Source organism: Camarhynchus parvulus, chromosome Z (assembly GCF_901933205.1).
Source record: "Camarhynchus parvulus chromosome Z, STF_HiC, whole genome shotgun sequence".
NCBI lineage: Eukaryota > Metazoa > Chordata > Aves > Passeriformes > Thraupidae > Camarhynchus > Camarhynchus parvulus.
This window is the reverse complement of record NC_044601.1, coordinates 21,940,969-22,229,326: the sequence shown is the minus strand read 5'-3', so window position 1 is coordinate 22,229,326 and position 288,358 is coordinate 21,940,969. Positions and strand designations below refer to the sequence as shown.

The 288,358-nt window shown below is 38.8% G+C and overlaps 6 protein-coding genes across 7 annotated transcripts; 4 read left to right on the top strand and 2 right to left on the bottom strand.

Moving 5' to 3' along the window:
* Nucleotides 1-22,414: 22,414 nt before the first annotated feature.
* CDO1 (cysteine dioxygenase type 1) lies at nt 22,415-32,846 on the bottom strand. The gene is made up of 5 exons (XM_030968578.1): nt 32,301-32,846; nt 30,102-30,179; nt 27,966-28,123; nt 25,368-25,537; nt 22,415-23,223 (listed from the first exon to the last, which is right to left on the bottom strand). The coding sequence occupies exons 1-5, from the start codon at nt 32,480-32,482 to the stop codon at nt 23,194-23,196; spliced, it is 618 nt and encodes a 205-aa protein (XP_030824438.1). The 5' UTR covers nt 32,483-32,846; the 3' UTR covers nt 22,415-23,193.
* Nucleotides 32,847-40,972: 8,126 nt separating this feature from the next.
* Nucleotides 40,973-43,802, bottom strand: ATG12 (autophagy related 12). The gene is made up of 4 exons (XM_030969336.1): nt 43,615-43,802; nt 43,334-43,472; nt 41,762-41,824; nt 40,973-41,406 (listed from the first exon to the last, which is right to left on the bottom strand). The coding sequence occupies exons 1-4, from the start codon at nt 43,782-43,784 to the stop codon at nt 41,347-41,349; spliced, it is 432 nt and encodes a 143-aa protein (XP_030825196.1). The 5' UTR covers nt 43,785-43,802; the 3' UTR covers nt 40,973-41,346.
* A 140-nt stretch (nt 43,803-43,942) lies between these two features.
* AP3S1 (adaptor related protein complex 3 subunit sigma 1) lies at nt 43,943-71,192 on the top strand. 2 transcript variants are annotated; one of them, XM_030968746.1, is made up of 6 exons: nt 43,943-44,167; nt 46,207-46,298; nt 48,867-48,978; nt 57,179-57,250; nt 61,377-61,484; nt 70,597-71,192. In XM_030968746.1, the coding sequence occupies exons 1-6, from the start codon at nt 44,099-44,101 to the stop codon at nt 70,723-70,725; spliced, it is 582 nt and encodes a 193-aa protein (XP_030824606.1). In that variant the 5' UTR covers nt 43,943-44,098; the 3' UTR covers nt 70,726-71,192. The 2 variants fall into 2 exon arrangements, with proteins under 2 accessions (XP_030824606.1, XP_030824607.1); XM_030968747.1 differs by lacking the exon at nt 70,597-71,192 and adding an exon at nt 64,389-68,507.
* Nucleotides 71,193-103,258: 32,066 nt separating this feature from the next.
* Nucleotides 103,259-137,005, top strand: LVRN (laeverin). The gene is given in 21 exon segments (XM_030968585.1): nt 103,259-103,402; nt 103,404-103,849; nt 109,246-109,388; nt 110,629-110,768; nt 112,865-112,991; nt 115,134-115,288; nt 116,670-116,783; nt 118,885-119,025; nt 119,332-119,397; nt 119,530-119,595; nt 120,650-120,819; nt 122,223-122,299; nt 124,119-124,258; nt 126,347-126,402; nt 127,698-127,851; nt 128,735-128,829; nt 129,495-129,602; nt 133,106-133,276; nt 134,781-134,921; nt 135,836-135,911; nt 136,588-137,005. Coding segments are annotated over 21 exon segments (2,877 nt in total). The 3' UTR covers nt 136,735-137,005.
* A 5,891-nt stretch (nt 137,006-142,896) lies between these two features.
* On the top strand, nt 142,897-151,715 carry ARL14EPL (ADP ribosylation factor like GTPase 14 effector protein like). Its single transcript, XM_030969174.1, has 6 exons — nt 142,897-143,088; nt 146,046-146,131; nt 148,356-148,432; nt 149,453-149,572; nt 150,961-151,100; nt 151,446-151,715. The coding sequence occupies exons 4-6, from the start codon at nt 149,462-149,464 to the stop codon at nt 151,666-151,668; spliced, it is 474 nt and encodes a 157-aa protein (XP_030825034.1). The 5' UTR covers nt 142,897-143,088; nt 146,046-146,131; nt 148,356-148,432; nt 149,453-149,461; the 3' UTR covers nt 151,669-151,715.
* An 11,275-nt stretch (nt 151,716-162,990) lies between these two features.
* On the top strand, nt 162,991-274,088 carry COMMD10 (COMM domain containing 10). The gene is made up of 7 exons (XM_030968007.1): nt 162,991-163,049; nt 163,213-163,303; nt 166,077-166,187; nt 167,920-168,075; nt 185,896-186,006; nt 269,534-269,593; nt 270,219-274,088. The coding sequence occupies exons 1-7, from the start codon at nt 163,018-163,020 to the stop codon at nt 270,255-270,257; spliced, it is 600 nt and encodes a 199-aa protein (XP_030823867.1). The 5' UTR covers nt 162,991-163,017; the 3' UTR covers nt 270,258-274,088.
* The last annotated feature ends 14,270 nt before the right edge of the window (nt 274,089-288,358 follow it).

Below are 288,358 nucleotides of genomic sequence, written 5' to 3'. Positions count from 1 at the left end.
TGTGCTCAGAAAAGGAGCCCTGCTCTTGTTCAAGAACATAAAATTTAGTTTCAGACTTTGTTCATTTTAGTGTGTGGATAAAACCAAAAGAGGTAGTGATTAAAAAGAGTATGTATATTTTGCATATTCTTTTGGATGTGCCTGCCCATACTTAGGGTTGGAAATAGTCAAAATACTATGTTCTGTCCGATGAACTGCTGCAAAGATAACAGGTTTTTTAATGACCATTTACTTGGAACCAGATCAATGATATACTTATAATCCTCAAAATTACTGATCAACCCTTTTCACCTAGTCAGCTGTTTGCTGTAACATGAAATGAGGAAACAGTTTCTTGGGTCAGATAAACAAATAATTTGTTATCATTGCAAAATTGAAGTGTGCAACACAAGCAAAATAGTTTTTTACATTTTGTTTTTAGCAGTTACTGCTTGCCTTATTGTTTAATTCCATCTGACTGTTCCTGTATTCCTGTTTTGTTTTACCTTAAAGAATTAAACCAGTTATCCTTCCAGCCCAACTTTTTTTAAACATTTGCCTTATTCACAGCTGTTACAAGAAATTTAAGTGTAGGGATTGGTTTACTTAGGTGTTTTGGCTAACAAAGGTCAAGAGTTATAAATGTGTGAATCATTAATTGTAGTGTGTGTTCATTTTGCTGTGTTGCTGAGAATTGCACAGAAGAACAGACATTAAGTACTTCCCCACAGGCTGCTGTGTTTTTTCCCCACATTGCCAGAGTTAACTGCGCTGGTATGAGGAGACATCTGCTCATTTGTATAGGTTGCTTCTGGTGGCCACTTGGACATGGACATCCACCAAGAAATGATGTTACATCGAGTTTTCTGTGACTGTGCCCTTGCTTTTCCCAGAGAACGGAGCCTCATATTAAAGTGTCACAATATCACATATTGACAGGGTGTCAATCTGCCATTTTGTCAGGTGCTTTGATACATGTACACGTTTTTAAAAGGAAAGGACTTTAGGCAGATATGGGAGCTCATAGCATTACTCAGGTGTCTGATCCCAAAGCATTTAACACTGTTCAGTGGGAACATTTCTGATCTTAAAGTGAAATTTGTGAATTACTAGTTGCTAACTGGTGTCCCAAGATTATGCTTGCAAGTTATAGGTCAAACATCTTGCTGTCCCAGTATGGTATCTTCTGAGGGCAGACATTACTTGTGACCAGGGGTCAGGGACAGATCCTAGCTGGTGTGGCCTGTGGCATTTTGGCTGCAGTGGTCAGTCACTGAGTGTATTCATACAGGGTTACTGAGGGCCAGTGCTGTGCACTGACAGAGCAGTATTGCACTTAACATGCTCCATTTCTGAGTGGAAGTCTGGATGTGTTTGGGGGCTGTAAGAAAGAGCAGTCTGTCTCCATCACACACATCTGTGGAGCCTAGACTGAGGCAGCCTCTCAGTAGGGCTTTGGGGGTTGGCTCAGTATGGTGAATGGTGATTGTGGACCAGAGAGCAGGCTTGAATAGCACTGAGCTGATACTGCCGAGATGTACAGAGCGTGCAACACTTGAATCATGTGCCTCCCATCACATATGGGGACATAGGACGTAGATCGACAACTACTGCTGAAGAGGAATATTTTAGTATGCAAGATGCTTTCTTACCAGCAGCAAGATTAGCACTCAAGGAAAACTTGGAAAAGCAAGCAGTGAAAGAAGAGGCAAAGATTGCAAAGTATCTAGCTTTGTAAAAGGACATGTAAAAGCCAGTAGTTAGAGCAGTGCTCTGTTTTGGCATCCAAATGCGACTAGCAACCTTTGACTCTATGCCAGTTCAGCACTGGGTGTGAAACTCTTGGCAATTTGCCTTGACTTCACAGCATTTTGAGGTCTGGAGGCAGAGGGTGCAGAGAGAGAGGGAGTGCAGAGACCTGAGTACTGAGATGATTTCATAAGTCTTGTTTGTTTCTCTTTTCTATTTACAAGAAATTATTGATGCCTTCAGGGACTATGGAGGATCTAGCTCGCAAAGCTTAGGTTGACGAAACAAACTATATCCCCCATTTCTTTAGAAATGGTACTTAGAAGTGTTAAACTGTATTTTGTCCTCCCTTTAAACAAACAAACAAAAATATTTCTGGCCAAGGAAAGCTTTTATCTGATGTCATTTTCAGGATGTGAAAATCACATCAGCTTAAAATGCCAAATTTCCTTGTCAAGAGCTAATGTGTTTTTTAACATCTCTGCTTTTCCCAGAATTATCAGAACTGCATAGAGTATCTGGAAACAAATAGCCACGGCTTCTGAAAAATCAGAAGAATTTAAATTATAAGAATGTTTCTGGTATAGTTTGTGCTTGCTCAACAAATACACTACATTTAACCTAAGCCTTTAAATAAACTAATTGTAGATAAAAGGGGTGCTTTTCCAATACTGTGGAATGATTTTCTTTTTGCTTTTTGGTGTGAATTTCCCCAAATCAGAGTAAATATTATGTTTGTATTTGTGTAATGAATGAAGTCCTCTCACTAATCTTTCTAAGAGTTTCAGTTAGCGGGTGCATAAGGATCTTTGAGACTCTGATATCTGTGGACTTTTCTCAGAGTTCTTTTCCCATCTGCTGTTTAAGGCAGCACTCCTCCTCTGCGTGGGAGGGGAGGGAGGGTGGGCTGTACTTCCCAGCATCACTGCCACAGACTTTGGCAGCAGAAAGCCCTGTCAGGCAAAGGGAGTGATCTAGAAGCAGCAGGGTTAGCAGATGCAAAGCCTGCCAACCTCGAGTCACCAGCACAGGAAAGGGTTCCACCAGCCCTTTACTTCTTTGCTCGTATTACCGTACATTTGTGTACATTGTGACTTCTGTGCCTATAGTACCAGCTTTTATTGCCATCACCTTCCCCTGGGGACAGCACAACTCACAGATTTGTTATTTTGGTTATTCCAGTATCCCTTTGGGAACTTTGATGCCAAGCATACCATGATACTTCAAAGCAGAGATCCTAGAGGAAGATATTGTGTAAGGTTACAGTTACAGGTATTGCTGGGAGCAGCAGCATGTCCCACATGCCTGTTTATTCCCACACTGGCTTGCAGAAGAAGGCAGAGCAGCAGATTTCTCTGCATTGGCAAATCCAATATAGCCTCTTTTGTACTACTTAGACTTCTTTGTTCTCCTGCATGTCTTGAATAGGATTAACAAATTGAGTTTTTCCTTTAAGCCCTGGTGAACTTTACTAAGATACTCAGAAATTACATCAGAAGTTTTAAACAGTCTTTTTCACTAGTGGTTCACTTGGCACCATAGTTTCTCATCTTAACAGAGGCACTGACGCTTTGTGGGTGACAGCTCTTGCTCTGCATCACCATCAGTGTGTGACATATTAACTTTAAAGCAACGAAGAGCTTTTATTTGCTGAAAACAGGTCTCTTTAAATATTGACCTCTTTAAACATTAAACATTATGGACAAACATCCCAGAATTGATGATGCAGGGATTGCAAAATAAATTACTGTTTAAACCATGGAATGTGCAGCATGACAGTTCAGTGCAGCTGTCAGGGCCACTTCCAGCTATCCTCTGGAAAGTACTCTCACCAACTGTGATATCAGGGCTAACAGTGGTTTCAGACTTATTCCAGGAAGCATTATTGTCAAATAAACATACCGATTAATTGCATTAATGTGTTCAAATCAATCCCTTATTGTCTGCCTTCTGATTTGACGGGTTATTGCTTTTGTGAAAAAGCAATAGAGAGAGAAGAAGCTTTTGAGAAGTTACTACTTTCCTGAAAAATAAAGCGATATTGCTCATTTGGGAACATCAAAAATGAAAGTATGTAACACAAGACATATAAAACTTCATAGCTTAGTAATTTTCTCTCCAGATAAAAGGTATTGGTCAGTTCTTTGGAAATTGCAGTCACTGACATTTGTATTGCTTCAGTGAGCTTGCCCAGCTCCAGTTTCAAGTTCTTTGAGTCAAACATCTTGCCTGAAGAAGGGAGCACAAATTCTAAGCCATTACCACCCCCTCTGAGTTTTTCTGCCAGATTTGTCTCCTTTTCATTACACTTCAAAAGTAAGAAACAGCTGTTCTCTGGAAAGCCTCAGAAGAGTGTAAACAATGCTTTACACCAGATATGTTTTAATTCAGCTCAGAAACAATCCTTTTGAAAGCAAGCTTACCTATAATCCAGTAGGAGGTCTTTTAACGAAGGAAGAACTTGCAAGACCATGCACAGACTGCACTTATTGCCGTATGGAAAACTGATGGCTTATCTTCAGGACAGAGTGATAAACCATCCTTCTACGCTGGATTGTAGGTGAGACCAGAAGCACAAGTTCAAAGAAAATCTCAAAATTTTTCCCACCTTCCATGCTGCAGAGAGGTCTCAAAGCATATTATCTGCATTACCTGCAGGTAACTCCAACCCAGAAGATGTGCCACTGGACTGTTTCAGCCACTAATGAGCAACAGACTCAGAGTAGGATCAATCTAAAGTAAAACTACTGAAATTAATATATTGTGGAATATCCACAAATTGCTTTACTTTATAGATCCACTCCTACTGTGTTATCCTACTTGTCAATGCATGCACAGCCCAAATGATCTTTCAATATATAATTGATTACCATTTCAGCTGCAGTAGCATCTTTGGTAGGTGTTGACTAATTCATAAATACACTAATAAATGCGGAAAAAAAACCCAGAAACCAAAGCAAATCAAAGTAAATGGTCTCTGGTTCAAAACTGAAATATCATTTCTCTCTATTGTGTTTTCTTCTACTTTTTCTTCTACTTCTTTGCTACTTCAAAGCTTTGAAAGGAAACACTGGGCTTCCAGCCATAGGCAGGATTAAATCTCATGACTTAGGTCACTGTTACTTCACTGACTTCAGTGGGCAAAATAACTACACATCTTAGATAAAGATCTAGAAAAAAATGTATTTAAGCACTGACTGTAAATTTAAAAAAATTAAGAATAGGTTTTTAATTACCACAATAAGAATATTACACCAGGATAAATAACAAGATTCATTCAGCTGTTTTCTGCTCATCATTCCAAGACATCAGTTCTACTACATTAGAAAGGGCAGGCTGGAAGTATCCCTGGTGCCATGAGAAACAACAGATTCATGCAACACACCTTTACAGAATGTGATCTAAAGCCCTACAATTTAGGCTTCCCTTTGGATGCTGAATGCTTCTGTGTATATATCTCTCCATCTATCTCCATGCATATATTCTCAGGCAGCATTTGGAAGTTACTTCTACCTCAGAGTTTACATCTGTCTCTTCCTGTTTAAGCAAACCTGCATTGATCTGCTTTAAATTAAGACCATGTGTTATACCTCATAATTTTGAGAAAGTTTACGTCAGCCTGCATTCTAACTATCAGTATTCTCCTTAGCAGAATCTGCAGGCTAGTTCTCCCCTTAAATATTCATGTGTGGCTTAGGTTTTCAGAAGATTGTTATTGTTATGCTCCGAGTCTTCTTGGAAGAATCCAGAGGAATCTCTTTTTGGAAAAGAGATCCCTCTGCGGCACCTGCAGCCACTTAGATGCATTCAGCATTCCCCATTTTTCAAAGACCCTACAGTTTCTATCCCTGTTTTCCAGTGCTGCTAGTTTGGCATGTCAGGGAATTTCTTTCTTTTCCTAGTGATCAGTGAATTGAGGACCTTCCTAGCAAGTGCACCTAGAGGTAGGCAACTGGGCTGCTCTAATTAAAACATTTTGTTGAGTAAAAATAAACTGGATTTTTACCAAGATTAATTAATTTAAAAATCTAAGTGGAAGGTTACAGTCAGCTAAGCTGATCTTGACTGACCTACAAATAAAAGACACAGGTTAAATCCCCTGTAAATCTGAGCAATGACTATCCAGAGGAAGCTGTTAATGTAATTATAGGTTACTGCTGAAAACAAAACAGTTCTATAATAGACACGCTCTTGCAAAGGGTATTAGCTCATAGACAAAAGATGTCAGATGATTGAAAAAAACCCTCCAAATTGTTGTATGTGAGCACAAAGTAGTTTATCCTGTTAAAAAAAAAAAAAAAAAAAAAAAAACCAAAACCAAAACCAAAAACTAAAACAACTATCTGACAAAAAACTAGCACGCAAAGTCTTGGGTTTAGTTTTGTTGAGAGAATTTGGACTCCCAGCAGCTTCTGAGCAGACTGAGCAATGGTGATGCTTTTGAGTCTGCTAGATATTACATAATTTTTAATAATTTTCTGACATCACTGGTGAAAGTTAAAATCCAAAACATCTGAGACTAAAAGCAGTAGATAAATTGGCAGCTTTGGCCTATGCACACTTTTATCTGAATATTCAGTTTTGCAAGTGTGATTGTGCAACTCAAAGGTAACTGTTCCACTTCTGTCCCAGTACTCTTTAGTTAGTCACTGCCTGCAATATTTTCTGCAATACCTGTCCTTGACACTATCCAATACAGATTATTTTAAACTTATGTGTATGAAAAATGTATTCTTTGTGTGTGTGAAATCTGGTTTTCCTACTGCGTCTTAAAAAACTGCCTCTCTTTCTTTGTCTTCATCTCTGCTCTCTGCACTTCACACGTAGGAAGGCTTTGCCAGCAGCTCCAGTGCAGCCACTCATGGAGAACAAGCAAAGCATCTCAGAAGCTGGGCAGCATTTCACTTGAATAGTTCAAATCATCCCTATATTTAAAGCCAGAGATACGCTTGTGTAACTTAATTGAATGAGGACGTTACACAAAAAAATACTTTATCTAAGCCTGACTTATTTAATGCTTTCTGCTGGTGCTACCAAAGAATCATCCTGAGTCTGTGACACCAAGAACATTCAGAATTTAAAAAGGAAACAACACAAACTCAAATCCTTATTCTTCTGGGTAAGGAAATCACCCAGCCTGGGGATTTATTTGGCAGAACTTAGAATGTATCAAATCTGACTGAAGATCTGGAAACTCAGTGTCTTGCTAATGCTTTTTAAAGGGAAACTCAGTCAAGATAAATACAATGATGACAGCAAGTGCTTTGTGATTGTAAATAAAAGCGCAACCAACAAACTGACACATCTAAGAAATACTTTTCTAAGACACACAGCTGCACTGCTGAACTACCTGATGGTCAAATCTCAGAATACAAGCTTTCCTCCACCTGACAAAGACCATTCAATTTTTAAGACTTTATGTGGGCAGCTTTCTAGCTGCCAAAGCTTGTAGAAGCTTTTCAGTTTTGTTTTTCACACATTGTCGAAAGATTTTTTGTTTTAGTTTGTGTGCTTTCAAAGGAAGAACAGAAATATCGACAAAGGCACTATTCATGTCAGTATTTAACTGCTGATTGACAACTCTTTTTCTGCGTGCTGGTGGAAGCTGCTGAATTATAGCTTTGGCTGGAAGGAGCCAACAGTGAAACTGAACACCTCTTCCTCAGTCCCAAATAACTGCAAATCTAAAGGGTCTTTTGTTGAAAGATTATTGAGTTTCAGAAAGCCAGGCAAGAAAGAAAAATATTTTTTCCCCAGTCAAACTCTGACCCCTGAACTCAGGGTAGGTATTTCTACCATCCTCATCAGCATGCCATCTAACAAAGAGGTTGTTAGTCTCCATTAGGTGTTTTGTTTCTTCCTACATAATTTCAATGAAATAAGAACAAAGTTAAAATTGCTTGATGTTTAAAAATTTTATTGCATAAAAAAAGTTGAAGAGAGGGACCTTGTTAAGTAATGAGACCTTATTTTCTGTACAAAGAATAAAAACCAGGAAAAAATCCCCAGAGAAAATAGGCAGGTATTTTAGATTTTACGTCTTCTAATAAAAAGCTATTTCACATGTTAAGGAGTATTTACACATAAAATTGTCAACTAAAATAAATGGTGCAAAGTTTCCATGAAACAGCTGCTGATTCTGCCTCTTTTAATATTTTGAGCTTTCATTTTTAAATTTGTCCTTTTGAAAGGGGAGCCTTGAGAGGGCTCAGGGGGGACCTCATGCTTTTTGCAGCTCCCTGTAAGGGGCTGAGGTGAGTCGGGGCCTGTATCTACTACAGGGCCTGCAGTGAGAGGACAAGAGGAAATGGCCTCAGGCTGAGACAAGGGAGAGTCAGATTAGATATAGAAAAAAATTGTCACTGTTAGGGTGGTCAGACTGGAATAGGTTTCCCAGGGAGGTGGTGGAGTCATCATCCCTGGAAGTGTTCAAGAGGCATCTGGTCTAGCATTGGGTGATGTGTTTTAGGGGTTTAGGGCAGTGCTGGGTTGGTGGTTGGACTTGATGAAGGTCTCTCCCAACCTTGATTATTCTATGAAAACACTTACCTGGATATTGCAGGGTAAACATGCTGGACTTTGTCTTTCAAATACGTGGAAACAACTTGGCATTTACATGGGCCAAAATACTCAGAAGTGTTTCCATTTCAGAGGTGGACTTTTTGAATGCATATATAGCAAGTGAGACAGAGTCAGCCCCAATATTCACCATATAATAGTATACCAGGAATAAAGGGTCTATGGCTATATTAGCTTTTGAATTGTCTCTCTAGTATGAGACCATTTATCTAATTTAATGTTTCCAAATATTCTGACATGTCAAATAAATGTGAAATAATTGAATCCATAGAAGTATCATGATAATTATTTTTCAAAAGGAAGAAAGACAGTAAAAAGATGAGGGAAGCAGCAAAAGGACAGTAGTAAGCTGTTCATAAATATCCATGTCCAATCCAGCACTTGACAAAAACTTGTGTAACATTTTGTTTTCTGGGTGGCCAATAGTTTTGCCACATTCCTCAGTGGGTAAATTCTGAAAGAGGCCCACCTTTTACTCAAGAATTTTCACGTATTCAGGTACTCCTCCATTGCTTGACTCAGAACAGATCTTCTTGCCCTTCACATTCTTTTAAACTTTTAAACCATTAGAGAGGATATGACTCTGACAGTCTGGCAGAAAAGTCTTACATCATTCTGTTCCCAGCATCTGTCCCAATTAAGAAGGTATTTCCTCACATTTCTCTAGTAAAGCTCTACTGGTGTCATCAGCCTCTTAACAGAGATGCCAATGGGTCTCTTCACAACCTAACTGTCAGTAGTAAGTGCTATTTTGTTGGGTTCCACAGGCTTTTATCAGGACCTTAAAGCCTACATTTCTCCAATAATTGTTTCATTTCTTAAAAAAAAAAATACCATTTTCAGACTTCTTATGCACAAGATTTTGGGAGCACAATGGGAGAAGAGAAGAACTTTGAGTAGAATACTTAGACAGCAATTTTTTCTTCCCATTTTAAACTTTCTTACAGAAACTTAAACCAACTAATATTATAAAGGAGAACTGTTTTAAATGCTTTCAGAGGAAAATCAGGGAAATGATCCTACCAAACAACAAGGAGAACTTTGCCTGAAGGTGTGCAGCCATCACTTTGGCAGTGCCTGCACAAGTAACTTGCCAAGACCAAAAAAAGAAATCAGTCCCACAAAACTTAAAAATTCAGAAATAAATTTTCCCCTCATATAGAAAAGGAAGTCTCTTTGGGCCCTACCTCCTTAAAGAATGATGCCTTACAGTCCTTGCTTTCTACTTTACATGCGCCTAAGTCATGTACATACATATGTAAACTGTTACATGTAAGCATCAGCATTCTTTCAAATTCAATTTTCTCCATGGTTTTCTGGAATTCAGGTGATTCCAAAACTTGACTTTGAGGTTGCTACAGGAAGGGATTATTCTAACATCAGAAGCACATTGCTAAATTCAGTTAAAGAGCCTTAAAAATTCATAGTAAATTGCACAAAATGTCTCCAGAAATGCGTACCTTTTTATCAGTACTGTGTGAACTGCGGGATGTCCCAAAACTTCATCCAAACCCTCTTTTTGCTAGTAAATGGGATTCCCTTCTTTCTAATGTCTGTCCCAGTTCTGCTTCTATAACTACTTAAAAAGTTGATCTGTGTTACCGTTCTGGACAGCTATTTTCACCTGCATTATGGGAGACATAAACACACAATGAGTGGGCATAAACCACAGTTAATCTGAACTACTTTAATTTGGTTTTATGTGTATTTATACTCTGCCATGCACGCTATTAAATGTTACTTCAAGGAGCAAAACTTGAGTGGAAAAATACTCTGTTGTTTGTCTAGAAGCACTGAGTGCAGGTCCTCAGAAAACTACAACCTCTGGTAACTCTGAGCAAATAATTCTTCTTTCTTTGCCTGGGGTATTTTATCTCAGCAACTGTGTAGTAATTCTTCTTTTCCCCTACAACTTTTTCTGGTTTTATCTTCCGACAATGTAAGCTCTCAGTACAGGAAATTTCTTGCTGTGCCTTTGACTGGAACCAGAATGAGAAAAATCTGTCTCACCTTCAACTTTCTGTGCACTTTGTTGGAATGACAGTAAAATAAATGCTGAAAAAATCTGGCCAGCTCTGTTAAGGCCATTCAAACTAACATTATTTTTAGCTGTTTTCAGTTTTTTGGTTCCATTGTGCTAAGTGGCAGTTTTAAATATGTTGTTATTAAATTAGTTTAACAGTTCCTGTACAAACAGAACTAAGTGCCATCTAAACAGTTAAACCACTGTTTTTCACTAGGTACCTGACTGGGGGGAATTTCCAATAAGAACTGACATAATACTTCTGTTTGTGAAACAGACAGACAGTGTCATCCCCAGGCTGCATTGCAAAGGCATATCTTTGTGTCAATAAGGTGAGGTGACCTGTCCTCATCATTGATGCAAAAGTACTGGCAATCTGGGAGAACTACAGTTGGCAAAGCTAGAAGTTAGCTCTGTGACTTTCAGGTGGGGTCAGATGATGGGAACAAACTCACTTTAGACAAGCAAAAGTAAACAAGTCTCAAATAGGCAAGATTTTTGACATAACCTCTATTCCCAGAGAAAAGCAAAACCTAATACACATTCTATCCAAAGGCCAAATGCTGAGCCTTGGCTGCATATGCCTAATTTTTATTGTAGTCAGCAGGAACTCTGTGTATGTCAAAGGTCAAAACTGAACCCCAACTTCAGCTTGGATCAATAGAATCATTTTGCCAGCTCCACCTAAGTGTAATAAAATAGAATTCGAGCTACCACATCACTGACTAATACATTTCATGTTTAAGCAAAGATACAGAACTTTAAATTAATTGTAGTCCAAGAAAATGAAAGTAAGTGCAAACCAAATAAATACCTTGAAGTACAAAATATAAAACCCCAGATATTTATCAAAGCATAGCTTAAATGTTCTGTGCACAAGAGAGTACATCTGAAGGAATAAGATATGTCCTAAGAAACCAGGCATTAAAGGTGCAGAAGGAGAAGAAACTCATGGATGGACTTAAGTTAAACAAGTCACCTCAACTACAGTGTATAAGGTTAAAGAACAGCAAGCAATCTTATACATGCCACTGAGAACCAGACATTTGTAGTTGAATCCAAGTAAAAAGTACAAAACCAGTTCTCTAGCTCTTTTTTTTTCCACTGAAGGGAGGAGTGTTTTCCCTTTTGAGGTGCCTACTGGCTTGAATTAGTTTGTCACCATCTACTTCCTCTGTGTCCACCATGATGTGAAACTACAATGAGTCTTCTCCTTCCAGAGCATCAGTTTTCATTCCATGCTCTGTCTTGGCTGTCCCTTAGGAATATGACTGTATGAGGTGCAGAGTGCGACATACAGCATGAGTTAAATCCCCAGGCACTCCACTCTTAGCAAGATTATGAGGTCCAGGGTACTTCTAACTCTGTTCCAGCAGAAGCAACACAGGACACCTTCTCAAGCTCTGGTCAGAGTTGTATGCATCCTTTGAAGGGAGACAGGCATGAATTGAATTTATTTTTTTATATAGTAATTCCCATCTCACACATACAATCTGTACACACAGATTTGGATACAGTTCTTGGGAGTTGTATACAAGTTGGTTTGCATACACATAGATATAGTTGGTTGCATATAACCACCTGTCCTTAACTGGCACATCTCTCACTGTAGTTCTTTTTATAGTAAGTCTCTTTTTATAGTAAACCCCTCTTTTAACAAAGATATCTTGATTTTTGGGATGCACTGTATGATTTATATGCTTAGAACAGGAAAACATACCCCTCATACCACTCAAAGCCCTCACAATTTGTTTTTCTGTATATATCCAGTTTAGCTAAGTTTATATATTTAGAAAGTAGAAAATTAATAGAGCCATGGAAAATGTTAAATAAATCTAAAGTATGTGGATGTTATGACACAGTTTTTAAATTTCTGCCTTCCCAAGTGGGAGTGAAGATTATGTACTATAGTGTGACTATGTATATATTGTATATTTTAAACTGTATTATGATTTAAAATATTTTACTACTAAAGTAGAGAAGCACTCAGATCTTAAACAAACCAGTCTTAGAGTAGGAGCCAGTTCTAATTGTAATGTAATGTCTTCCAGATGCTACTGTGCAATATTCCAGCAGAGCTTTTCCTGTTGGCTGCTAGGATTTATGTTACACTCCACCTTGAGGTGTTCTGGCAATGCAGGGCCTGGTTCCACTTCTCTACTCCGTTATGCTCACAGTAGTGTGATGATGCATTATTGACATGGCCCAGAAGGTCTGTCAGGGCTCCCCCAGAAGATGCTGGGCGTTTTGTTTGCACAGACAGCACAGACATCCCTTGGCAACGTAAGACCTTCGAGATTTTAGTAGTAAGGACTAAAAGGACTCCTTGTATATTATGGTGACTTTTCACTCTGAAGTGACAATTTCTTTGTTACCTCAATATCCTCCTCCTTCAGTGCCCTAATGTAACCTCAATATCCTATCTATTTGACTTAAAGGAGGGAATTTGACTTAGTGCTAGCAAGTACGAGGTCACTAAGGAAACAGAATCTTCTACTGTGCCTCTATGTTAGCCTTGCTATGAGCACCACTGATTAGGAGAAAGAGGCAAGACAGGGAGCCCTGTCAATTTGATAGATTTATTTGGCAGGTTTAATCCCTGTAAAAAGATATAATTTGAAGGAAGTACTGAATTACTGAAGAAATACTGTTTGGAAAGTGTAATGTAGAAGAGTGGATGAAAAACCTATACATCTTCCATGCTGAATGTGTTGCTTTGCCAATCCATTTGAACATCCCACTCTTGCTTTGTTATAGCTTCACCACAAAATCAAATTCCCTCTCTTGGCTACAACCTATGATACTTAGAAAATATCATTAAGGTGGGGGGGGACGGGCGTGGGGGTATTGGGGAAGGTGAGGGGGAAAAGAAAATAGCATAGAAACTCAGGGAAAAAAAGGAGTAAAACAAGATGACAAGGGGGAGGGGGGGAAAGGAGGGAATAAAACCAAATTTTAAGCTGACAGCATATTCCCACAGACCCAAGATAATGAAAAATAAGTTTTAAACCACATCAAGAGTACACTTCAAAATTCCTGGCTTATTTTCCCTACTTTTACTCCACTGAGTTATTACTGGTCAGCATCCAGCAAAGAAGACACCCTCTTAACTGGAGAGGACAAACATAACAAAAAATACAGCTGCAGGCCAACTGGTGTTCTTCAGCCAGGAGTAATGGTACTTACGGGAGAAAAGCAACAAGTGGAAAAAATAGTATCTAATCAGAACTGTAGGGGGAAAAAATGTGTCTATGTGGAAAAAGGTAATTTCCAAGTTGAAAACTAAGCAGGAAACAGGCTTGAAATAGTGGAAAACAGTAAACAAATTCCTGTGAGGTGAACTAACATTGTGCCCTGCAATGAAAAGTAATTGGAAAGTAAAGAAAACAAGTGATTTAGAGCCAGAACATAACAAAAATGATCACGGAGTCTCAGATCCTGGATAGCCCACACACTTCTGGTGCTAGGCACCTCTTGGAAGAACAGTCTGTCTCCTGTTCGACTCAGAAAGTTCACAGGAATTTTTAAATCACAGCTGTCTGTCCTGAAGGGGATCTAAGAGATACAAAGAACATAAAAGACACAGCTGAATTGGTGCTCTCCTTTCCAAGTGCACAACCTCAAAAACTCACTATTACATCACTGGGATAGAGAGACATCAGCACCGTTGCAGCCAGGTCTGCTTCTGTGGGTACCAATAGTTAAACTCAAAGTTCAATACAAAAGCACTTCTATGAAATGCTTTTCTGAACTTTGACATTGTCTTTGCAAATTTCCTGTCAATCCCATTTTATTTTCTTTTCTTCAGGCTGATATTGCCTTTCTATTAAAAAATCCCACCTCCATCAAGAACTTTCCTGTAAACCAGTGGATTGCCATTTTAGGCATAAATTTCTCCTGAGATTTAATCCTATGTGCTCATTATCTCCATGCAGGAAGATGTATCATCCTGAAACTTGTCCTTCTTTCTTAATTGTGCTGGCTGATCTAATGACTCTTGTGGTACAAATTAATGTTTTATTTTTATGGGTCTCTGGAGCATTATTCTTATTAATTTATGAATTATAAACATGAGTTACAAGATCCACCCCATCACAAGGACACCACCCCCCCTATTATGGTTGTCTGTAAGTCAGTTACCTTCCTTGTGTCTCATCTGGAAAAGTGATACCAGAGGATGAATCCATGGAAACTACTGACACATCTGGAAGAGCCACTGGTAATACAAGAAGTTACCTGAGAAGTTGCTTGGCTTGTGAGATCCTGTGCCACCATACAGGTAGGTAGTACCAGCTCTGATCTCTAGGAGAAATGCCAGCAAAGCTGCAGCAACCCAAAAGGATTTAAGAGCCCAGTGTGTAGTCCAGAACCACGCTCCAGTGGGTGTGGTGCTGCAGATCTCTATCAATCAGCAAAAGAGAATTAGCTGAGATACACCCATGATTCATTCAAATGAGATGGCAATACTGGCTCCTGTAAACCATTATGCCCCTACCCTAGCAGGCCAGGCCACGTACTTTGACACCTAATAGGAACTTAATGTACTTGTTAAACAAAAATAATTCTCTTCTCAGCACTCCTAATGTTTAGTATAAGGTATTTGCATCACAATAACATGAGTAGCTATAACACGGAGAAATCAGCATGGCTTTTTTAATGACTTTTAAGTCATTGCCCTTTCACCAATCAATAATTCCAGATCTCTTCTAAGGGTTCTGTATCAGCAGAGTTCTCAAGGGAATCTTGCATATGGAGATCTTCTGTGCTCCTAGGAAGCAAAGACTGTGGGTTGATTGAAGACTTCTATAAAATAATCTTTTGAGAGCTGATTTGTGCAGGCAAATCTGGTCTTAGGATGTCATAATTACTCCCAGTAGAACTGCTTCATCCTAGGTCAGCATCTTTCCTTTTCTGCACGGTCCATCATCCAGGGCCATTCAAATTCTCTTTATTGAAGCATGGGATCATTTCCATGAACCCAGTGTCATAGTGTGTAGAAATACCTGTGTGCTAACTCAATGTGCTGTCACTTTTCATTATGGCATGAAGCTGCTTTCAAGCCACTGTATTTATTTAACAACAAGGTCAAGACCTCTGTGTAGGGAGTTAAAGCAACCACTAGTCATTCCAAATTCTTATGTTGATGAGTATACCTGTACAACACCAAAATATTTCTTTCTTCCCATCCTAAATAGGAAGGAGGAGATTTACAGTTTAATGGGTTGCTACTTCACTGCTTTTTTGAGCGTAATCTTACTGGCACATATTGTACCTTGTACCAGGCGCAGCTGAAACTGTGCATAGCTCTCAATGAACCCCAGTGATTTGTTGCTCTACATGGATTAAATCTGGTGTTAATTTCAATGGACCTTAATATGCCAAGTTGCAGACTGTTGTGGCTCAGAAGAATCTTCAACCTACAAATAGGCTCCAGCCTTTGAAACATATATGTTCAGAGGGTTAGATGAAGGTAGCAACTGTTTGACCTGTCCGTTTCAAACCACTGGTGAATCTTGGTCCTTATTGCTCCTCACTGAACTGTACAAATCTCTTCACACAGCTAATCCCAGTGAAACTGCAGTCCGTGGCAAAGCCTGAGCTTTGGAATCTCTCTGGCTTATGGTATAGCTGGCTTTCAACGGAGATTGCAAATACAAGCTAGTGGCAGTGTGAAAATGCAGTTACTTGCAGTTGCTTCATTATTTTCAAGTGACAGTGAGCTATCCCTTACAGATAGAAAGCAACACTTGTTTCAGAGAAATGACTTATAATTAAGGTTAGCATTTAATCTTACAGCGACTCTATGACTCATTTCCTTGGGATCCTCTTAACTAGCTGTTCTGCCATTGAAAATAAGGGAATTCCAAAGGCAAGTCAATATTTGGTCGTGTTTTGTTTAGAACTAGCTGGTTTCCAAAACCCCACCTTTATTTTAGTATGAGTCTATGAAAAGAATTTTCCATTTGGTTTGTATCATTTTCAGCTCTGTGGAAAAGACCTGCACAAGTGTTTGGGAACTTTTGATTATAAAAGTTGCTTTTATTGAATGTTAAGGTTGTGACTTCAGAGTCAAAAACTACTACAAAATACCTAACATTATTTCTTTGTGAAGTGAGCTTTCTCTGCATGGGTGCATTTGATACTTCTAGGTCTTATTTTCAAATGTAGTGCTTCAATAGAAGGGCAGGATAACTGAATGATTCCTCATAGAATCAGAATGGTCCCTTCTGTTGGAAGGGACCTTAAAGATCATTTTGTCCCAGGCCCCTGCCATGGGCGGGAACACCTCCACTAAATCCCTGTCCAACCAGGCCTTGAACACTGACAGAGTTTGGGCATCCACAGCTTCTTTGGGCAACCTGTGCCAGGGCCTCACCACCCTTGCAGTAAAGAATTTCTTCCTAATATCTAATCTAAAGATTTTCTCTTTCAGTTTGGAACCATTGTCCTGTCACAACAGTTCCTGATGAAGAGTACCTCTTCAGCTTCCCTGTAGGCTCCCTTCAGAAGGTTACTTTGAGGTCTGCACACAACATTCCCTTCTCCAGGCTGAAAAGATTACACTTCCCTAGCCTGTCTTCATAGAAGGCATAGTTGCTCTATAAAGAGCAAGTCCTTATATTTTAGCTGTCCATGGAAGTTGATATTTTTTAGGCAGCAACAGGAATAAAGATTAGCTAAATGAATTGAAAACTAGCAGAGGGTTTGCAACATTTTTGCAGAGCTACCTGCCCTGTTTGACAGAAGGCCACCAACTTCTCCATGCTCAATTCCCTTCTAATTAAAGAACTTCATATTACTCACCTGCTACAGACTTCATACTGTAGGAATAAAAACTTTCAGGAGCTCAGATGCTGAAGCAGTTGAGGCTATACAGGTTATTTACACAAAATTTAACTCATTTTGTGTACAACAGTCTAATTCTCTCTAATGCCTGTTACATGCTTCTATGAGCCAGGAATGGAGCAAGGGATATCAAATTGCATATAAAAGGGCAACAATAGTTTACATTTTTGTACTTTATGCAATTCAATGTCATTGAGAACCTTGAGACTGTTTTCCTACCTGGTTTAAGAGATTTTATAATTGGAATGTTGCAGTGCTTTGAAAAATGCCCTAAACACTGTGTTAGCAAAAATTCCAAGTCTGGGAGTCTTAAAATTACTTAAGATGTTTTTTCAAGTGTTTTGTGCCAACAGAGCAGGAGCCAGAATTCAGATTATAAACCTTAACATTCTTTTTTGCAAGATATCAGAACCCCAAAATAGGTAGAAAAAAATCAAAGGACCTTAATCTCTGTCTACATTGCAATGCCTCAACAAAGTGAAGTCCTAAAGCAGAGATGTATGCTATTTGTTTTCACTATGCTATGATGTAGGAAAAAGTTTTTCCTCTCATACTTGCCTGTTGTCTGAAGACTTTAGTTCTAAATACTCCTGGTAGATGTGAAACTGGCTGTTAGGGCTTTTCTCAAGCAGCACCTCTTCACTCATAAGGAACCATGTTCAGGGAGGGATATAGTTTGAAATCTCAGGTAATACAAGTAACCAGAAGAAAATACTCAATCCTAGTAATGGTTTTTTCAATCAGTGTAAAACATTTTAATTTGGTTGACAACAGCACAGCTATTCCAACCTCAAATGGATAAAGATCTTGCCCAAGAAGATGATAAGCTTTCCTCCAGTGTATGAGTTTAAACCGGACTATTTTGCACATTTCCTATGAAGAAAACTTTTTCAAGTGCTTGTTTTCTCCCTATGCATGTGCTTGGTAAATATTCTCATACAAGCAAACTCAGGCTCATTCTGAGCCCTAGCTAATGCCAGAGGAATAAATATGTGCCACAGGTCTGGGTGCCTCCAGTAGGTTTTTTCAATATTCCAGTGAAAGGTTCAAACCATGGGCTCTACAAGCATATGTAACCAGACCTCAAGTGAACTTGGTCTTTGCAGAAGCAACAGACTGTCAGCATTTACAGAGTAGTTCTTTGATGTTCAGGACTATTTCTGCCCCCCAGAAATGCCTTTCTGCCCCTCCTTATGCTTAGGACATGCACCTTCAGGGCCATCCACTGAGAGTGATCAACGGGAGGTCTCTGCATCTGGTTCCAAGCACTCACACAGCAATTCAGTAATTTTCTTAATGGAAAAGCTGCGTATCTGTCTGGAAATTGAAACAAGGGAAGAAGCATTTTTCAGCAACCTTATTTTATCAAAGTGCTTATAGTTAACAGAGCATGTTTTGCTGGGGGATCTTTTTCAGCTAGGGAGAGGAGGTTTCTTTCTCTAACTGTGACTCTCAGAGCTTCCCAAGACAGTGATTTACAATGAAAATCAAATGCCTTGCATTGACAATGTGTTTTATAAAGCAAATAAAACAGAAACAAAAACAAACAAAAAAGAAAACCAAAAGATCCTGAGGATCTCATTTTGAATACTGGGTGGGAGCTGTCCTTTGCAGCAGAAATTTTGCTTTCTGGTCAGGCAATATATTTTTCTCATGGCAGCTTTGTGATTCATGTGATTCATGGATCTCAGGGAAACTGGCTGGATCAGGGTAGCATGTGCCACACAATCCTCTTATGCTGTTCCTCTAATCATTATAAATTAAAGAAGTAGGTTAATGATGTTTCATCTCCTAAGAAATATCATTAATTCACATGTATCCCTCATGTTTTAAAATGTCCATCACCATGTGTCGACCAAACAGCTAAACTAAGCCTGGGAGGAAGCACAGGGGGCTGAAAGCATAGAATAGACATGAAAAATAAACTAAAGCACAGATCAGTGAGCACTATATACACTTTATCTTTGTGGTTCAGGAAAGAAATTTTTCCTACTGGAAAAAGTGAAGTGAAAATAGAGTTGATTTTAACTTTATGTGTTCCTTTCAACCTGCAATGAGAGAGGAAGGAGGTACACCTTAAATGTCAAGAAGTTAAGTTTTAAGAGAAAATAATGTACTTATCTGTCTGTACCAAAGGTTTCTAGTGAACTGGAGAGTAAAAGCAAAGGGAGGATGGATCTGGAAAAGGCATAAGATGTTTTCATTACTTTTTGAAAAAACCCTCAAATGTTTTTTGTGTGGCATGCACAAAAGACCAAATTGGTCAGAAGAGTTTGTCTATGCCTATTTTGGGGGTCATTAATCCCTGAAGAAATATACTGTGGTCTTAAGCACCATAGGGTTCAGAGATTTGAGATTAAATTATTGAGTAAAGTTTCATAAGAGCTACAAGTGTCAGAGCTAGTCTGGAAGACCTGCACAGTTGATCCATGGTTGTTTTGTTTCCTTTACTAGAGACAGTGAATGGAATTACTCTCCATTCACAGAACATATGACTGAGGTTCAAGGACAGTGAAATCTTTCATGAGCAAAACTGGCAAGAGCAGAGTATATGCTATGGTTGAAAAGCCCTGAGCTTCTGCTTGATTTGTTCTGTTTGTCTCTGCAAACAGTTACTGTAGGCAGGTCACCTCTTTTACCCTTGGGAAGGCTATTTTCTTGCAACACAGCTTGCTCTCAGTGATGAGAGGAATGTGAAAAAATCACTACAGGGACTTCCTAGTGAATAGCACGTCTTGTATCTTTGTGGTTTAAGGAAAAAAACTGTAATGAAAGAAGGGTTATATATAGAGTGGATTTTGGTTCTGTGTTCCTCTATACATCAACAATGGACAATGATGAACAGTGTTAAAACATCAAGACTCAAGGCTTAAATAAAAAATTGAACTGATTTGTGTATGCCAAGATTTTGTAGTGAGTTAGACGCAAGGTAACTTCAGGCTCAATTTTCCACAAGAACATTAAGGAACTCTTTAGGCAGCAAGAGACCCTCTTTGAGAAACAATTTCTGCTAGAGGCTTTAGAGGTCCCAGGTCTCAGCACATGAAGCAAAAGAACTGCTCACTTCCTGTTTATAGGTAAGTGAACCCCCCCTCAAACATGTCTCTAGTTTCATTGTATCTAGCCCTTGTCAGCCACCGACAAATTAACTGAGAGGGCCTTTCCTTTCCTGGAGAGCCCCCATTGTCATCTTTTCCCTTGCATATGGCACATGCCTTCCCAGTGACTCTTGGCTATGGAGCCTTCCAATCTCAAACATGTCTTTGATAAACAGTTTCTCTTCTTGCTAAATTTTAAATAATAACAAAAAACACCACACCCTTGGAATTTGCTGAATTTATGTAAATATTGCACTTCACTCCAATCCTGGCATTACTTTGCCTTCCTATGTCTTTCTGTTGCAGCTCCTTCACTGAAGTCTTGGTTAATGCATCAAATCATATTTAGGCTGAGTTCCTCCTGCTGTTACCAGCCTGGATGATTTGAGGCAGTATCTCTCACCACATAAAGATCTTAGCAGTAACTCAGGTAAATGTTAAACTCTCTTCAATTTACAGTGACACTGGTCAATAGCACCTTTCAGATAAAAGCATATGAAATGCTAAACATCTGTTCATTGCCCAATGAAATCTAATTGTTAGCCTACAGCATATTGCTACCTCATCAGATGGCCAGTTAACACTATTCCAAACCTAAGGTACATTCATATGCTAGAAGATTTAATACACTGGCTGTTCAGCTGTAATAGTGTGCAAATACTATTTTGCTATTACTGGTTCCTCTGTTTAAACCAGCACAAGTTATATGAGCATATTTGTGTGAGTGAAAAGGTCATTATGCTTCTCATTATATTACTTGATATTTGTTGACTGAATATTGCTTTTAGTAGGTAGTAGCTTTATGCTTGTGCTGTTCAGAGCCCCTGATGCTTAGTAATGCTTAGGAAGTAGCAAATGTAGTGGCTGTGGTATGTGTTCTAAGGGCTCTGGACTCAATTAAACATTTCTCTTGAGGTTTCCTGTATTTGTACCCTTTATGTTGGGCAGGCTACCTCCTATATGTTGAGGTACAGAGGACACAACTCCCCAGTAGCTACCTTCTTCTGAAACACCTTAATTCCTGTATTATGCTATGCAATGCATGATATCATGCTTACCGTGGCTAAACTGTACTTGGGACAACTCGTGTAGATTGTTGTTATCACTTCTGCCTGTATTTCCTCTGTTCCACTCGCTAGGCATATGAGTGACTAGCTGGAGTACTATCTGGGGTTCCATGTGTGTGCATCCTAGAACAGCTGGCTGCTCTCATCTACTATGCCTTCTTGGCTGCCTCCCTGATCTTCCATTCCCCCTGGCCTGACTGAACATGTGGTCTACAAGCTGTAAAGTTTGTTCTTTAATTCTACCTAGTAAGCAAAAGCCCGCTTAATATGCTGTAATTGAAGTTAGTTAAGTGAAACTGCTTATTTTCTGCAGGAAGGATGAGGGGAACAAAAAGCACTGGGTGCAAACTGAAATACAAGACATTTTGTGTAAACATAAGCCTTTTTTACTGAAAAGCTGATAAAACATGAAAAGCCCAGAGAGGCTGTAGTGCCTTGGTCCTTGTAGATACTCAAAATCCAACTAGGCATAGTCCTGAGTAATCTGCTGTAGATGACCCTGCACGAGCAGGACAGCCAGACTGCCAGCCTCAGCTCATCTCTCATGCTGTCACACTTTCACAACAAGGCACAGGTTCATTCAAAAACACTTACACTGCTCAAATATTTTCTAAAAATTTGACACAGCCTCTCTGGAAATGGGGTCTCATAAAGTAAATATTTCCTGGGCTTGTCAATATAGAGGGAAATATGTGACTCAACCCAATATTGATAAAATTTAAACTGCTGTCTGACTAACCAGCAGTCACCTACAAGACCAGGGGAATTGCTACACATTCCCTACTTGAGAACATGTTATTAAGTGCATTAAATGAACAAGATAGCCTCCATCACTCAGCTTTGCTGATTTTTATGTGTTTAATTACAGTTAACTCTTTTCAAGAAGGTTCTTTCCCTGTGACTAAATCTGGAGGATAAAACTAAACATCAGCACACTCAGTGACAGAACTCCCCCCTAACTTAATTTGAGTCAGGATTCTTTGCATGTTTGACATACTGCCAGCTTTTAAAAGTCTTTTCTAACAGTGTACTACTTGGAAAAAATTTCATGAGGAATGTGAATTTTGGTAAAGTGTGATGAGTATTCTAGTTACAGTGAAAAAAAAGTTGAAAACTCTGAAATCAGTGCAGAAATCCAGTTTTATTTCAGTTTTCTTCTTCATTAGCTACACAGAACACTTTGGAAACTGGACATTAGCTGAATTAAGTATGATTAGTCTTCTTAAAAGTCAAATCTCTGTGGAATCAGTTTTGAAAATCATCATGCATGAAGCATTTCTCTGTTCCTATTTAAAACAGGATCTGACAAATTAAATTGTAAAAAAAAAAAGGTAAAAAAATGCACAAAACTATCAAGATGGCCTAAAGCATTAAAACTTAAAAGAGTTAATTAAAAAAAAAGCACTGCTGTTAGTTGTATCTACTGTACTACCCATAGGTACAAGTGACTGGAAGCTTAGAAGTTTATATAGTTACTAATTACATTGAGAGCATACATCCCCATAGGTTTATTGAGAAGAATCAGATGATGTTTAAAAACCCTATTTCTGATATTCTCAGTGTGATATCCAAGGTGGAGTTTGAAAGGCACTATAATTAGACAACCAGCTACTTAATTCTAACAGGAGCCTAAGAAAAGGCATCTAACCTCTGAAGCAGGTTATGGCACTAGTTAGCTTAGTGTCCCATAATTGGCATTTGCTCGAGGAAACTGTGTGTGGTCTGGAGGCTGCCCTAGAGTACTCCGATGTACAAGTAATGAAATGGATCTGGCTGTCAGCCTTAGCCGTGCAAGTCTTCTGTCCCTGGTTAAACATTCAGCAGGTCTTACGCAAACGTGTGCTGATGCTTCTCAGTTGTTCTCCTGCGGCACTCCTGTAGCCTAAAAGGAAAGAGGAGAAGTTGTTGCTTTAAGGAAAGAAACTGTCACTGCCTATTTCATGGTCTCGTTGTGTACCTTTGTTTTCAGAGTAGCTCCTAAAAATACCTGGAGTGTATGTTTTCAGTGCTCTTTGATAGAGCTTTGTAGAAGGGACTATGTGCCTGAAAATGTCACCCTGTCTATCGGCTCTGGGTGACCATGAGTAAGCTCATGGCAGAAGGGACTGCCGAGGACTGCTTCCTACTTGAGAGATTATCTTGTCTCCCCAATAGCCTGCTCTACTTCATTTTGACAGAAACTGCTTGAATGTCCAGCTTGGAAGACAGGCTGCACACAGATACTGCCTTCCTCTGCAAAATTCCTGGCAGAAGAAACTGGTGTGCTGTGACACCCAACACAAAATCACTTTTCTGTCAGTGGACTTTCCTATCAGTATTCTCATGTTTTGTACTTAAACTATGCAGTTACTCTGATGGGCAAGTCCTTTGACACACATACTATTTTTTTTATTAAGCCTATATAACTTATTGTGTGTTTCCTGGAGAGTTAGTTAATCAAGACTTCCTCATGGCCAGAGGCCAGAAATCACAAGGGCTTTACATGTGTCTTTTATCTATAAAATAATTAAGACAAAGAGGAAGAACTGAATGTGCTTTTGTTTGGCCGATCTTCTCACTCATAAAAGACAAACAAATTACTTTACATTACTCTCTTGGTATTTATAATTTATACATCTCTGCCTCCCTGGGTCCTTCTGTGATCTGGTAAGCAGAAGAAAGTTTGCTTTTCCAGTCTGTTCTCCAGAAACCAAGTCCCTGAGACCAGAAGGTTTTTGTAGCATGAAGTCATTTTAGGCAGCTGAATGGTCCAGACTTGCTACCACCTTCTTGTTTAACGGAATTCCATTTAGAGGAATTCATGAATGAGATCCGACGATTAAGATTTAGGTCTTTCCTGTAAGCCAGATCCACTGCCCCATAAATGGTGAAAACACTGCCAGATGGTTACAGATCAGAGTAGGGAAACACTCCATGCCAAAATACCTAGTCTCACATACTATCTTATGTACTAATATTCAATAAAGACTTAAAAGAAAAAGAAAGAAAACAAACACTGAATCCTTGCATTAATTTTGTTCAGAATTTTTCCATGTTAATTACCCTTTAAAATCTGAACTATAAATTCAAATTTATTTCTCAAGGACTTTTCAAACTTGGGAAGGCTAAAATTTCTGTTTCAGCTGTTTGGTAATGTGGCAGGCTTCAGAGAAATAATTTATATGGTACTTGACAACTATATAAAACTTTAAATTGATCTGACTAAGGACTCACTCTAGGAAACTCCTGAGCATTGAATTTCTGGCTTCAAGGAAAATGAAAGTGTTCAGTATCAAACAAAACTAAACAGTGTTTGAACATCTGTGGCTGAACATCCAGAATCAGTCTTTTCTCCACAGGTAAGTAGTTATTTTTCCCAATGCATGGAATAGTGCTGAAACCCTGTTAACCTCTCCCACATGTTCCAGCTTGGTTGCTTCAAAGATGATCTTAAGATTTCTTTCCTATCCAAATAAAATCACCCATTGCCCAAGAATGCAGACAACAGACAACTGGCCTACTCTTACTCTCAGAGCATGCCTTACTCTGTGAATATTGTGATTATGAAGAATTGAATTGATTAAAGAAGTATTTGCAGTAAACTACAAGGTTTAAAACCTCTTGAAATGTGATCCTTTTTGGCAGGACAGTTTAGGCAGGAAACATCACACCTGACTAAGGCTGGCCAAAACAATGTAGCTACTTCACACTTTCCATGGGCTAGGTTGTATTTACCATAATTTGCCTGAAGGTGCTTAACTAGTAGCAGATGTCTCATTAATCCTCTCTGCTCAGAAGGAGAGGAAGGCAACAAAATAGGGAACTCCACATAAGGGAAGTGCAACTTGACCAATCAAAGAGTACTTGGAAACAGGTTTTATCTGATCCAAGAGGGGATGGCCCAGGAAGGGCAGAGGTGCTGACCGTTCTGCATGTCCCAGGGCAGAATCACTGCAGCCTGTGCAGGCAGCAGGGCAGCCCTTTGTGCTCGTCCCCACAGCGCTCAGAGCCCAGGGCCAGGTGAGGAGCACCTCATCTTGTACTTACGCAGACAGTCCTTTCTCCAAACTGGCTGTAGAAGGTCATCGTGACTTTGTGCTTGTGCCCAGTCCTCTGATCAAAGGTGTTGCAGGTGTCAAAGGGTGGGCTGTACAAATGCAGGCTGACAGCAGGCTCTGTGTGGCTTATGTTCTCCACACGGTGCAGGCCAATGGAGTCTACACCAGCAAAGGCACAAAATGGCAAAAAGAAGCTGTGTTAGTAGGAAGATCCAATGAGATCTCAATTGCCTAGAAAAAGTACTTTTTAAACTGTAACTCATGAGCAAATAGGCATGGCCACACTTCTATGGGCAACAAGTAACAGTACAGGGAATTTGACTGGTGTTCTCTAGTACAGATTCCTAAATACACTGGTAATTCAAAATGTGTTATTGCCTTCCATAGTTCATGTAATTTCTAGATTATCTGCCACAGGATAAAGACCAACAGAAATCCCAAGAAAATTAAGGAAGACATACCACAAATATTTTTCTATCTCTCATTCCCAAAGGACTTCAAGCTCATTTATTTTCCTAGGAGACCTGTTGCGATACATGCTTCAGAAGCAGAGAGGGGGCAAAAGCTTTTGTACTTCTTTACAAGTAACAAGGATATCAGTCACATTGAAAGTCAGCTACATGCATTTGGGGCATGGACTTATGGGCAGACATATGGTGTCTTCTACTGCAGGCATCTGTTTCCTAATGAATCCTTCCAGTTTATTGGTTTGGAGAGCACATTTTTCATTTGTTTTCTCTTTCCTATAAAGCGACTAATCAATAGCGACTGACACACTTCCAATTATGACTGAATAGTAAGCATAATCAAGCTATTACAGAAAAATGTAAGGTATGAAGAATCACATCTGTGAAACAAACCATGTCCATTCTACACTAAAATGGAGGTTTTGAGTTACTTAAGAGAGACCTTGAATTTAATTTATGACCCTGCTGTAAAAACATACATTATTTAATTTATGATCCTGCTGTAAAAACAGCTCAGGCCTTTGTACTTGAATTTGTTATATAATACCTGGACATGTATTGTGCAACATAGCCATGGTACCTTGAGAGTCATGAGTACACTCTTAACTCTGATTGGAAGCCCAAAGTGTTGTTAACATACTTGGTCTAAATAGAGGATGTTGCAGCTGGGGGAAAGTCCTAAATCTTTGCTCATCTAACGGAGAACTCAAATAAACATGGTTTAGTGGTTTCTGACCCTTATGTACAAGAGCAACCAAGAAGCACACAGTAGAATCATGAAGGCACTTGCTATCAATGTAATTATGGCAATCAACACACTGTCAGTGTTTTCCTTCTGCTTGTTTAACATGTTCCTTTCAAACCAAAACATCTGTTATGAAACATGGCAGAGATCCAACCAGCCTCAGAGAACTGGATACCAAACTTGTTTTAAACAACTGAGGAAGCTTCGGGTAAGATGCACACAGTCTGCAGTTGTTTGCACTGGAAAGGACTGCATATGTAGGGAAACCTGATTAAGGTGGAGAACCTGTGTCCCTGGCACAGGAGCATCAGCAGATGTGTCAAGCCATTTCCTGCCCCATCAATTCAGTGTTTTCATTTAGCACGGCAAAGCTTCAACAGAGGGCTGCAGAACACCAGTCTTTCTCCCCAGTGCGCTCACCCTGGCTGAGTTCTTAACCCAACATGAGTCTCCCTCTAGCTGGGAAGTTCCCAAGGTCAGCCCCTCTAGGTGTGCTCTCCAGTGTTTTACCCATGACATATAAAGCAGATGACCTGCTTGTCTGCTGCTTCACCTTTGTTCTGTTGAACTCAAAGTGGTCCAGCACAATGTGCAGGGTCTTTCATAGCACCAGCACACATTACACCGAGATGGCAACTCCAGGATGGTCTCCAGCAAAGCAGGAGGTAGTAATAGTTACAGATACATGTGATGATGGTGTGGATTTAGGTACTTAAAGAGCCTTACTGATGGAATCTTAGTCATTCTCAACATTGTGTATTTTATTTTTTTTTGATTGAGAATTTCAGTTTTGCTCACACTGCACTTCAGCACTACAGCCTTTTGTTGATTTGGACAAGAAGTAGCACTGTCATATGTTTCCATTCCAGGCTGGTCAATTTATTTCATAGACAGTTTTTACATTTTCAACATAAGTTTTCCATGACTGAGTAAAAGGATTACTTCTTTGAGAACAAAAAAAAAAAAAAAAAAAGGCAAGGTGATCAAGCTATCTAAACTTTGCTTCTCTTAATTCTTAAAAGAATGCTATACAAGTTTATATTTACAAGCAATTTCACATAATCATCAGGGGCACAATACTAAAGGCTCTTAGACTAGAGGAGATACCCAGTATATTATTATTATAATTATTATTGCTACAAGCAATTGCTACAATGTTTTAAGAGTGAGTGAAAAGCACATTTTTGATGCGGTTGTTTATTTTACTGAATCTAAATACAGGCTTGTGCAGAGTCTAAAGAGTTCTATTCTTAAACTGTGCATAGAGCCATAGGTATTATACTGTTAAATGTAGGAGACTAAAAAGCAGATGAACTCTTCCATTAGGAATAAGACTCATGGACAGATAATTGTCAAAACAAGCTTAATATCTTACCATTAATGTAGGCACATTGATTTTCCCTCAAAACTCGTTCTGATTTCTTAGTCATTTCACCATTTCCTTTTTTCTCAGGCCATTCAAAGAGAGTTTCCTTTAGATTTCCCTGGAGGATCTTCATAAAGCAGTGTGAGTCAGTGTGATCATGGATACTGCTATATATGTAAAAAGAATAACCAAACTCAGTGTGATACGCATATTTCATTTCAGTGCAAGACAGACAATGTAGCATATTGTATGGGGAAAAAACCTTAGAATGAAATTCCATTCCACAAGGGACATGCATTAAGGGATGTCTACTTACACTGCTGCTATGGAAATATATTGAGCTAAGTTCATATACAGCAGGATTTGGAGAAGAGTCAGATATTGGTCAGCCTATGACTTCAATATGGAGAACCACAAAGAAAGTCTGGAGAAAGGAGTAGGGCTGAAAATTTCTCCAGAATGCAAAAACTCTTCTGGGCCAAGAAACAAAACAACGCTTCTACCATGATCCCAGGAAAAGGCTGATATAAACTTGCAAGTATACCTGATCTCTGCAAATCCACCATGCTCACTCCCAAAATTTGAAGAAATGAGCTAATGCTGCTTAATTTCTATAGCCCCTTTACTGCTGGGATTCACATGCATTGTTGAAAAAAAATGCTGTACTTCTCACTCTGAGAGTGAGAAGTATAACCAGCTATATTAATAAATAGAACAATACAATATATATTTATAAATATAACCAGCTATACTAAGCTGTTAATTTCACTGGCATTTTTATGTTAAAACTCAACAGAATCTGGTAGGATTTGTTTGCTTTCTTGATCTCTCTTCTTGCTCTGAAGCATGTTTTATTTGCCACATTTAGAGATTACGTATGGGTTAGATATTTAGTTTAGTATTGGTTTATTTTTCTTTAAGTGCAGGAGTAACTGTTATAAAAGTAAACAGGATTAGGACAAAAGGAGAGCTCTCCACTCATCGAGGCAAAGGAGAAGAGGGAATTTAACCCTCTGAAATACAGCGCTAATGAGTTTCAATCAAAAACTTGGTACTTGTACATCACTGTTCCTTTTCAGCAAAAATTAGGATTTCTTGCAAACTGAGACGCTGAGAGAGCAGAGCATGCTTCAGGCACATAACACTTCACAAATGCCACTTTGTCACAGTCATTCCAAATAACATGAGAAAATCTGACCTTCTTCTTGCAGGAAGCAAAACCAGGTGGTCTCAGTCTAGCTGTAACAAATGCCCATCCAACTTAACATAAGTTAAGTTAATGCCCATCCAGTTTAACATAAATTACAAGCTGTGTGGGAATAGCCTAGGAGGAGTAGAGGTGATGAGCTCAGTTTCTGTATTGCTCTGAGTTTCATATTATGGCATCCTCTAAAGAATGCCGTACATGATCAATTGCAACAAATAAAAAACCCTGTTCCAACATCTCCTTAGGTTTTCTATTTAGATGTGAGAATATTCAGTCCAAAACCGCATATTTGCTATTGCATTTTTTGCTTCAGCCCACACTTTGTGAAAGACCTTCCAAGAGACAGATCCTGCCCTGACATAGTGTAGGACAACACAACCAAGTGTACAGTCTGTGCACATGACTTGGAAGGCCACATCAGCATTATGATCCATTTTGAGGGAAGATATGGGATGTATGAACCTAGAGAAAGCTAAACAGTTCTGGAAAGGGGCTCCCTCCTCCCTATCGGCAGTCCTAATCCAAATCTAGTTTTCTCATCTTGCCACAAAGACAGATTTAAACACCTTGAAAGAATGAAGACTATTTAAACTGCACCTAGTCCTGCTTCTGAGGTCGGGTGTTATATGGGTCTGTTGTATGGGACAGGTTGAACAGGGTCATATCTCTGGGACTAAAAACAGGAGAGAAGCTTAGCTTTTGCAGAAAAACAAGCATTTTTTGAAAGAGTGTTTTACAAATGGCCATGGACTACAAACTTGCAAAAGTTACAGCAGATATTCAGGACTGCTATACTAATAGGAGCTCTGCACTGCTTACTTTCCAGACACCTTCTGATAGCTCCCATAGGACTTTATTTTTCCTCTATTTTGTACGACAAAGATACAAAAGATATGGGGAATTTATATGTTTGCTAAAATCAGTTTTTAAATACAAACCTGCCATGACCTTCACCCCAGCACAAGATCATCAAGTTGAACTTTCCATTTCCATTGTCCACAAGATTTCTTGTGTACCTGAAATACAAAGTGTTTGCACTTAACTGTACTAATATGTATATAAAAGAGAAAATTATACAAACATGTTTATGAAAGAAAGTTGTGACATACAAAAACTATTTTTCTTCTGTTTTCTTGACAGGTAAGTTTTACTTAGAAAAAACGAAATTGTATTTATAAATTTGGCATTTTTTGGTAAGAGTTATTTTTCTGGGAAGGAAAATGAGTATCTAATATTTTGAATACTATTTCTTTTGAATTACATAGATGATTGGAGTTTGGGAACTGTGAGTCAGACTAGAGCGGTAGACGGGATCAAATCAAAATGGTTATTGAATGAAGTCACTTCAGCAGCTGGCTTATAATTAGAAACAGAGGACTGCAATGAAACAAGAAAAATACATAGTTACATTCTTCTGCAGTTCCTTTTCTGATATTCTTGGCTTTCCTTCTCTTACGCAGAACTCATTTGTACAAAGCCAAAATAACAAAGAATAAAGATGCCAGACTCCCTGCACATGGTCCTCCCACTCTGTTCCTGAAAGTTCCATGTCTTGTATTGTAGCATTTTTGTGTGGATAAAGCACCTGTGAGGGACGTTTTGCCAGCATCTACTTCTAAACGAAGTTTATTAGAGCAAAATTTCTTTTCAAATAATATCTTACGTTTGTTTCCTTTTACTCTCCTTTAAGTTTGCCCTGAACAGCTGATCATCTTGTTCAATTGAAAAGTTCACTAAAGAAGGGATTTGGATTTTGCTCTACTGCTTCCCATAGTGTGACCCTTCTGATCTGGGTCTGATGCTATGGTACAAGTAGCTCAGTGGGAGACTTTCAGATTTAATTTTAGCAGTAGCCATGAGTATTTGCACTTCACCAAGTAAAGAAAATATTTATGCCTACCATGGTATGCCTCAGTCTTACCTGAAAAATGCAAGCAAGGGCACACAGAAAGTGCACTGATGTCAATTGAATACTTTCAAATTAGTATCCCCATAAGTCCACTCTATTTTACTCAAGAAAGGATGCTCATAAAGAACTACTTTCAAAGGAAACATCTATATCTATACACTGCCTCTCACTGCATCCACAACGTGTACATATATTATGTAGACATATTTCTCCTATGATGGCAGAAAACAATTAATCAATGCTGGCATTTGACAAAACTTCTCAAGTGCTGTTATTTCTGTACAGGTATGGCTGGACAAAAATTAATTTATAAATAACAAATAATAAATAAATATATAAATAAAAGGTTGCCACAACCAATGTTAAAACAATTTGTTTTCCTGATTCTTAGTTTCCTGTGTTCCGTTACAAATGTCATGATTTGTTCCAAATGGAAGATAGTCACAGAGAGGTGAAAGGAGGCTAAAAAAGTCAAGGTAGAATGATGCTGTCACAATGCCACAGTGAAAAAGAGGTTTTGGAGTTTGAAGTGTTTGAGTGGGGTTTTGTTTCTGTTTGTTTGTTTTTTAAAGAAAACATTCGAATAAAATGTATTTATCTTGAAATTTAAGACAGCAAAGCCAACAGCGGCAGAGATAAATCAGTCGCTGGCAGAGCAGGAGGAGTTAGAACCCCAACAGGTATTTTCCTTCCAGCCGGTGAGCAGCAGAAAGCCTCGATCTGCACTCCGCCGGAGCCCGGGGCAGCTCCCGGCCCGCCGACACGGCAGGGCACGCAGACAGGCACCGGCTCGGCCACGGACCCCAAGCACGCCCTGAGCGCGGGTCCCTCTGCGCGCCCCCCGCGCGCTTCTCCCGGGCTCCTTCTCCCAACTTTGCGGTTTTTCGCTTATTTCGGGGTCTGCGGCACGCCGCCACGTCTCCCCGGGCCATCGCGGCCCCCTGCCGGAGCGAGAGCGACCGGGGGCCGGGTGCGGGCCCGCCGCTCGCCCGAGCGCCGGGGCCGCCATTGGCCGCAGCCGCTCCGCCCGCTCCCCGCCCCCGGCCCCGGCGCGACCCCCCGCCCCGCGGCCCCTCGGCGCGGCCGGAGGGGCTGTCGGCCGAGTCGAGGCGGGGGCGGGAGGGGCTCGCCCGGCGTCCCTGCAGATCCCAGTCCTCGTCGGCGGCTCTGCCTCGCCGCCGCCGCCGCTTGCGCGGCCGGGGGCTCCCTGCTCCGGGGTGTTCTCTACCTGTACTGGTCGAACTTGGCGTACTGCAGCCACTCCTCGGGGTTGCTCTCGTACGACTCCATCAGCGCCTGGACCTCGTCCACGCTGACTTTATCCTCGGCGAATATCTGATGGAGGATACGGATCAGCTCCTCCAGGCTCCGCGCCTTCCAGGTCTCCGTCTGCACCGGCTGCTCCATCATCGCCGGTCGTTCCCGTGCCGCCGCCAGCCGCTGCCCCGGGCCGGCCCCCGCCGCCTGCCTTTATGCGCCGGGAGGCACGGCGGGAGCTCACCACCGCCCCGGCGGGCGGGCCCGCGGACAGCTGCCCGTCCCCGTCCCCGTGAGCGCGGCCACCGACCCCGGCGGGCGGGGGCAGCCGGAGGCGGCTGCAGAGGCTCCTCGCACCGCCCGCTGCTGCTGCTCCGCCGGAGCCCGGGCGAAGCGGAGAAGGTCGGGCCGGCGGGCGTCTGGCGCTCCGGTATCCCGGCGAGGGAAATAGGAGAAGTGGCTATTGCTGCCGGGCGGAAAGCATCTCTCTCCCTCTGCCGGGGAGCGCGCCCTGCCGCTGCCTCCGTTACGTACACGTTGGTTTGAAAAAATGCATCTAAAAGGTCTACTGAAAAGCAAAACAAGACACACAGCTATTTCAAGCACACAGAAGATTGCTGCTGGAGGTTGCTTACAGATAGACAGCCCGTTCATAGTGCTGTTTCTTGAAAGCCAGTGCACTCTGCAGGAACATTTAGGGCTGCCGTAACCATTAGCACTCAGAATGACACCCCGAACCAGTGAATGGGACAAAACAGACCGTGCTAAAACAACAGACCGTCCTCACGCTCCTCAGTCTATCCAATCTATATACTGGCACCAGAACAAGTAGATACCACACCAGCCGTCTTCCTTGCACTTCAGCTATTAATGAAATCTGTTATTAGTCTGTTATTAGTTGTAATTAATATGTTATTAGTTATAAAAGCTGTTATTATTTATGGATTCTGGCAACAGAATTCACTATACGCCATAGAACAGTGTTTGAAGAAAATCTTTCTTTCTTGAAGAGGAAAAAAGGTTCAGCTCTTCAGGTCTGCCTTATGATTATGGATCTGGAAGTAAGCAGACTGGTGGTGTGGGCTGCTGTAGCTCTGAGGCTCAAAGGTGCTCACAACATTGGCAGCTTGCAGTTTCCCTTACAGACAGTTATATTAAGGGATTTTTAGCACACCTGCTTTCTCTTCCCTCTCCCTGACCTGTACATTAAAGTACAGGTATGACAAAAAGAAGTGCCATTAATAAAGTAAATATAGCTTGAGAGGCTGAATGAATTTCTGACTTCACTGCAGTAGGGAATACTTACCCAATTTTAAATGGGGCTGGAATCTAGCAAACTGGAATGAAACACATATCAATGTACTGAATAGGTACATTTTCAGCCATCACTCCAGAACCTCTCCTGGCATGCAGAAAGCAGACCCTGCTTTAACAGTATTTTGTAAATTATTGTTGGTATGTGTGTGTGAGAAAGAGAGAGAAAAGTGCAATGATTTCAAGATTTTTTAAGGTCTGAGAGAACCTAAGACTATCCCAAATCTCTTAAACACAACCCTTGTGCTGATCTCAGCAGCCATGTCCACTCTTCCTGGGCCAAATGCAGGTAATGAACAAGTACGTCACTTCCCTAGGTAACCTTTTCAAATTCACAATTAAGAATGATTCTTATTTCTTAACAAAATTTGCCCCTGTTCTATGTCAGCTCTTGGTTGGAGCTTTCCAAGGATTAGATGGACAAGTAGCACATTTTTCAGTACACCTCAGAAAACTCATAGAGCACCATTAAAACTTCTGTAGGTTACAGAGAGTTAGAATTACTGTGAAATACCCTGTCATTTATTTCAAAGGCAGAATTCACGTTCTTTTGGCAGCTGTTGGAAGCACTGCCCAAAGGAATAGAATGTCTCTCATGAATAAAATGTAAGAATCACAATTATGGGTTCTGAAATAAAGCATGAGGTAAGTTTTCAAGTATTTTTTGTCTTATTCTAATATTCACAGGATCTGACAGAAACTAATTTCCAGCTGCTATATTTCTCTGTTTATTTGTATACCTGTGCTTGGAGGTATTTTCCCTGGTATTTAAATCCAGGGGGAATGTAGTTATGCCACTGCCGTTAATCCCTGACACCTCAGTACTTTGATTCCTTTGCCACAAAGTTGATGAGGTCATTAGTTAAATACTGCTAGTAAAAGGACATTTTATACCTCCCTCTATTACAAGTAAGGGATCAGGCTGGATCTACCTACTGCAGTTTACAACTGCTGCTGTTTATTACAGTTTATATAGTTATACTTTTTATTTGCTCCTATTCAAAAGTGTTTACAGCTTTTAATTTGAAATTGTTCAACCTACTTTTTGATCCCCAAAACTTCTACAGGAGTTGATTACTTGACTGACTGAACACCATTAGGAACAACATTTATGTCTCTCTATCTTGTGCTTTTGCTTATGCCCTTTTAATAGAAATGGCACAAGGGTCTGAGCACATACAGCAGTTAACTTTCACTGAAAATCCAATATAAAAAAAGAGAATGCTGAAGTCCACACAGCAAAGGAATTGTATTTACATTCTCAGTTGTGATTCTGCACAAGGAGACTGCAGGACTTCATGCACTTTTATTGCTGGAAATCATACACCTGAAGAAATGAACTATTAAATGTATTTCTCAAGTATCCTATTAAAAACTTTTCTTGGAGAATAGGTGTTTGGGCTTTAACCACATAACCTTTGCTTTATGTACAAATGCTGAAGCACTCTGCTATTACCCAAAAGACAGGTATAAGCAAATCAAGCAATCATTTGACATGACATCTAACTCCAGGAGACACTTACCAGCTGAAGTGCTCAATCATTTAGTGGCACACCATCTCCTACTGGGGTGCAGCTCACAAGGTTTCTCTCATGCTTTACTGAGGAAAATCTTCAAGTCAGATCAATGGAATTATCAAATTGCAGCATTAGGCACTTTGCACCATGTACTAGGCCTGCAAATGTAGCTTGTGACTGTACTTTATTTTATATCTTGTAACTCCAAATAAAAATTGTGAGCTAGTTGAAGGTGGGATCCAAGATGTCTAAATGACCAGACTCTTGTGGCAAACAACTATGCTGTGTCTCTTTGGTCTGTTAGCCTGGCCAGGCAATTGCACTTCAACACCCTCATGAGTACTTATACCTCCTCCTCCAGATGAAATTACTTCCACTCCTTTTACTAAGTCACCTCTTTGTTAAGTCACTGTTCACCTAAGTTTCTGATGTTTGTAGAGGGTTCTAAAGAGAAAATCTGGATCTGCAATTCTAGTGCAAGTATTGGGGCTACATGACTCAATGTAGTCATGAATCAATGTATCAGTGCAGCTGTCCTTCAGTCATATAAAGTGAGACTGATCACTCAGTATGCAGATCTTTGATGAAAAACTGCTGCATGCACAGCAGTTCTCAAAAAAAGCTTGAGAACAATTGCATCAAATATCATGCAGTTAAAGACCATCTTCAGACTAAAAACATGAAGTAATACACGAGTGAAATGAGGATGCCACAAACAAAATCATGTAATTCACTGAAAAAACCAACAACTACTAAAGGGCATGAGCTCTGCTGAAGGTAAAAGCAAACTCCAAACAGTGCATTGAAGAGCTGTGTGACATTAAACCACACACCACAAAAGGGACTCTTGGAAGAATCAGTCTGATCTACTTTTGGTGGGAAATGCATATGCTATAAATAAAATACAAAATATTGACATTTTTCTCTGCAAGAAAGACACTTAAATAAATTTGTGGTATTTTAAAATTTATGATATTTACATGAGAAAGCCAAAGTACTGGCTAGCCTCCACATTAGGAACATTGCTGTGCACTTTTATGTGGAGATCTTTTTCCTTGAGGTTTCCCATTAAGAGCTCTTCAGGATTATTAGTTCTGCTACCAAGCAGAATTCAAGGGAAACATCTTTATCTGCTTTAAATCATATACTGATATTTGCAATTGGAACATGTTAAACATTTTTTTAAGGTTAGGCCCTCAATGCAATTATATTTTAATGGTACATTGTGTCAGTCTAATTGATATATACACATTATATAGAAAATTTGCATGTGGAATCATTCCATAAGATACAAAGCAAGGATTCCAAGACTCCTGTACTTTTAAAAAAAAAATTAAGTAATGTTCATCATCTACTTTTAATAAAGAAAGGTATGATGGAGCCAAGACATATACCTAGTACCTCGCCACCATCTACAATCTGCATATTTAACAAAAAATGTTGCTGAATGTGGCTATTGGTAGGCATTTAGAGCCTATAAATTTAGTCATTTAGAGACAATTGCATGGAGGGAATGCAGAGGAATTATTTTTTAAAAATTCCTAGATTGTTCTTGAAGTTTGAAGAGAGACCGCGTTTTTTGTCCCAAAGTTTAATTCTTCTTATTGCACATACAAAGGATGAAATCTCACCTGAAATTTCACCTGTGTACCTAGCAACAAGTATCCCAAGGACTGATCCGTGGCACTGGGGCCAGCTTACACAGAACAGATTTCATCAATGTTATTTACCTCCTGAACTCTGTAACAGGCCAATCACATCCAAAGTGCCCACCAGAAATGGTACCTTGCCAGTTCCTGAATTGAGCACAGGCCAATACCTGAGCCAGCAAGTGTTCTAACAACCAACTGTACAGATGACCGAGCTACAGTGTCCCAGAAAATTTTCTGGCACTACCAAGTCTAGCGACATAGAGGTAGTGTGACAGGCTTAACATTAAGCCTTTAATGTACACATTTTGGTCCCAGTCAAAAATGTGATCCAACCTTTTTTAACCAATTTTAGGATGAAACAATCTCTAAATGAGCTTTTGTCGCTCTAATTCTGACTAAAAGAGGCATCTGATATCTCACAGCGTTATTGCTATTAAAGCAAGAGCAAAGTGTGCGGTTTTGTGACTTTTAGCCTTGGAAGCATATTAAACATGGCAGTAACAAAGCTGAAGCATGGTCTTTGCAAACAAGAAATGCATTTTACAGGTTTTCTAGTCAAGCGTTTTTCTTCTCGTGATGATCCAATACAAAACAAAGCTGAAAACCTTTTATTTTTTTAATGCACATTGAATTTTATACAAGGTTGTAATAGTCACAGTCCTCATGAAAAACTCCAGAGTTAAAGGAATTTTTGTCCCCCACTTTTTTTTTCTCACCCTCAAGATCAAGATGTTGTAGTAAGACAATGTCTTGAATAACCTTGTATAATATCTCTGAAGAATAACTGAGACTTCAGGGTAGTCAAGAGCAATGTAAGCCAAAAAGCTGTGCAAACAGGCAGAATTTGATTTGCAAAATGAGCATGAACAATAACAATCAGTAAATAGAGGTGCTTTGGCATTGGAAGGAGTTGGAAAAATGGATCTGTGGATTTCCAACACACTCACCACAACTTACTGTATATCAGTACATTCAAGTTTGAGTTGTGGGGACACATCTTCTGTTATGATCTAAGCAGTAGTTTTCTGAGACTTTAAAGTCCTGGAAATGATGACATCTGCTCAGTATGCTCGTAAGTGGCACAACTGTGTATTTTATCATTTCACTCTTGACGTAACTTTAGTTTCATTTAGCTTCTTCAGGTTTCCATGTGCATTTAAGACTAGTTCAAACTACAAATTAGAAATCTATCATTAAAGCTAGTCTCTAAACCATTATAATAATTAATAAAAATAGTGCCTCACAGTGTGAAGGGTTTGCATCTGATGAGCATTAACTTGAAACAGGGTAACTGAATTTTGCATAGAATTACCTTTTAATATCAGGATGTTGTGAAGTACTAGGTTTTTAATAAAAACAGTATAGTAACTTCCCTTTCCAATACTCATCTTATTTCTCAGTCTTTAAAAATTATTTATTGAATTTTTTTCAATTTGTCTTTTCTGTTAATTCAGTTACATTAATCAAGTGAATTACATTACAAATATTGGCAGTTCAGTATAGTAGCAGCATTAGTATAGTAGCATATCGGTTGAGCACAAAACTTTGAGTAAATCTAGACTTTCATTTTTTGTTTTGTACAACTCTCACTGATCTGTCCAAGAGTCAGTCTTTACTTTCATGCCCTTTTTCTCCCACTCTAGCAATTGAAGTCACTTAAATGACACCAAATGCAGAGAACACAGCTCATGTTCTGCCTGGGCTTCTTAGGTTTCCAATTTACTGGAAATATTCTTTTCAAAGAGAAAAGCATATCAGGACAATCTATGATTTTAGAAGCTGTAACTGTCCCTTTTTAAAACAGGAGATTGAACATGTCTCTTGCAAGTTCTAAAAGCAATGTACTGGGAAGCACTTATTTGTTTACTTGACACATTATCTACTTGACATGTTTGCAGTATGGTTTGTTACTTAAGAATACGAGCAAGGAAAATTTTCTGCCACCTAAAATCAAACCTCAGCTCCAGACAGAGTCCATGGTCCTTAAAGAGCTACCAGAGGTAAGTACTGACCACCTCCCTGATGCAAGGTACAAACCCAAAGGGAAAGTGTCAAAAAGGAGGACTCTCTCTGTAAAGAAGGTACAGAAGTTACATGGGGGAATTAGCAGAACTGGAGCTGGCAGTCAATAAAAGCAACAAAATAAAGGCAGCCACTTAGGAGCACTGAGGAAACAGAAAGCAAGGGCTGGATCAGTAAGTACTCGCTGTATACTGGTAAACTAGACCCCAAGAAAAAATTACTTGGGGTTGGAAAAAAATTAAGAGCAGAAAAATGCTGAAGCAACCAGTAAAAAGTAAGTATTATTCAGGGAACAAGCTGAATCTTAGATAAATGAATAATTCAAAGCTTCATGATTCATTTTATCCAGGTCCAAAAATGCATGTGGTAAAGGAGGAAATCCAGACCATTACTACGGGTTTTACATTATTGGATTATCACATTTTGAGGAATTGAGGCAAACGATTTTTTATTCAACTTCAGAGGATAAAAATTATTTATAGATTCAGCATAAATGACAACATTCTATAATTAGCTGGCAGACACAATGACCTATAGTTCTTGAAGATCTCAGTGTCTTTTGACTTTTTAAAACCAAAACACAACGCCCCCAGCGCACGCACGCGCACACACACACACACATCAACCTTCTTGCATCACTTCTGAAGAGCACATTTGCAGTTTATCAGTAGTTTCATTTGTTAAGATCAAGTGAGGTGAAAGGCACCAATAGAACATTCTTTAAAGAGAACCAGACTAGTAGCTTATCTTAGGTAAACATACTGTCACACGGGAGAACGAACTACTTATATTTGTAAGACCAGCATGTGGACATACTATGAAAAAGTTTGAAAAAGAGCCCTAGATAAAACTATGCAAATACCTTTGTCCTTGTGTACCCTCTAGTGGCTGTCGAGGTTATGCTGGCCTCACAGTAACCAAGCAGGCAATTTCCTCAAACAGACAGAATCAGAGTGCTTCCCTCTGCAACAGTTCTTTTAAAGAGATGGAGATTCATGAGATCAGGGTTCTGAGCAGGCAAAAGTATGGATTATTTGAAGTTTAAAGTTTACAACAAATTCTGCCTTGTTAGTTTAATGAAGTGAACCCAAGTTTTCCATTTAAAAAGTGCCAAGATACATCAAGCTATGCACATAGCAAGCATTCAGAGCAGGTGCCTGTGTAACAGTGGCGTATGTGCATGCTGCACGCAAAGTGTGGCAACGTCAGTAAATTAAGCTGGGTATTACTCTTCCAGAAGTCCTTTCAGGTGGAAAAAATCCAATACACAGGCTGCAGAAACTACATAAGAGCCACTTATGTATGAAATAGGAGTTCCAGACTATAGTAAAAACATTATTTAAACTAGAAATGGCTGTTTTGTCTGTATGTGCTGAAGAACTGGATTACATCAGGGACAAAAACTGTCATCCAGTATAAGAACATTCTCCAAGCAAACAACTAACATTTAATTTGGTTCAGCTTAAACAAACATAAAAGACTGTACAACAGACACTTCAAATAAACCCACTAAAAATCTCCACCCCTAACACCCAAACTCCCCAATAAATAAAAGCAAAGGTCAGCACCCTAGTCAAGGTACAAAGTCCTCTCCATAATGGAAAAAATCTCAAGTCAATTCTCAGTGCTATGAATTAGGAAAAGAATATAAATTGCATGCTACTGTTTAGTGGACCACACAGCTGGTAAAACATGAAAATTAACAACAGTCAAAAAGAGAATATATAGTGGTTTTAGCAGCTCATATCTACTTTTTCAAGAACTCTAGATTCAACAGCTAGCTACATCATTCAGCTAAAGATGCAAGTCATCAAACAGCATAAGAAGAAACAGCTTGAGAACTGCTGAAGTGTTGAGCCTTCAACAAAACATTACAAAATTTGTGCAGGAGGGAAGTATTGTGAGGCCTCTCATAATGCTGTGCCATCCTAAATGAGGTACTCAACTTACCAACACAATGAAGGCAAAGGGTGGAGTAATTAGAGTAGATACCAACCCCCATATATTACAAGAAAAAAAAAATCAAAATACTGTCTTGAAATAATATGAGATAATGCACATTCAAGATGAAGATTTCACAAAGAACAGGATGCACACCACAGATGTACAACACGTAAGAAGTAAACTGAATCCCAGGCTACAGGTACAACAGACATTACTTTTAATAAAAAGGTTCTCTTATCTTCAGTACAACATATGGACAGAGCTGTCCAGTCAGTCCTGCAGACGAATGAAAGTTTCCCTTCAGATACAGCAATTAAGTAGTCAGCAGCAAGAACGCTGGCTCTACTGTACATGGCAGGTGCAGGTGTTTTTTCTGTACCCCAGATGTACATCAGAAAAAAAGCCATGTGATCGTATAGCCTAACCAGGTCTTTGCTTATTCATCTGCATCATATGTTCATAGGCAGCAATGCAAAAATCCCTCTTTCTGTGTGTTTACAGCTTGAGTTCAAGTTAGTCCTTTCTCCATTTTTGAAGAGAAAACCTGAACAACTGTGTGGCCAGTCATTCATCCCCATGCCTGAGTTTTGCAATAATGCAGTACAAGCTTGCCATCACTTCCAAAACACTGCAAGAAAAACAAAAAAACAATAGTTGTTACAATTATTCATGGGCTACCATATACATGAAGCAAAACAAAAAGTCTTCCCATCAGATAAACATGTCATGGAATATTGTCATGAGAAAGCTCCCCATTACAGTGAGAGGCATGGAAACACACTGCACATGAAGGAATGCATTTCCAGAGACTGCATGAAGTCACATCTCTTTGGACCCCATTCACACAGATCAGTGAACATCAATTACACTACAATTAAATGCAAGCTATTACTGCTAGGGGCAGCGAGAGATTTCAAGTGCCCGAGGTGTGCAGACAGATCCTGCTAAATGCATTTGGAAAGGATATTCAGGATGAAAGTTACCTCATAGAGGGTCCCCACTTCTTGGTCTGGAGATGGAGCAAAAGACTGGTTTACGTATATGAACTGCAAGAAAATGAGGGAGAAGAGAGCGAGATAACACAGGCTCCCACTGGGAACAGAGAAGAATCATTCTGCAGTCAAAAGTTCTGCTATAATCTTTAAGCATATAACAGCATACGACCAGTTACTATCATCTTCACTTCAGCGTGGAGGAGGAACAGGACTATGAGGAGTCCCCTCTGTCTGACCAGCCGACCAAGCCAAAGTAAACATGCTGACTTCCTTTTCCTGCAAGCTGACCCATTACTCTCCCATACAGCTGCACAAAGTGGTTTAGCTCTTGGGCTCTTATTTCAGCCCAAACCACTCACGCTATTCCAATTTGCTCAATTAGAATGGCCAACATAGAAATAAGAAACATCTTGTTCTATTTTCAAGTAATCTTTCTCACTTCCTGCTCCAAAAAATACATTTACATGTATATGTATAGGAGCTAATCCTCAATGACAGAGGGCCTTGTGATCTGCTGGGTGGGGCAACAGCGGACACTGGGGTATCACGTGCTATTTCCAAGTAAAAGATATAAAATTCCTAGGGCTTTTTTCTTGAAGCATAGCCTTAGGCTTCAGCCACACAGGAAGACTATGTTCTCCTGGGGTTTTTTGCACTGAGGTAATGAGATGATAGTCATGATCTCAAACTGTTGAGAACGTCCTTGGTCAACATCATACTTATCACTCTTCTTTGAGATATTAAACCATGGAAAAGCAGATCCCTCATGATTTCCAGGTGAATCAGAAGGCCAGTGCATTTATGCCTATATACTTAAATAAGATCCTCCAAACAAAGAATAGAATGAATTCAGCTACACTTTAGTTGACTATTTTAATGAGGCTAGCTTTAACTGTGTATCTTCAATAAAAACTTTGGACTGTACTGAGAGTTCACTGCAGAAAAACAAAATCAGTGCAACTGTATTTCCAGCTCTTCCAGTATTATCATGAGGCCACTTTGGCTAGTCACTTCTGCAGGAAGGAATCCATAAATAACTCTGGCAATCTGATGCCCAAGGACAAACACCTCCCAACTCCCCATTTTAAAAGCAAAATCAGTCCTATGACAGCAGCTAAACTATTTCAGATGTGAGTTCTGAAGGAAACAGACACTCAGATTCAGAAAGCTGATCCCAAAAGCCTCTGGACTGCTTCTCCAATACTCTGTCTCTATACCTAGTTCCACCAGGTACACAGTGCCTAGCAATGTTTCCCTGGGACACACAGCTGCCCAGCGTGCCTGACAGCTCTGCCTGACAGACACAGAGAAATACAGACACTGCAAGAAGCCCAAAGGTCAGTGCCGAGCACACCCACACTGCGCTGTACACACCCACAGCGTGCTGCACACACCCACAGCTCGCTCAATATTACATCCTGAGTCTACTTCGAACAGTTGTCTCGGTGCTTCTGCTCCAGGTTTCCTGCAGGCAGCTGTAGCCTAGATTTCAACAGTGTCTTTGCAGGTTTGACAACGCGGGCCCTGCGCGCTCAGCCCCCGCCCGGTGCCCGCCCGTACCAGTTGTTCGGAGGCCATCAGCTTGAGGAACTTCTTGATGAAGTCCACGAGGCCCTGGATGGTCCGGGTCCGCTCCACCGCCCACTTCTTGGTCCTCATGATGGGGGTGTCGCCCACGGCCTTCAGCAGCACGTCAACTGCGGGGAGCGCCCGCCGCGTCACAGCGGGCCCGCCCCCCGCCGCTCATTGGCCCGCGCCGCCCTCCCGCGCCGCCCATTGGCCGCCACGCCTGCCCGTCACCGCGCCCGCCCGCCCCCGCGGAGGCCCCCCACCCCATTACTTTTCTTTTCGCGTCGCCCGCGGGCTCTTCGGTGCCTGGCGACCCGGCCGGGGGTGGGCCCGGTTCGGCGGGGCCCGCCGCGGTCCCGCCCTCCGGGGCCTCCTCCCCGCCGTCGCTCCGGCCGCCGCTCTGCGCCGCGGCAGGCAGCGGCTGCTCCTCGGGCTCCGCCATGATGCCGCTACAGCGCGGGCGGCGGGAAGTGACGCCACGCGAGGGGTGGTCTCTGTTCCGCGAGGGATTTTGTCCCTCGTGGGACGCCGTCTTTCCCGTCACGTGACACGCCAGGAGCGTCACGTGCGCCGCGGGCCGTCCCGCCGGCAGCGGCCGCGCCCCGCCGGTCACGTGGTGCGCGCGCCCCGCCGGCACCGGCCCGAGAGCGGGACCGGGCTGGGCAGAGGGAGGGAGGGAGCAGAAGCGGGAACTGAACGGGAACGGAACACAGCACAGCTCGTCCGGCCGCCGCCGGCCCCCGCCGCCACCCCACCATGATCAAAGCCATCCTCATCTTCAACAACCACGGCAAGCCGCGGCTCTCCAAGTTCTACCAGCGCTATGTACGGGCGGGCCGGGGCTCGGCGGGGCGGACGGGGGCCGTGCTGCGGGGGCCGGGGGCCGTGCGGTGGCCGGGCCCCTGGGTTGTACGCGAGGGTCCCCAGCCCGGCCCTGCCGGCTGCGCCGGGCCCAGGCAGCGCCGGGGGAAAGGGACGGTGCTGAGAGCTCGTACGTGAGGAGGCTGCGGAGAAAGGCGGTCCTGTGTTCGCTGGGAGTTGCCTTTGGGAGCTCCGGGGTGAAGGCGGGAGGGAGGGAGTCTCGTCCAGCGGCACCTTGGGTCTCCGGGTTGCCGCGTGTAAGCGCCGCTCTCAGCCCTGCTGCCCGACGCGGTGTCCGGCTGCTGTCTCTGTGCAGGCAGGGCTGGCAGAGCGAGGCCAGTGAGCTCTTGAACAGAACCTATCCTCTCGGGAAGTCTCCGTGCGCTACGAGATTGCAGATGACGTGAACACGTAACGAACTAGAAAGGAGCATTCTTTTACATGGTAGAAGGCAGGCACAATGAAAATGCAGCACAAACGCTCAGTCTGGATGGAAAGAAGGTGCACTGAAAACTCGTGATTTAGTTGAAGGATAAGAGATTTCAAGATAATGTTTTGAGCGTACTATACTGTATTTCCTAGCAAATACGCTGAGGTCTGCTGAGGTCTGCTTAGGCATTAAAGTGCAAGAAAACAGTTGGTATTTCTTAAAAGTTATGTAAACAAATAATTCGTTTTCTAGCAGTGCAGTTAGATGGGTTTGTGACCTCTTTCTTGCAATTCTGATTATTAGAGAACTCGTAGATCATTGGAAGGGATGTGTCTTACTTGCACACTTCAGAGCAGAAATGATGACTGTGACCCTTCAGTTTGCACGGTCAGGTTTTGAATTAAAGGAGTGTAACTATTTCAGGTCCTTCTTTTGTGTGACTGAGGTAGAAGGGAAAGGAGATGAACAAAGGGCCAGAGGATATCAGATTTTTCTTGTAAAACCATTCTGATCTACTAGTTTCGTAACTGGACTCTGAACAATTTCTTAATGCTTGAAGTGGGGTAATATGTTTGTGTAAACAGAATACTTTGAAGTTTTGAAAATGTGAATAGCAAATTAAACTAAGAAACTTTCTGGTGCACAGAAACAGGTGCAATCATATAGATTGTATTTTTATGTGTGATTTCAATAATGTGGATTTGTTTGTGGACCTTTTGAAGCTTATACATTCTTTAGTGTCAATTGCACTGGTACTGGAGGCAAATCTCACCTTTTTTCTGTGAGGGGATGCATCTATGGCTTTCTAGAGAGATTAATCCGGTCCGATCCGTGAAAGAGGTACTTACTTCTTTCATAATACTAACACTTATAACTCTAACTTTTTCATCTGATTTATATGAGAACAGAAACTGCATAAAGTGAAGTAAATAATATTTTGCAGTTAGGTAGAAAAAACTAATTTATGGCAGTTAAAATATATGTCATCATTTCGTCTTTCAGAATGTAGACCTGTGGCCATAATTTTGAAGTTCAAAATTAAGTTTCTAAAGAGCCAGAAGAGTTCAGTCTCAGAAGTGATGTTTCTGATCTTCTAAGATTAAAGGTCATGGCTTAGGAGAACCTGTTGCTTATGGTGCCTTTGTATTTTAGGGTATTTCTGGAAGTGTTACATATTGTGGGATTTGAAGCGTCCCTGCTCTCTTCAAGCTTTGGGGATTTCGTTTTACTCTCAGTTTATGGATAAAAGTAGTTCAGGCTACCTTGGAGATACAAAAAAAAATCAGGGTACTTGAGAACACTTCTGGTTTACTTTAAAAAACCTACTTTTAGATTATTTTTTTACAGAAGCTCCTTAAAAACAATCACATTTTCACATTTCTCAGTAATACCTTTTCCTGCAACTTGTAAATAATGGCTTTTTGTGTTGAAATGACACAAACAATAAGTGTATTGTTAACTGGCAGATTTAAGGCTTCAGAAGTAGATAGTTTGAGAGTGCTGACATACTTTGTGTTTCACAGTCTTGTGTGCACTGTCAATCCTGTTTAGCAAAGTGTATTTTCTTTCACAGAGTGAAGATACACAGCAGCAAATTATCAGAGAAACTTTCCATTTAGTATCAAAACGTGATGAAAATGTCTGTAATTTCCTAGAAGGAGGACTGTAAGTATCAAGTTTGAAATAAATGTCAAATACTCGTTTTCAAGTATTTTTGTTTCTGATTGCAGTACAACATTTCACAGCTGTAGTGTAAATGCCATGCCACTTGAGATTTGTTGATACACAAGGAATTATATCATTCTACAGCAAGTGTACATATTCTTTACTAACTGAAGCATAGCTATATGTGCCAAAATGTCTTAGGCAATAAAAATTTTTTTTTCCTAGTGCTGTAATAGGCACAGTGCTATATCTAGTGCCATGAGTGTTTCAGATGCAAAGATGGGGAAGGAACAGGCAGACGTTGTTTTGCTATAATCAAGCTGAAGATTGCTGGTCATGTTTTAAGAGGCATTGGCGTTTGCCATACCCACTCACTCACAGAATCACAGAATATTCTGAAGGGACCCACAAGGTGTCTGAATTGAACAGCCTGTACAGGAATCCACAGCTCAGCCTTGGTGTTTTTAGCACCATGCTCTGACCAACTGAGCTAAATCTCTAGAAAATTTAATACTTTATAACTGTTCTTTGGCTTGAACTCCTAATATTTGAGTAGACAGCCTTTATAGTAGGATTCCACAGCCTTTTTATCAGGATTTGGGCTTGCTGCATGAACAGGAAGAAAAAAAATAGGTTTTAAATATGTCAACTAGTACAGTTTCAACCAAGATATTTTATTAATAAAGGAAAAGCAAGGTAGGAGGAAAGTGAGGCTTATGTGTTCTGTCTCTGTAAGACATGCAAAAAAGTCTCTTTTGAATCATCTTCATTGCTTTTAGCTGAAGAAATTCTGAAATGGAGACGTGTTTTATTTTGAAGTATTTATTAGCCCTGAAGAGTAAATAGATAAAAAGCCACCCTCTAGAAGAAGGGGTCAGAATTGGTGGAATAAGCTCACGATCTCCAGTCTGTGAGAGAGATTGTCACAGTCTGTTAAATATTATATTTATGGGAATTTCTGGTTACTGAAAGTCAGTCTTCTAACACCTAGATTTTCTGTGTGCAAGAGTCAGTTGAATGCTTAGCTGTACCGTATCAGCTAGGATGTCTTTTTCTTGCTCAAAATGATTCCTGATTTTTATACATACTGTTTTTTAAATTTAAATTATTCTTTTCTGACTACTCAACTGGTGATTCTATCATCAGGTTCTTGGAGATGATCTCAAGTTGGAAGCATTCTGGTTTGAATTCTGTAAGTGAAAGGCAGAAGACATTTGGAGCTTTTTAAAAATGACAGCTGCTTAACAAGAATAAACTGAGATAGAGAACAGAATTCTGGCTTCCCCCTTACTGCTCAGTTACAGGATTAGCATTTCAATATTTTTTTCAGTATTTTTTTCTTTCAGGACAGGGTTCACTTTATAGTTTGCAGTTTACCCAAAGGCCTCAACAGTTTATGTGTAGAACTATGTGTACTGCAAGTATGAAGTATTTGAAAGAATTGGGTAAATAGATGACAAAAGAAGAAACTTCATTTGTTGGGTATTTCCACTGTCCTATTTGTTTGTAAAAGTGTTCTCTGATACACAAACATAATTCCTTCTCTTCAGAAACAAAGGGTTCCCTTCCTTACCCCCATCCCTACTCCCTGCCAAGCATTAATGCAGAGCAATTTGCTTAAACAAGAGTGACCTAAAAGATTTTTTTTTTTAATCTGTGTATTCTCTCTCTGTGATAATGACAGAAATTAAAGGGATGAGTTATGTTGCACGAAATGGGTGATTCAGTTCTGGTACAGAGTTAAGGAAAAGTCACAACAGTCATAGATAGCCATATAGGTTCAGCCTAAAAAATACTTTTGTTTATCTGGGAGTGGACCTCTTACAGCACAAAGCAAATGTCAATGGTCTGATGTAGATCTCCTGTGCTTCATGTGCCTTTTTTTGGAAGGCTGTAACAGAAGAATGGAAGAACATACCTCTTTAGACCTCTTCTCATTCTATGCCATGATGATTAGTGAGTCCATAAAAATATAATTGCTTCTGTGACTGTAACATTTTATCATGAATTACTGCTTGAAGTATTTCTCAAGGTATCAGACATTTTGCAGCACAAGTGTTACATACTCTTCCTTATGAAACGGATCATAAACCTAATTTAAGGCTTTTTTGGTAATCTGAATGCCAGTCTTCATTACAGATTTCTTTTTTTTTTTCCCCTCTTGATGCTCCTCTGAGAAGGTCAGGGAAGAATTCATAGGCATACACTGTTAATCTGTAAAGCAGATTAATCCCTGTTCAGTGCCTGCCTGCTAGTGTGGAATGAAAGTACATTTAATACCTGTTTTTTTGTGATCTGTTTGAATTGATTTTAATGAAAAGGTGTACAGGTTGATGTCATTTTTTATCCATATGAATAACAATAACTGCTTGTGTGGTAAATGTAAATTGAGCTGTCTTGTTATTTAGTCTTCTGTTGGAATTATATCACAAAATAAAAGTTGCAGTGTAGCTGTATTTAGCTCCAGCTGTTAATAATAGGCCTCCTGTTAGTTGAAATTACTGTGAGGATTTGCTCAGCTTAGCCGGAGATGCTAACTAAGCTTTCCTTGTTTTATTTCCTCTTTAGATTAATAGGTGGATCCGATAACAAACTAATTTACCGACACTATGCCACCTTGTATTTTGTCTTCTGTGTGGATTCCTCTGAAAGTGAGCTTGGTATTTTAGACCTCATACAAGTAAGTTCTTTTTGCTGCTTTGTGGGGTTTTTTTTGGTGTGTTTTGGATTTTTTTCTTTTTTTTTCTTTTTTTTTTTTATTCTTAATAACTGTAAGTCAACTCTAAAGTAGCTTAGAACTTAAATATTTTGCTTGCCTTTTTTTGGTAATATGGAAGGTTGCTTTTGTACTGTGAACATACCAAGAAGTGCTGAGTATTATTTTCAGATTGTTCACAGTTTTCTGGACTGTCTTTGGAAAAGTCATTGTGTAAGCTGACGGGTAAGTGAGGAAACTGTTGGGACTCTCCTGAGCACAAACTGGTTTTTGTTTTAGCTTTTCAAGACCTTTTTTGGCTGCAGGTAAAAGTGGCACAGTTCAAACATTTGCTGTGCAAGTGTGGATCATGAGAACTTTGATAGGCAATGCTCTGTACGTATATGTATATATTCATGTCTATTAATATATATCCAGACTCACACACACATACATGCATGCATATATATATATATACTCACTATAAATGTATAATGCGTAAATATGTCCAAAACCTCTTTGGATTTAGCTTTCCTTGTGGCTCATGGGCTTTTTGACAGGTATGCCTTAGAAAAGGAGGGCACATGCTCCCCCAGGTATGTGTTCTGGTCCAGGGGGATTGGGATGGGTAGGGTGGGAGTTGTTCGGGAGGAAGATGGTCCATAAACCTACGTTCTTTTTCTCAGTGAGAAAGGCTCAACAGCACAAATGGTTTAATAAGAAAACTGCTTAATAGAGCAGAGTGAGAAGATGAGTATAGGTGATAAATCTTACAGCCCTTCAGGTGATGGGCATGCCACCTTCATGTGGCACCCAGTGGAGCCCAGTTGGGTTTTTCCACAGTGTGCAGGGCAGAGCAGATCCTGTCTGTGGAGAGAAGCTTTCCCTCTTTTGAATCTTTGAGCTATTATATAATTTCCTCAAAGGAAAACAGCTCTTGCTAAAGGATATTTTCAGGAGAACTTCTTGCTGCAGTTTGGGGTCATGGCGAGGCCATGCGGGTGGCATGCTTGCTGGTACCACGTGGGAGCTGCCTGCAGGCTCCTCTGTTACAGTGAGCTGGCTGAGTTTATCCCTTGGCCAAGGAATTTTTGCAGCACAGCACAGGCGTCTGTGTCTATTCAGGTTGTGTTACATGTGACAGTCTCTTAGTCAGAATCAGTACATTCCTTTCCTACAGTTCATTTTTGCCAAGGACATCACAGGTTATAGATTATATTAAGAAGATCTAGCCTGCTCAGCCCAGTAGAGCAAACATGGCCTGTTCAAGATCACTGACACCTCAAACAGAATGTCTTCTGCAAGGCATCCAGGTACAGTTTCCTTCCAGCTCAGGGATCCATTGGCATCATTGAGTTCAACTCCTGGCACTGCCCAGGACCCCCCAAGAATCACACCGTGTGCCTTAAAGCATTGTTCAAGTGCTTCTTAAACTCAGGGAGGCTTGATGCTGTGGCTGATATTTAAACTGCTAAATATGTCTGTTATCAACCTAGTAACAACTATCATGTCTGGTAATATGAATGCTCCTATGTCAAGAGGCCTCTGACTAAATCAGTGATTTTTCCAACTTAAAACTTGCAAATAAACAATTTCACTGTTAGTGAACTCAGAGGTCGCAAAAAACAGTTTCACACCATTAAGTGATTTATGTCATTGCATAAAATGGATCTCTCTTTTATATACACACATACATATATATCTAGAAAAGAGTAAATATAACTTACTGCTATGCCTTTCAAAAGTTTGCACATCAAGAGAATTGATTTATTACATAAGTAAAATCTGTCCTGACATGTGGGACTGTATCAATTGGTTATTTCACTGTGGAAGCACTGTGTGTCTCTAAGGCCTCCCAGTTCCCTGCAGACCTTTCTTGAAGCTGCATAGCTTCTTGCAGACACATCCTGCTGTTTAGAACAGCTGCTCCAGTGTTGCTGTTCTGGACAGTAGATCCAGTAGAGTGCCTGTGTGGGTAGGAGGGAAGGAAAACTCCCATCTGGATTCTTACATGATCTTTGGTCATCGAACATTCTGCAGTATCTGAACAGTGCAGTAAGGTACGTGATGGTTCTACCTGTTCCTAGCAGTTTGTTGTATGGGGTTGCTTAGTTGCCTATTGTGTCTTCTTACTTGGAAGTGCCAAAATATTTATGAACAGAGAAAAGAAGCATATTTGTACATAGTGCAACCTGAATTGTACGTTCAGATGTTGAAGCAAATTGCTTGCGCCTACTACTACCCATAATTATATAGCCCCCAAACTTTTTGAATTAGAGAATTTAAACTTTTCTCTATAATGTTTTGCTTCTTGTATCAAAAATACTTAAATAGATTTTGATCTCCTAGTCTTTGTATTTCACATTGTTTCCAAAAATGCCCCAGTATTTAATTACATGTCAGCATAATTGCTTAAAGAAAACTGAAATAATGAAAAAGGTATTTCCATTTGTAGAAATATTTTGTTTTTCTGACTTGTATGATTTTGTTTATAAATCATACAGTCTCACCACAGTACCTACAGCTGCTGAGGATTCAAAATTCTCTTACACATTGTCATTCAACCATTTGATTATAGCATAGAGTATTAGAGATATGTTAAATATTAAGAGTATTGAGATTAATTAAATAATTTTAATTTCTAGAGTGACTCAGAAGAAGGATCTGTTTAATCCTCTTAGCAGTAGCAATCAGAATGTGTCTTTTACTGAAAGAGGGCCCTCCGAAAGTTTCTTATTACTTGTCAATCACACATGCAGTGTAGACTAACAGGATATACACACGGATGTTGAATTGAGCAAATAAGCTTTGTTTCTTCCTGAAAGTGGTGAACTATTTTTATACATCTTTGTTTACTGTAGTTCAGAGATAATACGGGTAGGTGTAAGACATCTGGGCTTTGTTATGACATACATATAATGTATGACTAAGTAAGTAGATATGTATAGTAGTTTGTGATGGAAAGTAAACTGATGAAAGAAACCTAGAACTCAGTATAGCACTTTGGAGGTTTCTGTCATGTAAACTGAGTAAATGCATAGGAGATTAGGTTACATATGGTAGTCTGCAGTTCTTTTCAGCAGAAAGTTTTTGTTGTGATACTTAAGATAATTTTGTGAATGCCACTTATCCTCCCATTAGGTCAGAGCTGTTTCACAGGTAAATCTTCTTGACTCAGGCTTAATGAATATGCTTTATGCATTACAAATCATAGACTCTGCCTCAGATTTGATACTGTCTTCAACTTGGATTTCTTCATTTGAAAGGCAAATTCACTTTGTGAATTTTGACCATTTTCTTCCCTTTTTTCCTAAATAAAAACACAAGTTTCTTTTTATTATATGTGCTTTCTTGGACTGGGAGATAGGTCAGCATCTGTGCTATGCTTAGGTTTTGAAGTCTTTTGGATTCTGTAAATTCTGTCATGGTATTTTAGCATCTTTGTGTTAGCCTGTGAAGTGTAAGGTCTTTATTGCATGAAAGAAAAATATGTATGAAAACACAAGTAGCTGTAGACTGCCATAAGGAAAAAATGAAGGGTCTTTACAGTGGTATCTTAACTATGTTATGGACCTAAGAGCCTCTGTCAGCTCCAAGAATTTGTGTGTCTTGGCCCATAGCTGTACTTTGGAGACATAATGAGTCAGCAGCCAGCGGAATCTGTGAGAGATCAGTCTTCCATGGAAATTCAATGGAGCTTTTCAAGGTAAGGGTGTTCAGTGAGAGGCATGTGGGAAGTGCAGTGCAGTTTATGTAACATGTTTTTCTCAGTTCTTAAGGATAAAGGATCCTGACCACAGATGCTTTTAGGGTAATTAAATAAAAAACAGAAAGGCATATGACTGAGATGAGAACTCTCCAAGGGCAGATTGAATTACTTCTGTCCTCAGGTTTACCATTGCTGTTTAGGTAAGGAAGAAGAAGGGGATATTCTTGGTATGAGTTACTCCTGTTGTTTTTAGCTTATCATTTGTACCTGCTTTTGCTAGTATTTGACATTATCTATGCTCCAATACATTTAATAGATTGTGTTTTATGAGTTTTCTGCTGCCCTTGTTATCTTCCTACTAATGTATGATTTATTCCATTTTTTGTCTTATTTGCTTATTTTAAAAATAAGCCCTTCATTGAAAAGGTGATGTTTTGTTTTGACATATGACTGAGTAGAGGGAGCTCCAGACTTGCATATATTCTATAAAAATATTGTGTTTTGTTTTATATAAGGTATGCTAACAGTGTGTATCTGTCTTTAATAAAGCATATTTCTTACAAAAGAAAGGTGTAGGGATTTTGGGGTTTTCATTTTTTTTAATGTTTTCTATTTACTTACATAGAGATGTGTGTGGTTTTTTTCTTTTTACCATAAAAGATTATAATTTCAAAAATGAAGCACAAGGGGGAGCTAGTAATTAATTGTGCATGCATCCTTATTTTCCTGCTATTTCACTCCTTCATTTATGTTACTCTTCCAGTAACATCACATGGTGCATCTGAACTGATATCTGTGTGTGTCAAAGCAATTGATGTGTTTTCTCTTCTGGTTATTGAGCTACAAATCTACAGCATTTGAAGTGATTGCTTATGTACTTAAATTTTAGCGCTGCTTGCCTCAGTGTGCAATTCATTTGACTCAACTAAAATTCAGATGAAAGTGACTCTGATTTTATTTACCTTTTCAATTATTGCAGGCATCTTAAAACAGGCCAAGAAATGTTAGTGTAAAAAATCCAGTTTTCCTTGCTTACTAGTGTTTTAAAAGATAATTTATAATAGATGTAGACCTTGTAATTTCTGTCATTATTCTGAGTGAGCTTGCCATCATGAATGGAAGATGGGGGAAATTTCCAAAGCTTCTGTGAGAAATCCCTGGTCAGTGAAAAATCTCTGTGAAGGAATAGTCAGTGCCAGCTGATTTCCCTTAGATTAAAAAATGTTTGTTGTGCATTGCTGGTCATGCATTGTAAGCAGAGATTTGTGAGTTAGTTTAGTGTGTGATGGGGTTGCTGTGTAATAGGTAAAGGTTTAAAAGTAACTGCTCCAGCAATTAATCAAGTGCTGCTATAGAAGCTTTATTTATTGGAAGAATGTCACAAAAGTTAAACTTTGTGCATGTTGCTACTAAACACATGTGAGGGGGGGTGTTTTTAGGATTCTTGTGTTGCCTGTGTCTTTAATGGGTTCCTCTGTTTTCCAAGGAACTAGACAGATGTCAGAGTGTGTGAATCATGTGCAGAGCTGGTGACTATATGAGGAATAGTGTCAAACTCTTAGGTCTTGTAACTAAAATCACTGGACAGAGGTTGCATTTACACTGTTTCCACTCTTCTTCTTGCAGCTAATGTCAAACAGCACAGTTCTTGTAACTGCATTCTCCTAAGGTGCAAGGAAAGTAAGGGAACATCTTTGGTGATTTGTTTTGCTCCACACGTTGTCAAATGTGTAGTTTTTCTGCTTAACATACAAGTTTTTTTTGTTTGCTTGCATCCCTTCTTTACAGAAGACTGTTATTACTGCAATGAATTAACAACTGCTTGAAGAAAAATTCCTGCTTTGCTTAGCTTCAGTATAATTTAACAGAAGCATATTCATTTTCTTAGTTAACTTGTCACCAAACCTTGTTGTCCTGAGTCTGCCTCTGAATATACTCTGTGTTCATAGTTCAAGTGACAGGTTTGTATTTTTGGTATTAAAGGATAGTCTAAATGCATGGATTATTAGTTAATTTGTAGTTTGATTTCAACGTTTTAAAGACTTTAATAGTAGTAATCATAGCGAGGACAGTGTGTGATCCTTCTCTCTTTTACAGTGTGAGCAGGATCTGAAGATCAGCAATTAAGATGTGAAAGTAATCTTTGTTGGTAAGGCGAGGTAGACCCTTGGGATTGGGTGATGTCAAGCAGATCTGTTTCCCTGGGTTGGTAGATATAAATACATGTCTGTAGAAGCAGGACTTCATCCACAAAGAGTGGAGGTGGATGGAGGTACGTCCAGGTGGTGTCTGGTCAGCAGTGGTGTTCCCCAGAGCTCAGTGTTGTGGCCAGGCCTCTTCAATATCTTTATCAATGATCTGGATAAGGGGTTCAAGTGTTCCCTCAGCCAGTTTGCAGATGACTTTGTGCTGGGTGGGAATGTTGATCTGCTGAAGGGATTCAGACGGGCTGGAGGGATGGGCCAAGGTCAGTTGTAGGGGGTTTGACAGGGCCAAATGCCAGGTACTGCCCTTGGGTCACAGCAGTCCCTGCAGCACTCCAGGCTGAGGCAGAGTGGCTGGAAAGCTGCCCAGTGGAAAAGGACCTGGGGGTGCTGGTTGACAGCAGCTGAACATGAGCCAGCTGTGCCCAGGCAGCTAGGGAGGCCGGTGGCAGCTTGTCTTAGGTCAGCAATAGTGAGGCCAGCAACTCTCCTTCTGTACTGGGCACTGGTGAGGCCATGCCTGAAATCCTGTGTCCAGTTTTGGGCTCCTCAGTACTAGAAAGACACTGAGGAGGTGAAGCAAGACCAGAGAAAGGCAGTGGAGTGGTGAAGGGACTGGAGCACAAGTCTTACAAGGAATGATGGCTGAGAGAGCTGAGGATATTTAATCTGGAGAGAAGAAGGACTGGGGGGACCTTACCTTTCTATACAACTATGTGAAAGGAGTTTATAGAGGTGCTTCAATCTCTTCTCCCAAGGAAGAAAAAATAGGACAAGAGGAAACAATTTGTGCCAAGGGAGGTTTATGCTGGATATTAAAAAAAATTCGCTGAAAGGGTTGTCAAACATTGGAGTGGGCTCCTTGGGGAAGTGGTGGAGTCACCGTGCCTAGTGCTTTAAAAACATCTAGATGTAGCACTCAGGGACTTGGGTTAGAGCTGGATTTGGCAGTGCTAGCTTACATCTTTGACTCATTCATCTTTAGGTTTCCAACCTAAACAATTTTGTGATGTATGTCAGATTTGTGCCTGGACCTAGGCAGTTTGAAACCTGGTGCCTCTCAAATACTAAGGTGGGGTTCATAAATCATGTGGAACAGAGAATCAAAATGAGGTGTTTGTCTTCCATACTGCTTCTTTAGGATGTTTGAGTAAAGAATTGAATAAAAAATTGCATACAGTGACAGCTTAATAAATAATATTAAATACATGTTGTGAGAGAATGGCCTTGAAACATACAAAACTGATTAAAATTTCCAACAGGTTGCCATTTATTTTCATGCCATTAATAAAAGATCAATAAATTTTTTCAGAAATTTGCTTTGAAGACCTTAAGCTCAATCTTATATTTAACTTAGAGAGATCTTGACATAACCTGTGTCCATAGGAGTTTTCCCTTGGACAAAGGGAACTGTGTGTACAACTCTCTAAGGCTGGAGTATCTAACAGTACTCACCACAAGCACATGGTGATTGGCATTTGGGAACTTCAGGACTGCAAGTGCAATCATCATTTCATTATCTGGACTAAGTGGGGATCAGGTGCTCTTGGTGTAGCAAGGTACAAACATAAATGCCAAGGAATCGGTTCCAGAAGCACCCAGAGGAAGGTGATGTACAGACCGTATCTGGCAGGGAGCATCAGTGGCTGGAGTGCAGTAGCTGCTTGGACTTTTCTAAATTTATATGGTAATATGCCTGACAGACTTTTCTAAATTTATATGGTAATATGCCTGACAGAATCAGGAGGTGTGACATTAAGACAGATGCCTTTTTCGTCCTGGATTCAGTGAGTCTGTACTGTCCTGCTGCTGGAAGGAGTGATGTTGACACTTTACAGCAAAGTTAACAGTCTGGTTAACTAGGAAATGCCTGCAATGCAGTAATTACTAAAAACAATGATGGGAAAAGCTGGTTTTCTTTGCTTCATACTTGAGTTCTAGTAAAATGGGAAGGAGTACTTTAAATCACAGCTGAGAAAATTATAATGTAGGTTATGTTACTGGTTTTTCAAGATGTATCTGTTTTTTAAAACAGTGTGACTTTAAGTGGAGTTTTAACCTAAATTGCCTTGTGCATACAGTTTTGCCCTCTACATAGATAACATACTTTTGATGTAATGCTAACCACATAATTTTGGTAGATGCCTTTAATGCCTTAAGATCTGACCAGTGTTTAATTTCTGTATTTGCTTTTCTCAAACCTCACACGTAATGGAACTGCAGAGTTTTTGTTAAAGATTGACCTTTGGTGCTTTTTTCCTCCACTTTGCAGGTATTTGTGGAAACACTAGACAAATGTTTTGAAAATGTCTGTGAGCTGGATTTAATCTTCCATGTAGACAAGGTACTGTGATGACATCCTCTAATATTTTTATCAAGTAATTTGTTTGGTTCAGCTGATACTTGGTATTAAACTCTGCTTTACTTTCCAAAGAGGGGTAACAAAGCTGATGAGGGTTCTAGAGAGTATGTCTTGTGAGGTATGGCTGAGGGAGCAGGAGGTGCTCAGGCTGGAGAGGAGGAAGCTCGAGGGAGCCACGCTGCCCTCTACAACCACCCTAAGGGAGATTGTAACAGGTTGGGGGTTGCCCGAGTAACTATGGGCAGACAAGAGGAGATAGCCTCAAGCTGGATACCTCTTCCATGAAAGAGTTGTCAGGCATTGAGGCAGACAGCCTGGGGAACTGATGAAGACACCATAACCAGAGGTGTTCAAGAAACAATTGGACATGGCACTTACTGCTGTGGCTTAATCAACATGATGGTGTTTGGTCAAATATTTTATTGGAAGGTGCATTTAATATGCTATGACTATGTAATTTAAATGCTGTGTGGCTCTTTCTGTTTAAAATCTCAAAACGGACTGTCTTTTTTCAAACATTTAGAAACAATGTTGTTTGAATATTCCCAGCTATAAGAAACAAGTGTTGTACTTAATAATCTAGTTTAGAGAAATTATTTTACTATAGTTACCTTTTCATTTAAAGGGACTTTGGCATTTCTTGGTGTAATACCTAAAATGCTGAGAATTTAGTATACAGAATTTATTCCTTCAGTTGCATTTTGTGCCTACTGTTGCTTTCTGTGCAGTTGCTGTTACCCTTCTGTGAACATCCTTCTGCATCAACAGCAAAAGATGTCAAAGGAAAAGTAAGATAGAAAAAGCAGACTGAAAATAATACCAAGTTAGGTATCTGAAAACCCAAAATACTAGTTAGGTACTTTAGCAAAAATAATTCATTTTCACAATAAATCCAGTGAAACCTTGAGTTAAAAAGCTCTGAATGTGACATTAACCAGTGCAGTGATTTTTAACTTGAGCATAAATGAACAAAATAATTCAATATAGAGAGATGAACTTCTGTATTAAGGCAAGGCTGCCACCAACTGTACAGTAGCATTAGTTGGGCAGCTGTGACTAATTTGATGTCATCTCGATTTTTCCTTTTTTTTTCCCTCTCCAGTTTAAGTTCATCAGTATTCTTATAGGTCAGAGAACAAAACAGGAAGACATATCTGTGAGAATTAAATTAAAGTGTTAAATTGTCTTTAAACTTCTGATACGGTCAACTTGTCAAGAAGCGTAATGCACCGAGCCTTCAGAGTTAATGCATTAACTTTCTCTTTCTTGTTAATATATTTCAAGTGTGCAAAAGGGAAAAACAACAGCTGCTCCTGTTTGATCTTGACAGTCTTGGTTATAATGAGTGCTTATATGTGGGTGCTGTTAGGGGTGAAATCTTTAAAATACTTGTATTTTGAGTGGTCTGATATTGAGAAAAGTGAGGATTGGCTAAGTTATTTGAATGAGAGTTGTTCTGTGTCTTCAGTTCTTGATGGAGCTGTGGGAGGTTGCTTTCTTGCAATTCTCTTGTGAGAGCTGCCTAAACCAACATTTTTTTCTTGTAAAAAGATGAGGTGGCATGTAGAAGAGTTAAACTATGTAATCTCAACAGCTGTTGCTGTGTGGTATTTTATGTGGTATTTCTGTAAGGAAATATTTATGCTTCTCAGGTGTTTATAATTATACAGGACTCAGCAGTGACTTAGAGTAACCCAGAGCCAAGACAGATGCTTATTCAAGAATATTGATAGAGTATGATGAATTCATTTGGAGAATGGAATATAAGTGGAATGTGTGTTTCTAATATGCTGTAGCAGATGAGGACTTGGGGTGTTGGGGAGTATAGTTCATACAGAAGATAATTTAACTTCTCTTCATCTGTATTACAAGCAGCCAAAAAACTTGCTATAGCTGGAGCAAGACATTTTCACATGTCTTGTGAGGAGGAAAGGCACGTTTATTTCATCCTACACTGAGTCCAAGAGCCTAATGCTTTCTGATGGAAAAGGCATCACTGAAAGCTATTATACAACTAAAATAATAGAATACATTCAGCTAGGGATGCAAGGGAATACTTTGTTTTTTTCGCTAGTTTTTGGCACCTATTGAAATATCTTTGGGAGTATCACGATCGCTTGCAAGAGTTTATTATCTAAACAGATGAGTGAACCATTCAGAATCAAATTTCTTGAAGACAAAAAAATGTGTTTGCCAGATTTTCCTGAGAGAGTTTTTTCTTCATAGATTCCTTCTTCTTTAGAATATGCATTCATGTTTTAGAGAGTACATCGAATGTAAATAGGAAGCACTCTTGATTTTTGTAAAAACACTTGAAAATCGTTATTACAAAACAGCGATTTCAAATTTTAAAAAGTTGATCTTCTCAACGGTCAGATCCCTTTTGGAATATAAGATGTCTATTTGTTGTGCCTTCAGTCTTTCACTTAAATACTGTTTTGAATACACTATTGAAATCTCTTTTGCACTTCATTTCCACTTAATGCATTTTTGTTAATGATTTTTTTGTTGTTGTTTCTTGGCAAAAATAGTGATTTTTTTTTTTTTAATAAGAAAAGATAGAGACAATAAGGTGTATTTGTACATTTAATATGTATATGCAATCGATTTTAATTTGAAAAGAAAAAACAGTTACTGTTTATTTTCATCTTGCTGCTGCTTACATATGAGCAAATGTATTTAAGAGGAGGGAGTCAATGGATTATGATGGTTATGTAACTTTATTAGTTAAAGCTGTGATTTCCTTTCATATGGGGATTACCAAATAAAATTAATTAAATGCTGTTATTTAGAAAGCTGTCCCTTTAGAATAAAAGTGAGGCAAGACAAAATAGTCAAGCTTCTTTAAAGCCATGTATGCTTTGAACATTTTTAAATGCTGTGTGTTAGACTTCACTATTGCACTCTGAAAGTAGGGGAAAATGCAGAGAAAGGTAAGAAGCATGACCCAAGGTATGGAGTGGTTTCCATTGAGGAAGAAGTTAAATATTCTAGAGACTGGAGGCAAAGGCGTAAGAACTATATTAGAAAGAAGGGTTTTGGAAGAGCACAAAAGGGCCTGAAGAAGGGCTGTTTTCACCTTAGCTAGATACATTAACTATAAATTTGTTTAGAAATACACTAAAAAGTATCAGAGAAACAAATTCAGTTTTGTTTTTTAGGTATGACACAAAAGCAAGGACTGTGTTGGTTTTTGATGTACTACCTCCCAATTATTTCATTTAGAGATTTACTTCTATCCTCAATCCATGGGGAAATTGGGAGAATGTGCAAAATAGTAGTTAAAATTATGCTTTTGAGATACGAGATTGTACATGTTTATTTGTGAAAAGTAGAAAAATACTCCTTGTCTTCAGATTTAAATAGTAATATATGATTAAAATATTACACATTACATGGTAACCCTGGATTTTTACTAGTAAGTGTGCAGAAGGATGCCTGTTTAAAAAGAAAAAAACCCAAACCAAGTCTTATTACGGTTTGAATGCAGGCTCTGAAGCAGCAATTATGAACCAGAGCTTTCATCCTCAAGTCAGGGCTGCAGGGAGGAGAGATACTCAAACATACCTATTTCAGCAATGTCCCCGGCTGGTTTCTCTGCTCCTGCAGTTTGAGTCCTAGCTGTCAGTCTTAGCTGTAGATACTGAAGACTCCATATTTATCAGGTGTCTCAGGAATGTCAGTTCTACTTCTGAGCCAAATCTTGGGATCTGTGATGGGTGAGCATCAGAGTCTCTTCCTGATAGGTATAGCCCAGAGGAGTATTTACACATCTACTTGTGAGCAATTTGTTTACTCTTACAGGACCTGCTTCCTAGAGGTGTTGCTGCTGTTGATGCTAACTCAAACACTAATAATTGGATGGAAAATGGGAACAAAAAAAAGGAATGTGAAAGTCTCTTAGCATGTTTGTAAGAGGTGGGAACAAAGAAGATGCTGGAGAAAGGAATATGAAATTATGAGCTTAGTTTCCAACTGGCTTTAGATTAAGTGCTAACATTAATTAAATGACTTACAGAATGTTTCCCTGTATCAAGGTACCTAGACCATTTTTTCAGATTGTATGTAGGATATTTTGCATTTTAAATTCTCTTTTGGTCTCTTTTAGGTCCATAATATATTGGCTGAAATGGTTATGGGTGGAATGGTTTTGGAGACCAATATGAATGAAATTGTCACTCAGATTGATGCTCAAAATAAACTGGAGAAATCTGAGGTAAGAGTGATGCACTGTGTAGTTTCTAAACTAAAAACAGGGTTATAGTAAATGCATGCTGTATAATGCTCTTTGTCCTTCATAGCAAACTAAATAGTGTAAGCTGTCTGCTTATAGTACCAAAAATTTGCAGTGTATCTCAGGGTGCTGTACCTTTCATCAGGTAACTGCTTAGTCGCTGCTGGTTAAATTTTACTTTTTGTATCTAATTGCATTGTGCACCATTGCTATTAAGATACTTCTGTAGTTCTCTAAGTTTCTGTTATAGAAAACCTTTTAGTTCCAGCCTACTTGTTATGCTGGACTAGTGACTTCAGCACTTAAATGAAATTAGATAAAGAAATGAAGTGTGTCTTCAAAGACTACATATTTCTGTCTGATAGTATGCTTCTAAGCACCTGAAATAAATAGCAGCAGAAATACTGCAACACAAGGAAATAAATTGGACTGAAGTGGACTAGACAGACTTTAAAGCCCAGTTTTAGACACTTCAAAGTAAATATGAATTCTGCAATTTTGATAACCTGAGCCTTTGGTCTTCAATAAGTGAGAAAATGATATATTGTATTTGTCCATAATGGGCTAAGTGAGGGATCACGTAAGAGTTTTGGGAATCCTTTTTCAGTTCAACAATTTGTGTTTAGGAAAGACATTTAGATTAAGAAAGGATCTTAGAATTACTTTATCTTTGATACAGTATTTTACTGCCCCTTTAACGTCACCATATGTGCCTTGTAAGCCAAAATGCTGCTAATATATCTTTTCTAAGTCTGTGCTGGATTCTAAGTGATGGGAATAATTCCACAGAGGAATACATCAAAACAGTAATATCCAAGTTTCTAAACAGGCCTTTGCTTGAATTGGAGACTTTCTGAAGTTGAAGTCAGCTGAGCACACTTCCAGGTGGTCTAAATATGAACTAAATGGCATTTTAGGGGAGGACCCAGAGAACTTCTTAGTTCTAACTGAAGTACAGTAAAGAGAAAAATGAATTTTTCAGGATTTTTTGTGGTACAGTATATACTGTTCTAATTCTGCAGTCTCAAGCTGTGCCACCTCAAGTTTTTTTAATGCATTTAATTCTTTGTTTTGCACAACTTCCAAACTATATCCGGTCAACAGCATGTGAAAAACAAGAAAAAGCTAGGTATGATGTGACACAATACATAGCTATATGCGTCTGAAAGGATTCTATAGTAGATTTTGAACATGTCCAAATTGTTCATTTTAATGTTTTTTTCACATTCAGAATGAAACACTGATCACAGAGATGAATATTTGGAGTTATTCTCCTAAACTTTTATTAGATTTGAATAACTTCTGTATACATACACTTTTCCTTATTTGATAAAAAAGGAGTCGTGTTCCCAAAAGCTGAACTTGCTCAGCAGTTGTGCTCTACCATGTATTATGTACATATTGGTTCTATCTGAAAGCATTTAAATATGTAAATTCTGTTACCAAATCAACTGTAGACCAATCTCTGACTAGTCTTCTGAAACACATCAATTCATTGCTGCCTGCTGCAATACTTGCTGTGTTCCATTATTCATCAACAAGTCACTCTTTCTTTTAAGAGCTTTTAGTATAAAAGTAGGTGGTAGATTATATGAAAAAACCCGCACAGAACTTGAAGTATATACAAAGTGAAAGGAACTTGTTCCTTTACATTCAGCAATGAATTATAGAAGGTAAAGAAGTAGCAGTGATAAATTAAAACTCTTGGTGACTGGGATGAAGCAGAATATTTCACAGTCTGCTCGCCACAAATAGTTTCTTTTTCCTTAGTTCAGTGACTATTTCTTTTCAAATTTAACTGTTACTGTAATGCTGAGATACATCACAATACTTGATAAATATTTCCTTAGATCATTAATCATTTGTTTAATGTATATCTGCAGAAAATTCCTGATTGCTAATTTCTTTTCTGTCTTTTTGATCAAGATTGTAAATCTTTGAGTATGTCTTTCCTGAACACATATTTTCAAGACACAAGTGAATCCATGTAAATCAAAATAAGTAATAACTTAATAAATTTTGAGTGCTGGTCACTAAGAAACCAAAACTAGTGAATCTTCTTCGTTTTCTTTAATTAGAAAAAATAAAATACAGAAATTAGTATTAATGTAGTCCGTAGTATATAGGAGTGCCACCTGTGCCCCACAGCACTGTTGCTTTAGTCCGTTCGGCTTTTAGACCACCATCATGCATCTTGCATTTATAAAGCAGCTATTTTAAGGTTAAGTGGCCTTTTCCTTTATAGCTGAAATGATGAAACTAATAAAGCTGTAACTGGGTTACATTTTCAGAAATACTTCAGTTTTTCTTGTGCCCATCTGGCTTTCATTAATATACAAAATTTAGCTATTTAACGTCAGGTATTTCTTTCATTATGCACTAGGTTTCTAAACAGGCTTTCAGTTAGAATTTAGTGAAAAAGTCTGAATGTATTTATTAAATTTACATGTATTTGACCAAAATTATCAGCTTGAGGAATTTGTGAATATTTTCCACAGAGATTAATTAAACTGCTGTAAGGGAGTCCCTAGCTTTGATTTGTGATTGAGCTAATATTATTTGGATGGGCTACAAAAGAAACTATTTGTACCCTGAGAAATGTTGTATTATATGCATTTCCCTGCCTTTCAGTTTAGTGTTAACCTGTGAATGGGTTTCTGGTCAATCCTAAAGCCAAACAATCATTGTGATAAAGGGAGGGAATTCTTTGGGAGAGGGGTCATTGGGATTTTATTCTGAGCTTCTGGAAGTATTGTAGGTAAACCTGGGCTACCTCTTCTCTATTTGGAGTGTTCAACTGCGTGTGATTTAGACTTTTAAGCTGGGCCTCATTTTTTTCTGAACCTCCTGATCTTTTCTGGCTCTTTCCATTCTTCTCTCTTACAGACCTTTATCTTTCAGTCTCCCAGACAGGACAGGTAGACAAAGGTATTGCTGACTTTTAGAAAAAAATGTACTTTTAACAAAAAGGGAAAGCAAAATGATGTCAAAGGCAATAAATTACGTAGGCCAGACTCAAAAATTATGTGTAAAAATACCCATACTAGTCCTTGTAGCCTACTTTTTGTGCTAGTTTCTTGTAGTTCCCTCATCTTTTTATTGGCTATAGTGTATTTTACTAGCTTTTCATTGACATCATATTTTTTATTTTATTTCTCTTCCTGCATTTTAGAATTTAACTTTTCTTTGTATCATTGTTAAGAAACAAAAGAATATGAACTTGTGTGAATATTAGCCAAAAATCCTGCTTAATTAATGTCAATAAAAAAGGAACACGCAGATAACAAAGTAAGATATGATGACATAATACAAATAACTCCTTTGATGGGAGAATTTTGTCCCTGATAATCTAAAATAAATAATACAAACTCTCTTACTTCACCATTTACTATTTCCAGATTAAAAACAAAGAACTTTTACCTGCTTGCAAAGAGAAGTTTCAGAAAAAGCTTCAGGTGAATGAAGCGTTAAAAATCCCACCACCAAAACCAGCAAACTGAAATCGTTCTGTATAGACAGAATAAAATTATCAGTCCCATTTGTAAAGATGATGTAGAATTTCCAAAGTTGATGATCCAGCCTTAAGGATGTTGAACATCAAATGAGAAGGGCTGTCAGCATGTACTCAGCTTGAGATGTACATTTGCTGTCATTATAATCTGAATGTCCAGATTTTGATCTAAGATATCTCAGCAACTGCAGTCCCTGAACATGAATGTTAGCAATGAACAGAAGAAGGAGAAGGAGACTGTATGTTTGAAGTTCAGTTTATGGTCAGTGTCACCTGCCATTTGTTGTTTGAAACGTTTAGTTTTACTCAACAGTTTGAATGTCGGTCAGTGTTAATGGCAGTACTTGAAAATTAATTTCCACTTGTTTTAAGTCTCTGTGTATTCAAACTGCAGGTGTTTTAAACAGGTGGAATCTTAAGCAATTGAAACTTATTTAATTTATTAATAGCTTTGCGCTTTACTTTTTATGTGATCTTCCTAGGATAGTGTATTACAATACCATTAAGATTTAACAAATATAACTCCTCAATTGGATTTAGTAGCACTGAGTTGTAAAAGCATTAGCTAAAAGTAGTTCTTGGTAACGTGCAACATTTTAACCTAAATTTGAAGTATGCTACAGCACATGAAGAAAATCAAGGACATGACCTTCCTCTGCCTAATATGTTAACCAGCACTTGTAACATACAGTCTGTATTTTATTGGTAACACTAGGGAGCTTGATCTCAGATTTTTGGTTTGGTTTCTTTTTTGTTTTTGTTTTTCTTTTTGTGCAAAGCTACTTTTCTTTTTCTGTGTTCTGCTCACACATATTCTGTTTTTATTTTTGGGTCTGGCAATGAAAAACAAAGAAAGAAATAATTAATCATTCCCATCCATTACTCTTTTTGTGATTCAAGTGCTTAAAATTTCTAAGAGTATGTCTTAAGTCTTCTTATCTGTTTGGCCTCATTTTGATATACTTGCAGACTTCATTTTGGTTTTTCTCTAATTACGTTCATTTATTTAACCTCATGAGCAGGGGACATGATCATTCCTTTATATTATGTATCGCATCCTTTCATGATTTCATAACGCTGCTGCTTTGAAGTCATACTTGTTCTGAAAAGAAGCATTGCTATGAAACACCAGCAGCAGAGAGGTCCTAGTACCTCTGAAGTATCTGGAAAAGGGTGGCTTATTTTGCAGTGTTAGCCTTCATTATTTTGTTTTCCAGTAGGCTGTGTTTTTTTATATATTTATTTTAGTGCTAGCTAGCTCTGTGTAGAGTTATTTGGGATGATAGCTGTAACATTTTTATTTGTATATGCATATTAACAATGTTTGTGATGTGCAGTGCTTTACCCAGATTATCTGAATTTCTTTTTAAAGAGTAAAACAGGGTTGCTGGGATCACTTTGATAATGAAGTTACCAGCTGGGCATTCTAAGAAAGGATGATGATGAGAACAAAGAAAATTTATTCCTTTAGTGGTTAATAATGACCTAAGTAAATTAATGACAGCTTGTGTTTCTCACTAGATAGATTAGGACCAGTAGAGTAAAAATCCTGTTATTAAATGCATCTATTTCAATCTATGCAACAGTGTCTTCTTTTGCATATATGGTATTGCTCTCTGAAAGTATATGAACATGTTTACTAGCATTTTTTGCAATAATGGAACCTAAAATTTAATACACACATCCTTCAACAACAAATGAAATGGAGAGTACGAAGGAGCTGCGGCAAAACTGTGTTGTATTGGCTTATTGTTATACCAGCTTTATGCAATTCATATTGTCTTTCTGAAATTGCATTAATTGTCTTAAGAAGCTTCACTTTCATTTGCTTCAGTCATTTGCTTGCTGTGACAGACGATTCATCAGTCTCGCTGCATGTTTAAAGCTTGCTACATGTTTTGCTTTTTTCAAGTGGAACAGTTTTTTCTTTGCACATCACCAATTTACCTGCTGAATTACATGATAAAAAAGGCAGGTGGAACTTGTTCAGTTCAGTCTTACAGTGGAAGCTGTATTAATCAGGTGTCTCTAGAAAATGCCTCAAAAGCACACGGGGCTGAAAGTACTTACTTGTTGTACCTTTGTGTTTGTAAATACAGTCCACTTCCAGTAAAAGAAATGGAAGGACTGCTACTAGTTCACTGCCTGACATGCTAAAAAGGAGTTTTAAGGAGTTAAAATATAATAGCATTTGAATTGTATTTGTTATCCAGTTTGGGAGTTCAAGTACTTTTCAGTCATTTGATCCATTAGACATTTTTATGAGCTGTTTGCTCTCTTTTAGAAATGCTGTGTAAATTTGTTGTGCTTGATAAAGTGGACATTAATTGTGCTAAATAACTTTCTGCCATGCATTTTATATATACACTATCCTTCAAACTCACTTAATACAAAGAATTCCAGAAGAAGAGAATGTAATAGCTTGAAAATCTCTACTCCAGCATCTGATAGTGAAAGATAATCTCGCTGTCAAAAAAAGGGTTAATCTGACAATCAGAGCAGCTTTGCCAGGGATCTTCACTGATCTTGATCCAGAATGGTCCTCATGAAATGTGACTGCTGGAAGTTGTGACTGTGTAGGGGGGTGGAAGGGCAGTGGTTGTGTCAATTGTGGTATTTTTAATAATTCTCAATTGTGTCTCCATTGTATCCTATGCCATTGGGGCGGGAGGCAGGGACTGTAAGTCTGTATAAAGAGGATAGTAGCAGGTAGGTAAAAATAATAACCAGTTATACTAAAAATGTTATTTGTCCATTAAGAATAAATAACTTCCATTGAATTAGGGTAAAGAATCTCCATCCAAGTCACCCAGAAGGCACCTCTCCTTTGAATTGCCAGCCATGTGCTACCATGTCACTACTTACTATATTTTTCTGGTTTCCCATTGTTTCAGTTGTAGATTATATAATTCATTGCTTTTAATTAATATTTTCATCTTCTCAATGGAAAACAGTTTACATTGCCCCATTTTTCTTAATGAATTTTTCTTCCATTACTGCAAATAGAATTTAAAGGATTAAAAGCATTTACTGTTTTATCCAATAAGACTTCACTGAAAGTTACCTCTTGATTTAAAATTAGTATTTCCAAGTTCTCAGTTATAACAGGATGGTGTTGGGCATCTTCATGCCTTCTGCACTGTTTTTTAGTAAATAGAAAGAAATTGCAGTGTTAATAGTGCTCCTTTAACTTATTGCAGATTCAGGGGTATTCAGATTTTAGCTACTTCCATTTCTTAATACTGCTAGTGTTAGGTCCAGGTTTTCCCCTTTAAGAAAATACTGCTATTGAAAGAGCCTCTGGAGTGAATGACCTGATAGATTTGGTGATGTTAAGGAAAATGAAGGAAAAAGAGGGTTTCAAAATACTTTTTTGCACCTTTTGAGTTTTACTTAGTCTGTACTTCTGATAACAGATAATTTGGGTTATGTTAGGGCCAAAGTGAGAGCAAATTTGCTACCATCAGAGATGCAGTTTTCTGAGCTATCTTCTCTGCCCCACATGCTTTTCCCAACTTTGGCGTGTCTCACATAGGAGGGTTTGACAAGGAAGATATGGTTAATAGATGACTTACAGCTTTCTGGTCTCTGTTTCTTCTTCTGGGAATCATCCTATGACTAAAGTCTAGGGATTTATGATGCTTTAGCCTTTCTATGTAAAGGGTTAGTTCAAAATCAGAAACTTCAATCAGTTTTATTTTGACTTGGGTTATGTTTTTAAGGGGAGAAGGAAGAACAGTAGGTAGGATGTTAAGTGAAAATCTTATGTTATCTTGACTTTATTTCTTATAAGTGAGTAGTAGAAAGGAGAAAATATTTTTTTATAGTTTTCAAAAAGTAGAGTTGTTATCTGACAAGTGTGTGGAGTGTCTGTCCCCTTTTGTGAAGTTGACCACTGTGGAAGTCAGGTGCACTCCTCAGTAATTTTACCCTGCACTTCCACAATGAATTTCAGTGAAAACCAAGAATCTGAAAGGGTTATACTTTGAGTGGTAGTCATGTAACAATGCTTTTTAGTAATCAAATATGACACAACCTTTTTTCTGCTTTCATTTTGCTGTATTTCTTGTTCAGAAATAATTTGTATGCAAATGGACTGGTTTCTTCAGTCTTTGACAAACCTAAAATTAAAGATCTTCCATTTCTACAGATTTAGTCTTTTTCTAAACTAATTCCTAGCATCTTGCTTTGTTTCTTGTGGATTGCTCCTTTTTACTGGACCTGTAAGATGCCACACTGTAAAACTAGTAAATCACATTGTGATTTTTATTGTTTTTGAATATTTTTATTCTTACTTTTAAAACATTAAAATAAAAGTTAATTATTTTTACATATTCAGAAAATTTGTAATATTATATGTTTTTCTGCTAATAAGAGCTCTTCTTATAAAAATGTCCCATGCTTTTTTCTTTCCTTGCAAAAAATAAAAATTATTTTTACGCTTCTGTGGCAAGCCTGAAGTAAAACCACACTGCAAATTGTAAATCTGCGTAGAGAATCTGAACTTTCAGGAGAAACATTTCCGTACCTATAATGAATAGTCTGTTTTTTTCACAACATCAAAAATAGTAGTAGCACTTAACAGTCTTGTTTTAATAGTCCTTAAAATAACAAGGCTTTGAATAGGTGTTTTCAGAAGCAATAGGGAAAGATGATTTTGGTATGTCTTCAGGCCTCTGAGCTGTAAATTGCTAGCATTTCATAATATACCCCAGTGTGCAAACTTGGCAGCTGCTTTAACTAAAACATAACTAAATGGAAGTCATCAATTCTCTATTGTAAAACTTGCATGTTTATACAGAAAGGCTCTAGTTTTGTATGCAAAGACACTGCATGCAGTAGAGGACTTTACTAAAAAATAGGTGCTGTGTAATAGTTTAATTTGGCGTAACTATGTTGTTGTGTAATGCTCAAGGGGATGCAGATGTTAGTGTATAATTAGTTACTGTGGGAAACAGATTATTCTAGTTTGGCTGTAGAAATATCTGTCTGCATGCTCTTCATCAACCACAAATGCAGGGTGTTTATCCTTTTCATCTTAGTCTAAGCCAGCTTGAAACACCTCTGTGTGTACATATATATGTATTTTTGTATGTGTGTATATATATATACACACACAGTGTCTGTGTTTTTTCATTGGTTTGACTGACATTCGGCGCCTTGTTACTTTGAGGTTACTTATTCTGAGCCTGTGACCAATGCTAGTCAAGTGTGAACCACGTGAACTTTTAGAATAGGTAAGAGGCAAAGGCAGCGCACTGGACACCCAACATCTTGAGACTGTCTGTTCTGTGATGTGCACATTACACGTGCTTGGATAAGCCTCCTGTTCCTTCCTCTCATACTTTTCCATCCAGTTGACATTACACGTTTTACCATATAAAGAGGAATATGTGAACTGTTTTCTCTTTCTGGTTTAATATTTCCAAGTAACCCATTTCATTCCAAGCACAATTACCATGTGGTTTTTCTAATTGTGTAACTGTGGAAATACTTGGAAAGTTAGTTGTCTGTGTAGATTGCTGGTGAATCTTCTTGTGACTGACTTTGCCTGACTTGCATTTTTCCTCACTTTATATACAGGCTGGTTTAGCAGGAGCTCCAGCCCGGGCTGTTTCAGCTGTAAAGAATATGAATCTGCCAGAGATCCCAAGAAATATTAATATTGGTGACATCAGTATAAAAGTACCAAACCTGCCCACTTTTAAATAACATGGCTACTCCAGGTAATACCAAGGAAGAAATGTAATAGAGATTTACTGCATAATTGTTTACTAAATAAACATGTCTTACTTTTACTGTTTGGATAAAACTCAAGGTACTGCATAGACATAACCTGAAAAATCAGTGTGTGGAGTTGAATGTTGCTTTTGTCTTGTTTGTGAAATTAAAGGAAAGGGGTAGTTCCCGTGTGATTTCTAAATTACATTCCTATGCCCTTGCAAGGCATATCACTGTGTCTCAGCTGCTGCAGTATTTTGGGGAAGTATTTAAGATGTTCTTTACTTTGTATAACCTATAATGCTGAAGTTTTTTGTATATTCACCAAAGTCTATAATTAGTGTGTTCTTTAACTACTTCTGTTTGTCATGATTATTTAAGACCTAAGTGCAAATGTTGCATGAAAACGTTTAACTCATGTTTTGTTAAATAAAATCATAACAAACTGGACTTCGAAATACCTGTTTTTTTGAAGTCTGCTGTTTGCAATAAACCACATTATTTCCTATTCATGGAGCCAATTGACTATATATTGACAAATACTGTTGTAGCAGACATTGATATTGTAGTTTAATCTCTGAAGGGCTTACACAGGGGTATTATGCTGAACATATTGGCTCTTTACATTTCTCACAAAAGCTGTTCATTATTATACTGAAGGAAAAACTGCCTTTACTGAAGATCTGACGATTTTTGTTTACATATACATGTTGATACTTACACAATCTGATAGACTTTCACTGATGGCCTGACTTTGTCTAGGGGAAAAAATGGGCCCTGTGATTGCTCTGTCTTGTGAGAAGCACAGAATGGGCTGAGGACTTCATATTTGGGCAACTCAAACCTGTACATGAGAGTCTATCAAATAATGTGGTAAAGAAAGGCACTCTGGAAAGATAATTGGGGATACTTTAATAGGGCCTCTGTGCCTGGTGACATTGTGATTCTCTACTTTGAGAATTAGATTTATGAAACACATAGTATTGTCAAGATCTCAGAGAAATCTAAGTGCTATCACCTCTGTGTAAGTTGCTCAGCTCTTAAACTCTTCTGTGATTTAAAATCATAAAAGGGGGATAGTGATTGTTTTTTATAATCATGCTTTTAAGCTCTGTGTGATGTACAAGTCTGTTTTAATGAATAATAAAAATATCATTGGGATATTTAAGAATTCCTGCAAAGCCTTTTTTTTTCTCCAAAGAAGTATTTAGTTGATACTGAATATGAAAATGCAATAGTTCTCTATCAAAAACAACAGAGTTCAGTCTGAGATGTCCTGCCTTACTTCAGGAATTTGGCTTTGATGTAAAGTGTTATTTTCCTTTCAGCTGAATATTAAGACGTAGTCTATAGAACGAGCTTTGAAGCACATCATATTTTCTGTTTGATCAACAGTAGCTAACATCTTTGGGAGTACTTGAGAAAGAAAAGAAAAAGAGAAATTATTTCTGAGGTAGAAAATCTGATACGATCCAACGAATTTTAATGTATTTCTTAAGGCAGGAGTGGAGAGAGAGCAACAACTTCATGTGTATTCTTGGTATTACATTTAGTAAACACGGACTAACATACAGCAATTTAAAAATGCTTTCAAAAACAGTTACTCTCTCCCAATCTCTAGAAAAGAATATTTCTTCTTCCAATAAATTTCTTAATTTGAGGCTTCTGAAAATTTCAGATGGGGTTTAAGTAATTAACTGCCTCTTTATCATTTTGACCAAAGAAAGTGAGAGAGTAAAATATGCGGCCATTTTTTATCCCCCATTTACGGTATTCCTCAGTATTTCCAAGCTGGATATCTTAATACAAAACTGAAACTCACCATTTTATCTGCTTTTGCATTTATCTTCTTTTGTTTATCTTCTTCATGTGTGGCACATGTGACATTGAAAGTAACGATGTTGAAAGCTTTCCTCGTTGCTGCCCCTGATATGATATGGTTAGTTTTCCTGCCAAAGGAGGAATAGGACATTCTGTGGGTCAGAGTACCAAATGTTTCAAAATGTTCTGTGGGCTGTTTGTTAAAGCAACTCAGAATTTCAGACATTCTTCTGAGTCCTCTATTTTTGTCTCACTTTCTTCCCTCTTGTTCTTTTTCAGATTTTAAGGTTATGTAGTTAAAAAATTTTTCATTCCTTGCAGAGAAATATTTTCTGTCTTTATTTGGATGAAACACCCAAAAGAAAGTATGTCTGAGATGCATCTTGACATGAAGCATATTTCAGATTAACTTCTTACCTGTCAATAGCCAGCCTGTCTTTTATTTTAGTGAACTAGGTTCACTAGGTTCTTTGCTTTTAACAATTATATGGCTATTCTAAATTCTTTTGGTTTAGTTTTGTGGGTTTTATAACTGTTGTATGTGCTACTTTTTTTCTGATCCGATGTGTCTTCTGCCAAAAGACTTTTTCTCTGGACAGCTCTTCTGTTGACACCAGGCTTTTCAAGAAGCTTCTCTGTGACTAGCCAGCAAATATTTAATGTGAGGCTTAGAGTTGGTGCTTCCTTATTCAGAAGATCTTTAGATGGGAAAAAACACTTTATCAGATTTTTCACAGTAAAATTGCACTCCTTTCTAAGAGAAATTCTCATCCATAGAAGAGCCTCAATGGTAGCGCTTTCCCCTCAAAATCAACACTGATGCTGTGACCTGTTGGCTTCCTCTGGGTAGCTGAACCTGTCTGCTTGCCACTCCTTTGCCAGAGGAATATCTTTACTTTGCCTGGGGAGGTACTGTCCTCTTACCATGTTGTTAGACACTGCTGGGAAGAGGGGATACTTGCTTAATAGAAATTATGGAAATGGTATTCTTTCCCTTTACTTTCTAAGGCTTGCCTTGTGTCATATCCAGATATTCATAGGCTTGCCGCAATACTGATCTGCTTTTGTTCTTCACCTTCATGAGAATGATGTGCCTTGTGAATTCTTTCTCCTATTTTATCAGTTTCCTCTCAACCACTGCTTAGTATTTAAAATGGAAACAGAATGTGGGATCTAAATGTTTAAGCTCTTAATTATGTATTTAAATGTTTTTAATGCTTTTGTAACAGAAAAACCCACCCTTAGCAGATATAGGTGATTGTGTGGATATTTATGTGTTTATATGTGTATGTCTATATGACAGCATTCTTTTGCATGTTGCTAAAAAGGAGAAAAGGTCATTTGAGTCATCCATCACCTGTGGGAGACAGACAACTAATTTGCCATTCTCCAAATCCATAGAGCCTGCCTTTAAGTGGTGCTGTTAAGGGTACCAGCAAATGTAAATTAATCAGTCCAGGCTTCTCTTAGAACTGCAAGATGGATTCTTCTAACCAAATAGAAAGGGCAGAAAGGATAATATTTCAATAGGGTGAGTGGGCATTATCATCTGCCTCCTTAGACTTGGAAGAGAGCAGCTAGTTTTCTACTGGGGCAGGGGCAGTAAGTACTGCAGAAAAACATCTGGCTCTTCTTTTGTTAGAAGGTAAGTATCTCATGCTGGCAGAGAATGCTGTCTGGTATCAGCAGCACAGACAGTGCATGTGCTGTGTCATTGTGTTCCTCTCTCCTCCCTGGATGCCACTGTTTTGAATACATTATGGGGAAAAGGGAAAATTTTATGTTACAAGTGTATACAGAATTCCTCCTCTTTAACAGTTGTTGCTGCTGAGATTCATTCTGCTTAACGTGGGTAGATGGAAGAACAGCATTTGTTGCGAGGAGAAACAGGTTCAAGCCAAAAATTCAAATTGGTGCTGCCTTCCTGTGAGCACATTTGACCTTTTCTTTCTAGCAGCACGTTCCAATAAATGCTAAAATTAGTTTTGAGTTTTACTTAGGCCTATGATAGTGAAATGAGAACTTGCTAAAATTCTAAAGGTTACCTCATAAAACTCCTTGATACAGAATTACAGCATATGCAGGGTATATCAAAGGGATTGTCTGCTTGTAACTGCTAAACAGAGCCTAGGTCTTGCAGAAAATATATTTCTCAACTTCTGCACAGATTATTCATAATTTTTAGGAAGAACAAGGAAAGCAACCAAGTGCTGCCAAAACCTGACTAAAGGTGAACAATTAATTTCACAAAAAGTACTGTTTTGTTATTTGCTGCTAACAATTACCATGACAAATCATACATCTTTTTCCATTGAGGGAAATTATCTGTCCTTGCAAACTTTGGTGTTCAGTGATTACCCCAAAATACTCAGTGCTTTCATTCTATTGGTGAGAACACAAAGGTAGTCACTCTGCATTATTAGCTTGGCAGCCAAATCTCTTGTGTGCTGGTTTTGGTCTTGTGGCACAGTAGAAGTGCAGTGTGACCTGAGAGCAACCACAGATCAAGACACCCTCTTGTTGCACACAGCAAATATGCCTGTGACTGGAATTCTAGGGACATTGGAGTTGATCCAGCGTCCGTCCCATGAGGCACACTTGTGTGACATGTTCCACTGCCTTCCTGCCCATTCGGGCTCTTCTGAGACTTGGCAGCAGACGCCAAGTGACTTTGGGTGTCCCTTTCTGTGTTGGCTCTGCTGTAAAACCAGCCAGAAAGGCTGCTGGAGATGTGGAGCAAATCCCTCTCCAGATTCTTTGTGAACAGGACTATAAGCTTCTTACCAGAGCTGCATGTAAACACAGGCCTGTAATAACAGCAGCCTGTGAGCTGCTTAGATAGACACCTCTCTGTAGTCCCCTCGGTTTTTGTTAGCTTTCACAGATAAATCCATTGACCTTCTTCTCATAAGATTGTTGACTCGGCTAGCGGAGTTGCTGTGGAATGTGAGTCGAGTGTCACCGTTTGGGATGTGTGCTGGGTGACTGCATGACCTGTGTGCATGGTAGGATACCTCTGTGATCAGCACTCTCTGTGCACCTGAGAAACTTCACTGGTGTAGCCACAGTGTGTGGCACCGACATCTTCCCCCCTAAAGGCCCATCTGAACAAGTTTGGGTAAGCAGTCTGCAGGAGAGAGAAGCAAAACTGAAATGGACTGTGCATTTGAAATAGTCATTGCAATAATTTGCTCTGCTGATATGTGCTACAACAGCAAAAATCTTTCACAATTCAAACAGCCATCCCATTCCTGAGTGAGGTGCTGTTTTACTTCATGTGAGAACTGTTTGGGTCATAGGACAGAACTCGTAATTCTTTTCCTTTCCTGAGACACTGAGATGTTATCGTGTCATTGCTTGCCTGCCTCGCATACAAAGTCTGTTTCCACACGCAGGGAGGTCTGTCTGTCTGTCTTTTGTGTGTTTTCAGGACAGGTACTACAGCCAAGTCCAGCAGGGCACATCCTGGCTGCTGTCCCTACTCAAGGTGTTGAGCAGTCATGCAAGATGTGATTGTGCTGCCAACATGTAAAACATATATTCAAACTGAGAGACAGTGAGTTGAGACAGCATGTTAGGAAAGCATTCTTTACTGGCTGGGGAGTGAGGCAGTAAAACAGGTTGTCCACAGAAGTTGTGGATGCCCCACCCTTATAAGTGTGTAATGCCAAGATGGAAAGAGCTCTGAGCAACCTGGTTTAGTGAAATTTGTCCCTGACCATGGTGGGGGGTTGGAGCTATGTGATGTTTATGGTTCAATCCCAGCCGTTCAGTGATTCTGTGAATATGTTTCTGTTTAGAACTATGTTAATACAGACATCTGCATCTTGGCTGAGGTTTCCCTTGCTGCTTTAAAATCAAGGGCAGGTAAAGGTTGGTTAGAGACAAGCCCTTCTGTGGACCTGCCTGCTGGAGCCGTAGTGCAGGCAAAGGAGGGAGAATGAAAGTTAGTGTGAAAGCCTCTTGCCAGAGGGTAACTTTAGTCTGCAGTATAGAAGGTGATGGTCGAGGAAGCCTCGTGAGGTGTTACAGTTGTCCTGGGGGCGGTGAGGCTACACAGAAGGCTAATCCAGGTCTTCAGCAAGAGGCGCTATCACAGAGATGATCTGCAGGAAAAAAATTGGTAGGGGGAAGCAGAGAGAGTATTTTACAGTTTAGAGTCATACAGGAAATCAGAAGGAAGGTAAGAAATAGTGCTCATCCTTTCCCTCATGGCATTAGCGCAACAGATTGCAAAAGCTTGCAAATATTACCCTATTAAATGGGCCTCCTTGACCTTCGAAATTTCAGTCCTTAGGAATCTGTTACAGCCCATTTAAGTAGTGTAATGCCCCTATAGTATCTCTTTAGTTGGGTCGCAGTTTACTAAAATACTTAGTAATGTACTTATCCAAAAATACTTATCCAAATGTTTTGAGTTAGCACAACACAAGTTAACAGCTGTTCCAGCTGTGTCGCTTCCCAGCTTCCTGTGCACTTCTACCCTGCTTGGAGTGGGGTGGTGTCAGAAAAGGCCTTGCTTGACCCTGCAGTACCTGAAATGGGGGTGCTCTCTGTACTGGTTGGTTACAAATACAAAACATAGCACCATGCATGCTGCTATGTAGAAAATTAAATCTATCCCAACCAATTCCAAGGGAATAGTAAGAGAAATATTAGGATGGGGGAAGATGATGTGAGAGGGTAGTAGCTCAATAAGCTGTTGTATCATGCATGAAGTCATCATTTTAAATAAATTCTTTCATAAGTATGTATGGTGACAAGCTTCCTGCTAAATCTCACTTAGGTTTCCCAGGAGGCAGATACCAAGAGAGGGCTTGGGCAAAAATAAATTGGTAGTTTGCAGAGCAGCTTGGAAAGGATGCTGCCCAAAAGCTATTAAAAAAATGAGTGTAATTAAGGTTGTAAAAGAAGAAGGAGCTAAACAGGCCATTTTATACTCATGGAACAAAAGTGTGACGTAATTGAGAAATTGTTTATTGGGTTAAGTGAGACAGAGAGGAAGGGAGGGAGGGAAGGAGGGAGAGAGGGAGGTAGAGAGGGAGAGAAAATAGCCATTGTAAACCCAGGTCTTTTTGGGCTAAGGACAAAAACAGTGAGTTTTAAACTGCTAAAATATGTGTGTATTATCTGACAGTTGCTGCTTGATCTAATTTTGCTTTTCTGATGACCATTTATCTAAAGGGAACATGAATGATGAGGAAGCACTAACAAAGATTAATAGAAAATGAATGGATTTAAATGAGAGAAAATGGAAAACTTGCTGTTACTAAATAAGTTCTACATAGTATTAGCAGCATTTGTGAATGTAAGAAAGTACTTACACCATGTTTGTGCACTTTCTGATGCAAAACAGTGATAGGGCTGCTGGTGGGGTGAATTTTCAAGGTATGTAGTGTTAACATATGAGTTCTCCAATCTCCCTTTTCCCCTAGCCCCCTTCTACCTGTGCTACCTATTAAATAAATGACAGGCTAAAAGGAGAGGAGGGCTGGATTTCTTCAGAGTGTTTGTCAGTGTCAGTGTCAGTGCCAAGACAGGGGTTCCCAAATGATGTTTCCTTTTAGAAAATTTCTCTCCTGCCCACAAGAAGAATGAATAACATTCCAGAGTCATTAAGTTTGCTTGGCATCTATGTTTTTCAAGTTTTTAGATATTTCAATTTGTAAGAGTATAAGGAAGACAGAGCCTCTTGATCAAAATCAAGAGTGAGAATAACAGTTTGTTTCATACTTCAGAGTTGTATTTTAAAATTCTTCTCAGAGTTTGACTGTAATGGTATCTATCACACATTCACTGCCCAGTGTGTGCTGTGACAGTCATTCCTGTTCACAGGAGGACACACTGCTGGAATTTCAAATGTCTCTCCTGTTCTTCCTACTCATCACTCCTACCTCATCATTTTTTAGCCAAATATTTCCAAATAAACGTTTGAATATGTTGGGAGGGCTAGAATTGTTAATGGAGATGATAAGGGTTTTAAGTGAGTTTTCACAATTAAGGCACTTCAGTCACTTCCTCCCAAGCTGATCCTCTAAGTTTTATTTTTGCTACCAAAAATTTGGTGAAATAAAAACTCCTTAACACAAGTGTAATATTAAGAAGTAGGCATTCTTTATTTGGGTGGATGCACAGAGACATAGCTCCTCCAAGATCTGTGCATGCTGAGTACAGGATTGTTTCTGTTTTTATGCCGTATTTTACACACATATTGATTGATTGTCCCAGAATAAACATACATATGATAATAATTTCCCCAAAATCATTAACGTATTTCCCCTCCCCTTTATGCATGCATTGTTCTGGGGGTTTCTCTGGTGGTCCCTGGTGGTTGTAGACCCTGCTGTTCCAGGTGACCTGGCTGAGTTGGCAGGACACTGGGGCTAGGGAACTTCCAGTTCTCCTCCTCACACAATAGGTATTGTGCAGTTTTATAGGCCAGTGGTTTTCGGGAACAAGCATTGTGTTAGCTCACCAGGTGTAGACAATTTATCCTCTGGCAACATCTTCATTAGCTGGTGGAGATATCTGGTGCATTAGCAGGGAGCCTGTATTCTTCCAGAAGGGATGGGGAAACTGCCGCCTCCCAGGAGCCCTTCGATGCACAGCATGTATGAGAGAGCTGAGAATGTGCTACTGTGGCTTCAGGCTACAGACTCACTCCAGGGTGGATGGCAAAAGCAGAGCTGTGTCTAGACAGCAGCGGGGAGGCTGAATGCAGGGTGTTTCAAGTTAGGGAAAACAGTGAAGAAAATAGAGATAGTCCATTGCCAGAAGACATGCTTTTCACTTACTTAGTCTTTTTGTTACATGTAAATACTGTGCCAAGTGTTTGGGAGTTCCAGTGACATTTAATGGCCAAAGACCTGTTTAGCACACAAGGTTTCAACACAAGACCAGTGCAAACATATTATAATTTTTTTCTGTCCGCAAGCAAATTATTACAGCATATGTTTTCTTTGCCTTAGCAAAATCATTCTCTTTTCCCCTCCCTAGCTTCTGAGTTTTCTGTATAGAAGAAGGCTCATTTGGAGTTTTTGTAGAGATAGGATTATCATCATCGTCGTCATTATCATTGTTACTCTTCTTATTGATTTAGCAGATGAGGTGTTTGTGGAGGCAGTTTGAGTGGAGCACTGGTTTATAGGTGATCTGGTGGACAGCTTGGGTTCACAGCTTTATCTGTGGGAAGACCTAATTCTCTTGGTTACAGCGTACACAGGGAGCTGCAGACCCCTCACTTTAGCTAGAGAGGGAACTGCAACTCTGGTGTTTCTGTGTGAGAGGCCACTGAACTTCCTTGCTTGACGTCAGGCAAGAGTGGTTTTGACAAAATCCATTAATCAAATTGATTCAAATGGATGAAAGAAATAGAAAACTTGGGGATGCGAATGGAAGCTGAATAAAAGGGAGTTTCTTGGCAAGAAGAGAAAAGAAATTAAGCACAGTTTGGGAAAAGCGATTTCAGAGAGAGATGATGGAAAAAGTTATGGGAAGGAGGATAGGGACACAGAGGCCCTATGTAGAAATTTCTGGGAAAAAAATCCCAGAAAGATGACTCACAAATGTAGGATGGGAGGGTAGGAATCAAGATACTACTGGAAGACTCTGCAAAAGGTGAAGTTTGTTAGAGGATTGCCAGATGAGAAAATCAGAATGGGCTGTGGCTTTGCTGCAGAGCCATTTGACTGAATGAACAATATGGATCCCATCAAGCCCCTGGGGAGAAATATTGGTGAAGTTCTCTCTTTGGATGACTCTGAAATGTCTTCTCCAGGTGGACAGACTTTTCCATCATAAATGAAATCTTGATACCAAACTCATATTGATTCTATTTTGTGAACACAGTAATACAAAATACACACATACATATATATATATATACAAAGTCAGTTTTATTCATGATAGAGAATTTGCATGACTTATGTTACCATATTTGCCGAAGTATACAGGTCTAAATGAGAGCTGTACAGCTGCTTGGCCTTGGAGTAGACACATAAAAGTTGCATTGTTTTTATTAATGCATTGTCCTAGTATAAACTAAGAGTTAAGTGGTACTGCAATCACTTTCTGGTTATGGAATTGTTTGGGTGGAGGGACTAGAAGAGAGAGGAATGTGAATCAAGGTAGGGCTCTAGGAGTTACTGTTGATGCTTGTGGAGGAAATTGGGATCAAAGTTGTGTAGGAGTTACTTCTAAGTGTGCAGGACAGGGCTTAAGGGGGAGATGAGATAGGTAGGTATATAGAGAGATACACAGATAAAAGTAATTGTAATAAAAAGTAATTTATTATTCTACTACTTTTCAGTACTCCTTTTATAACTGTGAAAGGTACTTTGTCCAAGATGAATAAATCATAGCCTTACTTACATGGCAGTTTTGTCGAGATGACTCTCGACAAAACATAGTGACCAAGGAATAAGCACAACTATCATAATTAAACTTAATATGTCATGGTTTCTCTGCAATTTAAAACAACAAACCTTGTCCCACCAAAAAAAAAAAATATATATACTGACAGAAAATTTCTATTTTAGGTAGCCACTCTTCTCCTTTCTCTGTTTTCTATTGAACAGAATTGTACAAAAGTAAAGGAGTCAAGAAATTGGAGTTGTAGCTGTCTAAGGTGCACTTCCAGTCTGAAAAATCACATGCCCCTACTTAAGAAGTAACAGTATACAAAAAAAAAAAAATCCATGAGAAGTTGTGAAGACCAATATGCTTAAATCCCTGGATTTTGTGTTTTGAAGTTTGGGTTGTGTTGAATATGTTCTTGTCTACCTCTTTGAGTATGAGATTAACTCTGAAAAGTAGATTTTAAAATGCTTTTGAGTTTGAGGTGGTCTGAGCAGGTGTGACTGGGATGTTTTCAGATCTGTTAATGTAGTGTAACACTTGCTGAGCTCTACCACAATCAAGCAGTCACAAGGAGCAACGAGGCTGTTACTTCCTTATGCAGAGCTTTGTAGGGACAGCATAAATGTCCTGACATAAAGGAGATTGAGGATTGTGACCTAAACTCTGTCAGCTGTGATGATTAACTAATGCTGCTAAGAAATCAGCTGTGCTTGGGGAAAGGAAGAAGGACAAGCATACTGTTTTTTGAAACGATTTTAGAACTTCAGGCACAAAACTACCCGATTAACCAGCGCTCTATTGTGACTCAGTGATGTAATTAGAAACACACTGTGTTTATTTGTATCCCTAAAACTAATCAGCTGAACTTACTCCTCCTGTAGGAATACTGAGATCCATCTCATGTTTCAGTGGATCACAGAGGCTAGCATTTTTGTGCTCAACGTCATTGTTTTTTTAGAAATGTCCCTATTCTCTACCACACAGCAATTCCCAAATGCAATCACTTGTAAATCAATACTGGGTGACTTGTTTGTCAGGGAAAGAAGCATCAATCCAGTAGATTATGAATTTTTCAAAATTAGAGTTTTGTAGAAGGTGCTTGGTTGTGACCACACTGTTAAGGAGTGAATCTGAGCTGACAGGAATTTTGAAGGACAGTTTTCACTGCATGCAATTTTTGCTTAAAACCAAAGCAACTACCAGAGCAGCCCTGGTGCAAGGACAGCTAAAACCCTGAAGTCACACAGTAGTTCCAAATTAACAAAATGTTGTTATCTACTCTGAGCTTCTCACTCCCAGTTTCTTTGCAGGAAATCTTGAAAGATCTTGGGTTTCTCCCTAAATGGCACAGCAATAATTTTCAAAGTTGAAACAGTTTCCAGGCACTCCTCCTAACCCCATTTAACCTGTAGTTGTCTTAAGACACCATCTTCTTTACTAGTTAAACTTGAAAATACCTGCCAAGTCCTTGTCACTGAAGATGAATTATGTTATTTATTTTTATCAGACATTTCCCTGGTGAAATGCAAGTGTGGGAATTAAGGTAAAATGCAGCATCATTAAGAGCTAGATTGTGAGGAGGTTAGTGGAGTTTAGCAAGACAGGATGTTTCAAAGGTAGTCACTTTGAATCAGACTTGTGTAAGAAAGTTATGTATGATAAATAGCTTTTCACAATTAGATCCTAATGATGTGAAGGTTTACTTCAGGCCTATAGGGTTTTTTTTTCCTCCTTTGCATGTCAGCATTTAGAAAACAAAGGTATGTTTTTACAAGTTTTACTTTTCAAAATTGTTTCCAGGTTTTGTGATTGAGACTGATTATGTTGGATGTGAGTACATTCCCTATTATATAAATATGTGATTTTGAAATGCAATACATTACAGTGCTTTCTTTAGTAATATGACTACATAAAAAACAGTTTGTTCCCCCAAGATCCAAACAAACAAAATATGTTCTGTATTTACTTCATGTGTTCAACCACAAGAAATTTAACCTTTTTGTTGCATAGTATTTTTCTGTTTAAAAACATGCAATATCCAATGCATTCATCTGCCTTTATCAAAACCACTATAAAAGATTACTTTTTCTCAGTGTGTGACATCTCAAACTAATAGAAGACTGATATTTTTGTTTTCTTATTATGCAATAGCAAAAATCTAATATTTTCAGAGGGTAGAGAAAATTCTTTGTTTCAGGTGGCAGTTGATGTTACATGGGAGAAGTATGCCCATGTTTACAGCTACCATTATTTGTTTCTATGAAACATTATATCTTTATATAATTCTTCATATCCCTCCCATTTAAATTACAAAGGCTGTAGGGAGAGGTTAAAGCCAGGCTTATACCATCTGGAGTTTTTTTTTTTCTTAGTCTCAACACCAGGAAACAGGATCAGGAAATCCAGAGCTCTGGCCATAGAGAATGAGTTTTTCAAAAAAAGTCACTCTAGCTATAACAGAGTTGAGCTTTTCATTTGGACTCCACTCAGAATTAGTGGAAACAATCAGTGTGTATAGCTGCACACTGGGAAAGAAACCAATAAACCTACAATTTACATTTCTGAGACCAAGCAGTACTGATCAAAGCAGCTTCCTTGATGCCCTTGCACCACTGTGCATAGAACTGTGACTGGAACAATGGAAACTGAAGCTAGATCTTGCTTTGAACACAGGGTAGCTTTATTTAACTGAGTATTTTTTAATGGGACTAAGGTGTTAAGCAAGTTTCATAAAGGGTCTTGAAAGTAGGATGAGGGGCTGAACCCTGTGATCAAATTTGCCAGTGTTGCTCCATGCATTTTTGTACTCTTGTTTTCTCTTGGGACCTCTGTATTTCTGGAAGCCCCTTTGATATTACAGTTTGCACAAACTCCTCTAAAGAGTGCAAAAATGGGCAAAGACTGGCAAAGAGTGATCTAAACAAGTCTGTCTCTCCAGGGTCAACCTCAATGACAAACTCAACATCATTTTGAAATCACATACCATATCAAACCACAAAATCCTAGCATTCCCAAATGGTTTACAATATGGATGTGTGTGCAAAGACAAGAAGGTCCCTTAGGCCATATTTAAAAGGCATTTGAACACCTAACTACTACTGTCCTAAGCCAAGGTTCATGAAATAACTTTGGACCTCTGCTTCTGGTGCTCTTTTTTCTAGCTTGCAGTTGGTTTGCAAACAGAAAAGATTGCTTAGAGAAGCAATCTAAATTAAAGTTCTTTCTTTACACAGATAAAAATTCCTGCCTGTAATCTGCCCAGCTGTAGATGAATGAACTAATGATAGGCTGTGCCTTAAGATAAGGAATTGCAGCTCTCCATCTACCTGCTTATTTGGTTTGTCTTCCAGACTTCAGAAAAAATAGTCAAACAAGATTTAAAACAATAAAAGGAGAATGGAGTGTCTTTCTGCCACCTGGATTTCATGGCCCATCTTCTTCTCCAGTGGTTTGGGAGACCTATGTTTCTGAGTCTATCCACCCAAGGAACACAATGCATGGGAAGATAATCACTAGGGATGCTGAGAAAAGAAACAAGGATTAAGTGTTTAAAAAAAGCACAACAATCAGTGTCTGGGTGGATGTGTCTTCCTGAGCATATCATGAAGTCCAGTTAACCTTGTTAACCACTCAGTGGAAAGGTGGTAACATCTATGACACCAAACAGGTGGTTCCTGAAGATTTTGCCTACTCTGAAGCTCCTCCTGGCTTGGGGCTTCTTAGGGTTCACTGAGCATCCTGATTTGGGGTTTGGTCCCTTGCCAAGCTGACTGACAGTTGCAAAGGCAAACAAAACAAATTGGTTGGAGTGTCATATGAGTACCTTATATTTTGAGAAGGGTAAATATTACTAGCCCTAAATTAATATGAGTCAATCTAAAACAAATTATTCCAGTTGGAAAAGGAATGCAAACCAGATGCATGATATTCTCAGTTTTCCTGTTAAATAGAAGTAAGCGAATATCTGCAAAAGGGAAAATAATCTCTCTGGAGTTGCTTAGGAGTGGGAAAGCAGCTACATGTTGCAATATAGGGACTTTTTTTAGCTGAAGCCTTCCTTATTTGGATTTTTAAAATGTATTTTCCTCCTACTTTCCACACAGCAGGGCACGTGTATTGTTTCCTGGAACTGGAATATCATCTGTTCTTATCCAGACGGCTTTAGCCAAGCATTACCTTCAAGCAGCAATATCCCATAACAGTTTACTCTTAAATAAAAGAGAACCTGTATTAGAATGCAATTCCTAAAAGATCAGAAATTGCTGTTAGAATAGCAATGTTCCATGTGCTTGCTGAGACTTGGTAAGTAAACCAGAAGGAAAGACAAGCTATTCCATGAGCAGCAGAACTAGTGAATCCTGATTTCCTCTAAAACCATGCACTCTGTCACCCAACACTGAGCCAGTTTCCCTTCCAGTATCCCGGGAGATGTGCATCTCAGTAACTTGAGATCTTGCTGTGCTCACAGTGTTCCCAGTTCACCACTTGCCTCTATATTCTTGTCTCTCTTCCCACCCCCTGTGTTTCTGAGGTGAGGAGACAAACACTGGCTACAGTTAAGAACAAGATAATGGGCCACAAGTACCACATGCCGTGGGGACAGCCAAAGCCTGTGGGATGGATGGCCTGCCATGAAATACCAAAGAAATGGTGTATAGCAGTTCCCTCTGCAAGAATACTGGATTTCATTTTTTCTCTCTGTAGATACAGAACACCTGGGTAATTAAATGTCTTTGAGATGTCTGGTTTTGTCACACAGGCTGAAATGGATCTAGAGATTCAAAGCTGAGAAGGAGAAAACCAAAGTTTTCTTCCTTAGATACACTGATAATATTAGTGGATCTGCCACTTAGCATGGGTAAGCATAGCTTTAGCTATTTGAGACATCTGGATGGTATGTAATGATTGTAGTATGGAAACTCAGATGTATAAATAAACAATTAGTAATCTACTGCAGTTGGGTAATTCAGTGGGCATGAAGTTTAGCATAAAAACCAACTGGCTGCCCTGTCATGTTGTAGAGCTGGAGGGTTCATCTATAAATTAGTACATTGATGCAGTGTCTGCTCTTATTTCCTTAGTCTTAATTATGTATAAAGAACAAAAGTTGAGCTCTACAGATTCTCAAAGTTTTTGTTCTGTTTATTAGGGCAACCAGATCTGACTTCCCCAAAGACATATTATTTAGAATTGGATAAATGTGCTTAGGGTTTGGAAAGTTTTATTTGTTTTCTTCACCTAGCCATGCCAACTGTGTTCTAACAAATAAACACAGGTATATGAAGTAATTTTAAAAAAATTCTAATACCTTGTGTTTATGGGAGTTACAATGTCATATGCATGTTGCATATGTTATTAACATGAGCCCATCTAGAGAGAAAAGTGCTTTAACCCTTACATTAACACTAATCCAGATTCTTTTATGAATTTATTTCCTTCCATTATAGGTAATTTTTCTTTCACTGTGGGTCCTCACATAAAGCAGTGGTTTATTTTAAGTCTTTTCCTATATTTCTTACTAAGATTTAAAACTTGACTCATTATATTTTATGTAATCCACATCACTGTAAGTGCTGTAACTTGATTACTCTCCAGAGATCTTTTCATGTTCATCACATTGGGATAGCTTTCTTCATGTGGCTGGGGCAATTGTATTAAAGTCTCAAGAACCAAGGCTATATGCTTGAGAAAGTGGCTGTTTTAACTGGATCTGAAAGTATAAGCTATTCCATACAAGTAAATGCCATGTAATGGAAACATAAAAAAGATTCAAAATTATATGTGCTTTTCTTGCAGCTCACAAAATAACATTTACTGATGGCTGGTACAGCTTGTACAAATAAAATATGTTTCTGATTCAGTTGCTTACTTCTTTTGGATGACAAAGTTACTTAATAGACAGCCTTTTGCTTTCAAAGAGATTAAAAAATCTGGAGAATTAAATACCTATATACCTATTTATTGTAAAGAACATTTAGCATCTATCTGTTTCAAATGAGATGCTTGATTCACTCTCTGAATGCTCACAGCAAAGTTTACTACTTTGTCAGGTGAATTTTTTTTTTCTACTCCTTGACTCCCCGGTTTTATTCTCTTTCTTCTTGTACAGAATACAAAAGGTCAATTTGTCTTTAACAAATGAATCCATTGTGTATTGTGTGTGCCCTTTGTGCCTTTTTAGTAGCCTGTAGTAGTTTGTAGTTTTAGTAGCCTCTAGCTGTTTCTTCTACTATCAGAATTTTTCATAGCCTTTAGTTATTGTTCTTACTCGTTATTACCTTGTCTTACCTGCCTGAAAAAGGGCTCTGCCTGTGTCACAAAAAACCCTTCAGAGCTGCACACTTTATCAAACATGACATCACTCCTTTACAAAGCCTCCCGCTAGGTCTTGTCATTCGTGCCTGATGGATTGCAGATTGCTCATCAATCTGAGATTCTGTGCTGACTGCTTGTGCCAAGTTGTCTCCTGCCTCTCTTCTCCTGTCTTGGGAGGACTCAGCCTTAGCAGTCCATTAAACAGTGCAAGGCTAAGACAGATAAGCCTCAAGACAAAGCGGAAGTGAAAGGGGGCTCCTGAGATGAGTTGTGGAGACAGATGCAGTGTAGGAAGTGTGAAAGTGTAATTCAAGACAACAACCTTGTGCTGCTTCTCAGTTTTTTATAGGACCTGGAGCCTGCCAATACATCCTCAAACAGTATCTCTGTTTTTCCCTGACCTCTGAGCATAGAAAAGGGTTGCTGGCCAGTGAAACTGGTTGTGCCCTACAACTGTATAGCTTAGCTATGTTTTGATGGGTTTGGCTTTATTGATTACTGAATAACAATAACAGAACGTAAATCTTGGTCTGTGCTTGCTCCCCAAGGCTCTCTGTTCCCATGATTCCCCTGTCTGCAATGTCAAGATCATGGCCTTACCCTCACTTGTCAAACCCAGATAAATTAACCACAGGATCACTGAACCCAAAGACACCTCATGTCTTTCCTGGTATTACAGCTGAATGAATCTGTTGAGGTTCATCAGGCATTTTACTGGTCCAGTTTTCAGGTGTTTTCTAAATCTTCATCTCCCCCGTGCTGCCCATTTTAAACAACAACAATTTAATATGTAGAGAGCCAAAGGACAGGCCTTTTTGGATGCTCCTAGGCAGTATATACTGTATAATCTTTCTGAGAAGTTTGGGCATGCAGCCAGTTTATTTAAAGGGAGCAAAACAAAGACTAGGGTAAAGGTTTCTCTGTTAAACAGCCTAACATGAAAATGCTAAAGTGATACAATACTAAAATGAATGGTCTGGGAGTAAGTGTCTCCAAACACGTGGTAAAGTCAGTATTGTGCCTCTGCCAACTACTCTGTTTTTCTTACCATGTGCTGGCAAGGAGTCTGTCGCTCTTTCAGTATATCCTCTCTCAATCAAAAGCAAAAGCTTGCTATGGCCTGTACATTGTGCAGAAGCCTTCCCAACCATTCCATAAATCCTTTACATTTTTTTTTCACATGCAGATGGTTTACATTTTTCATTTTCTCTTATATCTGCTTTGGATAAAGTTTTTTTTTATCTTACAGTGACTTCAATTGAAAAATAAGCACCCGTCCATTGTACCATTATACCACAGTTCTTTGTTTGAGAAGGAGTCTGAGGAGAACTCTTCTAAGATAGTACCTTTGCCTTAGAAATCTTAGGACTTTGTAAACCTCTTTGACATGAAGTACTCATTGGAGGCTCTGTAAGAGTTAAGAATCAATAATTTATATGGCATTCCATCGTCACTTTCCAGTCTTAAACCTCAGAGGTGGAGGATAGTATTTTTTCTTGATTTTTCTGGGCTCAGAAGAAATGGTAATATTGATGTGGTTCAGAAAAAGATGATTTAGTACCTTTGCAATTTACTTCTCCAAAAGCACTTTCTTTGTTTTCGTACTATAACGAGTGCTTTCTTTAGGCAGTGCTGCCAAGAAGAGGGTGTAGCCTCCATGCAAGTCATTAGTCCATTAATTCAGCAGTCTAAACACAAAGTTTAGAAGGCAAAGTCATATCACGTGCAGTAATTTGGCTTTATCCCAGTATTCATGATAAGAAACAGTTTTGTTATGCTAACCCAGAGTTTCGTCTCGCTTGCCAGCCGTTGAAGGTTTAGATTTTAACTGGGAAGAGTACCATGCTAGACTGTCATTCAGAAAATGATACTGCACAGGCATTGACAATCTGTACATGGAATTTAGAGAAGCAAATAATTCGATAAATATGAATGGAAAGGGGGCAATTATCACTTCATCATTGCTTCTCTTTTTCCACTCTCTGAATTTCTTCTTCAAGGGGATGGGGGAGGTTTGTGTTCTTTTCCTTTGCTCTCACAGACCGTAACATTGGCTCAGCACGGGGCGGGGGTGAACAGCTGCATGAAGGCAGGAATAAATAAAGGACTGAAGGAGGACAGGAAGTTTTAAAACCAGTGCTGTCACTAGAGACATATAAGATGAAATTGCACCTTCCACAGAGCTGAAGATTTGCTAACACACCAGAACTGTCACAGAGACATTCTGTGTATGTGTATATATCCTGTGCCCAGAAAACACAAAGCTGTCTGCAGCAAAAAATCCTACTGGTGAAAAGTTCCAGCATTTCTACATATTTTTCTTTTCACTTTAGTTGAAGGGTCTTTGCTGAATTCTACATGCTTCACTCTGAATTTAGAGCCTTCTAGATTTTTTTGTGCCTTTTTTTAATAGTATATATATTTTAAGTTCTTTTATTACGTGTTTGTTAATAATGTTTTTTATTAGAAGTACTGTAGATATTTCAGTAATAAATATATTAAACTTTTTTCAGTAAATTAATTACTGAAATTCCTACGGAGGGTAGGAAGTTGTAGTCATTATTGAATTGTTCACTGTTTCATAATTGATATTAAAAATTATAATACAACAGTTTAAAATTAAGACATGAACAATTTAAAAAATATTTCAAAATTAAACCAGCTTTATATGTTTGATACAGTCTGATTTGTTTGAAGTATTTTACTTCACATTAACTCAAAAGTATCACTTTAATATTTCTCACCAAAATTAATGTTTCCTATTTTTTTTGCTCAAGATACACACATATTCTGCCTCTGCCATGCAGCAAGATTTTCCTGGGTGGGTGTGCTGTGCTAGCTAACAGCTATGAACTTTTCTGTCTGCAGTGAGCAAGAGTAAAGCTAAGGATGCAGCCTTGAGCGCACCACCTCAGTTGTGAGAGGCTTTTGAAGAGTAAGTAAAGTAAAGAAACAGTAGAATAAAAAAACAGCCAAAGGACAATAAAAAGTCATGATACCAGAATGCTGGATGCAAACCCCTAGTGTTATTTAACTACTTACAATCTCTGTTGATGGTTATTTGGTTCTTACCCTTTTTTCTGGACCTCAGCAAGCTATGCTTTTCTTTTATTCATTTTACCAGATTGCTCCAGTGAATTGTATGGTCAAGATCTGATTCCCAGGGCTATTAGAGGGCCTGGTTCTTTTTGTATGGTAAGATGCTTTCTTAACTCTACCCATTTTTTGATACTGCAGTCATTTTGTTGTGGTAATCAATTTTACACAGGAGAAGTTAGATACTTTTAGAAACAATCACAAAAACTTTCTATGTTAACTCGAGAGAAGTATGTTTACACTAAGCATTCAGTGTAAAGGTTGTAGCATTCAACCTCTAATAATTTCTGTTTTTGGTTTTGGTTTTGAGGCAACAGTCTTTCTACAAACAGTAAAACACGTAATGCAAATAAGGGATTGATCATTCAGAATTTCCTCTCTCTTTTTTTCCACCCCTCCTGCTGGAACTCTGTTGTTCCAATTCTCTGATTATTTGGACCATTCCTGGAATTCTTGCTTTTAATTTAAAAATTCCAGAAATGTTGTTGTGCAGCTTGTCTGCATCTTTTTTTTGTAATTGCAAATGAAATCACTTTGCTGGCAGAATTTACAATATAGAATAAGAGAATCTCTAACTGCCCTAACCAGCTGTGTATGTTCACGTTCAGTGTTTCTCATTGGGAAAAACCAAGCATATGCATAAGCTGTGGCATTTTGTGAAGGTATCCTGAGATCTGTTTCAGTGTGAGACAGCAGAGCAGTAATAATGTGCATATACTTAGAGCAACATGATGCCAAACTTTAAAAATGGGGTTATCAGAAATTGGTGCTCTTTTAATTGGCAATATATATGACATTCCTCAATTAGAGATACATAGACACCTTCCTTTTACCTGTAACATTCATACTTTTACATGCCTTCATCCCACACTTCTTTCCAGTTCCAAATCTGTCACTCAGATCCCACCACATGACCTCTTTCCCCTTCTGGTAATTTCAGGAAAGCTTCTGTTTTTGGCACAACAGTCATGGCAACAGCAAGTGTTGGTGTGGCAAACCACTACACTGGCCATGACCAGTGCCCAGATTTCTGCATGCAAGGCATTCATGCCTGGCAGGTTAGATGGTAGACGAGGCAATAGGATCATTTTGATGTCTGTGATCCATTTTCTTCAAACTGCTGGTGAATATCATTATTTCACAATTGCCGGATAGATACGTGGATGATAAAAACTGTGGGCTCCTCTACAGTAGTGGATACACAAGCAACACTCTAACAAAGAGTTCAGGCAAGAAAAACTGATGGCTGCAGAAGTGGAAGATGTCTCTCCTAGGAGAACTTCTAGCTTGGCCCTATCTTCCCTGTGAAGTGGTTCATTGTCTCATTGAGCTGTGAGCTGCTGGGGTACTGGGGAACCTTCCTGAATAGACCCTCTCTGATGGTGCCAAGGGATACTGCATGGCAACAGAGATATCAATAAACACAGCTGTTAGGCAAAAGTTAGCTTGTTTGCAATTTAATGAGGACAGTTGTGATGTTAAAATGAAGCTGCCATTCCCCACGGTAAAGTCTTTAGCTCTTGCCTACTATGATCACATCACTTTGTTTTGGAGTTGACACAATGAATTTGGGAAGAGTACTGAGATAATTCTTGGGATACACCCCAAACTCCATTATTTCTGCTACATACCCACAGCAAGGAGTCATTAAGATATTTGAAGCAATCCCTGACTGCCATTTTATGATACGATAAAATATATTTATGAACTGAAGTGTCTATTATGTGAGAGAAGGAAAATAATGATTAAGTAGTGTAACAAAAGTGGCATACTGCCAGGGCTTTGGCTCACTTGCACTTTTTATAAATACAACTCTGTTAACTAAACTTTGAAAACATTTTCAGTTTGAGACATAAAACCTACAAAAAGTGACTGTATGCAGTAGTTCTGGTTTTGAGATGGAGTCCTGAATATCTGCATTTGGTTCAAAAAGTTTTTTTGGGATATTCCCTCTAACATTCTTTTGAAAAACTACTTCTTGTGGTAGAAGATTATCTAGCAATGGGATTAACCTTGTAATAAACAGAATGTGATCAGAGGGAAGTAAAGAAACTGAGAATGGAGTAAGTCATTGCGGTAACTGTAACTTGGTGTGCATTACCATTCAAACAGAATTATTTAAGGGAAAGTTAATCACCAAGGTAAAATAAGGTATTTATCAGGAGAAACAGCTACTGAAGAGGTAATGGAAGGGGTAGTGCTCTTTCTTTGGAAGGTGTATTGTCCACTGTGCTCTACATAGCTTTTTACACTTGACAACATCTTCCTGGCCTAGAGAAGTAATGGTTAAATACTCTACACCCATATAACACTAAATTACTTGCATTGCTGTCTATATCATTTCTGGACAAGTCAGCACCCACTCTCTATTTTATGACAGCATTGGCCAGGGATTATGATCCAGAGACTTGCAGAAAGATTATGAGATGAGATCTGCATTTGCCCTTTGTGCTTCCTAAATCTAAATGCAGGAAGGTGATCGAGTTCCACACTTGAGATTTCTATGTATTTTGAAATTAAATTGGACAGATTGTTGTAAAGGTTTGGGTTCTAATGTACTCCTGTTTGTATCCAGCTTTAAGAAACGGCTTACAAATGTCTCTTTGTTCCATACAGGTGAGGTATCTCAGCTTTCACCTGCACAATACTTGTGGGAAATCTTTGCTGAATATGTTTTAATGTAATCTATGTGAAATAGGAGTATCCCAATTACATGTTGTGTGTCATCTTTGCTTTGAAATATGTTATCTGTGGTCGGACCAAGATGAAGAACAGGCAAAAGGGGACTCGGCAAAATGTGTGTAATGTTACTCTGCACATGGGTTTCCAAAAATTTGCCGCAGTAGAAGGCCAGTACTGGTGTCATTTTTTTGACAGCCCTGGAATTATTCTCTTGCCTTTCACAATTCATTCTGTGTTTTAGTACTTTCACTTTCCTTGTTGCTCTTCTGCATTTTGCAATGTCTTGATTTATGGAAGAACACCTTACCAAGGCTCAGGGTAGTTATAAACTACCTTGAGATAAGTAGTTGTTACTGATGTGTAGTCTCTATGATGAACTTCATCTTTGTCTATCAACCACAGCAGGAAAAACCTTTCCTGTGAAGTATCTGTTTATAACCTCTAAGGTGCTATCAGCTTAAGCAGAGTATGGAACAGTGGGCAACTGAAGGGGAAAGAGAACACTTTGTTCTGTTACAGAAAGGAACACTTCAGAGTTCACATTTTATTGGCGTATACATTTTTTTGTGCACATGGTGAGGGAAAAGTCAGGCAACAAGGGACCAAGGGAATATTAAATGAGTCAACATATTGAGGAGGTGCTTGAGAAGGGTAATCAAAACCAGGAGGGTTTGGTAATTCAGAAAAGGAAACACTACAAAGAATAGACTGTTCATCCTGGACATCACTTGAAATGTGCATGAAATGGGTGTGGGTTTGGTAATAAAGGCTCAGCTTGCTTGACAGTCTTCCAATAGCTTCCCGTGAGTTCCCAGAACAAAAGTTATTTAGAACTTCCCTTTTGTAAATGAGCCCATGATAATCCTGGTATAGTTATGTTGGACATCTGCTTGGGCTTGGAGGTTTATCTCTCCTGAATTGTCAACTTCAGGGGATGGGGCATGGATCTTGTGGAGTTCGGTTTTAAATTCTGGTTAAAATTGCAGCTGGGATCATACAGTCTTCATTCTGGTCAGAAGTGACCCCAGGGAAGAAAATTAAGATCCATTCATAATACAAGGGACAGGAACTGAAAATGTGTACATGTCCTATGATCTGTCATGTGTGTGGTGGTCCCTCCAGAACAGGTGGACTGATGTGAGGACAAGGGTGGTGCACTATGGCCCCGAGTGAGATTCAGTGATAGTTAAGATGATTCGGAGTTAGTATGATATCAGTGCAGTAAAGGAATTACAGTGAGCCAAAGAGTTCCTTCAATATGTGAATGAAACCCATTTGGGACCACAGTGAGGTAAGAGTCTTAAGGACTAAAGTTCACCAAAAACAAGAGTTTTTCTCTCCAAGTTACTGAGTGTATTATAAATTTGCCAGAAGTCACTAGCTAAGACTTCAACAAATAATTCTGGCACGTGAAGTCCAGTCACCATAGCAGATCATTCCAAAGGCTGGCTGGGCAATGGGAAGGGAAGAACCCTGGGGCCCCTCTTCTTTTGAGCGGCTAGCCCTACAAAACTGTGCTCTTTTGCAATGTCAGCATTGAGCTTCTCATAGCCTGAAGCTTTGAATACTTTGCCAGAATGTCCTTGCTTTTTCCATGGTATTTGTTTTGATTTATCTGCCTGCTAGGCTCCCCTCCTCCCTTACCTCACAACTAGATTTGCTAGTTTCTGAAGAATGAAGAATGTGGTTAGCAGCCCATTTCTGTACTTTATCAATGTCATTCTTTCTGTTTCCAGAACAAACTAATAACACGTTGCATGCACCCAAACTTTCTCAGGTTGAACTTGTCTTAGTTTTCAGTAATTTTTCAGTTATGTGTTGGGACTTTTTGGCACAGAGACTGTGTTTTTATCACTCCTGTAACAGACATGAAGAGTGGGATGCTCCTTTTTTTGACACATCCTTCTGTACCTCATAGAGATTTGATAATTTCATGGTTTAGATTGACCATAATGCCACAAGTTCCTCATGACTTTATAAGGAAACTAGCATTCCTGTAGTTTGGCTTCAATGATTGAGAAGTTATCCTCTGAATTAACTAGTGGTGTAGCCACTGGCTGCCTTCTAGGCCCTGTGCCTTCCTCCTGCTTCTCCTCACCTTGCCATCAGCTCAGAGTCTTCTTCTCACTGATCTTCATGTCACTACTGCCATCTTCCTCAGAGTGCATTCTGACTGTGCTCTCCTAAGACTTCCCATACCATTTCAAAAACCAACACAGCACACTTAGTTGGTAGCATGGGTCAGCCTGCCGTCCCACACAACTCTATCAAAGGAAAGATCAGAAATACTTCCCACCTTTATTATTGTTACTGAGCTGTTCTCAAAGGCATCCACTGTATCATTAGTCCTGAAAGAAAATCCTGCTTTTGTAGCTCTAGCTTTCCCAACACAGACAAATGCACAGAATTGTTTTACTGGGTTTCTTCTTTGTTTGGTTTTTGGAGTTTTGTTTGGGGTTGTTTATTTGTTTTAATTTTTTTGTTTGTTTTATTTGGTTTATTTATTTCTTTGTTTGTTTAATATAAAGAGATATCTAAAGGCTCACCCACATCCTTTATTCTATTGTGATCTTTTCTGCACCAAAGACAGGCTCTAGTAGCTAGCAGCAGTATTATTTTATACACATTAATTTTAAGTGAAAAATGTATTCCTATCCTATTGTGAGTAGGAATGTCCTATTTCTGTATCTTATGTCACAGTCTGTAGAAACTGATTTGTACAAGAGCTCAGAGTACATTCCCTCCTCAGGTCCATCTATGCAAAAGATTTATTAATTATATTTTGTAATTTATTTATTTTGAGCCTCTTCCATGATACATGTTTTCTTGAGACACATCACATGTCACCAAGTGTGGAGACTTGCCAAAAATATTGGAAGTCTTTGCCTGCCAATCCCATGGGCTTTCGGAGAGATTTTTTTGTTTTTTAATTGTCTCATTGGATCAGAGCGTTTGGAGATCAGATGACATCAGATTTAGGATTTAACAGAGCAAACCTAGCACGTAGAAATGAAGAACTGCAATGGGACTGCATGCTGCACCAGGACAAGAATTCTAAACAGGTACTGTGCTCTGAGATGCCAGAAGAACATACTAAGGGGTTAAACTGGAGACCTGCTTTATTCCACTTATAAATCAGGCTCAAACCTTAGTACATTTCCACCAAAGGCCTGCCAGAAAGAGGCCCTGGAAAACAGGCTGTCTGGGGAATGTAAGGATATACAGAGCTCTGGCCAATTTGATCACAAGTTGACATGTAGCCACATTCTGCAGCAAAGCACAGGTTTGTTGGATCAATAAAGAATAGAGTGTTTTGTGAACTTCTTAAAGAAGTCTATCTTTCAAAATATGATACCAGGAATCTTGGGATAAAGATGATGCATAAGCTTTATATCTGTTGGAGTCTTGGGTATTTGCGTTTCTGTCAGTATGGGAATTCCCACTGGTAATCTTCAGGTCTGACTGGTTTAGTGAAGATTTTAATGGGAAAAAAAAGTGTGGGGGAATAACTGTACTAATTTCTCAGTAATTTTTGAAAATCTGACAAATCTGACACATCTCAAAATGTGGCAAACAGTTTAAAATCTTAGAGGACAGATTTAAAACAATACTTTGGAATGTGAACAGTATATACTTTTTTGGTTTTTTTTTGATGATGATGAGCCAGTGGAGCTTGCTGCAGATGTGCAGTTATAGACCTCTGTTCAAAGCTAACTCCCAGTACAGAAAAATTGAGCATTTTCTTAGGAAACTGGGCTAAGCAAGATTAAGGTGACATTTACAGGTATGATGACCCTAAAGAAACAAAGCAGTCAGTACAGAGGACCCTGTGCCCAAAGCATATGCATTTCCAGGGAGTTAACTTTGGATCAGCTGTGATGCCCTGGACCTCTCTCTTCTGTGTCTTGGCCCAAATGCCCATCAGTGGCTGGAATGCACAATGTGCCCCAGGAGAGAGGCTTCAAAATTCCTGACAAAGTCTGAGCATGGCCCACTGTTCTGAACAGCTGGCTGGCACCAGCTTAGTGCAGATGAAGAGGTTATTTCCAGCAGGAACAGCCATGGGTTTGTCTTCTGTTATCCTCCTGTCCTAACAGGAAAGCAAGCTGGATGTGCTAAGGTTCTGCTTATTTCCCTTTCAGCTGCCTCTGCAGCTCTAGGGCTGAAGTTAGCTTTGTGAAGCATTTCCTGTACTTGACTGTTGCAATCTTAGGCTTGCATACCATCCAAGAGCCCTCCTCGCAACAAAAGCAGATGAAAAAAAAAGAGACACATGGGTCCTTGATCCAAATCCACTGGTCCAAGTCCATGGATGAGAAAAATTTTACAGTATCTCAATACATCAATTTTTCAAAGTTTTACTTGATATTCCTCCTAGAGAGCTGATAAACCTCAGTATGACAAGCGCTCGGGGGACAAGTACTACATTCCTGGTTAATTTCAGTGAGGCTCCCAGAAAAATAATGGGCATCTAAAAGCTTTAAAACATGTAATAAAAAGGGCCAGCAATTTAAAAAATGACACCATTCATCATATTAAGCAATATCAATCTACTAACCACTTCCTTGCAGTCTGACAGGACGCAAGCCTGAAAATGTTGGCATATTTGGAGAAAAGCTGATACCACTACAAGTTGTTTGTAAGTGCAGCAATAATCAGAAAACATTAAACTTCACAAGAGAAGAGGTTAAATGGTGGCTGGAACAGTTTCATGGATACACTTATCCTTTTTTTATTAAATCTGAAACAATTTTCTTTCAAAACTTCATTCCAGAGTGCATTGTTCCAGTGGGTTTTTTTCTTGTTAAGTGGACTGATGAAAACGTGATGTTTCTTTGCCACACAGCCTCAGTTGCCAGACTTAGTTTATCAGTCTTATCGGACTGCCTGCCAAAACTTCAAAGCCAACTGATAGTATCACCAATTATTAAAACAAAAAAAAAAAAACCAAAAAACCTTACAAAAACGCAGTCTCCTTAATTATCATCTTCTGCTGGTATTCTGGTTAGTGGTTTTCATGTCAGCTGTGCATATTTCTGTGTTGCTTTCCATGCTGTTCTGTGGATCTCTTCATGTTTCCTAGAATTGCTTTCCCAACCCTCCCTGAGGAGGAGGAGGAGGAGGTGTTTTTCCCATGTATCCTACCTTCAAACAGGGCTGCAGGTCTTGCTGGCTTCTTTGGACACCCACAGCTCTTTGGAGGGAGTCTTCAGCATCATGACTCTGCTCATGGATTCATCATTATTCTATTTTAACCACACCATTTAGGGACTACCTGTTGTCCTCCACAAGCAGAAGTACCCAGAGAAATAGTTTTGTTTTGCTCCAGTGGCTGTTCTTTCTCCAGTGGTGAGAACGGTTGCTCCTACCCAGGATTTGCTCTTCAGATCCAAACCATCCCAGCAGTACACACATCTGCAGAGGCAGTCAGCAAGGCCCTGGTAAACAGCTCACAGCTGGTACATCAAACAAGAACAGAATTTACAAATTTTTGCATGGTTTCATGGTCTGCAAGACAGAAGATTATCAGCGGCCTGTTAGTCTGAAACACCCAGGAACATATTCTAATTAAAGCATGGGTTAAAATATCCTCCAGTTATAGATCATTCATCATTACCAATAATGGTAGTATTTCAAGCATGCTTCCCTGCATACAACTTTTTAAACTGTTGTATAACTTGTGGTGAAAGCACTTGATTTGCTCATATAGTGACCACTGCACAATGACACCTCACTCAAAACCATTAACCTGAATTTTCAATTTTATTCTTTTTGAAGAATGAAATTGAATGCTTGGTCAAATGTGGCCCTTTTAAATTTGAAATCTCCACTTTGCCTTTCTGTATTGCACTGTACTGGCCAATAAAGACAGTCTTGTCAACACAAATACAGTTCTATGTTCAGCTGATACTGTGACAACTTTTAAACTTTATATCCGCTCACAGTTCTGTACCAGAAGCGTACAAAGTCTCTTGAGGGCAGAAACGGTGGAACAGAGTCTGGTGGTGGGTTTGGTTTCTGCTTGTTTGTTTGGATTCCTTGTTTGTTTGCTCTGTGGTTTTGTTGACTTGCTTAGGTTTCTTGGTTTTGGTTTTTTTTTTTTTCTTATTAGGAAAAGAAATGTCATTCTTTCAAGTCTGATTCTAGTTCCTTGGTAGCAAGTATCACGTGTGTTGAGTTTGATATTGAAGGTACCTACTCCATAAAGAATGACATAAAGTATTCATCCTGAGTCCAAAGGAAAGCTAGGAACTTCTTAAATGTGTCCAGAGACAGAAGATAAGGTCCTCAGCTGCTCGTGCTTTGTTCATCTGTATAAATCTTATTTGCAGCTAAGCTAACTGTGCATGGTCACCTTTAGCTCACATTTCCTACTTCAGATGGCTGTGAAACATCCTGAAGTATCCACTTAGTTGGACCTCCAGAGCAATGGTAAAAGTTTGCAGCTTCAGCATCTTCCATGGAATAATTCCTGCCACAGATGTTCTCAGGCATTACAACATTTTTGGCTTTGATACATTATTGTTAAAGAAGGACAGTAAATGATGCAGAAAAAATTAGACCTTGTGAAATGAGCAGACCAAGTTTTTAAAAACAGGAGGGAGAGGGATTTTATTGTACGCATGGATTCCTCATGCCTAGAAGTTCTGATCTTGTAAATACAGAGGAATTCAGGCACTTCCTCAAAACCTGAAGAAGAAACATGATCAGATCTATTAAAAACAGTTTCAGGAGTGCTGGTCACCCTTGACTGAATGCTGGAATTACTATATAAGCCATCACTCATCCTCAAATTAGAATGAACAAACCACTAAGAATGTGATTGAGGGGATCATCTTTCAGCATAAAAATTATTTCACATTGCTTAAACACGTGATTGTCCTATTTCTTGGCATTCAATAGATATGCTTTACGATGACATTATTATTTATGAAAACAATACTATTAATCTTAATATCTTGAAAAACTTTAGAGAAGGGTCACTAGCATTTTGCTACTTGAAATATGTCAAATTTCCTGGCCAGCTGCCAGAGGAATTGTTGTTTACCTTACTGCACTTAATAGACAGTAGATCCCATGCTGTCAGATGTGACCTTTCTCTGTTGCTCAAAATTTAGGGGACACCAATAGTACTTTGAACAGCTGGTGAGCATGGCGCAGACCCCATCATCTGAAAAAAGATAGTAAAGTTTGTCAGATGCTTTGGTGCTCTTCAAAGCAACAGAACTGACTTCTATTATAACAGGTGATTTGTTTCGACCTTCAGATATGTATTAAAAGCTTCTTCTGACTTAAAGATAAGCCTCCTCTTTCTGTTCAAGGTCAGGATTTGATCTGTGCTATGGCCTGAATAAAAACTCTGCCTTGCTTGCCATGGTCAGAGTGTCTGGGTCAGAGTGTCCGGGACTGCCTGCATCTTCAGCTCCAGGAGCATGTCATTCAGATGTCTTAACTTTGCAAAGTCCAGCAGAAGGGATAAACTGTAATATTTGCACTAGAAGCTTCTCACATATTTTGTACTGCATGCAAATATTTCCCCACTTCTAACATTCCCTGGTATATATGTTTCCACCAGGAGGGGATTGTCCAGTTGTGGCCTTCACCCATCAGTCACTTTGTGACATTATAAATTATTTGAGAGGAAAAGGTACTTAAACAACAATTTTTAAAACATTTATGCTAAGTCAGAACTATTGTGGGTTTATTATGAGTTAATGGAGGAAAGGAGCAGGTTTGAATTCTCCACTGAAAACGTGAGACAATAAGGTGTATTTTACAGACACAAACTGTAAACTTTGAAACATATCCCACTCTGTTAATAAGGGCAACCTTCCCATGGGTTGAGAACTTCTCAGAACTGAGAAGTTCTGCCTCTTTTCACAGATGTGGAATGAAATGCCTCAGTTTTAACTTTACCTGTGCATTGTTTTGAGGAGTTGAGTGGATGAGAATGGCTCTACTGAACAGTGTTGACGATGAATAAAAATAAATTTGAAAACAGGACATGGAAATCCTCCTTAATTTTCTAAAATATCTGTGCTCTTCTTCCCATCATGTCCTTCTCTGCAGTGCTGTCTCGTCCATTCTGATCTTTCTGGGAGCACATTCTTCTTACCTAGTCTCCCCAGTATGTCCGTGCTTCTTCTATGGGATGGACCAGCTCTTTGGACTGGCACAACAAACTTACAATGTTTCCCAATCTTACAATGTCAACAAGAAGGAAAAGATCCTTCCCTAAACACTTGAATAAATTTTCTGTGAAATATTTAAGTGACATGCAGCAGGTCATACTTGTTGGAGGGCAGTTCAGGGGCTGCAGGTCCAGCAACTTCCAAGGAGTTGGCTGGAGGTTATTGTAAGGTTTTAATAGGAGAGCAATGTGATGGATGTTGCAAAATATGCTAGGAGAAAAGGGAGAGGCCGCTGATGTGCAAGATGAAGAGTAAAGTTACGAGAGGCGTGTGCAAGGATGGTGTGTTAAGTGGAAAGAGTGTAAAGGCCTGAACCAGGGAAATAGAAAAAGTCCCAGGGTGTGGGTGGTGAGGACTGTGGTGAATGAAAACCAAATGAGAAAAGAAGCATGGAAGCAGAAACATACATGTCAAGCTGTGTGAAAAAAGAAAAGGAAGATGGGTGAGCCAGCCCCAGGAGACAACGTGTTGTGAACCTAGTGGGCAACAGCAGCAAAGGCATTGGGACAGGCAGCAGATGAGGTAAGAAGAGTGGGATGCAACCAGTGGAACAGGCTATCAGAGGGTATTCCCCCATCCCTCAAATGACAGGAAAACAGATTAGAGTCTTCTTCTGGAACGTGAAATTTTCACAGTGCAGTGGCTCAGAGCTGTTCCCTAGACCTGGAGCAGCCAGCCCCACTGTAGCCAGCATGAGAAAAGCAATACCTGTATTCTGTATAGAACAACAGGAAAAGTTATTTATCTTAATTAACTACTAAATTAGCAGGAGATACAACTTTAGAGTGAGGTTATTGAGGCGAAATTTGCTTTAACTCTGATGACCAAGCAGACTGTAATGCCTAATCCAATGCCTTGATTTTGCAAACAGAGATGTTTGTGGAATGTGGCTCTTGTGCAGACTACAAGCCCCAGGAAATTATCTTGGGTCCAAGACAATGTGGCAGGTGTGTGCTGGTTGAGAGTAAATTAAAAGAAAAAAAAAAGAGAAAAAAAAGGAGGGGGAAACACTGCTTGTAATCCTATTTACAAAGTGCCTAAAACAATGGCACCCAAGAACCACTGTTCCTGGCTTCTGCTTCTGTTAATGCATGGCTCATCATGATTTAGAAGAGGAGCAACTGAGAAAAAACACCAGGAAATTGTACAAGGTTTCATTTTTCAATCTTGCTGGCAATCCGGCACCAACTGGCAAACCCTTTAAGTATGTGTTTGAATGGGAACACGGGATTAATCCTGTTGATTGTAATGAGGTTAACTATGTATTGTCAGCACAGTGATGTTTATAGCCTCAACTGAGCTGCAAGGAATGGGACTCGAAACTATTTATTAAAAACCCACTTTGGTCGCGCCTTTATATACCAAAGATTTTGCAGACTGGGTCATCTAACATAGATCTCCCTCGAGAACACATAACACTCCAAGCACAACTCTTGTGCTCCTCAGTGACCCTGCCATTTCCTCAGTTTTTCTCCTGCCACTGTGGTAAAATACGTAGGAACATTTGTGCAGCTTTGGTTTTGGTTTTTTGCTTTTTTTGGCTTTTTTTTTCTGGCCGGTACATCCCCCATCATCGGCCCGACGGTCGCCCCCGGACCAGAGTGTTCTGCAGCCCCGAGCCTCCGCCCTGTGCTGAGACACGGCCGGGACCACCGGGGGTCGTTCCGTCCGTCCGGGCAGCGCCGTATCCCTCATTCCCGGGGGGTTCTCGGCATGCAGCATCTCCCGCCCACCCCCACCGCCGGTACGGCCACCCGCACGGACGTAAGGAGTGGCTGCTTAGCTGTCCGCCGTGGCGTTTCCCCCGCGGGCTGCTGAGGCAGACGGGACGGGGGCAGCCGGCAGCTTACCCCGCCTAGGGCTGCCGCGCCCCCGCTGCCCGCACGGGGCTGGTGTTCCTGGGCCGCCCGCCCCGCCGGAGCAGCCCTTGGCGAAGCGGCTTCCTCGGGACGGGGGGGAACCTGACTCCCCTGGTCCGGCTCGTCCCGCCCTCGGGCGCGCTCACTCCCCCGCCCCGTAAGTAGCGGCGGCCGTGGCCGTCGGGGCGCAGAGCGGCGGGGATGGGGACCCGCGGCGGGGGGCTGTACGTGGGGCGGAGGGCGGCGGCCGTGGGGGCCGCGCTGCTGCTGGCGCTGCTGGTCGCGCTCCTGGCGCTCGCCGCTCTCTACGGGCGCTGCCGGCAGGAGGCGGCGCCGCCGCCCTCGCCCCGCGCCCCCCGGCCCCGCCGCCCCTCCGCCGCCCGCTCCTGCTGCCGGCTCCGTTCGCCGCCTGCCCCGCCACCTCCTGCCGCTCCACTACGACCTGGAGCTGTGGCCGCGGGTGCGGCCGGGCCAGGCGGGGCCGTTCGCCTTCACCGGGCAGGTGAACATTACGGTGCGCTGCCTGCAGGACACGGACGCGGTGGTGCTGCACAGCGCCGGGCTGCGGAGCCGCGGGGCTGCCGCCGTGCGCGGGCCCCTGTCCGAGCCGGGCGCCGCCGTGGAGGTGGCGGGGCTGCGGCAGGACGAGGCGGGCGAGGTGGCCGTGCTGGAGCTCCGTGGCCGGCTCCGCGCCGGGCGCCGCTACGTGCTGCAGCTGGGCTTCCAGGGCCGGCTGGAGGAGGACCTCGACGGGCTCTTCCTCACTCGCTACACCGACCGGGGGCAGAGCAGGTAGGCGGCGCCGGCCGCTGCGGGGACCCCGAGCCCCAGCGGCAGCGGGGTGCCGCGGCCGCGGTCGGGGCCGGCCGTGCCGGGAGGAGGCGGGAGCGGCGCCGGGCGAGCCGCTCGCTGCCGGGCGTGGGAGGGGGACTGAGTGCTCCGCACGGCGAGAGCACCTCCAGGGCTCGCATCGCCGGCTCCAGAGGGAGCGTGCCGCTAACTCCGGGCTGCGTCCAGCCGGCCGCTCCGCGCTCCGGAGAGCATCGGCCAGGCTGCCCTGGCTCTCCGCCGGCAGGTGACTTCACCTGCAGCACCGGCTGGACAACTTCTGGTCTCAGTGCCTTTTTTGTCTGCAGCAAGGGAGTCAAACAGTACCTGTGCCCAGCGCCTGGGGGGTGGAGCCCGTCTCAGAATCTTCATCCCGGCCCCACCGGGGTCCGCGTAGCGCTGACCACTCCCAACCTCCTCAACCCGTGTCTGTGCGGAGCGTGTCTTTATCAAGATACCCGGGATTCTGGCTGTGTATTTGGGCATGAGTTTAGAGACGCTGACCATATGCAATTTCAAAAGCCTGGTGGAGTAGGATGGGTGGCTGCTTTAAACAGCTGTGTCTTCCTTGTAGGTGCTATTGCACATGAACTTGTTCAGCTGTCACCAGACAATCCGTGATTTGCACTGTGGGTGCTATCAGGATGCTTTCTTCCTCTTTTGAACTGCAAAATCTGTGCTGGGACAGTGTGAGCTTATTGAGTAGTCAATCACCTAAAATTTTCACCCTCAAAATAATATTTTTCGTTTTCTTTTCCTTTTTCATTTCTGGATGTGAAACCTGCTAAAGAGAAGTGAATTTTAAGATTAGAATTTAAGTACTTCCACTGGAAGACAAGTTTCTCAAAATAGGCAGTTGAAGAAGAAGCAGATTAATTGCTGTCTTTAAAGTTATTTCTTTTTTAATAATCAAAGATGTCGTGATTTGCTGAGCAAATATCAAGTCAAAAGGAAACCTGGAGTTAAAATTTGAGAATTCTTGGCTCTTGTCTGAGTCCACTAAAATAAATTTTATCTCAGCAGTTCATAGGCTCCTTGTTTGAGCAGGTAAAATGCAGTCACAAGATCCATACATTCCAGCCTCTGTAGAGGCTGCTCTGTAGTAGCAATAACATGAAATCACAAAATGAAGTTAACAGTTTTTACTGACGTGGGGGAGGACTGTGTGGCTCTTCTCAACAAGCTGGCTTTTTAGCTGCAAGCTCTTGTGTTAATCTTGATACCATTATCTGCCACATCTGGAAAATGCAACTTATCACCTTATACAGCCTTTTTTTTTTCCCTTTTTGAAGAAAAAGGTTATAATTTGGTAAGCCTTAGAGAAAAGTGCAGTATAACAATAAGTATTTTAGGAAGCACATTCTATTTTCTTTAATTACTGTTTCTTCAGTTACTGATTGTTGTTCACAGGATTATTTGTGCAATTTAAGGTAAGAAAACTCTAGAATTTTTTTATTTGCATAATTCTATAAAAATCCAAATTAGAAAGGAACAAGCACTTAATTACTTAGTTCTGTGCCAGTGTGCTCTCTGATGTGGTATTAATTCAATCAAGTCCTATCTAAGTGATGCCTAAAGATTTTTGGGTTTTAAGTATTTTTCATATATTTGTAGCTTTTTAGACCATTTATATGTGGTTATACAGATCCTGGTATTTTTCTTACTCCTCTTACATTTCAGAGGAATAAGCTAATACATTCCTGAAATGCTGTTTAGTCATATTTTCAAGTAGAGAACCTACAAGAACTTTTTTTTTTCCAGTCAGAATCTGAGAAGACCTAGCAAGAAGTAGGGCAAAGCAGCCCTGGACCAGCTCCAATGAGACAGTACCCAGGGGAAAAATTACCTTACCAACTGCTCTTCTAATTGGACAATGTTTGCTATGTCCATATGATATGATAATTTGTTAAACTTATAAAAATTGTAGAAATCCAATACTGGCAAGCCCACAGGCCATAACTGTGGAGGCACCTGGAAGCTCTCAATAAAGAATTACTTTTTATCTTACCATTTTAATACTCTTGCAAGGGTTTGTTGCAAGGGTCTCTTATCAGGCAACATAAGAAACACTGAATTAGATGCTGATTTTTTTTATTCAGGGGCTGTATAAAATTCAGAAGATCTGAAAAAAATAATTTGTCATCAGCCTTGCTGGAACAGTAGAAAATAAGAACAAGAGTTTTTAAATCATTTGAATAATATGTATAATTAAGTTTCCAGTTGTTTAGAGGGTTTATGACAAATTCTCCTTTTCATTCTTAGCTCATCGCAAAGCACTAATGAAATGTGAGATTACAGTCTGGTTAAAAAGATGGCAGTGATATTTAGACAATGGAATAAATCAAAGAAAATCCACTGCATACAGGTGTAATGTATTAGTTTTTTATTTGTTCCTGTAGACATAACTGATATTATTGAATGATTTTGCTTTTTTTTTTTTCTTAAAAAAGGTTTTCTCTGAATCAAGGGTATGCAATAGTATCTTCTTATTTTTCCTTCACTAAGATTTAGGTCATCACTTTACCAGCCATTTCCTTAACCAGATAGGTTCCAAAACCACTGAAGGGGTTTTGTTTGGAGGAGATAAATTTTGAGTGATTTGTAAGGGCTGTTAAGGTATTAATGACAGAAAAAGTTGGATTCTAATGAATTACATAGATGAGGAATGATATAAAAACTTTCAGTGCTTTCCAGCTGTCAGTACAAAGCCAGTTACTGTTCTGCAAGGAAACTTCCCCCTCCAGCAGACTGTCCTGTAATTTTTCTGAAGTGACTCGTACCAGTCTTCAGTAGACCCTGGGTCAGTTTCCTGCAGAGGCTTTCTGACCTCAGCACCTCACTGAAACCAGCAGCTGTGATAGAAAATGTGACCTCTGTCTATGGTCATGCAGTCCTGTGTTTCTGCCATGTGCTAGAAGCCTTAGTGGTTTTTGTGATTTCTGCTTGAGGAACTGCTGGAGATCTCTCATTTCAGGAGAGTCTGAGCAAGGCAAGCTTTGAGAAGTGAAGTCCCTGAAATGTTTGTTCCATGTGAACTTTCTTTTTTATTGGCCATATTTCTTGGTCAGCTAACCCCACTACTGTTGCACTGGGTTGGAAAGCTGTTTGGAGTGACAGCAATTTTCAGAAGTCTTAACCTTACCTCTGCAAAAAAAGAATAAACCAAAGCTCCAACTTCACTGAATATCTAACACAGAAATTTTTTGTTATCAGTTTGACCATTGATGACTGTATGTGTTTTTACTGTTGCTGACAATTCCTACTAACCACCTGATCATGTCTTACACACAAAAGAAAATGCTGAAAAATGGGAGCTCTTGTTATGGATAAAGGATAACCCATGTCTGCAGTACTTGCAAGAGCAAAGGAAGTGAAAAGGGAAGAAGCTCACACTTCTCTAGCTTTAAGTGTGTGAAGGTTTCCCGTTGAAATAGGGAATCAGTATTCTGCATGCAGCTGTGGTAGTCCATACCAGGACCTGGGTAGGCAGAAAGATACAGAAACCAGTTTTGCTCTTCTCTGGCACTGCTGGCTCAAACATACACAATGCAGGGGTTTTGTTGTTCATTGTTCTGCGCAGAGGTCTTGCTCTGCCATGAATGAGCTCATGTGTGCTGCTTCAGGGTTAGAGGATCCCATAGGCTGTGCTATGAAGTGCAGGCTTTATGCATGTCGCTGTTCACATCAGTATTTTGAAATCCTTTTGGAATTTTGCTCTGCATATGTCCTGTGCATGAAACACTTGACTGGATAGGGCTGAACAGGCATTCCAAAATGTAACTAAACACAGTATTTGCACTGATTTTTATTAGTTGCTTCTGTACCAATTACTAGGACGTAGTGCAGATCTGACTCATTACCCACTGTAGGTATGGGGACTCCCCTGATGGCTCCTGGCTTGTTTGGGATGCCTCAGTGCTATGAATAAGCGTTTCTCACCTTGGTGGGAATAAAGTGTTGGGAAACACCTCAACTACAACAGAAAAATATTTGCCCTGTAGTAGTGAGGTCACAGAAGCAGGAGATTATTCTATTCTTGTGTGTCCTGCTGCTGGTACTGCTTGGCTGACAGGTCTGGAGCTTTGAGCACCATTGAATTTGTATTTTTTCTAATTCTTGGTACGGATGCCCTCATGTGAACAGCTCAGATGTACAGCTTGTTGAGAGCTCTGCCACAAGACATTGGTTTATCTTTTGCTTCCAGCAAGTGTATGTTGGAGGAGAAGAGTTGGAGATAACTCCAACAGTAAATTTAGGTGTTAATATTTAACAATGAGTAAGTATTAAGTACAAATAGATATTTTAGTATTTAGTAAATACGGATGGATTAGAAGTCAATGTTCTACACTTATAGTTATGATGGGATATAAAGATTATTGAGTAAGTTTCCTATAAAAAATCTTGAATATTGCATGCAAAAAAAAAGTCAACAGCTCAGCCATGTCCAGTGCCAGGTAAAGGGTCTTACAACTCCAAGGGTAACCTTGAGAGGTCTACCTCCTTGAGGGGAGATCACTGCCCTGCAGCTAGTTGCTGTGGAGGCACAGCTTAGCAGACTGATAGCTGCAGATAGTATGGTGTAAAGTGATTGATTTGTAGTCAGTTTTTCTACTATTAATGCAGTTCCTGCCATTTACAAGTCCAGTCTCCAGTTTTGGTTTGCTGCTGAATTCTCACTGACAGCCTCACACAGGAGGATTAACCTTGACTGGACCCACTTGCTGAGCATCTGGGTGGAGCAAAGCTCACTTGGTTGACACAGGAGGAGCGTATCCCTCACAGTGTGCCACAGAGATCTGCCTCAAGTGAGGTGTAGCTCCTTGGCATAAAGGATCCTTTTGAATATTATTCTGGGCTTGCCAGTGCACTGGAACAGCACTGATGCTGCATTCCCCAGGGTACTTCTCTAGTGGCACTTGTCAGAGTTGTGCAAGGGCATGCATATGCAGTTAGTTAACAGTTATCACAATGTTTTATAAATGTGTAATTAATTAATAAGAGTGCATGCATGAGGGAGAAGAGCAGGTGTAAACAGATACGGTCTCCTGTATCTCTTTAATCAACTCTGTTTTAGCAAACAAAATAGAAATGCTCAAATACTTAATCTGGAAAAGGCCTGCAAGGAAAAAAAAAAAACAAATGCAATTAAAAAGACTGCTTTTCTCTACAAACATCCAAACTGAACTGGCTGTTGGGTATGGGGATTTAGTCATGACCTTAAATAATAGCTGAATCTTTTCCAAATCTGCATATCTACATGCTTCACTTGCTGCTTTTTCTGATTTGTTGTTTCTATGTATATGTAGAATTTTGATCAGCTGTAGCCTGCTGAATTAATCTTATTTGTATTTTTAATACAGTATGCTCATTGCCTCCCAAATGGAACCAACGTATGCCAGGAGAGTTTACCCATGTTTTGATGAACCTGCCATGAAGGCCACATTTAATATCAGAATTATCCATGACCCAAGCTATGTGGCTCTTTCCAACATGCCTGCTATTGGTAGGTAAACAACACCTTGATGTATGGTTTTTTTCTCCCCCTACATTACTTTTAAAAAGGGTGCAATTCATCTGAGAAGTTTATGTCATCTAAAAAAGTGTTCTGTTGTCCATTTGCTAGTGTCTTCAAAAGGCACAGAAAATCTGTGCCTATGACCTTAAAAGTTGGGGCACTGTTATTGATAATTAATGTCTCCGATGGTAACCATTCTGTTGATCAATTTTGTTAGTTGTGGTGCGCTCTCCTCTGCCTGCTCAAGGCTGCACAGAGTTTGATTTCTGGTATTTACTGCTTCGTTAGCGTGTCTGTCATACTGTGTGACATCATTTTAAAGCAAAGTCACAGCTCCAGAAATGCAAAGTCCGTGTTTGTGACATCAAGGGGGCACTTTAATTCTCAGTACATGTTAAGATATTTACAACAAATTAAAATACTTTTTCCAGGCAGAGACATTCTAGCCTCCTGTGTATGTGCAGAATAGAAGCAAGAGGAGTATAAGACTCTGGAGATGCCCCTTCTGTCCCTTGCTGGGAACTCAAGTGGGATGTCTGTGGAGTATAAGATTCCAAACAAATTTTCTAAATTAGTATTACTAGAGAAATCCATTGGGTCTCTTGCCATCTTCTTAAAAACTCTTTTTTTTTACAGTTCAATGCCATGAATCTTTATTTTTCAACTAAATAATTTTCAGCCACTGTCATGGTTTTGTAAAACCACTACACCCATAAAAGTAAGTTTTATGACATTTGCATGGAAACGAAGTCACTTAGGAATTATAATAGGTGGGATTGCTGTGAGAATCACTGGAAGCATTTTCTACCCCAAAGAATCTTGCCTGTGTCCTCCTTACTTAAAGGGAAGGTGTCTGATTAAGTATTTAATAATTCTTAGGCAGACCTAACCAACATTTTGATCATAACAGGTTGTATGTTTTAGATAGGTAGCATGAGATAAATTATCCTCAGCTTGCCCATAACTTAAAAGTGATGGAATTTGATATCCTTCCAAGACTTCAGTCATGAAGCCCAAGAGTGAATTTTTGCTGCTTGGACGGAAGGTCACGGCTCTAGTACATGTCAGTAGCAACAAGTCTGGCTGCTTTCCTTCTCCCAGAAACCAGTTAGTGCAGGAATACACCATATTGAAGAAAGCAGTAAAAAATAAACATGCAGAAAACATGGAATTCCTTGTTTATTATGGGAGAACTTTGGTTTTAATAATTCTTTGCCTTTTTTTCTAGATGTATCTGAAGTGAAGGATGAAAATGGAAGCCTGTGGACAGTTACCACATTTAACACTTCACTGAAAATGTCAACTTACTTGACTGCTTTCGTGATTTGTGATTTCGATTACGTCACCAGAACTGAGCGGGGAAATGAGGTAGATATGAGGCTGCCTGACACCTTACAGGAATTTACAACAGAAGTTGGCCCTCTCGTGCCTCATGTAGTTTGAGGACATCACAGACATTAACTGTGCTAAATACCATTCCCAAACTATCTGCTTATGTTGCAAAACTGCTGACATATGTCCCATAGATATTTCTGCAGAAAGTTTTCCTTTGGGACAATTAGATTGTTGTCTTGTTCATTTCATACAACTGCACAAGTAGGTATGGCCTACGTATGTTAAAATCTAGGAGCAGCTACTCTGCAGAAAGTACTTGTTATAATTCATGATCTTATTTTCTTAGGGGTCTTAGTTGGAAAACATACCAATTTCCACTGCTGTGATAAACCACTGATGTTCAGTGCCTTGTTCCTCAAGGTCCTTTGAGGAGACGCATGGTGACATCAGTAGGAGTAACACTGTATTTCAAACATTTTGTATACCAGTACATTAACCTTCTATTCCACAGTATGCATACCTTTTAGCCTCCAGAAGGGACTGTTTTGGGTTTGAAGTTTCTTCATCTGTGAGTATTCAGTTTTGTTCTTAGACTAAAATGGCTAAGGCTTGCTGAGAGAAGCTGTAAAAAAAAAGGTACTGCATGGGCAGCAGCTGCTTCACTTCCTTTCTTTCATTCACAGTTAATGGGGAAAAGATGTATCAAGTTCTTCCAAAATAAATAGTAAGTTCAAGCGTAAAAATTTTAAAGATAGGTTTACTTTATCTCCATATTAAATGAGAGCACTTCATGGGTAGTTTGCTCTCATCCTGCTGGGAAAAGGTGGAGCAATGTAAGTGGAGAGTGCAGAGATTGTCTAGGAAGCACAGTGTTGGGTCTTTTTTACAAGGAAGGTTGCATTTGGTATGTCAGATCTGCCATCTTCTGTGTTGAACTTGTTGGATACTTACAGCTATGGCTGCAGTGGCTTTTTCTTGGGCCTCGTTCTTGGACTGAGGAGTCAGCAGAGCATTCAAAGGAGCTGTTTTTCAGAGGGAAAAGGCACCACCTGTGTTCTGTGAGATTGAGTGGAGGAGGGTATTTCACCCCTAGGTTTTGGACAGAGTTGCTCAGTTTATGCCTCCACAGTATTTGTGTGAGCATGTTTCTTGTGCCTGTTTTGATGTTTCTGGTAAACTGAAACACTCAAAGCTCATACTAGGATTAGTATTTTAAGATGCTGTGTTAAGGTTTTGCAAAATTAAGTGATTGGGTCTTTGAATCTCTTCTGAAGCTTTGGCTGAAAAGAGGGCTTCTCTTGACTGAATATGCTTAATTTTTTTTCATTGTGAATTAAATCCTGATGTTTCCCAAGCATGCTCTTAGGGTTTGGCTGTGCAGCTCCTTGTGAAATCATGCATTGCATTTAGATGCAAGAAATGTGAAGGTTTTGAGCTGCTGGGCACCTGGTGAGGCATCTCTTGTTAAGAGATATATGATGGAGATAAAAACCTTTTCTCAGGCTATTCCATCACTTTTGGGCAAGCAGCTGCTCTTTTCAGTATGGGAACAAAGTCAATGGGCACAGGAGAGGAAAGATTTCTTGCTGCTGTGGTCTTCATTACTTGGAAGTACAGATGTCATCTGCTCAGATGTCGCCTGCTTTCTCCAGCAAAGGGCAGGCCAGTGGTCTCAGAGAAAGTTTAGGAGGAGAGATGTGCATGTTAGGACTGCAAACACTCTCTGAACATCTATTTCTCTCTCTTCAGGTGGGCTAAATGCAAGCTGGCCACCCAGACACACTCACTGGAATACATTGGTTTTAAGATGTGTAATTCTTAATGGTTTTACAGTGTTTTCCACTTAAGAAAATAAAAGCTGTGATTTCATTTGTTCCTGCTATGTCTCGTTGTATTCAAATCTTTGTCCTTTTGAAGTACTGGAACTCCCCTTGACTTTAGCAAGATCAGGGTCTGTGCTGCTTTTTGTTAGGTCCAGTAAAATTTCAGTTGGATTTTTTTTGATTAAAAGCTTCATTGAATGGTCTGGTGTGGACAGACAGCATTTTTCCAAAATGACTCACAGAGGAGAAGCAAAGAAAATGAAGTGTGAGGGTTGTTTAAAAGCATTCTTCCTTGTTTTATTGCAGATACGTATTTGGGCCCGGAAGGAGGCAGTTAAAAATGGGTATGTTGACTATGCTGTAAATATCACAGGCCCAATATTTTCATTTCTGGAAGACATACTTAATGTCAGCTACCCTCTGCCAAAGACAGGTGAGATGACTTATTTTCTGGAATGGATGAGAAATGGCTGCTGATGTGTAATGTTCACAGAAGCTGTGGGTTTTTCCTAGGGTTCTCCTTTTACAGCTTACCACATTCATGGAATAAACCCCCTAAACTTCAAATCATTGAATTCTCATTTCTATCTTATGGCTTTTACTAACCTGTAACTCAACACTCTTACATTTGCATTCCACCCATTTTTGAGGCCTATTCTCCTAATAAAAGGGGCAAGTTGGACAACAAAGTGGATAGAAAGGTGTAGTTCAGTCACATGGGCTGTCTTTGGGATCACAACATGTTGTAGTTCCTATGTCCTTGAAGTAAATCCATGCTGCCTGTATGTAGCCTGTGTCCCCACAAAGCATTCCTTACTTTCTTCAGTATATTCCTGTCTTGCCTTGGGCATATGTTCCTGCACATTCCTCCCCAGAAAAACAGGGAGGATTGCCTACAGGAAAACATTGCTTCTACTTCAAATGGACATTGGGTAAGTTGATTCAGTCAAAAAAAACCGATGGCACCATGTTGTTTCACTCTACAGTTTGTTTGCTACATGTACTTGTATTCCCAAGGGTTTCAGCATTAATATTATGGGAAATGGGTAGAATATTGAGAAGACAGTAAACAGTTCTTATCGAAAATTAATTCTGGATCTGCCAATGATTTTACAGGATAGCAGGACTGGGGGAAAGGAATTTCCCCTTTTCTTGACTGGATAGTTTGTTGATTTGTCAAATCTGTATTTTGGCACTTGAAAGAAATAAATTTTAATATGTGTAAAATTATTGTATATTTCTATTAACTTGTAGAATTACTCACTACACTTCTTTTGGAAAATGCAATATATGCAGTCTACACTCTTCAAATTTTCTAGTCTTAGTAATCTTACAAGCTAGGCAAGGGCTGTAGATTATTCTGTTTCATGCATGTATTGCTGTGTTTAGTAGCAATGTCAATACATTAATTCATTAGCATAAAATTATTACACAACAGTAGGGAACAGTAGAGGAACAGTGTTGTAGACTTCCTGCTGGGCAGAATTTCAGTTTCAGAGAGGGCTGTAATACCATTATAATCCCCACTGTAATGCCATGCAATACCCACTGGACTTCCCAGTGTCTTTCTTTAAAGTTTCACTTAAAAAATGGTAAAATTAGACCAATCAGAGTGCCTCCATGTAAATGCAAGAGATTTCTCTTGCAAACTTCAATGTGAAATTAAGAAAAAGCACATTTAAAGCCAGGGTCTTTAACCCAGGGTTTGTCTACATCTGATTTTGATGCTGTTGTAGGTGAGGTCGCCTGCCCCAAGGGTGGATAAAGGCTGCTTCATCAAATGTGAAATACCTTTGCTGTAAGATGGAGGCAATAATCCCAGCTGAGATGCAGACTACCTATAAAGGCATTCAGCACCATGCTTGCATTAATTGCCTTGCTTTTGGTCTGCAGCTTTCTTGTGGTCAGCTGCTTCTAAATGTTCTGTACACCTTTTCCAAATTTTGATTTTCCCTGCTGAGTTTAAACAGTATATCTTTCCTTGAGACCCTGATGTTTTCTCTGGCTCTCACATTTGAACTGGAAAACTAATGCCTGTGCATAAGGCAGAAGAGGCAGTACAGAGGTGACAGTCTTACTGTGTAAATAAAGAGATGATGTTTCTAAGGCACCTTTCAAGCAAGAGTGGAAAAGATGCCTCTTCTCACACAGCTGAAAGAGCAAGACTTCTTTTTTATCAGTTGCTAGGCTGAAAAAAGGTAATTATTATCCTACCCAAACACAAGAGAAACTCACAGAGAAAGATTTCTGACAGCCAGCAGTGAACATATATTCTCTTCTAACCTCCATTTTAATTCAGAACATTTGTAGGTCGAAAATACAGTCTAGATCTGGGCTTTGTGGAAATTAATTATGTGGTTTCCTGAAAGAATGGCATCGTAGGTGAAAAGCATGACAAGAAGAAATTTCAGCGATCATTTGCAAGTTTTGCTGTAATGCCACAAAGAAGCACTACCATGTAGTATCCTTCAGTGGGGTGCTGAGCCAATGTGAGCATTAAAATTGTGAGCATTTTATTTATGAAAATGTTTAAGATAACTTTTTTTTGTGTGTGTGTCTGTTTGAATCAATTTAGATCTGGTCGCACTGCCTGATTTTGGAGCAGGTGGTATGGAAAACTGGGGGCTAATGATTTTTCAAGAAGCATCATTGATGAACCTCCCAAGTGATGAATTCACAAGCAGGAAGGCAATGATTGCCTTAATTGTGTCGCATGAACTAGGACACCAGGCATGTGGTAAAAAATTCTGTACATGTATTTGCCTGTGACATTGTTTCCTTGTGGTTGCTGATGATGCAGTTACTGATTAATAGAAGCAAAATAATCACTTAACAGTAGAGGGTGTGTGTAAGCACTAGAGAACTGAAAGCCTATTTGATCATATGTTCTGCTGATAAAGCAATGTTAAAAGTAGGTTCTCTCATCTTTCAGACTGCATGCTGATGGTACAGGACTCATTGATGTGAAACTGTTAATGGGACCCTTGGTTTTTTCTTACACAAGTGCTTAAGTGCCATGAGAGAAGATACTCTGGGGATGTAGGGATGACACTACTGTCCACACAATAGACTTAGTACTTTGTTAGGACACTCATACTGAGTTCATCAGTATCCTTTTGTAGGGGCAGTGCACATATATACTGCAAAGGGTATTTGTTTTTCTCTAAGACACCGCCCATAGTACAACAGAACAAAATTAACATGAAAATACTTGGTGCTTGATCTTTGCCCAGCTTTCATAGAGATTTCCTAATTCTTTCTTACTTTATTTGGAATGATAATACAGTTGCACTTCCTTATTGACAGTGTTTAATTTCCTGTGATTTGCTTGAGCAACAACTATTTGCACTTAGTCAGTAAAATTAGCAAAAATAACTTAACTTGGCTAGTGCACATTTACGCCTTTCTGACAATGTCTGTAACTTTGCAGATCTTCAGATGAGCAGAGTGTTTTTACTGCAAGCCAATTAAATAAATGTCAGTGGTTAACTACAATCTATTTTACAATAAACTTGTAGTTCTGGTTTTTAAGAATTAGCAAATAAAATATAAATCCAGAAATGATCAGTTTTTTGTTAAATATTAAATGCCAGATGTGAGAACACAGCAGCTGTTTTGGAAGATTTGTACTTGCCATGAGAGGGATTTGCTGGTTTTGGAAATGGTTATTTGTGTGACATTCCTTTCACAATTTCTCTTCGTTCAGAGCATGGAAATATGATTTTGTAATTGCTTGATTATGTCCTACTTTTACTCATAGCCTGGTATGATATTTTAGAAATTTAATTTATATTGAGAAGTCTTTAAAATTAAATTTTCTATAAGAATGACATAATGCACTGAGGTTGACCCTTATGGTATGAAATTGTAGGTGAAGGAATTTAAAAATTACTGCCCTGAACTTCTGACTTTTTCTAAAATACGCCTTTTTCTACTGAATTTTCACTACTTGAAAGAACATTCAGCATTTTATTCAATTTACACACAGACATTAAATAAAGTTACTTCAGCCTGTTTATGTGTGTTTAACCTGCAAAAGCTGTTTAACCTGCAAAAAATGTGAAAACAGCACTCTGAGAAGATTTTGAGATATTTTTTCTTTCAATTTAAGTGGTTTGGAAATCTCGTTACAATGAACTGGTGGAATGATCTGTGGCTTAACGAGGGCCTGGCATCTTACTTTGAGTACCTGGGAGCCACCTTTGTTGAGCCCAAGCTTTCACTGGTAAGTGGCAACGCTCACTAGCCAAGTTCCATCGTGTACAAAGGAAAGGCAGGAGGTGGGAGTTAATTAAACAGTGCTATTATAAACTTCGCTCCTGGGGAAAGACCAGTTGGTCTTGATTCTTTCCCTGTAGGTCTCCATCTGTGGGGGCACTGGGATCATATCCAGCCCTCTATGGCCGGTGCAGAGAACAGGTGGACAGCTGGGATTCTGCAGTGGCAATGAGTGGATGTTTGGCCCTAGATCTGTCATGTAGCAAACCCAGATTTCTCTGCTGGGTCCTGCTGTAGCTGATGGTTTTCCTCCTCACCTGCCAGGCTCTTTTCTAATTATCCCAGTCCTCCACTATCTTTATGAGGCAGAGATTAGGCTGGGTCATTTTGAAGCTGCTTACCCCACTGGGTCCCTGGATATCTGGTTGTAGATAAGACAAATTCAATGCACATAGCTAATCCAACAGCAGGGTAGAATTCCTTCCATTTCTGCCCAAATGCGAATAAGCATAAATCCCATAGCATATTAGAAGACTCTATCCACTGTTAAACTGAGAGACAGATGCGTAGGGTCTGCTAATTGCAGCCATGAGATGCATGAGGTGCACTTGCCCCTGCAATCTTAAATGTCTGTATGTGGTGCCATCAGCTTCTGAAGGAAGGAAGGGCCTTAAGTCTGGGCAGTTGCTCCAGGGTGCTTTTTATGCAGCTAAATTGAAACACCATTTGTCAATTTCCTTTTTGCGTTCACCAAAGCTCTAATTACATTTGATTGGAAACTAATAAAGATATGCCAAACAATTTCTGTCAGGAGGATTTCTAGGTCATGGCATATGCCTACCTTCTTCTTTGAACTTCAAGAGCAGCTGACTTTATTCTCTGCAAAACAGTGTTTTAATACCAGTGAAATGTGTTAAGGTCTCAGAATTTTAAATTGGAAATAAATACTTCTTTTTAATTGAAACATTTAATTTAGAAGCTTGTCTTTCTGAAAATCAGCAGTTGTCATTTGTGTCCATAAAGTAAATTTTAATACTGGGCAATAATTCTGTTTGATACATTGCAGTTAGGTAATGTGCCCTGGGAATGCAGAATTAATCACACAGGTGTAAGAATATAGATCTTGCAGTTTTGTGGGTCATAAATGTTCACAGAGTCAGAGAATGGCTGAGGTTAGAAGGCCCATGTGCAGGTCATCTTGTCCAGCCTCCCTGCACAAGCAGGGCCACAAAAGATCCAATTGCCCAAGACTGTGCCCAGACAGCTTTTGCATGTCTCCAGGGATGGAGGTTCCACAACCTCTCGGGGCAACCTGTGCAAATGCTCCATCACCTCCACAGTGAAAAAGCTGTTCCTGGTGCTCAGAGCGAACCTCCTGTGTTTCAGTGTGTGCCCTTTGTCTCTGGTCCTGTCACTGGGCACCCCTGGAAAAGCCTCGCTCTGTGCCCTGCTCAGCTTCCCTTCAGGTACATACACTGGAGAGATCCCTCTGAGCCCTCTCTTCCCCAGGTGAGCAGTTCCAGCTCTCTTAGCCTGTTCTTACAGGAGGGATGCTTCAGTCCCTTCCCTGAGCTGTTGACCATGGTAGGTGACAATTACTCAGGAGATATTTTCTGAGGAGCCACTTTCCTTCCCTATTTCTCACGGGGTGACAGCAGCAATGCCACACAGCTAAACTCTGGTGCCTTCAGTAGCTTAGGTTTTAGGGTATTGATCAGGGTTGCAGCAGAAGAAATAGGGAAATTAGGAGGAAAGTGCTGCCGTATTCATAGCAGAAATAAATGAAATACAGGCTTTCGGTTTTCAGTATTTGTTCATTTGCTGTTTAATATACTTGGCCTATTTCTGCCTGAGGATTACACTGTAACTGACTGTCAGGCCCAAGCCCACATTACTTTAAAGATGTAATATTTTCACTGGTCACTGATACTGCATGTAGGAAATGTCAGGTATATGGTCCCTTGTTCTTCAGTAGAAAGCTAGGGAGTTGGGGAGCCTGCTTATAGACAAATTATTCACAATAGCGCTAATTCCATACTCCTCATTCTCTCCAGAAAATTAGTATCTTCTGTTCATCTCACATGACAAGATTTGTCTTCTTCTTGCAGGATAAAATCTTTTATGCTCATGTTGTACAACCTGTCTTAAGGGAAGACAGTGAAATAGCTCGATCACTGTCAGAGAGTGAAGACAAGATCAAAGGATCATTTTCTTTAATGTCTCTTTTTGACAACATCACATACAGCAAGGTAAAAAAATAGAAAATTTTTCCCATTTCTCACAGATTCTAAGCTAATGGTATAAGGTAGGTTTGGAAAGAAGTGTTGAACAAAACTACTTTGTCATTCAAAACTTGTTTCTTCCACACACACAAATTTATTGGGTGTTGCAAATCTACTTGGCTATGAAGGAAGAGGTGAAAACATTTTTAATCTCTGTGAAATATGAAGTGTGGGTGTAGACCAACAAGCATCTCTGGAATATTTGAAAAAATATTGCACCAGTAATTGCAATAATAGTTCATTTTTTCTCACACTTTTTTTTTTGTACTCTAGGGGGCTTCTATAACCTGGATGCTTTCTGGTTTCCTGACTGAAAAGTTGTTCATCAGAGCACTTACTGTAAGTTTGAAAAAACAACCCCCTTTGTCTTGATTTATAAGTTTAAAAATTCCAGTTGTACAAATTGCTTGACTTGCTAATGGTTTTCACTGAACTCCATGGATTCTGATGCTTCTCTTTGTTTCCTCCCAGTCCTATCTGAAAGAATTTTCCTTCTCAAATGCTAATCAAGATGATCTATGGACCCACATACAGATGGTACTCATTTTATATCTCTAGTATTCTTTTCCTGCTGTTTGGCCCAGTCCAAATTTAAGGCATAAACTGTTTGCAGAAGACTGCATTGGAATGGGGCTGTCTGTAGTGCAGTCTTTCTCCTGCATAAAATTTGCTTTGCCAGTTCCTCAGCTAATGTCTTCTCAAGTGTTTATTTGGCTGTTCTGCTGCACCTGAGATCAGTGGGACTGAGTACAACGAGTAGAGAGATAAGATAGGAAATCAGGACCAGGCAAAGTTTTGGGTTCCATGGTAATTACATAAACCTACATGAAATTGCTCCGGAGCTTAGGTTTTGCTAGATCAGAGTGTGTGATGCCTTAAGCTTGATGATCAAAGATGCTGGTATGTCACAGATCCAGCAGAGTCTCTACTCAGGGCAGTAGCTCAGCATTTCACCCTTCAATGGTTTTGGCAGAGAACTGACTAAGAGAACATATGCTAATATTAGGTCATTTTTTAAAAATCCACCTTTCTGGTCCTCTAAAGAAGGCTTCTTGTGTTTCAGATTCTGTTTTTAGAATGGGAGTGCTAGAATTTCAGATACGCAATTCAGATACGTTTGAAGCCAGGGAAGACTGTGCCAATTCACACTAGTTTGGACTCCAGCTTAATGTCTTTCCCAATTTGTCTTTACTAATTCAGTTTGTTTATTATGACACTTAAAAATATTTGTGTTGCATCAGTTCTATTTGAATGAAATCAACTAGTCAGGTCTGTCATAGCCATAGAGATGTGTAGTGTAAGTATATTAACACTAAAAAGGGAAAGGTTAGCAGCAGGTTGTAGAATGAAAAATGTCATCTCAGTATTTTGTAATTCCTGAAAATGGCTTATGCCAGTAGTACGTCTTTATTAGGATGTCAGAAAGGTTCCTTGGAATTTGTTACATTGATTTTTTGCATGAGCCAAAGACCAGCAAGCTGCTTAGCATTATTTTCACTACTAGGTTAGGAGTACTCCCAGAGATTCACTGAAGCAATATCAGTAAGTACCTGTTCATCATAAGCATTTCTAATTTCTCTTTCCCTTTCAGGTCGTAGATGCACAGGATGAAGTTCAGCTGCCAGCACCTGTAAAGCAAATAATGGATTCCTGGACATGCCAAAATGGGTTTCCGGTTTTAACGTTAAATCTAACTTCTGGAACAATCAGACAGGAACAATTTTTTAATAAAAACAATAGAAAGAGTACTGATTCTTACAAGTATGTTTAGCTTGTGTTTTTATTGTATATTTATACCCTGTTTTTTACAGAAAATGCTTCAGTTAAGACAATATGTTTTGATCATCTGATTTTTTAACTTGTGTTTTTTTTCTTGTGATGAACAGTCAAGTAAAATCTGTTTGAGATTTTGCTGGAGTTTGCAATAGTTCTGCAGATTCTGCTTGTTTTTTCGAAAAGTTGCTTTCCTCTGGAATAAGTGACTTTTCCAAATCAGACGTATGCGATGAGTGTGTTGCAGGCACGATTTTTGCCTGGCATTTTCTTCTTTCCTCATCCCTTAGGTCTACGGCCTGGGGACCTGGATGAGCCATGCTTAGCTTCTTTCCAGTGCACACATTCCCAGTCTCTTCTGCCTGATGAGGATAGAAGGGTTGCATTTAAATACTTAAATAAATGACCCCTTTCTCAGAAAGTGCTGATACCCGAACAACAGTTTTAAGTTCTTGTCAATGAGCATTGCTAAGTGTCTGGGGCTTTTGAAAACTTACTAGATGTCTGAAAATGATGATAGAAGTAGGTGCCTTTCGTCACCCACTTTGGAAACTCCTGGCTAGGGTTTGAGCATTTATGAAGAAGCACTTTTTATGAGTTTTGGGGTGCATGGATGGAGCCCATGAGATGAATTGTCATGTGAGGAAAAAGTGTAAAGAGCAAAATCCAAAGCAGTTTTTCCTTGGAAATTATTGCTGGTAATGCAAACAGATAAAAGGAATTTTGACAGGAGCCACAGGGCTTCCTTTGCTCCCGATCTCCAGGAACTGTAAAGCATTAATCCATTCAATATTCTTGGTTAGCTCAGATAAGGAATTCTAAGTCACAAGTGTGAAGTCCTGTACAGTTAGCAAGCACAAATTACTGTGTGAATGTAAGAAAGCCCAGGACCCATATTACAGAATTTTTCAGGCATTTGAAGCTTTCATCTCTTTTACCAGAAAGGAGTTTTACAGTCCCTCAGAAAAGAAATGACAGTTGTTGGAAAGACAGTTGTTTGCTTTCCTGGGACCTTTGTTTGGTAGATGTGCTTCTGAAAAGTAGCTTTAAGGTCTCCAGAAATAGGGTGAAGTGTAATAAGTGAGTAGAGAATAAAATTGCTGCCTGGAGAAGGAAAGATAGAACAGAAAAACAATGGTATTGAAATACCTAGCACTGAACAATATTCTTGATATGAGTGCCTTTTAAAAGCCTTCATAAAGCTCCCTTTTGGAGAAGATAAATGCTGATCCAGCAGAAGTACCATTATCTGATGAGGTTGCGTGCATCAGAGAGGACAGAAGGTAGATGGATATTCTTGTAAGATGGAACTAATCTGCACTGTCGGTTAGCGTCTTCTAAGAGGGGTTTTTAAATATAAGAATTTTAATCATATCCTTTTATTTGTCAAGTAACACCTGGATCATTCCTATTTCTTGGATGAGAAATGGATCATCACAACCCTTAACCTGGCTAGATAAAAGCAGCAGTAAGTAATGTATTTGTTTGCACATTCTAAAAGCTGATGAGAACACTTGAAAGTCTTTTTAAAAAAAGGATATATTTGAATTAAATAGGGAGATAAAACTTTAATACAGAAATGTCTCTGTTTATCCATAGCAATGATTTTGTGCTACAAAATAGCAGTAGATTTTCCATTAGGTCAATATAATATTCTTTTCTCTGTTATATCAAACTTCAGTGCAAGTTTGAGTTTTTAATAAGATGGTACAATACATTTTATGAGTAGAGATTTCCACAGAAATTAGTATTTTATAATTTTTTACACAAATCCAAACTTTTAGGTCCTCGTGCTTCTGTAATATTCTTCCCCCAACAGATCTCATTGATGTTAATGACAGCTTTTGAATATAGACAGGATCTCAGCTGTGAAATATCAGAAAATTGTCAGCTCAAGTAGTAGATAGAAGACTGAAAAAATTAACACTGGCTCTGGGAAGTGACCCAAATATTATTGGACATTAATACCTGTAACAACAGGAAAATTAATGTTTTCAACAGCATTTAATTTGTTTATGCAAATTAAATTTAAAATTATCAACATAATAGGATTTTTAAAATTTTAAATTCTTACAACAGAAAGTGATTTTATAGGTGTCTCCAAATAAAAAATTCAGTTCTTTCTGAACTCAGTGCTTTCCAATAGCTTTTTTCTTTTTTCTTTTTTTGAGAAAGAAGTATAATCATTAGAATGGGGTAATCATTTTGCTTTGGCAAGTCAGGCATGCATCAGGTTTTAGATGAGTCAAAATCAGATGCAGAGACTAATGCAGTGGAATGCTTGAGAGCAAATCTTCAATATGCTGTGTGCATTGCAGCTCTCCACCCTGTGTTGGCAGGGGTTAAAAGTTACTTCCTCTTTTTTTTTAGGCAGTAAGATAGCTTGAGTGATCATTAATTCGACTGTATACAGACAGGCAAACAAGAAAAAATGCATGTATATTCCTCTGACCACGAGATGAATCTTGCAGTACTTGCTCTGTCTAAACACTGGAGGGTTCAGAGCAGAGCTCTGATGGCTGTGGACTACTCACCAGTATGGACTTACTGTCTTAACAGAGTGTGCCTTCTCAAATCAGGATGTGAAAACAGAATACTCTTCTGATGAGGCAGCTTAGAGCCTTCAGGGCTGCACTGGCTCCTTCAAAGCACAGTAGGCTCTCAGGAGCAGTCAACCAGGCAAGAACATATGAGTAGTGAGATGGAATGCAGGAGGAAGCTGTTAGTGAGTGATGTAGCTCAAAAGGACTATGGAACTATCTTCTTTAAAATAAGCATTTTTGATTACTTGTCTCTTGGTTAAACTTAATAGGTTTGGGTTTTTTTCCCCCTTGATCTGCATTTATCTGAATAAATGGAGATGGGTGGTCAGTTCTTCTGTGAGGTGCTGACCACTGTGTTTTGGAGCTGGGAGCAGCAGGTGGGCTGTGGATCTGTGCCCTGCAACAGGCATGGGAGGATATTGCTTCTCATCCTGAGAATTTACTGTTGAGTAAACTTCCTGAATTCTCACAGCTGCCTTTCAGCTAAAGGGCTGGAGCAAAGTGGGTCTTCAGCCTACTCCTTAGAATCCAAAGGTGCTCAGTACCTGAGGAACCATTGGCTTGTTGAAGTCATCTTGCTGGGCAGAGCAGAGATCTCAAGTGCACTGAGCTTTTGGGGGGTTCTTTTTGAGTCCAGCCTCAAACTTGTTTCATACCTCAGAGGAGTAGCAAGTCCATTGTTTGTAAATTCAAAAGAAGCAGTGCATGGAAAACAAAATGATACATTCTAATGTCACTTTGCAGAAATGTTTCCTGAAATGCAAGTATCAGAGTCAGACTATGACTGGATCTTGCTAAATGTAAATTTAAGTGGATACTACAGAGTGAACTATGACCAATTAAACTTGAAGAGATTAGCACACTTGCTTGAAAATGATCCAAAGGTAAGATCATATTTGTTTTCTCAAGCTTATGAGCAGACTCTTTCTATATATTTTTTCATGCAGTTTTTACCTGGAATCACATTGATGAAAATCTGGAATAATGACAAACCCACCACTAGTCAGTGGCTTTTTGTAGTGGAAGATGACAGGCCTGAACAGTTCCAGACAACTTTACATGACATTTCGTCTTCAAATTTGTGCTACTATCCTATGGTTCTTCTACTCCCTTTAAATCTCTCTCAAGGAGCTTTCAGTATGAATGTGGGATTTCAGCCTTAGCTGGTACAAAGTAATTATGAAGAAGGAAAATTGTGAGAAAGTTTATTTCCATGTTTTGTCAAACCATAGTGTTTCTGCCTGTAGAATTAAAAAAAAAAAACACCTGACTTTTTTTTTTGTGGGTTGGTTGGTCAGGGTTTTGTGGATTTGTTTGTTTGGATTTTTGGTTTTGGATTTTTGTGGATAATTTTCCTAGAAGTTCCAATGAATTCTATTTGAGCTCTTTCAGTCCTCTGTAGACAGTGACTTAGAATAGATTGCATCCCACCTTTGACTTGTCATAACCTGAACTGAAGGTGAAAGTGGTACAGAACAAATGTGACTTTATATGGGGTTGCATGATCTCAGTGTTGCCTAATCCTACAGTGAGCCAGAGATGCAGTAGTAGTGTCAGCTCATTCGTTTTGGTAACAAAAGTGAAAAAATTTAACCTTTTGACCTAATAGTAATCAGTGCAATCTTTCTCTAGAGAGTCTGGACACGAGGCTGATCAGAGCACATGAAACCTTCCTACAGCACAGTGGCTTCATTTCTTCTAGGCTTCTTTCTTTCAGGGCAGATCTATATCATCAAGATGTTGGGTGTGTGCTGACTTGGGCCATTTTTTGGCACCATACAGGGTTGCAAAAATGTAACTCTGGGCCAGACAGGAGGGGCAGGAATAGTCTATTAAGTATAGGTTTGGTCACATTCAAACAAGACAGGTTCACAAGTAGCATGGGCTATTAAAGACAACAAAGGAGTTATTTTGGATTGACCATGACAACTGCAGAAGAGCTGTGGATAACACTAACGGTAGGACTGCCATCACAAGCCTAATTTCTTGAGTGAAAACATTCAGCATGGCCAAGGACGCAAGTCTTACCATAAGGCATCCCTTCTGGAAGGGTGAGGAGGACAGACACATCGTTCTGTGCCTACAATTTTGTGTCAACTTCTCACAATCCCCAGTCATGCACAAAATCAGGGTGCATTCTCTGCCTTATTAACCACAATTTTGCAAAGTGCCTTGGGTGGTACTGTGGTCAAACTGTCTGTTCTTTGTGGCAATGCTTCCTGGTGGGAAGTGTTCTTGGTAGCAGTTGTGCAAACCGTCTGTTCCTCATGGTCATGCTGTATTTAATGTTTCTTGGTATCCAGAGGTGGAACGAGAACATGCGGCTTCCACCCAGCCTCGCATTCCTGCCTGGTGGGTGTCGGCCCAAGACACCTGACTTGTGTCTGCTTTCAGCATCTCTGTCCTGCTTTATGCTTCCAGCTGTCACAGGGAATGTTTGCTCAAACAGTAAACTGCAGGGGCGTGGAACAGGGAGGGGACAAAGAGGACAGCAGTCCTGCCACAAGAGCATGAGATACATGCGTGTACACAGAGAAACAGCCATGGTGTGCCTGGGTCATTTATTTCATGGTAGTGATAGACATGCTGCTCTGCACCACTGTATTTAAACCTCAAAAGGGAAAAATGTACCAAAATTGTGTAGCTAGGATATTTGAAGAAATGTGGCATTTCCATGTTTTAATTTCAATTACAGCATGCAAGTAAGAGGGGTCTTTAAATTCTCTGCTTAATGGCCCGTAGTTATATGTTTATATACAACGTAATATAAATTATGTAGCTCTGTGTACAGCACATATCGCTTAAAGCACATAAATAATTTCAGTTTAAAATTCAGGATCCATTTCTCAATGTTTTGTAGGCTGTTTTGATATAGAAGACCTGTTAGGGACGTTCTGAAACATCGTAAAGCTTTTTGTAAACTCTTAATGACATGTTGAAATCAACTAACACAACACCAATGCTTTTTGCAGGCTATCCCCGCTGTCAGCAGGTTCCAGCTGATAGATGATGTTTTTGCATTGACAGAGTAAGTATGTTTCCAATATGTTACAGAAATTGATTAAAAAATATGATTGCACTCAAGATTTCTAGTTCTGCTTCCTTCACTCCTATCCATGTGTGCCTCCGAAGAATAACTGCTTTGACAAAATGGTTGGGAGTTACTTAATCTCTTCTTTTGTCAGTGCTGAGTGATTTACTTCAAAATTTCTTTTGTTCCAAGGAAATGATTTTAAATAGTTGCACTGCCATGAGTTCTTAGGGGATTAACCTGTATTTAACAGAAAAAATACTCCAAATGAAGATTCTGAATCTTCCTTCATTTATTCTGGACTATCTCAACTGTGCTGTACTGCATCACTCAAAACCTTTTAAATTTCTCTTTCTGAGTCATGACTTGGTTGTTCAGGTCTGTGGTGCTAAGGAGGTCAGCAATGTTGTAGGGAGCTGAGAAGCATTAAGTGTGTCTGTGCCTCACATGTGCCAGAGGTGCCAAAAACATCAGACACGGATGATGAGGGTGTCCCTATGACGAGGGACCTCAGGGATGAGGTGACCAAAGCACACAGCCCTGCTTCAGGGCCTGTGGAAGTACCTCTGACAGGATGAAGTAAAAATTCCCATTTCTCCTCCAGTAAGAATGTCCTTTTCCAGAAGAGAGCTCAAAACTAGGAGCTAACAAGAAATGTAACTGTGAAGTACAGAACTGCGCTGCTATATAAGTACACAAAAAATATTTTTTTCTGTAGGGGGGGGGACTTGAATTGGATTTTTTTTGGTGAAAAAATGAATTCCATGCTTATTACACACTGAGGGACAGAAATGTCATGCTGAAGAAGTTAATTCCACAAATAGTGTGCCTGTGAATTAAATTGCTTTGACTTTTGCAATATTCCACAAAAGAATATGTAATGAAAACAAGTTGTTTCACAATAAAAATAAAGTTGTATTATAACTAAAACAGTACTTTTCTTCTTAATTCTGATCCAGTGGGACAGACACCTGCTGTCAACGTGTTTGTACCATATCCTGCAGACACAGAGTGTGCATGCTGCCATGCTTACTGCCATGATTGGCCTATTCCTTTGACAGCAGCGCAGTGCTCCTTCATAGATGTTTTTAGAGTTCAACTCCTAAAATCACCATTCATTTATATTTCTTTTATTTTTTCCAGTGCCTTTTCTAGGTTACTTTTCACACAGTATACAGATGTTTTATTGTCTGCTCCATAAATAAACATATACGTGTGGTAGGTGGTTAATGTGAATAAGCGTGCTAAAAAGTGTGGGGCTTTTTGTTTTGTTTTGGGGTTTTTTTACATAGCTTTGGATATGTTCCAATTGAAACAGCACTTGAGCTAACGAAATACCTTGCCAGAGAGGATGAACTCTTCATATGGAATGTGGTATTGTTAAACCTTATACCTGAGAATTTGGAAAGTACGCTGAAGAACCATGAAGTATATCCACTTTTAAAGGTATGACCATTTTGTTAGTTACCAAAGATATTAGACCATACAAATACATTAGTCTAAAATTATTGATTTTTAAATTCTGAAGCATGTAGTGGTGGCTATGATGAGTCAGAGAGCTTGTGATTCCTTTTCCATGACTTTAGCAACTTTTGGGGTTTTATTAAAAAGGAGGAGGTACTTAATTATACGTATTAGTCAATGATAAGTCCCATTGAGTCTTATCTGATCCCTACTGAAAAGCAGAAATGCATTCACATTCCTTACATTAAGCTTCATCCTTGGTTTTTTGAAACAGTGAATTTGGAAAACAGAACTGTCTGTCAGTAGTAAGTGAAAGGACCAACACTGCTATGTATAAAAGGCATATAGTATATTTGTGCTCTGTGCTTTGTACTGCTTTCCATTCACCTTCATGGAGTGAAAGAAGGAATAGTGTTTAGATACTAAATGAAATTATTCTCTCCCATATTTGACTTACCTGAGATATTACTGTCACATTTATTTCCTTGACTACTGTTTGAAGATTCCACTTATGTTTAAAGTACAGCCCCACAGTATTAGTTGTCTTAAGTTCTAAAACGTAAAGGTATGTTAAAATAAGTGAGAAGAACAAAGTATTTTCTATTGAGAAGGGCTTTTGCCTGTTTCCCTGAGAATTTGTTGTCTTTCATTTTAAGTTCAAAGGTCCTAGTGATGTGAAATCATCTGGCAGTGTGCCAGTTTGAAGTACAGATATATTGTATTTTAGACCCAGTTTATATTTAATTTAATGCTCTGTGTTTTCAAGACATCAATAGCCATAAATTTTTAGGATAAATTGAGTAAATAAGGAAAATAAAAACTTGTATCTAAATGAAAGTAATTTTTCTTTCCCTTCTTTTAAAAGAAATACCTTTTAAAGAGAATGTTGCCAATATACCATTATTATGCAGGTTTTATTCGTCAAAATGCTGATGCTTTGGAAGATGACTATTTTGCTCAGTAAGTATCCTGCTTTTCTTAAGAGATTTTTCTGGTGTGATTGGATCTGATACATTGTAGTTTGCTCAAGTAAATTTAAATACAAGATACAGGAATAATTCTATAACTAATGGGAATGTAACTGAGTTGTAATTTTACTGTTCTGTAAGTGTGACACCTTTGACAGGAACATAAAGGGTGATAGTTTAAGGATCATTAATTTTAAGGATCATTTAATTTTAGTGGCAGTTCTCATTTGTCAGAGAACAGGCTGCTTCTAGTTGAAGAAAAACGGACAGCAATGAACTTAAGATCTGATTTTTGGGTCAATTACTAGCTCTTCAAAATACCTCATTTTGCAAGGCCACTGCAGCCACAGGCCTAAACTTCAGAGTGATTTGGACTAGATGCAACCAGTGCCTTAAAACTTCCAAGGGGGATATAAACCACACAAAAAACTTACAAAAAATATAATACATAGGTTGCCTCACTATATGTCCACTAATACTAATTCTGGGGACCATTATTGTTTGTTTAATTATTTTATTAAAACTCAATTGTTCCTAGTAGAGGTTCTTGTGGGTTAATGGCATCATGTTTTGAAACTGTGGTGGTCACGCACAGTGCAAGTACGCCAAATGTGGTATGCATATCTTTTATTCTTACTGTTTTAACTTCCCTTCAAGAGTGTATTTGGAAAAACTCTTGGCAACAGCGTGCTGGCTGGGCCTCCAAGACTGTTTGGACCTGTCATCTGAACTGTATGCTAAGTGGAGGGACAACCCTGAGTACAAGTAAGAATGGTGATCTGCTCTTAGAGGTGTGCCTGTCTAAGGGAGGTGGAAAGTTAAAAGGCTGTGACAAGGGAGAGGCAGAATGAAAAATGCCTCTGTACACTGCTCTTATTTATTGACAGAATGGCAGAATTTAAGACAATTATGTCTACCCAACCTCCTCCTCTTCCCCAAATCCCAGGTTTATGATGATTTCATAATTGCTGCTTTTTACATAGACCTAACAGGCTGGAGGATGCAGGTTTTGCCACGGAGACCAAAAGCTGGTTAGCCATGTAACAGGTGAACCTCCTAGGAGTGCTAATATCCCAAGTGGCCCAGTCCCTTTGCAGTAGTACAGCCTTGGGGTTGTCACGTACACCAACTCAGCTTTTAAGCTTCTCTTAACAATGTTGAGTGAAGTGATGTTTGCATGATACAGCCATCTGCCCATGGTGAGCCATCAAAGTGCCTTGCATGTTCTGTGTTCACATCAAGAGGTGTTGGGAATAGCTGCCAGTCCTTATGCTGGTACTGGAGCCTAGTGGTCAGGGGTCTGGTCTGTGACAATGGACTTTCAGGAAGAGGCTTTCTGTATTCAACCATTGTATCATTGAAAAAAATTTACAATGTATTGAAATTCTTATTCTCTTTTCCTCCCTCTTTCTTTTGATGTTTTTCTATGCAATAGTCAAATAGTGTTGGCACTGGTGAGTGAGTATTTAAAGTTTCTTTTTATTTGTGGTAGTTGTGATAAACTTTTCAGCTTTATTTGATATATGTTGATACATGTAGTTGGCTAAGTAAACTGAACTTGTACCATTATATTTGAGTTTTCTAAAATAGTTTCATAGTGATCATCCTTATAAAAGCCAAACTGAGTTTTGCAGTTAGACTGAAAAGTTTAAATAGCCTACATAAATTTTGTTCCATTCTAAAGACAATATTATTGCAATTCCACACTAAAAGCAACAGTGCTATGCTGAATTGTCAATCTGCTTTCAAAATAGTTATCTTTCCCTACTAATAATATTTGAGGTGATGGAATACTACATATCTTGTTTGACCTGAATAGCTGAAAATTCTGTGAAATACATTAGCTGATTGGGTTTTGAATTTGATTAAGAATATTAATTTTGCTGTCCTTCTTGGCACTGAGAAAAGTTCAAATGCATCTTACTGGGCTTTATGTGTGGAAAAAATGAAACTCTGAATTTGGTTAAGTTAAACATGATCATTAAAAAATGAACCCAGAAGGATTCTCACATCTGTGGAACCAAATAATGCATTTCTGTTTCAGACTGGGTGATCAACTTTCAGCTGAACATTTCCAAATTGTTCTGGGCAGAACATAACTAGACTTAGTACAGTGCATTTTTATCTGTTTCATGGAAATAACTAGAGCAGTAAACCCCAGCCAGTTTCTCAGTTTTACTCTTTTTTCATTATAGGAGTGTAGTGAAGCTTGATAAATTAACGTATTCTCTTAGATGCTGTTACTGGCTTGTCTTTTGAAAGAAGGAAACTAGCCTTGGGGGAGGGACAGTATTTCAGTCCATTTTACCTTTTTACCAAAGGTTCACATATACTGCTGCTACTCGCATAAGTTAAGAAATTGCCATGTTATTTCTGGATTGATTCCAAAACAGCAATGTAAAATAACCTGCCCTGCTTTCCAGCAGCTTTTTGCATCTTACCCAACATCCAGAAATGAGGGATCCTGGCAGGCCAGTAATGTCAAATCACACAGCTAGGAAAGACAAGTTTATTCAGTAATGTCAAATCACACAGCTTACTCCAGATGAATAAATCACACCCCTCACTTAACATAACCTCAGGCTCCAAAGTCCCTTTTTGGACCATACTGGACACCCTCTGGGAACTACACAACATAAACCACTTCAGGGCCCCCACAGATGCCACCAGCCAGCAAACCCCATAGTAGGCTGCCTGTCCAGCCAGCTTCAAATGTTGTACGACAGAGTTGCAGCCAACTGATACACAGAACTTGTCTACTCACATACAACTTTACACTTATTAATGAACACTTTCTTGCAACTACTGGAGCAGCTTCAGTAGCAAAATAAATAGCTGTACTTTGGCCACAATAGCTTTACCCTGTTGTCACCTTACTATGACCTCTTACTGCAACATTGTGAAAAGATTATGAAACAAATTACTAAACCCTGTAACTCAGATCTGTTAGAGAAGGATTCCTCACAGGGCAATATTTTAGACTGACAAAACTACTCTACATGTCATTCTTGGTGGCAAATCACTTATGTCCCGGTAAATTAATCCAAACTATTTTTAAAGTAAATATAGAATATGCCTATGCTCTCTGTTAGTATGAAAATGAAATCCCCACATCTGCAACAGAACTACCAAAATCCCTCCATCTTGCCTTTTCACTAACAAGAGATGTCTGTCATGTAAAACACCCAAGTCTCTTGTTCTTTCCTACTAGTCTTTTGTATCCAAAACTTAAAACTTCTTTTTCTCTACCTTGTACTCTAAAGACTGATGTCATATATCCTTCCTTCTGACTCACTAACTCTGTTGGTATCATCCTCATTTTCTCTAGGACAATCTGCTGAAACTCAGGAATTTTTCTCAAATTATTTAAATTTGAATTTGCTGTTTTCAGTTTTGGGCCTGAAGAATGGCTTTTCTGACCAGAAAGTTATCTGTTTTTCTAAGTGTATCCCCTGATCAAAGGGAGGGCGTTTTTTACACCTTGGTTTACAATCTTGGCTTAATGTAATCATAAGTGGACCAACAGTATGACATAGGGAAGTCAAATGTTTTGCTTATAGCAATTGGACCCATTCTTCTGTAGGGTATTAGTCAAAAATACCATCAGTTGAAACTGTTTTCAGATAGCCTGCATAGTAGAACACTGCTTTCACTGAAAAGTGTTTACAATGTCTTAATGTTAGGGACACATCATTGCTACAGAAAAAATTTCCTGTTCAGCCTTTGCATATGGAGCATTACACTGGTAAAGTTTGCAGTTAGTTTCTGTTATGAAATTCATTGCCCTGTTGAGGACTCTTCCCTGGGGAGGGAGTAATAGGAGGCTGCCTGTTGCATGGAAAAATGTCCCTTCTGTTTCCTTCTGTGCTGCAAATGGCTTTTCCTTCTGGGTGCATTCACTGAAGGAACTTGGAAAAGGCTTGTCTGGGATGATGCATATATGCATTAGTCCACTCTTTAATTGTGTGATCCATTTCCTAGGCTGTGATGAGGAACAGTGGTATTGACACTGTATGTACACAAAATACTCTGGTCCAATTGCTCTAAAAATATTGGGGTTTTTTGTTTCCTTTAAACTGCATGCTTTTAAAACATTTAAATCATAAATAAAGCAAACAGATTTCCTATCCTTATTTACACTGATATTTTATATTTGCATTTTTGTGTATCTTTTAACTGTAAATAAACATTTGGTTTCAGTTACGCATTTACAACAGGGTTTGTCTCTACAACAGTACAGTACCTTTAAATCATATTTTACCTTGCAGAATCCCCTTTCTAATTAGAAGAACAGTCTGCTGCTATGGTGTTGCAGCAGGAAGTGATAAAGAATGGAATTTTGCATGGGAAATGTACAACCATACCAACTCTGTTGAGGAAGATGAAGACATCCTGCTCTATGCCATGAGCTGTGCCAAAGAGTCATGGTTACTTTACAGGTGACCTTGATCAAAGTATATCTTTGTGTATGTAGAAGTAAATACTTTACTGTGCAAAGCTGGTAGAGGTTTGCTTGCCACAGAAACATGTGTCTTGTCAACCACTGGTAAAGTTTTAAAGAGTTTTGTTAGGGAGCAAGTATGAAAAATGGGACAAACAGCAATAAACAATTCTTCTGCAAATACAACATGTGGGCCATCAGGTCTTAAGTCCTGACTCCAAATGGACCAACCAAAAAGTTAAGACATATATCATAGAATCTTGTCCAAAAGTTTCCAGAACATAGTTTGGAACGCTGTGTTTATTTTATTTTACTGTCATTTGTATCTTTGCCACTAAAATGATGTTGAATTCTCTAATCACTCACATTTGTAGTAGCTAAAGCATTTGTTAAAGGGGTGGAATTTTGGCAGTGATGGTCTAAAGAATTATCATCCAAACATTCACATAAACTCCGTGGGTCTAAAGGTGTGGAAGTATTGCTTTAGTCCTTCCAGTGTGGTGGTCATTTGGAAGACAGAAAAATATGACTAAGATAATAAGAGAATAAGATAAGAAATATGAATAAGAGAATAAAATAAGAAATGTTGCAAAGAGACGCCCAACCACCCATACTAATTTCCCCCTTAACCTATCATCCTATGGCCTTTTTCTTGGAACAGACTAGCACCATTCCCTGGTAAATAAGGAAGTTGTTATGAGCTTCTTCCTCCATGTGCTTCAGTAGCTGACAAACCAATCTGTTTTTTGAAATGCCATCCAGGGAGTGGTTTGGGGGTGAAGAATGTTAAGATGTGCTTTCCCTGGCACTCACAATTATGTCCATTATGTTAAACATAGGGCCTGCAAAAGGGGACAAACCCAACTCTACCCATAGAGCAGCTACCTGCAACACCCTATGAGAAAATAATTCCAAAAGGGTTCATTTGGAAGTAGGAGCATGCAAGGTAAAACACTGAGGCAAGACAGAGAATAATTACTTTTCAAGATGTTCAGGCATTCACTGCCACTGACATCATTAGAAGACACTTCTGAAATCCTGCCTTAGTCCTCATAAAAATTTTCTAATTGAGTCTCGTTGTAGGGGACCCTATAAACCGGTTGTTTTTGTGTAAAACTGTCTCACTGGCATACTCTGTAGGCTCCATCTGAGTCACAATGAGGTGAATTGCCTGAAGGTGAAGAGCAGTCTGCCTTTCCAACTGGTAGGAGCAGTTGTCTTTCTGGTGCCAAGATAAGAAACACGTCTATGTCCATTTGATATTCTACACCCTCACTTTACTAAGAAGTGAAGAGTCCGTGTGCAAGAACAAATGTTAAGGACAAAATCCAAGCTGAATACACAGTTCAGGGTGACACCAACGTTGGTATAACCTTCCACATGCTGATATTAGTTGAGATAGGATTTTTTGTGAACTGGATTTCATTTCCAGATTGCAATACTGTATATTTCCATTTTAAAACACAAGTGAAAGGTTCACTTCTTTCCCGCTTTTCTAACAGATACTTGCAATATGGACTCAGTGACACATTATTTTCTTCCAATTGTACTTCAGTCATCATTTCACATGTAGTGACTAAAGATATTGGGCACCATATAGCCTGGGAATTTGTTACGGAAAATTGGCCACTTTTAAGTCAAGGGTAAGCAACAAGTTTTGGTTTCCTTTAATTTCTGTGGCTCTTTGGCTTCTTCCTCTCTCTTTATGTTTGAGCTATGAAATTCAGGTGCAGATTTTCCTTCCAGGGATGGCTATTTGTAACGATTGATTCAATTGAGTATGCAGAGCAGAGTTTTCAGAGGATTCAACTCTGATCAGGGTTTAATGCCAAAGAATAGCTCATCAAACATAGAAGACTTTAAAAATTAGTCTGTTCATGACTGTTTCGGTACTTTTAAGTACTCTTGGGAATCCTGACTCTAGAAGTGGGTTTATCCACTAGGATTTTACAAGAGGGTGTAAATGCTGTAAATTGTGGGTATAAAATGCTGAAGTAAAATCCTCATATCTAAATTATTGCTAACACTAGAAAAGGCAAGTTGTAGCAGATTTGTGTCATATCAACTTGTTCCCTTACAGAGCTTTTCTGTATTCTAAATTTATGAGAAATTTGCTGGAAAATTGTCCCCTTATTTTCAAACGAAAAGAATAGTGCAAGTGTTTTTTTGTACGCTACCCTCAAGACAGCAACAGAACACCAGCTTGTTAGACACATTACTGGTTAGTCTTTTTAGCTCAGTTTGGCTGTATGGCCTCAGAGACATTATCTGTTTCATGCAAAGAATTCACATTACCAAAGTACAAACACCAGATCTTTCTAGGAAATGAAAATGAAGGGTAATTATTGTATTTCATGCAGCTCAAATGTCTAAATTGAATATTGATGGTAGTTCATTAAAAGAGGGAAAAGAGGCCATAGTTACAAACTTCAGTTTGCATACTTGGTATTTGCAGCATAGTAAATAATCACTAAATAGTGTGAGTATTTTCAAATGAGATGAAAATTAGTATATTTGCCAATATGCCATTTGAAGGATCTTTATCTCAATTTTACAGATATGGGCATGAATTATTGCATGATGTACTAAAAGCCATGGGAAGATTTGTCAAAACAGATGTGCAGATCCAAGAGGTAAACCAGAGAAGCATTTAGTCTCAACTTCATGGCTGGTTTGTAAATACAAGTTTTGATTCTTAAAAGGAATCACTGACCATAATGTTGATGTCTTCCAAACCTTCATGTTTCAAGCAGAATCTCCACAAATTCTATCAAAACTGTCTCATTTTCCTCTATGAAATCTGTCTGTAGAGACAACCTCTGCTGTGATAGCTACTGAAAATGTACCAGCATTTGGGCAGCTGGCCTGTTAGGTTGTCACACTGACATCTGTTTAATTCCTCACACTGTTCAATCACTGCTTCCCCCAAATATTTATTTACTATTCTTCACTCCTCTCTTTGTTTTTTGCCTATTAGACTGATGAGAAAGATTTCTTGTTCTGTGATTGTAGAACAGGCAGCACAAGAGGATTCTTCCACCCAACTAGTCCTAGACAGTGTGGTACCACCAGTACCAGTGAAGTTGGCTGCATTTGAAAGGGTTTTTAGAGGAACAGCAAAAGGGCACCTTCGTGATATGTAAGGAGCTTTCCCACGTTAGTGTGAATCAGTAACCTTGCCCCACCCCCTCTTCAGTCTCTGTCATCTGCCCCTTTTCTGTGCAGTTCTGTCTAAAGCATCTGTCAGGCACACAGTTGCTTGCTGCAAGTGAAGTTATGTGTGAACTAAGCCCATGTTTATTTCTTCAGTTGCAGGTTTTTTATAATGCTACTTTGGAAGAGGATGAGAGAGAGGCTATCACTATGCTACTGGAATCTGCAAAACTTGAAAATATTGAAAGGAGAAAACTGCTAATCAAAATTGCCAACTGGCTAGAGAAAAACATAGATGATTGACTTGGAAAACAATTTCCAGCATATTACATGTGATTCACTATCATATTGGTATTCATTATATGCTGTAATTAAACGTAAAGCACATTTTTATGAGTGCTGTGGTTGTCTTTCCACTGTAAAGTCTGGATAAAATGATTCAAAAAAGAAATCAAGGATTTAGTAAAAGAGGGTATAAACATATTTGCATCTTATATCTAAATTAATTTGCCCCTGAATGAGGTCTTAGGGATGCATTGCTAATAATCTAACATATAGATAGAGTCTTGAATACTTTGGGGGTTTTCTTCTGAATATTCAAATGAAAGATGTGCTGCATATTTGTGGCAAAAAAACATAAGGAAGCTGAAAAAGTTTATATTCTGTTTTGTTTCATTTGTACAGTGGTCTATAACCTGTCTGTCTCCACTTCTATGTTCTTAAATTGCAAAGAGGACAATAGTTTAGAACAGTTCTGTGAAACATAAGCTTCAGAATTACTTCAGACTTGTATGGAGGAAAGGACTACAGAATCCTCAAATTGTAATTTTAATTAAGAAATTGATGCCTTGTCATTTAAACTTTGTTTTTTCTCAGCAGATCTGTATTTAAGGTGTCAAACACACACACATTTGTGTTTGATTAGGAGATGCTTCTGAAGAGACCCGGCTAGTCATCTCTATTTAGCATGCTTCAGCCCCCAGAATGGTCTTGGAGTGTGTGAACTGGATTATTTTGGATAAAATTTATCTTGGAGATGACGTGTGTGACATTTGATGGTCATTTTGTCCATGGCACCAGTGTGCAAAGTCTAGCCTAAACTAACTCTTCTGGAACATCACTGTTCTAACTGCACTGAGGTGCTCGCTGATCACACAATCACTGAATACACTGAGTCCGAAGGGACCCATCAGAATCACAGACTCCAACTTCCTTTGCTGTAGATACAAGGTTAGTCACCTTGATTACATAACATTTTGGAGGTGACAGGCAGAATTCAGCCCATTAGAATTAGCAAACCATAATAACTTGTGCTTAAAAAAATCATGGGATCCTCAGTCCATGCAAATAATTTATTTGTAGGGTAACAGTATTGTGACAAAATTACAGTACTGATGATCAGTTAACATGTTATGGATCAGGAAACACTGTTACATGGGAATGCAGGAGACAAAATAAATCAGAATACTGATCTATGAAAAGACAAGAGTAAACTCCACACATGTTAATACAAAGGATTTTTCACTGGTACCCTCTAAATACATTTAGGAAAAATGCTGCCATGATGACTGTACTGAATTTCCTCTGCTTTCTGTGGCTGCAAAGAAAAATTCAAACTATTTTGAGAGTGCTTGAGAAGCCCTTTACTGCATGGAAATTACCCATATGGATGATACAAGTTTGTGCTGGAAACAATTGACCTCTTAGCATTTGATCTAGTTAAGGGTAATACCAAAGAAAAATGCATGTATTCTTGGAAGTCTTCTTCAATTTGACTGAGAGAGCAGGGAAAGTTGTCAAGGCTGTGGTGAACTACAGAGGTTTTATCATAGAATCTTTAGGATGGTTTGTAAGGGACCTTAAAGATGATATAGTTCCAATACCCCTGTCATAGCATGGGACATCTTCCACCAGACTAGGTTCTTCAAAGCACTGTCCAGCCTGGCCTTGAACACCTGCAGGGATGGGAAGTCCACCGCTTTCCTGGGGAACCTGTGCCACTACTGAAGCTGTTTTGCATCAGCAATTTCTGTGATTTCCAGTAGTTAATCACCGGCACTGTAGGTCTCATCATGCGGGTTAAGCAAAGCTCAAGAAACATCCCATAACTTCACCCTATGCCCAGCAGGTTCGAACCATTTCTCTCCAACTATGAGCAACCACACTGCCTTTCTAACCAGTCTTTCATGCTTTTGTCACTTTTTTCTTCATCCTACTGAACAAAACTTTTAATTTGAACCACCAATGTGTAAAAATTACTAGAAGAATTTAAAACAAGAAGATATTTTCAAATAATGGCTGCTGACTTAAGTCTCCCTCCCAGTGACAATCTATATTTCAGAATTTCAGCACAGTTTTCATGGAAGAGGCAGAATGGTGAAGGTGATTGCGAGGCAAGCTGCCTGAGTAGGAGCAGATCTGAAACTCTTCCAGAATCCACACATTTGCACTTGCTGGCATGTATCAGTGGCAGCTCTTGCTGCTGTTGAGTACAAGCTGAGTGCAGAGGTTTGGAGTGACAACTGGGAAATACAGCAGGGAAGAAGAGGTGCATGGGATGAATCCAGGGAAAGTTGGGAAAGCTGCTTTATTGAACAGAAAATTGGGGTGAAAGAAATTTTGTTGGAAATTAATATGAAGACATCAGAAAATGAACTTTGATAGTACTTATGCAGACTGTGTAGGTGTTATGGGGCCTGTAGTTGTGAAGGTGTGCATGTATGGGGCAATTTCCAATAAAAATAGCTGTGTGTCATTGATAGATAGGATGCATTCAGTAGGCCCTGAGTGGGGGAAAAAAGTAGACATGATGTGAAAAGACCAGCTTTTTGTTTTAAGTCCTGCTCTCTGCCTTGAGAGTGAGGAAGTCACAAAGCTACACTTACCCTGCCCATACTGTATGTATGTGTGACAGGGCAGCAGACTCGTGAGCTGGCAAGAATGCACACCAAGCCCAGTGGAGAGGGAGACTTCAGAGTTGCTTAAGCCAAGGTTCAAGAGGACCAGCCAACTTCTCCTCTGCACCTCCTGGCACAGATATCTTGCTTCCCCACTGGTGGCTGTGCCCCCTTTCCCTCCTGGCACCTCAAGAAACCTCCCAGGCAAGTGAGGAGAAGGCAGCTGGTTGTGGGGCCTGGCACAAACCCCATGCCATCTGGCTGCACTGATGGCACATTGATGAGATGGGTGGAGCAGCCTGTGGCTTCTTTCAGGGTTGCTGGAAGTCCCAGAAGAGTGAGTATAGGGTAGTGAAAGGGGATATGGGCTAAAATGTCAAAAAATGAACTGAGTTCATAGGGCCTTGCCATATTCCTGCTGTGCAGTGACTCACAAAAGATAAAGAGAGCTGTCATCTCTGCATCCCCTGGCTCAGAGGTGCAGGGGCTCCTCCAGAGCCAGCTGTGATGTCTGGACCCAGCCTCTTGGCCAAACTAATGGCACTTTGGTTCAGACACCAAAGGAAGCAAAGGTCTAGACCATGACCAGGTTAAAACTTCTCTAGTTCCAACTTGTTCTCTGGTAGCCCATGCAGGAAAAGGTTGGCATGGTGAGCATTGATGCCATAAACTTGGAAACTGGAACTGGAAATATGTGACTAACACAAGAACAGCAGACTCATTTGTTAAGGAATAAAGGGGGCACAAGGAATCTCACCTTCACCTTTTCCATCACTTGTAATTTGACTGTGACCCAACTCCTTTATCCCATAAATAAGACAGCCTGTGTGAGCCTTCTCTCAACTCTCTGCCTGCTCTCTTCTGTTGTTTTTGTTATACACACTAGTAAAGAACTGTTATCCCTATCCTCATATCTTCACCTGAGCGCCCCTTAATCTCAAAATTATAATAATTTGGAGGGACGAGGTTCACAATCTCCATTCCAAGGGAGGCTCCTGCCTTCCCTAGCAGACACCTGTCTTTCAGTCCAAGGCAATTGGGAAGTGAGCAACATCATGCATAACCTTGTATCATAGCGCACGAAGACTGTGAATTGGTAACTTTGAATCATTACTATATCTTCTGCACAGTAAATAACAGAATGAACCTACTGTTAAACAACCATTTGATAAGTTTCACTTTCACAATATCTTACTTCAATAAAACCACTGTTGCTGCTGTGGTTCTTTAAGTTGTGGAAACCTTCCCTGCATCAGAGGGGCTGCAAGCTCTGGTCTTTGGGGGGTCACTATTTGTCCTGCTTTGTGATGGGACGAGACAAGGACCTGAGCAGGCAGAGGGAGAGGCTGACCTTGGCTGGCTGTGGGATACCCACTGTGATGCAGGAAGAATATGAGGTGAAAAAGCACACATGTTGAGAGAAAGACAGGGAGATCACTTACTGCCTATCATCAGGATCATGTTGCAGTTAAGGAATGGCACTCCCCAGTTTAGTGCTCCCACTGAGACTCCAAACCATGTGCTACCTATTCACTCTCTCCTTCCTCCTCCCTCTGCAGCTTGATGGAGAGGAGAGGAGGCACAAGAGGCAAGTATTACAGGTTGAGATATGAACGACTGACTGCAAACAGCAATGAGATATGAAAACAACAGTAACAGGAACAATACTTATGACTGACCTGTCCTTCCATTGGCCCTGTAAGGGACCTCTTCAGAAAAGACCCCCTTCCCTGTGGGAAATAAGAAAAGCCTTATGGAATAAAGACCTTTTTCACCTTTGTTAAATCCTGTTCTGTTCACTTTTGCTCACCAGAATGCATGCTGGGAAGGGCTCAGCTGTGGGTAAAGGTGAAGGGCTTGTCGAGCCTCTAAAGTGAGGAAATTATGCCTTAAGTTTTAGTTTTCCTATTTTTCAGATTCTGTGCTGCTTTACTGTGTAGCTCTGAGCTTCATGTTAAGTGTTGGCATGGATTCTCTTCATACAGTAGGTGGACAGAACAATCCTTTCCGTGGGACCAGGGACAACTGGTATAAGCTCCTAGCCCAAAAAGTATAAACAATGGTTAATCGAAAAGAGACAAACAAGGAGGATGGAAGTTCATAACCTGGGGCTGTATCTGGACAATTAGCTCCATTATGCAGATGGACCAAAACTTATAAATATGCGAGACCTTGTGACTGGTCTTCTACTTTGTGACTATTCTGGGTTCATCTTGGCTGTAACCCTGGCCAGGCTCTTGTACTGCCCAAAGTGTATCCATTGAGGCCTTTTAGTAAATGCCTACTTTATTCTTTAACTCTGTCTAGCCTCTGCTCTAGGTCAGACTTATCATGGCATCAGGATGAGTGTGTTGATAGTGACCTCCTGTGTGAGGCACCGATCAGTTTGGGAGACACGGGGACACCACGTGATCAGAGAGTGTTGTGGTGTGTTTTTATCCCCAAGGGTTTGTTTCTTTTCCCCCCTGCGTTGTTGGTTTAGTCTGAGTCGCACCTCGCACCTAGCTGTCAATCTTACCATAAGACTTTCCCCTTGTTGTAGAACGTTCTCTGCCCCTCCTCCTTCTAAAGGTTGTACCTGCCCCCTGCTCTGGTAATCCCCCAATACCCGAAACCCCATTGGCCTGTTTGAACTCTTCCCCTCCCCTGTGTTAACCCCCTGAGTGTTGCGAACCCTGCCTAATGCTCCTCCCGGTCACTTTTCATATTGGCTAAGAATTTGTACCCTCCCCTGAGACCTTCCCTCTATAAGAATCCCTGCAGAGCTGCGTTCTGCGTCTTGTGGTCCTGGATCCTGGGTAGGACGTGTCCCTTTGGCACCTTTACAAAAGACCTCTCCCTCATTCTTGCCCCTGCCTTCAACGCTGAGCTATTGACGCTGAAGCCCTACAGCTGTATCCTGGACTGTGCTGCTTTCTGGGAACAGCCCACTCCTGGTGCACGGCCGGGAGCTAATGGAGAAACTCCGGCACTGCATCAGGAGAGCTCACTGGGTAGAGCAACGCATGAACGGCGACACCACAGCCGCAGCCAGCAAATGTGGGCCTATTTTGGTTAGGTTTTGGTTAAGTTTCAAGTATAAAAAGGCTTGGTTCTTTACAATAAACGATCTTCTTTGGAGCTAGCAAGGAGGTCCGTATGTCTTTGTTTTCATTGCTGCGGTTCCCCTGTCCCTGGCAATGATGTGGTGGTACAGAATAACACCCATAACATCACTATCCTGGACATGCCTGCCCTGCAATTATTGCAAAAATTAACTGTCTAGCTGGAACCAGGACAGCGCAAAATGGACTTGGGGAAAATAATTTGATTTTTTGCTATTAAAATAGATGCCCAATATTTGTTGTCCATTAAAATAGCCTCTGATAATGAGAAACAAAACAGAAAATTAACCATCCCCCCCACTCTTCCTTTTTCCCAGGCCCATCTTCATTCCAGCTCTTTCATCTCCGCTCCTAGAGTAGCCTAGTGGGAAGGAAGGAAGCGGATTCAGCTCAGTCCCGAACCACTCCTTTCTGACATTCCTTCCTCCTCACTGTTCCTCTGCTTCAGCGCGGGGTCCCTCCGCAGTTCCTGCAGTGATCATCATCCCCCTGCCCGGCCGCGGTGCTCTCCCGGAGCCTCCCCGCCGGCGTCGCTCACCTCGGCGCTGGCACCGCTGCTCCTCCCGTTGAGGTTTCCCCTGGCTCCTCTGCTCGCAGGGCCCTTCCCTCCGCGGGCTGTGCCCGGCAGGCAGCGGCGCTGGGGCCGCTCTCGCAAGGTGCGAGCGATCGGGGCGGCGCGGCGGGAGCGGGGCCGGGCGGGGAGCTCCGGCGGCTGCCCCGCGCCCTGGGGCCCGGGGACGTGGCGCGTGCCCGCCGTGCCCAGGAAGCTCTGGGGACACGGCGGCGATACGATCGCACCTCTGCTCTAGGCTCGGTGCCACGGCTGGGTCGGTTTGCCTGTGGGAGACGGAGCTTTGAGGGGTCGTCCGCAGCTGCAGAGCCGGGCCGATCGGCAAGGAGGATTTGCAACCTTCTCTGGAAAAGGGGGAGCTGGTTTGCTCTCCCCTCGTGCCTCGCACAATTCTTGCCTGTTCTCTTCTGGACATCTTGGCCCGTAGAATCATCTCCCAGATGTTATGAATGAAGTTCTATATGTCTAATTTAATAAACAACAAAATTAGAATTTTAGCAGCAATTTTAATTGAGCGGCAATTTTATATAAAATGAATACAATCAAATATAATCAAGAAGGTACAAAAAGAAATTTGGCAGTGGTTCAGATAAAGTATACGCAAAACAAGTCAGGGTACGGGGGAGGTTTTCTCACCCTGCCTCCCATACAAAAAGCACAGGAGTCCAAACACAACTTATATACTGTATGCTAATACATATTCATCAGTATTTTCCTGTAAATTTCCTCCTATTTTCGATTCTTAAAGTCTACATCACTATACTCCACAGCTCATGCTCCAGTAGTTGCAAAGGGGTCTTTTGGCTTTTTGGCAGTCGCTTCTGACCAAGGCTTCTCATCATTGTCACGGTCCTTTGAACAACCCCACAGGTTACATATGCGCCCCAAGTCTTGTGTTATAGAAGCCAGCATTATATTCCAAAAGTAAGCCTTATTATTTAATAGATACCTGGAATCATTTCAATTTTGTCCATTTCAAGGCCAATTCTCTAATTATCCTGAGGCCTATTCCATTTTGGGATTTTACTTATCTCAAACTACGTCCTGTATCCTATTCTCTCATGAACATCTGAGAACGTCTGTTTCATAACACTAATTACATGTCCTTTTCCTCTATTACTTTTTAACAAATATTTTCTAAAATATCAATGTAGTTGCAATTGTTAGCACGAATCATATTCATCCATCATACGGACATTGATGTACTTCCCCCGTCTGTTCTGCCCCTTCCACCCCACCCCATCCTTCCAGTGACTGTTGCCAATTTGAACATGCAGGAAGAGACAGAAAGACCTGATAAACATTGTTGTTTGGAAAAAATGAGGGTAAAGAGGGGAGTAGGAGGGAAGGGGAAATTTAATTATAAAATGGGAGGAACAGCACTCTGTCAAAATTTTAACAATTAAATAATAGAGATCTGAAGAAATGTTTGCAACAGGACAAGAGCATCACAGATTAATTGATTACACTGAAAAACATGGTTATTTTCTTTTTCAGCTGCCCCATTTGTCTTGCTGTAGGTCCTACTGAGCACATTGCAGGCAGAGTGTGTTGGGGGGATTCGAGGAGCAATCAGCCTGACCCAAAAGCTCAAGAGAAATTTAAGACATCAGCTTCCCTGCTTCTCCCTCTGCCCAGGCAGGGACATTTGTATTGTATCTACCCAGGTGTATTTACAGTCCCGTGCTCATGGCAGAGAAAACTTGTCCCTAGAGGAACCCATAGGAGTTTCACCTCTGAAATCAATCTCTCTAAGTGTCACCTAAGATTTTAATCCTCCTATGTTTACATCCTTATAGCCTGACACACACGCAGTAGTTTTTCTGAGCAGATTGCCAGCTACATGTTACCACATATTCCATAATAAACAAATACAACTCATGCACAAGCAATTCAGAAAAAGTTCAGGTACACAAGTATAATTAGCAAAGTGGAAAGAGATATTAAGCATAAGATGGTTTAATTACAATTTTTATACTGATAGAGTTAAATTCTGTTTTCTTCATCAAGTAGAATATGGAGAAAGAAGAACCTTGGAAAAATTACAAGAATAAAACTGGTTGTAGGTTTTTTGGTTTTTGTTTGTACCCAGGATACTGTGATTTTTTTTCCCCTGGAGTGATTTCTGATTTATTTTTCACAACAAAACCCCCCAAAACCACTCTGTGAAGCAAAATTAATACACATATACATGTGAATACATGTGTTCGTGAATACATGTGTAGCAGCATTTGCATCACCTAGCTAAGGTCTGCTACTTGAATTATGTATCAACTTCTGGGTTTAAAAATGTTTGGAGGGAAAGAAAAATATGGTAAATAAAAAAATCTACTTGCCTTCATCTGGATTATAAACTACCTCAGAGAATGGGTGGATACAGGTGATTAAGATAAAAAGATGTGTTGGGCTATTTGTCTAAGCCACAAAAGGACAATTTGTAAGACTTGACAGTTTCAGATGCTTAGGGTTTAGCTGTGTTGTAGAGAAGAATAATGAAAGCCATTAGTGATTACAGCATGCTGAAAATTGGCATCTGAAGGTATCAGGAGAAGGCTGAGTTGTCTGCAGTAGTGCAACAAATAACTTTGAAAGGCAGCAAGCTGAATCATGAGGTTGCACATCACTTCAGGAACTGGGGAGCATATTTATTTTTGACTTCTGGAAACAGTGAATCAAATCAAGAACATTTTATCTAAAATGGTAAAATATTTCTTTACTGCATCCACATCCTAAAATGCATCACTTTTAAATATTTTTAAAATAAAAAATGCAGTAGTTTATTACAAGCTATTTTTCTTTACTTACCTTAAAAAAAAGCTCTAAGAAATACATTTGCTCTGTTGTTCACAGATGCAAATTAGAAATTAGAACTCTCATCCCAGTTTATCCAATTTCTTTATTCCCACTCTTTGTGCTCAGTACTATGTAAAAGCCATAATTAATGAGACAGAAAGTGTGAGGTCCTTTAAGACAGTTACCTGGCACTGTCTTCAGCCTGCTTCTCTGGGGAGCACTATTTTGATTATTTGTCTTCTGTTTCAGTCTCTCTGGGGCTGATGTCATACTTTCAGTATCAGAAGAATTGTGCAGCAGTAAATGCAGGCTGTGCCATTCCCCTCCTTTCTTTGGTAAGTACACTTTAAGATTACGGGGACCCTCCTTGCTCTCTTGCTGTCTGCTCTGAACTGAACATACACCCTTCAGAACCACAGGTTTTCAGAAGGTAGGTAAGTACCTGGCAGATCTCTTCTGCCAATTGTATGACAACCAGAAATTGCACATGATATTATAATTAACTGTTTAAGTTCAGCTACAGGAGCCCTCACTTCCAGATGCAGCAGAAAATATCTGGGTTTGGGAGGGAGAACTAATGAGGATTTATGGTTACTTTGCTTGGAGAGGGATGTATTTGCTCCTCCAGACCCCTGTTAAAGAATAGACCATTGTACTGTCACCATGTTTGTCAGGGTTCTGGTACACCAGCTGAGTTACAAGAGATGATTTCTGTTTCTTCATCTGGCCTGTGTTTCCTACCTGGCTTTAAGGCTGTCCCCTGAACACATGTGCACATTTACAGCTGTGAGAGAATGTGCAGAATAGATGCCAAGTGGTCTTCCCACAGCTTTACAGTTCAGTCCATAGTTGATCTGAGAAAGATTAATTTATTCCTATTCTTAATTTGACTGGCATCAGATGTCCATAGAATTCCAAGATGTGTACCTGAATGTGCCACAAAATTGACTGCTGGTTCCTGAGCTCACAGACATCTCTGCAGAGTTAGGCTGTGAGAAATGTGGGACTTTGCAATAGGTCTGTCTAATCTGTGTGTGCACAGGGGGATTAAAGGCACAGGGACAGCATCTCGTCTTGCCCTGGTGAAGGTGATGAACATGCTCACATATCTCAGCCAGAACCTCTCTAATGGCACAAACAAATACTACCTGAAAACAATGTGAAATCACTCTGGCAATCCCTGCAGAGACACTAGCTTTAGGCTGCTGAGATCAAACAGCCTGAAGTGTCTGGGATGCTGGTCACCACATTTCACACCAGCTGAAGCACGTAGCTGTGTAATCTGCAGGGAGCATAAACACAAATATTAAATTCTTGAAAAAACAGATATAGGAAAATATTTCTTTTATGAGAATCATAAACAAATGTAATTCCTTCCAAATCCCAACAACTTCTGAAATTGTTCTCTGAGCAGAAACATCTGTGTCATGGATAATACTGTAAATATAACACAACTTCTGATTTTCTTCCTCCCTTACTCTGTTTTTGGCCTGGTCAATTGTTTCAAGGCTCTGTGCTGAAATTGCCGGTTCTTAGCCATACACTGTAGCCACAATGGGATGTTCAGCTGTGGGTGATCATCTCCAGAAAAGTACTTGCTGTATTCAAAAAGCATGGGAGAACACAGGTTTTGGAGGAGGAAGAGTGCAATTGGTGGTTATCCTCAGAGTTGAAATTTTTATGGAAGAGAATGGTGTTCAATGCATTGCCTCCAGATTATCACTACAGTCAAACTAAAAACAGTAGAAGAAAAAAATCTGTTTCAGGACCAAGAATACTTTCCTTTGTATAATTAGGTTCTGCAGACTTCATAGTGGGTGTCTGTGTCTCCCTCATTTCCATCTATACTCAGAACACACTGTGGAGGACAATCAGTCCTGCTCACTTTGTTATACATTTTTTGTTATCTCTCCTGGAGATTTAAATTTAACATTATCTACTTAAAATATTTGTATGTGGAGGCAGAAGTCTGCTACATTCTCTGCATAGGATATTTTTGCTGAGGTGCAAAGGCATTTGAAACACATCTGTGGAACAAGATGCGTGTTCTTTCCTGCTAGTATTTAAAATGAGGTCTCTGATTTTGTGTGTTAGGTTCTAGATAACTGTTAGGACTTAGTTGTCAAAGCAGTCAAATTTTTACACTGCCACAGGACACATGGAAGCTCTCCATGCTTACACTGGTAGCTGCTGATGGCTTTTCTGCTCCTGAACCTGGTGTACTGTGAAGAAAAAGGCATGGATGACAATCATGCGTACTCATAAAGAGCTTTAACAATGCTAGATGTATGGTTGGACTCGAGAGGAAATGTAGGAAGCAAATCCTTACCAGGACTCCAACTTGAGCAATAGTTGCCTTCTTTTGAGTGCTGCCCTTCATTCTTTATTCAGACCCCCAACAAATTTCCAGTAGGAAAGCAGGCTCCCCCATCCAGTACATATTAATTGCCTGGTAATAGAATTCCTTTTTCAACCCTAAAATGATACTCAAGTCCCAGAATGAAAACAATTGCTGTCAAGCCTCCCATTGTGAACTGTGTCGCATCTGTCATTCTTCAGGTAACTGAAGAGAACAGGAACCCCCCTCTGAAACTGGCTGAAGGCTCTCTCACCTCTCTAAAAGACATTCCCCCCAGGTAATACAAAGTCACTCCCTTGTGGTTTCTATTCTCACGTTGACTGTCGCCCTGCAGGAAGTGGCTGCAAGAGAGGAAACCTAAGGCTTGGACTCCTGCTTATCTTAGATAAGTGCTGGTCCTTCGGCAGTGTTGAAATGAAGATCTTCTCTGGGGCAGGGTTGGGGCAACAGTCCTGAAATACAGGGTAAACTGATAGAGGCCACTGTGCTACCTTTCAGAGGTGATGAGGGAGATTGGGTAGCATGTGGGGAAGGGTTGGAGGAACTCCAGAAATCTTAAATTATTTCTGGTTGTGTTTGCGGTTAAAAGTCTGAGGCAGTGGTGCATAAAATTTTTAACTAAGTATCCGCACAAGGTTGGTAAGAGGTAGCTAATATGCATGCCGAACCTATGTTGATGGCAGAGAGAGGTGATGTGGGATCACTTGGGATCACAAATGTGGGATCATTTGTGGGATAGATTCACAGAGCCCATAGACCTCCGTAGGTACTTTGTTAGCAGAGTGAGTGATGCCCTTTTTCCCGTTAAACCTAAAACGTCCACATTGTACTTTATTTTTAAAAAGTCTTTCCCAGAGGAGTGAGATTCAAAAGCCAAGCAGCTTACGTTTACTCCGTTGGCTAGGGTCTCCGGGAAGAGCGCCGTGGATCCGCAGGGAATGAATGTCGCGACAGGCGCCGGGCGCGCCGCGCACGGCTGGGGCGGCAGCGCCACCTGCGGGCTGGCGCGGGCACTGCGCTATCGAGCTCGGCGCCGCTCAAACGCCTGCGATGCTCCGCGGCTGCGCAGCGAACTTGGGGTGCCTTCGGTGATACAGCTTTTGTACATGCTCGTGGCATTGTTTAATACAGCCTTAAAATCGAGCTTGTCACTGAGCTACATTCTGTTCTGCATTTGCTGCTGATTAAGAATATCTAAAAGCCTTGTGTGGATATCACCTGCTTACCTTAAAGCATTAAATTAAAAGTCTGTTTATACCGTTGTATATGTTTAACAAATATGTGCTTATTTCACAAGGGTGGTCAAATGAGTGATCTCGTGGAAGAAAACTGCAAGAAAAGCTATTCTTCCCAGGAAACATCTGCAGAAAATAATGTGTCTCCTGCTGAGGACTGCTCAATAAGACGCAAAAATGTGGTATGACTTCTTCAGTACTATTTTATTATCAAGATACTTAAAATTGCCTTCAGTTTTTTCAGTCATTACAAAAACAAAGAGCTGAAGTCAAGAGGGAAATATCAGTAACAAGAACAATGAAATGCATCAAGTTTGTAATGCAGTTTGTGATTTAAAGGGCTAAGAGCAATTCTAAGTAAGTAGGGAAACAGAAGAGTATCTTAGAGGAAGGAATATCACCATACCATATTATTCCTTTGCAACTGCAAATTGCATTATTTATGATCATGAATGGTGATGATGCTGAAAAATCTACCCCAGAATCCAAAGCAGACATGTCTGAATAAGGTACATGAGATTGCCCTGTATGTTTTCAGGAGAATGCAGCTGAAGATGCACAGCATCACCACCTTGGGAAAAAGTGCACTCAAGTGCATGGACATTCCTGAATCATTGTATCAGCAGATTGGGCTGAATGGCCACTGCTTTCCCCTGAGAAACAGTGAAAGGGCTCAGTTGTTTGTGGAAAATCACTGTGAACTCTGATGGGAATGACACCCTCCAGGGAAGCTAAGAGATGGCAAGGCAGCTCCATTTACATAACAGGAGAAAAATATAAATTTGTATGTATTTTTGTGCCTTTACATAATGAATGATAAGTGTCAAAGCTTACAGTCATTGTCCAAAGGGAAATTGTTTGACATGATGCTTATGTTTGCAGTGACTTTAGAAATATCTGTCAACGTATGTGGACTACATGGAATGGTAATACAGAGATTATATTTTAGTTTCCAAAAGTATTCAGCAGTTTTAACTAATTGTAAACATGAATTCCATAAAATTGGCAGAAAAATGCATCCTCCTATTTCTCAGAAAACCTTGCTCAGTTGAGCTTCTTTGTTTCTGTCTATGTGTTGGAGTTTTTTTTTCTCATACTTCTTGCTTGCGCAAATGTTTCCTTACTGTACTAGTTGCTCCTTCAGACATTTTTCTTGCCCTCAGATTGTTTGGACATAGATAGTTTCTAGGCATCTGAGGGAACAGTGAAAATAAGACTGAATCCATTTGAGATGCTTATAATCGTAGTACTTGTTTTTACATTTTAGATGAAGATGAAGAACAAATACATAATTCTGCCTCTCACATGGCAACTTGCAAACTCCATGCCGCTGTACCAGAGTAATGTGTTCAGAGTCATGATTGTTCCATCCCCAGTCAGGCATCACAGTTGGTAAAAGGAATACTTGGTTAATAGTCAGACAAGCAAACATTTTAAACAATCAATATGATCTTATAAGTTATCAGGAATATTAATTTTAATGTCATTCAGAAGCCATTGAGGACACTTGGCAGCTGATAAATATGTTTCCAATTGTACTAATTACAAACTTTCTGTTGTTCATTTATAGCAAAAACTCGAGAAACAACTAAAATGCTTAGCCTTTCAAAATCCAGGACCTCAGGTAGCGGACTTCAATCCTGAAACTAGACAGCAGAAAAAGAAAGCATGCATGTCACAGATGAAACAAAATTTTTTTTATGAGTCCAAGTAAGACCTCTAATTTATTACCTGATTTACTTTAAAAAATGGCTGGTAGGCTGTTCACTGAACCTAAACGAAATTAATAAAAGCATTGTATTTTGCAGAATGATTTCTTGAAAGCCATATTGGGAAAACAAGATTTTTCTGTGTGACTTTAAGGAAATTTTGATATAGTATGGCATTCATTTTTTAGTACCAATGGCTGTTGCAATTAGGGTGTAATGCTTGTATTTCATTTTGCTGTGAGTTTATTAAAGACTAAATACTTGTACGTATGTTTTCCATGTGTTTGATTTAGTGTCTGAATGCATTGAAGCATTGTCTGAAAATAATTTTTGTTCTCTTTCACAGATTTACAAAGAAGTATGACAAACATGGCAGGCTGCTTTGCAATGACATAGATTTTTGTGATTGCCTGGAAATGGACTGCCTGGGTTGCTTCTATCCTTGTCCCAAATGCAACTCGAACAAATGTGGGCCAGAATGTCGCTGCAATAGGAAATGGGTTTATGATACGATTGAGACTGAAGCTGGGGATGTGATCAGTGAGCTCCCATTTTTTGTCCCTGACTGATTATGTTCTGTTAGGTTTTGTGCCTGAATATTGTTCTTTTAAATTCATGTTTTATTAAAGTAAATCACCACCTGGCAGAGGTGCTTGTGCTTTTTTATTGCTGCCTACCTAGCAAATTTTAGCATTCCCCATCAAGTAAAAGTGTGTATTGCCTTATTCCTCATCCTTGTAAGCTTTGCTGAGGCACCTAGTCAATTCTTTCTAAATCTTGACTTTCTAAAATTGAAGGTATCTAAACTGTTATGAGAAGATAATTTTCTTACCCTGGGAAGCTGAACTGCTTTACTTGTAATGAGGGTTTTTTGCCGATTTCTCTGCTTGTTCAATTACTCAGATGTGTGACACAGCTCTTTCTTTTGTGTAGGCTTGTCCAAGAGCCTTCATCCTGATGCATTCATTCCTTATATAGGGGAGACAGAAGGCATTTGAGATAACACTGTTCTTTGAAACTAGGTCACTACTTTCCGTGTTTGTCTGTATATTAAGTGAAGGAGAGTGGAAACAACTCTCTCTCAGCAATTCTTTCCTGCTGTCCAGGCTGAAAAACTGAAACCAACATGTACAGTCTCCACTATTTTTTTACAGCATGTGGCATGTTAAATGTCCACTGGTCATTAATTACATGGCTAAACAGAGTGGATATTTTTCCTTCTGGACAGAAAAGTGTCTTTAGTTCCATAAGTTTCCTCTTCAGGTAAGACATGACAGATTTTAAATACAATAACTTACACCCAGTCTTCTTATGAGGTAAGTATTCTCATTCATGATAGGCATTCACACACTTTTTGAGGAGTGAGGGTCCCTCTAGATCTTGAAGGCAAGAAGGCTGCACACAGCTGCAGGTGATTTCCAGGAGCATGCTGCTAGTGGGGGAATCATTCCTTGGGCCTAGTGCTTGTTTCTTTTTGAGGAGGCTCTCCCAACTTTGAACATGGCACCACTTTTCTCCCTTACCACAGGCCATTTTCTGTGACAAAGACCATCTGCTCCAAGACAAAGATACCTTCCAATACATGAAACTTGGGAACAGATCCTAAGAATGTCTTAACATCAAAATTTCCTTCTGACTTGCTACCTTGGAAAAATTCTTTTGTTCCTTTCAGCTAATGACACCTTAGCTGGTATAATGCAGGTAGCATGGGCAACAAGCTGGAGAAGCTGGAAGCCATGGTGCAGCGGGAATGCTGTGACACAGTCACCATCAATGAAACATGCTGGGACAACTTGCACAACTGGAGTGCTGTGATAGATGGCTGTAAACTTTTCAGAAGGGATGGGTGAGGAAGGAGGGGTGGGGAGGTAGCCATGTAGGTTAGGAAGAGTTTTGGTTGTCTCAAGCTCAATGATTATGACAATGGGGTTGAGTGTTTCTGGGCAAGAATCAGAGAGAATGATAACAAGGCAGATATCCTGGTAGGAATCTGTTATAGACCACTAAACAGAAGGGAATGGCAGATAAAATATTTTATAAGCAGTCTCACAATTGCTTGCCCTTCCTCTCTAGGGGAACTTCAGCTTTCCAGATGCCTACTGTCAATACAATATAGCAGAGAGGGAAAACAATCCAGGAAGTTCCTGGAGTATGTGTAAGACTATTTTCTGACATAGCAAGTCAGCGAAGAGAAGGCACCTGTTGGACCTGTTGTTTGTGAACAGAAAAGAACTAGAGGGTGATATGATGGTCTGAAGCAATCTTGGGTACAGTGATTATGAAATGATAGAGTTTTCAATTCTCAGAGAAAAAAATGAAGGGGGTCAGCATAACTGCCATCTTGGATTTAGGAAGATCTGTCAAGGGGCCTGGTTGTCAAAGTCCCTTAGGAGGCAGTCCTGAATGGCAAAGAGGTCCAGATTTTTAAAGAAGAAAATCTTCAGGGTGCTGGCTGTTCTCATGTGCCAAAAGACAAGTTGATGTGGAAGAAGGCTATCCTAGCTGAACAGAAAGCTTTGGCTGGAATTCTGGGTAAAAAAGAGAATATATCACCTTTGGAGGAAGGGGAAGGCAACTTAGGAGAACTAGAAGGATGTTGTGAGGTTATGCAGGGAAAGAAATAGAAAGGACAAAGCCCAGAAAATAATCTGGCTACTGCTGCGAAAGACATAAATGTTTTTATGAATACACCAAATGTTTTCATAAATACATAGAGAAGTGCTGGACAATGTTCTCAAGCACATGGTATAGCTCTTGGGATGTCCTGTGCAAGACTAAAAGTCCCTTCTGACTCAGCATATTCTGCGATTAGGTGACCATGAAAAAAAGGGAGGCTAAGGAGGATCTCATTACCTCATAGATGTGGGGAGATGCAACATGACAAAGGGTGAGGAAAAGGCAGAGGTACTTAGTGCCATCTTTGCCTCTGTTTTTAAAAGCAAGACAGGTTGTTCGTTGGGTCCCCAGCCTCATGAACTGGAAGACAGGGGTGGGGATCAGAATGAAGCCTGCATATTAAAGGAGCTGTGACCACTGACCCGTTATATCACTTAGACACACCCAAGTCCATGGGGCTGGATGAGATCCACTGAAAGTTACTGAGGCAGCTGTCAGCAAAGCTCACCAAGCCACTTTCTGTCATGTACCAGCAGTCCAGGAAAACTAATGAGGTGACAGATGACATAAGGTTGGCAAATATGCCAATCTACAGGAAAGGTTGGAAGGAACATTCAGGGAATCATAGGCCTGTCAGTTTGGCCTTGGTGCCAGAGAGTGTCGTGAAGAACATGCCTTCACTTGGCGTGTATGGGGCAACCAGGAGATCAGACACAGCCAGTTTGGGTTTAGGAAAGGCTGGTCCTGATTTACTAACTTGATCTTCTTTTGTGACAGGATGACCCTGCCTAATGGATAAGGAAAAGACTGTGGATGTCTATCTGGACTTCGGTAAAGCCTTTGACACTGTTCCCCACAGCATTCTCCTGGAGAAACTGACTGTGCATGGCTTGGACAGGGGCACTCTGCCCTGGTTAAAAACTGGCTGGATGGTCAGAGAGTGAAGGTGAATAGAACTACGTCCAGCTGGAGGCTGGTCAGAAGTGGTGTTCCCCATGACTCAGTGTTGGGGCCAGTCCTGCTAAACAAGTGGTTTGAGCGCTCCCTCAGTCAGTTCAGAGATGACGCTAAGTTGGATGGGAGTGCTGATTTGCTGGAGGGTAGGAAGGCTCTGCAGAGGGATCTGCACAGGATGGATTGATAGGCCAAGGCCAGCTGGGTGAGATTCAGCAAGGTGAGGTGCTGGGTCTCTGGGCCACAACAGCCTCATGAAGGAGTTGGAGAAGAGTGGCTGGAGACCTGCACAGAGGAAAAGGACCAGGGGTGTTGGTCATCAGCAGCTGAACATAAGCCAGTGTGTGTGCAGGTGGCCAAAAAGACCATTGGCTGGTGGTGCAGCCACGAGTACCAGGGCAGAGATTGTCCCCCTGTACCAGGCAAAGGTGGCACAGGGGGACAATGAGTTCTGTGTCCAGTTTTGAGTGCTGTGTCCAGTCTTGGGTTTCTCACTACAAGACAGGCCTTGACTCTGGAGCATATCCGCATTCTGGAGTAAGTCCAGAGAAGGGCAATGGAGTTGTTGAAGGATCTGGAGCATAAGCGCTATTAGGAAAAGCTGAAGAAGCTGGAGGTGTTTATCTTGGTGAAAAGGAGGCTCAGGGGAGACCTTATGTCTCTCTACAACTATCTGAAATGAGACAGGTGAGGGTTGGTCTCTTCTCCTGGGTAACAAGAAATAGGATGAAAGGAAATGGTCTCCATTTGCACCAGGGGACTTTTAGATTGGATTTTAGGAAAAACTTCTTCACCGAAAGGGTAGTTAGGTATTGAAATAGGCTGGCCAGGGAAGTGGTGGAATCACCATCCACGAAAGCACTCAAAAGGCATGTGGATGTGGCACTTTAAGACATGGTTTAGTGGTTGGACTCAATGATTTTAAAGATCTTTTCCAACCTAAACAATTCTATGATTCCATAAAAACACTCACTACCGGAAAAAAAAAAAAAAAAAAAACATCATAGGAATGTCTCCTGTGGTGGTTAAAACACTCTGTTTGGTAATTGGATCTGGTGATGTTCTCTCATATACTTCACTGGTCCCCAAGTATCCTTTGACTTCTGCCAGGAGTCCAAATAGGTCACATAATTTCTTAAAGTAGGTGGAAATCCTGCTCATAAGTCAGGAGTTAGGAATTGTTTCTTGTTCCAGATGTGCCATAGACTCATTCTAGATTTGGTGGAACAAGCAGCTCTTCAAGAAGATAAAGTTGATTTCAGTTGACAGGAAGATGGCAGCCTTTGACATAACCTCAAGATCTGAAATGGACAGGTTTGAATTATTATCTATTTATTTTAAGGCAAAAACCTAAATAATTTATCACATGGATTCCTGTGGTAAGGCTACATGTTACATTTTCTGAGTAATGTGATTAATACCAGATTGGTGGAAATCCCATTGTTGGATTAATTTGTGTTACTCTGTGGTTTTTAAAATGGACTATGACTCAGTCACAGTCATAGCTAAATGCAAAGTCTAAGAGAACTCCACGCAAACACTCTTATTGCAACCTTGGAAATAGAGCACAAAATCTGAAAATAAAAGAAAGGTGAGAGCCAAGATAAAGAAGTAACAGGGCAGAGGCAGCTCTGCTGTGGTTTGAAAATAACTCTACTATTGCAATGATCCTGCTAACTTTTCCCCAAATTCCAAATGAGCAGTTCAGAGTGAACAAGTATAATTCTATTAGGGCAGATGTACATGGGGAAGAAGAAAACATGTTATATGTATTTTTATATGGATTGTGAAAGTTAGTGGTAGATACAAATAGCAACACAGTGCCCGTATTTGACAGTTTTCTTAGGAAATTACATACACCACACTGCATGACATTATGGTTTTAAATCCCTTGAGAGAAATGGCAGAGAACATTTTATAGTCTCTTGAGAGATTGGTTTTGCTCCAGATGACATCAGATCATTTTACACCTTATAAATCAGTCTAAACGGAATATGATTTTCCCTATGGAATAAATTTGCTCTAGAAAACTGGTTAAGGGAAAACAGATCAATGAACTCTTCCTTAAGGTCTGTGTGTCCTTCTCTCTCTTTCCAATTCCTCCCCTCCTCCCCAGATTATGCACTTGAAACAAGCAGTGACTCTGTGAATCATTTTCCTGTCTTTTCTTTGTCCATGTGGCTGCTTTGCTCATGGCTACAAGTGATCCCATTGTGGCTTAAGGAAAGGGGAGAGTATAGATAGATATATATTGAATTATACCCTAAACTAAGATACCATCTCTCAATCTCTCAATTCTGTGCCTAAAAGTTGATTCAGTTTGTTTAATTTGAAATTATTGTGTCTTCCACTGTATTTCCCTTGCTTACAATCATTATCAATCTGGGAGGAGATATTCACCCTCTGCTTTATTAGACGTTGTTACTACAAAGAAGCCAATCTCAGGGAAATGAACCCTGTGTTCCCACATGATTTTTGCATAAGGATGCGTCTTTCCCTTCTAAGCTCCTATGTGCTTGGGCATTTTCTTATTGGAGTTGTTTTAATTCCAAAGATTACACTGTGCACCTCCTGCCTTTTATAAACTTGAAAATTCAGAAAATAAAATAAGACCTATGCACAGCATCTTGTTGTTTTCCTTCATTGCACTGAGTTAGACAACAAGCGAGGAATCCATCCACTAAGGACACTCTTTATTTGACAATATGTCTATTTCTCTACATCTGAAGTTGTCACTGAGGAAAAAAAACACAATAGCTGTCCTTTCATATTGTATTGGATACTTACAACTGCTTCTACAACAAAGGCCAATTAAAAGGAAGTATTAATAGAATTATTAGCATGTGGCTTAGGAGAGGCAAAGGAAGAGCCATTAAATATTATGACTTTTAAGATGTGAAAGTATGTGAAAGACCATGAACATCAGAGGCTTTCTTGGGTGAGTTAAGAGATAGAAGTTTGGAATATGGCAGACCAAAGCTATATGGGGGCACAAGGCTGGGCTAGCTAGCCAGCTGTAGCAGGACCACTCCTCTCTTGTCTACCTCTATTTCTCTGCTACGAGAAGGGGCACACAATGATTTGTCCCTTGCTTGGTATTTGCAAATCCTTCATGGAAAGTTCCACAGTGAACATTCGTATTACATAGTACTTCTGAAACACAGACTAGGAGTACAATAGATCATAGCACTGTAAAACAACAGGCAGAAAATGGAAATCTTCTTTCCCAAACTAAGCTCCCACATTTTATTATAAAAATTGCCATGGGATTCCTCTTCAAATGGGAACTTAACATTGGATAACTTCAGTAAACCACAAGGTATTCAGTTTACCTTCAGTGCTTTTAAAAGAGTGAGGAACAGTTAGTCCTGGGAAAAGTCAGATCTGTGGTTCCAGAGAGTCTACATATTTCTGTTACAAGACCACTAAACAGTTCCTCCTGGCTTAAAATGAACTCCTGCACATGGCAAAGTGCCATTCAATCCTACTGCATCATTAAAGAAAAAAAAAATTTAATTATTTTCAAGACTATTTTCATTATCCTTTTAAAGGCCTCCTATAAGAGCACAATTGAACTTTGTCTATATCCATCCCATACTCTGGCAGAATACAGATTTGACTCACTTTAGGGCAAAATACCAAAAGAGATGGACTAAAGAAATATAGACCAATGCTTTCTGAATAAATATTCAAATATCCTTAAATACATATTTGCACCAAATGCATTACAGTTGCTACAGCTCTTTTGAGTTGGCATGGCAGGATGGGGTGATGAGGGGAGAGCAGTGGATGTTGTCTACCTCACCTTCAGCTGAGGTAGACATTGTGTCCCACAGCATCCTTGTAGTTAAGCTCAGGAAATGTGGGTTAAATGATTGGACAGTGAGATGGATCAAGAACTAGCTGAATGTCAGAGCTCAGAGGATCATGACCAGCAGAGCAGAATCCAGGCAGAGGCCTGTAGTCAGTGGCATTCCTTAGGGATCAATACTGGGTACAGTCTTACTCAGCCTATTTGTCCATGACCTGGATGAAGGGACCGAATGCACCCACAGCAAGTTTGGTGATGATACAAAACTGGGGGGAGTGGCTGATCCACGTGAAGGCTGTGCTGACCTTCAGTGCAACCTTGATGGGCTGGAGAGCTGGGCAGAGAGAAACCTAACAAGGTTCAAGGAGGGCAAGTGTACAGTTCTGCACCTGGGGAGGAAGAACCCCAAGAACCAGCACAGGTTGGGGGCTGACCTGCTAGAGAGCACACACTCTTTTTGTCTGCGTGCATACAAGTGTGCATGTGCTATACCAAATGTGGGAGAAATGCTGCTCTCCTAGATTTTTAACTGCTTAAGTTGTTTAAATTAAGTTATAAGTTAAGTGCTGTTGAATTGAAGTACTAGTTTCAATTGAATTGAAGTTCTAAATGCTATTAAATTAAGTGCTGTTGGGCCTTTGGGCTGTATTCCCCTTTATCCTTCCCCTTTCTATCCTCAGTGCACCTTGACCATCTGGTAAGTAGTAGAGAGGGCCTATAGAATCTATTATATTAAACCCGTTTTTACTGATACTTTTGCCAGTGATTCTTTAAACAATTTTAAAACACTCATTCATGACATGGGTACAAGTGCAAACCAATAACAGATGAATGGATGTTTGAGAAATCACAACTTTTTAGAATTCTTACTTAGTATTGGAAATAATATTAGGATAAAAAGTTGTATAATAGTGCACTTGACAGCACCTTGTCAAGTTAGCTTCATTATTTATTGTTTCTAATCTCTCTTTCCTGTGTTTCTTCAGTGAGGGTCTGAACACAGACTCGTACAGGGTAGAAGAAGTCTCCAGGGCCCACAAGTCAAACCTCCTGTGTCAAGCAAGTCCAGGTGGAGCAGGTTGCCCAGTTGAGTTCTTAATGTTCATTCTCCTGATTATTCATTTTAAGTATTCATTTGATGCAGCAAAGTGTGAAAGAAAACACTTTAAAATAGGTCCAAGTTTTAATACCAGAGAATTGGCAGCACACCTGAGCAGCACATCCAATACCTGTATCAACTGTAACTTTGTGAAATAATAAGCAGTTGTTCAGACTTCCAGCTGCCGTTGCTCACTTTGCCTGAACAAGCTTTATAAAATTCTGCTCTCAGGGGAGATTTCCTAGAACAAAAAGATTTGTTGAGTTTTTTTCAATGTGGAGCAAAACACTCATTTTTCTTTTCTAGCCAAGAAAATTTCTTGCAAGAATATGGCTTTTTTTTTGTGTGTGTGTGTGTTTTATAAGAGCACAGAAAACCAGATGAATAGTTGTATATTACTGTATTTCATCCCAGAACAATAGCTTGAAAAACGTAATGGCCATTCATAACAGTGACTGTGGGTCCACCTTCTGGTATAAGTTTGTCTCAGTTTAAGACAATTTAAAAAGTATACAATCTGAAATGAATTACCTCCCCTTATAGTTTTAACCAGTCTATTTCCACCATAAGGAGAAATTAATATGAGTAGATGTAAGTGAAAAAAATAACGTTTTTCTAACATGCGAAACAGCAACAGGCAAGAAATAACAGTGAATCACCATTAGATACAAAATTGCTAAATCTCATTGGCCCTCCCGGAAAAAAGAGAAACTTAAAAATGGTGGAGCGACCGCCCCTCCAGGATGGTGGCCCCCCCAGCTGGCAATGTGGTTTGAATGATGAAGGGAAGCTGGTGGCAAACGTGTCCTGGGAAGGTAGGAGCTTACAAAGCATTCTGGTGGCAGACAGAAATCATGGGCTTTGCAGGGTGTGACTCTGGCCCCAGAGTCAGGCTCTGGTTCGTTGGGTGTTGGTGCTGCTGTCTCTCTGTCTCCTGTCATCCACTGGACTCCGCTGGCATTGGTGCTACTATTCCTGAGCCATTGGTGTGTTGGGAGGGAGCAGCAGGGAAGAAGCAGTGTCTCAGCACTGACGTGTGGTGACCCAACCCTGACTGGCTCAAGATTTGCACAGTTGACAGGTGTTACAAAATTCACTCTGAAACAGGTTCTTATTGTACAATGCAGCTTTTTGGGTTGCTACTGTTGTGAGCCCAGAAAAACCCATCTGAAACAACATCTACCTTGAGCAAATGCCATGAGGGTAAAGAGCACTTGGCTTGGGTGCTCCAACATTTTAAAGGGATTGGCACCACCCCCACCTGCCACGCAGTTCTGCTTCTGGCTGTGGCGCTGGGCCTTAAAGTGTCAGTAACTATTTTGGGCACAGATAGATATGGCATCCAATAACATTTTGGGTTACCCAGGACAGAGTATAGCACAAATGTGTTTTAAGTCTCAGGCAGGAATTCTTTGCTTTCAAACTCCTGTTGGAATATGGCCATGTCTCTCACAGGGTTTTTTTCTGCTAAAGTTGCTTCTTAAGGCCAAGTCTATTTAATCAGAAATCATCTTTTCAGATGTTCTGGCTGCAATGGTGACCATATTGAAGTTGACCCTACTGACTAAATTCCCTTCAGTTAATAGAGGCAAGATTTCAGCATATATGTTTATAAAACATTTCTTCACACTACTCTCAAAAATTTCCAACCTTTTCCCACCTGTCTGTTCAGGTTATCATAATTTATTACCATTTATTACCTTCATGACACACATTATAAACCTTTGCAGCCACATTCTGAAGAAGTCTTCAAAACACTTTTAATATTTTTAATTGGCTTCCTAGGAAAACAAGGCTTATGCAGCTTTGCTGCCTGTTCCTCTGTTCGCTCATCCCATTGTCTTTGATCCTGTTTCTCAATTTCAGCCAAACCTGATAGAAAATAGATGTCTCACAGACATTACATCCATTTGTGAAAAATGCCAATCACTTGTTTTTAAAATTTTAAAAGTTTAATAGTAATAAAATAGTTATAAAAATAGTAATACAATTAGATTAATAATAATTAGGACAATTTGAATTAGGACAATATGAGACAATAGAAACAAAGAGTTATGGACATCTGGGTACCTTTTTCTGGGCAGCAGAAACCTGAAAAAGGACACCCGTTAACAAAGGATTAGCCCTTAAAAGCAATAGCCTGTTGCATATTCATACACCTCATACATGATGCATAAATTCCATTCAAATACAGGATTCTGTCTGGTCAGTGTCAACTTCTTCCTCATAAGCCTAACAGTGTCATCCTGGCTGTGCTAGGCAGGAAGAAGATTGTTTCTCCTGATAATGGAGCAATAAATTCCCTTTCTCTGAAAGATTTAGGTGTCCTGTGACTGCTATCTCAGTGCGAGTCCTTTCTTTAGAGAAAAAAAGGATCCTACATAGCATAGTTTCTATTTTAACATTTTTGTTATAACCTAAAACTATATTTACCACACTACTTAAGAGAATTAATACAGCATTACTTTCTAACACAACACATATAATATTAATTTTAATAGTTGTGAAAAGCCAATCATAAAATATGCATTTTTCACACATTCAAGTGAAGTAGAAGCACTCAATTCAATGCTTGAAAGTTAACGGTTCTGTTCATGTAGCTTGAGAACCTTGTACTTGGCCTGAAACACGGTGTGCTCTGTGTCTTATGCAGGGGAGTTCAATGGTGCGGGACGGGGTGGGACTTTGGGAGCATTACCTGGGCACAGGTTGTTTGGGGAAGGCAGGAACTGTAGATTCCACGGCCTCCAGAACAACTCGCTGTTGCTGTAAGGGCGGCAGCTTGCTTTGACAAGTTCATGGCCTACAAACAAGGATGGTGATGACAGGTATTTTAGGGCTGACGGTGCACTCCCATGTGGGAACATATGTCCCTGGGGTTCCTGAGGGGCTGAACAGTGACGGCTCAGGGATGATACTCAAGGATGAGCACTGGTCCCCGCTGCCTGCTGGTGGGCCCCAGGGCGGCTCGGAGCCGCCCCCGCCGGGGTTCAGCCGCAGCCCGGCGGTCGCTGCCGCTGCGGAGCCCGCGGGGAGCGCCCTCAGGGGGCGCCCGGCGAGGCTCGGCACCTTGTCCCAGGCTACCGGCGACGAGGCGAGAGGACACACCCTCAGGCTGCGCCTGGCGAGGTTAAGGCTGGACCTAAGGAGGAATTTCTTCACAGAACGTGTGATTAAACATTAGAAGGGATTACCTGGGGAGGTGGTAGAGTCACCGTCCCTGGCGGTGTTTAAGGAAAAACTGGACGTGACACTCCAGTGCTGTAGTCTAGCTGACATGGGGGTGCCCGATGACGGGCTGGAACAGGACGATCGCAGATGTCTTTCTCCACAGAGTTCATTCCGCGATTCTCTGGGTTCGCGCTGCCCTCGCTCAGAGCGGCGCGGCAGCGCTTGGCCCCGCTACGCCGCCGTCGGGGGCGGAGCCGCGCCACAGCCATGGCGGCGCCCGTCGTGCCGGAGAGCGACAGGTACCGGCGCTCTGGCGGCGCCGCTCCCGCCGGGCCGCGCTGCCCCGACGGGCCAAGCCGGGCCGGGCCGTGCGGGGCGGGGCGGAGCACAGCAGGTATCGCCAAGGTGCCGGGGCGCAGCGGGCCCAGGGCCCCTCTGACACCTCTCCCTCCTTCCTTCCAGCATCCGCAGGGCCGTGTCGCTGCTCAACGCCGTGGACCCGGGCCGGTTTCCGCGGCTCCTCTCTCGCCTTCTCCAGAAGCTGCACCTGAAGGTTGGCGGGGAGCCGGCTGGGGGTCGTGTGGCGCTGGGCGGGGCGGGAGCGGGGGTTCGGCGGTGCTGGGAGGACGCGGGGCCGGGCCCGGTCGGAGCTTGGGCAGCGCGCCTGCGGAGCCTGAACGCAACTCCTGCTCCGCTCCGCTGCTTCTTAAGGATTTTAGATATTGATTTCATTCACTAGTTCTTCAGGACGGTATCGGGGGGATGAAGTAAATGCCGGTAACGAATGGCCTGAGAAGGTGAATGGCATGCGAACGAGTGATGCTTGTTGTAGCCCGCCTCCTCCAGGTGCTGCTGCCTCCGAGAGCGCTGTCAGAGGACCCGCGAGTTGCTTGGCCTTTTGCAGAAACCCCTCCTCTGTCCTCACGAATGTTGCCTACAAAAATCGGATTTGATACCCGGTTTGCAAAAAGCCAGTGATTACACCCTCCAGCGAGACATTGATTATTCATTTCAGAATTGTGCAGGCTCGATTTTCAGTGGTATTCCCCAAGGCAAGCACCCCAAGCATCAAAACTTTTTACCATTTATACATCTTAGCAAACAAAGGCTTTAGTTTTCATTGGCAACAAGTTACATAGTTCTTGTCAGTTAATATTCTGTCTTCTACTGGTTAATGATTCTCTCGCTTCCCATGCTAATTAGTCTGCCTACTCTTTCTTTTTTTTCTCCTGAGTCGGTGGGCTTCTTGGGTTTGTGGTCTGTGAGCCAATGGTTGCAGATTCCTCTGCAGGAATTACCTTTCACCCAGTCAGAGCTAATTTCAGCACAGTTGCTTTATCAGTTTCTCCCTTATCTTGGGAGTTCTGCCAAATCTCCTTGAGGCCCATAAATTCTGCATTTGTTGTGTTCATTGTTGGTGGTACATCCTTCTTCCCAGGTTTTGTTACCCTTCCCCTAGGTCTGAGGTCACTGATGCATGTCAGGCCCTAAACCTCAACAAGGCAACTCTTCCATCAAGTATTTTGTCTTTCTAAATATTGCACGTCACTCAGAGCTTGTTAGCTGCTCTGTGTTTCATGGGTTAATTCATCTTTCTTCTTGATTAGGCTTGAAAGTGTGCAAAGATTAACCACCAAAGAGCATCCTTTCTTAAGAAAATGTTACATGTTCTGTGTTTTACAACACAAAGGAAACACTAAATGGGTGTTTTATGTATTTTTCTGCATTTGTGGATATCCATCAACTGAAACCACCTCTGGAACTGAGGATAAAAATTAAATCCAGAGCTTTTATGAATATTTCTGTCGCCTTTGCATAAGATGATTATTGATTGCAGAATCAAAAGAAATAAAATAAATTAAAAAAGAGAACAAAAATCAGTAGTCAGTTTCATTTCACAGTGCTCAAATGTCAAATGCAGGCTAACTCTAAACTGTACTAAATATTCCTGGGGAAACTGAAAAATGAATCTTACACCAGAAATTATTTTGTTAGTTTCATTGTCTTACGGTGTCAGATTTTGTTTATTCCATTGCTTTGTGTTTAGAAAAAGCATAAAAAGAAACACAGAATTTGTTTTCTGTACACATATGCATATAGGCTAAATGGTAAAATATTACAGGAGCAGCATGGAAAAAAAAGCAAATAAAGATTGTAAGTGTGGGACTGTAAGATTCACTTGATTCAGCTGCTGGTTTGTTTGTTTGGTTTTTTTTCTATTAACATCACTAGCTTGAATGCCACTGTTATTTCAGAGAGTTTTCTCTGTTTTGCATGGATATTAACTGCTAGGTAACAGGAATGCATCACCAGCTTTTTGTTTGTTTGGTTTGTTCTTTTTCACTACTCCATAGCATTTTAGTAGCTCTTCACGGTTTTAATTGGCATTTGCATGAGCTGAAGTGGTTATTGCAATTCAGCCCACTCAATCTCATGAGTAGTTTTACTTTCTAAAGTACTGAAGTAACTAGTTAAATTGCTGGAAGGTTGAAATGAACTTCATTGCCTTAGCAAAGCAGACACTGGGAGCTCTGTGTTTCCTTTTAACAACTAATGATTCAAATAATGTTTCCATTTTGATACTCTTGTTATAAACGTTGTGATCATTGAAAATTTTGTGTAATTGCCTCATTTTTTTATTTGGACAGCTAAATTGTTTTGCTTGTCTAGCTTTGCAATTTCAGATTGCTAAGTGGTCTAAATGTGGTGTTTGTTAGTAACTGGGTTTTAAAAGAAGGCAATATCTGGATTTTAAATTAGTATTTAATTTGCTGTAGTATAGTAAATACAACTGCTGTATTTTAAAAGCGCAGCAGATTCTCAATTGTCTTCAGTAACTCAGTAGGCTATAGATTTGAATTTGACTTTCAAAATAAATATGCATTAGGCCTTTATTTCCTTTGCAACAGCATGGGTGAGTCTTAGAAGGATATGCAGAATGGAAGACGCATACATAACTAACTTAACTATAGTTTTGCCTTCTGTTTTCTGGGGTGTGATTTAACTAATGCAGTTTGTATTTGCCTTGTTTTTATTTATAAAAGTTTGTTGGAGATGATCTGATAATTAAAAGGATAAAATTTCTGTAGTGTCTATGAGGTACAAAGAGAAAGCTTTTTCTTCTGATGTATGTCAGATAATCCTGTGGTACTGTGTAGGCTTTTAATTTTTATTTTCAGTGAGAAATTGTATCTGCTTTGTAATTTCTGTTTAGAAACAACTGGAAAGCTGCTGTGTTTATAAAGATGAGGAGAAAGTTTTTATTTTGATAAATATGTTATTGGTCCTTAAATGAAATGTTAGGACTAACCACTTTTGTGCTTCAGGCTGAAAGCACCTTCAGTGAAGAGGAGGAAGAAAAACTTCAAATAGCTTTTTCACTGGAAAAACAGGATCTTCATCTGGTTCTTGAAACGATATCATTCATTTTGGAACAGGTATTTTGTTTTCACTATTAGGCATTAATAAATGTATTTTTTTATCCAGCTATAGATTTCAAAAATAGGATAATGAAGTTAAAAAGGAATTAGTGGAAAATGTAGCTGTAGTATATTTTGTATGTTTTGGGGTTATGATTTAACTGCTTTTTGTTTCAGGCCTTTCTGATTTGGATGGGACTAGGTGCCTTTGTGCAGTAGTTTTTCAGCTAATGTAAATATTAATAATATAAGTGAGGTCTGCAATACTCCAAGGGAACTCTTGAAAATTATGAGATACAGTATTGTCTCTTATTCAATGTATGAAGACAGCCATGCATTTTTTAAGTTCTTGAGAGAAAAATCCTAGATAACATTACTGAGCACAGCTTAACTTACACTAGGAGTCAGTTATGGAAGATTTTCATGCACAGAAGCAGTCTGTACTGAGGTGAACAGGCACAACTAATGTAGCTCAAGAATTTGGAGGAGTGGATGACTACATGGTGTAGCATGGTGCAGTCACCTTGTAAACAGAGGTGGTTTTCTGATTCTGTGGTCTACCTCTACTAAAGTTGGGAAGCTGTTGTATTACCCAGTAAATATGGTAACTGTTTTAAAAATTGTTAAGCCTACGCTGTTATCTACCCATTTAATATAATTATATAAAGTGGAGTCTTGTACAGAGGGCATGCATAATGGTGGTCTTTTGGTGGATTAAAATCTTGTCCTTTCTTACGCATGCCAATTTATGATCAGTTTACTTAATTAACACATTCCGCTGCATTAGAAATAAAACAAACAGTCCTCCTCATGGCTCCCATCCACCAAAAATCAAAATAAAACCTGAGGTCATGTCCAGTCTGGAATGTTTTTTAATTTTAATCTCAGCAAAACAGCAGAATTACCTTGTCCTGGTTTCCTCAGACTGCTTAATTTATATTATAATTACTGAAGATGAGCAGAAAAAGCCATTAATTCTCTTCATGATTCTTATGCATTAAAAAAAAAGAGGGAAGAATATTAATATCTTCCAAAAAAAAGAGTCCGAGATGGACTCCATGTTGGATGAGAATTCTTTGTTTTCCTGCTGATAGCTGTGCTTCTTGGAGGAGCTGCTTGTTCTGTCAAATAATAACTGTTTTAACAGCGCTTTGGTCTGTGGAGGTATTACAGATAAAAAGACTGCCATACAGTCTTTGCCATGTATGTTGCTTCTTTTTTTAACCTGACCTGGTGGTGACACAATCCTGTTTTGAAAGTGAAGAACTGTTCCACAAAAAAATTGACACTAGTAGGGAGGTAATATCTAACCCATTCAGTTTAGGCAAACTTTTTGGTTTTTCAGAATATTACCTTGTAGTTTAATTTTGCTTGAATAGCGTGAATTTGGAAAAGTTCTCTTCTCTTGATAGTCACAATTGGCTTCAAAGCCCATCTGTTTTTCATTGATAGCTGCTTTGCAATTATGTACAGCGGAAATCTGTACATATACTCAGATCTGACTTGCGTCTACATTTTTTTTTGTAGTGTGTCTATCTTGAGAAGAGTAATTTGTTACACTGCATTTTGAGATAGTTACAGTTTTCCATCTACCAAGGAAGAGGGTTAAGATGAAAAGGATGCAGATAGTTCCCCTACCGGAGTTGCTAGTAAAAATCTTGTGTGAACACAGTGGCCATTTGTGCTAGAACGTATCTGCCACGACCTGTAGAACAGCACTTGGAAACAGCAGTTATTTTTCCTTTAACAGGCAGTCTACCACAATTTGAAGCCTGCTTCACTGCAACAGCAGCTGCAAAGCATTCACCTGGATCAAGACAAAGCCGAAGCATTTGCTAGTGCATGGGCAGCTGCAGGTCAAGAGACGATTGAAAAGTTCAGGCAGAGGGTTTTGACCCCTCAGAAGGTAATGCGTGTGGCTTTTGTTCTGAGAGAGAATAAAGTTGTATTAGTTCAGTTTAAAGCAAAGAGTTTTAAACTAAGGTGCAAAGTTTGTGACAAGCCCGATCACTTACAGGTACTAGATAAATGTGATTGAGACAGTTGAATTCTGTTATCTTAAAGAGATGTTACATGTTAGCTGAGCTGCTGTAACTGCTGGAACTCAGCTATATATGCAGTATTAGCAACCTGCATACTGTTTGTGAGCAGGCTTTACAACATGCCCAGGGGACAATGTGTTCATGAGCATTTGTGGTAATTGAGCTCATCAGGTTGGTCATTCTCTGTGCTTGTATCTGAGCTCCTGCCATCTTTAATTTTGTAAGCTGTTTGCATAGTGAATTTTGCAAGACACTTATAATTTTGTGGGGTTTTTTTGTTGATGGTATATAATCTTGCTTCCCATGTGCCTCTTGCCACTTAAAACTTGCTACAAGCTTTGAAAGTCTCATTGTATCATTAGACATAGACATCTATATCTATGACAAGGTATAATAACATCATTTTGTTGATTCATAATAACACTTCAAATGCATCAGGAATTGTATGTAGAAGACACCAGTGTCAGCCAGGATCAAATTTTTAGAAAGAATTGTGAAACATGACTCAGTTATTCTTACTTTATTTTTAGCATTGCTTTATATCATATTGGGATAAGATTCAGTTTGTTAATTAATGATTTGGTGAGTAAGATAAACATAGAAAATAAAATTGAATAAATTAAGTATATATGATACACAGAACTATAACAATGTAATTTGTACCAGCTTGCTTGCTCCTAAATAAATCTAGAATTTCACTTAGGGGTAAAATTCACATTTTGAGAAGATGAGGTATATCTATGGAACACACTGAAGATACTTTGAATTGCATCACAGTTGATTTTTTTCAAAGTATTTAAACTTGATCCTTTGTAAAACTGGGTAATTTTAGACACAAAACTTACAGGATTCTGATATGCAAAATTTTAATAACTCATGAATCCAACAGAGTAAACAACTGATGGTATAAGTATACAAAAAGACAAACCCAGAATCGGCAAGATATTTTGTGTTTCTGGGGTTTTTTTGAAATAATATTACCAGTGCCAAGTGTACAAGTCCCAAAGTTTAAATGGTCAGTGGGACGGTAAGTGTGGAGGCAGGGATGACTGTCCATTGAAGGAGCTAAGTGATTTGAAAACTTACCTCCTTGAAATTGAAGCGAAGTAATGAATGGTCATAAGGTAAACTTTTCAACATACAGAATATATGTGCAGAATGGAAGGCAATTCTGAATATAGCCTACCAACTGGATGTCTTTAGAAATGTTCTTCAGGCAGACTATGCATTAATGCATGTTTTACTGCTGGCTCCTAGGCCTTTGAGAAACTAATAAAAACATATTTCATCCTCTTTCATTTCCAGCTTGTACCATACATACCCAAGGTCCTTCTGTGACCTGGTTTGAGAATGACCTTGCTCTGTTACTTGTCTCAAGTTTTGTCAACCCTGAATATACAATGTTTGTGGTGTGTGTTACAGTTTTGGAGGTTCTTTCTGACTTCAACACCATCTGCTAGGGCAATGGTGTTTTCCTACTATATTGCATCCCATATAAAGAAGTTTTAAACTGTCTTTTTAATTGAACTTGCAGGTAAGCAACTGCAAAAATATTGTAGTGACATTTACTTGTTTTTTAGCATGAAAGCAGGTTTAAATACAGGTGTGTGCCAGTACATATGCTTAAACCATCATTTTCTCTCCTGCCTTTTTGCTCAGATAAAAGGTTGAGTTTCAGTTCAAGTGTAATTTGAGTTGGAACTTGAATTTGCTTTCTCAGTTTGTTTTGAAAGTCTCTGAATTATTACTCCTGTAGACTTGAAGTTTATGAGAGTTTTCCTTAAAGATTAGGTTCACAGAACTAATTGCTGAATAAGGAATTAATTCTGCTAGCAAGAAGTAAAATATTTTTAAAATTGCTTTGTAATGGAAGAAAAACTTGGCGTGTCCTTATAGTCTTCTGAATCTCTTTGTAATATCTTACAAGTGCAGTAGGTGACTGCATTGTTTCCTTCAATATTGTGTGTAATTGCATATCTGCATGTATTTTCTATATTACCTTTTTGTACCTTGAAAAATAGTGAGGAAAATATTTTCCTACTTGTACATTGCTGTGTTAGCCAGTTTTCTGTAGTGTTCATCATCATCTCTTCAACTGAATTAGAAAAAAGTTCTGATCCTGACAAGTACTTAGAGAAGGGTGATTGCTTTTTTGATTACAATAATATGCAATTTAAAATTCACAATTTTAGATTACAATGCTATACAATTCAGGTATTTATATTGATTTAGAGATTATATTAACTTCTTTGTAGAAAGAGATGTGTAGTCAGTTATTAATATCCTCTTCAACATGTAAATACAGGTGTAACATTTTAAATAATTGATCCTATATATTTGCCCTCTATATCAGTAATTATATACATGGCCATATATGAATTCACAATTTACATAGCTTTCCTTCACATAAAGAATTAAATAGCTCTCTTGTGGCTTGCTCTCATATGTGAGGTGCCCTTCCCTATTCCTTCCCTGCCCTTCCTGTCCTTTCATCGTCTTGGTGGCCTTTGCTGTACTCTTTACAGTACCTGTATGACTCTTATAGTGTGGAGCCCAGCACTGATTATGCTAGTCCACGTGGGGCCTCAGCATTGTCGAGTACAGGGGAAGGATCATTTTCCTCAGCCTGTGGGCAGTACTTCTCCTGGAGCAGCCCAGGATGGCTCACGATTGACTTGGTGTCCACCAGGAGGCTCAGGTTCTTTTTCACAAGGCTTTCTTCCAGCTGGACAGCATCCAGCTTATACTGGTGCTTGTCCCCTCCAGTGCAGGACATTGCACATCCTCTTGTTGAGCTTCATGAGGTTCCTGTGAGAGCATATCTCCAGCCTGCCCAAGTCCCTCTGGATGGCAACACAACCCTTTGGTGTACCAACCACTCCTCTCAGCTCTTCTCAGACCTTGCCTGGAATATTGCATGAAGGGCTGGCTGAGGGGCCCCCAGCATGAGACAGACTCAGATCTGTTGAAAAGGGTCCATAGGGCCATTGAAGTGATTCAAGGGCAGGAAGACCTTTGCTGTGAAGGCATACTGAGACAGTAGGAGTTGTCCAGCCTGCAGAAGAGAAGGCTCCAGAGAAACATTCTTGTAGCTATTCAGTACTTGAAGGGGGCTTACAAGAAAGATGGAGAGAGACATTTGACCAGGGCATGTAGTGGCAGAACAAGGGGCAATGGTTTTAAATGGAAGGATTATGGATTTAGACTGGATTTAAGGGAGCAGTTCTTGATGAGGGGTGATGAGACACTGGAGCAGGTTGCCCAGAGAGATTGTGGATGCCCTGTCATTGCAAGTGTTCAGAAGATTGGATGGGGCATTGATCAACATGATCTAGTGATCAACATGTTCCCAGCCCATGGCGGAGAAGTTGGACTAGATGATTTTCAGAGGTCTGTTCCAATCCAAACCATTCTATGAGTTTATGAATGCTCGTTGGTTGGTTTTTCTTTTCTCTTTCATGTTCTTTTAAAAATACATACCAGCTTTTTGGTTATCATTGCATATTTGGTATGGACTGTTGCTGACCTGTTTAGGTGGTGTGCAGCACTACATATGAATTCAGAATTTAGTTCACATGTGATTCTTTTGTACTTTTGGTTACCATCTACTTCCTCCACATTAGTAACTCTGAATTTTCTTTATTAGAAGCTTAAGTGGGTGTGTAAAGGGTTTGCTTGTGTGGATCCAAGTGCAGAATCAGGGTCATGATTAACATTACTGAGGTCTCGATAGTTCTGTTCCAACATACTCAGTGTCCCTGCACACATTCACAAGACAGAGTTTATGAAATAACTAAGATCTGTTTGGAATTTTACTAAAATCTATGTGGCAAAATAATTCTAAGTCTTTCCTGACACGTGGTACTTAGAGGTTGTCTGTTTCAGTAGTATTGAAATGCTGACAGTACAGTATTTTCTGTCATGCACACAAGAAGGACTGGGCTGTTATCCATTTCTGTTTCACAACAATAAAAAATGGCAGACAGTTTAAATTTTTTATATTAGGCGTATGGTTTACATATTAAGAGAACATTGGAACCTGTGTGATTGATTAGCTTATGGTCAAAAACTAGTGGGTAACTGAGCGTCCAAGTTTGTTGTTTCATAATAGAGCAAAAAATTCGACTTCTGACATTTTTGAGAGTAGGCCAGTGCATCTTTTGGCTTGCAGAAGTGTTCAGGTTTGGACTAAAAACCACTAGTTATTATGAGAAATAATTTAATAATTTTTCTTTATTGATGTGCTATTTCTTTATTGATGCGCAGTTTCTCTTAAATCAGATTCTTTTCTTGCCTGCAAACTACAAGTTGTTAAAAAGCAGTATTCTGAGTTCTAGGTCTGTTAGTTCTGAGCAAGAGTTGTAGGTGGTAATGTGCTGGTTGATACCTTCATTAGGATGACAAGTCAAATTGTGTTTTTTAGAGCAGCAGAACAAGTATTTCCTAGAATACTGATTAGGTGAAGTTTTCTGTGGCGTATTAAACACTATTTCTAATAGTTTGAGAAAAAACCATTCTTTTTGAGCAGAGGTTTTTGAAATTTTTTGCGCAGACTGCTTAGTAGATAGGGATGTTATTGACTTGAGAAATTAATAAAAACTGGAGTTAAAATAAAGCTGTACTGTTTAATACTACTTCTCACTTCATCTTTTCATTTTTCTTTGCTGAATTATTGGCAGTCTTCAACTGCACAAAGTTATTAATTTTGTATATTCTGCTGTTGCATTAATTGGTTCTTTGGTCCTTACTCATATGGCAGTGCCTTTATTATATGATTTCTGCTGATGATAATACAATCCTAGCCAATTAAAATGATGGTATTTGTATAATGTTTTTCTTTGAATGCATTCTTAATCTGGCCTTTAAAATGATAGGCTGGTAATAATAGTTTGATATTAATCTGATCCACTTTATAAGTCTTTTCTTGGTAATGTACAAGTTTAGAAATGAGGGCGCACTGATCAGATTAAAATGTATTTTTTTCCTCCCTGCAAAGAAGAGCTGGATTTTTTATAGGGTTCACTATGAATTTTCATGGCAGTTTTACATCAGTTTTGTTGCTTTTCTCCACTTCTCCTCCCCCTAATATTCTGTTCCCTGTATGTGTTTTGGTATTCTGAGAAAATCTTTGTTTTAAAGGCAGATCAAGCTGAGTGCTTCATAGCTTTCTAGTTTTAGAAAACTATTCAGGGTATCGTTAAAGTATCTGTAAAGAAAAAGATAAAAAGTCCTATGTTGCCAAGCAAGAGGAGTTTTTTATAGCTTTCAGACAGCATTGCTTAATATAATGATGCGTGGGAATGCAACTAGTGAAATTATGTACCTAAAATTCTTGACAGAGCTGTCAGTTCTGTATCTTGAGTGCCTATTTGAAGCCATATGGGGAAAACTCTGAAAGTAATTTTCTCAGAAACTGGCCTTCTTGCTAATGGGTGTATATGTAATGTTAATGTGCTAAATTCCCTCTGCTAAATGCTGGCACATCTACAGAAATACTCTGAAACACATGCATCCTGTGGTTATGCCAAAAAAAAGAAGATAATTGATGTGCTCTGTGTGTATGTCGTGGCTGAATTTTTTTTTCTGATACCAGAAGAACGCAAAATAAGGAGGAATACAGCTCAAGCTATAAGAAATAATTTTACGGTTTCTTGTTGGTATCTGATTAAATAATTGTTCTTACAGTGGCAAGCTGAGGTCACAAAAACAGTGTTGTACCTATGGGTGTTGTCACAGTGAGTTGTGAACCAGCTTGCATTATGTGATGCCAATACACTCACAAAGAGACTGCAAATGATGAAATACAAAGTAAAACCACAGTTTTATACCTAATGAGATTATTTTAATCATCCGCTGCAGCACAAGTGAGTCTTAGTGTTTCACTCACTCAGCTTTGTTAGGAATTTTAATTGTTTACAGTTTTTAGGTACTACTTAAGGTTTTTTTAATGAGTTGCTTCCTATCCTTGCCTTCTTCTGCCAAGAAAGTGTAAATTATGAAGGTTGGAAGAATGTACATTTTGAGAATGTTTAGGAAGATCTGTAAGTTTTGTTCTGTTCCTACATGCAAAATAGCATTTTAAGAGGTTATAAAATGAGTACTTGTCCTTGTCTTGTGGAACTTCCTGTGTAATACAAACCGTAATTTTTCCCCAATATATAGAAGGGCTTTTGGGAGAGGAGTCTGGTTGTGATTTCAAGGCTTGAAATGACAGGTAACTTCTGAGAGTTTTTTAATGGTTACTAAAAATGTTTGCCTTATCTCTAATTAGAAACTATCCAATTTAATCTTTCCTCCATTGGATCTTGTTATATTTTCTGCTAGGTAAAAACACCAGTCAGCCGTGACTTAATAGAAATGGTCATAGATTGGTGTACATTTTTACTGCGACTGTGCCCACAAATTTGCCATAGACAGAGCGCAACAGCATGTTTGCCTTTTGCACTAAATGCAAAGGCATTTAGTGTTTTTGAAATTGGAATGCTGTTTCTGTTGTTTGTCATAGAGTCTCTTTCTGTTTGCTTTCAAGCTAGCTGTTTATCAGTAAAAATCAGTGAAAGATGAAAACTTGCGGTAACTTCAGTTAAGGGAAAGTCTTTTAAAGTTGTTGCAGCTTAGCACTAGTTTTACTCTACCAATGTCGTGTCATATTATTTCTTTTGTATCCTTCCTTTTGAAGCATACTGGTTCTTTTTTGGAGTGCGTCTTTTTTCTGATTTCCTAGGTTAAAGAGATGAGGAAGATTGAGTTGAATATTGAACTAAGAAGTCTGAAAATACCACTTTTCTTGGTATACATGCTAAGTAATATTTGCTGAAGAAAAAAAATAATTTTATCCTTGAAGACAAAAATGAGAAATCAGAAGAAAGAAATCTCCAGCTAGTCTTGGATAAGTAACTAGCTAAAGCTAATAAGGTGGATTTAGGTGCATAATTTGTGCATATTTTCTTTTTAGAGTTAAATCCTAGTCTCTTCTATTTTTAATATGCTCTTAATATCTTCTCTGAGAGGTGAGGGAGGTACTGGCTCTTTGTTTTGCTCCTGTTGCTTTTTCTAACATTAATTACAAGCTGAAACTAACAGTTTACAGAGCTAAAAAGCTTACTGCTCTTCATTTTAATTTTTTTTGCTGCCTTCTTAAGTTACTGATGTTCTTTGGGAAAGTTATGCTGAGGGGTCCAAGAGCTGCATGGCAAACATTATGTGTTTGTTCACATTAGTGAGGATTCTTCACATTCAGCGCCTCTATCTCACTTGCTTGCTTTAATCACTTGACAGAGTGTTTGACCTAAATTGTTTTCAGTCTCTTGATCATAACAATGCCTTCCTTTGAGGCCAAGATACTTTTCTTCCCCCCTGGGAACTGTGCTCCATTTGATCAATATTTACACGATACTGTAAATTCACTCTCTGTCTGCCTAGCCCAATCCAGCTATTTCCTTGCCTTTATACTACAGCTACTTTTATTTCTAGTTATTCTTGTCTACTGGTGAAAAGTATAGTTCCTCCTTTTTTTTTTTTTTTGTTTGCTTGTTTGCTGATGGTCTCACAATATTGACAAGATTAGGGCAGAATCTGGTTTAACATTGCATTCAGGTATTGTGTCTAGGTAGATAGGATCCATCCAGTGATTCTTCCTTTTGCTTTCATGACTGAGAAACATTGCAAGAATATCCTTAAAGTTTCAAAGTCCAGTCTTAAAAATGTAGTATGAGTCACTGTTGTTGACTATGCCACTTCTGCTTAACCTGGCTGTGCGTATGCGTTATGACTGACTGTAACTACAGACCTGTAGTTCATAAAAATCTTCAACTTATTGTAGTGAATCTGTTATATGCCTGAGTAGTTGTACCCACGGTTTTGTTGACAGTTACATACCATTTTTATGGGGACTGCTCTTGTGTTCATTTTGAAGATTTGTCAGCTGAAGATGCTAGTCACTCATTTTGTAATTCATATATACAGGTAAAATATGAATGTTTCAAACCTGCCATGAAAGAGAAACTTATCAGTGAAATTATCACTGAAACTACAAAATGCCTCAGTAACCTATTTATGAAATGAGGATGCTGAATTTTATTGAAGTTGAATATGTTTGTCCAGTAGAGGGACAGTTTTTTAACTACTGTATACTTTATTTTCTATTTTCTAATAAAAAATAGAAGTCTTTTTCTATGGCTGTTAAAAATGTGGTAAAGGACTGCAGTCCGAAATTTCATGCAACCGTATAAAAATCTGGCTGGTTCACTGTAGGATTGGCACCTGTGGAGCAATTGTTACAGAGAGACCTGCTGAAAAGAAGCTGCAGCATCCAGAACTTCTTCAAAGATATTCATGCCACCTGAGTTCAACTGATGTCAGTAGCAACCATGGAGAATAGAAATCAGTGTGTTTGTGTAGTCATCTCCCACACTCACAATGCTCCAGTTTCCCATCAGGAGAAAATTGGTGTTTGATATGGGACTTATCTTTAAGGAAACACTTTCTTCCTGATTACAGATTATTTCTGTGATGAAGACCCTACCTGTGATGATTGGCAAATTTTGCCTGTCAATCATTGCCTTCTCTTAAAAATTTGCCCCTTTTCTTCTGTTTTAATATTTGTTTGCTATATTGAGTACACTTTTGGCTACTTCCTGCTGCTGTCTCCTCTGCAGTAATACTCTTTTCTTGAGATGGAGAGGGTTTATGAAGGATTTAATAGTCAGGCATGTTTTGTCACCCTTAAATCATTCCTAAATGATTTCCATCACCACAGCAGGCAAAATTGATATTTTCATGTCTTATTTTGATTTTTGATTCTGGGGTGCTGTGTTTGCTGATGAAAAGTGGAATTGGCACCTCCAGCTGCAAATTTTAGAGAGAAGAATTAATGGTTTCCTCTGGTTTTAGGCTGGTGTGATTAGACAGTTATGAAGTTAGAGTAATGCATTGTAGACCAATGTTTTTTTTAATATATAATACACATAGTCCTCTCCCATCATACAAAACTGATACTTAATATATTAAAACTATACATACATGTTGCAATACCTTCTTTAAGTGAAAATTATTCATTTATTTAACTATTACTTAGTGTGTTTTGTCTAGTTGATTATTGAAAGATGATGGGAAGAGATCCTCAAACTTTAAACATGAATATTTTGATTTTAGTTTTTTACAATTAATTGAGGAATATTTTGTCTTCATTGCAGGAACTAAGCATGGCAGTTACTCTTTCAAGAATTAAACTGAGTGAAAGGATGGCCGTGCTAATTTTCTTCTAGGTTATTTGCTTAGAACAACCAAAAAAAAAAAGTGAAAGAACTGCATTAGAAAATTTCTTATGTTGTGTAGTATTTATTTCCTCAAAATATTTTGTGGAGTGGAAAACATTTTAAAATGTTTTGATGTCACTGTGATACATACTACTGTAATAATATGAGAAAAAGATTTTCTGAAGATGTCTTTCATATCCCATTGTCTCTTCATTGTTCATAATAGTTTCAATTAGAATATTATCATTGGCTTAAGTTTCATAACACCTCTTTCAATTATTCCAGGAAATGTTTTATTTTTCAAGTTGGACTATTCCTCTGAAGTTAGAGGGGAAAAATAACTGAAGTGAATGGGTTGATATCTGAGATAAAATGATGAAATTCTGATTTCATTTGTTAAAATAAGATGTAATTTCTCTAATTTTGTAATTGTTTTTGGGACATTATAGTCCCTTACTAAGGTACATTGGGCAGAGACATTAAGTTGTTAATTTTCCCCATTATGGCAAGCAGCAAAATTATGTAGTGCACATTTTCAGTTTGTCAGGTTTCATTTTTAAGGTATAGTTTTTGCTCACACTGGGGCTATTCAAGGATAATTCCTTTTTTCTTCTGCTGTGAAAAATCTACTTCCTCAAGAATAGGCTGAAGGTTGGGTTTTCATCCCCCTTTCATGTAGTCTTTGACAGTGTTAGTTACTCATTCTTAACACTAAAATAGTAGGTGGTTAGATTTTGCAATCTTAATATGTCAATATTTACTTTTAACTATGAATTAAGGTAGCCTGTTAAGTAGGGAGCCTTGATGTAGTGAAGCTGAACTTACCTCCAGAGTAGCTGCTGTGTGTAAACTGAAGATACACCACATTTAGTAGAAATAGATGAGAGTGTAGCTTTAAAAAATAGTGCTGTGCACTTGTGCATTATTATGGTGTTTTTAATAGAAAGAGCTTCAAGCATGTCAGTTTCTTTCTCAGGCTGTGAAAAGCTTAATCTCATGTTCAGTAACACCGAAGTTATTACAAATACCAAATCATTTTGAACTAAATGGTCTCTCAAAATAAGGATTAAATTATTTGTAAATAAATGGGTGAATCTATATACCAGTGGAGCATGACAGTAATTTCTGTATTGCTGTAACTGAACTACTTTGTCTGCAGTAGTTCGTTAGGCTTGAGCCTAATGGAAGACTGTTTTCTGTGGTACCTGTAAAAAAAATGAGCCAGTAAGAAGTTATTGGCATTCTGTTTACTTTATGCAGTTTTTAAAAAATCTCAGACAAAATGAAGTCAATTTCACTACTTTGGCATATCCTTAAATTAATCAGAGTGCCTGAGAATGGAAGTACCTATAAATGTGCTTAAACTACCCTGAAGTCAATCTTTGAGTATGTACGTAAAGTCAGGAGACCTGGATATTATTTCCTGGCTATGCAAGTCTACAGAGGCATTCTGTGCCATAAAAAGCTGCTGGCAACCAAGAACAGGGGTGTTCATGTTAATCAAGTCTTTCAGCACCAATACCAGAAGGGGATGACCCCACAAGGAGAGCCTACAGGAGAGCTGGAGAAGAACTTTTTACACACGCATGTAGTGATAGAATGAAGGGAAGTGGCTAAAAACTGAGGAAAAGGGTAGGTTTAGTTTAGATGTTAGGAAGAAATTCTTTACTGTGAGGGTGGTGAGGCACAGCAACATGTGGCCCAGAGGAGCTGTGGAAGCCCCATCCCTGGAAGTGTTTGAGGCCAAGCTGGATGTGGCTCTGCATAACTTGGTCTAGTGGAAGGTATCCATGTGTGTGGAGGAGAGGGGAGTTGGAACTAGATGATTTTTAAGATTCCTTCCAACACAAACCATTCTATGATTAGAAGCACTTAGCTTTCTGCCAAGATTTGAATTTGCAGAAGGAATGGTAGGATTTATTTTCATTTTGCTCATGTTACTGGCTTATAATTCTGACTGTGGAGTATAAGCTCAGTTTGCTTTAAAATTCTCCTCAGTCATGTTAGAAGGCTTTAGCAACTTTTATGAAGTTGGTAATGCAAATCTTTTGCTACCTAAAAAGGCACATGTTGCGCAGTTTTGTTGCTTTAAAAAAGTTCAAGCAGACAAACTAAACTGTAGCCCATTGACAGTGGAAGAGATACCGAATTGAAATAATACTGTTGAAAAACTGCATTTTACAGCTGGTTTTCAAAGATTACTATTATATGGTGATGTTACCACTTTTATTTACCAATTACTTTTAGGCTATACTGAAAACATTTGTTGTAGTACTAGTAGTAGACTTCTACAAATTGGATATGTTAGTTTGCCTATGCTATATGTTCCTTTCTCATCTGGGGCTTTCATAACCTTTTTTCCTTCAAAAGCATAAAACCACAGGACACTTGCTGCCAGTTTAGAATTGCTTCTGCATTCTCTCCCCACCGGGCTTGTTAAGCAGTTCAGCGTGGAATTGTGATTTTCTCCCTTTTTGGGTTTTAAGATGAAATACTGGTTTTGAGCATTCTTCTTGCTCTTTGCTAACTGCTAATCAGCTTTTGTCGCTCTGCCGGTAGAAATGCTCCTGATCATTTGCTTGCCAGAAAGGCTAATACTGGATATGACGGGATATTTATACCATTTTCCTGTAGCCAGGTTATCTGTAGTGGATTGTTAAGTAACATTTAACCTGTAGCACTGAATAATTGTCCACATATTTTGAATTAAGTATGTTTTCTGAATATTTATGTTCTGAAAGCAGAAAATCTTGCCAAGAAAAGGGTGAGCAAGAACTTGAACAAAAAAATTAGATCTTCATAACAGGTTAAATTTGATCTGTAAAGTAATTGGCTGTTTCATAACTGTCTAAATGCCTGGTGGTTATAAAAATCTCAGTGCTGTTGATTTTGTGTGTCCAAGTATTTCTCTAGTGTGGTTCTTGCAGGTTCATTGCTGTGTTGAGCAACTCATCGTTGCTCTTACTTTCCATGAGTCTGTGCTTAAAGCGCTTTCTAAGGAACAAACAGGTGCCAAATCATGAATGAGAAATAGTGGTTTGCATGGTATTAGGGCATCCTGCTGGCACTGTGGTAAAAAATAAGCTGCCACATCTGAGTGGCAGAGAGCCATATAATACTGGTTTTCTGTAGTTTCTGTAATGAAATGTTACAGCCCTTCTAGAATCAGATAATTACCTGTTTCTCTGCGTCTAGATTGAAGGCACTTGAGACAGTAGTTCATGTTCTGATTCAGGTTTTTAATATTTCTTATCAGTAAAATAGTCTCACAACCATGAGTTCCGCAGCTTTTCATTAGAAGGCACAAAATGGCTAACAGTCTCTTGTTACAAGGTCTTTTAACACTAAACTATCCAATTAATGACACCTAGATTATTTTCCCTTTTAACCCAATAACTGATCTCAAAGAGCCCCCACGGCAGACTTTTCTGCCCAGCCACCCAAATCCAAGAAGAAGGAAGAAGAAGCATGAAGAAGAAACCCTGGACAGCACCCTGTGCCCTCCATCTTGCTTCCATCCACAGCATACTAAAAAATCCCCAAACCTAAATTTCTCACCAAGTGATACACCTACACTACTCTCTATAATCTATTTCACACTTTTGTGGATTCTGGTCTATCTTAAAGTCTAGGAAACTTTCTCCACAAATGAGGGTCAAAGTCAGTGCTCCCCAGGACACCCCAGAGCAGACAGAGAAATATTCCTGGTTCCCTGGGTTTCCACAGGTAATTTACATGAAAATTGAAGTTTTCTTCTTTAAAATTAAAGCAAACTTCCAGTCTTTATGAGTGTAGAGACAGACAGGAGGTGTGATCTCAGTTTATCAGCCAAGACCAACTGAAAAATATCCTCTTTTCCTCCTCTGGTACTGAGTATTTAAGCCGCTTTTTTCTGTTGTTCTTTAAAAATACTGGACCCTGCTCCAGAAGTTTGGCTGAAGTTGGAGGTATTAGGGAAGAAATTTAAGGTGAATACATATTTTCTGAAATTCCGTTCTACTTCATTGTCCCTGTTTCACAATACTTCCCCTTATTTTATTCCTTCAAATTAGGCCCTTGCCAACCATTTTTAGTGTCAGTTTCTTGTTCACTTGGGCTCTGTTCTTGCTCTTTCAGGTTGAAGTCCTGCAACATGCCTGTTATTGACTTTTGTTCTGCTTTCCTTCTCAAAGTTTTAGTCCTTCATTTTGAGTCTGACAGCCTCGTTCTTGTATAGTTGAGATGATTAGTCTGAATTTCGTTGCCAAAGAAGATTTGATTTCTCGTTGAAGAGTGTAAAATATATCTGTGTAGTTGAGAGAAGTATTTTTGACAACTAATATAGAAACTTGTCCTATCTGACAGACTTCTGGAATTTTTTCTCAGTTTAGATTTAATTTGTAATAATATTTATGGGCAGCAAAAAGTGGAAGTAAGGAACTGTGGTGAAGATATACTGGGAAGAGACAATAGAGTATGCCAAAACACAGTGGGTTGTAAGAGAAATGGTGGATTCTATGGGTGTTAATTTTGACTGTGTGAACCTTGATTTAGCTGGAGATTGTGCTTGAGGTTTATATCAGCTGTAAAGGGTGCCTTGACATTTAATGCACTGGGCTTTTTCAAGACAGTGACTTTCACACAGATATTTTGCCATAGTTATGTTAGATTGGTGATGTCTTGTCTTACTGTGTAAAATGCTATGCTCTACTGTTTAGCATGTCTGCTGGATAGGGCTTGAGTTGGAAAATCCAGTGTTTTACACTGGAAGAAAATTACTGTGGCTATCACGGACAGACCAGGTGATGTTTTTATGTACCTGTAAAGGTGCTGCTCATCTTCAGTTGAAGGGTCAGATCTTATAGCAGGAGAACTAGCTGCTTTTTGGTGTGGATCTGCCCTGGGACAGCTGTGGGTGGCCACTGAGAAGCCTTCTGGGTGAGGGAGTACAGAGCTAGTTCAACATGCAGTGATATCTTACCTCTTCTACAGCTGGTACAGAGTGAGTGCTGGAAGAGAGAGGTGCTTAAGTTCTCCCATGTCTGTGAGTCTCTAGTGCCATGGTAATCTCTTCAGAAGCCTGAATGAAACAAAATGGACAGAACAACAGAGGATTTACAGGGGTTGATGAAAGCTTCCTCATATCTTTATTGCCCTGACTTATTTGCCAGAGGGTTCATAAAACATATCTGAAGCATTTTCATATGTTCTTACTATTGGTTTGGCATAGTACTTATATTTATTTCCCTTTCTTTTTTCCAGCTTGCACCTGTTTACTTTTTGTTGTGTTTTTTTCCTAAACATATCTTTGAAGTTAAATAAGTGCCAGAGAGATCAGTGGGAATTTACAGAAATAAACAGTATATTTTCAACAGTGTTTAATGTTGCATTGACAAGGTAGCTTGAATATTTGTAACCTGCTGATAAGAAATTGTGAGAAGGAGGTCTACACTAGCTAAAAACACGGCTTTGTTTTCGTGCTAGGCATGGAGAAATACTTCTCCTCTGCCCCAGTAAGTGCTTTTCAGTTAGTATATCACAGATTCTGGCACTGTTCTTTCATCATTCTTTTTTCTGTAACAGGTTTTATACCAGAAGTAAAAATAATTTTATAGTCCTTTCATATTTGAAAAAAATTGCCCTAAAGTATGTACCACCTTGTGACTAACAAATAGTTTGCCTTGGCACAAATACCATGCAGAAATGTGTCACTACTCTCAAAAGGTTAATTAACATTGCAAGATGTTGAATGTCTTCTAAGTAAACGAACACAACCATTGCCAGATACATGTTGCATTTTTCTTTCAAGAAAATGGACCATTTTGATGCCTCAGGCAGCATGCTATTTATTAATTAAAGCTTATTCTCATACAAGTATATTTAAAACAGAAAACAATCATGACTCATACAGGAAAACAAAGTAATTTTTAAGGTAAAGCAATATGAAACAAGAGTTACAACTGCTCCTCAGCTATAAACTCAGGCCGGTCTGCTGCCGCATGCATTTGTTCTGAGCTCTCTACAGTACTCTGGGATAGATGTGTATTAGAAGTGAAATAGAAAACACAAACTTAATTTTTTTTTATTTTAGGTGGTTTGTTCTTCTGTCTACACAGAGTATACAGTATTTAACAGCTTCAGTCTTAAAAGTCAGACTTTGTATATTGTTTTTGTCTCTAGTGGCATTGTCTTATGATCCTGGGTAAGCTGCTATCCTGTCTAAGGCTTGGTTTCTGTACTACAGTAATAAACTGTTTACGTAGCTGATAGAAAGTCCTTTCTAACATGAGGAGCAGAGGGCTTGTACCACAGTGACTGTAGTATGAAGAGCTGTCACATTCCAGAGCTCGATGTCTCTGTTTTTGTCCTTAGTGATGAGCTGTTCTATCAATAGGTTGTTTATGTTACCAGTTGCCTGCTTTGGCCTCCTTCCACCCCTGTAACCTGTACCTTAGGATCTGAGTCCTTTTCTGTTGACCATTATCAATTTTCTTAACTATACTTTTTTTCTTCTTGATAAAAACCCGTTATTTAGTTTGGTTTTTTTTTTTTATTTTTAAGGTACTATCTTTATACTCCTGAAAGATGTTTTTTTTTTTTATTTTTAAGGTACTATCTTTATACTCCTGAAAGAGTCAGAGTTAGTTTCTTAATTTCATTGAAGTTTGTGGAGAGAAAAATGTTTTCTAGTTCTGTCATTCTGGTATAATTTCCTGGAAAATAGGGGCAAGCACAGGGACTTAGCAGAGTTGTGCATTGGTGTGATTGACTTGAGCATTTACACAGAATCCACTCTAGATTGTTCTGTACTTTTGGGTCAGATGCGTTATGCACTATTATTTTCACTATCCAAGATGTAATCAAGTTAGAGAAAATCAAAATCAAAGCAGAATTATGGTTAAAAATTCATCTGCTTTTATAAGTTATGTAACTTTTCTTTAAAACATCATCTAATTCATAAGCTGTGGGCCTACTGTTATTAAAGCTATGCTCAAAATGAAGTGGACTGGTCTTGGAACATCTTCACTGAGTCCCTTTATGTGGTCTGCATGCTTTCATGGATTTTATTAAGTGTAAACTTCCTTATTTTTATGACAAATTGAAGTTTGAGTGGTGCATTGATTGCAGAGCAGCTGGCAGACTGCAGGCTGACCTGCTGAAGTTCTTCCTGCTGTCCTGTTCCTATAGCTGTGCACAGTGTCAGTCTGAGGTGATGTCTTTCCCTTAGCTGTGGTCTTGTCTAAACTCCCTAACCATCTTGTACTGGCCTTGGTGGTTAAGATATATCATGATACATAGTTTTCCTTCTGGTATGCGTAGATATGTGGTGGCCAGTGTTTGTTACATAGTTCTGCTATTCATCCTGCATACAGATAAATGCAGTATAAAGTATATTAGTTTGTAAGTGTAAATCGTATAGCTGCAAGAAATTTTCGAAGTTCTGTCCTTGAGCTGTGTCCATGGGAGGAGCTCCCTTTCCTATCTTTCATCTAGAGATTACTGTCACTGTAGGATGCAGGGCTTGTATTGCTGTTCACAGTACAAGGCCTTTGGCATGGCTTTATTCTGTTAATGATTTTAGCTGAATTTAGCTATTAGATTGGTAAGAGATTAATGAAGATGTGGCACTATTTCACTTTTCCAAATCAGTCACAATATTTATTAGAAGAGGGGAAACCCTAGATAAAAAAGAATTTGTGTGTAAATTATCTTGGCAGATGGTAAGAGTTTGTATTTCTACTTCTTACTATTCACTAAGGCCAGGAAGATCATTTTGTGGAAGCCTTGTGGTTCTGTTGTTGTGTACTTCATTTGTGTATGAGCTGTACCTTAATAATGCTTGAATATAACTTCACATGAAAAAAGAATTTGAACTGTATTTTAAAAAAATTCTATTAAAAATTCTATTGCTCACATGCTTACCTGGGTTTTGTCCTTTCAGCATTAATGATTCAAAAAGCAAAATTATTTTTGTCGTTAAGATCTGCATATGGTACAACACACATGAGTAGATCTGTGGATTAAGAAATCACCATTTTTAGGTGGTTTACTATTTACTGGGTTTTTTTCTTTTTCCTGAAAGTAAAATAAATATGAAATTGAATCTGCAACTTTGCTGATAAACTTCCCCAAGAAGAGGAAGCTACTGTATTCTGGATCTGTAGTTTTGTTCTATGGATTGGGTCCATCAGATCTGAGACACAGGAAATTGCTCTATTTGAGTGGTAGTAGGCAGTTTGAATGGTAATTTTGATAAGGGAGAAGCACATCTGTCCTGGAGTCCAAGGTAATTTGAGGGAAATTGTATACAAATATTATGCATTGTATACAAATATTTAGCATTTGTAGACTGTGACACTGTGTTCACTGACAGACCACTGGCAGGTCTGAGGGTTGACGTCAGTGCTTCTGTACCATCTGATTGTCATCTAAACTTGTGTTTTGTAGCTTGAAACAGTTGGATGGCAGCTTAATCTTCAAATGGCGGAGTCCATGCAAGCAAAGCTGAAGTCTCCTCAAGCTGTGCTAGAGCTGGGAGTGAGCAATGAAGATTCAAAGGTAAGAAATATAAGTCAGCAGAGCTGGAATGAGTTGTCATGGTGACCTTATGTTGAAGTTCTTTTAAAGGCATCCATTGGAACTCTTAATTGTTGTTATTCTTGTCATTATTTTCGTTTTTGTATTTCATATAAGTTATAGCAAACTTTTGGAATTGTGAAATACTGATATAATAGCATAAATATTCAGCAGACTGAGAGCTGTGTTACCAGCTCTCTGGGCTGTAACAGGAGAAATAGGGAGTATGGTTATTTTAGGTCTCTAAAGTTTTTGTAGATAGTATATTTTTTATCACATAGCATGTGATGTCTTGTGCTTTTAATACATAGTAGGTTGCAGCTTTCTACCATGTGTGTAGTTATGTAAGACATTGCTCATCACTTGCAACTTTTCTGTGCTATTGATGTATATATGTGAATGATGACACTATATGAGGCCACAGAAACCCAGTATTTGGAGGTTTTAAGGTAGAGTCTTAAGTTCAAGGATTCTAGTGAGTTGGTGGCATATCAGAATCCAAACTCCCTAAACAACATAATTTTTTATTCATAAAATCTGTGTCTTTGGTTAGCTGGCATGTTTCAAATTAGACACATGATTTGCTTTTAACCTTATCTTGCTAATGGAAATTGAAATTTATTTCTGTGGTGTCTGTCAGAATGCTTACCTATGAAAAATTCAGTATAAGGAGTTTGAGGGGAGAAATCAGAACTCACTGCTGCTTTAGCATTGCATTTAATTCAGTAATTTTACTAATGGGAGTGGAATTTCTGATTTATGGTGAAATAAAAGAGAATACACAGCTTAAGTTTGTGCTTCTCACTAAGACTTGCAGCAGTTGTATTTTTTCAGCAATTCATTGCTGCAGATACAGGAACTGGACAAAATTTTATGCCCAAGCTACATTGATGAGCATTGAATACAGATTCAGTTCTTATGGCATAACTATTAAAAAATATGGACAGAAAAATGTCACTTTCATGTAAGACAGAAAGTTCTGTTTCTTGTACAAACAGAATTCATATAGTGGACTTTTTATACTGTTTCCTCTCTTACTTCTTTTTGTGGATATGTTTGGATACCAAGATCAGAATTACTTTGAGATAATTACAAGCCTAGAATAAACTATGGTGGGCATTTAGATGAAACAATGCAACAAGAAAACTGATGCTCTCACAGTACAGACATTAAAATTTAAAAATCTGGGTTGGTGTGGAGATCACTACAGGATTACTTCCTAGTACATAAGATTGACTAATATTTGCTTAGTGTTGGTAATTTTTCTGTTGTATCTTGCATCTTTGTGATCTCTTGGTGCATTAAGTATTGCATCTGAAAATTGTAGCTACAGGATACCTCTTCTTTTCCTCTATGAAATTGTGTGTGCCTTTCAGGCGGAAATGTGGTGTAAATTTAAAATGTATATTCTTAATGATTGGATTATTTTTTCACTTTTTTTTCATAATTCATGGATATAATGACTTGATTTTTTTTTCAGGAAAGACAAAATGCTCTTACAGAGGAGCTTTTATGGTCTGGCTCATTAGGGGGCAGTAGTGCTCTTTGTCACCCTGGTTCTTTGCTTTTTTTGAGATAATACTCAGAATCAATTCTGAAGTCAGTCATTGTGGGAAGTGTTTAAGTGTTTACATTTCTAATCTGTATATGACAATAGAAGTTTCTTTTGTGCATAGAAAAAATAAAGCCTATTAATAAAAAAACCATACTGAGCAAGGCAGATGAAATGGGCTATTATTTTCACTTTTGCTAACTAAAATTAATTATACCATACATTTGTGTTTACTACAAATTACACTACTTGAACATTTTAACTGTTCTTATTCACAAGATGACATTTAAAATTAATATTTAAATTATCTCTTCAGGAAAGGTAATCATAAAACCTGTGGCTATATGGATGTTACTTGTGTGTTGAGAAATAAAAATAAGTCCGGTATATGCTGTATAAATATTTATAGAGTACATTTTGTCAGCTTCAGATGAAATACAGAGTCCCAGAGGAATAAATCCATCGTAATGCAAAAGTAGGGTGTTCTTTATTTCTTTCAGGTGGTTCAAGCTACTAGTGACATTTGCACTTCCCAGGAAATAAACTACTTGTGACTAGCAAGAGTTGTGATCAGAGCTCATGATTTTTGTTAAACTGTTTTTACAGGGTTTTGTTACAGATTTGCTGTTTGCTTATATTCAGGCATGGAACTATGCTTGTGTTAGCCCCAGTGTGAGCAGGGGGGTGGATGATGTGGGCTGCCAGACACAGCCTTCCAGCCCAAGTTGTCCTGTGATCTAGGCTGCTTTGGTTGCTGCTGATGTTTTGTATGAGAAAGAGAAAAAAAGGAACTTCCAATTAAAAATCCAATTAACAGTGTTTTATTACAATGATTAATTTTTTCAAATGTATAATTCATCTCAGAATCTGAGAGAAGTGAAATGTCAATGAACTAGACACATGAAACAAACTGGTGTAATAGGAAACATATTTTTGATTTGCAAGATCCCTTTGCTTCCCTTATGACATTTTGATGAGTTTAGGTGGCATTTGAGAACTAATGTGTAACTTAGCAGCTGTGTATAACGTTTTTTTTTAATTGTAAATTTGGTTTCAGATTTTTGGACTGTTGATAGCAACATGACAGTCTGGAGAGTCTGTACAGGGTATCATTATTTTTGTGGCTATAGATTCAATTGACCAGTAGAAGGAGCACAAATTAACATGACAATTTAGAGTGTTGTTAATTTAGATTTTTTGATTTGCAAACAAAGACTGATGCCAAAAAGTGCTGTTTTTTTTTAGTATTTCTTTCCTCCAGTAATCTATTTGGTAATTGTTCACACAGACACACACTCTCACATTCCTTCCCACTGTTAATAGCAGTAATTCCTTAGGCTATCTAGTCCAGACTTTTTTACATAACTGTGATAAATTTCTATAACTGTAGGAGAAGCCACATAAATAAATAAATAATAAAATCAAAGTGTGTAGAAAGATTGAAGGGCTTTGGAAATGTCACACAATTGGTGCTGAATATCTTCACAGAGGAATATGGGAAGTAGGAGTGTGTTCTTAAAGAGTGGTTGCTATTACTCATCATTAACAGGATACAGTAAGGCACATTACTATATAAGGTATTTGTTACTGTGTATTTTCACACATGATCTGTAGTTACCATTTATGCTTGAAAATCGTTAGGATAAATAAATTATTCTTGCCCAGTGTTGTCTATCGATAGTTATCCAATTTTCTTCTGTAAATCCACTCCACAGATTTTATTAGATTCATTTATCTAATTGGAATTTGTCCTATGGAAGGCTTTGCTCTTTTCTTATTTTCCTTCTCCTTATTTAATCTGTGAATTTATTCTTAACCATAAAGAACTTCTTGGGGGAGCTCTGTTTCTCAGTATAAATACTATGTAGATATTCCTTGTGAAAAATCAATATTTTGCTTCTTTTGTTCCTTCTCTATAGATGTATATGAAGAATTTTTACAGGATTTTGCCTGCTAATGCAAGACAAAAAAAGTAACTGATAATTGTGCTGGTTTGCTGAACCTGGTAGTGTAATACTTTTGGCGAAAGACAGATAATATTATCCTGCTTTACTTTTATTTCCTTTTAAATAATTTCCCGTAACATCATGATGCTTTAACAGGGGAATGTGACACATGAGAGACTGCAACAAATTAAGAGAGATGGGCAATAACTAACCAAATGTATTTTAATCAGGACAAACGCCAGATTCTGCACCTTGGCTGGGGCAACCCTGGGTTTGTGGACAGACTGGGGAATGAGATGCTGAACAGCAACTCTTTGAAAAGTGATGTGGGGGTTGATGGAAGTTGAATCTGAGCCAGCAGTGTCCTGGTAGCCAGGAGGGCTAAGTGTGTCCTGGAGAGCATCAGGGACAGCATGGCCTGCTGGGCGAGGGAGGGGATTGTCCCAGTCTGCTCTGCACTGGGGCAATCTCACCTGAGTCCTGGAGGCAGTTTTGAGTGCCACCATATAAAATAGATACTAATTTATTATAGAATGCCCATGGGAGTGCAGCAAAGATGGTAAAGGGCCTAGAGGTGAACTTCTATGAGCTATGAAGTTCTATGAAGTTCTGTGAGCTTCAGATGAAGTTGCTTGCTCTGTTCTGCCTGGAGAAGGAGAGAGTGAGGAGACATAACAGTCCAGAGCTTCCTTGTGAACGGAGAGGAGGGGCAGACACTGGTGTCTTCTCTGTGGTGGCAGTGACAGAACCTGAGTGAACATTGTGAGGCTGTGTTGAGGGAGATTTGGGCTGGATATTAGTAAAAGGTTGTTCACCCAGGGGGTGGTTGGGCCCTGGAACAGGCTGCCGATGGAAGTGGGCACAGTGCCAAGCCTGACAGAGCTGAAGAAGCTTTTGGACAATGTTCTCAGACATGTGGTCTGACTCCTGGGGCTCTGAAGGGCCAGGAGTTGGAGTTGGACATTCATAATCCTTGTGGGTCACTTCCAGCTCAGGATATTCTATGATTCTATGAAAATCAAACAGTAGTCTGATTACATTTGAAACTGAGGTGATACTACATATTTATCATTCCACTGAGTAAGTAGAAATCTAGAAACGTGGAATTATTATATTTTACTTGTTAAAATAATAGTATATGTGTTGGGCTTTTTTTCCTCCGTTTTTTTACAGACTTACTATATATTTCTGGACAGTGAACAAAATTTATACCTTTTTGCTCTGTTCACTTCAATAAGTACACCATTCTACTTTCTGAGTTTGCCATTGTGATTACTTTTCCCATCCGTTACAAAAAAACCACCAAAGCAAAGTAAATGAGAAATCTTCTATCAGAGCTACATCAGTTACTTAATTCACACTATAGATTCTCTGCAGCCTGTATGGCATGCAGGCAGGACCTGCACATTGATCAATGTGTAAGGAAATATGGTGGTACTTCCCTTTCCTCCTCAGTTTAGCCCTTTGTTTTACTCTGAAAAGAATCTGTGTTTGTGGAGTGGCACAACATTGGGAGTTGGTGGATGCTAGTAATTTGATCCCACTTCTGAGATGTAGGAGGTGACAGAGTTGAGCATGTTCTCCTTTCGTCATGTCAGTCCTTGCCTTTGGGGATGATGCATTTATGTGGCCTTTTTGTTTTTTCTTCAAAATTTTTATCTGTAGGGCCTTCAAAAAGAGGACACTTGAAACTAATAATGCTGAAAGAACTGTGATGAGGTCCAAAGCTGCAACAATTGTAAATTGCTTCCAACGTTCATCAGTTCCCTCTCAACCACTTTCTTTTCTGATGAGAGCATCACCCTTTTCCTTCTCAGAGCACAAACAGCCTTGTAGGTACACCCTGGAACTGAGCTTAGTTTTCTCATCAAGTGTATTTGTAAGTCTCTAACAATTGCAAAAAGAAAGTAGGACAGGCCTTGAATGAATGCAAAAATATTTAAGGATTAGATTGAGAGAAAAGGGTTTCTTCATTCCTATTTGGCGGAGTTAATTGGAGACCTGGATAGCCTCAAACAGCACAGTCCTGGTACAAGGTTTTTCTGTGCTTCTGAACAGGCAGTGTTGCTGCTTTTGGCAAGGTGTACATCATTAAATGAGTTTTGTTCCGCGTATTAAACCCTAATAAATAGTGCTGCTGTTAAGAAAGAAGAAAGTTCCCTAAGAGGAGGTTTCAGAATATGAGAAAGGTCCTCATATTTGTAGGAGTAGTAGTAAGAAAGACAGTATAATCTTGAGTGTGGGGAAAAACACAGAAAAATGAGCCTGAAATTTATAACTTGATTCCAGCAGTCAAATTGCTACGGACAGATGACAGAAATTTAATTGCTCCACCATGAGTGACGGAAATTCCGCACTTACAATGAAGAGCAAATCCTGCATTAGACTGTTTGGTTTTGATCTATGATAGCTATTACCTCTGATTAAATCCATTTAAATAGAGGAAAAAATGAATCTGTGGTCTGGAATTTTTGAAATACTGAGAGGGTTTGTTTTTTTCTTACCAGCATAGAAATGGATGCCCGTGTAACCTGTGTTCTGTAAGTTTGGTGTAGTTTGACATTTTTCTTAGTAACCATTTGTCACAGGGTGTGTCTCCAGGAGTATGCACTCACCTCTGGCAATTCTACTGCAGCATGTACTTAATTATCTGACTTCATGTGTGATTTTATATTATTTAATTATCCAGCTTGTAGTAAGGATCTCTTTTCAGTATACTTACATTTCTTTCATGTGGCTATATGCAAAATATATGAATACAGACTATATCACATAAATTTACAAACCCTGTAACTGGTTACAGCCTCTACACATGCTCTGCTCATGGCAGAACATTCTTAGGACTTTCTTCCTGTCTCTTTGTGTCTTGGAACTAAAGAAGATGATGGTGCCAGTGGACTGTAGTTGGTTGCAGCCTTGGGCAACAATGGCCTACAGTTAGAAATGAATCTTTTGTGCAGGAGTAAATTTAATCGTCTGTAGTATGTAACTGTACTGTTGTCAGTCCCAATAAACAGCAGAAAAGTAGTTCAAATACTGAAGTTTAAGCTTGGTGACCATTTCATTGCCAGGCAGAGTTAAACCTTAGGGCCTTGAGGGAGTTCAAAAACATAAAGATATGGTGAGCTTTTCTTATTTAATGCAGTTGTTCATAGCATCTTTTTTCTTAGAAAACTTGTTTCCTGTTTGCCCCAAACTGGTTTTGTAGTCCTGGTATTTCAGTCTTTTCAGATGAAGAAGAAATCCCTGGGATTCATGGCAAATTCTCAGGCATTTATATATTTTCTTGCCTGTTAGTCTCAGAAGGTATGCAGTGCTTTAACAGATGAACTGTTACTTTTATTTGTATGTAGCAATGGAAGATAACCGTATTTATTCAGTACTTTTGCTATGCTTTTGCAGAACTTCTGGACATTATTTTTCCCTCTGCTTTTTCTGAGACAATAAGCTCTATGGTACCTTCGTAAATATGTAAAAAACCACCATCTCTCCCATGTCTATTTCTTACCAGCTCTATGGTAGAAAGATAAGGTAGTCTAAGAAATGGGTGAGGTTAGGGAGAGATCAATTTGAAAGTTGGACTTGCTCTAACAGAAAATCTAATGTTACTAATATTGCTCTTCTGCCTTTTGCTCTGTAACACTGATTTTGACTCCTGCCTTTGAGAATTGAAGGTGGAGGCAGAAGTAGACAAAGTATAACAAAAAGAGGGGCAACAGAGCTGTGAAGGGTCTGGAGTCTGATGAGAAGGGCTGAGGGATCTGGGGATGTTCAGCCTGGGGAAAAGGAAGTCAAGGGGAGACTTGATGGCCCTCTACAGCTACCTGAAAGGTCATAGCCAGGTAGGGATCAGTCTCTTCTTCCAGGCAAGACAGGACAAGAAGAAATGATCTCAGTTTGCACCAGGTTTAGACTGGATACTAGGAAAAATACCTTCACTTAAAGGGTAGTTCACATTGCATATGAAACTGCTTAATTTGGGTTAAGAAATTACAGATTCTATTACTGTGTAAAATAAGTTAAGTAAAAATACTGTGTGGCCCAAATGAGAAAAACTGATCCGTGTCAGAGCATTTGCATCTTGGCAGGGTAAGGCCCCACAGCTTACTTTGGGACCACTTTGGGACTGTGCATCCTGTACCTACTCATGTTTCCTCCTCCATACACAATCTGTCACATGTCTTATGGAAAGATATGTGGTTGTCTTTTCTTCCTGATAATGTCAATACTCATATCAGAAGAGGCTGTGAAAACAGTTGAATGGGTGACAAGGAGCAGCTGCCAAACCAATTCAATTCCGTGCAGATCACGCCTTGCTTTTGTGTCGTGTACCTTTAAAAAGCATTATGGTGAGGAGGGCCATTTCCAGTTACTCTGTTGGTTCATACCTTGCCAGCAGTTCTGTCTTGCTTAGACTATTACAAACTAATTAGGTGTTTTATGTGACAGGCATCTCACCAGGTCTGCTCAGAGCAGTGTAGAAGGAGCCCACACTTCTTCATTTGCATTCAGTTTACATTTCTGTTCACCATTGTAATTTTCTCCTGTGCTTTACTTTTTCTTTGTCAGTTCTTTAAATTAATTGTTTTGTGAGTTTTGGTACAAAATGGTACTGTCAAAGAAAAGTAATCTTGTGGTAATGAGTTTCAAACCAAGCATCTTTGGGTTAATAGCATGGTTTTGGATTTAAAAGCAGTTTTATTGTACACTTTGTCAAATTGCTGGGCTTGCATTCCTGCTACTTTTGCTAATTTTTTTGTCAGTTTGAAACTAATGTAATTGCCAAATCTGGCTTTCTGGAGAAATAGTACGTCTGTTCTTGAAAGAGTAGAAAGTTAGGATCTCCTGTGTTGCTAACATCTGTCCTGCTCAAGCCAGTAAATATGCAGTACAAACTGTCAAACAGTATCAATGCCAAGCATTTGACATTGAACAGGTGTCTAACAATGTTGTGACACCCTTTCCAGTCCCTCTTCAGGTGGAAGAAGGTAGGTCATCACCTCAATCATATGCAGAGGAGACGATTTTCACTTGTCTTGTTTCCTGTTGTTTACCAATGACAGGAGTCTGGTATCTGAAACTGTGTGGCATCTCAGTTTGTGCCACTTGGCTTTGTATGAATGTTTAACAAACTTTAAAAGCTGCTATGACAAGTGACCTTTTTCACTGGTTGAAATACATGAAATATGATCCCTTTCATAGGAAAACCACAACCTACTGCATGGCCTACAGCCTCTGAAAAAATATTGTTCAGTATGATTACATAAAATTACTACTAATGAAATAAAACATATTTCTAGAAGTGCATGCTCAGTGGCAAGACAGTAAGAGAAAGATTTCAAGGGAGAGAGTAAAAACATTCTTTCCATATTGAGACAGATCCTGTTACTAAGAATATATTTGGAAGCCTTGGAGTAATGACTAGATAATACAAAAGGCGGGAGAGAACCAAAGCTACTGAAAATGCTTGTCTCTCTTTTTTAGTAATGCCTGATTTGCAGCTTTTTGTATTACCTCTGGTGTATAGAGGCAGGCAGCAGACTTTTAACAAGGTTAAAAAGACTAGATTATTTCTCTGTCATTTTTTGCAATGTCAACAGAAACAAGTTGGGAGATACCTATGCTTGGAAATAAGTCGTGTTATGAGACTGGGAATTTGACAGCAAAACAACTTGCCAATATCTAGATTACTATGGAGCTCTACTACTACTATTACTACTACTACTACTACTACTACTACTACTTCTGTTGGTGTACCGTTCTTTGATTAGGCACTTCAGCACGCAAGGGTTCACTTGCCTGCTTCATGACATGGAGTAATGTATTAAAGAATTATAGAATCCTTAAGGCAGGAAAAGACCTTCAAGATCATAAAATCTTGATGCCAGTGACTTAGCATTTCTAACCCATATCCCCAGTGCCACATCCACATGCTGTTTGAACATTTTGAGAGTGGTGATTCCACCGTTTCTGTAGGCAGCCCATTCTCATGCCTGATCATGTCAGTGAAGAAATTTTTCCTGATATCTTTAGGAGAGCCACAGTCTTAAGCTTTCTGGGGGATAGACACAGTACCTTAGGGGCTGCCAACAGGCAATTTAGATGTGCTATCATATCCAGTAGTTCTGGAAGTTTGCAGGCTGGAACTGAGTATAGGATTCAGTAACTTCACAGAGGAGTTCAAATTCATGTCATCTTTACTCCTCTGTTCTGAATCCTAAATAAAGGAATTTCAAAATCTACACATGTGGAAGAAAATACATATTTTGTTCAGGAACAAGTGCATTTTCAGGCAAACACTGCCTGAAAATACCTGAACTTACTACTAGAAAGTAAGTGCCTTTTATTAGAAGATCTTAAGAATAGTCAGATGGAGAAGGTTTATTTGAAGATGCAGTTAGAGGCAGGAAGAAAACCTGTAGATTCAGGAAGGTCCTTTTGACTACAGAGAAACAATTCCTGAGCTGTTTTCTTCCTTGTTGTTATTTCTAGGTCACTTTGCCTCTTCACATTCCCATTCCTTCTTCTTTTTTGTCATCTCATCTTTATAGGAACAGATGCATTGTTCTCCTATCAAAGAAATGCAACAGATTCCAAAACATTTTTGAAATTCCTCAAACATCAGAGTTGCCATTCAAGTAGGACAGAATTCCTCAGTTTGGTGCTATGTCTAATAAATTCTATACAAGCTCTCAAGGTCTGCCACATAAAACTAGTAACTTTTTTTTTATGGTTGTTTCTGTTTCTTTGGTTGTTGAACAATGGTTGATTAAGTACACAATCTGTCACATGTCTAATAAAGCATTATCATTACAATGCTTTATTAGATTGGCTTCCTTTGTTGTTGAGGCCTTAGAGCCCTTATGCTGTAGTGTATCTCTTGCTCCAAAAGGATGTAAAGCACAGTGTTATATAAACCCAAAATGTTTAGGCAGTTTTTACACAGCTTCAGAGTTCCTGAATGGCAGTATATTCCTGTCTGTATTTTTGACTCGAGTTTCTTGAGTCAACGTTTTAGTTTTGTCTTTCTGTATTTGTATCCTCTTTAGTGGAAATGAAAGTCTTTCTTGTGAGGACCAAAATGGGGTTGGTAATAATAGCGATGAAACGAAGAAAAGCCAGGTTATAGTATTGAAATTTATTTCTTTGATTTCTTTCAAAGTGTGGATATATTTGAGACACCATACAGAAGGAAAAGGTAAACCTTTTCAGGAGAGCTACTTTGCTGTAGCAGCAGGGAGCTGCTATGTTGGAGTGCATTAATTTGCCAAGGGTACTGTAGCCAGGCAGATTCAGGTGAACTGGCACAGTGATGTTTTAAAATGGTATAACACAGAGCAGAAGTGTATGAAACAGATATGGGGAAATGGAGGCAGTACGGGCAGTGAAGAGCACAGAAATGCAAGAAAGTAGTGTTCATTGAGAGCTATCTGAAATCGAGTTGAGCCTGAAGAAATTTTTTGGAGTAAAACTGAAGATGATTATCATGGAGGAAAATGATGGAGGAAAACTCTGAGAAGGGTTATGCAACATGATGCAGTGCTTTTTTTTCAAGTACTGAACTGTCATTCTGAAAAGCTCTTGAAAATTCAACTCAGTTGTAATTTGATTTTACTTTCTTAGTGAAATTGCTTTAGAATTCACATTACCATTTCAAACTGCAATTGTATGCTTTTGTGGCCTTCAGGAAGTCACAAAGCACTTGGAACTATCCTTGACTTTGACATTGAGGTCTTTGATGCTTGTCTAGGATGATGTTTAAGTAAGTTGTGTTTGCTGCGTTGAGAAGAGAACGTTTTTCTCTGAGGGACTGCATTCCAAGGGTGAGCCACCGACCAATAGCAGATCTTTTGAGGAAGTGTGGAAATAGTAAGGCAGAAGAAGGATATGACTCTAAAAAACTTCCCAAATTACCCAAAAAAGGTATCTAATATGTCTGTTCTTATGGATGGACAGATTAAATATATTTGTCAATGCAGAGCATGTGATGTGCAGTGCTGTAACTTAAGCACTGCAGTGAGGCATCAGATGGTGGATACTTGTTCTCAATTCCTTCTTTCCTTCTTTGTAATAAAATAATTTGTTTTCAAAATAGTCTAATCCCACCTGACAGACTGCTCGCTTTTTACAGTGATGTGGCTTTAGATGCTGGAAAAATAAATAAAAAAGGGAATTCTGTTCTTCCCACTGTTTTATTAAGCAGTTCCGTAATGTGCTTTCATCATTAGCCTTTTTCCTTTTCCCTTGTTTGTGTGGTTTTTTTGGTTTTTTTTTTTTTTGTTTTTTGGTGTTTTTTTTTGTAGTGGATATGGAAATAAAAATTGTAGACCGAACATGGATCAGCCTATAAAACTGCAAAAATAGCTTTGCATGTCAAAACCAAAGAGCTATAATTTTAGTATGCGTCTTTATATGCAGATAAGCATGTCCCATTTGCAGGCTTATATGAAATTCATATGTGTGGAATTCTGTCAAAAAAGGTTGCAGGAGTAGGGCATGTTTGGGTGTCAGGAAGACTGCACACTGTTACCACTGGAAACAACATCCAGTAGTGTGCTTGTCATGGTTTGACACTGGCACAATGCCAGTGCCCCATGAAAATATACTTCCCTGGTGTTTGCTGTGAGATGTGACCAGGAAATAAGCAAAGCAGGCCTCTACCTTAGGAAAAAAAAGTTTATTAACTAAACTACAAAAGGAAAACAAACCACACACACACACACACACGCACACACCTGGAAAATGCAAACTCCACAAAAAGCATTTCCTCCTCCTCCCCCCACCACATTTCCAATACATCTTCCAAATTTCAACTCTCCATCCATCACCCTGTAAATACTCAATTCCAGTCCATCAAGAGGAGAGGAGTCCTTCTTGGGGCCATGGTGACCTCTTCCTTGCATGCCCAGCGCTCCCACCACTGGACAAGGAACAGAGCTGCTTCAAGGGTTATCCTTTTAAGGGTGCTTTGACCAGTTCCAAAAAAAGCACAGTTTTCTCTCATCCCGGGACCTCTTGTCCCCCCCATACTTATCTACCTCCTGGGGCCGGGGGGTCTCCAAAACGGAACCCTCTCAGTTCTGAGCCATCGCCTCCCCCCTGCATGCAGCCTCTGTGTCGCGAGGAAGCATGGTTCTGTCCATGGCTGTACCAAAAAGAGTCCAGCAACCAGCTACTCCATCATCTCTTTCCAGCCTCTTCTTTACTCTCCCAGCCTCACTCACTGCTCCGACTGTCATTCTCTTGCCCATTTCCTCTTTATCATCCACTCCATCTCCCCTCCGGGAAAGGTCCAAATGCTCTGTGAGGTCTTCATTGTCCAGAAAGGGGTTAACAAACTTCTGCACGCGGCCAGGCTCCTTCCCTGCTGCACTCCCCCCTTCCCCCTCCTTCTTCACAGGCCGATATCACTTCAAGGCCACAGGCTCGTACCAGCTTTCTCTCTCTCATCTTCTAGCTGGGGGGCTGCCCAAATCCTCTCGGGGCCTCTCTCCCTCTGTCTCTCCTGGGGGGGCTGCCCAACGCCTCCTGGTGCCCCCACCACCCTTCCATCTTGAGGGGTCAGGCCTACCTCTGCCGGGCCGCAGGTTTCCTCTTCCCCGCCCAGCTCGAAGCCGGGCAGGGGAGGCCTTGGCTCTTTGCTGGCCGGAAATCAAAGAGAGAGCCCAAGGGAGTGCTCTGCTTCTAACCCCTGTGTTCTCAGAGGCGCATCCACCCTCAGTGGCCAAGCCTGGTGTCAATTTAAAATCTGAACACCTATTGGCCTCTGGCCACTCCATTCCCAGAAAACCTGCTTCCTGTAAACCCAGGACAGTGCTGTTCTAGCAACAGGTCTTTGTATTTGTACATGTGTTAACATCTTCATATTACCTCAGAGCCTGCAAAATTAAATTATTCTTTGGCTTTGTGGAGGCAAAGTTTTTTTAAGAAAAGTACCTGTTTACATGGAATCAATCGCTATTTCCTTATTTGCATCTAATTTCTAAGCTTCCAATAGAATACTCTCTTCAGTTATGCATTTGAGGTTTCTTGTGTGAGTGGGTTTTTTTGGTGTTTTGTTTATTTTTAGAGTTTTTTTTTGTGGGAGGAGTTTGGGTTTTGTGTTTGGTTTTTTTTGTTAAAGAGTACTAGTGACCTTACTGAATGTAGAAGTGTTGAGAAGAAAACCTTTGGGCTAGAAAGGCGTCTTGTAGTTTGTGCCACAAAATGACTTTCAAGTTAAATTGACCTAAACTCTATGAAAACTACCATTCCATTTCTGCCAATGGTTTCTCATAAAACTCCTGGATTTTTACCCAAACACTAAGTCGTTATGAGCATTCTGAGTTAAGGTCATGCTTTGGTGTCATTAAACACCACCTTCTTGGGCACTGTGGGGAGTAAGTAGTCCGAGTGCTGGAGATAATGTGTCTTGGAGCAGAAGAAGGCTTGGTGCTGCTTCCTTCCTGCCTTGAATCTTAGTACAGGGAATCAGCTGCCTTCACTCTGCTTTCTGAAGTTGGCAAATAAAATAATGTAGAAGATGATGGCTGATATTCCCACAGGTGGAAATGTGGGGGAATGCTCTACAAAAAATTAAAAAATCCCAACATTTTCAGGGAGTATAAAATAAAAATATACTATATATAAAATAGGACACAGCCATACTAACAGAAAGATGGACGAGGTGACCAAAAGGATTCTCCCTGTAATTTTTGATTGTAATAAAATAATTTCTTAACAAAAAAAAATTATATATATATATATACACATGAAAGTAGTAAGGGACTGTATGTGTGCTAGTGACCGTAAAATCTGTGTTGCTCTCAATTCTCTTCCTCTGTCTGTGGCCTGCACGGCACCTGGAAACTAGTTCAAAATGGGGCAGGAAATTCTAGGCCAAGGAGGAGAAGATTACCTCTGGAACAGGCATCAAGGACAATAGCCTATTGTGGGGGGTTCAGTTTCCTTGACTGTTCTTGTTAGAATGTTGGAGATGTTTTTAATACTAAATGATGCTTAACTTAAGTGGTATTTTTTGCGTTTAAAGTAGATACCTATGTCAGCAATTGTCAAGTATCCTTCAAGGCTAGCACAAAAGCAGTAGAACAAACTGTGATTGTAGATTGAAACCTTAGAAATAAAAACAAAGCCAAACCCCTTTCTCCTTCTGGCAATTGAGAATTGTGTTGATTCTCTCTCTAAATATATCAAACCCCCAAGTGTGTGGTTTTTTTCCTGTAGAGGGTGAATGAAGTTCACATTCTTACAGTTGTGCCGGTATCTTTGTAAAGCTGTGCTGCAAAATGGAGCCGTGAAACAAATTAGAAAATGAAACAAAACTGATGACCTGAAGGTTTTTAGAAATTATGAGACCTTATGTTTCTGGTGGGATCTACAGAAAAATTGTACTGGCACTGAAAGGAATAGACTGATTTGCAGGTGGTTGTGAGTTGTTAGCAAGGAGAGGGGTGTGACAGCAAAGAAGATACAGCTTTAAGCTGTGCCCCGGTTTTTAACTGTTAACACTTCTTTTTCACAAAATAGCAGTCATCTCCCTTATTTTAGTAGGCATTTAAAGACTGTCATTTTGCTTTACAGATGTAGATAAAAGTAAGGCGCTTAAATATGTATGTTTGTCCCTTTAGTATTGCTACTAATGCAAAGATAGGTTGATTAAAACTTATTCTTTTCAGAGGCAGGAAAGATAAATTACTTGCATCGAATTTGTTAAAGTTGATGCATTGGCATTTCTTTTTAATGAAATCAGTTAGAAGGAGAAGAAGATAAATATTTTAAAAAGTCCCACAAATTAAAAAAGCAGGAAATTGCTTAGCACCTTTTTTTTTGTAATCATGTTTGTCCTTGTTTATCTGAAGTGCTATTTGATTAGATTGTTTTTCTGCTGTTAGTAGTGTTGTTCATACGCTCAACCTTAAAATGACATAATTTTTACCCCAAATAATTCACTTTAAAAGAGCTGTCTGTATAAAGTTTTAGAGATGAACATATATTGTGCTGCTTTAAAATAATACCTGTTTTAAAATAATTTTCCATTGTGTCCAAACATAAACCAAAGAATACAATAAGAAGAATTTGATATGTAAGTGAAGTACATAGAACTAAAAGGTACAGGTGTGAAATAGCAATGATAAGAAAGAAAGTCTTATGTGATTGTAAACAGCATGCGTTATGAAAGAGAAAACAGGAGAGGAAGAAGAATGGGAATTAAGGAAATGTCAACGTGGACCACATTTAGTGTAAATATTGGGCAAATTAGTAATAGATAGATAGAATGAATCCAAAACACTTTGGGTTAAAGGATTAAGAGTGACATGAAATGTATGAAATTGATCAAGGCAGGAAATGAATGGCTGAGAATCAAACTCCTCTTTGAGCTGCAGGAATTAGCCTACCACTCTGTTCTCGCAGCTAATAATTGGTGTGTATCTAAGGGAGCTAAGGAAATAATGGATGTGAGGGATATTCCTCGTAATATATCCAGTGATTAAAAAAAATAAAAAGAAATTATGAAAGTGTCCAAGAAAAGCCAAAAAAGGGTTGCAGTTATCAGGGCAACTGCAACTGAAATGAAGAGATTCTTGTCTATGATTATGGTGATTAATATCAAAAGGATTTCAATATATTCCTTTAGTATTTTAAGTAACATTTTCAAGGCGGGGAAAAAACTGAGTACATCACTGGAAATGGCTAAATATTTGGTTTGGAAGAAATGGTTTCAAACTTTGAAAAGTTTGAAATTTGAAATTTTCACACTGGGAAAGTGCTGTCCTCAGCTAAGATGTGAGAAGTAGACATTTGTGGGGTACATGTTGAAAATTCTCTGTAAAGCAAAGTACTTGGACTTGCAGAGGTATCCCTGCTTTAAGCGGGGAATCTGGGGATGGTTGGGCCAGATGGCTTCCTGGGGCCTATTTTCAAGGTAAATTTTTCTCCAGTTATGCAGAGATTTCATTTATGAAAATGTAAATAGGACCTTCTAAAGAACCCTGAAAAAGAGGCTGAAGAGATTAATGCAAATTTTGTATTTAATCTGCCCTGTTTTGCTTAAACAAGAATAGTGAGGTAGAATGTGCAGGTTCCAAAGATGAACCTTTTGTGCAAGGTGCCTAATTTGTTTTGACTCTTTCTAAAAACCATGCCGTATTAGTCAGTTGGTCACATTTTTCATTTTGAGTTTCATGTTAAGGTGTCCAACTGAATTTTCATTAGAAATGCTGCTTAATGGGACATGTAAAAAAAGAAAAACAACCTATAGCATTGCAGATGAGTTCTTCAATGGAATTGATTCTCATTAAAAATCACTCAGTCTCTATTAGATAATGGAGAATAACAAGTAGCTCATAACCTGGCAGACTTGGGACCTCTGTCAAACATTAATCAGTAGTATGATAGTTAGCATAGCCTGGCATTATAGTAATTGTGTGAAACATGCACAATAAGGAGCAGTTTGACAAGAATGAGCATCAAAATAAGGTAAAAGCTGTTTACAGGATAAAGGACCAAAGGCAATACTTGTTCTGTGCCTAGAGTGCAAATTCTGTGGAATTCCATATTTTATGTTATGTGAAAATAGTATTTGGGTATATATTTATGGTTCCAGTTACTCTGGGCATGGCTTGTAGTTTAAAAAACAAACAGCTTGAGACCTGGATTCTGATCTCTCGTGACTCTTTATGATTATGGATTTAGTTTATTTTTACTAGAGTAATACTAGGGATTTAAGTTTGTTTAGTACCAATAAGTAGAGTAGCATTTAATGGAAACATTTTTCTATTTCTTCTATGAGACTGTAATCTGATTCTGCATTTTACAGTGAGTGAGGCATGAAGGTTAAATATTAAAATTAATTAATTTTTTATCCCTGAAAATCTTCAACATTTGTAATGTTGACCTTAATTTTTGCTGCATATTCCTTTCTAAACTCTGCAGTGTTCTGGAGAAAATACATTTTTGTAATTGGTAACTTATATGATTAATTTCCCTTGGAAGGTCTGAAATTAGTGGTAGATTTGTTTTAACTTGTTCCTTTGTGTGTAAATAAGATTAGCATTTGTAAATTCCTTGCAGCCATGATCCATTTTTGTTGTGCTTAAAAATAGCAGATTTTTGCCACAATTGGAAAATGTTCTTCAGACTACTGCTAAAGGCAGTTATTGATTTTAGTCCAGCACTTTCATATTTCTTCATATCAGTGTTCTAACCTGTTTACTGTTATGTCTTGAATTCTCTGCTTTCTTTAGACGCTAATTTTAATACGATGCTAATGCTCTCTAGAAAAATCGTGGAAATGCTGTGGAAGTTTTGGATTCTGCATAGCTTTGCCTCTCTTTTTCTCAAGTAACGAGCAGCAGCGCTCCTTATTTTAATGCACTGGCTGCTAAAATTGCATCTTGACTGTACTTCAGTGTGACAAGCTGCGGACCCAGTTAACACCTGTGCCCGAGCTGGCGTGTGCCATGGGCAGGCACGTGCCTGTGCTGTGCCACCAGCTCAGGGCTATCAGCACACACGGCTGGCGGCTGGAGCCATCGGTGGGGTGTGCAGTCCCAGAGCATCCCCTGGCACCTGGCACTATGCCTGTGCCTCCACAGTGCCTCCACAGTGCCTCCACAAGCAACTCGGGCGTCAGGAGTGTGCTGATGGGGCTTCCCTTAGAGGCGCAGCCAAAACACGACACTTCTTTCAGTCCACTGCAAACACCACCAGCTTGAGGGTAGTGTGTGAGGGCGGAGAAGCTGGGCAGCTTGCTGGGGAATGTGGAGTAGTGCATGGCTGCATTTCTGTGGCATTGCTGAGTGGTCTTTGTAGGATCACTTCATAAACCTACTGAAGGTGTTTGTAAAACAAAAAAAGTACTAGCCAGTTGTTGGACTGAATTCACATTTAGTTTTCGGAAAGTGTAAGGAACAGAAAGATGGTAGTAAAATGTTACATTGCTATAGTTAATAAATAAAAAAAGTTTTTAGAAAGTGTATTATAAAACAAAAAATATTGATTATTATTAGGCTAAGCTTGGAAGCAGGATTTTGCTTGTTTTTTTGTTTTTTTCTTTAACTGTGGTAATCTGCCAGTGGAAGGTGCTCATCCTTACATGCAATGATTGCTGGTGGTAAAGTTACGTTGTGCTTGTTACAATACATAGTGGCAATAGTAATGCTGTTGCCTTCCTGACTTATTTATCCTAATAAAAATTATTTTTTTATTTAAAGTAGAAAAGAATCACACACCGAAGTATGTGCCCTACATCCCTTTGGGTCTTGTTTCTTTTGTTGATTAAATTCTAATATTTAGGCTTTTGAAAAGTTTTGGAAATGCAAAATTAATCCTTTCTTTCTTTATTATATGAAACAAATTTTGCAGTGAAAGAGGAGTTGAGGTATTATTTTTTTTTCTCTCTTAATGCTCTTGTGAATTAGTAATGGAAACACTTTTTTCTGAGAACGTATTTTCGCATAAAGTCATAGATTCTAATCTAAATTTTCTATATTATTCCTAAGTGGTTAAAAGTTAAAAAAAATATCTCAAACCAACCTGAATTCTGTAATCTGAAACAGACTAACAGAGATAAAATATTAGCAAAAGGTCATGCTGCATTTTGGTGGTAAGCTCAGAAATAGAGCCCAAGCACTTTCTCCTTGGAAGCAAGGTGTCTTAATTCTGCTTCTTGTGAACAGAAGGGAGCAAGGATATTTGTGATGTGTTTTGTAACAGTTGATGAACTCTGAACTATTCTTACACAGTCAGATTCTCAGAAGTAATAAGCATGTCTGAGGCATAGCCACATAAAATAAGAAATTCACACATGCTTTTATTGTCTTTAATCCTGTGCTGTAAGCATTTTGTAGGTCTGGACTGTGTTATTGCAGCTTGCTTTTTTGTTTTACTTTTAGCAGTGCAAATATGACATGCAGAGCAACATGGTGGGGGAGTAAAGGAGTGGATTTTGACAGTCATGATGTTTATTGCACAGTTAAAACAGTGTGAATGAAACTTTAGATTTGCATCTCACTGGGGCTATCTGTTTTAAGTAAGGTTTTATGAAAGTGGATAATCTGAAGAAATCTTAAAATCACTGGGGTGTATTGCCTTGCTTTCTCTAAGATTTGCATTTACAGTGGCCATTTATGCCTACCTCAGAGGAAGAGCTTATTTACAGCTTCTTGTGGCATGTGAGTTGTGGTAACTTGTGACAAAAGTGAAAACTAGGCATAATTTTTAGACTAGATTTAATCTAATAGTTCTGTCTTTCAGGTCTTTGACTTGCAGACATATTCATTATTATTTGAATAATTTATTACAAACACTCTTATCAGGATATGTTATGTATTATTCTAGTAATTTTTCTGACATCATAATTTGATGGATAGCTTGCTTGTTGAAAGTAAAAAGCATGTTATTTACTTTTTCTTGATTAATTTTTTTTATGAGCAAGGGATTAATTAATTCCTTATGCTTTATCAGTCCAAGTGATCTAGTTTATTACATTATGTCCATGATACCCATGACCTTAGGAAAGCCATAACAATTCCAAATGACCTCTCCTGTTTGCCCATGTCACTTTAAAGGACAATCCTAATAGGGAAAATGGCAGCAAGCAGAAAGAAACATGCTACATGGGAAAAAAGTACCTTTTTCTTTCTTGTTTCTATATTTAGGTTGAAATACCTAATTTGTATTTTGAGAGCCCAGGTTTTTATCATCCAAGTAACCTAAGTAACCTGAATTCTGCATTTGGAATGTCAGTTTTAGTAATTGACATTTATATTCATTTCTGGACCACAATTCAGCCTCTTTGCAGTAATCAGAGAACTCAGTGCAACAGTTACTATGAGCGTGGTACACAATCTAAATATATTTGTGGAGGTGGTTTTATAGCTGTCTGTTGAGGCATACTGTATGACTTTGTCCTAAAAGATACTTTTAAATTGACATTTAAAAGGAATAAGCCCTTGTTTCCCAAATTTCAGTGTTTGTAAACAGGACATTGTGATTTAGTGGAACTGTGAATAATGTGGCAGGCACTAATATAAATTCTGGTCTAGTGGGTATTTTCACCTAAATACAATAATAATACAATTTTTTTAATAATACAATTTGACAATCAATGAATCATAAAACATGGATGGAAGTTGGAGCAGAATTGTTGTGCACTATGGAGATACCTAAATATAATGTTACTGCTGTCATCAAAATCATAGGACTAGTCCATTGAATAGAATAATTGCATGCAGCACTGACTCAAAAGAAAACAGTTGTCTCTTGTTCATCTTTTTGCTGTGGCCTCTTTTTTTCAGTAGCAATTAGAGAGTGTGTTAAAATCAAGTGAAGTGTATCACTGTAGGGCGCATGTGGAGACTTTCTTTCCTAAATCAGATACTGCAGCTTAGCACAGTTTATGCAACCCAAGGTCGCATAAAAGATTTTATCATTACATTGTTTCAGACTTATATTTTAGCTTTTTCTAGTGTGTGAGCGTAAGACTCTACACCTTGGTTTTGTTTTCTTTTTTTTTTTTTTGTAGTATTAGTAGTGGTAACGTAAAAGGTTAAGGAACATTTTACATCTAAAATTGTGTTTCTGATGAACTCCCATGTTCCCATAGCAATTTTAGTAACCACACGCTGTTTAACTGGAAGAGCAACTTGAGGATATTGCCTGGTTTCTCTCTACCTCCCATGGTAAACCTTCTGTTTGTTTTGTGAATTTAGTAGTCAGAGGTGCGTGGATAAAACTTGCTGTCTCCTACTTAATGACATTTCACAGCCAGCAAGGCTGCCAAACTGCTATACAACTTTCCTTTTTACTTCATTAAGCAACACAGAGGAACAGATCGCAACAATTATTTTCTATCGTAATGCCTCATGTTGACTGAAACACTTGAGTCTTAGAAATAGAGCAGTACCATAAAATAAAAGGCTTAAATGGGTGATGGACATCTTCACAGCTCCAAATAGGTCTAGTGAGTGAAAAAGTGCAGAGGCCCAGGTTAAGAAAACTGAGCTTTTTCAGATAAGCGAAGCATGACTTGAAAATGGTGAGTAAAGGTTAATCTATGTTTATCATAGTATATTATATTAGAGATAAAATTCAAACTTTTTTTTCAGCAAAACCACACTGAAGGAACAAAATGGACCTAAGTGTTTATGCTTTCCCCAGTGGTAACATTTGAACTGTATTGACACTTAAAATAATCTGTGTACTGTTTTGCAAAGAACGTGACTGTATCAAAAGTTCTTTAGTAGCTGTCTGACCAACCTGCATCTGTGATGCTCTAAGGATAGGGCAACAGTAGTCTTATAATCCTCTTCAGATACCAAAATGGATTGCAATATGAATTGTTTACTTGTGGTTATGGAGTTTGTGATTTCATATGTATATTTTGGTTTTCAAGAGCTGTAATTAAAAAAAAAAGAAAACATATTTCCTTCTTTCTCCCTGTCTTCTCTCCAACAACAAAAAATTGGCCCCCCATTCATCTATAATAGTGGTTTTGGCACATGGTGTTTTGTTTGTTAAAAGGCAAATAGACTCAGTGCTTGTGTTAGCCTGCCTTCAGGGGTTTTTTCCTTTCAGTCGCAGATCAGACAAAATGTTCAAGAAGAGAAGGTGAAGAGTGGACAGTAAGAAAGTGCTCTATGTGCCGACCACTGTATCCATTTGAAACACGACTGTGGCCTTGGGAGAAGCCTGCAAGTCAGTTAGAATATAATTTGATCTCCGCAGAATGTGATAGCAAATCATTAGTACATATATGTGTTTCAAAAGTGTTTTTTCTGTTGTACGTGGGCATAGATCACAGTTAATGGCTGGACTGTGGTGGTGGTGTTAATTGAGGTTGTGTCTTGCTGAGGACTTACTTTGCTTGTGAGTTCAGATTTCACTGGAAACTGGGCAATCATTATGATGATGCATTTGCAGAAGAAAAATTGCCACTTCAATGAGTTTACAGTGTGATAAATTGTGGACAGCACTTGGGGAGGGCTGGAAGATAGCCTGCTATTGTTTAGTGTTTTTACATTGCATTGAGAACAGATAGATTGTTACAGCAGAGGATAAATATATTATTGTGAGAGTTTTTTGGGGTTTTTTTGGTCTTGTGTCCGGTAAGGAGAGTAGGTTTTGGAGCTTTGTCCTTGTAATTTTTCATTGGTTGAAGACTTGTGTTACTACTCAATTTACATATTGATGGCACCTCCTGTCAGCTGCTTTCAGAGTTAAATCAGTAGCATGCAGATTACTTTGATAATACTATCTGAAAATATTCCAGAACACACTGCTGTGGGATAGAACACGCTGAATTAATCTTGCACTTGAAAATTAGACCTCTACAATTCTGATTGTTTCTGTCCTTCAGACAAAGCAGGACGAAGACAAAATAGGAGAACTGACTCTTACAGAAAGCAATTTTGAAGTGTTGTCCCAAATTTCCACTATTTCTTTATTTGTGTTTGTTATTTTAGCCTGCTTATCACTTTAAATTTAGGTGATGATTTCTAAAATAGTGTCTAGGCTGTCAGATACAGTTATTTTGATAAAATAATTTTATGTCTGAAAATATGACATTTCATTGTCTGAGATTCTGTTACTTTTTCTGGCTTCAAAAATTTTACCCTGATCCTCTGGCCATTTCAGCTTATTTTTCCAACACAAACCTGAAATAATGAAAATACTGAATTATTTGAATTGAAAATATAGAAATTAAGCTTTGTGCAGCAAGGTGAGCCATGACTTGATAAGTAATCAATTTTGCTAATTCTGCATTGAATTGATTGTAGAGGAAACCACTGGGAATTGTCTTCTGCTATATTTTAGGATTTTCCCTGTATGATTTTCTGTAAGGAGTCCACAGAGATCACTTTGTTGAGTAATGGGTTAATGTAATTAGTTGAGTAGACATAAATTCTCCTTCTGCGTTTAAACTAATGAAACTGCAAAGAGGCTGATTGTATTCCCCTGCTGCAACAAGCAAAACCAGGAGATTTTTTGATGTGATTTTTAAGAAAATATGGAAGTGCAAAAACTTATTTCTGTTGCTATAGGAAAGGCATTACAGATGCCAACTCCTCATTAGGATGATACTCCATAAATCATACAGCTCTATACAACTCTACAATGTGTGCTGACTGACCCAGTACTCATGCAGTGTCCCAGAGCTGTGGTGGATAGAGTGGAAAAAGACAAAAGCGATGGAGAGCAAAAGGCAGTAAGTTTTTTGGACAGATGACGTACAGAATTTCTCCTGTTAAAATACTGGCTGTTGTTTGCCTACTGTATGTCTTAGTCCACTGCAAAATAGTCAGTCATGCTTAAGAAAACTAAAAGATGTCAAACCAGAACCAGACCTACCGCTGAGTTTCCAGTTTATTTTTATTTTCTTGCTTCAGGAGGTTAAAGAAAATCAGCTCTTCTGCACCAGTAAAGGAACCTATAGAAACAAGTATGCAAGAGCCAATAATAATGATTGGCAGTGCAGTCTGTTAAGTAACAGAGAGATCAGGCTGAAAATGTTAAGCTTTTTAAATAGAACTTTTAATATCCCATTATCTTCTTAATTAGACTGTAAATCAGGAGTTGTTTTAATTACCACTAAAGGTCTTAAAGAAAAAGTATGAGCCGATACCTTATTAGTGTTACTGTGGTGGTTGACAAATCTGGAAGCACCAAGGACAAGTTGTAGAACCCCATTCATTATTAAAGACAAACTTAGTAGCTTGTAGGATACTGCGAACACACTACCAGTCAGTTTTCTTTGCTGTAAAGTTCAAGTGTATGCATTGTGCATGTTAGAAGTGTCTTGGCTTTGATTAACTCTGCCTGTAGGGAAAGAGCTGTAAGGTAAGAGGAACAAGTATACACGTGGTTTCTCACAGTTGCCGAGTTTTTCTCTGAGTGCTAAAGCTTGCTTTTGTATAAACTCACAGAATTATTATAAAGCAAAGCCTAAAAATGAAGGCAGTAAGGGTCTTCATTTTCAGACTTGGTCTTTCTTATGAATTTGTTATGCTGAGCTTGAAGTACTACATGCTTTTACAAGGTAAAAGTGGGGTTTTTTTTCCCCCACATTTGCTGGGATATTGCATTATTTAAGAACTTTTTTTAAAAATAAACCCAAGCGTATGAAAGGTGACTGGACATTGAGGGCTACAGTAACATTTGCATCACTGGTCTTCTACTTCCTTTTGCTACATTTGGGGTTGGAAATATTTCTGAGAAACACCGTATCTGAGAATCTTGGAATGTTTTGCCCTAATTTGATATTTGTTCAGTGCTTGCACAATACAGCTCAAGTGACATGAAAACTGAGAAGACATGAGAAGACATAATTTTGGGAGACCATGCAATATTTGCTTTAAGTGCTTATAGTGCTGCAAGCTTTGGTGTTTTTAACATGAATTTTTCAATTTGCCTTTATTCTCACAGGTTTCATGTGAGAATCTTAGATTACATTTCATCTGAAAAGGGGTGAGCTCTTTTTGAACTGAAACCTAAGTGCCTTGTTCAAAAGGAGAGCTTTTACCATGGTTGCCAGACATAAAGATGACAACCTGCATACTTGTTTGCAGTGTTTCTTTTAATGTTGACATCCACATAGCTATAACTGGATTACTCATAAGGAGTAATTATTTGCTGGAAAATACAGAATCTTTTCTTTTATGTAGAGAATGGTGGGTGAAAATGGTAAAATTGGGATGAGGATTTATTCCAGCTTTTTAAAAGGTTGAAACTTTCAGATCAGAGATTGTATTTGCATGTTGTCTCTGAGTCAGTTCAAGAAAGAAATAACATATTTATAACATCTGTTAATAAATATTTGATCAATTGAGCATTGTAAGGTCTGGAAGTTGGATAAAATACTGAAACATAGCTGGATAGCTATGCAACCATTCTTTATTTTTTATTTACAATCTGAAGTGATGATATTTAAAGTGCAAATAATCTACAGGTAAAAATCTGTTCCTGTGGAATAATGTAGCCTTTTTAAAATAAATAAATTTATAGTAATGTGTCAAGACAGTATTGAGAAAATAGACCCCAGCCACCTTCCTTGAAAAATAAGTAATAAATCATTCAGTATTACCATTTTTTAAAAAGTGAAAACAAATCTTAAACAATACTAATGTTCAGATCAAAGTGGGAATTTGTGGCACATGTGGCCATCATAAACCCAACAAGCATCTATTGTGTGGTTTCTTCTACTTTCTTGTATTTGCATTTAATTGGGTTGATCATTGTGAAGTGTAAAACTGGTTTAGGTATGAGGGATTTCTTACATACTGTAATTTTGAACTGCACATGGGAGGTACTGAACAATGCATACCGAAAGCTACATGTACAACCCATTTACTTTAGTGCACCCAATTATTTGCAGATAAAAAAAGGCAGTTTTAGTCTGGAAGACTGGTATTCATGCTTTCACCTCTGTGCAGTGAAGAACTGTCTGCTGTTTCATCAATGCCTGTTTCAGACAAATGTTTTTCCTTCTTGTTTAAGCCATTGCTGTCACTACCCACAGGTGATAAAGCAGTAGAAAGCAAACTTTTATCATCTAGAACCACTAAATATAGGAAAGAGAGAGAATGATGCATTTAAAATGCTCCTATTTAAGATATGTAAAGCAGAATTAAAATTTGGTTTCTTATCAAAGTGTAAGGCTTCAGTGCCTGAACTGACTCCAGAAGCAAAGCAGCAGGATATGTGAAGCAATGCTACTTTCAGGCAGGTTTAGCAACACACACCTAAGCTTCTTATCTTGGTGTCTGCCTTTCACAAATGCATACAGTAGCCTACTTAATTCTTGCAATTATTTTAACAAATTTCTAAATGCCTGCAAGCAGTGGCTGCTATGTGAGAAAAAAATTCACCCACAGCAAACCCAGCTGAAATGCAGATATAGATTCATCAGCTTTTTCCTGTTGTAGCATCTTTTACAGTATTTCAGCTTAATTAGTTTCAGAACTCTGAAAGAACACAGCTATATTTCATGTCCATTGAAGCTTTCATATTTCTTTGAAGTTTTCACAGTGTCTATAAAGAGTGGGAAAGGAAATACTTAAGGAAATTTTACAACAAGAATAAAATATTAAAAATAGTTCATAAGCTTAATAATCATAGGAAAAGGGTTTTTTTCTGTTTTTTTTTTTTTTTATATGTACATTTTAGAATTATAGCTTTAACTTCCACAATTCTTTTATTAACACTGTTGTTAAGAATGTATAATAAACTATTAAAGAGATTTCTGAAATACAGCAAGGACATCCAGTGTTCAATACAATACTGATTTTAATTATATACTGTTCTTATCATGCATCTTATTCTAGCCTGTCTTCTTATTAATGATATATTTGTTGGAATTTAATACCATGGCACATGGTTTTGATTTTAGAGTTTTTTTTGTTTAGTTAGTTTTTCTTTCTCTTTAAGGAACAGTTTGGTCCTCCTAGTCAAATTTCATGGCTTCTAAGTTAAATTTCATATGAAATGTAGGGAGGAAAGATCATTATGATGCTTAAGTTTTCAAAAGGAAGAATCGTAGGAGGGAAGCCTTTCTTAGTAGCATCCAGAAAGCAGAGCGTATTGAATTCACTCGTTTTGTGCAGTATACCTTTGTTTTGGCATTTGTTATCACCTGGCAGTAACCTCCATCAGGGACTGTGATTTAAGGTCTCTGGTCTAGATGCTGTTAGCAACATACTGTTCATCTCCATTCTCTGCTATCTCAAAAGTATCACACCAGTCTTTACCTCAGAGGGTTAGTCCTGGTCAGTCACTGTAGGAGGCATCACGCTGTCTATGCAACAGCCTCGTCCCAGTGAGGGAGGTGTACTGGTGCTTCCTGTGCTTGCAGGTGGTGTCTTGGGGACCTACTCTGCCTAGTGATTTTCTGTGCTTTAAGCCAGTGCTGTTTGGAGCAACTTTCCTGAGATGAGATTTTGTCCTTTTATATTCCAGCTTGAGGAAAAGGAGTATTGCAAAGGAAGAGTGGAATTAATATGTTTTACTTCAGGCTAAATATTGAACTATGATCTATGTAGTAATTGCAAATTGAACTCTGCCACAGGTAGTGATGCTGGTCTTGCAGAAGAAGGACACTATGATTTTTTCTGGTCATGGGCTTGTGCTAAGTTATTGAACAATTGCTTTGGGTAGAATAGCAGTAGACCAGGGCGCTTTGCTGTGTGTTTCTATTGTTTGTAACAAATTGTCATTTTGCCTGTGCCATAACTTCATCTAAAAGTAATATATTTTATTTAGACTGAGTATTGGAGTGATACACATAAGGTAGTACATACTCAGGTACCTTGAAGAAAGCCCTGAGACTTGAAAATTGCAGTGGAGATGTAGCCAGTTTCTCAGAATATTTTGCTGGGGTGTTTCAAATATGAGTTTTGGACAGAACAAATTGCACTTAGAGAACAGAACAAAAAAAGCAGTCTGTTGTAAGGCTGTCATCTTGGGGTGTAGATACATATTTTTAGGCAGCTGATCTGAGATTGTCCTGTATATAGCCACCAGTAGGTAGTGGATATTAATAACCTGGACAGTTTTAACAGATGCTGTGATCAGATAAAGCTGTCTTGCGGTTGTATTACACAGTTTTTATGTCACTGAGTAATTGAAGCGCATGGAAGAAACCACCAGAGGGTGAATATCACAGCTCCTGATACCCTACAGATCCATACTGTGATTTAAATAATTGTAAGTGCCTAGTCGGATTACCATAGGGCAGAGCACACGTATAGCCTGTATATTTAACCTTGTGGTTCTTCATCTTGTGTAAATACTAATTTTTTATTTGTATTCTCTTGTATTGGTACTTTCACGTTTCCACCCACAGATGCAGGCTATGCTTTAGGAATATAGGGTAAGAGCTACACAAAAAATGATTAGATTTTCAATGTCACATTAGATTTAGAAGTTTGCTATATTTTTTCAGCCATTTTCCTCAATCATCATCTCTTTTCAAAAACTGTACCATTAAAATAAAATCCATCTTCTTGATCTGTTTCAAAACTGATGGACAAGCCATAAATAGGAAAATTACGTTGTCTTTTTGTAGCTCTTACACTACCAGGAATGTCTTCCTCAGATTAGCAGCAGAAGGAAAAATGACCATGAAACAGAAAATTAGTGATGGTGTTACTTTTGAAAGGTAACTTTTAAGTGACAATTTCTATGGAAAACATTTTCATTTAAATTATTATTATTATATCTTCTTTGTTTGTTGTCATGGAATCCTTCATAATGTTAGTTAATCGAGTGACTTCAGTAATCAAATATTTCTTGTCAAATAAGTGATTTTTAGAGAACTAGTGGAAATGCTGGTGTCTACTGAGATTATTGTATACTTCCAAAGAAGACTAAATATGTTTAAGCAGAGAATGCTGTTTTTCTTGAAAGGACAAATCTCGCAGAGAAAGGTTATTGCCAAAGATACTTAATATTCTGGTTATAGGTGAAGGGCTGCATGCTAGCAGGGTGGAAAAGGAATCCAGCATATATGTTGCTCAGTCTAATTATAACATTACAGATGGCCATTACATAAGGAATGCCTCCAAATCAATATCATCCATGCAGAGAGACTTCTAAGCGTATACCTGATCCTGAAAGAGCAGCAGCTTGCTGTTTTTCCCCAGAAATGTAGCACTTGAAGCAGCAAGGAAGACCTTCCCTTCCAAGTTACCTTCTTGGTTGTGCTGATTTGGTATTTACATTTGGTTTTCCCTCCCTGACCACCATGCTACCTTCCTTAACATGGTTTTCTTTTTATTGTATGCATGCATCAAGCTGAACCACATATTAGATGGAGACAGTTATGCTTTATTAAAAATGAATTATGTATACCCTAGTTAGGATTTTTTCATTAGAAGGAAGAGAAGGGTGACTCAGAGATTGAATTTCGCTGAAAGGGAGTAAACCAAGCTAGCAAGGAAATAATGTACAGAAATCATAGTTGCCCAAGCTAAATTTGTCTTCAAGTGCCTACAGAAACTGGCAGTGAGCTTTCAATAACAGCTGTAATTAAGATTAGTGTGTTAGCACACTATCTGCAAGCACAGGCTCTTGCAAACTGGAAGGAAAAGTAACTGAGTAATATAACAGTAATATAACAGTGGTGGGAATTGGGCTAACAAGTTGCACCTTTTAAATGATGTTTAGGCCTAATACAGAATTAGACATTAAATAATTTATCATATTTTCATACTGAATGAAAATACCTCCCCACTGCTAGGTAAAGAGCTTGTGACCTTTCCTGCCCTTGGCAGTGCACAAAGAGGATTGTGTTTCTATCCATGGTTCTTATAGTTCCCATTTGTAACTAAGCATACACTTGTGTGATTAGTTATGTTCAATTCTATTACTATCCACTTTTAAAATGAAAAAAAAATATAAAATGTTAGTTTGATGGTGCAATCTGCACAGGTTTAAGTAGTGTAGTCTTCTACCTAGTCTTCTGTGTAGCATGCACAGTTCTAGAATATATTGCTTTTTTACAGCTGACTGAGTAGAGAATTTTGAAGGGTCTGAACACCAGGGATTTTGGATTTGCCTATGCATCTGTCTTGCTGGATGCACGTTCATAAACTAGCCAGACTAATGCAAATAACTAATGTGCTAGATGAATCAAGGTAATATTAGAGGAAGACCATTGCTGGTCTGCTTGGATTTCTGGACATGTGTCTTTTCATAGCAGAATACTCTTCATTAGGATAATGTGAAACTTCTGGGTAGATCAACCAGTGTTTTTAAAGTGTGCTGCCCCCCATTTGAAAAAAGTAGGTGCCCTGCTAGGTTGCTATGCGTAAGTTCAAATAAGTATTACAGATTTAGCATATGGACTAAATTGAACATAGTTAGGCATGATACAGATGGCAAAAGCACATTTCAAGCTTTTACCAGGTCCCTCTAGTTGCTGGGTTGCATGATCTCAGCTACTTCAAATTATGTAAAGCTACTAAACAGCTAGTACAGTCTTTTCATGTGTTACAACTTTTATGCACCCTCATTTATTTTTTTATCTTTAAATTGGGACCTTATTTTTAAAATGCGTTATCTTTTTACCATTTAAATAATGAAATTTATTATCAGTATGATACAGTCTTTGTATGTAATGATACATTGCATGACAAAGTTACGTTTCTTGAAAGATTGAAATCCTTACATAAGGTGCTCACAATACCAGGAGCTTGCTTATATTAAATAGTGTGGTTAGAGTGCTTGGCTTGTTGATTTAGTTTGTTCTACATTGCAGTACAGAGCAGCTGTTAGTTTATTACCATCTTTCTATGGGATTACAATATAAGGATGGGGAGAGAAGAAGCTGGAATTGGCAAATTGGTTAATTATGTAAAACAGCATGAGCTACAAAGTTGTTGTCTGGTGCTGCTGCATTGGGATGTCTTGCAGACATCAAAGATACCCTAAGTTTTTATTTACAGGAGAACCTGACAAAACCACCTCTGCACCTCTGGTGCACTAGTGGTTAGGTCAGAAAAGGTTGGTATTTTGGCCTTTCAGCTAGAGTCTTCAGGCTGAAGAATACCTCAGAGTAAGGAGGTTTTGTAGGCAAGTGTGTGCAAATGGTTTTTCACACTGTATGTATGAAAAGATAATATTTGAAAGAAATGGCAGTCAGAAAAGTGGTATGTGACTTGGAATATGAGTAAGGCACAGGCCTATAGAAAAAAGGACTTCTGAGACCTTCTGGCTTTCAGCAGCAGTAGTATTGTTTATAACCAAACCAAAAAGCATCTTGCTCCTGGGATGTTCCTTGCCGTGACTACTGCTACTAAAAACTATTCAGTGTATTGTTCACCTGGTGATGAAGGCTTCCAGTTCCCAGCACCGCTTGTTAATACCCACTTCTTGTGTGCCAGTGTTGCCTGTAGCTTAAGAGTTTTTCTTCTTCCCTTTTCTTACATCCCTGGTTTGTTTACAGAGACTACTAATTGCCTCTCAGCTTTCATTTTACTACACTAATTAAACAAGCCTCCATTGGTATCCTCTTTATATTGTCATCTCTTTGCTTGTGTGGTAGTTGTAGCTTTCCCCTACACATGCTGGAGCTTAAATCATGAATTTTCTAAGAGAGGTGGCCAGAACTATTCAGAGAGCTCCTGGTGAGATCTTACCAGTTTCTTGTAAAACATCCCCATCTCTACTGAAAATTTGTCCCTTGATATAGCCGGATTGCATATGTCTTTTTGACATCTGTAGCTCTTTGACAGGTTGTATTCATCCCAATTGATTAATACATCTAAGTCATTCTCCTGCTTTATTATTTTGACTTGATGATTCGCTAGTAGAATTACAGTAGAAATTTGTCCTGTTCCCAGAATGCTTGACCTTGTCTTTGTGCTATTGTATTTTGTCATTACTATCGCTTTGGTCCTTGAAGGCTTGCACTGTGATGTTCTGATTTACTCTGTATTGATACTAGTTCCAATTTTATTATTTTTTTAACCATCATCAAGTATTATATTTATGATCCAGGGCTTTTTCTTTATTTTTGCTATAAGGTCATTTCTCACAATGGTTTGTAAGGAACTCCACTCTTAATCTCACTTTTAGTTCAATGGTTTCCTTCCACATTGCAGTCTCATTTTTCCTAGAAAAATCCTTGCTGTCTTGCATTCAGTTGGGTTTTCTGTATCTTACTTACTAGTGTGCCTACAATATGATATTTTAAGATTTAGTGAAGTACCTGTTTTTGTAAGACACATTGATTTCAGCAGTCTAAATTATTAGTTATCTTCAAAATGACTTACCCTGGGCTATTGTGCTTCTGTGTGTGTACATAACTAAGTCCAGCCATTTTTGTTTGGGTGAGAATCTGTTCATTAAAATGCAATATGAAGTTGATGAAAATGCTAAATGAAGAAAATTAGGTTCTTCAGTGTCAGAAGAACCATTAGTGACCCTTAGCAGTCTCTGTGAATTTCTTATGAAGTTTTATGAATGTAAAATGTGATTATTTGTAAGCTTATCTGTGCCTTTTTATGAGACCTTTAGTTGTAAGACAGTCTAGGCATACTTTTCAAAAGTGTATTAGGTAACTGGGAACCCTGGTGACACTTCATTTTTGGATTGTAAAATTAATGTAGGCTCAGAAGTACATTGAGTTCCTGCTTGCTTCATGCTGAGAGAAAGAGGCAGAGCATTTGACAAAAATTTTTGTAAGATACTAAGTTTTCTTTTTTATGATGAAAAGGAATACCAAGGACATTAAAAAAAAATAAATCGTGAATATTCCACCGGCAGGCCATCCACAATATTACAGAACACCTTAATACACTATTCAAGCCTGTCTTTCTTGAATGGAAACATACTATGCAAATCTGCTGAAAAAGGCCTGTATTAGTGTATGCCTGCCTTAACCAACATGACTGTTAGACATGATTGTTAGATCCTATCTGTGTCAATCTTGCTAACCTTCATCTTGATAGTACCTGACTGTCTCCTTTGTATTTAAAAATAGAAATGACAGTCTCTCTCCCTCTGCCTTTTAGCTTGATTAGCTCATAGTTGAAGGTGTGAGACACTTGAGGGAAAAGCTAAATTGAAGGGTTGAGGCTCCCATTCTGCATGTGGTTAAGATGCATTGTTCTTCCAGGAGCAATTGCTGCCAGTCTTGTCTTTTGTCACAGTCACATGAAAGTCTTTAGTTTCAGTGCTTTCTGTTGTTTGTGGGTTGTGCTGGTGTGGAAGATTAAGGTTGTTGTGCTGATGGAATAGGGAATGGAGAGGGAACCCAGCCTTTCAGCAGCTGGTGCAGTAAGAAACACTGGGAGATGCTTAAGGCTGTGCTCAGGACACAGCAAAAGCTGCATCAGGGCAGTGGGTGCTCGCCCTCCTGTCATGTAGGCTTTCTAAACTCATTTATGTGTGAACTGTATTTCTGTTAATGTGCTCGCAGTGTTTTCTCACCATGATGATTTAAATAATTCAAGGCGGAGGTCAGGTATATGTGGTACAGTTTGTTTTTTGTCTATCATGGGCAGTGATGGAATGAAAGGTTACTGTCTATCGATGACTGTGAGTGGTCTTTCTCCCGTTTTTATCTTAGTGTTTAGTAACACTGACACCATCGTGTGATGCTAAGCAGCTGCAAAGAAAACATTACTGTACATGCATCTATACAAAAAAGCTGTTTCAGTGGTTATACAACAGAAATTGATAGGATAGTGTCTTGGTTTAGAGCAAAATTTTGGGAGAGAGAGAGAGAGAGTCCCCAGAGGGGCTCTAGTAGGAGGATAAATTCAATCGGCCCCTCCCCCCCACAACCAGTCCGGGAGAAAATACCTCCTTGAAGAAAAGTGGAAAAAAGCTGTTTATTAAACAATAGAACCTAACAATATTAAAACAATAAAACCCCTTGCCGCTCTAAAAGAGATGACCAATTGAGAAAACCCCCCCGGGTTGCAGCCCAGCTCACTCAGTCTCTTATCAGTCCTTCTGGTGCTGGAATTGTCGCAGGCCAGGCCCGGCCCGGCCCGGTGGCCACAGGTGTGAGCTGCCGGTGCTCCCCTGGGTGTTCAGTCCAGAGCAGGTTCCAAGAGGTCCAAAGAAAAGGAAAAGAAAAACCACAGTCCAGGGACTCTTCTTTGCCTCAGCCAGCTAAAACTAACCAAAAGCAAAAGGAGAGCTCTCTGTCCTGCCGTCTGTCTGTCCGCAGACAACACAGTCCTGGAGGAGGAATGCGGGGGAGTACGTGCAATGTCTGAGCGAAGAAAAAAAAGAACTGTGCGATTCTTCTCTCCCCCCTTTCACTCTCTGCAACAAGTCTTAAAGGTGCAAAACTTATTATTATTCAGCATAAACCAATGAGACGATTTGGGGATAAAAGCATCATATAGTCAACCCAGGACAGATAGGTTTTGTGCCAGGTAAAGAGGCAGTGTTTGGACTGAATACTGTTCAAGGGAAAACTTCCTTAGGGGCATGAAAATATCTCTTCCTTCCCTGTACTGTATAGATCCTATCCAAAGAAAACAAAATGTGTGCTTAGTTCTTTCTCATGATTCCTCAAAATTATTTTAACACTGGAAATGACACTTGTCATTACTCTCTGGCTGTAGTCAACATTATTGTAATTACTTGATGTAATGAATGTTTTTTATGATTCCATAATTTTTTGCAAGAAGAGCCCTCTTATTTACATAATGTGAGTAGTATCCTATGAACAAAGAGAAAAAACAGATAAATTTACAGATAAATAAAACAGATAAATTTAATAAATAAATAAAAACAGATAAATTTAACCTCATTAATGTATTTTGAGTTCTCTATATTGCAAAAATGTAATTCAGGGTTTTGTCTTTTTGGTAACTGAAGATGTTTAAAAATACATGTTTCCACTTTGATATCATCAGATGAGTTCAAATGCACTAGGGTGAGTCTGGGGATTTTGTGCAGCTCAGGGAACGTGGGGGACAGTGTTTAAAAATGAGACAGTTATGAGAAAGAAACACTAAGAAAATATGAATGTGTCACTTCAAGCTATATGTAGAAATACAATCTATAGATATTCATCCCCTCCTTCAACCAAATATGCTTTTTTCTTTTGCCAACAAAGGGCCTTTAAGTAGCTGTGTATTGCTACATCTCTGTGTTGAAAATTATCCTACCCAGGGGCAGGTTGTGATCCTTCAGTGCTGTGTTGACAATTATGAAATGCAGGCCGAAGAGGGAGAAGATAAAAGAAGAGAACTTGGTGCATTTTCTCATGAGAGATAGGACCCAGGGCACAATGAAAGAGGCATTACGGTGATGCCAAACAAATTTCTGGAGCATTCAAGCTCAATGTATTTCCTTTGGTAACCCTGTTTCTGTGAAAATACTCCCAAGTGGAGCAAGGAGGGAGCATGGCCAACTTTCTCTTCAGGCAAGTTTGGTTTAGGCACTGGAATTGAATGTTAATAGATTAATTTGGAGACTTGCTCAACCTGAAACTTCATCTAAGAGAAAAAATGCAGAACTATAATGTGACTGAAAATATTTATTCTGATAAATTTTTGCGTATGCTGCAGCTTAATAATCTTCTGAAAGTGATGTATTTAAGCCCTGTATACCTAGGTTTCAGACTGTCACAGACATTTAAGTAATAAGTCAGTCCTGCCCTACAGAAATATCCCTGTGTTGTCAGAAACACAAAATAAAAAAGAGAATTTCTTGAAACACTATTAGCAGGGAGTTGCCTCTGTCTTGTATAAACTAGAGAAACTAGAGGACTTTTTTTTTTAAAGGATTTCAGAAGGCATAGGAAGTTGATGCGCAAAGATAAATATGGGCTTCTGTTTGTTTATTTATGTGGGCTTGGAATTTTTCTTAAAATGTGAAACTTTATGTTTGTCCCTTAACTTTTTTTTTAGGTGGGAAAAAAAAGTAGTATTTAATGTAATTTTTCAAAGATCTCTTATATTAAGAGAGTCTTTCTTCTGTGTTGTGATGTGCTTGCAGACTATTAGTTTTATAGTGAATAATTATCATTGTTATTATTCAGATATGCTTGACCAAAAAGAGCTTAGTTCATCCCATTTTGCAGTTACCACTGTTTGCAGTTAAAATCAGAAGTGACTGTATATCCCTTTTTTAATACAGAAGCATCTTGAATTCGTCTGCATTACACCTCGGTCATAAAATGAAACTTGTTGAGAATCAAACATAGTGAAGAAAAAGGAAATTACAAAAAGAGAGGTCAGGAATAAAAGACGTGGATGTGTAGAGGATAAGTCTGATGAGTAGGAAGGAAATAGGTGTGCCAGAACTCCAGGATTTGGTTCTAAAACCCCCTGTGCTTTGGAAGAAACTAACTCAAAGGGGGTAGCCTGCAAAATTCAGGAAGTTAGTGTGGGCATCTAAGAATTGTTAAAAGTATTTTAATTTCCCAAAATCTTCTCATTGTAGAATACAACTATTGTACTAGAGTTACTGTTGTGAGACTGTTGTAGCTCAGAACAGGCCAGTTTTATTTGTCTGTGAAATGAAGAGTTGGTTGGAAACACTGATGTGTTGTCAGTCTTCATGTATCTAGAGAAGATAGGATTATGTTTCTGTCTAATCCTATACACATAGCAGAGTATAGTATTTAAAATATTGACCATCATAACTCTATTCGTAAAATGCACTTAAAAAAGCAGTACAGCACATACTTATATTTTTATTCCTCTTTTGGTAGGTCCCAGGATCAGTATTTTCCTAGGTATTGGTGTCCAGTCATCCTTGCCGTTGATATTTAGGATATTCTTTTCAGAAATAGTCTAGTTACCAATATACATTGGTAACTAGAAATACATGTCAGTGAAGTTGTGGAAACATAGCATTTAGAGTTGAGATGTAAAAATAGGTTATAATTGGAGGCTTATTTGGTTTTGGCTAAATCTAAATGTAATTAATTGTAAATCTAATATGCAGATAAAAGAAGTCCTTATACAGAATATTTAATTAGTCTAGTAGCAATGTATTCTTTTTCAGATAAGTGTTACAGGTATACTTGCGTATGCATTCTGGACTGACCATATGGTTAAAGTATTTGTTAGTGTTTTATATATTTAAACACTTGGTACTTGTAGGCACTGTAAACATTCCTATATAAACATTCTTTGTGTAAATGTAGACGGGAAAAAAAATAGTAGCTTCCAAGTTGCTCACTAAATTATTGATATTAATCTAGCTATGTGCTACTTGGTGATCCTGCTGTGACACGTACTGTGAAGTACGTGTCATGATTATTGCCTGCCATTAGGTTGGAGCTGCTAGCAGTGATGTAATTTCATCTTTGTGTCGTGGAATCGGATGCAACTATTTACCTAAACTGAGGGTTTTCTTTTTCTCAGTATAGTTGAAAGAGCTCCTGGTTTGATTGCAGGAAAATACCTACGTTCTAACAGTTTATTTTACTGCAGTAAATTGAAAGTTTCTGTGTTAGTTACTTGAATCTGACCACACTGATGTGGCTTCTTCATGAAGCTTGTGTCACCCAACCCATGATTTGCAGAAGTACTGCTCCAGTACTTCTTGCTTCCTAGCTTTTTTAAGCATTCCTTTTAAAAATCAGTATGAAGGATTTGCTTTAAACCTTCAAGTCTTTAAAAACTGCCTCCAAATTTTAAGTTGTCTCTACGTTATTCATGAATAAGCTAAATAACTTTGTCCATTGCCTGTATTTGACACTGGAACAAGAGAAACAGTGGGGATTTTTTATGGTTATAATTTATTTCTCTTTCCCTTTTTTTCACTTCTCAGTACAAAAATATTGGCAAACTATCTCTTAGACAGCACCAACAGCCTTCTATTCTTAAGTACATCTCTAGATAAATTGATGTACAGCCAAAATGGAGTCCAGGTTGAAGGATAGTAGACTGACTATCAGCAGAAGGTGTGAATGGTCTAATGGTGAAAGAGACTTACCATTTTTACCAGACACTAACTTGTCCTGTATTTTGTGATTTTGTCTGTGACATTTTTCACAGCACTTTGTATATTTTTTATAGCATGATAGCAAATGTTCAATAACCTGATCTGTGGTGTTTAGGCTCACTCTTACCAGTTTTCAGTTCAGAAAAATCACCTTTTAGTTTTGCAGTATTGGATTTCTTTGTTGCTATACCTTCATCCACATATACAACACATATACATAAGAAGTAAAGCTTAGTCTGTTATAATCCAGATTCATCATTATTTGCAAACCAGTAGGAACCAGACATTGTGCTTGGCCAAAATCACTTATGAAACTCAAAGTCCTTTCTCACCATGTTAAACATTTGATCTTCTATAAATGTCACCAAAACAAATGACAAAGTAAAATGCCACATGCAAGATGCACATATATGAAAAACTGCTGCAAATAACACTGAGTGCAGTTTTTTCACCACAGATGCTCAGCCTTGAGAGTCAGTGCACTTGTTTGAAGTGTTGCTGTTTGTGAGAAGGAACATTGAGCTGTCATTTCATTGAATATCTAATTATGGATTGATGGGGGAGCAGTCTGTAGAATTGAGGCATGTTTCATAAATGATCCTGAGTTAATTACTTGTACAGCATTGTGGAGTTTAAGGCTGCAGATTCAGGCACAGACGTTAGAGGGTACGTCTGTGTAACATTCTTTGGCTACAGGACAATGTGTTGTTTTTTCATAGCATTTCTCTCTTTTGTAGAAGGTGTATAATAGTGTGTAGACAAAGGTATCAGGACAAAGAATAACAGTCGTGAGACAAAGAAATTGGGATATTCCTTGAAAATTCTTGGAAAAGCTAAATGAGTGATCACCAAAAATTAGTTAAGTGAATTTAAAAGCACAGTCTAAGTCAGACAACTCCAAGAAGTGTTTCTCTCCTTGAAAAACCCCAAAATCCTATGTATATTCTTATGCAAACTGAGGTTGGATGAAGTAGTGTAGTGTATATGAAGACATTAGATAGCTTGGATGTATGTACATAGTCTTAAAGAGAGTTGTCTTACTTCATTCAGAGATCAGTACCTCTGTAGTAATTTTTAATGAATTCCTCATACCTTGGAAATTTATTTTAAGTTGTGTGTAAGGCCTTAAATCTTAGTTAAAACGAAAATGTCTTACATGTTGGTCCACTTCTCCTAAGTTTACTCTGTGTTACTCTGACCATTTTTGTGTCAGTTAATATCTTAATACATCTACTGAAGGAATTACCTTTGCATAGGTGGCAGTAGGTGGTTATCTGAAAATCAAAACAAATCTGTCTCTCTCTATCTAAAATATATATAGCTGACTTTTAAGTACAGCTGTCTTTTTGGAAACGATCCCTTTTTTATTGTTTTTTATTTATACCTTTTTCAAAATTTACCAGTAAAATAAAATCTGGAGTCTAACAATGAATATCATTTCTACACAATAAATCAGTTTTTTGAATCACCAAATCCTAGGGACAAAGGCAGGGGAATATGAAAAATTAAATGAACTTTCTCTGTTCTCAATGCAAGCTCAGCAAGCTTCCTGCCCCTTAACTGACACTGATCTGTGTCCACCACAAGGCAAAAGCTTTATCGCAGAACTTTTTGGATACTTCTCCAAGGCTTACTGTGATTTGACAAAATAAGCAGTTTAGAGAGAGCAGCTGTTACTTGTTGGGGACAATACAGCATATTCTGCTGAGACTTGGTTGCTTGTAGCTAGTGACTAAGTTTAAGGCACTTCTAAATTTGTTCACAAAAAGTTTCAGAAATATTTACATGCTATTTTTATTACTCCAGACATGTTTTTTAAAAAGGACAGGACACTTAGTTAGAAACTGGGGTCATGTTTTATTTTATCTTATTTTTGAAAAGGAAGGACTTTCAAAAAATCTAATTGGATTTTTTTTTTGCCTACACAAAAAGAGTGCTAAGCACTAAACAGGGTCACAAGTTTTGTGAACTTGACTTAGTAGACAAGAGATTTTAGTTTGCATTGTGATTTATGGCATCTGGGATTTTAATGTGGTAATTGTGGACTAAGCATTTTAAATACAAGTCTAGAATGGATTTGAAGCTGATAGTGATAAAATACTGCCTGTTATTAAAACACTTCCTAATAGACACTTCTTAACAGATATGCACCTATAAATATAGTTGGCTTTCATTTTTTATTTCATAACCATTGCATCATTCATTTTTATGGCTTTTATGTGACAATAAATTGCAAAAAGTTTATCACGGAAGTCAAATCTTCCTCTAAAACTCTCTCTAGGCATTTTAAGATAATTTAATCTTTGTTCTTGTAATGTGCATTTTGAAATACTTTTTTGACTGCACCATTTGTTACATTATTTTAAAAAATACTAAATTTAATAAAAGGTGAAAGTCTCTCCCTCCAGAATTGAAACCCCAAATAAATTGCAGCTAGCATTTTACACAGAACAGAATTAGTGACTCCTTTATAATGTGTGCATTAGCATTTTCTGACGTTGCCCTGTCTTTATTTAGGATTTGAGACTAGTGCTTACAACAGTTAAATTGCATGACATTACTCATCATAATTTTGCAATTATATTGCACTGATAGAGGTACCTAAAATAGAAGTTGGCTGACTAAACACAATACAAGTTTATACTGTAGGATTAAAAAAACCCAGGCTTTCTTAAATGTCTAATGGAATTTCTGGTGATGCCTGACTGCTGTGGTCTCATTGATGTGAGGGGACAGCTCTTACATGTCTAGAGGCACTGTTTAGATGTTTAAATCACTTACAACAGAATGTGTAAATTGGATGGTAATGTAGACTAAAAATTTAACAATTTCAGCAGCTAGACAGTGGGATGTAGAAAGACGTTACAGGAGAGAGAGCAAAACATGTAGGGACGTGCCTAGGTAGAGGAGTATTACAGGAGAGCAAAAAATAGAAGCTAAGTGAATGAAGAAGTAGCTCAGCAGAATTGCACATTGTATGGTGATTTGATAGAAATCCAAGTTATATTTTTTATCTCTAAGTTCTGATTTATGCAGTCCATTGCTCTTACAGTATCTTGGTCCTGGGTAGATTTACAAAACATTATCTTTAGACTTCCTCCATTATACAGTTATAACCAGTAATTGCAAAAACAGGATTTTTCTTTCTAGGAGCAGAGATTACTTTATTTAGGACAAAATGCTGTATACGAGAAAGACACAACACTTGCTGTTCAAGAAATACTGGAAGTGCAAGACAGCTCTTCAACTTCCACTCAGTTACAACTAGAAAAGCCTTTAAAATATTTTTTATTTTTAAATCTGTAGTGTTTTTTTTTTTTGTGGCCTGTGTACGATGTGTGGGAAACACAATCATGAACAAATGCCTCGTTAGCATGTTTATTTTATGATCAGTTCATACATTGCACCTTCCTATACTTGCAAGATGGGCTGCATAATAAGCTCAGATGGTTATTACGGTGTTGGAATGATCTTGATGTTAAAAAACATTCTGTGAAGGCAACTGTTTGTGGTGCTGCTTTTTCACTGTGTTTTGTTGGTATGTAAAAGAAATGTATTGTTCAATTGTTTTCTTTTACTATGTAGTTACAACAGTATAGTTTATTCTTTTTTCTTTTAGCTACTGGTCATTCATTTAATCCAATGCAGCCTGAAATTATGATACATATGAAAATGTATACTGATTTGGGGAAGGTAAATTTCTCATAATGACTCAGTTCTTCATAAGGCATATTAATAAATTTATAATTTATCAACTGAATCCTTAATTTATTCAGCAAACTTTTATTTACTATTCCCTTATGGCATATCCAGATTTTGAGTGAGGTTGGGAGTGACCAAACTTGTTGAACACACAGATCAAGCTATTTTTGACAGTGTGAAACCTCAAGCAGGAAGTTTGAGCTGTATGTTCTCCAAAATCCCTTTTTTCTTCACTCACTCTCTGAATCTGGAAAGGCTTCTTGAATTGCTTGTGTAGATGGAAAAGTGTAAGGGTGGAGATGCAAAACAGGATCCTGCTCAATGTTGCTGGATTTGCATTAATTCTTCCTTACTTCAGAAAGTTTGCTGTTTCTCCAGATACACGAGTAGCTGGCTGCACGTGTTTTGGGTGCCACATTTAGTGGTCTGGCCTGAAGTGCATAGCAACAAGATATGGTCTTTGGGCTGCATGTAAAAGTACTAATGTTAACTGCCCAAGTTGTTCTAGAAGCTACCTTACATTTGCGCACTTCTCTCAGTGAAACAGAGAAAGTGGCAGGTAGGAAGTAATTGCTGGAGAGCAAAGGCAAGTTCACGGGAATTCATGTTTAAGCCTTTTTCGGTAAATAATTCTTAATTTTTGTTTGCATATCCCAATGGCAGAGATTCTTAGGTTTCTTCTATACATTCTACTGGGGCAAATTTTCTTTCTAGCTCTATGGATATTAACATTAAATCTCTCTGACTGTAGTTTGGCCTGTTTATTCGTTTTGCCATGAAAAAGACCATGGAGCACAGATCTCTCTTGTAACAGTCTTCTGAATGTATCAAATTGTGAAATATATGCCCTTCTTTTGTTATAAACAGATTATTTTTCAGTGTTTTAGTTCATCGTGTTCTCTGAATGTTACTTTGTGCTGGTGCTTTTCCCTGAATTCATTTCAGTTTGTGAACATTTGATGTGAAGTAACTGAAATTGGACACAGTTCATGCTTTTTCTTCTACAAAGAAAAATCCCTAAACAAAAAACCTCTGTGTCTTGTATGCAGCAGTTCTCTTAAAGCACTAGAGAGGGCAGCATCCTCCCACTGTTGATTCAGTTTGTGGTCTGAAGTATGTTCAGGATCCTTTTCTACAGAAAGGGGTCACCTCTGAACATTTCAGCATTAAATTTCTTCCAGTAATGGTGACATGGTTCCTTTGTTGGCAATGGCTTTGTTTTTTGTTTCCTCCAAATCTGGAACCATTTTTCGTTCTGTAGTAAAAGAAAAGGAAAGAGAGCTATCTGCATTTGCAACACTTGATATCAGAGTTCTGAGAGGCTGATCGCTTTTTTTACGTTTTTCTTCCTGTTTCCACTCTTCTCCATCCCCCTTACCCCTACCTCTCAAAATCTTTCACACTGAAAAAGAGATTAAAGAAGAGCATTAAAGACTGCGGAGTCTGACTGCAGAGGTCACTCTTCTACAGAGAAAACAATCTAAGACTTTTTTTTTCCCCCAAGGAGAAAATGAAAAAGTTTCAGGAAAGAAGGCCGTAATGCAAATCTTTCCATTGGAAAGTCTCTGAAAAGAACAAAAGCTGGCTTAGGAAGATCAGAGAATTCTTCATTCATTTTGATGGGAGCAAGCATGGCTCTTTAGTCTTGGGGCCAGAGCTTATGGAGAAGAATACAGCTTTTTTTTTTTTCCTAGGAACATTTGAATCTATTCCTTGGGTTTTATTTCATATCCCATTAACCAAAGAAACATATGAAGAAGAATGAATATATCTACATTAACTCTATCATTCTAAATCATCATCTGTAACTCTACCATTCTAAATCATCATTTAAAAAAATAAGCAGAGTCAACCCAGCAGTTTCCAGAGCATCTAGTATTTTCTGCATCCTGTGCAGGTCTTGTCCACTGTGACTAAATGATGCTCTATGGCAGGAAAAAATAAAAGTGATGAAATGTTTGCGTGTTATATGGATACTGCATGAAGGAGGGAAAAAGCAGGGAGGGTGGAAATTGTTTGTGTAATTATCTTGTCTGGATTGCACTTCAAATATACTGTAAGTCTAAAGCAAAAATGGTGATACAGATTTGTTAGTCACAGTAAAATTAATATGCAATTGATTTCACTTGTGTGTGGCACTGTATTAACTTTACAGGATGTTTTTCCATGGAGAAGTGATATTCATGGAGCAGTGGTTAGAAGGCACATGTCATTTTTAGCTGCTCATGTTTGTACCAGTCAAATGTCTGAGACCTGTCAGTGTAAATATTATTCTGAGTCCTCTTCAGAAACTTCTGTTGAAAAAAATCACTTCAGCATCCTTTGTGGGTGGTTAAGGCACACTGTTAAGTACAGGTTAATTTAGTCTGGATAAAACCAAAATGTGATTGTATTTGGAGTTTTCGTTACAATTACAATAAGATGCTACATTGCCTGATAGTTATCATATTGCCTTGTCTGTGGCCATGAGCACAGGATTGTGTGAGGATATAAAATTGCTCATTTTTTTTACTGGAAAAAAAATCCCTCAATACCATCCTTTTACTGAAAAATCAAATAGCCTTTTTTCCCTCCCTTTTACAAATAGTTTGAATTTCCTATCCTTTGAACCTCATTATCTAGCTATAATCACTTTAGAGACTATTATTGAGTGGAGGGTAAAAAACCAATGGCATTGTTATATGGGTAAAATTGTATTAAGAATAAAGATGGTATTTATTGCAAAAATAAACTCAGTTACTGGAAATTCTTCCTCCACCCCTCAAGCTTTTGTTGACATGCAAAACAGATTTTAAGTAAGTAAATGAATTAAAATATAAAGCAAGCAAACAAAATGACATATGCCTCTGGCCCCCTTTTAGTTTCAAATGACTTCTGAAATTTGAGATTGAATGTACTTTCTTTCCCAGAAAATATCTAGGTACGCTGGTTTATAACTTATAATTTGTCATTTGTAACAGCTGCTAGGTTCTGAATTTTCATAAGCCCTGAATGCCGTGAATAGTGCAATTGTGTTTTTTTGAGGGTTAATAAGAGGTGTTATTCTGTACAATCTTCATGTTCTTTCATTAAAGGCAATGAAAACACTGGCCTGAAAGACCATATGAAACATTGAAAACAGTGGTGAACACACATATCCGCATGCTACTATTCTGCATGTTTAATTTGCACAATGGAGTCTCACTAGTCTGTCTCTCAGAGCAGTATCTGTTTTAAAAATCAGATCTTTGTCTTTTTAATTCTTGACTCTCTTTTATTATGCATTGCTGTTGGACATCCCATCAGGATGGAGTTAAACACTTCCCTGACAAAGCTGAAGACAAATACTATCTTTCTTTACTTAAGTATATTTGATGGTAAATATTTATGGACCGATCTTACTCAACAGTGTAGGCTAATTCTGGAACAGACTAGAATTTCCACTTTTGGAGTAATCAGTACTCCATTGTTTAGGGAGGTTTCTTTTTCTGTTTTCCATGAGTCTTTGGATTCTACGCATTTGTCTTCAAAATAACTGAAGAACACCATTGTTCTGAATTCCTCTTTTTCAACTTGAGTCCATTGTCATATCTTAAACTGTGATTCTGCTGTCACAAGAGCTTTTATTGCTGTTTGTGAAAACACAAAACTCCTGTAGTAAATGAGTAAAACACAGCCTGGTGCCTCGGGAGGGGCTGTCACACCCGATGCTGCTGCCTGTTGCTGCAGACATGGGGGTTATCATGACCTTGCTGTTTATTGTGCCAAGGCCGGCCAGCTGAATGCTGCTGCTGGATGAGGAGGAGTTGGCTGCTGCTGGCAAGCAGGAATGCTTCCTCTCATCTACAGAGGTTGCTGTCATGGTCCCTTGTGTCTCTTCCTTTAGCAACACGTAGGTTAAATACTGGTAATAAACCCCTGCAGATGCTGCATAGATTTCTGTTGTTTATTAGTAATTATGTTGCAAAGATTTTTTACCTCTTTCAGAAGCAAGTTTAAACATGCTTCTTTTTAGAATTGCTGAATTTTATAATTCAGAATGTATATGATAGTCCCAATAATGGAATGATTCATGTGGCAGCTCAAACCTTTGGTTTCTGGAAATTATTTGCATTACCAGCTACTGTGGGCACAAGTGTGAGAGAAAGAGTAATATGATTATTACAGAGCAGGGAAATATACACAGGAATTGGAGAGACAGGAATGGCTGAGAGAGTCCACAAGGTTATTATCCAAATCTTGGTCTTGAAAGTTTGTATTTCTTCACAGAAACTGACAGCAAAGAGATTTCATATGAGTTTCTATTATGACAGCTGCTACACTTGTGGTTTCGTTTTGTGAAGCCTTGCTATTTTGAACAATACTTCATATTTTAGTTCTGGAAGTTTTATTCAACAGTGGATATTTAAGGAGTTGTTCAGCTTTTTGTATGAACGTTGTCATTCCTAGAGGAAAAGTTTTGGCTGGTATATCAACACCGTATATATTTCTTCTGCTGATTAATTAGATCTAAAATAGTTCAGATGTTGGAATAGCACTTCTCATTGCTAATGGATGCCTGTCCTGACACCTAATCTGAAAGGGAATCTTCTGGAGTCTTTGGCATATACGTAAGGGTTACTGAGTAGACCTCTCTAACCTTTTCCCATTTTCTATGTTTAAAATATTAAAGGCTTATATTTTAAAATTCATTACCAAAGTCAGGTTTTTCCCTCCTGCCCCCAGTTATTCACGACCTGTAATTTTTTGTTAGTGTTATGCTGCTTTTGTAATCAGAACCAAGAGTTACTAAATCATATAGTGAAATAAGATCTTTTCATCTTAGAGGATACTAGCATAGCATTTAATTATTTACATAGTAAAATAATATACTCTAATAATTAAGGCCATGGTACTTTAGTGTATTTACTGCTGCAACTGGTATGGCTATGTGTTTGAATATTTATGCTGATTGCATGAAACTATTTTGGCAGAGAAATTCTTTGTCATATAAATACTTAAGCACAAATACAGGCTGGGCAGAGGATGGGTTGAAAGCAGCCCAGAGATGAAGGATTTGGGAGTGCTCGTGGATGAGAAGCTGGATGCAGTCCAGAAAACCACCTGTGTCCTGAGCTGCATCAAAATCAGCGTGGTCAGCAGGGCAAGAGAGGGGATTCTGTCTCTCTGCTCTGCTCTGCTCTGGTGAGACCCCACCTGCATCCAGCGCTGCATCCAGCTCTGGGGTCCCCCAGTACAGGAAGGACAGGGAACTGTTGGATCGAGTGCAGAGGAAGGTCACAAAAATTGTCATAGGGCTGGAGCAGCTCTGCTATGAAGATAGTCTGGGAAAGCTGGGGTTGTTCAGCCTGGAAAAGAGCAGGCTCCAGGGAGACTTTATTGTAGCCTTCCAATACCCAAACAGGGCCTTTCAGAAGGCCAGAGAAGGACTTTTGACAAAGGCTTGTAGTGATGGGACAAGTGGGGAATGGTTTTAAATGGAATGAGACTAGATTTATGTAAGATATTATCAAGACATTCTGTACTGTGAGGGTGATGAGGCACTAGCACGGGTGGATGCCCCATCTCTGGAGATGTTCAGGGTCAGGTTGGGTGGGGCTTTGAGCAGCCTGGGCTAGTGGGGGGGTTCCTTCACATAGCAGGGGACATGGAACTAGATGATCCTCAGGGTCTCTTCCAAGCCATACCATTTTAGGATTTGATATTGAAAACAAAGTGTCATCTAAGGGGAAAAATTAATAGGTGTAGAATGAAACTGAAAGACATCTGGAGCTGTGTGATTCTTATATGCAGTTTTATTGTACTTGTGTGTTTTACTTTTGCTGTTGCAGCTAAGTTTTTGACCAGTATCTATGCTCTGAGAACAATGAGCTTTTTTTATTTGTTCTCTTTTCAAAGTCTTCCCTCCTTATTTTTGTGTGTAAGAGTTATCTTTCATCCTAACACTTTTCTGCAGTGCTTCCTCTGACATTTAAAGAGCAATTTTATTCCTTAATTGCCATTGTATTGCAATCCTATGCAAGCCAGGCTACTTTTGTTGCTAATGTAAATAAGCTTCCATTCTCAGAAATTCCTAGCATCCTTTTCCTGTTCTTCTGTCAACTTGAATCATATTTTTTGTAAATGGATCACCGGATTTGCCTGTCTTAGTTCTGATGAGGTCTTACTGGTACCCTGTGCTGTGGTTTCCAGAGTTTTCCAGCAATTTAATGGCTGGGTTCCTGTTCTTGTCCTGTACTTTACGAGATAGTAAACCTTGTGTCATCTCTGCAGTCTGTGTTCTCATCGCCTAGCAATCTGAACCTCTTATTTTTTTTCCTTCCAACTTTGGATAAAAGGGCAGAGGTATCAAACATAATTTCTTCCCTGCTAATCTTGAGAGCAGGATGTAGAGCGTTCTGTAAATCCTTGACTAGATGAGAAGCTACAGAATGAGTTTACATACCGTCTGGCAAAAAGAGCCCATGCAAGAAAGAGAAGTCATAAATGCCTCATCTTACGTGGGCCACACAAGTGTGTGTGCACACAGGTGCATAGCCTATTAAGGACCACACTTAATTGTTATCAGTTTGTTAGCTTTCCAAGTTTTTTTTTTGTTTTCTTTACTTAATTACATACTCAGCAATATGAAAGATCTGTTTCCTTTCATTGCCATACAAGTTCTCAGATTTTTTGGTTGTTTTCCTGGCATGTTTTAAAAAAATGCCAAGGTCTTGCCTTTCAACTCCTAAACTATTCAAAAAGATTTCACTGTTGTTCTTACATGTTATTGTGTGGGAGCTCTAATCCAACAGACCATTTCCTTGTGATGCAAGTTGTACCTGTGATACTTCTTTTCCTTTCATGGGACTACTCAGATATTTGGAAATTATCAGATTTATATGTTCTGTTGCGTTGGAGCAACTGGGGTCAGAAGATAAGAATTACTGCATCTGCCTCAAAATTGCATGGGGGATTTATGTTTGTATTTTCTTAAACAAGGTTGATCTATTCATCACTTCAGTTGAGTACTGAGAAAAATGACATATGCTTTCTGGGTTGTTAAGTTTTGTCTTGGTTGTGGTTTTGTTTTGATTTGTTGGTTGGTTCTTTTTTTTTTTTTTTTTTTTGTACTCTTGTTGGTACGTCCTGTTGAATGGTGAGATTACTTCCATGCCTGAAAGCAAGGTTGTCTTGGATGCTAAATACATATGCTTCAGAGCACTCTAGGGTCACCTGAATGGTTAGTTTAAACAAATGACAATATTAAATAGATACATACTTTGATAAAAGTGGTTTATTACTTGTTAGAAGTGTTGGAGTATTGAAGTGTGTAGTCAATATACAATAATATTGCAGCAACAGAAATTGCATCTGTTGAGTTCTTGAACATTTTGTCACCTTTTAAAATGTTCTTCTGAAACTATGGATTTGCTATATTTTCAGAAAAAAATTGTCTTGGAGTAACATCTCTCTTGATAAAATTCTAATTGTGTGTGAGCCTATATTGACTTGTTGGAGACATACAGAAACTCATTTCTTCTCTCTGAAATTACTGATTAAGTGAACAGTAACAGGTGACTATTGTTGTTTAGGGTTTTTATCATCTGTAGTAAATGGATCAGTATGTAAAGTCTGCTTGAAATATATTGAAAAAGTGGTCTAAACAAAGAAGTCAAGCTATTTAACTGAAATGTGATTGAAACTCATCAAGCTACTTAACTGCAAAGTGATTGAAACTCATTACTTCAAGTATAGACAAAAGAAGTTGGTTTTGGTCTCCGGAAAACAGGCTGTATGTGAGGCTGGCAATTTTACAGAAGTGACATTTGTGAACAATAGTGTTACAAGAGCTCCTCTTACAAGATAAAGACATGTTAGCACATATGTATCTCATGGGTATCATAATGTTTAGGGAATGCTTAAACATGAGTGTACAATCAGTGTTTCAGGAGTGCTCTACCATCTTACTGAGAGGAAATTGGACAACAAATATAGCCCAGTTATTTTAGTTTTAAAAATATATCCAGTGTCCTCTGAATTGTTTACTTCTTTTATTCTTAGCATTTTTTTGCATTCTTTATTCTTGGCAGTTTGCATATTGACATGATATTATGGATACCAAGAGCTGGATTGTTAAGAAACAAAAATTTACCTTTATGAGGCTGTTATGTTCCGAAATAAAGTCTTTCTTTAATATCCATAAAACTCAAGATCACTTTTTCACCTAATTTCTAGCACTTAAATTAGCTTTCACTGTGCACTTCAACATGCTGTAGGTCCCATGATTCTTATGACATTTTTGTTTGTTTAAGTCTGAACAGAGGCTAGAGGGCAAAACTATAATTTAACTTTATGGAGTAATCTTAAAAAAGCTGAAGCAGACTGAGTAGATGAAGTACTATTGCTGCTTGTTCTTGAAAAGGATGCCTCTTTAGTTTGGAAGATAAAAGATACAACAGGGTGCAAATCCAAAGAAACTTACCTGTGTGGAATGAATGATTGTTGTCTGTTATCATTTAACTTTTCTGTGGACACTGACCACCCTTCTAAGAATGTTTTATGAGAAGTGCTACAAGTAATGTAATAAAAGGAAAATGGAGAGCCAAGAAATGCTACTTTGAGCGTCCCTTGCCTAAGTTTGAAAAAAAATTCTGTTTCTGAATTCCTTTGGAGTCCCCACTGTGGTTCCCCCAAGTAGCTGGAGAGGTGCATGGCTGATGGCAACAGCCTTTGGCTGCAATCTGGCTGCCAAGGAAAGCATCCAAGTTCATGGGATAAAGCAGTAGGGGCAGTATTTAATAAATACAGTGCTGTTCCTGACCCAGCAAGCCTGAGTGTCCCCTTCTGTGAGATTCTTTACTCTTTCTTAACCACCCAGCAGCTCTCAAGCCTCCACTGAGTAAACTCAGGCTCTGGGATTTTCATCTTCCTTCAAGTCATATGTTGCTTTATGGCGCTATAAATGATGAATCAAATCTTCTTGATGGAAGCTTTTTAATAAAGGTGAATTTTAGACTGCTACTGACATGCTGAAATGTAGTGACCAAATCTGAGAATTGGGTAAGACTGAGTAATACAGAAATGTAGCCAGGACAGTAGGGATAGGCCTAAGAAGACAACTTTACTTAAGGAGTTGCTATTGTGAAGTAAAACAAAAGTTTGTGGGAGCAGAAAAATTTCTCCATATTGAGTGAAAGAATAAGGCTGTGAGAAAACTAGTGAACATTTCCTTAATGAATTGCATTTTGGTGGAAGGTTTTGCCTTTGTATAATGTGTCTCATGTGACTAACAAAAGGACAGATCTTCACAGGAGGTGAGGTTTGGTGGGTGCCATTGTGTGTAATCTTTTTCTAGAATTGTGCCCCTTACGCTGACCAAGTGGAATACTGCCTTCCCTAATGCCGTATAATGGTAATTATTAAAGTTTTCTGGAAACTGTATAAAAGAAGTTATCATTTGGATGAAAGTGCTGTATTTTACAGGAATAATTCTTTCTTAAGTGTGCTCATTTGAAAGTTCAAGGATGCTGTATCCTGCTAAGCCACTGGTGTTTCTATTTTCAGCACTTTGTGTGCTGCTTGAGTCATATTGATTTCAAAATACTTTTATAGTGTACAAAACAGGAAGAATGTAATAGCCTTATACAGCAACTGAGATGTTGGTGTTTTTTCCTCCTAATTAAAGTATTTATTAAAATTGCAACAGGAATTGCTCAATGTAACAAGAACCTGCATTTTCTTTGTTTGCAACCCAAGCTACTGCTTGAACTCATTCCAGCTGTTTCTTGTTATTGTTCAAGTGGAAGCATCATCTGCTGTGGAAGAAAAGTAAGGGATATACTTTCTTTTAATGTCTTTTCTAAATGTAGGAACATGCAGTTTTGCAGGTCAGAAGTGGGGAAGTCTAGCAATATGAAATTACTGATGAAATAATAATTTTCCTTGTGTCTCTGTTATCACTGTTTGATCTGTTTATTTGAATGTCATTATAATAATTAATATTGTGGAACACCAACTTGCTGTAATTAGGGTACTTTTTGTTTCCCTTACCCTGAGTATTCTACAATACAAAATCTGGGTAGAATTTCATTTGTGAAAGTGTTGGCAGTTCACATTTACATGTGGGTTTTGTTTTGTTTTGTTTTGCTTTAGTGAGAATGCTTGCAGTATTTTTACTTCTAAAGTAAGCTGTGAAATGCAGGAACAGTGTTAGTGTTTTCTGCTTCTAATATATATGGGTACCAAATACTTCCCCTTTTTTTCAGGCAGAAAAAAGTCCCTAGAGCACCTGTTTGGTTCCTCTCAGGAGGTTTTAAGTTCTGGGATTTGATGGTTCCACATAGCTGGTCATGTCCTATGAGTGATCAACAGTCTGCCAGATTTCCTGCACAGACATTAACAAGTCCGGTGGAAATCATCCGGTAGGATTTATTTTTGTGCTCTTAAGAGACTTGATTCATTTTTTTCCCCTCATACATGCTTATGATTTCTCTGAAGGGCAGGGACAAATACCAGAGCCTGAAGCCATCACCATCAATGTGCCCCTTCCTCCTGGAACACAGAAAGCTTGCCTTTTGCTGGTTGCATGATCCCCATACTGGGAGGGAAAGGTGGATTCCCATGTGATACTCAGTATTTTGGCTAACAGCATTTTACAACTGTGCACTCAGCCTCTGGTTTCCACATACAACTCATACACTGAGTCACATGTGGCTAGACACATCTGTTGTATCTGAAGAAGAGCATCTGAAGTCATTGCCTGTTATAAGCTTAGGTCCCACATAAGATAGCCTTTATTATTACTGATGGAATTCTTGGTTTAAAGAAGGAAGATATCAGTGATAGTGTTACATTTGTCAATATAAAGGCTTCCCAAATCTGAGGAGTGCAGGGTAGTTTGGATGTTCTCCAAAGCTTGAGGAGGTGACTGGGTTATTTCTGTAGCTGCTTGTGAGCTGTAACAATAGCAGCTTAAACAGAGAAAAATTACAGGATAATTTTGAGCATGGGTAAGTTTTAAGCATTTTGCCCCAAAATGCATCATGTACTTGTAAGAGCAGAATATCAAGTTCCAAATTTTATAAGGCATAAGCCTTGCCTTTATCCATCTTCCTCTTGTACTGCTGATCCCTGCTCTTTTACAATCTTTTAAATACAGCCTTTTTGCAAGCTGGTCCTTTGCTATTCTTACATCCTCTGCTTTTCACTTCTCCATACCTTTGCTAAGATCTCTCTTTCTGGGAGAATACTTCAAGAGTGTGAACTAGGCTGTGCTGAACAGCAGAGAAATGGGAGGATGATGTAAGGGCAAAGAAAAGGGTAATTAGAGCATTCTGTATTCAGAAGTATCTCCTCAAAGAATTCACATAAATGGAAAGAAGGATTAGGCCTCTGAATTAAGGGTCTGCCAGGAAATCTGTTGCTTTGAAGACCAAGGAAATAAATGAATAAAAGCTTCACTAACATGGGGTTAAGATTATTCATTGGTGCTCTGTAGTTTTTGAGGATGTAGAGAATAACTAATACAAAGACTCTAGAAACCAGAAAGTGCATGATTTAATGTGTTCAGCTTCCACTACAGGATTTTAATTCTGAATTTCTGGAATCATGCCTTGCTATATCTTTACATGCTCTACACAGCCTCTGCAGGTGCTCTAATAGCTCTGGGCACAGAACACCTAGGCTCTTTGCCTGGCAAAATTTGGATTTTTAAATAGGTATGGTAAGTAGGGGCTTTTCCCAGCACTGAGATTACTCTTCACAAATTATACCCGACTTGCCTGGGGTTTCATTCTGAGATGCTCCTTTCATTTACCCATTGCTATACTTTCAGGATTCATTGTCATATATGCCAGTAGGCTATTAGTAATTCCATGACACGGAGGCATTTTTGTTCATCTCTAGGGAACTTTTCCCACACAATCAATTCAGTTCAGCCCTGAAAGGAGGCATTCTTGATTCCTTGGGATAAATATATACTCTTTTCAAATCACAAGATGCAGCTCCTCCGGGCTGCTCCCACTAACAACTCCACTGGTTGCCACACTGAGTGTTAACATAGTGAATGCAGCTGGAGTGTTTGCAAATATGTGCTGGAATGTAAATGTGTGAATACAGCATAAACAATAACACATTGTTCTAGTTCATTCACATTTCTATTCATGTATCTTGTAGCAATTTTCAGGCCCCTGAGAACCATCATCTAGTCTGGCCCCTTGGCTATCCTTTCTGTATGGATTTCTCAGACAGTAGCTTTCTTCAGAAGTTCATCCTCGCACTCCAAAGAAATGAAAAGATGGACAACCTCTACTAATTGCAGAGGTTTTCCTATCCATAGACACTTGTCACTGAGCCATTCCAAGAGACTGTTGGCAGCTCCCTGACTTTGTAACCAAGATCTCCTTGCTGAGGTGATAAGTACATTATTTTTCATGGCCTAAGGCACAGTCTAAAAGCATCTGAGGCACCAGTGGCACATTTGAACTGCAGTAACTAAGTTTGTGAAAATTCAAAACATGCAGAGTTAAAGAGTGTTTTTTTCCATATTTCTTACCAACTTAACTTTTCATATGAAAATGTGGATGAGAGCACTAGGCTTCTTAAAATACAATAAATCTTTTAGGTCCAGTTTTAAGATTGCTGAAGTTCTCCTGCTTTATTCCTGTGTACATGGCTCAGCTAGTCCACACATGCTGTAATTCATATGAAGAGGAGTTAGCGCATGAGTTGCCTTAAGGGGAGATCTTAAGAGGAGCCAGCTGAGAAAAAATATTTTTGTTGAACTTGAGTTTTGAGTACTCACTAACACTAAAACGTAACGAGGGTTTGCATATTAACTTCTGGACTGTGTTTTCTTAGAGTCTTGGCTATGCTCTTCCTCTGTTAATTTTCTGTGTGTGATTGAGCTGTGTTTTGGGAGAGCCATAGTCTCTAAAGTCTTAACACTGTGTATTAATTTATCCGTGATACTTTGTTGGCTTATTATGAGAATAACGCTTGCCAATGCTCTCTATTAACTTTCATAGTTATCCTTACAAACAGTAATTGATCTTTTGGTGAATTTAAATATCCTTCTTCAAAGGCATGCTGGGAGATTTTTTTCTGTGGCTGAGCGATAATCTTTATTATATTTACAACTTTCAACAAAGCTCTGGTTTCTCAGCTAATTAAATTGTGCAGGGTTTCTTTCTTTTTTCTTTTAATAGAAATACTTTCATCTTCACTGCTTTTTTACCTCTTGAGATATTTTTAAAATTAAAATGATAATATGAAAAAGCCACAAGACATATGTTATCCAGTCTTGGTTTAGACATTTGTAATGGATTATTGAGCCTCAAGTGAGAATGTATCAAGAAAAGTTTAATTTACTTAACCAAATGATGAAGGAAGTTTGTTCATTTTGACACAATAGTAGTCACATTTTAATAGAATTAACTCATGATCTGTTGATCATGCATTAAGATTGTATTAATTTCCACTTCTTCTATTTGCTGTATTTCAAATTCAACTTTTAAAAATTAGTTGTTAAGGGGTCCTACATCACACTTCTCTTCTTTTATCCTGCATATATGCTGCAATATAGGTTGCATTAGTAGAACTTACTTTATTTGAAATAGTGTCTGAAAATCTATAGTAGCATATATGTGTTTCAGAATGCATATTTTCATGTATAGTCATATATTTTTACTTTCCTTTTAAAACATTGCAATGTTCATTACTGTCAAACCAGGTTAAGACAGTAAAAGTTTTTTCAAATTTGGTCTGGAAAGAAAAAGTAATTAAAAGTAAAAAGTAATATATTTTTTCTGGATCAGGAAACTATTTCTTGGTACAAATTCTGTCTTGGTGAGTTCTGTCTCACTAACGTCAGTATTCTTTTATCAGTTTTACATGGATTCAGCTAAATCTAAATGCTTTCTTCAAAAGAAATCAAAGTTTTTTAATTAATAGTCTTTAGGGCCTTTTCAGTATTCTGTCCTCAGAGTTGTAAAGTGGAAGGTTTTGATTGGGGTTTTCTAATAAAGAAAATTAATTTGTCTTTATCTTACAACCTATTTTATCCATGACATACTGAGCAATGCCATTGTGTTCTGCTGATATATGAAGTATTCTAGAACTTTTTGTGTGGAGTAATTTGGCTTTGTTAAACTAAATATTTTGAACATGTGAGTATGTGCTTTGTTCTCCCTGATGTTCTGTATTTTGAGAGGTTCAGCAACTAAGGCATACATGGACTTGACAAAGTAGAGACAGTTTTTTTCAGACTCTTCCATGCTGGGTAGGGCATGAAGATTTTGATTTAAGCATTTGGAATGCTTTAGTCTCAAGGGTTAATTTTGTGGGTTTTTTACACAAACTGGCTGTACAAGAAAAGGATGGTAGTATTCCCTTTCTGGAAGCTGCATTTGAGAAATCTAGTGGAAAGATGGGAGCTTTATAAATTTGAGCCAAGACTGCTTATGTTGGGAATGGAGGAATGAGATTTTTCTGGTGAGCTGCATTACTAAGGGATAGCGAAAGGTTGCATCATATTAAAGAAAGGGTGCCAGAAGTTGGAGGTTTTTATATTTGAGTGAAAGTATATTATGAGGGCTAGGCTGCAGATTGAAAAGAAGGGACCCACTTTTGAAATGCTTGAAATAAGTTTCTTTTTACCATCATGTTCCAGGTAAGCATGCTTGCTAAGGACAATAACTCCTGCGGTATAAATGAAAGAGTATTGTAATTAGAGATGCAATAGGGGCTTTGGACTCTACAGTTAGTAGCTATAAATGTGCTTTTCCTGATCACAGGACAGTGGTAAGGTGTAGAAGCTATTCACACTTTCCTTACAGAGCAAGTTCTTTTATAATTAGCTAGAATTTATTGTTCTTCTGCAGCACTCAATGGATCTCTGAGTAACCTGATCTAGTTGGAGATGTCTGTGCTAATTTGCAGGGGCTTGGACTAGATGATGCTTAAAACTCCCTTCCAGCACAAACCATTTCATAATTCTATGTTGTTTTTATCTCATCAGTAAGGCTAGAATTGAAAATATTTAAAAATCAAACCCAACCAGTCTGACTACAGTATATAAATTTCATCCAAAAGAAGCCTGGAAATCCCTTTTCAGCATCTGTAGAGTGTAGGGTGGGAGAACAAAGGAAGGGACCACTGCTGCTTGGTTGTTTTTTTTTTTATTCTGGATGGTTAATGCATGAAGACTGTGTTATGATGCAGGCTGTGCATAGGCTGCTGAGGACAGAATGTATGGCTTGTGGGATAAGCAAGTGTGCCTGATCTCAGGCCCTGATTGTACTTCGCAGCATGTGTGGAGAATGTACTGTCTCAATGTGAACATGTGTGATACTTTAGTAGCTGTGTTTTGTGTTTGTTGTATTTTCTCAGAAAAAGCAAAAGGCCTTTTACCATTTTTACAGTCTTTATTCAGGAATATTTTGAGGGACGATATAGTCTCTGATCAGCTGTCACCTAGGCAGTGTACTGGAATGTTCTCACAGATTTTATGGATTTAGAAGTAAAGGAACTGAAACTGAGGGAGACTTTGAATTTTATCACTACAAAAATATTCAGCAGTTTTTAGCCAGTGTACTCTTTTGAGCTGCTTTGCTCAATTTGATAAATTATTCACAGATGACTGCAAATTCTAGCCAAATTGCTTATTTAAATGCATCATTACTGGACACCTCACCAGCTTCTCATCCATTTTCAGCACAGTGTACTTCTACTTCATTTCAAAGCTTATTTTGCTTAAGAAACTACTCTATTTTTCCTGATTTACTGGCTTTGGTCAGAAACTTACGATTTTACTACTCTTTTTAAGAGTAGTATTGCAACAGATTCAGTGCTTTGCTGTAAGGCTTTTTTCATGCTTATTTGGACCAGTTTATATGATAATGTGTAAAGTAATCTGTTATTTAATGAACAGTTGTTTATTCGATTTTACCATTCAGATTTGGTTGGTAGATATTTCATACAGAACGGGTCAGGTTTTCTGGATCCAAGATGTCATGGTATATGTAGTCTTTGCTATTCAAATGTTTTAGCTGAAATATAAGTGAAAACAGCCTGTGTCCAAATCCAAATTTTAAGGGGCAGACTGGTTCTCTTGTATGATACCACAAATGTGGTTAAATCAGTAGCCTTACAGGGTACAAAATTAAGTCCAACTGAAGGGGCAAGGGAAAGAAAAGATTAATTAGTTGCATTTTCTTTTATGTTGTTTTTATATCATTTGAAACCCCACCAGCAACACAAATGAAAACCAGATAATAACTGCTTTTTGTCCTTTGCAATAAAAAGCCGGTTTGCCTTTATCAAGCAGACCAAGGCTGTAATAACTGCAAAGCCTTCCCACGCTTAACACTAGGTGTGGGAAAGTCCTGTACAGATAGGGATCTTGGTTTCTTACAAAGGAACTTATCAGTTGCCAAGATAACCCTGATGACTTTGTAGGCTACCCAGTGTGACAGACTAGCAGGTGTTTGGCCAGCTGCTACCCAGAAGCACTGGTAGTCTTGAGGGTCCAGCTGTCCACCAGACAGCCTATTGGCCAGAGCTTCCAGCAGGTCCCGGAGCTCAGAAACCCCAGTATCTTCGTTGTCCACAAGCCAGGGCTGGCACTGGTCTGGAAATCCCAGCCTTTGACTGTCTCAGTATTCTTTACTCTGCAGCAGCCCTCTGGACAGATTGGTAGAAAGATGGGAGCCCTTGTGTCCTTCCCAGTCTTCAGGCCCAGGAAAGCAGGCAGAGAAGCAGACAGAAGAGCAGGCATGTTTCTAGCTAGTGTTTTGTTAGAATTTGAATTTTTTCAGGGATATATCAAATTCAGCATTTTCTATCTGAAAGTTACTATACTGAAATTTTCTTAACTGGCTGTATTGAAACCTTAAATTCTTTCATCCTGAAAAAAAAAATTAGGAGGTTAGAAGTTGGTGATATCTTGCATATGTGTGTCTAAAATAATACTGTTTATGAAGTCAGGGCAGAAAACTAAAATATCCAAAAGTGATAAGGATTTGTATGTTTTCCATGAAGGAGCTTGAAACAGTATAAAATGTTCTGCAGGTAATTTAGAAATATTTTTAAAATTTGAGGGAGGAGAAAGATATTGGGCATAAGAAAGAGGTTGTAAGTAATTTTTAATTCTTCTCGCACTTTAATCCTGATTTACCCTGTAATAGATCACAATCAACAGTTTGCAAGGCAGTGTGCCACCCAAGTTTCCCTATATTTAATAACTAAAACCTCAAAACATTTTCGTGCTTGTATGCCTATTCTTGAGTATTTGTTCAACTTCTAAGCTCCTGATTTAGTTTTTTAAAACTACAGAGCTTAATAGCAAACATTTGATCTCAATTAAATATTTTTATTTTAATTATTAGCATACCAGAGAAGGGGAGAACAGTTTGTCCTGTTTCCAAATACATTTTAAAACTTGATGAGACTTACTAGCAATCAGAGCATGATCAATGTACATGTTCCTGACTGAATTTTTACGAAGATTACCTTGAGCACAATTGTTATCTTTGTGTAATATTAATTAAACAATATATCCCAAAGCACATCAAGAGTGAACAAATAAAAACCCAGGTGGATTGCTGCTCTCATTAGATTATCTTCTTTTCTTTCTCTTCCCTTGTCTGCCTAGAATTGATATTTCTATTTGGAAATGCTAGATCTTAAAGTGAATGTTTTGAAAAGTTACTGCTGTTAATGTGGCAGAGTGGATTTATCATTTAGAGAAGGAAAGATAGCTGAGAGGAGACAGGAAAAGCAGGTTGCCAGAAGCCCCTTTTCTGTTGTGCTTTATTCTTGTGTATCTCTGCAAATGCAGCACTTTAGTACTAAGACTGTAATACTACATCATCCATTGTCCTGGGATTATGGTAGTTATGCAAACATCCACATTTAGCAGTAGGGTAAATTTTAATTTAGAATGAAGGACAATGTTGAAATGTCAGTTATAGAAAAGTAAAAATAATAACAGAATAAAATTTTCTAAGTCTTTCACCACCAACTGCTTGAAAACACTGACCATTTCAAGACATGTTCACATTTTTTAAACTTTGTGGTGTTCTCACATGCTGGAACAGCTCCTTGCTTCTGTATCAAATCTATAATGTATATTTTACACATATTGCCTCTTTTTTATCTCCTGTTCTTAACAGAGAGATCCTTGAAAGTAGCATGTAAAGATAGTCATTGTGTTCAGTGCCTTAATATTGTGGTAGCCATTGACTTGTGCTGAGAAACACTGCTCTTTTTCAAATATTTCTAATAAAAAGCATTATCTCCCTTTTCTTTTTCACCATCATAAAATAAGTTATTCAAACATGATCCTACACTATGGCTTCTATGAACCACTTAGCTTGAATTTGCATAGTCTTTTATTAAATTTTTCTTAGTTCTCATGGTCTCTGATGTGTGAATTTACCATTTACTCTGTATTTGTCCACACAATTCTACACTTGACAAGGAATTTGCTTGCTTTGTCCTTGTTTTGTTTATAGCTCCTCTTTCTTCTAAATAAAAAACCCCTAATGATGCAAAAGATACCAATACATGTGACTTTTTTTACAAATTTGCTTTTAGAAATCAGAATGTGCCTCACACATATCCTCATTTTTCAAAGCAATTTTTGAGGAATGGGAAACTTTTCTTACTATTTGAGGGAACTTTCATTAAAAACATTAAACTTGTTTTCACTCAAGCGCAGATTGTTTAGTTATATACAATTATTGAAGTGTGACAGGATCCTTCTACAAAATCTCCTAAATTCAGCTTTGTAGTTTAAATGTTCTTTTTATATCCATTAGCTGAATGAAAGCACAAGAAGAAAATTAAAATTAGTTTCTGTTGTGTATCTGAAAAAAGCATCAGAAGACTGCATTTAACGACAAATTTGAATAAAGAAAGCTTCAGGGTATTTTGGTGCAGAAGCAATTGGCTGTAGGAGATGAGATGATATGGAAACAGATAGGAAGATTGGAGATTTTCAATTTGGACAAGAGCTGACTGAGAATGTTTTCTTTCTGTTGTGTGGAAATCAGTTCTATGATAGCAGCAAAATTAAATATTCTGCATGTGTTCATTTAGCTATAGATTGGCCCTTTCGGGACTCATCTCAAATGCAGGAGTAAAACAAACTGCTTCTGAGAGTTTTGAAGACTTTCTTTCCTCTGTACCCAAGAGAATTAAAGGGAAAAAGAAGTAAAACATGGATCAATTAACTCCTTTTTCAATTATTTTACAAAACAATACAGATTGCAGGGAATGAATCATCTAATGATATTTCGCTTCTTAAAATTTTAATGGAGGAGATTATTCTCTGAAGTAACCTGCTGTGCCTGTTTCACAGTGACAATATACAATATTCCCTGAAGCTCTTTCTGACATCACTGAGTCTAACATGGTTTAGGATGTTTGATGGAAAATTAGGTGTGGGAGAGATGCTGGTTAGAGTACCCAGTATCTTGGGGATGGTACACAAAACTGAGGGTCTGGGCAGAGTGGACTTTTATCTTACTAGCTGTCACATATACTGAAACAAAATAAACAAATGGACTGATCTGATATGCTATTCTGTCACTTCACAGTGGTAGAAAGCCTGCTTCTGAGATTTTGTAGGTGTGACAAAGTTAAAGTAAGTGTTGCTATTGATGACATGTTGTTTGTAGAACTGAAACCTTTATGTCATGTTGGGTCATATTAGCAACAGCATTGCAATCAATGGGCAGAGACTAAGATATGTGGGTGACTGCTTCTTTGTTTTGAGCTTCCTGATTTTAGAGTTCAGTGGAGGATTGTGGCACTAGCTGATCTTAGCTGTCAATATCCAGTGGATTTTTGGTTTATTTTTAATGTGGCTTAATATTTAATATGCTTTTAGAAACTAATATTCTGTAATACCTCTGAATTTACTTTGTTGTAATATATTTAGTGGTATAGATACCTTCTGATGTAGGGTGCATCACTCTTTAGATGAGAATTTAAGAATCTGGAGCTAAAAATCTGCTATTATTTCACTGCTTTCATTAGATTGTTCTGTCATATAGCACCTCTGTAAGTTCTCTGATCTTCATTATAAAATTAATTCGGATCTTTTCCCCATTACTTTAATGGCAAGACTCGTCCAGGCTTATCTGTCACAGTGTTTGGGAACCTTCATTTCAATTTGAAGTGAGTATTTGCCTAATTTATGTTAATTTGTTTTCATTCGAATGTTCTTTTACCCTCTTCTTTCTCTCTGTTGTATTTATGCCCTGTAATAAACTTAAGGAATCCTGTATTGTGAAAGAATTTGAGGAAGCTGAGGTAAACTCTCTTCAAACATCTCAATAATTAATTATTTCTAATTTTCTTCCTGCCTTTATACTGGTCATTCTTCTCTACATTTAGTGGCGTAGCAGTATACCACTGACATGGTTTTAAATGCAAAGTTTTCAGTACTCCTTAGGATCTGTATTTCCTTTCTCTTTCTAGATGTCCTGTACACTTCCTGCTTGATGATGTAGAATACTATGTATATTATTTCCTGCATATATTGGCGCTAGATTTGCTAAACTTTCTAAATATTCAATCTAGCTCTTGCAATATAATTTTGATGTGATATTCTGTGCAGCATTTTATTTTCTGGCGGTGATTTCATCAGTGTCATCAACACGGATTGCTTTTGTTCAGTTCCTTTTATTTGGATGGATCTCAGAAAAGTATCTATTATGTATGACCTCTGCAGATGCACTGTGAAATCATAAGCTGTCCAAATGTTGATCTGCTTTTTGTTGCACAAGTGCCAGTAAATTTACAGAGTTATCAAATACTAAACTACTTCTGTACAGAAGGACCGAGGCACTAATGTGCATTCAACAAGTTCTTTGTTTTCTTCATTGCTGTAAGACAAAGATCAAAAAAACATATTGTCAACAGGGACAACTGGCTAAATGAAGAACAGAGATGGTCTCTGCACCCTGTGTTTGAGATTCTTACAAAGGGAGCTAAGGAGACACAGCAAGATCTTCAGCTAGAATTGTACTGCTGTTGTGCTGAATTTTATAAGCATAACAGGCTTGATCAGAAATTAATTTAAATAACTGTTAGGCTATTCTTAACAATTGCTTAGGTGTAGATACTGTTCCTGAAAAATGCTGTGACACATACTATGAGAGAGAAAATCACTTCCAGCATCTTTAAATATTTTGCTATTTGTAGAGTACATGTCTTGTGGACTTTCTTTTCTCCTTTATATTTAATTTCTCTGCTTTCCTGCAGAACACTAAACATTGAGTGTTATTTTATGACTCAAGCTTCATCAAATCATTACAGTAAATTATGCCTTTACAGCGTTCTTGTCTTTTTTTCCCTTGTATTATGAGAATAATAAACTTGCTTATTGTTTACTTCTGTAAAAAAGCAGTGAGCATATGTGTCTATTAAAAACCTTAGTGTTAATTAGAGTTATGTTAATACAATCGCCTACAAAAATCACAGAATTCTGTTAAAGGTGATGAAAATATTTCTTTGTTCTTATTAGAAGTTTTAAGCAGAAGCCTTGGTGAAAGACATCACACTCCTATGGTGGAGAAAAAGATACAACCTTAGAAAGTAAATAAATTGTTTGACATATGTGAATGCTACAATTTTATTCTTATTTAGCTTACGGTAAACTCCAACTAAGACAAAGAAATTTGAAGGGTCTACCCATATGTCCTTTAAATAAAATTTTAGCTGCTCAGGTCCTAAAACAAAGAATCAAACAAACAAACAAAAGGAACCCCAACAACAAACAAAAAAACCCCAATCCAGTAGTAATAAAGTATTCTTGATTTCTGTAAAAACACAAAGAAACATAATGGGTACTAATGCTCTAAATAGTATTTCCTATGCTATAAAGGCTATTTGGGATTAAATACTTTTCAAGAAATATGAACTCTTTTACTTACTAAATTCAGACAAGTTGTTGCTTTACTATTGAAACCCTCTGAAATTTTGGTAGAAGAAGGGAAATCTGCTGCATGTTCAGTTTTGGGGCGGCTCATGCTTCTTACCAGGTGGCTGCATGCCAGCTTTGCGATGGCTTGAAGGGGCTAGGCTATTATGGGAATGTAACTTCATTCTTCTGCCTGAAAGTCCTTGTGGATTTGAAAAATTCACTCACATTACTCAGTTTGCTCCTTATGTATAAAAGTATGTCAGCTGAACTCTCCTAAACTGTGCTGCTTTAACCAGCTGCATATGCATAGAAATCAGCTGTCTTTTAACATAAGCTGATAAACAGTTGACAACTATAGCAAGTCATTATCAGATTTGTCTGGGTGGAAATCCTTTTTTACATTAATGTGCTGTCACCTAAAGCTGTATGAGATCTTGAAGCATATTTAGACATGTTTAGGCGTAGTCTAGTGTTTAGCAGCAGGCTAGGAATTTCTGCAGTAGAGCAGCAGACTACATTTTAAAGAAATAAAGGGAGTGAGTAGATGAATTGAAGTGATAGCCTTGCCTAGAGGGATTGCACAAGGAAGGAAAAATATTTTACCATCTAGAGAAGCAGTAGATCCTTTGGCAGGAAAAAAATTAATCAATTACATACTTTTTGTAGTCTGAATAAGCTTCTTAGTATTTTTTCTGTAAATTTAATGTTCACAATAGTTAATATTTTTATCCAATATTCGATAGAAAGAGGGCTCATTGGGTTCTTAAATTTGAAAAGTGTGATTATAGAGGAAACAATATATGTGAAATCTGCAGAAGCAACAATTAAATCAATTACTGTACTTTGTGTTTACTTAAAAAATAATATAATATTCTGGTATTCCTAATTCTCAAGGGCAACAACTGTTTTATTAGAAAGGGGTCTTTAGGAATGGGAATGCAAAATTGAAGGAATTATCCAGGTATTGAAAAATATACTGTGAAAAAAAAGCATGTTTGCAAGAGAGTTGATGGTGAGCAATAATTCTGTTTCATTACCAATAATAATAATAATAATAATAATAATAATAATAATAATAATAAATTTTTCAGAATCCACATGGATTCTTACTTTTAAAAATAGAACTGGAAGCAGGACATCATGTTTTTCTGAAGTTCATTCATATTTTAAAGTCATATTTGGCCTATTCCTGGAGTTAAGCATGGAGTTTTTTTCCTGAAAGGAAGTGAAGACCTCACAAACTGTGAGTTCTTATAGAGAGAAAACTAGATTTTCAGGAAAGAGAAACTGAAATAAAGGTGGAAAAAAATGAAACTGAGAGTTAAGGTGCTTTGGGAGTTAAAGCAAATTCCTTCTTATTGCATTATAAAATGTATCTTTCTAAAACTGAGTGGATAAAATGCAGTATAACCTTTAAGCAGCAACTTAATATATTCTCCTCAATTTGACAATGGCATGACAATTAACAGCTGAAGGGAAGGCATTTACTGAGATTAGCAATATGACTGTTATTGACTCATACTAACTTTATAAACTGGGCTGATACATCAGGAAGTGTTTTTAATTAAAGTGAAAGTGTTGGTACAGTCACGGAAGTAATAGTCCTTTGGAAAGCTGTGCTCAAAAATGTGGTGGCAAACTTTTTATGTGAGTTTCAGGAAGGATGGAACAAGTCTACGAATTGAGGTTGAAGGTTATTAGACAAATAAATTCACATGAGACTGAAGAAACCCAGCTGAATTCTGAAAGAGTGTCTGATGGGAATGCATGGATATTGCCTTTAAAGCCATTGGTTTCAAAGTGTGCACAGTAAAACAGAAGAAACTTGAAAATATTACAGATTTTTTAATCTGGAAAGCTGATTATCTTTTAAGGGAAGCTCTACCTGCACATTTCCTTTGTCTTTTTCATTCCAAATCTTTGTTCCATAATTTCTGGCATTTTGGTCCATGGGGTGACTTGCTTGGGAATTTGTTAGGTGTTGTGTTCTGAGGTAGAATTAAATTGAAGTGCTATTTGGTCTGATTCTGTAACACTAAATAAAAATTTTAATGACCAAGAGTATTTGCAAGTTAATTTTGTTAATTAAATCCATGCACAGAAGGGTTATTTTGATAGTGTAAGTAGATTGTAGAAAATAAATTAGCATTTGATGACTTTTGAAGGCCAGACATATTGTTTCAAGAGGTAGTTCAAGAAGCTTTGACAGCAATATCAAAGTGTTTGAAATATTTACCCTGCAAATGCATGAAGGGGAAAGAGAGTCTGAAGAGAATATACCAACTGAAATTGGTGGAATTTAAATGGTGTTGCAGTTCTGGTTAGCAGAGTGTGACAGAATGTGTTTCTTTCTGGACCATTGAATTGATTTCAAGTTTGAAAAGTTTGTAGAGGGCTTTAGGATCAACTTGGATTGGGAATGGTGTCAGGCATCAAATATGCCTTTGATTTTCAGAATTCTTTGATTTTCTGATATTGCAAAATAAAATCTGTTGCACTTTCCATGCCTGGAAGTGTTCAAGGCCAGGTTGGATGGATTTCTGAGCAACCTGATTTAGTGAAGGCCCCTTCCAACACAAGCCAGTCTATGATTCTATGATGAAAATTGCTTGCTTCTCCAAGATTGAGTCTCTGGCTTCCATGGTATTACTAGATATTCCTGTAACATGCTTCAAAGTCTCTTGTTGAAATAATTTCCAACACAGGAAAAAATGCATTTTCTATCTTAGTTTTGTTTAATGGTAATTTTTCCTAATTTATTTTTTCTGTCCTCTGCCAGTTCTACTTGAGCAAAAACAAATACAACTATGCATTTTAAAAATAATGGCACTTGGTTTATCCTCACTGTATAAAATGCATGTGTCACAACTTTCAAAAAAGGAGTTTGGGACAAACAGTTTGCATTTTGAGAAAATTTGTATTGTCAGTCTCCTTGCTGTGCAGACATGTGACCTGCTCATGTTAAGACTGGCATTCTGATTCCATGCTAATAGGTCCATTGTTATTAATATATGCTGCCTGCTTCTGATCTGCTCTGCTTAGAATGCATGTGGGTTTTCAGTGTGTGTGACATTTAAGGGTTATGGATTAAAAAAATTAAATTCTCCAAAACAAAAAATACCTCATACATTTTTAACAGTTTACAAAAGAGCTATTCTACATTTTCCCTCCAGCAAGATGGTACAGTATTAAATTAAGTGTTGTTTTTTCTATGGCCATGTAAGACTTAATGTTCTGGGCAAAGATATTAATTGTCTTTTGAAATGGACAGATGGTTTTGCCTAAAACCTGCTTGTTAATTAATTTGATTTTTTGAAAAATAAGTAATTTTCAAATGAGGTTTGAGTCTCATTTTTTTGATAGTGACTTTTTCATATTGTAGACATGAGGCTTTTTTTAAGAAGTATGTTGTGTGATGTAACATCTTCTATTGGATTGTAAAAGTAGAATCTAGGTAGGATAGGGGTTCAGATCATCACTCATGCAAAAGATGTCCAAACCTGGATTGAAAATAAATAAAAATAACTCAAGAGTCAAGGTGTTACAGCTCTTCATTACAACATGATGAAGCTGAATTTACTGATTTATACAGATCTGCACTTTACTCTTTGTAAAAAATATAAACTGCTAGTAGAAAATGATGTATGAAACAAGTTACCACTCTTAGAGTCTCCTAAGCTTTTTCAGAAGTGCCACTTTTCAAACTTCAGCTGTTAGTGTTGAGGATCAAGAAGAAAATGAAGTCAGCAGAAGTGTTTGCAAGTAATTTCATCTTTCTGCAAAAGCGAGAACTGAACATCAAAGCTGTGGCTAGGTAAACTTATCAAGAAAGCATTAGACTGTGTAGTCAGTCTAATCTCATGCTGTGCTGCAGATCACACACAAACCTGTGTACAAATGTAGTATATCTTTGGTAAGTTCTTGGGGATGCTGGAGAGCTCACTTGCGTACATTTTTTTATACACTTGTGTGCACTGTTGCAGTTCTTTTATTCTACACTGGTGTAGTATTAATTCATCGAATACAATAAAACTGGTTCTTTTACCCTGTTCCATTTGCCCCTTTTGTCCACTGATATTTATCGTAACTATAATAAAATGATTTCATGCTAAGCATTTATGTAAGATGTGGATGCCCTTGAGCATATTTCATTTTTGTTAGAAATTATCTGTAAAATGAGTTTATTTATTTCAGGTGCATTTCCCCTCCCTGTTATTCAAAAAAACTTGAAGTGAAAAAATTGTTTTAAAGAACAGAATTCAAGATTTTAAGTAATGAATGCTGCATATTTGCACCTAATATTTTCCCACAGGTTTTAGGGCAAGATTTTTATACTAGAATAAGGGTAGTGCAGAAGGAACTATTTCTGATCTAGCATGGATAGGCTTTCTGATCGAGGGCCCCAAAAATAATTAAAAGGCCCAAATAACATGTTCACTACAGTTCACTGGAAAGCAGCTATAAGAAAACAAAAAAAACCCACCCAAACAATTAAATCATAAAGCATTTACTAAAGTTCCCTGAGAAGTAGCTATACTGGCAAAATACTGGGCATACTTTGAGACTTTAACATCAAGTGAATTAAAGATTCTTAAAATTTGTTTAATTAAAAGTGTTAAAATTATTGCACTGATAGAGCAGAAAGTTTTTATCATGGCAAAACTTAAGAATTTTACTTGACTTTTTAAAAAATATATTTAAAAAAAAGTTTCTCTGTTCCTAATGAAGCACTCTAGTCAAATCCTTATTCAATAGGAACAAGTTGATTGTAGGTACATTTTTTAAATAGGTGGACTTTGTGTTGGTCTGTAACTGTGGTCCCTCGAAATTGCTTTTTGCCATGGAAATACAGGGACAGACTGTTACTGAAGCGCAGGTATCTTCTAACTGGGTGTTACGGGGATGGGAAAAAAAGGAGTCTTTCCCTCCTCACACCTAGAACACAGAGTGCTGACAGGGCTGGACAGAAGCTGCTCTTGCAGAGTCTTGTTCTTGAGGTCTGTCTTTTCCAAGGTCTGTGTTGATTTGTAGATTGATCTCCATGAACTAATTACTTTCTTTGTAGTCCCCAGTCACAATTGATTTCGCACATTTTCTTGATTGTGAAGTTATTAAAATAGCTTCCACCCATAGTCAGGGTGAAAAACATTATTTGTGACAAAGTTATATTTAGTTGTAAAATTCTTGCATTATTTTGTACTTTCAACTGTAGCCGTTCAACTAGAGAAGATTTTGGAGCTTTTTGTAGTCAGCAACTAGAAGCAGTGGGGTGCTGGGATTATATGAAGTAACTGAAGTTAATTACCTTAAAATTTCACTAATCTGTGTAGGTTTTGATTGTGTGTCTCTGTCAGTATTTCTTGGTTTCCATAGAACAGTGTTAGAAAAACATACAGGAAACTGCAACACTAGGGAGATGATGCCATTCTGCATTAGAGAGTGGTGTAGAAAACACAGCATTTTCTAGTAGCCATTGTTATTATTATCATTTGAATGATAATAATATCATTCTGTAAGATTCGTTCTGGTATGGCTTCAGAGTAGTGAAATATTCCAGGCAACTTCCAGAGTAAGAGCATTCAGCTAGGTAATTTACAGCCCATTTTGATATCTATCTTCACCTCTTCAGTCTCTTGTTTGCTTGGAAGTATTGCCACATACTGGCCTGTAAATAGCATTTTCAGTTCAATTCATAGCCAGTCAGTACCCAGCTGTGAAATAAACAAAGTCTAATTTCACAATTAGGTTAGCGCCACGGAGTCAAGGCATGATTTCACAATCATTAATACTATATCTCTGCACGGCTGGATTGCTCACAGTAGAATTGTAATGTCGGGTACAAGATAGCCATTCTGTCACATTAACTGGAATATATGCAGCTAATACAGAGTTTATGCCAGCCTTGCGTTTTTATGCTGTCTTAGATTCTGAGAGAATGGGCTATGCAACCACTAATGCAAAATTAACGTATTGACTTTCTATTAAGCACATTTTAGCGGTTGGAGGTAATCTAGCTCCTTGTATTATCTGACCATAACATTTTACCTCTACACCAAGAGCCCTGTGGCCCAGTGGCGCTCTGAATGGTAGTGTCTAGAGAGGTGTAGCTGACTAATAGCAGCGATTTTTTATTCAAGAACTCTGGACTCTTTGGGTATTCTCTTTATGGATATTTTACACTCTCTTTAAAGTTTCAGAGTTATTGAAGTTTGTGCTGGAATTCTTTAATCAGACTCCAGTTGCAGCACTTTCAGACTGCTGGTGATAAACAAACAGGAGGTCAGTAAGTCTTCAGATCCCAAGACTTGACTATTCAACAGCCTTGTCTCTTGTGAACTTCAGTGGCCTCCTACCAAGTTATCTAGATCATCTTTCTGGCTACTCTCACTGTTTATCAGTCAGTATCTATTGAAAGTACTTGTGCATCCAGATCTACATCTTTTTAGAGTGAAGAATGTGGCCATCTAAAAGATGTAGTTACCAGCTTTTAGGGATTTTGTTTGGATCAGCTCCCTCTGAGAATTATTTGGAGAAATTGAATGGTCATTAATGGATTGAAATTGTATTCCTTGTCAATTCTTCAGGTAAGGGATGGTTATTATTTGTTGCCAAACATGGTTCTTTGTTATGAGGTGAACTCCCTAAGCAGATAAGATCTCTAGTATTTAACAGAATAAACTAGGATCTGTCACAGAGATACATTTTAATGCTACAATTGTTACATATAGGTGTATAGATTTGAGACAATTTAAAGAGATGGGCAGTCTGAAATGAGTGCTTCCTCCTTGATTCCAACTAATCCTTTCCTTCCAGTAACGAATGTGATAAACAATGGATGTAAGTGAAAAAATAACAATTTAGTAACAAACAAAGTGGCAACAGGCGAGAATAAAAAGGGTAACAGTAAATAACAGCTAGATAGCCAACTGCTGCAAACTCACCATCAGCTGGAAATGCCCTTCCTGATACCGTGCCCAGCAGGGACGGCCTCGGGCTTGTAGGACCAAGGGACAAGATGGCAGCAGATCCATGCCAGACCGCAAAGCTCTGGGGGCAGGTGCAACAGCACATGGAGACCTGACGGCTCCCCAGGGCCGGCATCCTCCCCCAGAGGCCCAGCAGGGCAGGGGGCACTCGGTGTTCCCTGTCTTGGGGCACTCAGTGTTCCCTCTCCTGGGACACTCAGTGTTCCCTGTCCCGTCTGTCCCAGGGCACTCGGTGCTCTCTGTCCCCGCTGTTCTGGGGCACTCGGTGTTCCCTGTTCTGGGGCACTCAGTGTTCCCTGTCCCCGCTGTCCTGGGGCACTCAGTAGTCTCTGTCCCCGCTGTTCTGGGACACTCGGTGTTCCCCGTTCTGGGGCACTCAGTGTTCCCTGTCCCCGCTGTCCCGGGGCACTCAGTAGTCTCTGTCCCCGCTGTTCTGGGACACTCGGTGTTCCCTGTTCTGGGGCACTCAGTGTTCCCTGTCCCCGCTGTCCTGGGGCACTGAGTACTCTCTGTCCCCGCTGTCCTGGGGCACTCAGTAGTCTCTGTCCCTGCTGTTCTGGGGCACTCGGTGTTCCTGGCCCAGCCGGAGCACTGCCACTGCACCACTGTGGGACAGAGCCTCAGCTGTGGACAGGCACCTGTGGAATCCTTGCCAGGGCAGCCCAAAACTCCTGCTGCAGCCCCTCTGAGATGAGGAAAAAGAAAAAAAAATGAAAGGAGAACCCAAAATGGGTTCTCTGCAGAAATTCTCTGCTTAAGTGAAGACCAAAGAGCCAGTGAAGCAAATACCAAGTGGCAAGAACCAGGAAACTGCATGCAAGAGGTGATCGCTACCTGCAAGAGCACACTCCCCACCAGGGTTTTCGTTTGTAGGATCTTAAAGATACAGTGAGAATTTTTGTGCACAGGTAGATACGGAACACAATAACATTAAGGATTACGTGAGGGCAATAGGACTGCAGGTAAATTCCCTATTCTTAACCCTGTTACAAAACCAGTATATCTGGATATATCCGGTGTGAAGAGATACTTCTAGTATCTCTTCACATCTGGTATATCTGGATGATAACCCTTCAGTTATCAACTCCCCCCAGTTTCCAAACATCTGTCCTGTACCAGGGCTGTGCAGGACTGGAAGCAGTGTCTCAGATGAAGCCTTACAAGTGCTGAACAGAGGAGAATCACTGCACTGTGGCTGATGGCTGTGTTTTTGCTAGTGGAGATAAACAATCTCTTCTCTTCTTCTTACAATGGAATATGCTTTAAGATAAGGATTTCTTGTTATTCCTGTATTAATCTTGAAGGGTATATTTCAGAAAGGAAATTTTTAGTTCCCAGAAAAAAAGAGGAATGGAAAGTCTTTCTGGATCTTCAGTATTCTGGATCTTTGTTCACTGTTGTACCAAGGATGCCTATTGTTAAATGTATTGTAGCTTTTGACCTCTGTTGTAGCTTTTTGACCTCTCATAGGTTTATTTTCACATTTCAACACCAGAAAATATGAACAACTTTTGGAGAAACATTTCAGTTCAAATACAAAACCTCGTTTTGAGTATTTATCAAAGTTCTTGCTGATACAGACATGCAGTTTATCCAGTTGGCCCTTTCTCTTGTAATATCAGGCTTTGTTACTGCATTCTAGAATTTCATATCTCTGTAGGCTTCAGCTTTAGAAGGATATTATATAGAAGGATTTAGATGGTATCACCAATGCCTCAAAACCCCGAGTGCTATGTTCATCATTTTGAGAAGTAGATTGCCAACTGGCAAATCAGCTGTTGGATCTATGTATTCCTTAGGTAGCCTCTAATGCCACAGAGCCATTGGCTGACCATGGAGTCCTGCCTAGTTTATGGTTGTAAACCAGTCAACCTGTAAATAAACAAAACAGTCCAAATAGCATTACTTCTCATTCACAATAGTGTTTTAATCCTTTCAAAATAATGTTCCCAAGTATTTTAGACTGTTGTTCTTACTAAAGAAACTGGTTTGCAATTTGGGCGATTCAGTCTTCTGTGTAGGGTTTTGGAATTACTTTCTTCAACAGATACAAAACATTTCTCATGCCTGGAATCCAGTGGCATCTCCCTTTAGTGTGTGTTCAACTGTTAATTTTGTCACACCGGTACGAAAGCACAGATTTTGCTCTTTTATAAAGACTGCTGTCACCCTTATTCTGACTAGGATCATTAGGCTATCTTTTCAGTTCACCAGTTCAGCTGTCACCCTTTCATTCTTCTAGTTCATTTTTCTGCTGCTGAGAGACCAGTTTTGCACCTTGAATGCAACTGGACGCTGCCTTGATACTAACAGCTACCTCAAAGGAAGTTGTGGAAAGGTAGGGAACTAGCAGCAGGACAAGAGGAAATGGCCTCGAACTGTTCTTGCGGGGATTCATGTTGGACATCAGGAAGAAATTCTTCCTGGAAGGGATTGTTAAACGTTGGAATGGACTGCCCAGGAAGGTGGTAGAGAAAGTGTTCAAGAAATGACTGGGTGTGGCAGTTAGTGCTGTGGTTTAGTTGGCATGGTGGTGTTTAGTCAAAGGTTAGGTGGGCTCAATGATCTTGGGAGGTTTTTTCCAGCCTTAATGATGTGTGATTCTGAGAAATTAGTATTTGCAAACTGACCTGTAGCATCTTGCTATTCCATATTTCCTTTTGAAGAACTCCTATGTTAAAAAGACAAAGAAGAGACATTAAGTATAGTTTAAATATTAATTTCATGTCTACCTTTGTGAAAAGATACACTTTTTATTGCTTGCTCTACCATTTTAGTTTTGCATCATGCAGTGCTGTCTTGAAAGAGAAAAATGTAATTAATTGGGAGCTAAAATGTAATTAATTGGGAGGGTTCATTTTGAGAGAGAAGCGTAAAAAGTGTCTTGGTTTTAATACTTACTGAAACCATTGCAGCCAACCTGAGTACTGGATTGTGCTCCTGCTATCTGTAAAATAATCTGAATCTAGTACTCTATTCCTTCATATTACTTACTGTCTTTTAAAGCAACCTGTATGAATTGTAATTCAATAGCACACAGACTTGAAGAAAATAAAAAGGGCTTTGATAGCCTCTTTCGAGTTGCTTATGTTAGCCAAAAATTGTTGTTTTCTTTCCTGAAGGGATATTACTTACACGCTTATGTTCATGGTCTGGCTTTGAAGAAAATTGGCGGTGAGAGATCTTATTTCATCTTTGGGGTATGTGGAAACACACATAACTTGTAGTTTCAGTCCTTAGCACTTTGTTCAGTTTTCAGTAAGCAGTGAGAATTCACACTACTCCACTGCATCAAGGTTTAAATAATTTGTCAGCAAAAGCAGTGAAGGAAAATCACTGAAATTCCATTGTCTGAAATCCAAAATAGCTAATTTTGTGTCATTAGAACGTGTGTAACCTTCAGTGACAAATGAGAAAATTGTTGCTTGATTGCTGTGTAGTATAGCGGTTGTTTCCACATTCTTATTAATTTTGTGGAGTCATAATGAGAAGACCACATAATCTATCAGAAATTCTTGTAAAAAGGCAAAGCTTTTTTGTCTCATTTGGGAAACTTTGGTTTTAATAACCTCTTCCAGTTTTGCACTGTGGTGTTTTGTCTGAGAAATGTTGGTGTTGGTCAGGCTAGTGGTGCATTGTAGTTTTGTTCACATCAGTGAGATATCTGACATCAGTGTGTCCTTGATACAAACAGGTAGCTCTGGTTCAAAGCTTTCCTTGGTTGCTTATGGCAAGGAAGAGATACCAGCACTTATTTGTAGATTATGAGCATCGTAGCAAAAGCTGCAGATATACTACAACCCTTAGAATACAGTAGAAATTTTAAGTAGGTGAATTCCTCATAAAATTAAGTAAATTTTTAAAAGGATAAAATATATATTACTTTACAAACAACCTTATTCCCTAGGAGTTTTGCCTTTGATTCTGCTGGGGACTAGACTGCTAGTTAACATCCCTCATTCCTGCAGGGCTTCCCTGTCTTTCAGCAGCTGAGATTTCTGTGCAAGTCCCCAGCTGCTAGCTGCTGGAACGATTTGCCCGCTGGAGGTCAAAAACATACCTGCTGACAGCCACTAGCAACCTTTTAGCACAGAAAAAAACAGCCCCAAACATATTATCTTTGCTGATCTGCTTAACAAAATCCAAATTTGTGATACTTTGAGTGACCCATTTCAAACAAAAAAACCTAATTTACAGATTATCTAATCTCAACATTTTGTAAATATTTAAACAGATTTTTGAAAGGTGTTTTCACATCAGTTACATTGATTTCATGTGGGTCTGAGCTTCCTTAGATCTTTCCCCTCACTGCTGGCATCTTTTATCCAGCCGCTTTTCTTGTGCCTCGGTAGAAACAATAGATACTTTCAGGTGTTCCAGCAATGAAGGTTCTTTGTGGTGAAACAATACAGCATTGCAGTTTCTTACTGAATCAGGTAGGCTCAGAAGGTCATAATTCAAAAAGATGCCAGCTTCCTCCATTCCTAAATGGAGATATAAATCCTTCTTAAAATGTTAATCATCTGCAGGATATCACCATATAATATTTCTGTCAGATCTGTAGCTGTAGATGTGGATGCAGATGATAACAACCCATGTTTCTTCTCTGGACAGAGGAGGTTTGATCTGGCTTTTTGACAAGAGCAAAGGGGTGGTTTGGATGACAGTTTGAGTTTCCTCTAAATCCAGCTTCAGACCCAGCATTAGATGTGTAACTGATTAGAACATAAAGTGTTTGTAACTCTAGGTTAATTACATCAGCTGCAAGCAAGCTGTGTGAAAAGCTCTTTAAAGCACTCAGTGCATGGTGTTGAGCTGCTCTGCTTGCTAATAAGGGGTTTTGACCATTGTATATCAAGCTGCAAAGAGTTTTCAGTCTGCCTTTCGTGCTGTAAGTTGAGCTTTGCTGCTCTAAGATACCCAAGGTGCATTGTTTGACATTTAAGCTCATAATCTTGGTGGATGACAATACTAGGCACTTAATATTTATACTCAGTTCTGTTAGTTTCCTAGAATTTGATCATTTTCTGATCACAATAATGAAAATATTTCACAGCTGTTGCTACATGGCATCTTTTTAATGTGGCATCAAATCAAAATGGCATCAGCTGTGGTCAAATCTGGTGAATGTGTGAGGTCAGAAAAGCTTGAAAGCATTTCTGGTGCCAGCATGATACTTTCCATTTCTTCAGCAGAGGTTATCTGTGAATACAATAATAAGAAGAAAAGTGAATTCCTTATCATTTGAGGTGAATGTAAGACTGTTGTGTCAGTTTTGATGTGAGCTATCTTTAGAATGGAAATGTGAGCTCACTGGTCTTCATGGCTTTGAAGACTTATACATGCTAGCCCCAGTGGAAATAAAAGAAACACAGAATCACAACTGCCTGGTTTTCCTTGCAGAGTTCCTGAACTTAATTTTTTAAATGTCCTAAGTTCTGTGACAAGTGGAGTGTACCAAAATGGGAAAGATAAGAATTTAATTTCTTCTGAGGAGTAAAACCACTTATCACAGTATAGCTCTGATTAAAGAAGAAAGTTGTATTTAGATAGTTACAGACAGTGTAAGCATATGCAGCAATTAGGGTGTATATGATTTCTCGTGAACTCTTTTTTCCAAACTTTATACAGTGAAATTTAATAGGGAGAAAGCCTGTTTGGGTGGGTTTTGGAGCTGGGTTGGGTTTTTGTTGTTGTTGTTGTTGTTGTTGTTTTTGTTTTTTTGGGGTTTTTTGGGTTTCCTTTTTAAATTTTTAGTAAGACTGCTTCTTCAGAGGGCTTTCTGCAGTATTTGGAGTACAGTAGAATTTGCAAAATTAGATGAGAGGTGAGACAGGAAGATAATAATTATTAGAACTTGTGTTCCTCAGATTAATTTGTGACATTCTTAGTAATTGTGGCAGCCTTTCAGTGAATGAACCAATTTTTAAATGCATGTTTTGTTGGATATACTCTTTTTGGAAATTATGCATGCTTTGCTATTGAATCCTGAAAATACAACAACATTCATGTGGATGGAGGCTTGTTGCTCATAGTGACTGAATCTACATGGAGTTTAGTGAGGAATCAGTCAGGAACTTGTGCAGTGTGTATAGTTATCTTCAAAGAAGGAAAGGGCATGTAAAGGTAAATACAAATACAGAACTGACATAAAGCAAGTCAGCCTTTCAATAGATCTTCTATGAGCCATTTTCTGTACCTGCAGCATACAGGGAAGTATCAATATAAAAGACATGCTTTTAAGTGATAGGCATACACTGATACACATCTACCACCCATTTCTCCAAAAAGCATGTTTGCTTACTGTCATGTTTTTCTAAAAGTGTATTTAACATAATATGCAGAGAAGTGTCAACCCTCATCTCTAGATTTCTGGTTTTAAAAAGTTTTCCATGCAAAAGTATTATTGAAAGGCCTACCATTATAATGATGGTACTTGCAGGAATGTAAATTCCTAGGAACATTTTGCTTGGATGCAGCTATTGGAAAAAAAAGGCTTTTCAATCTCTCTTTTCTTTAGTAAGATGGTATTTACTCTGACACAATGTACTGAGGTGAAAACTGTAGTTTTGGGGTTTTTTTCTCCAATAATTCTCTCAGTTTTAACAGCATTTTTCTTACCTACTGTGAAAAAGGGACCTGTCTGCCTCTAATGCTCTGTGATCCTCCCAGCCTGTGTGGTCTTTTTAGAAGTTGTGTCCCATTTCCTGTCTATAGTTTTGCATCAGTTCATTCAGCCAGCAATGGGTATTTTTGTAAGGATGGAGAGGAACAGGAGTAATGAAAATGGTGGTGACTGAGAATTCTTACTGCAGTTTGGGTGTGTCAGGTCTTCTGTAGGTCTTCAAAAGCCTGCAGAATCTGTTTCTTTATTACCAGATTGGACAATAAATTAATTCTTGCCATCTTCCATGCAAACATGTTTAAATGATCCTGAATCTGCTGGAGTGAGATTCAAGATTTATCTGTATGTATCTCCATAAATTCCAGTAACACATTGGTTAGATCTCAGGAGTCAACACAGGATTTGGTTAGGATGCTTGCATATAGGTTGCAAAGAGAGGGAAAGACATCTTTAGTACGATGCAGATCTTGGTCTCCCTGAATCTACAAGGAATTTGAGTTTCTTAAGCTTATATGATAAAGAAATGCAACTTTGAGAGGTAGAACGCAGTATGCTTATGAATTAGATGTTAATATGTTGGTCAGGAAGCGTGGGTTGGTATCTTACATTTTATAACAGTTACACACTGAAACTTGAAATGCATGTAATTCGGTAATAAAACATGATTTTTTTTTTCTCTACAAAAATAGTAATTTGGTATTGCAAATGGAGATAAGCTTTGAAAAAGAGTGAAGTTTAAAGGTTAAATTTTTTGATGATGTGAAAGAAGTTTAATTAGGAATATATTGGTCTGTATTTAACTCCCAGTGTTTTGCTGAATCCCTGAACTGAATTACATTCATCTACAGCTGTAAGAATATGAAGAAGTTTTAATTACTGTCTCTTATATGCAGACAGTTAACAAACAGGTGTGCTTCTAAGAAATGCTGGTCTGTTTTAATGCATATGCTCTTCTTAAAATTGATCTTCCTGACCAAGCAGCAGGAACTTTTTGATAAATTCTGTGAGATATAAGTAGAAAAAGTTGTAAGTGCCTAGGTGAATGCACAGTTCTCCGGGATCCAAGCAAGGTTAAAGGAAGTCTGAATTAATGTAGCACAAAAATTGGTAGGTCCAGAGGGAAATGAAGGCTAGTAGGAATCAACTGGGGTCTGTTTAGGAATGAATCTTAATTTGTCCATATAATTCTGTTATATCTGAGATTTTAAGGATATCTAATAGGAATAAATTGGAGAATGGATAGCAAATGTGAAAGTATTCTTCTCTCAAACCTAATGGAGATGTAATTCAAGATAGTATTAAAGGTAATATTAGAATATGAAGACTGGGATGTATGTTATTTCACTTAGTTACTATTAAAAAGCTTTGCTGAATATACTCTACTTTTTACACGTGCTCAGTCACATAACATTATCATTATCAGCAGACATTTAGCTTATAAATATATAATTCAGCTTATCCCTCTGTTTGCTTCAAAATACTTGGCATTTATTTTTCAACATCATTGAAGTAGTATTAGCTTTGCAGTTGAGAACAGTAGTATCTGTTTTTTTGTATTCAAGATAGCTTTAAACCAGAGGTTTAGCTTTAATTTATAACTTCTAGTGCATTACTTTATGCTTGCACGTGGGGTTGGGGACTTAAAAGTGTGGAATCGCTGTGTAGTATGTAAGGTTGCAGAACTCTGTCATTAGTAATAAGGCTTTTTTCAGCAGCACATTATGAATATCTAGATGACTGTATTAAAAACACTCAACAAACCACTACAAACACATAAACATCCCCACTGTAAAACCAAACAACCAACGAAACAACCAAGCAATCCCCTAAAAGCAAAACCCAATCCTTTGATTATAACCCGAAATTTGCCTCTGCTTTCTGAGGTATTTTAGGGAGACAGGTTTTGCTTGGTTTCCACAGAAACGTTTTGCAGCAAGAACGTATTAATGATTAAAATAGTTAGCCAAGATAATGGGAAGTTGGAGACTCCCATATCATGTATATTTATATCTTCATCATTTTATGCTGATGATCATGTTCAGCTAAAAAATTGCCTAACTGTTTGGTGGTGGTTGTAAGCTAAGTATATATTAAAAGACTGTGGCTATTTTGTGGAATTAGCCAGACATTCAGAATGGCTGTTTTGGTTAGGATAACATATTAATATTGACTGGGAATACAAGGGTTTTGTCTTCATTCTCCTCTAATTTCTCTTTTCTCTTTCCTGCCCCCCTTCCACCCCCAAAGGAAATTTGGTTTTAGAGACTGATGAAGATGTTATGTTTTTTAAAATAATAGCAGCCAGTAAGTGAGAAGATACTTAAGGGGAGAAAACAACCGTAATCAGTTAAGCTTATTAGAATTTCACGGTTCTCAGGAGGCTGTGAGTTGTAAATTGATACAGCCCTGGGGTGACAGAAGAGGTGGAATTAAATCAGATTTCATCTGGATGTATGAAGGCAAAATGGCACTAAAATCTGATTTTTACACTTAAAACACATTCACTAGTGATACATGTCCAAACATGTTAAACCACACATTTCAGAAAGCTTATTACCATATTCCTTGCAGTGAATTCAGAATGATATAAAGATTTTTCTTGGTGACGCCTGCAATTCACACATACCTTTCCAGTAGTAAATGCTGTGCTTTGTCATGTTTTACAGTAGATGAACACACTGAAGAGCAACTTTATTTACTTAATGTGCTGCACAAACTCTTTAGCTACACTTATTGAGCATATTGTTCCAGTGCAGTCCCTGCCATCCTTCATGGATATTGTATCAGACAAAAAGCCTGTCTCCTTGTTTTCAAAGCAGCCTAAAGAATGAATGTTTGGTACTTTAGAGATTTCTTTGTCTTCATAAGAATATCATGTTCAGCCATGTTTATCTGATGCTATGAAACTGTCACACTCAAGCCTAAAATTCTTAAAAGCAGGAGCTAGGATTTAAAACTGGCACAGCAGAAAAATTTGGGATGTAATTAGAAAAAACTGCTGGATTGACAAGGTGTGACAATGGGAATAAATTCAGTTTGGTTTTCTGGTTGCTCAATTTAGTTTTCTTTCACATGAAGATGATAAAAAGAAAGAGAAAATGACATGCCAAAAATGAGGGGGAGAGTAGTGTGAAGGTGAGGGATGGGAAGATATTTATAAGGAAAGAGGAAAAAATAATGATACACTTGATAAAAAGAAGAAGAAGTTAGACATCCAGCAAATTGCTGTTTTCTTATTTACGTCTGGGAAAAACATACTAGATCAGAGGCAACATCTGAAAACTTGTATGTGCAGATAAAAGAAGTCAGCTTAGCTGTACTTTTAGGTTGTGGCTTTGTCTGCACACAGTGACATTTAATTAAGTAGGTAAGCTGAAAGTGATTTTTTTCATCCTGTGTTTTAGTTACAGTTGAAATATTATTTGGGTTTGTAATTTTGTATGCTTATCTGAGTAAAATTCCATTACGTATATCAGGAATTTGCCTGTTCTGGGGGGTTTAGCAATAATCTATCTATACAGTAATTTTTAAGACAATTTTACTGAGTAATTTTTGAAGAACTGGGTGGTAACCTAGTCTTGTGGTGCACAGTTTTAATTGCACTTGTTTATATTCACACAGAATAAAGCAAATAAGTAAATAATGGATATCTCAGCTAAAAATGGGGGGCCATCAGCCACCTGAGAAGTAGGGTTTTTTGTAGGGATCTAGTTATGATATAACATTTTTGTAATTTGTATAGGAACTCCTGACCACATAATAATGATAGCTTCACCATCCTTAACGGACTCATGCTAGTGAAAAATTTAATATAGTAATGTAACTGTAATATGGTAATGTAATGTAATTTTTAACTGGTGCCATACATCTGCATGGGTTTTTTTGTACACCACTCTCTGTTGAAGTGGTGTAGTAGATGTGGTTTTTAGACATAAAAACAAATATGTTTTAGCAGATGATTAAGTGCAGATAAACAACATATTTCATACAAGATTGTTACACCACTCTCCCATTGACACTCCTACTCCCACCCCAGATCAGAAACATGCCTAGCGTGGCATGCTTTCTTTTAGATCTCCACAGACATTTGCCTGACACAATCCAACATACGTTTTGTCCCAGTTATCAGAGTATGACTATTAAATAATAATGGGAAGAGAGATCTCATCCTGCTCATAAAGCAGACTGTTTTTTTTTTAATAAAGTGTAAAGAATATCTGAATTAAAAGGTCTGCATTTTTTTTCACTTGCACACTTTATCTTCTAACTAACAGTGACTAATGTAGGTCAAGCAGTGAGAGAGAAGGAGAATTGATTGTGCTTGCTGATCTGAAGAAGTACCAGAAGATGCCCATCTTCAGTGAGACACGGAGATGGGAGAAATGAGATCTGACGGTCAGAGGTCTTTCTCTGCCCCTCCCTGGCAGCATTGCAAAACTATCACATCAAAATGCAGCAGACTTCCAGAAATCATTCAAGAAATGATACTCACTATTAATTGTGACTGGTAAACTTAAAAGATACAAGATATCTTCCTTTTGGTGAACCTCATCTTTGCAGTTCTGATTCCTTCCATTCAGTCGCCAAAATCCTTCTAGGAAGGAAAATGGCAAGCAAACATCCCAGCTGAAATGGTAGATGCCTTTGCTATTAATGTATCTTTCTTCTTTCCTCTACCCACTTTCTCTTCTGAAAAAACCCTTGTTTGCTTTTTTTGTTTCTTAGCTGTTAGAAAGCCTTTAAAAATGCTTTTACTTCCCCTGTCATGGCATTATGTTCTTTGGAGGGAGGATCAGCTGGAGTCATGGCAAAGAAAACTGCTGTCCTGGTAGTTTTATTTTGTATTCCCCGTACGATTCACAGTATTGCATTGTTCCTTCGCAGAGGGGGAAGATTGGTCTCTCATGCAAATCACTGGTCCTTTTCTAGGCTTTGTAGCCGTCCTGAAATTGTTGGAAGGGATCCTTTTTTCTGCAGAGTGAGAAGGAGGAATTGCACCAGACAGGCTGGCCCCAGTTATTTTATCTCTTTCCTGTGTCTCTTACAGCTCCTTTTGAGGAGCAGGCACCAGGCAGTACCTATACTGTGTTCCCAGGGCTTCTGCTGGTCTTGTGCATTTGGTGCGCCAAATTCAGTGACATTATTTGGCATAACTTGAGACTTGCATTGCTTTAAGTACACAGAATCTGGCCCTCAGCCTTGTCTGTATGCAAAAGTGTCCTTGCTCATTTGAGCTGAGTGGATAAACAAGTGTTTTTCTATTGACCCAAGTGGTACATGAAGTTGCTACCAGTTAAAGAAATGTGGTGTGTATACATTATTTCGGCTGATAATATTTTGTGAGTATTTTGTGAATCCAGAGATTCAGCTTTCACAGAGCCTCATTATTGTTCATGGTAGTGCAGCTTTTATCCTCAGGAATGCCTCTAACTCTTCTTGAAAAGTCTAAGAAAAACAAAGAGAATGTGCAGAAATAGAAATTTACTTTCAAATAAATAAAGTCACAAAGTGAAGTAGAAGGAATAAGGCTAGGAACTGTGGGGATAGATCTGCAGTGTGATTGAAGGTAGCAGGCTCCAAGCAAGTTAAGCAGGACAGAAGTTTTAATTTAACCCCCATCTTCTCAGACATCAGCACATGCATGCAGAGGATTATTATCACCATCTGTTTTATCTACAGCAGTTTTCATCAGTTGTGTTATTTTGTGGGTTTTTTAAGTGCTTAAGCACTGCTTTGAAGCCGTGGTGTTAATTGTTAACTTTGGCTGAATCTGCATGGATGCCTATAGCAGTGTCAGCATGCTAAGATTGGAACTGTTAGATTAATGAATGGAAGTATCAGCTCTGTGCCTGTGAGTACATTAATAGCTGTGCCAGTTCAATCAAATACACTACTGACTTTGTCATTGTGAAAGGTATTTACCAGATCTTAGATGGACTGCTGAGAAAGATGAATGTAATCTTTCATTTTAGTCTGACTTAAAAATAAGGTAACTAAATTCTTCACATAGATTATTTTATTACTGTTCTTCACAGGAGGAGAATAGATATACTGGTCGATTTGAATTCTTCACTTAAATGAAATATACATGTATGATGAACATTGTAGTGAATAGAAGGAAACTAACGGTTATCTTTCATATAGCTTAATCTCATATTCTGGTTTACTGGAGTTAATGTTGAAAAGAGAAAAGAGAAATAGAGAACAGAGAACAAAAAGAAAAAAGAAAAGAGAAAAAAGAAAAAAGAAAATAAAAGAGAAAAGAAAAGAAAAGAAAAGAAAAGAAAAGAAAAGAAAAAAAAGAAAAGAAAAGAAAAGAAAAGAAAAAGAGAAAAGTATGCTTAATCCTTAATTTTTTTTAATTTGTTTTTTCTTTCTTCTTTACAGAACTTGAAGAAGGTGTTTGTAGAATTTAGCCATCAGGAGCTATTTGAGTTCTACAACAAGGTCTGTAGATTTTACAATATTATAGTTTCTTTGTAAACACCTTATGCTGCTCAACAGGAAGTGTTGCCTATATGAATTAATCAAATAAAACTGGAAAGAAGGGATCCAACTTATATTAAGGCTCTTGGATTCCTTTGATCGCGTAAACCATTTTCAAGAAGAGCCTGTGCATTCACCTTTGGAATAGGCAGGGCTTGGGTCACTGTAAGCATACCTGGCAGTTAGATCAGGAGGAGTTAGCTGATGATTGACAGTGGGGATCTCTCTGGAAACAGCATCTTCATGTTACATCTTCAGTCAAGATGCTAGGCTCATAATCCAGTCAAAATGAACTCTATTTTTTTCCTTGTTATTATGCATTGGAAATTCAGAGGAAAACATCTGTGCATGCTAAAGAGGTAGTATTTAGACAACTGTTTCTTCAAAATTTGAATATTTAAACTACAGCAATGAATTCTAATAGCTTCATGTAAAAACAAATATTCATGAGTACAGGATTTTTATATTGGTATGCAAATATATTTGGTATGCGTAGTTGAAGATATTGGTTATTTCTGTTTGCATGTTTCTAAACAACCCTTTATGAGTAGAGGTTTTTTCCTCTCTTTTTCTTTCCTTTAAATAGCTGGAAACTATACAAGCACAGCTGGATTCCCTTACGTGATGTTTTTGAAGACTTATTTCTCCATCATGATCCTGCCACCTCATTATTTTGAATTGAAGATAGATTGCCAAGCTGCATTTCCTGAAGGATTCAGCGGGTTGCTTCTTGTAAAATTATATGGCTTATCTGCTTTTCAGACCAGTACCATTAGCCAAGAGTCTTTGTCAAGAGTTTGAAGATTCTAATGGACTTTCTCTTGTTTGCTTAGCAGCTGTGGAAAATATCTTCTTTACTTACACTGGGGAAACACCCTGCCCAGACTCTCCCCCCCACCTCCCCAAAGAATGCCACCCTGCTTCAGAAATATTTTTTTCATTCTGTGTGTTACTTGATTCTGGTAGAAATTTGCATGTTAGTGAGAGACTAGGAAAAAAACCCTTTTTTGTAGACATAACTGTAGAAGTTATAAGAAAGTACACAGCTAATAAAATCTCTATCCTTTTAAAATAATATTCACACAATTGATAATGCTTCTTTCAGATTTGTCAAAATAAATTCAGAATTTTGAAAGTTTATTGTGGGGCTAGTCAAATTTTATTTCTCTATCTTTATTCTATTTTAGTTTGGTGGGTTTTTTTTTTCTTTGAAATAATCAACAATGTCCCTGATTTCAGTGTTTACTCTTGGCACTGAAAATAAACATGGCTTCTTAGCACTGCATGCCCACTAAGGCATCTAAGAAGTGTGATGTATAACTGAGGGGAGAAATCTCAGAGTATAAAACAAAAAAATACTGAAATGATCTGACAGATTTCTGAAAGCTATGTTGATCCTTCCTCATGCTCTTTTTACCACCAGCATTTTTACATTGAACAGGAAAAATTGAAGTATAGTGATTAAAGGCTGGCTTAGTCATACTTTCACCCATCAGTTCCAGATGATTCATGAGCAGCAGGAGAAAGGTGAAAGTCATCTTAGTTCTTGTTTGTTGACAGTTTGTATACGACTCTGGGCTCTGGGCTTATAGAAGGTGAGAGGAAATTGCCTGTTCAGAGATTTAAATTTTTTTTCTTCCTGATGCCTACATCAGGGATGGTTAATACCCAACTGGACAGTTTCTTTCTTTGCTCATGACCGTAGGTATAAATATAACCAAAATGTATGTTTTGAGTAGCTGGTTTCTCCTGTATAGTTTAGGTCCTCCTGTACCAGACTTCCCACTTTGTTGCTTTTTTGTGCCTTTTTGTTGCTTTGTTGTTAGGGATTGTGCTGTCAACTCTAGAATACTGTGAGGTTTGCACAAGCTGTCTGAGCTGAAAATTATTAGATTCAGATGATAACAGCCTATGTGTGCATAAAGGGCACTGGAGAGAAAGCACACACCATAGTCCTTAGCTCTTTAAGGAAGTGCCAAATGATACTTTACTGCTCTGGTGCAGTAACACTGTTACTGTAGAAAAAGAAGAAAGTCACCTGGAAGAAGTGAGTCACCATTGCCCAGCAGAATGCCCTCAGCTATCCACTATAGCTTGTGAGGCTGGCTGCCAAAATCACATCTTGTCATAAGCCCCTGGCACACATGCCATATTGTCTGGAGATACAGGTGTCGCCTCCTACGTCTGATTGTTTAACAAGAGTTTGGCAGCTTGCTTATCTCACCCTGCATAGACTGGTGCATGTCTGCAGCTGGACACATCCCCACCATTCCCTCTGCTTGCTGACAGTAGCAGTACTTTGTAGTTAGTGCAGCTGAGGGAATCCCCTTCTGCATGACATGTCTTCTCTACCAGTCCTGTGGCACAGTATGCTTTGTGCAAGACCACTGCTCTTGAGCCTTTTCACTGAGTTTTCAGAGCTTATGTTCTGGAAGTCAGGTCTAAAGTGAGTTCAGACCTTCCTGTGTAGATACAGGGCATACTAAGGCAGTTGCGTGAGGTGTTTAAGTTATCTTTGTGAATGTAGGCAGTGATTGATGAATCCTGGAGGAGGAGGTGAAGGCTGGACTAGTTTGGAGAGCAAGAGCCATGGACAAATCAGCAGGCATATCTTAGAAAAAGAAGTCAGGGTCAGAAGAAATGGGGCACAAGAGAAACAAAGGAGAAGGTAGAGAAATGTATATTCCCAAGGATGGAATTTGGGTGTTGGAAAATACCAGGGAGAGAGCAGAAACTTTGGAAAAGATGACAAAAGTATATATACAAAGAAAATATTAAACAGAGGGGAAGATAACCTTATAGTTGAGTGAGAGCAGGGGAATCAGAGTAAACCAGAATTAGCTATGGAAACTAGCCAGTTGTATAACTGCATCTAGTATTTCAAACTAACCCAGAAGTGCCAACCTTGGTGCAAAGCTGACCAAGATCAAACTATGGGATAATGAAATACAGATTTTAAATCTAGCTTTAATAGTAAATACTTAAAAAATTATAAAATTATGTTGAAAGGGATGAAAAAGCCTAAGACTGCAATAATTTTGTAAAATACATTTAATGTTTTTCCTTCTTTGCAGATGACTGAAAAGATTTACAGTTTCTTTACAGTGTTTGCCTTTTATTTTTTACTAACTGTACTGAATTCTTAGTATCAAAAGCTTTATTGTAAGAAGTACAGTGGTTACCTTTAGTCAGGGACTGCTGAGAAATAAACATTTATTTTAAAAAGATTTTTCTGTATGTAATGGGAAGCTTTGGGGTTGTACATTGTTATGGAGCAAGGACGTAACCCGTACCATCTTAGAGAAGAACACTGCCACTTAAATTTAAGTGCTACTAAGGAGAGAAAATTGGCTAACTGAGAAAGAGCAGAAGACTTTGGGGGTTTTGTTAGGTCTTGCAGAAAAGAAGGCTTTTATCCTGGTTGCTTCTCTCTGGGCATGAGTGAACCTGGAGAGGGGAAGATTATTCTTCTCCTGAGAGAAGCTGTCTCTGCTTGGTTTGTATAGAGTCCTGGTGTCACACAAGTGTCAGTGAACAAGAGGAAAAACAAGCACTGGCACAGACTAGGTCATGCATGGGTAGATCTGCCTGAAGCAGGGACTCAACCCAGTGCCTTAGGGGTGGCAGAAAGAAAAACACTTCTGGGAGGAAGGCAGCGTGTGCAGACTGCACAGAATGACCACACCAGGCTGGTGCGAGAGCCTAGACAGGTGTGTGCATTCTGGAGGTGTTCAAGCTGTGGTTATGGGTACTGGTGAAAAACAAAGCACTTGAGTCTCAGGGCTATTTTGAATAGCCCTGAGAAGAATTTTGAAATTTTTTATTGCAGAAAACAAAAGGGATGCTTTTTCCATGTTCAGGATCCTAGCATACTGGCCTGTAATATCTCTTGGACATGATCCAGATTTGAAATTACCAAGGCTTCACATAGTGTTGAAGGAAGATATTTGCAGAGATTTATTGAACTCTAAAACTGGAAATTGGAATGAGTAAGAATTACTAAATCTTTCAGATCTTCCAGTGCATTTAAAAAAACATTTGATTCATCTTTGTTCAGACATTAAAGACAGTATTTTCTGTGACTGTGCTTCTTTCAAAACTATAATGTCAAAATCTGCCTCAAATGGACTGTTGGCAAAAGAAGGAAATCTTTTGATTCAGGTGTAACAAGCATCAGTAATTTTTTGACGCAAAGATTTGGAGTTCTGGACCTAAGGGAAAGCCAGTTCTCAAACTGCCTCAAAAACACCAAATTACTGGTGAAGGGCAACCACTTGTACATCACTGAGAAGAACCAACACTAATGGCATGTTAATGCTTGTTGAGTATAAATGCATTAGATTATCTTTGTCCAGTTCAAACTTGGAGATGTAATTCCTGTTTTTTAAGCAAATACAAAATGTCTGTAAATTTTTGCATTTTATTTTTGTTGAAGTAAAATACGTAGTTAGACAAATATACCTTTGCTGTCTCAGATTTTGACTAACTGCCAAACCTGTTTTGGCTCTCCAGAGGAGGCTTTCAAATTCTCCTTTAATTTCTGGGTTTGCTGACACATAAATTTTGAGTAATCACCTGCGGCTTAATTTCTACAATCTGATTTTAAGGGCTGTGAAGTCTTGTTCTTTCAGAGCATGAAGAATTTACGGACATGCTAAAATTCTTAACCTTGGTCAAAGGAGGAAAAGTGGTTATTGTTATAAAATAGCATAAGCTCCCCTTCACACTTGTTCATATTCTCATATTCTTGATTCCAGCATCATCAGTAGCATTTCATTGCTTGGCTGCATTGGCATATTATATCTTCAAAGATTATGAATTCTCTCTTTTCCATAATACATTATGGTAAAATAATGACAAAGCTTAATAATGTCTGCTGACCAGTGAATAAGTATCATAGCACTTTGTGTTATAAGCTTTTGTAGCTTATTTGACCAATGAAAATGAGTAACATTTTGAGCTACTGTGTGGAAGTTCCTTTTCTATGGAGCAGATATGAATAACAGTGATTTTGAGTAGGTGTGTGAACCGCATTGCTGCTGACTGGTACACTATTCATGGTGTCTTATTAAGATAAACTAATAAGATACTTTTATCTGCAATTGCATAAGTTGATTTCTAATTTCCATAGAAATTAATCAGTTTTGTTGGATCTTCTCTTGGCCTCCTTAATTTTGTTGATCAGACCAAATTATATGCTGTGATTTTAACTGAAATAAAGTGTTTAGACCATCCCTTCATCTCCTTATTATTTTGTTTCTCAAGAGATAAAAACTACAGATCTTTTACAAAACAGATAGCGTTTATCTGTGTTCAGCTATGCATCCAGGAAGCACTTGCTCCTCTCACTTAGAGGGAGTAGTCCTTTTTCTATTGAGGTCAAAATATATCTCATGGTTGTCCAATGTTTTCTCTGATTATTGAAATAATAGAAAGGCAATTTGGAGTCCTACACATGCTGAAAGCATAACTGTCTTGGCCAGCTGTTCTAATAAGATTATTACATTTTTAGAGCACTTTTAACTTCTTGTCGTCAGTGTTAAACATTAATTGCCCCTTTATGGTAATATAAAACATACATTCAAGAAAATGTGAATGCATGTAGCACCTGCCTCTGAGATGGCTGTGCAGATCCACAGAGGCTGGCACAGGCAGCTGTGGAGAACTAGTTCTGGCACTGGACACACTGGAGTGGCAGATGAGCTCTTTTGGAATTCACCCTCTGGTCATTCAGGACAAGGGAAGGGAGGAGGAAGCAGCACTCCCTGGATAGAGCTAACAAGATTCATCGCATCTGCACTGTGTTGGAAGGATCATCCCACCAGGGTTAATATGAAGAGCTCCACATACAGGTAAGCTGCCTTTATTTCATTTAGTTCCCATCCATGGTTTCAGAAGGTAGAGCAGTCTTCAATAAATTGTATTTCATGGACAGCATGAGAACACTGTGCTTTTTCTGTCATGCGCTTGTCTGTTTTGCTGCTTCCAGGGTTAAGAAATGTTTCTTTGTTAAAAAAAGAGAAAAACCAATCTGATTTAAGAAATTATGCAGTTAATTATGTAGTAGCATTTTAAATATTGCTTTCTTGTGTTTGTTTCTAATTTCAAAGTGTTTGTCATAGCCAGTATCCTTGCTGGCAGCAGGGAATGAATCCCGGTGCAGTCAGTGAAGCCCAGGGACTGAGGAAAGGACCATGTCTCCCGTGCCTTGTACTCCTGCATGCTGATCCCTGTGGGGCAGCTCAGGCTTTTCCTTTGTTTTCACCTCAGACTGCCTGTTAGTTGAGCAGTTGTTACCTCTTTTCCTGGATAACAGTGCATCAGGAAAAGGTTAGAGATGCTGACTGCATTGGAAAAAAACTTAAGTCAGACTATGTGTTGTTAGCTTAGCTCTTTATTTTGGAAGGGATGAGAATGTTTTCTTCATGCAAGCTGCAGTTTTGCCCAGGTCTCCTCCCTGTAAGGGAGGAGCACTGCTTTGCACATCAGATGAATCCCTGGTACCTCTGTCAGGAACTATGCCTTGTGATGGTAGATCTCCACCATCTTCTGCTCTTCTAATTCCTAGCAAATTCTTGCTACTTCTAGCTCATACACAGCCTGGAGAGAGGCACCACAGGCCTCAAGAACAGAAAAGGATCTTTTTCTTACTTCATCTCTGCTCCCAAGAGGATCCCTACTCCTCTCTCAGGCTAGTGTTCAGTACAGTTCCAGGTAGTATCCTACCTACAAGCTTTTGTTGAGGTTTTCTCATCACCCCAGATTTGAAACTCACTTTGAGAAAGGTCCAGAAAAGACCTGTATGAGAAGAGAAGTCAAACAAGACCAGCCTTTCAGGATATTCCATTTCAGGGGTATTATTCACTATTTGGCCATTTCTGGAACAAACTCTGTGTTCAACTAATCAATGATAAAATTTATTCTTTGCAGCCAAACTGCCTACTTGAATAAAATTACTATTGCTTCCCCACATCATCCTTATGAATCGCAGCAAGCTAAAATATCCTTGGAATTGGATTTAGGGCAACAGAAGTGAGGTGCATCAGATAAATGTAGAAAAAATGAAGCCTATAAGTGTGAACTGATACCTTCGGAGCTGTGTTCACTCACTGTCTGACAGGATGAATGACAGTGATCCCAGTTTCTTAGGTAATCTGATACTAAATACAATAAAAAAGCCACCCTAGTTAAAATAGATATAAAGAGGCAAAAAGGACACAAACAAGCAAAGCAGAGTCTCCTTTAAGCAAGAGAACATAGTATGTCACTGAGGATGCTTGAAGTGAGAAGTTTTCTCAGGTCTTGCTTGGGGCAGCGCAGACTGTGTGTAATCCTCATTGCAGTACCCAGTAAGTGACTTGGAGTGCTTTTAATGTCCTCCTGCAACTGAGCTGCATCTCCTCATATCCTGTTAAATGTCACCCCTGCATCTACCCATTAAAATCTGTTTGGCAGCCTACTGATTGATTCCTTTGGGTCTGTAGTCAGAAGAAGGACAATCTGGGCACTCTTCTGTATGTCAGGACAGAAGATACAAGATCCTGAATTACCTCCAGCACTGCTGGGCAGTACTGCTCTTAACTGCTTTTGCAAACAGCACCCAAATGGGAATGCAAAGTATCTCAATTAATTTTAGTGTCTTTCTGTCTGAACAAGCTGTGTTTGCTAGGGTTGATAGAAAAGGTTTTGGGTGGGTGAGTGTCTCTCTCAGCACTGAAGTTGATAAGTTTTAAGATCCACCTTCTGTCTGAGAACAGAGAAGTTTTAAATTAATATTTAGTTGAAATACTCAATATGAAAGAGAAGCCAAAGGTGGAGCTTATTCTGCTGCCTGGAGCAAAGTTCATGCTTAAACTACTATGTTAGATGAATAAAATCTACCTTTGAGTTCCTTTCAGATGGGCCTGGATATGAATGTGTAAAATTATCTGAGCAAGAGGTCGTATCCCTGTGGTATAATGATTTCAGCATGTTGGAAGAAAGGAAATCTCCTATTAATCAACCTTATTCCAGTGTGCAAGGTCACAAAGCATGAACTTGGTACCTTATTCTGCGTTTCATAGCCCTGCCTAAATCAAATCCAGGCTGCAGACATGACTGTACTTTTTACTTGCCAGAGTAGCCCCATTGTCATAAGTATCTTCAGTCAAGTGATTTAGGTGGTTTCAAATCAGACAGAGCATTCAGCTGCCACATTAGCCCACTTCTGCAGCCAAGGTATTAGTCCTTGAAAATTCAGCCCTTGAGAGTTCTGTCAGCCTCCAGATAAAGCAACCATATCTCTTGTATAAAAAGATACAAGGGGTCTTCTTATCACTTGTATGAAGATCTACTCTACCTCTTGACTAACAATATATATGTGTGCGTATATATATATATATATATATATATACATACACATACACACACACACATATATATGTACACACATATCTTTACAGAAGAATTCTGATGACTTGTTGACCAGTCAAAGGTGCTACAGATTTCTTTGTGTAATCTTTTCTCCTTATTTCTCCCTTTCCGCTTATATTTCTCCTGTAGTTAAAAGCTGATTTTTTTACCCAGTCTGGGAATACAGTGCAGGGGTAACCCCCCTGGTAGATTGACATAAGGATGAAGAAGAACAGGAAAACACTAGTGTGCCAGCTTGTAAGAGACTTTGTCTTCTAGGAAGAGCCTGCTTGGAGGGAAAAAAAAAAAAGTTAATTTTCATAGATTTAGATTAGCTTATTATACATGGAATGGTTGTCCATCCCTCTCCCCAGCTACAAGTTAGCTAAAATCTCACTGTTATGCATTATGCTAACAGCACATTATCTGAAAAATGCAGATACCTGTCTGTAGTCTCTAGTTTTTAATCCATCAGATTTCATGAACGTGATCTCTGAGGACAGTTATAAGCCCCAGTAATAAAAATTATGCATCCCATGAAATCATGAACTGGAATTCTGGTTCTCCTTTGGATTTTGTGAAAACCTTCCTCCAAACTCAATTTCTTCTTTGCCCTCTTTGCTGATGGATTCTATCTTTTACTGATTTTACCTTAGCTCACTGAGCTAACTGGTTCTGCTCACAACTTTCCCTACACTCTTTAGGTTGAAATTAATGTTTTGCCATATTCTTTCCCTATTTGCTACATATGTACTCTGTCAACTTTTCAAAAGAAGGGTCAGGAGTTGCCGTTTTTCTGTCAACAGTCCTCTGCTGGTGTGCACTTTTGAAGGACTTAGTACCAATCTTAAAGTCAGTAAAAAATCATTCACAATTAGATTATACTGTATAAAATTGCACTATTCATCACAGTGACACTCAAGGTCACTGGTGATACGTGGAAGTGGTGAAATAAAGCAGCTAAACAACTGCAAAGATCAGAAAACAGTAAAATACAAAAAAGAGGAAAGGAAAGGAAAGGAAAGGAAAGGAAAGGAAAGGAAAGGAAAGGAAAGGAAAGGAAAGGAAAGGAAAGGAAAGGAAAGGAAAGGAAAGGAAAGGAAAGGAAAGGAAAGGAAAGGAAAGGAAAGGAAAGGAAAGGAAAGGAAAGGAAAGGAAAGGAAAGGAAAGGAAAGGAAAGGAAAGGAAAGGAAAGGAAAGGAAAGGAAAGGAAAGGAAAGGAAAGGATCATTGGATATTTGGACACATGGGGCACGTAACTAATCCACCTTTATTAGATAATCAGTCCTGCTACGAAACTAATGTTTCCCTTGCTTCTTTAAGTGATTGTGTAAACTGTTACTCTACAGAAGTTTTGCTTCATTAGCAAGAAGATCTTTCTGTTATCTGTAAGTACAGTCTGCTTATTTGAGTACACAGTGGTTTTCAGTCACTTCATTGAGATGTAAATAGGTCTGAGAATGTCTGAGACAATGTGGAATAGCCTTATAAATTCATTTTAGAATCCATAAGGAATGATGGGAGCATTATGTTCGAAAGTACAGAAAGTTGAAAACGTTGATGCTTCAGAAATACCAGTATTTGAAACATATTTTTATAATCAGAAGAAAAAAGGCAGCATGAAACATAGCATGGTAAAAACCACTCAGAGTCTTGTCTACGAGTCTGATGAGATTTATGATCCATGGTCTTGGCCCATGCATTTTTGCAATGCTGAAAAAGCAAACACAAAGTAATGGAAAACAATTATGAGTCATTCCTTTACTTCAGAGGTGATTAATGTGACATGGTCAAGTTAAATCCTCTGAGGAGACATCAGCTATGTTTTCCATTGATGGGTTTTGTAAGCATGGGTTTGATACTCTTCCACAGGAGATTTTAATTTCCTGCTAAAAGTTATGGTTCATGATCAAAACCAAGGTATACATAAATACTAGCTGCTCAGCTTGTAAGACCGATGGTTTTCTTATCAGCAAATGATAAGAACATCTTTAGTTTTATGACACAAACAACTCTGAAGTAAAGCATGCGGAAGTGAATTGAAATATTCTAATGGACTAGGCTGCAAAGGATCTAATAGCATCTCATCAGACCACCATATTCCTGCTCTGTGTGTACTTGCATTTAAAATCTGAAAATATTTGCTGTTCTAAGTGAAAGAAAGAGTGGCACTCAGAAACACAGGCAACAAAAGGGACGAGCTCAAAAGATACAGAGGTCCTTCGAAATGCTGCCAAATAAAACTATCTAAAGCCCACACCCACAAAACTGGACTGTCACTTTGTGCTTGCAAGCATTATTGAACCCTGATCTGGCTCCCTGTGCATATTTGCAAACCTACTGGTGTCACTGCAGAGGGCACAAAGTTACATTTAGCCCCTCAGTAGTTTCCCTTGATGTGTGCGCTTGATGTGTGTCACTTAAGGTATTAACCCAAGAGTTAAGACTGTCTTTCATCCAGTTTGTCTCCAATTTCTAATGGGAAACATGTCCTAGGGATGCTTTGCCACCACCCCCAGCTCTTCAGTCCTAAAATGCCTCCATTCAGACTTTTGATTCCACTTTTGTGTGTGCTAAGTTAGCCCAGCTCTTCTATTGCCTTTCTCAGTTTCAGCAAATCCTTAGTTGGAGCAACATCTTCTCTGGATGGGAGCTGAGCCTAGAGGTTCTCTCCAGTGTAACTGAGTCTAGTTTTGTGGCTCAGCTGGATGGAAGTTATTTCGAATTTTGTCTACTCTTACCTGTCATCAGGATGTCAACTCTCAACTCACATCCCATTTCTGTGCTTAGAAAGGCAGAAGATTGGTTATATGAAATTCATTTTTGATGTATTGAGTGCAGTTGTATTCTAAGGTTACAAAATCAGGTGCTGTCCTACGACTCAAAGCTTGAAGTGAATGTGTTCCTTGGGATATGAATGCCACCCAGGCAAAGTCTGTTCACTCCTTGTTTCCCTCCATTTCCTTAATATGAGAGACAGGTGAACTCAGGGCTGTGTACATCCACATACACAGATGTGTCTTGGTTCATTGTACTGCTGCAGAGGGATACATCTGTATTGAATTAACCATTTGCAGAAGTATTTAGCACTTTTATGGTCAGTTTGTTCCTAGGAAAACATTGGAAAAGCTCAGTGATCTCAGGGTTTATCTGGCACTTAATGAACAGTTTTTTGGTCACAGTCATCTTGGCATTTGGAAATGGATGACTCATTTGTAATAAATTTTTAGGGGCACTTCAGCAGCTTGTTCCCACTTTCCCCCTTCACTTTTCACAGTTCCTTTTTTTTCCCCCCAGACTTCACCCATAACTACCTATATCCATATTCACCATATGTGTAGTGGTTGCTTGGGTTTCAAAGGGTCATTGCTGCTCATTCTGTGTGGCAAATAAGCTGTTGGTGGCACTTCAGGAGCTGGATTTAGGGTTTGGTGGCCCTGGAAAGGGGAGAACTGAGCAAACCAGTGGGGCTCAGCTCCTTCTGGCATCATTCTGCCACATGGACTGCAGTACTGCGACTCCTGCTTAAACCCCTACTAAAAGCCCATGTTTATTCTGCAGGTAAATTCCTTTTCCAAGTCACCATTTCTCAGATTGCTCTCTGACACCTACTTGTTGTTCTTCCCCATGGAGAGCTTCTGATACTAAAATTCTCTCCATCAAGACATATAATTTAGTATATTGTGTCTTTGCTTTGTCTTGTTCTCACATTACTCACTAATAAAGACAGTTCTTATTTTCTATCAGAATTATTTTTCAGGAACACATAGTGTGACAGAGCTCTGAGGATTAAATTCCTAGGTAGTGTTCCAAGGTTTCCTGGTTTCCCAGTTCTCTGTTGTAGATAAGGATCAACATGCAAATAAGATTTTTTCTCAGGTCCATGTTAATCTCAGCTTTTGGGAACTGTTTTCTTGCTTTGTGGGGAAAGCGTGAAGTGGGTGAGTACATCCTCCTTTATTCACCCAACTATTTCTCTTATCTGGTGTTTTTAGTATCCAGACAGTGTAACTGGAGTTTTTTCCTATCTCCATTTCTCTTTGTTGTGTTTTTGTTTTGTTCTGTGGTGTGAGTTCTTGTTTCTGCGTGCAGCTTTTTCTTTTCTTCTCTGTTTGTTTGGGGCTTTTTAACCAGCTTTTGGTGTTACTATTTATGCACCCTTTATTCTTAACTTTGATCTGATATTTAGGAAGTTTGCTGTATTTTTGCAGGATCCCAAGCATCAGATGTTAGCCTGTACTTATTCCTCTAGCACAGCTCTGTTACACTGATGATCCATAGAGGAAGAATTGCTTTAAATGTGCTGCCCACTGAAGGTAAAGATAGCTCTTAATTCACCTTTTTCCCGAGAGACATCTTCAGGCTGTGAAAACTTTTACAGAGATATAGAGTGATAGGGAGGTTCTCATAAAAGAGAGGCCAAAGGCTGCTTGAACTAAAGCAAAGCGACATGGCATTTCAGTCCTAAAGACTTTTGCCTCTCCTTGCAAAGACCTGAAATGTAGTCAAAGGATGAAACTGAATCTTGAATTTATAGACACTTGGTTACTCACAACTTGCAGACAGACCTACAGAATATGGCTTTGCTGGTGAAGTTTGAAGATAGCCAAGAAGCATCCCTCTGATGCAATGTCCAAGAGGGATAGCTTTTTTGCTTCAGGAGTGTCTGAAAGTACTTTGGTGCTTCTGTCTTTTTCTGAAGGACAGATAGTTTCTTGTGCTCACCTAAATTGCTTTTTATATCTTTTCAAATTGATATGAATTCATAACCTTAGTCCTTGGGGTCTGTTGCTGATTTGGAGTTGGGACCAGGGTCAGAGGTGGGAGGATAGAGAAATTTTATTTGAGTGGAGTTCATTTCACCACAAAGTGCTATCAAATTATTTATCAAGTGTCACATATATGAAGTGAAGAGAAAAGAACTCTAGTGTTTCAGGGATCTGGCAATATCTAAGAGGCCGACAGAAAGGTAATAAATTGGACAGGGAGTTAAACTATTACAGAATCCTGTCTACTGCCTCTGTTAAGATCCATTCTAAAGGCATTACATCAGCTTAAATAGAGGGAGTACTTCCTCACATCCCCTGTTGGGTCTAGAAAGTTAAATGGTCAGCAGAGGCAGGAGGCAGATAAAAAATTATTTGCTCCTTTGAATTCCACCGACATTCATCTGTGAAGTTATCTTAATCCATTGTAAAAACCTTAAAAAGTCAGTATGTGGAAGTAGTGTCTAGTAATTTAAGTAAAAAAGAAGAAGAGGATCTACTCTCTGACAGTAATAAAATTCACATACCAGGCAGTTTTTATTCTTTGATCCATAAAAGCCAGGTATTCAAAGTACAGCTTCATTGTCTGCCTCATTAGCTAAAATGGAGCCTAAATTGAAAGGCAAACAAAGTGTTTGTGTGTTTTGGTACATCTTTTAATACAGATAATCTATTCAAGGGAAATCAACCAAGCAGACTGCTTTTGGAGGGTGGATGACTTAAAGGAATAGCACTCACATCCCAAGACTTCTGTTTTATAATCATACACCTCCTTGAATACGAAAGATGTAGCTAATTGTGATAGTAAAAATAAATAATTGTCTAAGAATTTACATTGTTACAATATGAATAATAAGATTATGGCCCTTAAATTCAGTTGAAATCCAGATTTGTTATGTAGAGTCTATTTTTAATAATGTTTGTTATGTCTTTTGAATCCAGTTTTGTCCTCATTAGGGAACCTGGGGTGCTGTCACACCTAGGATTTCTTGAGGAAGGGATATCCAATGTCAGTTCCACAGCAAGCAAAAATAAAAAACGGAGCACAAGCAGGTCAAAGCAGTGGTGTGCAGAGACCCCTGGGCTAGGTGGGGTGCTGAACTAGCTACAGAACATCAACTCACTACAGGATAATATATTTTGCTTCTCAGCAGAGTTGTGTAGCCAGAAGCAGAAGCAGGTGAAAGTAGCTCTGAATAGGCCTGCAGTGAGCCATGAGGATGTTTCTCATTATTGCAATGTAGTAAGAACCCTTTTCTGGTTTCCTCTGCTGTGTTGATATAGGATTCACTTAGTCTTGGCAGTCTGTAAGATGTTGAAACAAGAATATTGTTTTAGCTAAAATAATGGTTTAAGATCATAAATTTTTGGAGACCAGTGGTGACAAATGATTAATTTAAAACTTTGAAAGGATCATTTGTATTCTTCCCCCTCTCCTCTATTGGCCTTACCTATTAGTGCTTTGTAAGTAATTTTAAACAATTTTCATTTTCTTTTCTAATATAGCTGGTCACTCATGCAGGATTCAGGATTCTGTGTGGAGCAGTTTTTATTTGCACTTGATTTTATCTGACTTGTATCTGACTTTTTATACTTTCTTTAACTTTTGGAATAGGATTACTTGTACAATGACAGAGTAAGGCAGTCCAGATTCTGAAAGGGGCCTGTGGGTACTACTCTCCTGTGAACTGAAATAATTCTGGTTTGCTCTGAGACTGCTTACTTATTTGTCAAGTTTCCAGGAGTGAAGTGGCAGAAGCAAATGCTCTGACTGCTAAACTTCAGCTGGGTGCTATTCATCAGGATCATGTCATGCTAAGAACTGCCGCAGAGCTCACTCTTGAGGTGACTCCTATACCCATTATTTCCAAAACTAGCGCGGTCATCATTTCTGTCTGGACCATACACATGGCAAAGAATAACTAAGGTGTGTGTCGACTGTCAGAAGACTTTTAAGTATATCTCGAAAATGTACTTAAAGAAGAAAACGTTCAGATGTTTCAGACTTCCGCTGGCTGTGTTTATATATCTGCGTGCCAGATTTTGCCCACAATAGGCAGCGACTTAGAAACCACCTATTTGAAGCCTTTAAGGCAAAAGAGAAATCTCCAACAGAAATGACTGAAGTCCCCACCAGGCTTTATTTCCAGGTGCCTGGGCTGATGGAACATGCTCTTCCTCAGAGGGAATCTGAAAGGCAGTTACCAGTTTTATAGACCAGTGTAAGATAAGTCTGCAATGTTCAGCAGGTGTGGTGTCTGAAAGTAAAGACTCCTTACTGTGATATCTGGTTAGTTGCTGTACATTTAACCAGCAATCTGTAGGGTGCTTGCATACTACTTATGCTTATCTTTAATGGAAGGAATAACAGCTCTATTTCTTCTCACTCTTATGTGTTACCTCTGTGTAAACCTAATATGTAGAAAGAAGCTAAGTTAGGAATGCAGATGAAAAAGTTCAAGAGTTCTTCCAAAATGCTTTTTTCCCCCCTCAATCTATTTTTTTGAAAACTTTTTTTTCCTGGAGGGGGGCTGATGTGCATTGTCAGTAAAATTGCACCTCTCAGCATTGAACAGGAACATGGAGGAGGCTCATCTGTCATGTCCTCCAAACATCACAGTGAAAAGATGATGTACTCTTGCCTTGGCCATCAAAGGGAAGGGATGCTTTTCATGCTGTGTAACTCATGGGCAGCTGACAAGGTTAAAAACATGGCTTCAAATCTGCCAAGTTAGATTACAGATTCGATACTCACTTTTAACTTTTAATCCAGAGTTTTCAGGGAACTTTCTTCGGTAACTTTGCTGTGAACATCCTTCAGACTCGTTACACAGTCTGGCAGCTTGAGTGAGACACTGTCAGTTGAGGTCATGAGTACATTAGGCAGAGAAAGGAAGGGCTCTATATATACATATTTTGGTCTATATTTACTCTGTTGGGATGTTTGCTTTCTGTTCTATAAGTGTTCTTTTGATCAGTCTCAGCTGCATTTTCTTGTAAAATATAAAGATCAGAAAGCTGACTCGTACTTGGATTCTTTGTTGGAAAGAGATTACCCAGGTTGTTTCAGAATTTCCAGAAATTAGACAGATTCCATTTGTTTTTTCTCAGAACAGATGGTGGAGTAGAATTTGAATCACTGAAGTGATAGTGGGAGAGAAGTTACAGTGGGGGAAAAAAGGGAATTTAAGTGAAACTTTTCACACTTTCCCTTTTTTTGCTGAATCCCAGCTTTTGTTTTTATGTGAAGAGTTTAATAGATCCAGCTTTCAGATTTGTCTCCATTGTTCAGAGAACTATAAAATCAGATGGATACAATCTAGAATATTCTGTACTTTTACTAGATACTGAATGGATACTCATAAAGAGTTGGACTTTCACCTCATGAGTTGAGTTCAGATCTATTTTAGTGGGCTGTTTCCTTCTTCATTCCCTGAAGTGACAGAGCTAAAATCAGGATTAATTCTCCCACTCTTTAAAATGAGATGGATGGATGAATTTAGCATGGAGTCTGAAGAAGGCTCATCAAAGCCACCATCACTACCAAAACTGAAGCCCTGGATAAGAACTCAGTCTATTTCTAGATCATCCCTTTAAATTATTTCTGTGCAGATATTTTTTATTTATGCTTCTGTATTGTCTGCAGTTGTAGGATCACAGACCAGGCTAACTCAAGGAAATAGCTGGCACAGGGCAGTGACAGAGATGGAGGACTGCACGCTGGATACCAGCAGAAAAGGCAAAACTAAACCCTAAGCTGCTCTATGTTTGCTTTGATTTATTTTTATCAGCACCTCTTGTACATGGCACAGATGATCGTGAGAGAATACATGAGTTAGTGTGCCTTGAGTCTCTGTGCCTGCAGCTCTCTCACTGACACAAACAATATCCCAGAAATGCCTTGCTGCAGATGAGATGAATGAGAGATTTCCCCACTCCCCACACCATGTAAACGCAGTGAAGGTTTTATTATTGGTTTCTGTAATTTCTGTTGTATTGAATGGCTCCTCTTAGTGTTCCATGCACAGAGTTTCAGAGGGCTGAGAGCTCACATGCCCTGAGCAGGGGGCTCCAAGCTTCCACAGGCTTCCCTCAAACACATTGTGGGTGGGCTCGGCAGGCTGACCAGACATTCACTGCATGTTTGATGTTTTCTTCCTTTTTTTGCTCATGTCTTAGTCTGTTCTCTCTGCTATTATGTGCCCAACCTCACTACCTTAGGCTCCTGCTGAATATCACCTCACGCTGGCAAGGGTCTCAAAGAAGCAAGGTGGGATACTTCAGGCATAGGCAATTGGATACAAGGTTAGAGCTTCATTCTATTGGAGTTTTTGTCTTTCTTTACTTGATCTGTCTTGACTTCCATCTGTGCTTTAAACTGTGCTTCTGGGTCACTTAAGTGGTGCTCGGGTTGTTAATTAAACTTGTCAAACTATTCTGTGGGGTAAGATGTCTACGCATGGTTAAAAAAAAAAATTCTATAAGCTTCCAGGGACAGATTCAGCAAAGTACTTACATAAAGTGCCTAAATGGAGAGATGTGAATAGCCCTACAGACTTCACTGGGATTATGGATGCAATTAAAATTATACCTGTGATAAAATACCTGGCTGCACTGAAGTCTAGTCAGGGGTTTCTCAGAGCTTCACCTGCCTTTCTGCAGCCCAAAGCCCTGGGTGGTTTCCAGGGGCTCATCTGCAGCCCCTGTGTGGTGCAAATGCTAACAGCCATGCTGTGCCATTGGCCTCCCCAGCAACCAAATTTCATTCCAGAAATCACAGGTCTAGGCTGGGAAGCAGGCAGAGGTGAGAGCATGGCTTTGCACGTGTCTCTCTTCTTTTCCTGGTGAATGAGCAGCACGGCCAGAGTCGCTGGCTCTGTGACCTGTGATGGGCTGGCAGATGCAGCCTCAGGCCTTCAGATCTGAGTTAGCTATGCCTGTCCCTTGCCACTCTTCCCAGTGATTTTCTGGCAGGGAAGAAAAGCTAGTTAGATTGATAAACTTTTCGGCAGCATTCACTATAGCTTCAGGAAACATGGTTGTGGTCAGTTTTATCTCAGTGCCATCCAGTACATGAAATAGCATAAAGAAAGAAGGACAGAAATGCAGAATCATAAGAGGAAAATGTAGTAACACAAAAAAGGGCAGAATTCAGAGAAGGACTATAATAGTAGTATAGGAACATAAAAATAAAGGTGTCACAGTTCATCACTGTGAGGATAAAAGGTGAAATTATGTAGTTTAACCCACTGCATACTGCTCACATGATTTTCCACCCCTCAGATGCTTCAAATTGCTTTTCAACGTCTTTTCAAGCACTTCTAATGCTGAAACATCAATTACAAGGCTGTTGTCAGTTTGCCTTTACATTTAAACTTTCTGACTGCATTATTGAAATGTTTCAGCATAACACTGTCACCTAAAATACCCACAGTGCATTAAACTGTAGGTGTTTGTGGGTTACTGTAAATGTCTCTGCACATATAGGTGTAAATAGCTCTCTTTTGATTCCCTAATTCAGAAACCACTGCCTCCTCCTCCCTCTGTCTCTGGTCTCTCTGATTCCACA

Excerpts from the sequence above, each read along its gene's own strand:
- AP3S1 (XM_030968746.1), top strand. The coding sequence starts at position 44,099 with ATGATCAAAGCCATCCTCATCTTCAACAACCACGGCAAGCCGCGGCTC. Across the intron at positions 57,251-61,376 it reads TAATCTTCCATGTAGACAAG|GTCCATAATATATTGGCTGA; the intron begins GTACTGTGATGA and ends GGTCTCTTTTAG. Across the intron at positions 61,485-70,596 it reads ATAAACTGGAGAAATCTGAG|GCTGGTTTAGCAGGAGCTCC; the intron begins GTAAGAGTGATG and ends CTTTATATACAG.
- COMMD10 (XM_030968007.1), top strand. The coding sequence starts at position 163,018 with ATGGCGGCGCCCGTCGTGCCGGAGAGCGACAG. Across the intron at positions 166,188-167,919 it reads TATCATTCATTTTGGAACAG|GCAGTCTACCACAATTTGAA; the intron begins GTATTTTGTTTT and ends TTCCTTTAACAG. Across the intron at positions 168,076-185,895 it reads GGGTTTTGACCCCTCAGAAG|CTTGAAACAGTTGGATGGCA; the intron begins GTAATGCGTGTG and ends TGTGTTTTGTAG.
- ATG12 (XM_030969336.1), bottom strand. The coding sequence starts at position 43,784 with ATGGCGGAGCCCGAGGAGCAGCCGCTGCCTGCCGCGGCGCAGAGCGGC. Across the intron at positions 43,473-43,614 it reads GCGGGCGACGCGAAAAGAAA|AGTTGACGTGCTGCTGAAGG; the intron begins AGTAATGGGGTG and ends GGCGCTCCCCGC. Across the intron at positions 41,825-43,333 it reads TGATGGCCTCCGAACAACTG|TTCATATACGTAAACCAGTC; the intron begins GTACGGGCGGGC and ends ATTTTCTTGCAG.
- CDO1 (XM_030968578.1), bottom strand. The coding sequence starts at position 32,482 with ATGATGGAGCAGCCGGTGCAGACGGAGACCTGGAAGGCGCGGAGCCTG. Across the intron at positions 30,180-32,300 it reads GCCAAGTTCGACCAGTACAG|GTACACAAGAAATCTTGTGG; the intron begins GTAGAGAACACC and ends TTTGTATTTCAG. Across the intron at positions 25,538-27,965 it reads TCAATGTGCCTACATTAATG|ACTCCATTGGCCTGCACCGT; the intron begins GTAAGATATTAA and ends TTGCTGGTGTAG.
- ARL14EPL (XM_030969174.1), top strand. The coding sequence starts at position 149,462 with ATGAGTGATCTCGTGGAAGAAAACTGCAAGAAAAGCTATTCTTCCCAG. Across the intron at positions 149,573-150,960 it reads CAATAAGACGCAAAAATGTG|CAAAAACTCGAGAAACAACT; the intron begins GTATGACTTCTT and ends GTTCATTTATAG. Across the intron at positions 151,101-151,445 it reads AATTTTTTTTATGAGTCCAA|ATTTACAAAGAAGTATGACA; the intron begins GTAAGACCTCTA and ends TCTCTTTCACAG.